Raw genomic sequence first — 253,582 nt, 5'->3', positions numbered from 1 at the left:
TGATGACATCTTTTATGATTAATAGAAACCATATAAAACTGTATTTTTGTCTTAGTCAAATATCAATGTGCAAATGCTGCGTTTATGATTTTATGCTAAATGTGTTTTCAGCACTTCATTCTGAGCTTTTAAACCTGCAACAACAGATGTATGTCTAATGTTCACTCTCTTAGCTCCGTTTTTAGTCTCCCCCAACTCCTGAGGGAAATGAAACTTTAGCTGCTAATTGCTTCACTCTGTTCACCAACTAGTCACTAACTGTGTCTGTCGGCGGTTTGGTGCAGAGCAGGTAGTGAACAAAGGGCTTTTAGAGCTTTTTCTCTCCTGCTGTGGCTAAAAACAACAACATGAGAATGAATGGAAACAGTAAAACCGTGGGGCGGATTGCTCAACAATGAGCTGAGAGATTATTTTAAACTTCAGATTCAGGTGACAATTCTTTGTAATATCATGATTACAAGTGACCTCTAAAATAAAATATTGATCATAGCACTTTAAGGTTGATACAATACATGGATGACAAGTCAATTTAATAATTACGTTATCTCACTGTGACAGATGTATGAGACAGTACAAAGACACAAATAAACATAAATGGACCACGACTGTGGAGGCTTTAATATGGTTGATCAAGACATTTGTAGATATTTCCCTCAGGTTTTGGTGGAGACCAAAACAGAGCTAAAAGGAGAGTGAGCACCGACTTACTTTGATCAGGTGGAAAAAAAGACTTCTTAGAAGTGAGTGATTGCGTTGCTCTGTGTCTGCTGGACGTTTGAGTAGGTAACTGTTTGCTTAGTTTGTGTTTACAGCTTGTTCTGCTGCCCCCCGACCAAAAAAAACAAGTCATGCAGCTTTAAAAGGTGATGGCTGTATTTGACAGTTGAGTTGAGTCTTAAAAAGAGATTGTGGTCAAAACTACAATAAAATCATTGGAGCTTTGCGTGTAGTCGCCCTCTCTGCAAAGTCACCCAAACACATTCTATCAAATAAGAGTAAGCCGCTTGACTTTTTACTCAACGGTTCATACATGCTCAACAGGGGATAAACAAAAAAAATGATCCAAGAGAAAAGCATTTGTTATCAGAGACCATATTCACAGAATGAAAAGTCATCTTTCACTTCTGCGGCAGGAGGGGATAAGAAATCAAGTCCTCCACTGACGCCCAATGTATCAGACTCAGTCGGCAGTGTCAGCAGAGGACGGTGTGTGTGTGTGTGTGTGTGTGCTGATGAGGTTGGTTGGTAGAAAGGAGTGTGTTTTCCTATGGTTTCAATCAAATAGGAAGCACTAGTTAAGTAGTAGGAAACCAAACTTTATTTAAAAAAGAAACATAAATATACCTACAGGAGTTAGAGATGAAAGAAACAAAACCCTACACTTGAAGAAATTGCATAATTCAGATCTGCTTCCAGTCCAAAAATTAACAATAAATCATGTTCTGAGTGAGAAAGAGCCAGGACAAGTTCCAAAGTTTGAACGTTTGTTTTCTTTCTCTAAATTGACTTCATGTGCCAGAGATACACCAGCAATAAACACTCAGATGTCCCTCTACACTAACCATCAACACATTCAGATTCATTTGTTCAACTAATGGAGAAATGACTTGTGCGACATACAGTATTGAATGTTAGTCATGGCTTTGTTCAAAAGCAGGTGTTTGCAACCACAATAAAAAGTCACTTCTAAAAATCACTTCATTCTCAACTCAATTACTGCTCAAGATGTCCTGCCTCTTTGCAAACATGGAAATACAAAATACTCGTAAATTTGTTTTGAACATCGTAAAGAGGACTTACTGTCTGATTCAAACTAAAATAAAAAAAAAGGCTCAAGGGTCACCAATTCTGTTAGGGAGGACATAATATTTCACTCAAAGTCTAAATCTTCTGAAATAATTACCAGAGAGATAAATCATAAAACATGTGATCAGTTTGACAGCAGAAGCTACGTACATCATTATCAGTGAAGGAAAAGGTGGAGCTGAACATCCGGGTTAAAAACAATACAATACACTATCTTAAATCCAAACTTTCACGACTCAGTTAACAGTCCAGCCAATACTGCAGATTGCACACAAGGAAGCGGTGCAACACGGACACTTCCTTGAAGTTATCACGCACACATGTCAACGGCAACAAAAGGGGACAAAGTCTGGAGAGTTTTCAGGTCTTTCTTTAAGGTGCATCCAGCCTGTCGGTGTGTCTGTGGGAGGTTTGTCGTCACATGGAAGGACAGATCATGAGGAATGAAGACAAATCATGGAAAGAACAAGGATTGTACTGGTTTGGTGTCTGCACTGTACAGTATGAGAAAGTATGTGTACATGTCCACGCGCACAAAATGTATTAAGGTATGTCCGTCAGAGGGGAGGAGGAGGCTGGGTGTGTGTGTAGGTGTGTGTTTCTCAGGAGATGGTGGAAAACTCTTTGAGCAGGACGTCCTGACTCAGCGTGTTCAGAGAGACATTCTTCCTCACATTTAGACTGATGGAGCGCACCTGTAGACAGATAGACAGATGGGGAGAGATTTATTACCTCATCATATGTTTCTATAAACTCATTTACACAGAAAGGATGAAGCTTCTGAAGCTCAAGAACCCCACCAGGCGCATCTCTGTCAAGTTGTGGCTGTGATGCTGTTTTGGTCAGGAGCATTTCAGAAGTGTGTTTTGCCCATCTGACTTTAACTTGCTCCATTTGGTCATTTCCCAGGTTTATGTGCTTCTTCTTACTATGAGTAAGTACGCTACGTAGGTAAATTGTTTCCCTTTTGGATGTTCTTATGATCAGAAGTTAGCACCGGGTGTTTTATTTTGAAAATCGCATCAATGAGGACGCTTCTGAAATGCAGTGTGACACTTCCTGTGGGGTTACAAACTTTGACTACAAGGGCCGCAAACGGCTCTGGCGACCGCAGCACACCAAGAATTTAGTGGATTGTACAGTTTGATAGATGTGGTTTTATCAGGTAGAGATGGTAGGCAAACTCTATTAAGTTGCATTATGGGAAGTGTAGGATATGGAAATATCCCATATTAGGAACTATAAGTCACAATATCACAGTCTGTGCTGCTTGGGCTGTGACCATTCAACAAGATTTAATCAGTGGAATACATCTTTAACAAAAAAATAAGCCTTTAATCTGTTGTTTTAGGGCAGAAGAGCAGGGAAACAGCAAATGACCATGCGGGCAGGCATATAAACTTTACATGTTTATTTATACTGTTTTGTAAAATTAAGTCTAGAATTTGTGTTTTCATTTCAAAGAAAAGGTAAAGAAAGAGGTGCACCAATTATCAAAAATACAAAAGTACTGAGGTGAAAATACAGTTTTAAAAATATCATTATCTACTCAAACTACAGACACTGTAGTCAAACAGTTTTTTCAAACTGAGAGGCACATTCAGCAGCTATTTTCCGTTCTCTTTATATTACAGGAAGCATTTCCTCAGCTCTGTTTCATGTTGCAGCAGGAAATCCAACCACTTGTAGGTGTGTAAGGACATTAAATCTGAGTGAAAAAGATTTACTCCTTTCAAAAAAAGTTGGGTCCTTATGCTCTAATTTGCAGCACGGTGAGCGTGACTATGTGAAGCCACACTGCAGCGAAGGGTGGGTTCAGTTTTTGCTAGTTAAATGCTCAACACCCACAATACATCGCTCCCTCTATCTCATCTCTCTCTCTCTCTCTCTTACCAGCTCCTTGAAGAAAGCAGCTTCTTTGGGCTGCTCAGAGTATCTCTCAAACTGGTCCAAACCATCCTGCAGTTTGAGCGTCAGTGTGTCATAGTTGGACCGTACCACCTCCAACACCTAACAGGGTAACAAACAGAGAAATATATTTATATTCATGAGGGATCTTGTGGCAGGTTGCAGTACTGTCTCATCACGTGCTTCCTCCAGTCATCTCCAGTCACCAACTATTAGCAGAGACGCGACTGGTCATTGTGCACCAATATCTAGAACTCTGTTGGGCTTATCTAGCATTAGCTGTTTAACTAAATCTTATTTTTAGGTTACAAGACTGGCCTTGAAATCTGTAACGAGTTACTGTATCAATGAGAATTAGTTTGCCTTACAGACTTTCACAATAAGATTATTCATATTCAGGACTCATTTCAAAAGGTTAGAGTTGAAATACCACCTAGCAAATACAGTTGAGTGGGTCCAGCTGAGAAAAGAAGGTGAGTTGAAATGAGAGATAATTATGCACAAATTCTTCACACTTCCACCCCTGCCATTCAGCCGTGAAATAGCCCCGAATCAGACCTTTCCATTATTTTATTGATGTTTGCAGCGACACTCAACACAGCATGCAACATTCACAATGAGATCCACGAGCTGCATTTCGTCACGCTTCCCAGAGAAGCTCTACAAACACACAAACGCACTTCAGCTTTTATCCAGACCAACACACAGATGTTGATCTACAAGTAGGACTTTTTCAGCTTATGCACACACAACACGTACTTATTCTGCATTAGCCCCGGCAGTATATCTACTGTACAGCTGAATCATCATGTTAAAATTTATTAACACAGGGTGAGGAGAAGGAAAGCATTCCTCTTTTTTTCTTCTAATAAATCTGCAGCCCTGCTCAGGGGGGGGAAAAGTGCTGTTGTTTTTATTTCAAACCTCTGATGGTACACTGATGAAAAATTCATATCCACATCTCTCTGCCTCCTTCTCCCTCACAGCTCTTCATCACCGTCCTCGCTCTGTGGAAATGTGTAGGGCAGGTTTGAATGGAAACCTCAGCTAATGGGCATTTAGGTGGCGAGCGGAAAGGACGGAAAACATGGACGGAGGAGGGTAAAATGGAGAGAAAGAAGAGTAATAAAATGAAAAATTGAGGGGAAAGTAAAGTAAAAGCCAAAAGACAGAACAGAGGGCATGTAACCTTTACCACTTTAAACACCACTCAGCTCTCTGCATCACTAAGTAGACATGACTGTGTTGTGATTGTGATTGTGGTTATCTTGAAGCACATACACGTGTGTGACTGTAATAGTGTATTGTGTGTGAGAGACAGAGACAGACAGACGGAAAGCAGCTCGTTTTAATGCTGTGTGTTCCTGGAGGCCATCCATCATATAGTGTCACTGTGGGGAGTGAAGCCGCTACACGTGGATGACTGCATGTGGTTACTGTGTCACTGTGTATATCAAACAACAGAGGGAAGGAAATGTAAGGTTTCGCACTTCATTAAAAAAAACAAGAGGAGACGGAGAGAACGGAGAAAAATGAATCTGACTGTCCTTTAGGTGGACCAAAGTTCAACACATTATCTCTTCTTGCTTTCTTTGCGCCATAATACAGAGTCCACAGATGAGCAGCATCTGGTTACATTCAAATTCATCAGTGGGATTTTTTTTTTTTTAAATGAATTTATACAAGTCTTTACCTTTTGTGCTGTGAGCATTATTTTGTTCAGCCTGAGGTAAGAAGAAACGTCTTTTGTTCACATCAAAGCTCTCACTGTCTCAATTCTCTAATGCCTTTTTTTCCTTCTCTGATCTGACCTACATTTTATGAATTCCCAGACTAAGTACATTGTCTAATTTGAATAATGCCCCAAAAAGAGCTAAAAAAGTTCTTAAGAAGCAGACAGGAGCAGAGATGACAGCAAATGAGGGGAGGGAGAGAGAAATGGGGAATGTGGTGAAACAAAAGATCCCCAGCTGGGGACACACTCAGGATATTGCGGCTCCTGATCTATGCCCTAAACCCTGGAACATCCCAAAAGGACTGTATCTCATCATTTCTAATCATAAAAGACTGTTGGATGGAGAGAAGAACAAAATTTAAATTTCAATGACGTACTGTCCCAAACAGTTTTGGCCCCGGTCTGAGAGAACACACTGACTGCTCTGTCATGATCCGATATCTGTATTTTCCTACATAATGTAACCACAGTAAACAAAGTATGCAAACTATTTAAAATAGGGTGTTTAAGGGCTGAATAATAGCAGCATCCAAAATAATAATTATACAGAGAGGAGTGTATGAAAAGGTTGTGTCAGATGGTTTGGACGGGAAGTAGACAGACTCTCGCTGAAGATCACTTCATTTAAAACACTGCCTACTGTCTACGCGTTTGTCCGTCTCCATGGACAGAAGCATGTCTGAGCCAGCTGGCAAAGCTGGGATGTGATGGGTTGTGGTGAGGGCTGTGAAACACAGTTCAAATCGATATCAATATGCCAATAAGAGTATTTTCCCGTTATGTATAGATCACAGAACACTTCAAACTTGAAGTTTAATGCACATTGCCTCAGATAGAAATCTTCACAAAGACTGCAGGCAAATCAGATTTATGATCAAATCAGATCTTTAAGTCAAGCTGTCCATATTTGTAAGCGATCAGATCAATTTATTTCAGCGTCTGTCCACAGACTGTTGTTCTCTGTGCCGTCCCTCATACCGATCTGCTTGTAGCTGAACAATTCTGCTTAGTCTCTCTGATGTACATCCATCACTTAGAATTCGACATCATAGAGATCATGTGTTGTGAGTGACTCAAAAGACACTTTGAATTCAGTTTTAAGTGTTCAGACTGAGATACATCTGTAGAAATAAGACTGGAATCCCACCTCCAAATGTGTATCTATATATCGGAATATCCTAAAGCATCTATATCTTTTATAATAAAAACAATGTGACAATGTCAAAGGGCTTGTAGTACTGAACCTACAGAGAATTTTCACCTGAACCTGCAGCTCTCAGTTTTAATTCGTTGTTTAGCTGTCCAGCTAACAACTTTTCTGCTCTCAAATCGTCCGCTTTGGCTGTTTTTGATGTTCTAAACACTACCTGCTCAGCACCAAACAGCAGACAAGCAGATACTAGGAACTAGCTGGTGAACCTAGTGGAGCATTTAGCAGCGAAAGAGCCAAATATTCCCCTCGGAGTTGGTGGGGACCAAAAACAGAGCTAAAAGAGAATACTGGACTTATATTCGCAAAGAAACACAACTCCAGTTTAATGTTACCATGTGTATGCTGGATGTGTAAATAGGCAAGTGTTTGCTAACCAGATTGTCATGTCAACTTGTGTGCACAACTTATTTTTTTTTATTACAACACAAGACCAAAAAATCAGTTATTGTAGGTGTAATGTATAAATAATAAAACCACTGGCTACTACTACTACCAAAGCCAACTTCTGCCTTTCCTTTTTGTTGTGAATCAATCTAGCAGATAAAAGCAGAGAAGTAATTGGGGAGTATAATGACCAAATCAATCACCCTTTTATCAGCGTTTTAAAAAAAAGAAGGACTCTTCCGGCTGTTTTCATATCCTCCCTGATTCAACATAAATGATAAAGTCTTTAATGGAGCTCACATTGCTTGCATCGGTAAAGTTCAGCCTCCTTCCAGACTCAAGTTTCTCCATTAATGGTGAAGGAATAACTCAGCGTTTCAGACAGTTGCTTCCTGACTCAGTTTTCACTCCGTGGTTATGTGTTTGTGGGACTTTTATTGTGTGGATACTGTGTATGTTTTGTGCGTAGGAGAACATTATGATAGTTGTAGCCATTTCAGTGTGTCCAGAAGTGACAGCAGCTAAAATGTGTATGTCACCATCTGTCATGTATGGCATAAAAAGCTTCATATTTGTTGTGAACATGGTCCTCGTACCTGCATGAACTGTGTGCAGTGACTCAGCCATGATGAGTTTCAAGTTCAGTGATGTGTAAGAGCTCCTCCTCCTTTATAAGTAATGTCAGAGTCTCTGACACACAGCTGTAACTACTACTTGGTGAATCAACATTTTTTCAAAATAAAATTCAGCAAACCCATTTTCAAGCTGCTTAAAGTACTGTGTGTTTTCCACTGTGTACTAAAAAAAAGAAAAAAAGATTTACTTTTGAAATGACAAGAGTGAATTTTCAGTGGTGTTCCACCCAAAAGATGTTGCTGAAGTTCGGTTTTATTTACATGTAACTTTTAGTGGGAGGGTAAAAAGAGAAAAAGTGCGTTTACCTGTTCTTCAGACAGCTGGGAGATGTGGTTCACAGCAGCGTACGACTCAATCTTGGGGTTAAAATGGTTGATGATGGCCCTTAAAATGCAAAAACACAAACACTTGATGAATGAAGCAGAATGAATAATTACAGATTATTCTAAAGCTATGAGCATTAACTGCTGCTTCTTTCGGGAAGACTGGAACCTGGTTGCAAGGATTTTTTTCCTATCCAGCCATACAAGCTCACAATTGGTGTTCATAAGGTAAGGTGTTGGATGGGGTTAAAGTGAAGCCACAACAAACTGGGAACAACATCCTTAACAAACCTCACTTTGTGCAGTAAAGGCTTATGTTGCTGTTGCCACAACTGTTCAAGAGTATGTCCAAATTAAGACATTGGACATCTTCAAAAGTACATCTTTTCCTCTAATCAACCACACTGAGTGCCGTATCCCTGTTTCTAAGAGCATTTTCATTTTGGAAAATGGCAATAAAACTTTCACACTTGGAGACCAAAAGCTGCAGCAAACAAAAACAGCAGATCTGTGTGTACCAATGAAGAGACTCCCCATATTTCATTCATATATTCTGCATAATTTTACTTTGTTTAAGGTTCGACTGAAGCTCTTTTAATTACATCATCTAATTATGTCCAGGGGGTAAACATCTGCACAGCCAGAGTGTGTGTTTGCAGTAAATAGACAATCTCCTGTGGCCTTCAACTTTTACAGCACAACTGTTATAATCCTGCATTTATGTTTATTTGTCAGACAATGCCGCTGTCATGAAATAATGATCAGCACTGCGGCCCAGCAGCCTACGAATGTCTGTCTGATTAGCCGGCGGTATTTGAGCTGCAATCACATCCTTATTTTATACTCGTTCTGCTGTCTGACAACAGAAACAACAATCTGTAAGTGAGAATTAGATGTTTTAGTGTGGATGTAATTATTCTGCGCTGTGTCATTAAGGTTTCCATGAATTGGAACTAAAGGTCCAAGAAAAACAGCTTCAAACCAAGAGTAAGAAAGGGTATGTGGTGCAGCCAGCTCTCAATAATTGTAATGTGTCTGTGTCTGTCTGGAAAAGACATCTGTGTGGCTACTTCTTGTTTAGGTGCAAACAAACAATATAATTATATTCAAGGTTTGCAATTTTGACAAGATATTTGACAAGCAAACTTCTTAAAAAACACGAGACCAGCTGTTTAACACCAAAACTCATTTCCATTCACTCCTATTCAATTCCATCTCACTGCCTCTTTCATATTGTTTGAGCCCAGCGGGAGATTTTAGATGTAAATTCAGAAGCGATCTTTTCCAGCATTAGCATATATCTCTATGAAATAAATTGCTTTAGAGCTCAAACTTAAGTTGATGCAATAAGCGCAGCTGTGAGATAAAATGGCTTATTTTGTACCGGCTTAGAGTACGTCATATATCAAATAAATTATAGTGACAAAAATGCAGAGAATTGTCCGTAGTGGTAATTCTGTTGTCATTTCCATGTGGGAAGCCAGCATACGGAGGAATGAACTGATGGGGCTAAAATGGAATTGATGCCTTCATTTGGGTTAATTTCAACACAGTCTCTGTGGGTTCTTTATACCCCTCTGCCTTCATTCATTTATTCATCTATTCTTTCAAATATTGCTCTATATTACTTTCAATCTTCTTCCTCCACTGCCTTCCCTTCAACCCTTGTAAATGCCTATTCAAAACAGAGCAGTGTGCTCCATCGGGAGCCCAGTTGAGCGAGTGTATCCTCAGGGAGTATTCGTCTTTTACGGGTGCCGTCCAAGCCAGGGTGACCTCAAGAGGATCATCTCCTCAGAGAAGATGGAGTAGGCCAGGGAGATTACGTGGCAGAAATGGTGGAGGAGAGAGCAACTACAGTGTGTGTATGTGTGGACGGGAGTGGGGTTGGGGTGAAGGAGATTAAGGCTTAAAAATGATCAAACAGGGGAGCCGAGGGAGGAGGTGAAGGAAGGCAAAGATATAACGTCACCCACTTATTTTGACCTTTCTGCATGTATGAGTGTGAAAGAGAGAGAGTGTGAGTGTGTGTGTGTGTGTTTACCTAACATTGACAAGGGCATGTGTAACTTTGCTGGCTGGCTCCTTCCACTGCCCCGTGTTGGTTGATACTCTCAAAACTGGAAGGCAAAGAATGACAGAACTGAATGCGGACATAGAGCCACGCGATCTGTTCAACAGTCAGATTTACAGAGCTAACTAACAATTTCTATGGTCGCTTAACGGGCTCAATGATTACTATTATTATTATTATCATATAAAAATTACATAAAACTGTGAAAAAAGCTGCACATCCTTGCAGTGGAAAAGCTGGAACCAGAGGAACCAGAAACGACTTCAAGGATTAAATCGATTATCAAAACAGAGTCATGTCACACTCGTCACTCTGCTGCAGATATACTGCTTTCATTTCCTAATTGCTAAATCACTAATTAGCAATAAAAGTAAAGGTTACGACACTTTGTGGGAAGTTTTGATGACAGAGTTCAACGGTGAATGAATCTTTTGTGCAGAGAAACAGAAAGCAGCAGAGTGATGAGTATGCCATGAAATCTACATTACACTGGATTTACTATGTGACATTTGTAGTAGGGCTAATTCAACCTCACTCAATGTTTTCTTTTATACCCAGCTTTTATTTGTTCTCGACAGCCCCTTATTTGAGTCCCTGCTACATACCCATACAGTAGAGGTTGTCGAAGACCTGGTGCATTCGTACGATTTCATAGTACAGCTCGTCGTAGCTGTTGGAGGTGGGCAGGAACGTGTCTCCGTATGTTATGAACATGTTGAACAGATTCACTACCTGGAGAAGGAGACGTACATTAGTTCCCTCGCAAACAAAAAGAACACAACGAGAGAAGTGAGAGAAGATAAACAAACTAAAAATAGGGTTTTCTGAAGGGAAATCAAATTTACACTGCATCAGTTTCTGCATACGCAGCCTGTTTGGCCTCTTTATCCTCTGACAAACTAATAAAGGAGTAGAGTTTAGACTCTCGTGTGTGATTAGAGTCATACACACAGCTGGACTACAAGCAAGACCACTGATACAGCATCTGGCAGCAGACAGACATCCCTGTGAGCTAATTTCCATTGTGGGTTGTACTCTGTCATGGTGCTGTCGGCATGTTTGGTGAGCGTGTGTGTTTCTCACCAGTAAAGCCAGATGAAATATGTTGTGCTTGGCCAGGAGCGTGGTCTCATTTGACAGCAGGAACTTCAGCAGGTTGATGAGAGCTGTGCAGAGCGAGACATGCACACATTAATGAAATAATCTGGAGTGTTGATAGTCGTCTACCAGCAGAGGCATGTGGCAGCAGTCTGCTTTCCTTTGTGTGCATCTTTATTAAGGTAGATAATGAAAACACAGGAGGTGGTGGGGGGGCTTTCAACACCAAATCAAGCCCTTCACAAGCTTTTATAGAGGAAAACAAAACCTATAAGAAGAACCAAAATAAGCTTTTAACAAGCTCCAACACAAGCTGGCAGAACAACACGCCGGAAAAAGATAAACACATTTATTGCTTTAATTTGCCTCATTTTTTTCTCTCTCCAGTCTTATTTCATGGTATGCTTTTATCACCACCAGGAGGAGAGGGTCGGTGTCATTCAGGGAATTAAGCTGATCATGGGTCCGATTAGAGGAATTTGTATTCTAATGAGACACAGTGCGATGGGGCCATTACAAGCTGAAATGTTATCCTATTTGTGTGTTTATAGTGAGTGACCAGGCTGAAAACAAGGCCACCATGGATGGATCGTGCTTTCTTTGGAGACTCATTATCCAATCTCAATGATACAATACATTTCCAAAACAACAGGCCCAATGACTTCAGAAGGAAATTGGCTTTGTTTTTCAGAAGCGGTACCTATTTACCCAAACTCTTAAGGTGATGCCCAAACAAATCAAAACATTTTCAGATTTAAATTATGCATGTGGTGTGCTGAAACCTAATTTCAAAAAGTTTCTCAGACGCATTTATAACACCATTTATTTAAGGCAGTTTGTTTACAAAGCGCACAAAAATCAGGAGAAACCACAAAAAAGGCAACATAATCTCTTACTTTAATTTTCAGGTTTGACATAAAAGGTACAGTTACAACTGTACAGGATGTGTGGAAGTATGGTATGAAAGGCTGTACTGAGAAGCAGTGCTCCTGGTTTAGGACATAGACAATGTAGTTTAACTCACAGTCGGAGCCCTTCAACAGCTTTAATTAGCATGAAACTGTCACAGTTACTTGCAAATGATGTTTTATTTCACTCATTTATTTTCCCTGTCTTTAATAACTGCTTAATTATTGTCCATCTCGCTTGACCAGACACAGCTCTTTCTCTCTGGTTTACCCATGTTGATCATCTTGTTGAGACGCCAACAGCAAATCATAACTTTGTTTTTAACATTTAACTCATCAACTCATTGTGATACTTGAGTACTGCCTTGTTTTGTGAATGAAGCGGTACACACACTGTAGTTGCTGTGATTTTTGTGTTTGACTAATCTGCCCCTGAAGTTCATGCACTGGTTCCTTTTGAATTTCTCATAAGGTCCCCATAAGAAAAGTTCCTGCCTATCCTATCACTGATTTAGAAAAAAAAATGAGAGAGAGGTTTGGTATCCCTACCTGACCAGAGCTCTCTCCACGTGTAATGTAACCTGATTCTGCACTTCTTCTGGTAGCACAGAAGTTTGTGGATGATCTGCACACAGCGCCTGCACAGGATACACACAAAAAATTGTGGTGATGCAGTTGGTTAGTGGATGAGTGTAAAAGAAAACATGTGCGTGTGTGATGTGCTCTCACAAGTATAAATCCATGGGGAAATCCTTCATCATATGAGTGACAATAAACTCCACCATCAGATCTAGACAAAGGGGACCAGACACAGAGAAGAAAAATAGGGTTAGGGTAAGAAGGGAACAAAGAGAGAGGGTTACATTACACAAATCCTTAACATAAAGTATCACCGGCCACAATAACGCACCAATAAAGGAAACAGAGTAAAGCAAAAACAAATAAAGGTGCCCAGAAAAAAAAAGTGCCATTAAACATGCTGGGAAAAACACCTCCAACCAAGTAATGCCAATAAATAAGATCACATTGCGCCCACAGGACAGCATGAATTCAGAAATCTTTGACAACATATACAAGATAAACATCTGTCTTGCCTTCCTTTGCAGGTATTTTAAATACAAAGTTTGTAAGGAATGAACTAGTCTTCAAAAATGTCAAACAGTGTCACTGCCAGTTTGAGTTAATAATAAAAAACAGTCGTGGTTTGTTCCTCATACCTAGAACAGCACACACCAGCGGCCGTGAAGGGATGTTCTTGTCCACCGCTTTTTTTCTGTGCCTCATGGGCTGAAAAATAATTCAGGATTCAAATAAACAGAAATACATTGTACTTTACATGCTAGAGATGGATAACATCAGCAGGAAACCTAGTTATCGTCATCATGGTTTGGGATTAAAGAAACCTCATTGATTTCTCTCTGATTTAAGATCTGATCTAATCTGCTTTTTACAAGTATGTGTATGAGATATGTACAGGAAGACCTGAAAAACTGCAGCACATGTACTTAAAGTTAAACACTTCATATAAGTTAATATCAACTTGTATTTCTTTGGAGAGAAAAATACCTCATAAAATGTAATGCTGTCCCGAATAAATACAATTTGAACTTTTTTTTACTTTGTTCATCATCATGATGTCTGAAACTCACCATTCTGTGGAGATTGACTCTGAAGTTCATGTTGTCATCATGAAGAAAGGCATCAGCGTACTGGTCCTATCACACACACACACACACACACACACACACACACACACACAGCACGCAAAGTCAGAACAAAGACAATCTGTGGTGAGCACAAGCGTTGCAGCAGTGTGGCTGGCACCTACCTCGGCTATGCAGGTGAGGATGATTAGGCACAGTCTGGCACTGTTGAGTCGATGCTCATCTGGAAACACAAATACTCGTAAGAGGTAGAAAGAAAGTGTTTCTCTATCTCTGGTGTTTTAAGAGGAGAGTAACTGAAACGATGAATGGATGTTATAAAGTGTGATAACGATCGTGAGACTCGAGAGAACAGCATTTATTTGCCGCTCGCGTCTAAGTCCTTTGTCCTGAAGTGTCCTCACGTAGTGAAGACACTTCAGGACAAAGATGGAGAAGAAAAAGTATAAGAATGAAGAATTATAGGAAGGTGGAGTGACAGAGACAAATAGGAAGAGGGCACGAAGGTCTCAGTTTACCTTTAGTATCCTGCATTACAATGGAGGCGTACTTGAGGAAGGTGATGAGAAGGTTGCTCGTCTGCAGGTTGGGATCCAGAGGCAGTTCTGGGTTGTTCATCACTACACAGCGGATGTATGAATAAAACGTGAATCAAACATAATCGCTCCATTCTTTCTGATTATTATGGAGAACAGGGAGATACTGTATATGTCTAAATAATTATGTAGTCAGTTCTGGTTCAGTTATTCCATGAACAACAATTAAAAATATGAGCTTAAACTAAAACTGTCTGAAAGCAGGAATAAAAAGAGCTGTCGGCCTTCAGGAGTGCTCATTCAGGCATTACAAAAAAGCGACGTCCCATTACTGTAGCTACTGTAGCTCGTCTAGACAAGCATCCTCGTCCATTTAAAAATCTCTGCTCACTGAAACATACATCTTGTTTCATGGATAAATGATGAGCCGGTCATTTCAATCTTCCTCCTCCAACCCCCCCTCCATTCTTCCTCAGATCACTGCAGGCCCAAAAGGAAGATTTCACAACTGCCAAGAAACAGATCATCACAGGGGGCTCTGCTGGGGAAGGATAATGTATATCCCTGACATGACTGCAGACACGTGTGCAAACTTATTTTTGGTCTGACTCGGGAGGTTCTCTAAGTGCTGAAGCTCCCATGACACGGGCGCGCTGCATGTGAAACATTCATCTGTATTTGAAGCTGGAGGTTAATATTTTATACAGAAAGGGGCACTTAAGGTTGAAGCAATGGATGGAGAGCTAGCCAGAGATAGAAACATGCACCTTTTAACAGTTACAGCATGTGTGCATGCTAAATGACCTGACTTTGAAGCTAAAACATTCAGCTTACATGAAACCTGAAGTGACACTCATGGACTCAAGTTTAAGGAGGTAATATGTGGGATGTAATGATCTAAATATTAAGATGGAATAAACACACAGGGTTGCCGTTTATTGCACATGAGCATCACTCTTCTATCAGGTGACTTTTAAAATCCACTGAATATTTGAAAAAGGCTGCTGGTGTGCGGTGCGTGCTGGTGCGTGTGTGCCTCTGTATGTCTGAATGTGTCTGCTCAAGGCAGAAGTGAGTGAGAGGGAGAGCTTTGAAAAATGTATGTAAAAACTGTTAAGATGTTAAGAACTGAGGCGAAGAAGCAAAGAACCTCGATCATTTGACTCAATTTTCTGACCTTCCGGTGTTTTGACGGGATCGATATTTTCAGTTTAGTTCACGTCTGTTTTAAAGGTGAGTAATACAAACACACCGACAAGCCAAGGTTAAAGCTCAGGTGTCCTTAGAGGTGGAAAACACTATAGCTGAATACAGAAGCCAGTATTTTGAGGCTAATTGAATTTGTATCTCCAAAAACTGACAGGAAGACAGCGAGAAGTCGACCCTGATACAGACCTGAAAACCTCTCTTCAGAAATCAAAGTGTTACAGACAGCAGCAGTCGACATGTATGACTGAAAAGTGTATGACTCACTGTCTAGGGAGGGCGGCGTTGTGCCAAGCGGTGTTGTCGGTGTGGTTGGAGTCGGGGTGGTAGGTGTGGTTGCAATGTCGATCTCAGGGTGACTCTGTTGAAAGACCAAAAACGCGTGTGAATGTCATTAATGGTGACTAGGCGGCCCTCCTACAGTGTACAGAAAAGTGCAACAGTACAAGCTGGGCACATTAAGACTGAGAGAAGGAAACAGGATGCCTTTGAGTGGAGACTGGAAGAGTGTTTACTTCTGTGTAAACACTTCTATAAGTTGGCACATTAACTATCGCTGCTAATTTCTGTTGAGATGTGTCACTAATTATAGCGCTGCATAATGGAGCACAGCGGCTTAGTGGCCCTGAGCGGAAGTTAGTGCAGAAACACTGTTAAGTGGCTTCCATCCTCAGTGTGTTTGACCCATCCTAACCATTTAGTGCATGAGTCAGGCTGGCTGAAACACTGAATTTAAAGTGCCCTTACGGAGTTTCTTTTTTTTTTTTTAAATGAAGGCTTCTGAATGAAGGTGGAGAAATGAAAATATCTCCACCAATAGCAGGATAGTGTCACTGTATCTCATCTCATCAGATCAAATGCTGCAAATAGAGGAGTCTCTCTCTCCTCCTCTATTCTAACCACTGTCTTCTAGTTTTATTCATCATTAGAAGTCAAATCACATCACAGATGACTGGCAGAAGATTATACGGTGACTTTTGTCAATGGTTCACAGCAACAGGAAGAGAGGTGGAGAACAAGGACTGATGATTTTTAAGAACAAAAGAAGTAAGAAGTTTGACAAATATTTGGATATTCCTGACTCATCATAAAATGCATTTCATGTCTTAAAACTGATCATTTGTCCTATTGTGGTTTTCTGACCATGCAGAGCCACAGAGCTTTTCTGGGCCAAAAACATATTTCCACCATATTTCCTCCAGCTGCTCCTGATCAACTTTCTTTTGGGTGACTGTGAAGGTGGGCAGGTTTGGAGGCTTCTACACAATAAAAATCTGTGAGGGGAAATTGAACTCCATTTGGGGCTCTCTTAAGTTTTTAATAACAGGTGAAAGTCTTACCTGTGCTAATACAGTGATGAAGTTGCGGTTAAGGTGCACAGCCTCATAGAGTGCCAGCAGAATTGCCTCATTTGTCCTTGAGAAGAAAAAGACGTTAGTTGTCAGAGTCAGACATTCATTTATCAAGTCAAATCTTCACATCACATTTTTAGACTGGCCAGGAAAAAGCTGCAGGCTTTGACCCAGTCACGCTCAAGAAACAAGCAGCGGGGCAGTCTGGTGTTTAAAGTTTATTAACAACCACTTCACGCATCAGCAGATCACTTTTTTCCATTTTCTGTCTCATTAACTACTGCGCAGTGTGTGCAACCACTAATACATCATTTTCCAAATTTCTTTTAGTTGAATTTTAATACTGATAAACGAGTTGACATTAAAGACGTAAAACAACACTAAGCCTTGTTCATAGATGCAAATAATTGGCTGCGTTTTTAATATCGTCTCCCAATTTTTTCAGTAAAAACTAAACAGGACCAAGACAGCGTTCAACTGAAACTATTAGGAACAAACAAGGAGCCTTGATTTCATGAGAGTCGAAACTGTTTCTACTCCTCAACACATGACAAGGGCTTCTCTTGAGCCTTTAGCACCTGCATTTTAAATTTGATGTTATATTGCCCACTGTGGTATTACGTATAATACTTAAATGCTGGAACAGTGTACGTAAATGTACAACATAGATGTCAAAAACTTTAGCCAAGAAATCACATTTTACTGATTAACTTGATAAACACGAAGTTGCTAAAAACCTGTACTTTATATATACATGCTGCTGGAAACTACATGCGCAGAGCTCTGTTCAATAACATCATACTGTTTGATTACTGTTTATACTGTTACAGCAAATATGCCCATTAAAACTTTTGAACCTTTTACACAATGAAACAGAGGAAAACAGAGGATGAACAGAAAACCCTGCAGCGGTAATGGATCCTGTCACTGAACAACACGATTAAGGTTGACTGACGATCACTTGGCACTTACTGTACAGAGAGTTTTTCATCAGCATCTGCGATAAACATGCTGCCCACCTGTGGACGGAAGAAGGATCAAGCTATGAAGCCGTAGATCAAACTTCCTGAAAACTGTCAATTTAAATGGATCTACTGTAAAAGTCTGAAGTAAGAATAAGATCCTACCATACTCGTGAGGGTAGAGAAGAACCCGCCCTGGTTCTCCTCTTCTTTGTCTTTGTACTGCCTAAAAGGGAAAAGAGAAGATGAACAGAAAGTAGGAAGTCATGAAAAGGTGGAGAAATAAAGTGAGGACAGGTAGAGCCACCCAGCAGCAGAGGTAGAGATATACGTTTCCACTTAAACACAGCGCTTGTAAACGAACACACACTTACCTAACATCTCCTTCTCCTCCCTGCAATTTATTATCTAAGGGGCATTCAGTTGATACACAAAAACAATGAACTGCACGGAGCCGTCATCCATCACTTTGATGTGTCTGTCGACGCTCGGAGACAGATCAGACCTCCTCCTTCACAAACAGAATTTTAATTTCCAAACCTTGCCCCGTCCAAAAAAAAAACATTACCAACTGCCAAAGAAAACTGTCAGGTATAAATAACTACAAGTATTAAAGGGTGTGCGTTTTTTTTTTTCCAGGAGAATAGAAATAGAACATTTGTGGGAGACATCAAACTAAACTGATGACGCCAGCAGCCTCGGCACATCATCGTTAAAAATGTGTTTTTGACATGTGGACACTTTTAAGATCTCACCTGTTATATTCTGTCAGAGCTTGGTGGACAACCATGCCCATTCCCTAGGAAAAGAAAGCATCCAGCGTGTCAGTCAAACCTCTGAAGATCTGTCTGATGTGAAGGTGAACAACACCTACATCACACCAGCTATTTATTATTCTGCAGTTAAGAAGAAACAGACGGCGTACTTACATCTAATGTTGGCTCATCGTCCACAATGGAGAGCTTCACAATGTATGGATTCACAGACTAACAGAGAAAATCAGTGAAATTAGAAGTTGTTAAATATTTGATGCAAATACATAACATATAAATAATTCATATTATAATATTATATTATATTAATGTATGTAGATCAACTTTCTTGGAAACAGACAGGGAGGCAAAGTCCTGAGTGATTCTGGATCGCAAGCTGCCGCCGCACCTAAAATCCAGAATGCTACAGCTTCATTTTAGTATTTTGGACTACACGTATGTGAATGTATGTGTATGTGATCCGCTCCCGAACTGCAGTTGCATGGCAGCCATCAGTGTATGAATGTGTGAATGACATATGTCGTGTAAAAGTGCTTTAAGTGGTCGGAAGACTAAAAAAGGTGTTATTATTAGATATAAGATATAAGTACAGTGTATTTACACAAAGCAAGTTCCTTATATTTTGGCCCGCTTTGCTTAGATATGATCCAAATCCTCACTTATTCTTTCACCTCCCCCTTTACTGTCTCTGGAGAGGGAAGTCATTTGAGAGAGCGTGTTTGCTTTTCGGTCATCAAAATCTAGAAGTGTCTCTTTGATATACCACACAGCCCAACTCAAAGATTTTATTTGCATCTGCTGTGTTCAGCTTTATCCTGCACAAATATCCTGCTAAAGTGTGAGCTCCTCACGCTACAATAATTTTAATTTGTGACATTTCTTTTGTGGAAAAAAAAAACTAATTAAAAAAGAGGCCAATTATAGTCTTACACTCTTTTTAATCCCTCACGTTTCCACAGCGTGGTGCGACTCAGAATTGAAAAATACTACAGGCGTCACACACGTACGAACACATACTGTACTAAAAGAGACTTCAGGAGTGTCTTCTATTGTATGGATGCATCATGTTGGACAAGACAAGCAGTGAAGGAAAGCGGGACTGATCTCAGGAGCTTTTGGCTACATTGTATCACATCAAAACAAGTACACACCTCATATTTCCTGTAGTTGACCAGAAGGGCCAGGAGGACCACAGCATCATAACCATGCTGCCCTCTACTGGACACATCTGACAGAATCTGAGGAAAGATGAGCAAATCAGGAAGACAGTTTCAAAATAAAATAAATGTCTTCTGTCAAACAGTCTACTGTTCATCTCTTACTTGTAAAATGGCTTCAAAGATGCTGTTGATCATCACATATTCCAGTATGGTGTTCTGACTAATGTTGTCTGTTACCTGTGGACACATTTTTCACATATTTGTGATGTTTCTAACCGCGCAGCAAGCATTCCCCAAAGCCCATCGCATTAGAATTAATACGCGCTTTCTCACCGTCACCAGACAAAGCAGTAGTTTGAGACAAAGACTCTTCAGACTCTCTGAGCCGTCCCCACAAAGAAGGCTGTCCAGTCTCTCCATCAGATCCTGCAGACATAACATGAATTAACACAAATCATTTATTTTCGCCCATTTCTTTGTTCTCCCTCTCAATGTATTGACCACACACCTTCATCCTTTGCTCGGCCTTGTCGAACCCCATGAGCATATTTATGATGTCAAAACCGGACGTGGACTTGTTCTTCTGGTGAACCCCTCGGAAAAGTGCACAGAGAGTCTGTGGAGAGAGGCAGATGGATTCCAGTGTAAGTCTTATTGGCACAATAGTGACGACACAAAACTTCCATGACAATTTGATTACAGTTACGGTGTCATCCGCATGTTTCAGATGCTTCTAACAGGGACTGTCTGTGAAAACCTATCCTCCTGAGCTTTAGTTACCTGCAGTGCATTGACCACTTTGATCTGGTGCTCCTCTCCCAGAGCCTGAACACAGTGGTGGAACAGAGAATTGATGTTGTCCTGGATCCGCTGAACCTCCTCCCCATCTACACTCTCCAACTTGGACTCCAGGTATTCTAGGTTCACCTGAAACATGAGTGAAGAAAAGAGTCTATGCAAGTTAGACCACCTGGACAATTTTGACAGTCCTAGGCTATGGGCTGATCTCAGGGTTCCCACACATTCCCGTTTCCATGACTTTTAAAAGTCCCATAATAAACTTGACCATTCACAGTCTGTAAATACACAAACAGAACTGTATTATACAGTTGTGTTTGTGTACTATACAGTTTAGTACACTGTACTCCACTTTACTCTCATTTCTAGATGAATGTCCGCAAAAAATGCAGCAGTGTAAGATGTCAAAAACATTCAAGGAGGCTGACATGCACTTGTAACACTTGAGACGAAACCACGAATGTCTGTATACATTTTTATGTCAATCCATTCAACAGTTGTTGGGATATTTCAGTCTGGACCAAGTTACATGTTACACATTTTCTCTTGATATTTATCCTCATCTTTATGTTGAATTTCTAGTCTAAATATTTCAGTGACCACTTCAACATAACTGCAAGTTTGGATAGGAAACGATGGCATCTACTATTAAAATATTAGGGTGGATTTTCTGAATCACCACTGTGTGAAACATGGTCTGAAATCACAAGCAGTTATTACAACGATCGCAAGCACTTTGTTTACAATGATGATGAATTCGAAGTATCTCAGCAGCCAATGACACAGTAGCAAATACATTTTAAGTGCTATGCAAAGCTTTAGCTACAGTTCTCTGGTTGGTTGCACACTCGTGGTTTTTGTCTAGTTAAAAAACACCTTGACTGGTAAACAACCTCTCACAGTCTTCTCATCTTGGATGTGCTTTATTCCCTTGATGACTTGTGAAGGTTGCCTCCTCCACTAATATTAAAAGCTTACATCTCGTACATTGGTCAAACTATTCCAACCAAAGTTTGTATCGGTTTTTAGAGTCGCGAATATTAAATGTATACTTGCATGGCTCATACACATTCAAACATCATCTCAGCTCGTTATAGAGGGAGAGAAGTGAAGAAACATACATGATTTTAAACCAAACATCACGTGTCGCTGCGTATTTCAGCTACATCACTACAAAATAAATTTGCGGTTATGAAAGTGAAATGAATTACACAGCGAAAACCAAAACTCTGATTTGTGCACACCACTACTTCCTCTTTTTCTCTGCACACAGCGTACTGACTCTGACCACAAACACAACACAGTTATGAAGCTGAACGTGAGATATCAGACATCAGAATTATTTTTCTGTGCAACATATTTTTTCATGCTCTAAAACATGAACAACATGCATTTTCTGCACAAACGTAGGACCCTTTAATTAATGTGCAAACAGATCTTTGCACAGTCTGTATACATATGATACCTTCAGTGGTTTGACACCAAAACAAACAATACAGCGAGAGTTTCTCTTGTACGCAGAGCGCCTTTTTTGGCACTGTGATGTTTTTTTTTTGACTCTTTGACTTTACCTTCATCAGAAACAGCTCATCCCAGAAGCGAGGGTTGTTTTTGGCTGGATCTTCTTTCTAAATAAAAAAAAAATAAAATTAAATAAAAAAACAAGTTGGCACTTTGTTTAAACTTGACCACATTTTTTAAAATTTCTCTTTACCTTCCAAGCTTCAGGTTTCAGGTTTATTTGTCATGTGTAAGTTAACACAGGGTCAACAACACAATGAACTGTGTTGGCTCAGCATTAAGAGCACTATACAGTGTAACAGCACTGCACAAAAGAATAAAAATAAGCTAAAGATAAGATACATATTATAACATTTTAGGACAATATATATCATCACTGACATTCTCCCGTTTCGATACTCACTGCAAAAATCTCATCATACATCAGCACCACCTTCTCCTTCAAGGGTTTCTTAGAGGACGACGTCCTCCTTAGCAGGCCTGCCTTCTTCTCCACCTGAGACATGACTAAGTCTGAGGAAAGAGACACAGTGAGCTACAACGTGATCAAGAGTTCAAGAAAAATCACCAAGACTTGTAAAGTATAAGTTGGATCAGATTCTATATTTAAGTTAAACACAAGAGAAGTTTCTGGATAAAGTTCTACGTCACGGAGGAGTACGGTACAGCTGCGACTAAGGATGATTTCCATTGTCATTTTCTCAACTAATCGATCTCTATTTCTTCACAATTTATGTTCGCCTATAATAATAAATAAATATAATGATGTACTCATTTAACCATATGCTCATCACTGAGGTCCCGGTTTGCAGTGGTATCGAGCGGTACTGTCCAACATTACTGAGAAGTGTTTCTAATATTTTGGCCACCACATTTAGATGCATGAGGAGGCCTTAATATTGGAAACACATTTCAATATAATCCAGTCCAGTGCAACACCACCATAATCTACAACCTCTTTTTCTTTCTTTTAACCTCCCTGACACGGTCAACTAATCTAAAATATTATTATACGCTTCATAAACGTTGAATTAATCAAGTGGCCAGTGAGTGTATATTCAGTTTACTGCCATTAGAGGAGATTTTTATTGCCATCTGAGAAGATGAAATCATAGTTTTGGACAATTGTTCTTAAGAACGTGATCATTTATCAAAATATTTGGCAATTGATTGAATCCTTGATTGAATCCTTGCAGGTCTATCTGTTGGTAGTATCAGTCCATTGATGGCTGACAGCACAGCAGCCTGTCACTGCAGTCACCTGTTGGAGGCCGTGGCTGTTGTAGCAGCAGCAGCTGTGTCTGTCTCTCCACATCTGGATGACCAAGTGACACATTTGAGTCATGACGCTGAATAACAATGAATAGGTCAGCAGAACAACCTGTTACAGGTGACGTTTGGATAAACACCGTGTCTTTCTCTGCTGACATTTGACGGCACAGGACATGCTAACACATGCTAACGTTGGCTAATCACAAGTTGGGATGGGCTGCTAACTCGTTAGCCACCCTTCGCTAACTAAACCTCAGGTTTAACTCGGGAGTCAACCACTAACAACAACGTGGTCACGATCGCAGCTGCTGTCCAGTCGACACTCGGCGTGCGTTAAGTTTATCATCAGATATTAAATCATCAAACGGAAATGTGTTAAAACCTCCGCGGCTAACGCTAGCTAGCGGACGCTTGTCTGACCTGTGATTTATCTCGCTGTTTAATCCCAGGGTGTAACTACTGACACCGCTGCCGTGTTGCGTTACATGTGTAAATGTAGCTCGGTTAGGAGCGTGGTTGGTTCTTACCTCAATTTGAGTATTAAACGTGGTAAATGTAGTTCATGAATCCTCCTCACAACACTAGCCTCTGCTAGCATACTGCTATCGACACCCTCCTGCTGGTCTTCAGGGTCCTAGCGCCCTTCACATACTCCCTCTGCTTTAAAGTTTAAATGCAGCTGCTGTTGTGGTGTTTACCCCTCACATACATCTATTCACTGATTTGATCAGTAAACAATAATAAATAAAATAAAAAATGTGGAGGAGAAATGTGAGACTGTGAGAGGAGAGAAGTGACTTATAAACAGGCTGAATGGACCTCGTCCTCTGTCTCTGATATAGTCACTTATTGCTGAGTTGAAGCACACTGAAGTAAGTATGCACTATGCACCCACAGTTACATAATGTTATTAAATATCTTCAGTGGAAAACATTTTGTAATCTCTGACATTCATTTTTGCACTTTACAGTGTTTTAATGTTTTATCTTTTCCGATCAACCACACGTGAAATTTAGACAAATCAGTCAGATGTAAAATATATGACCGTGTTTAACTACAACAGGCTGTCAAGGCTGTTTTGTGGACAGACTATAGGTCAGCCTGGGGCCTGGGGTGTACCCAGCTGGGTTAGGCTCCAGCCCCACCCTGACCCTGATGAGGATACGCAGTTACAGATAACGGATGGATGGGTGTGTAACTTTTTTTTTTTGCAAAGTATAAGTGCAGACTGGGGTGGCATGGTGGCACAGTAGTTAGCACTGTCGCCTCAGAGCACAAAGGTTCCTGATTAGGTTAATTGGTGACTGTGAGTGTGAATATGTGACTGACTGCAGTGGCATCTCAGTATTACAAGAGAAGGATTATAACACTGTCCTTCCACAACTATGAAATCAGAGACTGTCTCCCCCACATTCACCCTGTCAGTAAATATATGACACAGGCCTGATGTCCTGAAAGTCAAGTTTTGGGCATGTCTCAAAGACAAACCAGATAGTTTAGGATGAAAACATACATTGTTACAAAATACATGACAACAAGGAAACTAACTTACTTCATCATCCAGCAGCAACAGTTTCTATAACAGTTTTCATTGGTCTACTGAACACTGAAGGTCAAACTGGATTAAATAGATTAAATGAAATCTTGTTGACTCTAATTATTTTCTCGCCTGTAATGAATCACACAGCATTTTCAGGGTTTTGGTGTAGTTTATTTTGTGTTTTTTTTTGTTTTGTTCTCACATTGTAGTAGTGCATCTCTCGCTGATATTTAGTTTTGCTCAGACAAGGTGCATCAGCTAGTTTTAAAAGTCATCTTACACCAAAAAACAAAAAACGTCTTATCTTCTTAAGACTCAGACATGTCGATATCTTTATAGAAGTTTCTCCAAACTCAGTTTTAGCTAACATTTGTGAATGAATGGTAGACCTGTCTCTCTGCACCTCAATGGAAAAATAACTTTAATTTGTCTCCAACTTAAAGCAGCAGCCAACGCGTCTGTGTTTTGACCTCATGGGCTCCTGCAGTATATCTGGTAAAGATTACATGGTGCGCCGCAATTTATGATATAAATGAGACAAGCTCTGCTTTTACCATGTCATTAGAGGGTGAAGGAGATGAGGCTAAAAAGAAGAAGGAAAATCAGAATATAATGAGAGTAAGGTAGAGGAGAAGCGGCTGAGGAGTGAAAAAGAACTTTAAGTGACACACAGAGATGTGCAGGTCGACCAAGTTTTTGTTTTTAACTCTTCTGTAGCTTGAAAGTTTCCTCATGGTAGTGAATTCTTAGTTTTAAGTTTTCAATGTGTGAAGACACAGACAGCCACTGTGAAGATATCAGTGTCATTTAGCTCTGGACGCCAGAGCAGCATGATAGATCGGTAACTTTGCATAACACAGAGTCTAATATAATGACCTCTGTAAGACGATGTTTCACTCTAATCCACTTGCGTCCTGATGGATTTATGCAGCAGCATGCTTCATCATGGTTTGTGTGCTCTGAACCTGAAGAATTACTGCTGCTGCTTGCAAGCTGTCTTGAGTTTTAAATAAAATTCTCCATCAAACCTTGTCGTCAAAACCTTGAATATGATAATCTTAACTAAACACTATGTGAAACAGTAAGTTATGTCTCATATTACAACACAAGCAAGTGTTATTAAGTGAGAGTTATCGTAAAGAATTATGTAGCCCTCTCTTCAGTGTTCACTGCATAGTGATTTATGTGCTCTGATTTTCTTTAAGATCACAAACATGGAGACCGATGGGAGCTTCAGTGTGAGTTCATTAAAACTAAACACATCGTGTAACTCTTCTTCTCGAGAACAGACTTTTATTTCCCAAACGTTGTCTGCTTCTTTACTTTCACTGGAGTGGTATCTTTTAGAAAGTGTACTGTGACTCCTCTCAGCATATTGTTAAATGATGGCTCATCGCAGGACAACATCATCATAATCATCATAATGCAGCATTGATATTCCTTTTGTATCAGAATATATGCAGATAACAGTAGACATACAGACTGTACCTGCTGGGCTGTCAACAAGAAAGCCCTGCGAATGCAAATAAACAATTAAAGCGACTTGGATCCAGGTTCAGGTCCAGGTTCTCATGGATCGTGGCTGCTGCTGTGATCCTGCACGACATCCACTACATATATTATTACTGTCATTATTACCACCATATCTGTTGCTGTAATCATTTTTATCATTCATTGTGATTCATTGTCATTTTGTCAGTTATTGTAATTGTACAATATGTTTGTGTTGATTTGTCCTGTACACGTGACATCCATTGCACGTCTGTCCGTCCTGGGAGAGGGATCCCTCCTCTGTGGCTCTTCCTGAGGTTTCTTCCACATTTTTTCCCTGTTAAAGGGTTTTTGTGGGCAAGTTTTTCCTCACTCGAACCGAGGGTCTAAGGACAGAGGGTGTCACTCCCTGTACAGATTGTAAAGCCCTCTGAGGCAAATGTACTTTGTGACTTTGGGCTATACAAATAAAATTTATTTGATTTGATTAGATTTGATCCATAAAATATGAATATGAAGTTCATATTCTCATTCTTCTTTGGGACCCACACATGTTGCTGAATGCCTTAGCAGTATCAGGTATAAAGTGAGTAAACTGAAAATGGCATCCTAGGAGACCCTCACTGACAACCTTTACAGCTCTGCAGGTACGTTGTGACACAGGGAGTGGAGTAAATGCCTGAACACAAAGTGTGATAGTTGGCAGGTGGATGCGTGTGTGTGTGGCAGGCTGGTGCGGAAGGCAGCAGATGTACCACAGGGGTTTGACATGGAGACCTAGAGTTAAAGAGGCCGTGGCCCTTTGCTCCTCGTTCTCCTGACCTGACCTCTGTAAAAACAACAGAAAAGAGACACGGGTGCTCAAAGATGTTGACTGTAGTAACTTTGGAAAGGATAAAGAAGACGCACTGTCTAAGCTGAAAAAAATATTTATACAAGTATTAATTACATGCACACATGCATACATGTACCACTTCATCAGCTTACACACTAGGACACACCTCGCTGCACCACAATGACAGAATTGTTTTTTTTGCACTTTAGAGCTGCGCCTGGAGTGAAATCAAGATCTTTACGACAAGAGACAAGCTTGTTTTACCTCGTTCAAGACCTAGATCAGCAGGGGGAAAGCATTTAACAACCCTGTATGATAAAGAATCAGCAGGACTCTGTGCGTGGAGCACCAGGATGCCTAGCAGCACAGCTTGAAGCTTGTCTTATAGCTCAACTTCACAGCCAGATTGCAGAGGGATGTGCTGCACAGAGGAGGAAGTGGGGGTTGTTTCGAGGTGAGAAGAGCTGTAAAGAAACAGGGAAATGGGGATAAAAGAAGATAAAGCTTTACTTTTTCTTTACTGTACATCTTTCTCACTTGTTCTGATCGTCAGTGTGCAGTAAAAGATCAGAAAGGAGTACTACTCAGCTTGTGAGAACAGCTGTTTAACGTCATCTCTAAAGTCTTTAAAAATAACCTCTGATAATGTCTTCAGTCATCTCGGGCTTGCATGGAGATGACAGATTTTTATAGAAAAGCCTGTTTTGCAGTTGCATTATGGGATTTGTAGGAGGTTTTTTTTGGCATTTTCTACTTGATTAGATAGAGAGAGCTGGAGAGGAAATACAAAGAAGAGAGAGGGGATATCGTGACACAAAGAGCCCAGACTGAAACTGAACCTGAACAGCTGCAGTGAGGACTCAGCCTTGATACAAAGGGCGCATGCTCCATCAGCTGAGCTACCAGGGCGCCATGGATCCTGCATTTTTGAAGCTTGACTCACACCAGGAGCTAAAAGTCAGGTTATCTGAGCCTCTGCTGCACCATCAGCAGCATTTTTTAATCCGTCTCTCACCGACTAGTGCACCAACTTTACTAAAAGACACACATGCCCTTTACAGAATGCAGTATGTTTATAGTTCCCTTATAACAAAGGAAAAAAAGCATATTCACCCACACAAATGTATTCCACCTGGTATTAAATGATGTCATATTACCTTTAGATCTATTTCTATCATGTAAGTACACAGTGTATACATGCTTCCCTTCAGTGGCTTCATCCGTCAATGTGTCAGAGCTACAAGTGTTCAAATGTGACCAAAATCTAACTACGCTCAGCAGCGTCAACTACATTTATCAGCTGTGTGACAATAATTACAAAATACATGGTTGTTTAAAGTGAAAATGTATCTTTTTATTGGTACCATACATTAATTATCAAGGGCAGAAACTAACCAAATCAAAAAAATATATATCAAACGATGATTTTTCTACAGGGGATTGGAGAAGGTACAAGTCACCATTCGAACTCAATCATAACTGTTGCTGGAATCAACTGTAACGAAATGGAAATGTACAAAACAACAAACAGAGCTTCAGCTGTTTTTAAATCTTTACAGACTCAGCATTGCTACCAAATATGCCGACTGAACATAATGTTGAGCTGGCTTTAGAAAATGTTTGGATGACTGATGGTTTCATTCTGTTGGTCATGAAGGACACACTGCACAACAACAAATGTTAGGTTAACTTAAAAACTAATTTTTAAAAAAATATCTGCGTTTAGCCAGTGATGAAACATGAAATTCACCGGTTAACTAAAATTCAGTGAGCACATTCACTTGACATCGAGTTGAAAGTTGACATACACAAAATTGTGATTAATGTAAATGTAATAATGAAAGACATGACGAGTGAATTTCTAAAAATGTCCAAAATAAATATAAAAGACATGAACTGAAACTGTGAAATCATCACTCCATGGTGCCGTTGTACCCCCGGGAGGTTTTTTGTAATTTAATTTACACAAGTTTTTAAAAAAGAGGGAAGAGGAAAGAGCAGGTGGGAAGATAGAGGGGACAGATTCATGAGTGTTTTTTCTCCTTTTTCCTATTTTTGTTTCTTTACATTAGATCGGGATGGCTTTAGGTAAATCTAAGTAAGAATACATTTTATTACAGTCAGACAGAACTTTGCTACTACCTTAAATATACAAGCACAAATACACAAAAATTTAAATCTCCAAAAAAAAAAAAAAAAGGAACAAAAAAGACAAAATAAAAACATCCACACTAAATTATTTCTCTTTTATAAACATAAAAGATAAAAACAATATATTTTAGAGGGGGGAGGGATAAAAGTCCTGTGTTGCTCCTTGGTCTGTAGCTTTTCAGTATTGGTAGAAAATAAAAAAGTAACAATTGAAATGAAGGCGTTTAATACAAATTAAAAAACATTCTAGGGAAATATATACTGTATAAAAACTCTTAAAATGTGTAACTGCGTGTGTGTGTGTGTGTGTTGTGTGTTGAAAATGCTCTCTGTTTGAAAGACTGCATCCATTGTAGTCTAATCAGAGATGGCTCGGGCACTAGGGGACTCAAAATCCTTCAATTATTGTGTGTGTTTGTCTGTGTCTGTGTGTGTGTGTGTGTGTGTGTGTGTGTGTGACGTTTCCCTAGTGCCACATTTCAGCTCTTCTACTAGTGTTTGAATTTCAATGGTTTTATAGACTGACTCTAAATTCTGGTCCGTCTGCTTCAGCAAAGCCACAAATAAGCTCAGACTGCCTCTTTCCTCTCAACACACACACACACACTCACACACGCTCACACACACACATATACTCTATTAAGAAACATTATGAGTGACTTGTGCGTCGACAGAGAAGAGACCAGAATTGAGAGCCATGTTTAGAGGATGGGTGGACAAGTGGTCCCTAAGCAACTCGCCACCGTGTCGAAGCCCTGCTGCCAACATCCCCTCCACACCCTCCACATCCTCTACTTCCTACATGTGAACTTCAGTATGGATGGTTTAGTGTGCACAGGTCTCCCCTGGATTAAATCCCCGCGCCTCCTCGGTCACATCTACCCCGGTCGCTGTCCAAACTGAAAATTAGCAAGAGCCGATGGGACATTTTGAGTGTGAGATGAGGAAAGGGGAGACAGTCTAAATATGGGAAAGTCACAGCAATGATGGCAACTTGTAAAACTTCCTCTGGCTCAGTGACATTGTCTGAGACATATGGACCACCTGGTGTGTGTGTGTGTGTGTGTGTGTGTGTGTGTGTGGGAGATGAATCTCAGCTCTACAATGACGCCTGGGTTGGCGAGCAGGGGATAGACTGTTGCTGTTGCACTCGTGGCTGGTGGGGTGGAGGGTGGGGAGGGCATTTTGAGGAGTGACAGAGAGGGGCTTTTTGTGTTGAGGTCGCGGGGCGCTGGACTCTACTGCGATGCCTGTGAGGTGGGGTTGTCGCTCTTGCTCTCCTGGCTGGAGGGGGCCTTGTTGTTCCAGGGCGAGTTGGAGCCGAGCGCTGGAGAGTTGTTGAAGCTGTCTTCATCGTCGATGCCGTTGGCTGCATCGAACTGTGTGTTCTCCAGCCGTGTGATCAGACGCTCGTCTTCGTCGCCAAACTCTCCTCCCATCAGCGTGGGCTCTCCCACCACCATCACATCCTAAAGAGACGCAAGACAATTCATTTAACTTAAATTAACCCACACCCAACACAGAGCCCTAAGGTGCTGCCATGTTGCAGTGTTTCTTACACCCAACAAAGCAACTAAAACAACAACCAAAATGCTCAATCTGGTCTCATTAGACCACATCTGTCTTGTTTTTTTTTTTTTAAATAACCACTGTATTAAATGCTTCTTAAATGTTCCTGCATTATTTCCATCTGTACTTTTAGTTGAGTTTCTCACACATCGCAACACAACACCAACCCAGCATCAGGTGACAATTTTCGAATCGCTTATCTGTAAACGCTGGAATGTTCCTGTTGGAGGTGTAATAGCAGAGTACCGACACTAGATAGCAGTGATGTACTCACTGGAACTTGGCTGGACAGAGGGAAGCCGCTGCCGGGGCTCTTCTTTTTGTTGTTGTTGTTGTTATTCGTTCCTCCTCCTCCACTGATGGTGCTGCCGCCTGACATCTTACGCTTCCGCCGCTTGTTTGGGGCCTGTCTTGATGGCTCAGCTGCAGGGAGGGGGGTGAAAGGTGAGAGTTACAGATACATTTACTGTGGTTGATTATGCGGTTGTTGTGTGCATATATCTGTGCATGTTGTTCGCCCTACCTGGCGGTGCCACCATCCTCTGCCATTTCTGGAAGAGGCAGGTTTTGAGGCAGTCTCTGGGGCTGAGGCTGTATGTCTTGTGTCTGGACATCAGCTCCTGCATGGGCTCCAGAATCACACACAGCTGCAGGCGAGAACAAAGAGAGGCAGCGGGTAAAGATAATTAGAAATGCTACCATTGATCGAACGCCATGATTATTAGCAGTTTGTCCGGCGCAAATGACTTCATCTGTGGATTTGACAATTCTCAGATCATAGAACACAGGAAGGAAACAAATAAACACGACTCAAGTGTTCTCACCACACAGCCACATTACAGCTTCTAATCTCAGAGAGAGGCAAGCAGTTTACTTTTCTATCAATCCCCCCGTGGACTTGAGGCAGATCTGTTTATTGCATTTGAACCATGTAGAACACGCAGAAAGCCGAGCAGTAGTACAGGCTGCTAGTATCTAATGAGCACTCTTGTAGGACTCTAACAAAACATTTCAAAGTATCCTCGTTTCATGTGTAAACTCTAAGCCAAATGGTCAGTTGTAATCTAGTTTTTGACTTCAAAACGAGACTCATGATGCAACAAGTGCGCTGCTGCAATACTGCCGGGTGAATTTCTAGTCTAGTCTTGAGGAATAAGGTAATATTTTGTGGTTGAATCATTTTAAAAAACGACACACCATGTTTCAGGTTGTGGCTTTTAATACACCTACTGAAAACAAGAAAATCTGACTTGTAATGGCAGTCCAACTTGTGCAGACTTCTGTGTTTGTTAGATAGATGCAATACGGCGACCCAATCATCATCGTCACATCAACATTGCTCTACAGCAACAACATTAGTCCAAAACATTCTATATAATTACTATAAAATCTCAACAACAACAAAAAAAGTTGCACCTTTGGTCGTACTTTTGTTGGCAATGTTTATAAAGACCAACCTGGACCGACTTGAATCACAGTGAAGCATATCTTTCTCAGTAGTTACACACGTTGTGTAATGATCATCTGAAAGCACGGACTGCCCCTGCTCTCAACTAAAAACACCCATATCACTCTCAAAAGCTCTGTTTTGGATCAAGTCTACACTGGGAGATTGCAAATAATTAGTCATATCAAACTGCTTCATAAACAGCTTCTACTACTAAGCTATGACTGAACAATTATCAAGACACAAAGAGAAAAACACGGACGAGCAGCGTCATTCCTGATGTAAAATGTTGTATGTGTGCTTCACTCACTCGGAGGTAGTTAAGGGTGGAGTTCGACAGGCCACATCTTGTTATGTTTTTGGACAGCTGGTCCAGCATCTGTGGGTCCTGGGCCTGAGACATTAACATCAGGACAGATTACAAAACTGACACTCACACATCATTATATATACACACACACACACATCAGTCAGCTATATGTAGTGTATCCACTCACATGCATGGCCAGTATACTGCGGGGGATGAGTTCACGGTGTTGTCTGATGCTGAAGTGCCACGTCTTTATCCTCATCATGTCGTCGAACATGAACTCCAGGTACAGGCGCCCTTCTACACACACCTGCAGCAGTTCACAGGACTCTGGTCAGTGTGATGCGTACAGACTGCACCTCTGCTCACAGATGCAAAATATACACTACATGTTTACGACTCGGGTTGTAAGCTGGGGGTGATTACATTTCTGAAGAACGACTTCCAAACGATGAAGTGGGTTGCAACAACCAGATTTAGGCTTTATTCAACAATGACCCTTCAAGGAGTTACGCAACTGTCATGTTAACCTCCCCTGCTTTTTAAAAACACTTTTTGCACAAGACTCAATTCAATTATTTGCATTGTTTTTGCAAAAACCTGAACACTGTATTTGCAGGTACAAGGAGTTGTCAGTGTGCTTTGCTTCCGTTTTCTGTTTCTGTCTCACGCTGAAAAGCATTTCCGATCAATTGCAGGTGATTTTTCTACTCAGTAATATCTGTGTGACACTGTGGTAATACAAAATGACACAAAAACACACCTGTGTGAACATGGGCTTTCCATTCTGGGTGACCATGGTGCACTGATCACAGTCAAGGGAGACAAAGTTGTTGTGGAAGGACTCCTTGGGATGTTTGAGCACATAGTAGAGCTCGGTGGCACCGCCCTCGAATATACTCCGGAAGTACCTTGGAATCAACGTCCGACCAATTGCTTCAGAAGTGGAGAGAGAAGACAGGAGAGGCGTGAGATGGAGCAAAATGTATTCAGCATGTAGTCAGTTTGTGACTGTAGGGCCTTGGATTAAAGTGCTGACTTAGTTTCTTACTGTAGCGTTTGGGTCCATCCTCCAGACAGAAAGTAATGGTCAACATGGCATCATCTTCAAAGAACTCTGTAGTAAATGCATCCCACCAAAGGTTATCGCACTCCTGCAGGGAATAGAGGGGGAAAATATTCAGTTACTGACGCAACTTTTGGATTGTTTTCGAGTGTGTGTGAACGTATGAACCTACAAACCTCTGTCCAGTTCTGTAGCCGTTTGTTGAGTTCAAATATTCTGTAGTCTGTCTGGTTGCCATATGGCGTGTGCCTCCTGGACCATCGTAAAGACGGGAGAACAAAAGCAAGGGAACAGTTAGCTTGTGGTATTATGAAAGGTTAAAGCTGTTTCGCCATCTAGTTTCGCCTTGTTTCAGACTAAACACAAACTCTCTATTAAGAGCGAGATAAGAGCCCCACTTCCCACATGCTTATCTTAACTTGTTTTATTAGTGCCATTTTCACACCAGCTAGAGATAAAAAGGAAATAAAGCAGTCTTACCCTATTCCTGGCTCCAGGTATGTGGGAGGATACATTGGGGTTGGACTGGAGACACAAGAGACAGAGAGATTATTACATTCAGCTACAGTGCTAATATGGCCTCCTCCAGGAGCTAGTCTGTCTTTACAACGCTGGGACGCGAGCCAAACATGGCACAAATTGGATGATACAAGGAGACAGTAAATAACAACACATCGCAGATACAGATACGCACACATGCTCACCAACTGCAGCCGATTTGCTTACGGCACAAAAAAAAAGACGAGCTGTGTGAAGCACAGCACACAAACCCGCACTCTGGAGAGCCACACGAGTCAAATTAAATTAATTTTATCATTTAAGATTAGCGTCACACAGCCGGTTCACAATTTCCACTTACTCGACATGCATTTGCCTGGTGGTGTTAAAGGTGGTCAACACTTAAATACACTACTAAGTGGATGAAACTTTCACCAGTAAACTTTTACACGCCCAGGGGTGTTCCCAGAGTCCGTTTCAAAATTGTGTCTAATTTGATATTTAGGCTAATGAGCGTCCAATCAGTGTACTTGACTAAATGAACACAGCTCTGCCTGGGCTGTTGAAGTTGTCAGTCCAAACTATCCATTCACACTAGTTTCTTGGTGAATTCAAAAAGAGAGAAATAGGAGTGACGGTCGAAAACTACACGGGTCAGACTACCAGCTGCCAAGCTGAATCGATTTGCCAGCTGATGTCTTCCGGACTAACATTCTTATTGCGGAAACCGATTTCATGATACTCAGGGCAAATTTCAAACCTATATAAAAATGGTATGCACCAATAACACATGTGAAGAAGATGTTCAAGGGCAACAACTGTGAACTCTGCAACCAGAAAACACAGACAGAAAACTCACCCCACGTCTCTGTCCAGCATGGTGCCGGGGTGGAAAGGGGGAAAAGTGCTACCGTTGGGGGGCTCCTTGGGGGAGTACAGCTTGAACGACTTGGAGGAACAGCCTGGGAGAGAGGTGAGGGAAGAGAAGAAGACAAATGTAATGGTCAATTTTTATATTTAGGTTCAGACCACTTTAAATGTTAGACAATAGTGGTTCCAGATAGAAAAACAGTCAGTGTGACAGCAAAACCATGGCAAAACATGATTAAAGTGTCAGAATAGGCACATCTGTATGCTGGCCAACGTGTAAATAAATACCCAAATAAGAAGCCTAAAAGGAACAAGGCAACACAAACGATGATACCTGAGGTTGCTCCACCTTCGTGGATCACAGTGATTATTTTTAAATGTCAGTTATTCACAAAGACTAACAGCATTATGTGAGCGTGAAGGCACATGAAGCCCGAACCGGCCAGTATGGCCCAGTGTCAGTTGGCTGCGCTCATTCACGGGTCGTCCCGAACACACCAAGCTTGTTTCATAAAGACGCAAAAACAACAACTGGATGAGGAGGGAGCATCCCGTAAACAACGCGCTCCTCGCCGCATAGAAACCGTTGCCCTCCATCTACAAATAGCAAACACAAATACTGTCCAATACTGACTCTCTTCACACCCACATAATAAAAAAACAGATGAATCTCTCCCTCATGCACACAGCTCCAATCCTTGTTCTACTCTTAATTGCCCAGCTCCCCTATAAAGGCCATCCAGGCGTGGCGGCCTCGGGGTCATGACCCCTGCCGTCACCATGGTGAAGCCCCGCCTCATTAATGTCTCTCTATCTTGTCTCTGCATATTAAACGTATCTCTGATGCTGTGTGTGTATAAAACAGAGATATATATCTATAGACACAGACAGGGCGCAATATGCTTCAATTGTGTTAACGGGATGTTTTCAAGCAGGGGAACTGCTTAGAGAGCCGCTCTGATTTGAGAACACGGCGATGATGTGAAATAATATGTTTTATCTGAGACGAAGAAAAAGCGGACGGTTTCCAACGCTGTGGCGTTCTCCTGATGGTTTTTGGTTAAAGACTTTGCAGTCACGCTTAAACACAACACACACACACATACATACATACAGATATCAACAGGCAGACTGTGTGTGAGACACACTGAAACACATGTTGTGATGTTCCTAAAAATCTCTCATATGTTCACATCCCCTTCGGATCAATCTTCCTCTTAAATAATGGCAACTCATCTCTAAGGAAAGGCGTTACGTCCCTACTGGTTTCTATTCAACTGGGTTACTGCTATGCATGTATTACAGCAGACACATACCCTTATAATAACTCTTATACTTGTGAATGAGTAAGAAATGAACATGAGACAATCTGAAAAACCAGACCTGCATCGTCTACAAAAGCCTCTGCGTCCATCTGAAGCCCTGCCTTCACTTTGTATAAAAAACAAGTTGTTTACTGTGTTGGAGCCGCCACTGCTATGCTATGGGCTCGGATGCACCGCCGGAGGAAAACAAATGGGATTGATAAATAAATAAATAATCAATGGTTATGTGTCCATTAGTTGTTGAGAGCTCCATTAGCTCCTCTCCTCTCCTGTTAGCGGTTAATGACAGGCAGTCACAATCACATCAGCTGGACTCCACTTCCTCCACTGGGAATCATGGTCCACTCTCTTACAAGTAGACACGAGCTATATGCACACATACAAACACATACACATATACATATACAAACACATATACATATACAAACACATATACATCTACAAACACATACACATATAGACACTTATACAAACACACATACAGTGTATATAAGTCTGTATATTATATAGACACATACATAAACAAACACATATACAGACACACATACAGCGTATATGTGTCTGTATATTATACAGACACACATACACATATACAAAAACATATACAGACACACATACAGACACATACACAAACACATATACAAACACACATACAGTGTATATGTGTCTGTATATTATACAGACACAAACACATACGTGCACATATACACATACAAAAACATATACAGACACACATACAGACACATACATATAGACACTTATACAAACACACATACAGTGTATATATATATGTGTCTGTATATTATACAGACACATACACATATAGAAAAACACATATACAGACACACAGCTTCCTGGCTGAAGCTGTGATGGCAACAAATCGTATCTCATATGTTGAGTGCCATGAACGTCAAAAACACGTTCCTCACTCACATTTGATTTCACGTTAACTCTGGACACATTAAAGCAGTCAATCTCCTCTGTGTAACAACAACATGTCGTGGTTTTGGACTCCTGCCACCATGGTTGCTAAAGAGGGACAAGTAGCGGAATATTTGGCGATAACGTTAGCTCGGTTGTGCAGATCATTAACCTACTTTAGCAAAGTTTTTAATCACAAAGAGCGGCATGAACCTGGCTGGGTTTATTAAGCAGTACTTTGGTTTGTATTTTTCAACCTGAGCGTGGCTCGTAACTTTAACAGAAAGCACAAATGACCTGGAGTTGTCTGCTTACAAAGGCAATTAGAAAAGCGCTCAGTGCTAACAGTTAGCTGCCGGCTAGGCTAACAAACGTTACGGGACGCGAGTGAACTTCGTCATATAAATCCAGCAAGCACGCAGTTTAACCACAGAGACAGCCGTGTGAGCGTAGACTAAACACAACCAATAACTTTGACACCTTCAGCCACAAACCGCTTGTGTGTACAACACTGCCCCGCAGGCCTGGCTAACGTTAGCGAGCCAGAAAACAGTTAGTAACCAGTTAGCTGGTGTTAGCCGCGCTGCTAACGCCTCAGCGTTAAATCCCTTTTCAGCGACAAATCACCGACATAAGACGCCAAATAACACCCGCGGCGGCTCGTAAACCGCATTTAATCGTCGCATACGGACCGACTTCGGAGTTTACGTGTGTGTTTGGTGAAAGCGACCCCTTTACCTGCAAAGAAGTCCAATCAGAAAATTGATGTTTACAGATCCGTGATGATAGACCGTGTGTACGCTCCGTGCGTAAAAACGGATAGGCCCGCTGGACGGCGGTTGGCTGGACGCAACGTACCAACACAATACGTCCCTCTGAATAGGATCAATGAAAAAAAAAAAAATCTCCTCAAACCGCGAGACCGAAAGGGAATAAGGCCTAAATTGCGGGAGTCGGTCGGTTATGTTTTGTCCCGCATGAGGCCTTGTCAGTGGGCTGAAGCCTGCTGTGGGTTTACATACAGACCCAGATGAGCCCTTTGTTCACGGGATGACATGAACAATAGCTGTAGGCCCTCCTCCTCCTCCTCCTCCTCCTCTCCCTCCGCAATGCATTTGCTCCTCTCTCCTCTGCCCAGCACCGCCAGCCGCCTTCTCCCCCCTTTTCCTCCCCCCACTAATGCACAACTGCACATGAAGGTTGTCTGGTAAGCATTTTTTTTCCCTTCCTTCCTTCCTTCCTTCCTCCTCCCTGCATCCCATCCCTTTCCATGTAACTGACACATATGAGAATTGGCCTAATGCTGTGGAAGTGTGTGTGTGTGGAAATAAAGATCATGCTGACTGCAAAGTGGTTTTCATGTTTACCTAATTAGTGCACATCAGCTTACTGCAAACAACCGAGCTGAAACAGTAACAGGCAGGACCCTGCTCATATGCATTACACACTGTGGGTCCATCATCCAGTGCTATGCATATAAACAGCTGATGCAGCAGCCTGATCAGTCAAAAGTGGATTAAGATCTTCTAAATTAACCTCCATGTAAGCATAACAGACTTGGGTTGTGCACAATTTATTGTGTCTTTGAGTTTAAACACTGCACGGTCTCTGCCAAGGTAGGCCAGTAAAGCCATGACCACTGGGAATCACACACAAACACAAACACCCAGGAAGCACTAAGCCAAAAAGAGAATCCCTTCGGCCTCTAAATCTGCCTTAATCGTCTGAAATTATAATCAGATATTAAGATCACAGCCAGCGAGGACTCACCCATATGGCCAAAGTCAGGATATAAAAAGAACAAGCAGTATTAGGTCAGTAGTTTCTCATTTATTTATACATGTGTATGTCATAATATTCACTATTCTATATACATTATTAATCCCTAAAGACAGACTGGGACTTCTAATGTTTTTGACAGGTGATCCTGTATCAAAGTTGAAAATCTCTTCCCTTTCAAACACCGGGGTACTTTTCCTTGGCTCGATTATCTAAGGACGCTGCAGCCAGCAGCATGAATGTGGTTCTGATTTATTCACTACCCATGTACACACGGAGTGAAAACACAATGTTTCATAAATGATTTATTTGCAAATTAAGCTGCTCCTGGGAGTCGCTCTTTGGAAACAGTTAACAGGCCTTTCACAGAGGCCGCTGTACATCTGAACACAGGCATGGATAGGTAATGTTCTTACAACATAATGAAGCATTATTTTTGATTTAAATAGAATTATTTTGAATAAAATAAAGACACATGTACAAGTTAGTCTTAGGCTTATCCAAAAATATGAACGCTAGAGTAATCACATGTAGGATCATGACCTGGAACAACTTTTGAAAATATATTTAATAAATGAGGAGCAGTCAGATTTATTTAAGTTTTTGGAAAGAGTTAAGTTCCAGGGTGCTTTTGAAGGATAAGATCCACAAAAGTGTTGTAGCTGATAAATTTGGATATGGTGAGCATGATATATTGGATTATTTCAATATGCTTTATTGCAAAAGTGCACGTGGAATTTACAATTGACATTATTTACAATATTTTTTCTGCTTTAAAGAAAAGAAAAAAGATAAAATATTACATTTGTAGTTAATATTTTTTTAATAAAAAAGGAAAGAATAAGGCAAAGGTATTACCAAAACAAAGACAAACATAATAAGAAGTTCATACTTGAACTGAAGTAAATGTGATAAATGGAACTCACTGATCTGATTTATGAATTAATTTAATTATTTAATCCGTCAGTTAAACATTCGTTCCACCCCTTTTATGTCACTCTAATATCTGTCCAGTGACATACTCCTCTCTACTGTTTAATTATGAGCCTCATAATCAAACCATTGTCTCATCGTCTCAGATTTTCTGACATATTCGACAGCGAAGCCACGCATAATTATCTTTCATCGCGTGTTTATTTTTCTGCCTGGTCAACTTTACTCTCCTGCTTTCTCATAACAGAAGGTGTCGCTTCATTCGGACTAATTTGCAGATGTCTGTCTGGATGTGAAGTCTTTGAACTCCAAACTCCCTTACATTTGCAAAATGAAGACGACAAACTTCCTTTCAGACTCCCGTGTTGGGAGAAATCTTGAGTATGGTCAAGAGTAGTGTCTCACAGAGCCAGACATATCTGCTCTGAAGTCTGTCTCTCACCCGACCACTGACAAAGATACTTGTGCTGAGTTTATGTACATATTGGTTTGACCATGGTAAGTTTGTGAAATGAACACTTCACAGCTCACGAGGCTCCTGTCAGTCTTTTGGCAGCATCTTTGTGTGTCTACTACCAGGGGGAGGTGTAGTCAGTAGTAGCTTAGAGTGTCTGTTGTGGGTGACTTATGTGGATTTGCCTATCTTACATTCGCTGGCCCCTGTAGCCATGGCAACACGAGCAGTCAATGCTGTCACAATCGGAGCGAGGCAAAGAATCATCCATGGAAATGGACACACAAGGGTTAATCCTGTGTGTGTGTGTCTCTCCAAAGCTCACCCATTGAAATGGTACATGACGGGGTTAATCCCCACTGTGTGTGTGTGTGGTTGTGTGTGTGGTGATGGAGAGGAGGAGGAGGGGGTGGGAGGTGTGTCAGGATAAGGCTTGAAGGGCTTACACACACCGTCTCTTTCGCTCTCAGGCATAGGGCAGGCCTTATCTTCAACCAGCACCCCAACCAGCAAGTCTCACACACACACACACACACACACACACACACACACACACACTGCTGCCTAACCTTCACTTCACCAGCTAGCCTCATTTTCCAACTTGCAGTCACACATTCGCACCTAAAGCCATAAATCCATGTACAATAAGTGATTAAAGCTGCAGCATGCAGTGGCTGACTAAACTCCCTAAAGTGCACGGTGTGATGTTTTCACTAAGCTTACACTTAAAACTACAAGTGCAACTTGTTTAATTCACCTTTGGCAAAGTCACACACACACACACAAAAAAAAAAAATTGAAGCGGCCAGGCTTGTACAGCATCTCTCTGTACACCAACAAACCAAGAGATACATGGAGAAAAAAAAAACATGTTTTCCGGCTGTTCTGATTTGTTTGACCTCAGGTGGTTTTGTTGCTGAATCAGCTGTTCGAAAGAGAACAAGGAAAAGGTCAGAAAGAGAGACTTACCTCCTTCAGCTTCTAGCTGTTCTGACATCGCCATTTTGTCACCCACAGATGCACTTTCGCAGCTACATACTGATCTAACTCAAAGACTTGGTCTCTGTTTTCATGCCTCTCCCTCTCTCTGATATCTCCCATGTCCAGACTGTCAGGCTCAGGGGCACAAGGAGGAGGAGGAGGCGGTGGAGGAGGGGGGCCTACAGTATGTGTGTATGTGTGTGCACGTCTATATGTGTGTGTGTTCTCTTGCACGTGTCGCCTTGCGTATCTGCAAATGTGTGCAGCTTGCCACTTCCACTCGCTAGTCAACAGGAAACTGAGCGGCACACACATCTGCCAGCGTTGTGATAACAACCGTCCCAGTCGCCCTCCCTTCAACACAGTCTTAAACACTGATCTGGGAACAGTCTTGGTGTTGGTATGAGTGTAGAAACAGCCCCGAATAAACTGATCCTGTAGCTTTAAGACAACTTTTAATGGGAGTCACATCAGTTAAGTGATGTTTCCCCCAAAACAGGAATAAAAACAAAACCACTCCTGTTTTCATAGATTCCATTCACTCTTCACGAAAACGACTGTTTCAAGGCATTTTACAGTTTCATAGTGGTAAAGTCAGACATACTGTAAACACGTCAATAGCACAGATTCCTTTATATAGAAGCTGAAATGTATCTGGAGCTCCTTTCAGGGCTGTCTGCCAGATTTGATACATTTGGCAGCCCAGCTCTTTACTCTCTTATTGGATCAAATTGAGGGACAGAGACATCTATCTGTCTGATTCACCTCTGATAAAAGAACCAAAGGACAAACTGCCACTTTTTGGAGGAATGAGCACTAAACAGAGAACATTGGCCAGCTTTAAAGTCTGAGAGAGTCTGTGAGTCGGATTCACCCACACTTATCTGCAGTTGTACTTGTACTTTGCTTAAATACTTCCATTTTCTGCTGCTTTACACTTCTGCTCCACTGCATTTCAGAGGCAATATTGTACTTTTATACTACATTTATCTGACAGTTACATACAGATCATACTCTGACTTAAACAGTAAAAAATATGATGCACTGTTTCTGTTGAACTCATTAGTCATTAAGATTGCCCTCACCATGGCCAATTACGACATAAAGATGCTTCTTACACACTCATAGTAGGCTTGGGCATTGTGCTGATATAATGGCTATACTGTTCCACAAAGCTAACCGCAGTAATTACTTGTTAAAACCATCTTAAAACCAAACAATCAAAGCAAGACAATGAAATCTCAGTTAAGGTAGCTAGTGACATTGCCGTGGTTAGCTGATAAAGTATTATATTTGTGTGTTTTTATCCCAGAAGCTATTTAATATACAGTCCAAAGTTTGGACACACCTTCTCATTCAATGATTTTTTCATGCATTATAAATTTAACACGGAAGTCATCAAACTACAAATCAATGCATATGGAATTGTGGTAAACAAAGAAAGTGTAAACAAAACAAAATATCCTTTATGTTTTAGATTCTTCAAAGATCTTCAGTCAGTTTCATGAGGTATTCCAACAGACTTGAAGTTCTTCATGTATGCTGAACACTGGGCTGCTTTGCTTACACTCTGTGGTCCAACTCATCCCGAACCATCTCAGTTGAGTTGAGTTCGGGGGATTGTAGAGGACAGGTCATCTGATGCAGCCCTTCATCACTTTACTTTTTTGTCAAAAAGTCCTTACATAGCCTTGAGGTGGGTTTGAATCATTGTCCTGTTGAAAAACAAATGATGGTGTCACTACTTTATGGTGGGAACCACACATGCAGATGCTGTAGGTTCACTTTCTCTGCGTCTTACAAAGACACCGAGGTTGGAATCCCCCCACCCCACAATTTTACTCATCAGACCAAACTCCAGTTTTCCACTGGTCTAATGTCCATTCCTTTGTGTTTCCTGACCTAAGCAGTTCTCTTCCTCTTGTTGGTCTCCCTTAGTTGTGGTTTCTTTGCTGCATTTTGACAGTTGGTGTCGGTGTGTCTGCTACTTGAACTCTTAAGTATTTATGTGGCCCATTAATTGTTGATTTCTGAGGCTGGTATCTATAATGAACTTCTCCTCTGCAACAGAGGTAACTCCTGGTCTTCCTTTCCTAGATCGGTTCTCTTAAGAGCCAGTTTCATCATAGTGTTTGATAGTTGCTGAAATTTTCTGAAAGTCCCTGAAATTTTCTGGACTGCAATAGAATAGAAGTGAAGGGGAGGCAAAAAACTTCCCAGTGTTGATTTTGCGTATATGACCCTAGCCATATACTGGTATTCTCACAAAGGCTATTTATCTATTATTTATTTATCTATTATGTCAACTTTACTTTTTCTGTAGTCACTGCTGTGTGTGGCTGTACACTGTGAGACAAAGTAAATTCAGATTTTTACTTAATTGAAATTTTGCTCTGTAAACAGGGCAGAGCAAAAATGTAGTTTTTAACATCACAGTATGTAATTACGACACTGTGGGTTAACTTAGACTGAGGGGACAGGTTCACTATCATTGAACTGAGCTGTCATTACTGTTATTAAGTCCGGCTTTCATAAGTCAATATGTCATGTTCAGCCATTCAATTATGTGTGTGTTGTAATTGTCCCTGCACGTGGGGGGCAGATGTGACATTTGACTTCTCGTGTTTCAATCAATATTGTGACATTGCTTGTAAAAACATTCAACGACCATTAACATGTAGAGCCCAGATACAAGTTGTCGACATAAAAACTGAATCCAAATGGTTCAAGAAGTTTTTGAATATTTACATAAAAAATTTGCCTGCACCTATATCCATAGTTTGAGGTTAACCTGGACATGAATGTATTCTGAATGGATATCTCCGCAGTCCTGCCACATTTGACCATCATTTATAAATAATTATGTTTTTAACATTAGATATTAATATTTACAGTGGTCATACAGTTTCTTTAGGAACTTAAATACAGTAGCTACATGATGTCTTTTTTTGGGCAGCACTCTTTAAATGAAGCTAAAAAATAATCATGTGCACACTTCTATCCATCTTAAATCTCCCCAACTCTGTTTCTGTTTCTGTGCGATTATTAAAAGCATTTGTAATGAAATTGGTTATAATTGGGGGAAACCCATAGCTTGTTTTTGCATATAGAGAATCAGCTGGTAAAATGATGTGCCTCGATTTTTCTGGATTTGCTAAATACACTAATTAAAGACGTTTTGTTTGTCATGAAGTATTTTGACATTCTTGTAATACTACTTTTACTTGAGTAAAATAACACTTGTTTTACCACTGATGACTGTGTCAGGCACAACATTGTTATTGATGCAGCTCTTTTCAAAAGCACACTTATATATAACAAAAGAACAATAATCAAAGCTGTAATGCAAATGTGATTTATAAGACAAACTGTATGCAAATGATGCTATTGTTATTCTGCACCAAGCGAGCGTTCTCTGTTTGATTTGCAGTCAGGACTTCACCGTGCATCAATGAAATGATAACTGACTACAATCAGAGGCTGTGCTATGATAGCAGCTCCCTCTTGTGGCCACAGTGAGCCAGTGTTTTTGTTTTTATGCTGCCATACAGTATTTTCTCACTCACTGGGTGAATTCCCTACTCAGGATTTTCTCTGGCAGGCGAACACAGACATACTGCAACAAGGGAACTTCAACAGCAACCGCATCACATGTCAGCACAGGCCAACGGGTGAAGGGATTAAATCTGAAAAAAGGCTGCTGTCAGCCAGTTTGTCATTAAAATACAGCATCTGTATTATCTTTTATAAATAAGTGCCCCCCCCTTAAAAAAAAAACAAAAAAAACAATGACATGTACATGAGTTGTATAGCAACTCAGCATAACAAGCCATCCTCCTCAGTTTCTTCCCCCTCACACTGGCATTTCGCAGGTGGCACAGCCTTTAAATGTGTGTGTGTGTGTGTGTGTGTGTGTGTTAGATGTGTGTGTGGCGGAGGCGGCTGGTGTCAGCTGACAGCTGTGTGAGGGGAGATGACAGTGCCCTGATGCTGCGTTCTCTGTTCTCTGGGAGCCATTTTGTCTGTCTCTGATCTCAGAGTCAGGGCTGCCCCCCCCCCCCAACCCAACCCCCCAGCCAATCACGTCACCGCTCAGCCTTGCAGAAAACATAGAAACACAGTCCGATCTCTCTCTTTCTCTCACTCTGTCTCTCCCACCCTCCCTCTCTCCCTCCCTCCCACTCCTCCTGCACTCCTACAGTGCTCATCTCCCACTTGCCTCTCTGTTCTTGGCTCTTCTGTTCTCTGCCCCCCTCCCTCCGTCACCTCTCCTCTCTCCTGTTTTCTCTTTCTCGCCACCCTGCTTGCTCCTCCTGCTCTTCCTCTCTCTTAATCTGCTCTCTCTCTCTCTCTCTCTCTCTCTCTTTCTCCCCGTCACACCCTCCTCCACCTCCTCCTCCTGCTCTTCAGGCTCTCTTGTTGTGCAACCCGTTTCTAAACAGCTCAGCCTTTGTGCGTTTTTGTCTGTTGCCATTTCAGCCAGGCTGCAGTCTTTACTCATTTTCCTCCAATCAGGGACACCATGTGACTCTCTGCATGAGAGGGCACAGTCCCTTCCCCCTTCTCTCCTCCCCTCTCTCTCTCTCTCTCTCTCTTTCTCTCTCTCTCTCTTTCTCATCTAGCCAGCCAGCCAGCCAGCCAGCCAGGCAACATACGCTAGCAATCAGTGGAGTCAAAGAGAAAGAGGGAGTGAGGGGAGGGGGAGGAAGGATGAAGGTATACACACAGTGCATAGTGAAACAGTGTGAGATGAGGAGGGGGAGATAGAATAGAGGTGAGGAGGGGCTGTGATGTAAGGTCTGGGTAGGTCAACGCAGAGTCTGAAAGCACAAAACATCTGTAGCGGCAGAGAGCATATTGTATTCTTACTTCTTTTTCTTTGTGAATGTATAGCAACATACTGCACACACACACACACCCTGCTCCACTGTTTATGTCATCCACATGTTGGGGCACATGCAGTGTGCACACACAATCACGCACAAACTTTGAGGCCACACAAGAAGGGGGAGGATCCTTCAGTGTTGAACACGGCTGTGGAATGTAAACAAGCAAGATTGAGAGAAAGAGAAGGGGGACGACTGCAGGAAACGTCGTAGTTTCTTATCATATTATATTTTCTATTGTTGTTAGTGAGAACAGCATCTCGTTCACCCTCTGTAAGTGTCTAAAGAAAGTTTACGGGGATAGCTTGGCATAAGTTGGCAGAGTTAACAAGCATCACTGTGAGATCAAGCTTTAGGTCCATTTGAAGTTGAATAGAGGTGATTGTTCCATATTCGGAGGCAGGGTTTACATTGGTTTTTAGTTACGTCATGCTGTACAAACTAAGTGTGGATGAAGTTTCACTCATCACACACACTGTTTCGGCCTCCAGGTTCGCATGATGAAATATAAATGAAAGACTGTAACATTTGTCTTACTTCTTCTTTTGCAAAGTTTAAACTTCACCTGTGTGTGATTTTTCTAAAGTTATACTTTGGAGAAATCTCACAACAAAGCCGTAAAAGACTGGACTTGTCTCATTTTCCCTCTGTAATTTGAAGAAAAAGTGTAAAAAGGGAGACTCCATAAAGCAGACAAAGTGAGGCGAAAAGAAAGGGGAACACCAGAGAGAACAATATGAGAGCAAAAGTGGAGCGCACAAGAGTGTGGTCATAACGTCTTTTTGGAAATTTCCATGACCACGTTGATTAAGTATGCAATCTGACCGCAAGATAGCTAAGGCCCGGTTCTAAACAAACGCTCCTGCCTCTGCTGTGCAGGCTTGTTTAACGGCTGAGGTGGCAGCGTTTGCCTTCATAGCACGGGGCGCTGCGCAGAGATTGAAAACACAAGTGAACTCAGACACACACACACACACACACACACACACACAAACTCTTGTGTGCATGCCGTCAAATTTAACACTGCTACGCCACGTTTCCCTGTGCCATTGTGTGTTCAAGACAAATTGTCATCTGGTGAGTCTAGAGGGGTTTGTCCTTGCTGATACCAAATCCGTCTGGTTTGATCACAGTGCCAGTAGCTCTCTCTCCTTTTTTGTCTGTTTCAATCATGTGTCACTCCATCGTCCATTCATCCATCTACATGCTACAACTGTGGAGGATCAGGATGAGTTGGCATTGTCTCTTAATTTGCTCCTCCTAAACTTTCCGCCTTTTAAAAAAAAAGAAAAAAAAGTCTGTCAGCTAAAGAGTTTCCAAACCGCGAAAACATGGGACCAGTTAGTGTTTCCATCTCTTTCTAATGATTAAAGTCGAGACTGGCACCAGAGTAATCTGATCCTGGATGCGTGGTTGGCTAAATTTCTCTATCCAGATCCCGGCTGTTTGAGGGCTGACCACAGTGGCCACTGTGGCCTGGTAGGCAGGAGAGAGGAGGCCACGTCAGGGTGATACAGCACCTCACACACACATACACACATAAACTCTCTCACACTTACTTCCTCCTCTCCTGCTGCTGTATATTGTGTGTCAGTACATTCTGAGTACATCTATCATGATTATGAATACATTTTCAGCTGTAGGATTATATTTCATGTCCTGCACGTCCTATGAGGAGTGCAACATAAATCGCTGTAACACTTAATATATTGCCTGAGGCTCGGTGGCGCAGGTTTTATTTCTAGACCTTGATTCCTCTTTTTCTTTCCTCCTCTGTCTGATTAAAGTCAATAAAATGAGAAGAATTATCTGTTCGCTGTCAGACACTCAGCACCCAAACACAACAGTTTGGGCACTGCGGGGAGTTCCTCGGCCTTCGCAGGTGGTGAACAAGTCGCACGACTCTCAGCATGGTGGTCTAATATGACAGATATTACTCCCTCTAGGTCGGTGGCTCGACTCCCAGAAACCCTGTGGCTGTTACTCAGCTTTAACCAATTTTATTAAAAATGGTGACTGTAGAGTTGTTTTGTCATCGTGTTGTCGATTTTGCTTCGAAGTTGAAATGAAACCGTCTGATACCCTCTGACTGAGACACAAAGGGAAGTGGATGTGATCCACAAATGGTGATTTAACGTAAGACAAGATCAGTACATCTCTGCCCCTCAGGTATGCACTCACTGACCTCCTTCAGTGAACTCAGAAGAAAGGACTTCTGGGTAAAAGGAAACTCTCTAACAGGATTATTTCACAACAGTGACAGAAGGAGTCACGTCTTTAGGGAATGCTAAAACCGATGTGCATTTACTCACAGCCAAAGAAATGCGGTGATGCTGCATTTTTATGTTGGCATCAGTGACAAAAACTGAAACAAGAAGTATCTGACTGCATCATGCCGCTCTAAATGACTCCTGCGTGAGCTGTGAAACATCAAACATTCATTATTAACTCCTGTGTGGGATCAATCATGTGAGACTTTCATCCGAGCAAGTGACCTTTGCCCTTTAAATGTCACACTTTGATCCATCTTCTTCTTTTCTTTTCTACTACCTCTGCACCAGAGGACAGTCACTTTTGCACAGGACATCCACTGTGGATCAGTGAGCGTAACATCTGTGTCGACCTTAAAAGAACTCTGCTGTTAACCCGGGCCATCGGCCACAAATCAGCATCATCATCATCAGAAACAAGAACAAGAACAAACTGGCAGAGGAGGAGAAGAAGAAGTAGCATTCGTGGTGGCATGGCAACGACTTCATGTCTGCACTGCCAGCAAAGATCTTCTTTTTATCCAAACTAAAGCACAAACAGTGAAAAGCACTTTGTTGTCAGACTGATCAGACACAGACAGACATGTTGATCCATCTGTTCTAGCATGTTCTTTGCTCTCCATCCTCTCACCCATCACACAGGGCGACCTCCCATGAGCCTTTGCAAACAGAGCCCCAGGGCCCGGGGGCACCTCTCACCCTCTGCCTCTCTCTGCCCCAGTCACGCCACGGCAGCAGCTGCACTCACCAACCAAAATACAACAACAACAACAACGACCAGAAAAAAGTCAGCGTCTGACAACAGCAGCAGCAGCAACAGCAGCAGCAGGAGCTGGGCTGTCGTTAACGGCAACCATCACCACGGCAGCTACTTACCGGGACACGCACAGCCGCCCACGGACATCTTCTCACATGTCTGGTGTGAATCCGATCAGAATGATGGTTGGTGGTTCTGTTATCCCTGCTCTCTTCCTCTCTCCTCTTTCTCACCAGTCACTGCTGCCGCCACTGAGGCTGCTCACATGAGCGTCTGTTATCCCCACAGTTCACACACACACACACACAGACACACACACACACACACGTACACACACGCACACACACACGTACACACACACACGTACACACACACCACCAGGGAGCAAAGAGAGGGAGGGAGGGAGAGAGGGGAGGAGAGAGTGACGACGAGGGAGGAAAAGAGAGAAAGAGGGGAAGAAAAGGTTAAAAAAAGAGCACACACACACAAAGGATCGGATTCTCTCAGTTGTAGCTGTACACTGTGAATCACACCGTGTGAGTGTGTGAGTGTGTGTGTGTGTGTGTGTGTGTGTGTGTGTGTGTGTTATAGACTGAGAAGAATTCTGTTCCTGCCTCTGCTCTGCCCTCACCCTCATCAGCCCTGCAAATTACAGCTCAGGTGGGAGGAGAGAGGGAGAAAGAGAGAAAGAGAAAGGGAGGGAACGAGAGGCTGAGTGCCCAAGAGAGAGAGAGAGAGAAAGAGAGAGAGAGAGAGAGTGTGTGTGCTAGAGCAAGGAAGGAGAGAGAGAGTGGACTGTCAAAGTGACCTGAGAGGCAGATTTGAGAGAATAACAACCATGTGATGTGGGTCTTTTTTTTCCCCCTTTAAATATGTAGAGGCTGTTTTTTACTGCTGCTGCTACACACACGCATACACACTCACACATGAAGGTTTACATGATCTTCAGGAGACCTGTGTGTGTATATATATATTTATATATATATGTATAAAGAGATGTGTGTGTGTGTGTGTGTGTGTGTGTGTGTGTGTGGTGCAGCCGTCTGAGTGGCTTGTTACCATCCAGTGAAGGTCTGCTACATGGCAGGGAGGGCAGAGGGGGGAGGGAAAAGGGGGAGGAAAAGGGAGATGAAGAGAGGAGGGGGCGATTGACGTGCCTCCACTCTCTCTCTCTCTCTCTCTCTCTCTCTCTGTCTGTAGTCTGCCTTTCTCTCTCATTCACTCTCTCGCTCCGTTAGTCTTTCTGTCTGCAGTATGCCACACAGTGTTGCTCTCTCGCTTCACTCATCTTCCTGTCTACTCGGCCATTTATCTTTACACACACACACACGCACACCTCGCCTCCCTCCCTCGCTGTCTCGCTCTTTCCTTATTACTCTTTCTTCCGTTCTACCTTTCCCTCCCACTGTCTCCATCGCGCTCTAATCTTTCTTCCATCACCATGTCATTTGTCTTTCCCTGTTAGATGCACAACTTTGCATGTGTGTGTGTGTGTGAGAAAGATAACACCTGATTGCTTAAAGGAAGTCTGGTGATATATTTAAATTTTTGTTAACACATGGAGTCGTCTGTGTGTGTCAAATTATTCCTCTGTACCATAAAGCAATATTGTAAAAAAAAATAAAACACATCGATTGACATGTTTCTTCATTGTTGTGAACGTGAGCACGTGTTGATTTTGACATCGTCCAGCTGCTGCTCACTGTAACTTACTGTAACACCACATGTGTGTTAATCCACCGCTGAAAATAATCCCCAACAAATGTACTGTTTACACCTGTTAGAGTCATGTTTGCTAAAAGCTACAGTGGCCAGCTGTTTAAGGAAATGACAGGGCCTTTTTTAAAAGATCTTTAGTAGGAACCAATTCCCCAATGATTCAGGGACAAACTAGCACGCTGTTGGATGGGATTTTTTGGCAATAAGGAAAATATAGAATATACTGATAGCTCTGTCTTTTAAACTAGTGGTTCCCTATCTGGGAATCAGGAACCCCAAAAAGGGATCACACGATAAATCTGAGCAGTAGTTCAACATTTTGGGGAATATGCTTATTTGTTTTCTTCATGAGAATATTCATGAGAAAATTGACGCCTCTCTCTGAGGCGCCAGAAAGTTTCTGCCTCTAGCCAAAAAAATAGCAGAACCACGAAATGTTTTAACACTTTTGAACAGGATATAGTCGTTGATTTGTGAGATTTAGTCATGTAGGTATCTCTTTCACCATTTCTTAGGGAGTCAGCTGCTAGGTGTAGCTTTTATATTTAAGTATAGACATGAAGCTTCTCGCCTAACACAAATGCCTTCCCAAGATGTCAAACTGTTCTGGTACAAGCAGAAGAGTTTGGCATCTAGGACAAGAGCTTATGGGGATAGACATGAGTGAAAAAGTCTGCTTTAAACGACACATATAGGAGATACAAGCACTGCTCAGAGATTTTCAAATCTTCAAACCATTTCAAAGGTCATGACCCACTGAGCCACTGCCTCTATCAGAACACACATACTCACCACACAATATACATTACAGTGCACACACATGCACATAGCTAATATAGAAATGTATATATATAGACATCCCATCATATGCTGTTTCCCTCCAAAATGACATCAGAGAGGTTCTCTCTTTACATGCAATGAGGAACACAAGTCTGCATAGATCGCCTCCCCCACATATTTCTACTTGCTTTTTTTAAAGACACTTGCTCTTTGTCTCCCTCCCTCTCTTCCTCACCCTCTGTCTCATTAGGCAGTATCTCATTTTGAGGAGGAGAGTGTTAAGCCAATCAGAGAGGGGAAGAAAGAGCAGAGGAAGGAGGGAGATGGAGAAGCGGAGAGAGACGGAGAGGTTGCAGGAGGAAGAGGGCAGAGATGAAGAGAGAGGGAGAGAGAGAGACGTAGGAAAAGAGAGGGCGATGGATGGATGGAGAGGGAGGTAGAGGGAGGGAGAAAGAGAGAATAAATAGCTCTGGCGTACTCGTCCCCCATTACCCCGGGAGGGCACTGTCGCCATGGCAATGTGGCAGAAAAAGGATAGCACAAGCATGATGAGCTTCTACACACACACACATTTACAAATGAAAACTGTGATTCACACATATATCTGCCCACATTAACAGTTTCCTACAGGCAGTTTTTGTCAAGTTCATACTTTCAAGTGGATGTGCGCACAAAACACACTGTCTTACACCTTACCATAATTATTTATACACAAGCATGTACACACATTTATTAAAACTTTGCCAGTTAGCAAATAGTCAAATCCCACATAACACAGATTTATATCTGAGACTGAAAGCTGCGGAGGCTTACGTATAAAAGACAATCAGTAAACATAAAACAAGAAGGTGAGAAAAAAGCATTGTTGGAGCTTATCAAATATCATAGTTTTCCTGTTGTGCTGCTTCAAAAGTACATTTTGTTGGATTTGGACGAATGTTTCCTCAATTCTTTCTTTTAACTTTCATTGATTCTTGTTCTTGTTCTTCTCATTTATCTATAGGACATCTAGATTAAACCTGAATTAACTGCTTTTTCTTTTCTTTCTTTTTTTTGCTTGACTAGGAGGCAACGCAACAAGTTGTAAACACGATATTGGCATATTAGCACAGATAACGTGATCGCAAACAGTTGTTTGTTTTCACTTCCAGCTAACGTGGAGCAACACTGGCACTGATTTGGATTTAAAGTCAATATTCACTCTCTTTGTTTTTCATCTCCAACAACTAAGGGAAACCCAGCTAGTCAGCTAGTCTGTGTCTGCTGGAAATAACGCTGATAACAGCAGCATGAGTAATCAAAACAGTTCAATTACATGCAGTTAAACCAAAACAATGAGCTAAAAGATGCTAAAACATAGTCAAGAATCTACAGCCATACTAGCCGTACGTACTAATACACAGGCAGACACTGTGCTTTTAGCTAAATGCTAACATGCTGATGTTTAGCTGATTTTTAGTTTAGCATGTCAGCATGTTAACTTTGCTAATTAGCACTAAATACAAACACAGCTGAAGTTGACGTGTAATGTCATGCAGTGTAATGTCATTCATTTAGCAGGTGTGTAGTTATAAACCACACGTAGTTGACCTGATGATGGAACTACATGACAAGCAAGGGGACAAGTAAAGTTTTCCTGGGGTACATACATTTCTCAATAGTTGTCATGACATTTACTTAGCCACAAATGGTAACTACATAGTGGCACTAGACGAAAGGTCAGCGGACCTTCACCAAAGTTAGTAGGATTCCTCCTCCAGACACCATGACCGTGACCATGTAGGTAACCTGATCTGGTTGATGATATATTTCAGTGTGGACCAAAGCAAACCAACATTGCCATCACACCACATTGCTAGAATAGCTAAAATATTGATCTGCAATAATCAATATCTCAAGTCAAATGTTTGACTGACTTGTTTGTTAGATTTTATTTGATCTTATTCATCCTATCGAATCTATCCAAGCTCAATAACAGCCTCTAAAAGACATTATATCCTGGTAACCCCTGTGACCTGGACCAACAATGGCTCCTGGCAGGTTCACAGACAAAGTTCAGTTCCCGGGTCATTAATATTAAAGGATTTGTACTTTGTCAACAAACTAACCATGCCCACTACATACAAGCCTGTTACAGAAGTTCTGTAATGTAAGATCCTGCAAACTGGGTATGAGCAGAGAAACATTACTGAAGAATATTGTCCCACAGAGTAAAACAAATCACCTAAAGTCAGTAGACTGAAGTTAAAAATGGCTTTAGCTCTGCTCTCATGCCTTTGTTGCAGCACACCCATCTTGAAAAGTTGTTTGGATGGCAAATGTGGTGGTTAATTAGCTCAGGAAATCTTGTGTGCATCCAGCCTGAGGGCGAAGCAGAGAATGAAAGAGGCTGTTCTGAGGCAGCCAGCCCTCTGTAAACTCTTATGTAAGGCAGAATCTGCATCCTGTTTCTCTCGGCTACATTATTGATGCAGGCTTCTGTTACCACACTGACTGTGAACGTGCACACCTGTAAGTCACTACCGCTTGCTGAATAGCTCTCACCTCTACTGTTCTGTAGAGAGGGTGGTCTTCTCCTGCTGATGTCTTGTCACTTTCTCTCCTCCCCTTTCCACCTCTTTGCATGCTCTCTTTTTTCACCTCCTCTCTTTTTCCCACTTGTATTAATGTAAGTCCCCTTCCTCCTCCTCCTCCTCCTCTTCTGTCTCTCTCAGGCCTTCATTTCTCACTAACAGATGTTCTGTGCACCATGTGGGAGGGCATTCCTCTTCTCTCTGCTATGAAAGCTTAAGAGAAAGAAGACTTACTTTCAATAACGCAAAATCAAAAGAGGGCGACGGCAACAAACTCCCTAACTCAGTCGTCTCAAAGTAACGCCTGTGTGTCCTGCTTTCTCCTGTAGGGAAGGTATCAAGTTAAAGATCAGAGTGCTTTTGCCTTTTTATAACACACTGCTCCCAGCGTTACACAATATCTGAAAGGTCACAGAAGTGCATGCATACGCACACGCAAGAAATTGCATGACTGAGCAGCTGAGATGACTGCAAGTCATATAGAAGAACACGGGCACAATAGCAGCAAGTGTGAGGGAGGCAGCAAAGAATAAACCTGACTCCTTAGACCTCATGGGCTCTTTAAAAATTCAAACATGGCAAAAGAGCACCGTGGGAGTCCTCCTGCAGGTCAAGAGTGAGGGAGGGATGAGAGGGAGAGGGGAGGGGGGGCGGAGTGATAGAAAGAGAGAGAGAGGAGTGAGAGACATGAAAAAGGGAGATGTTTTTATTTATTTTTTTTACTCCCCCCCCCCAGAGTAAAGTCTGGCACGATATGGTGCTTCAGGGAATGAGGGAAAATGTCTGCTTATGAGTGAGTGAATATTTCAGGTTTCCAACCAAAAACAGTGGCCCAAGTGGGAAATGAAGAGGACAGTGGATGGGGATTGGGTTAAATATATGTGTGTGTGTGTGTGTGTGTGGGGCCATGTACCGACATGGTGGCTGGGTGCTGGATGCTGCAGTAAGGTGACCCAGTTACATATAACCCCCCCTTCCTCCTGAACACACACACACACACACACACACGCTTACACTTACACATGCCTCTGCACACTCTTGAACACACTCACACCTCGCCCGCTGGAGACTAGAGGATGCTTTGGCCCCATTTCAGACAGTAATGTGTTTCAAGAGTTGTGGGAGATGAGGCAGGAGGTGGTGTGTGTGTGTGTGTGGTTGTGTGTGTGTGTGTGTGTGTGGTGGGGGTGAAAAGAAATGTAACAACAGTACAGAAGAAGATATAGGATTAAAGTATAAAGCAAAGGAAGCAAAAAAAAACAAAACAGGTAGAGGTCAGCAGGTATATGTACGTAAGATGTGTACAGGATGTAGACGCCAGGTGGTCCTGTGGCTCAAAATAAATGAACAGGGAATATGTTAACTTGTTAAAGTGTGCTTCTGTGAGCATATTTTCCTCCCAACATATCTAGTACAGCCATTGACTTTGTGTACCACCATGACATTCAGCATAAAGGTCAACTCCTCGCTGGTATGCACAAGATAACAGGCCAGACACATCCATAGTCATCCACAGAATAACAGTGTGATAACACGAGATAACGGCACACAATTGAGGAGGTGATGAACCTGAATTCATTATGCATCCATTTCATTTGTGTGTGAATATCTGATTGGTATCTGTTGAGAATAGACGGCTTGCATGGAGCAAGCAGCTCAGTGGGAATTAACTCATTCACAACTTTAAAGAGCTAATAGAAAAGCATAAAGTGTGAGCAGAACTTAATGGGAGATGTATAATATCACCATCTAGTGGAGGAAATAAATCACAGCAGATTTATCTACATTATTCCACAGACCAACAAGAAGCGATACAGTGGGGGGGGAATGCAACTCAACAGTTGTCACACATAGTCAGATCTATCTTTGTGATCCGTTTTAGCATTGTCATCGTCTCTAAATTGTCCATATTGCTATAGAAGTGTAATATTTTTAAATACCTTCCTGCAAGAGGGGGCAATGCTCTTCAGAGTACATTGTGACAACAGCATGACAGCCAGAGCATATTAAAAAAACAAAACAAGCGTGAAGCATGGCAACTACACATAGTGATCTTCTGCTCTGATGAACTGATACACGCACTAAAATTGTCAACTAAAACTAGAACTTTGTCTTATGGTTGGTTTCTCTTGACAGGCTCGTACAGACAGTACTCTTATGTGACAGCTCTCCCTATATACCAGCTCTGCTGAGAGATTTGTACAAAACATCTATGTACAAAATTGGCTACATCATTTGAGAGCAGACCACTTAGATAATTTAAGGTAGCTCACATTATGTCTCTTCTCCTGCATGTTTTAAAGCATATACATATAAAGTTCAGTCTTATAATCAAAAGGAGTATTACTCAGTCTGTGAAAGCAGTTTATGTATAATGTTTTCTGTGGCTCTGGAGGAGCTTTTCACACTGATGGGGCTTGAAGGCTTAAAATACATGACAGAAAACCTGTGTGGAGTTTGAGGAAAAAACAGTATTTTACAGACAGAGATGCTATGTTGCATTATACTAAATGTAGGGTACAGTTTTTAAGATCGACCCATGTTAGGTACTAAGTGTCAGGATCACTCATTGGAGGTCCGCAAACTGAGAACAGAACTCACCCCATCAACCAAATCTTTGTTTTATTTCATTCATTACTGACTGTTAGCTCATAAGGCTAACAAAACACACTGATTACCCGTCAATTGGCATTGAACATCTATTTACAACAAAATGAAGCATGGTTTAAATTAATAATTTAATAGTGAATAACTTAATAAATTACATCTAAACCTAACCAAACCCAGCCAGAGCCAAAAAGCTTTAAACAGAGTACAACAAAATGGTCATATCAGGTGGATGAACTCTTGCATCAGTCTTCTTACTAGTGTACTTAACTACTGAGGTACCACTTTAAAGTAAAAAGAGGATTCATACCACTCTTGTGTCTATCTGATTAATATAAACCTGGGGCCAGCAACCGGTTATCTAACCTGGCTCTGTCTGAATAAGAAAAACCCACCTTCCAGGACCTATACAGCCCAAACAAGACAGAACATGTTCATTAGTGAGCATTAGCACTGCTGTGAGTGGATTTTATTATATCCTCAGAGGGATTAGAGGGAATGACTGTCAGAGGAGTTGTGGGAACCTGATCTTTGCTTCTTTATATGGGAGATTTTACACAACCAGAGGTTTTAGCTGCTCCTTATAAACCTCACCTGGTTAAGGTGTGGCTGGAGGTGTGGTGGGAAACATGGTGGCAGTTGGTAAAGCTGGACTGGTATAACCAGATTCAAACTCCCAACTCCCGTACAAATCATTCACTGTGTGCAGTGGGACAACTTCTGCATCGTTGCACAATTGGAAACAGGGGTGTGTAATGGGTACTACAGTAGGGGATGAGAGGAAAACACTTGGCTACACTAAATATGCTAATGTAATCAACCATCCAGAGACCATCATATTTGTCAGTGGTGCATGAGGTTTGGTGCTGTTGTGGGTCTTCATCAGCTGAAGGGAGAACTGCAAAGGACAGGTGAAAATATTGGTTTAGACAGCTGTGTTTATTATCCAGACATTTAGAATAATTATTCATAATATATCAGGTAGCACAGTGTGGAGCCGCACAGGCTGAAGTGGAAACCAAAAAAAAAAAAAACTAAAGATTTATTAGGAACCAGCACAGGTTCTGATTCATGTGACTGCAAAGTGCAAGTCAAGCAGGGCCACGGCAATACAGTATGTTATGTGAACACAAGCCATAAATGCATTCAAATATATTCAATCATAGTGATCTAGTGTGCAGCACAAATGCTTTCTGAAGCTTGAACACATTTTAATAAATGCAACGACTTCAATCTGGACTCTGGTGGGTGCCATTTCAAGTGAAACGGGGAAGCAACACTGTTGTTAGGCTCCAACGGCACACCATGTCAAGGTGGAGGGTGTGTACACACATTAATCAGATAAGTCAACACATCAATACTGCAATGTCTGAACATGCAGATAATCTCTGTTTGCTCTGGTGATGAGAGAGAGACCACATGAAGCAGATACACATTTTCTATATGACACCACGTATCAAATAACATTTTATTTATTAACATACTGATGATACTGAATGCACTTTCTTTTATGATATTTTCAGTAATATTAACATGGGAACTAATGGAGCACTTGGGTGAATTTAACAGCTTTACAGAGTGTTCTTCCTCATTTCAAGATAACTCCCAGTTACACTATTAGTGCTCCCTGTATTAAAGCCTTCTGCCATAAAGAGGGGAGACAGATCCACATAAACCATTATTAATTTCATAATATGTCAGGAAGCTAGAGCAGTATCTGACCATTTAAACTCAAACTTTATTTATATAGCACCTTTCATGCAGACGTGCAGTCCAAAGTGTGTCACAGAGCAAAATAAAACAGAAATAGGCAATGATGAAGAGTCCAGCAAAAACAGATCAAACAAAAATAAAATGAGGCCAGATAATTATAAAATGCTATAATAAATAAAAGCCAGTAAAAACCCTGAAAAGTTCAAATGAGTTTAGGAACTAACAACTGCATAAAAAGTAAAAAACAAATCAACCAACATAAAAGCTACAACAATAAAACAAATAAAATGTTGAAAGCTGATTAAAACCTATAAAGTGAAAAACCCAGGGGATAAAAAGTCATAATTCTATTCAACTGTACCTATTCATAACATGTCACAGTAAATTACAGGTACCCAGAAGTGATGCTGTGTTCTGGTTGTTGCTGCCGCCTGTCTGTATCTGTTGTATGTGCACTGTAAGTAGAAGTTAGTCATTTGGACGCTAGGTGTCGCTTTTGAGTAATAAATCAATAGAAATTAAAAAATAAAATCCATGTATCAAAATGAATAAATAATCCTGATTTATATCATTTAATTGGCACTATTAACAAGGTAACTAGTTTTTATGTGCATTAGTTGACACAGAGATATGAAAGTATTCCCTCATTTATCTGACTATTTATTTGCATATAACAAATGTAATCAATATTCAGTACAGAAATAGCATTGATGTATTTACTCCTGAGTTTTTGCAGCATCAAATTAAACGAGTAATACGTGTTACACAGAGCTGACCTCGGATCAGATTTCTACTCCTCTCGTCACTCTCGTCAATCGAACCGTCGGTGTCGATCTGATCCCAGGTCGGTGTTCTCTGCGCGCTCCCATGCGGTGACCACGTGTCTCTGTCCGGCCTGCCAGCGGACCATGTGGAGCAGCAAGATGGCGGCGCAGTGGAGGGGGAAAGACGGGGATTTAAATGCCGGCAACAGCGACTTTCTGACCCACAACGCACCCGATGAGGTACCGGTTCGCTCGTTTTATCTGGTCTGGCACCAGAATAACCGCACGCGGTGTGTTAATGCGAGGTGTTTGACTGGCGGGCGAGGCCACATGCGGCCATGGCGACACGTGGCTCTAACAGGGTAGTAATACTACCGAGGTAGTGAGCAGGGAGTTGGCTGATCTGGTCCGTCTGTCTCATATTTGGATCATATATCTACGGAAACACCGTAATGACACGTTAGTTGATGTGTTTATCACCGTTAAGGATGAGTTACACGTGAAGGCAGACCGCTTCACTTCCTCTAAAGTACAACATGTTCAGATTAGGCTTCACTTCCAGCTCTGTCCCCTTTACTTATTTTATTCTTTGCTGTATCAGGATCAGCTTTAATTTGTCTGCAGGCACACGCAGGGATAAACTGCCGCACTGTCACCAAACAGTCTGTGAATGCCTTGTCACAGGAGGACAGGCTGTGAGGGCTCTGCTGTTTAGTTTCACAGAGAAGGTGTTGAGGTTGTGACCCGCCTCTGAGGCCTCGTGTCCCCTCTATCTGTTTCCTAATGACTCAAACACCTTTGTGCTTTAAGTGTGTGAGTCACTGCTCTTTGACAGCCTGTACCATGGTCTTCAAATGTATAAATGTGTCCTGTGTGCATGTTTATGAATGAAGCTGCAGATCATTGATCAGATTCATTCTCACACATGGTTTGGTTTGTTTCACTTGTGGAGTTTAAATGATTACTCGATTAAGTGTGTTCCTCTCAAGCAGACACTGTAGAAATTCACTATTTTCAACTCATCAAATGTTGGTTTTGGTACTTGTTTGGATTTGGAGTATTCGTCTGATGAAACATGACATTTGCATATAAATTTTTACATTTTATAAACCAAATTATTTACAGATTAATCAAAAAAGTCTTGAGTTCACTCTTTCTCAAACAGTGGTACCTCTGGTGGTACATGACCTCCCTGGAGGGGTACTTGGAGGAATGTCTGAAATATTTTTTTAGAAATGAAATAAATTAATTAAAAAATATAATATCAAAATACTACAAAGTTTCTAATGAAAGTTCTTCCTGTTAGTGTGAACTGTCTGCAGCTGAAAAAGGTCGGTCCACACTGCTGTATTTTAACGTCAGTCATAATGGTGCTGCTTTGAAAGCCTAATATTTTCTGAGGTGGAACACAGTGTAAAAAAAAGTCTGAGAATCATTGCTTTAGTTAACATGAGTGTTAGTGGCATCCCAAAAATGTTGGTTAAATTATTTAATTTATTAATTATTTAATGTGCTTCTTAAACATGGATTAATCATCAGCTCTGACTCAATATTTGTTTGAAGGATTGTCAGGATTCATTTAGTTTTTGCTGATTAAGTTGATTTTGAGCTTGTTGGTCACACCCAGAGGAAGGAGTATGTTGTAGAATTGCACCACGCAGGAATACACCAGACCAGTGTGCAGATTTCTCAAACTTTTCCTGTCATGCCCCCCTTCAGAAACCAACAATTTTCACCATTTATCATTGATGAACGATACCAACGACTAATAATGGTGTAATATAATCTTTATGTGTCTGCAGTTGGTCCTGAATCAGCGTGATGGGGAAATGGACACACAGTCCTGCATGGATCACTCAATCCTGGCCATTTTTGAGGACTCCACTGTTGCATCAGAGGTGAGAGTTGAAGCAGATCGTCACAGTGAACACATGCACATAATGACCACATGTTGTTAACATATGAATTTGGCTTGTAAATCAATAAATCTGGATCCTGCTCCCTCTTTTTAGGATAAGAGTGGAGGGGAGGAAGAGAGTGCGACCCTGCTGTCGGCCTTGACAGAGATGTTGGACAGTGTGGAGGATGACGATGGGACTCTTTCTCCCTTTGACACCCTGCCGGACACCAAGCTCCTCACCCACCCAGAGTGCAGAGATAACTCAGTGGTGGGTGCACACGCAAAGCCAGATTTAGACAAAGATTTAGACAAATCAAGCGCTGCGGCAAAGCGCAGATTTTCTTGTTCATTTTAACGGGCTGTTCTGCTTCTCTCTGATCTGTTTTTTCCTTTGTCTCTTCTCTTTAGGAACTTTCAGTTGCTGACAGACTTAGACCGAGATCCAAATCACCAAACGTAACATTCACAATTAAGATTGATGGAGGAAAGGAAGACAAGAGTAAAATAGAGAGAAAGAGCCCTCCACAGTTGTTCAAACAACAAAGTCAAACATTGTTTCACTCCAGAAAGAAGAAAACAGAGGCTGAAGTCGAAGTCTTCACCTCAAGTTCTCTTGTCAACCTGGTGAGGCTCATGCACCCCTACTGTATGAAGCTGCATGTGGAAGAGGAGGGGGATAAACTAAGGAGAAATGCCACTTTATTCTCTCAGGAAGAGGTGTGGAAGTATGAGAGACCCACTGAAGAGAGCGATGAAGAGATTAATGTTGTGTCTGACGACGAGGTGACTTTGCAGGAGACAAAAGAGGAAGGAAAAGGAGATAAAGTCAGTGATAATGGGAAACTCTTGAAGAGTGCATTGCTTAATGGAAACTCATCCAAAGATTCACCATCCAGAGAGAAGAAAAGGGTGAGCTTTGGCCTTGTTCAAGTTGCGTCTTTTGATGAATCGGTGGAAGAGGGTTTTAACAAGAAAAACCTAACAAGTAGAACTGTGTCAGCTCTACTGAACAACACAAAAGCACTTGAAAGTCCAGCTGGCTCAGCACTTGAACCCCAAACACCGTCCTCAGAGATGAACAGTAACAAAGATGAGGTTCAGCCAGCGAAAGGTGAGACAAAGGCCAAATCACTCAGCCTCCAACAGTACAGACAGATGCGCCAAAAGAGACAGCCCCTGGTGGAGAAACAGGGGAACTACACCACCAAGTGGCCCTCTGTTTCTGAACCCCCCAAGGAGCTGACCCCCATCCTCTGTTTACAGGGACAGAACAGCCCAGGACCAAAGACAGCACATCGTTATCCAGATAGTAGGAGAGGTGGTGCTGATCAACTCCTTAGATCTCAAACTTCTGCCAACAAGACCCATCACACCTCTGCTCTGCCCAGGCTTCAACAACCCACTCCTTTACATCGCACTGGATTAAAGCGCCCAAGGACTGAATCCAAAATGATATCTCCTGCTAGTCCTCTGCCAGACGTCACAGTTAACCCAAGTGTAAGTCCAGTAAAGAAACTAGCACTGCTCAGTAGTGATCCCCCAAATCCCGTCCTCCTCCCACTGCCAGTTAGCCAAACATCATCACCATCTACCGAAGACTCCTCATCAGAGTCCAAAGAGGAGCTCAACAGAGACTCCAACCTCAACAGCACCAGACACTTTCAAGAAACCCAAAATGAATCCTCAGGCATGTCTCTTCAACCACAGCCATCCTCAGTAGGGCGAAAGCCCGAGGTGTTGTCAGTAAACCAGGACAGCACCACCCCGTTTCAGGAAGTTAAAATCAGGTTTACAAAGACAGCTTCAGGATCTTCAACACTGTGCCCAACCGCAACACGAACCCAACCTTCTTCAGAGGGCCAGGTTCTCCAGCCTCAAAACTGCAATCCCACCCTGATGAAAGAAACCAAGCCAGAAACAAAGATTCCTCTGTCACCAAGTCATGTTATTGCTCCCATACCAACAAAGGAGACACTACCAGAGGTTCCCACGAGTAAATCCCAACCTGAGGAACCACTGCCCACTATTCAGTTTGGCTGCAGAGTGCAGAGTGCTACAGCTGACTCAGGTAAACTGTTGAGACACTGCCTACACTTCTTTTATTAATATAACGAGTTTACTGTGCTGGTGTTAAGAATGAGGTTAGAAATCAAGAGCATCTTCCAATTAATCTTTTCATGTCTGTCTGTTCTTCTACTTCAGTAATTGAAGCGCCTGATCTGACCAGCCTGCTGGAACAATTTGAGGAAACACAAGGTGAGTAATCAGATCACTGACAACACTTTATTGTTGGGTGCTCATCCCTGGTCTTGTGTAACTCCTTTTTACTTTTCCTCCTCCAGCTAAAGAGCAGAGAGTGGACCCCCCTGTGGAACCACTTAAACCTTTAAGCACTTCAGACTCACCCGGGACTCCAAAAACCCTCAGGAATATACCGCATCTTCAAATGTCAGAGGGTGTGGACATTCCAGAGCCCCTTGGCACTGAAATCATCCTCACCACTCACCAAGATCTTCCAGCAAGACGCAAAAATACCACATCCAAGGCCATTCAGATAATCGACCCCCGTCCTCTACCGCCCAAGAAGACCCACAGTAACTGCTCAGAGTTCCCTCCTGCTCACATTTCGCTTCACATGTATTCATCTATATTATCCGATCACGATTACTGCGGACCTGTAGACCGTTTACTTACAAGTGCTACTCAACGCAGCAGACCCTCTAAAGTCAAGGATGTTTGTAAAACCACAGATGAATTTCAGGTAACTGCCCATGACTCAAATGCTGTCATTGAATGCAAACAACAGACCTCCATCGGTGAAGGTAACACCACCATCAGGGCTGTTAATAAGTCTGCGACGCAGCATGTCTCTGAGGAGCCCAAGACCAGATCAGAGACAAACCAGTCCACAAACAAAGTTTTGGCGGTCTCAGACAGCGCTACCACAGAACAAGACTGTGGTCGTGCAGCTGAAGATAAGCCTGCCCCGTGCACCATCCCTACACCTCCACCCAGCCCTCCTGCCAGAGGGAGGGACAAAAGGAGGTATCAGAGAAGATCTCCTCGCTCCGACTCCAGCTCTAGCTCTTGTTCCTCGTCGACGTCGTCCTCCTCCTCCTCCAGCTCTGTATCTCGTTCTCCAAAAAGACAAAAGTAATCATCTTGTTTAATTCATGTTTAGTGTTTATTTGTGCTGTTGGTGCATTGCTCCTAACTCTCAATTTATCCATCTCACAGGCGCCGTCACAAGCGTTCAGAGAGCAGTTCATGTTCGTCGTCCCCTTCCCGCTCTCCACCCTGCCGCTACAGGTGGTCCTACTCTAGATCAGGATTCAGCAGGTCAAGATCCAGATCTTGGTCCCAGTCTAGGTCCCCATCCAGATCCCGATCACCATCCCCACGGATTTGCCGTAGGCAGTGGAGAGATGTTTACAGGTCAGTGAATGTTTCAAGTTGTAGAAGTTTGATAAAAGGGGAAAAAATATGTAGGTGTTCTTCAATGTCAGTTTTTCTTAATTTCCAAACTCCTCATCCGTACAGGAGCAGAGATTCCAGGAAGCTCAGGAGAGAGCATGAGATCCGGATTCAGAAACTCAAAGCCATAGTGAGTAAAATATTGCTGACAAATCAGTTGTGTGGATTCATTTTGGTTGAGTGGGGAGTCATTTTAAAAATCCTGTCATACAGGATGAGCGCAGGGTGGTGTACGTTGGTCGCATCTGCAGGTCCATGACACACGACGAACTCAGGGAACGCTTCTCTCAATTTGGAGATGTCGAATGTGTGTCACTTCACTTCAGAGAAAGAGGGTAAGCATGCACAATTAAAACAACTTTTTTATTGACTTGATAGTGTTTTTATTTGTTGATCTGTAGTTGTAAGTATTATACTTAAACTGCTCCTTTGGTTTCCATAGTGACCACTACGGCTTTGTCACATTCTACAACATGGACGATGCTTTTGCAGCCATCGATAACGGCGGCAAACTACGGAGGCCTGACGAGCTGCCGTTTGACCTCTGCTTTGGTGGAAGAAGACAGTTCTGTAATTCAGACTACGCTGACCTAGGTGAGAATCAAAACTATGAACAAAGTCAAGAACGTTGCTATGGCGAAGGCAAACTGTTTCTTTTGTTTAAGTTCAACTATTTATAGTATTTCTCCTGTTTTGTTTGTTTTTTTACTGTCAAGCTGCACCATACAAGCCATTATATAATATTCATGGTAGAATGTGTGAATTAAGTGATTCGCCAAGTTTCCATCCAGATTTAGCACAATTTTGAAATGAATTTCCAGAAAATCTGCAAAAGTAAATCCAAATGAACGCTTATTTCCATCCACTATTGTTATGTCAGTATTAAAAGTTTAGCCTTACCGCACTGAGATAAACGGTCAAACCCTTTTTTTTTTTTTTTAAAAAAGCATCATCATTGGGGTGTCAATTAGCTCAGTCGGTAGAGCATCCACCCTGTGTACAAAGGCTCAGTCCTTGCGGTGGCAGCCCAGGGTTCGAATCCAACCTGTGGCTCTCTCTCGCATCTCATTCCCTATCTCTCTCTCCCACCACGTTTCCTGACACTCTTCAAGCTGTCTCTGTCAAATAAAGCTCAAAAAGGCCAAACAATATCTTAGAAAATCGTCAGGAGCAGGCAAGAGTTTTTAGAAAACATTATCAGCCATCATCAGTTTATGACATGTTTCTTGACACCTCTGCCTGGTCAGAATATAAAGCTTGAAACCATTCCTCTGTCCTCTCATTGTTACCTCCACAAAGTGTGAATTGCAGGAAGACTATATATCAGTGGTGCTTCAATGACTTTGTACACTCCTTGTTTTTTTAATGTGGAAATAACTGAACACAGGAGTGAGTCTGTAAATGTCCCCTCTCTTCTTCAGATGCAAACCGAGATGCAGAACCGTCTCCTGCCAAGAACAGGTTTGAGGACCTCGATTTTGATCAGCTGCTGAAACAAGCCCAGAAAGGATTAAAGAGGTAGCGGAGCTGTGTGGGAGGACAAGAACACAGAGCTGGATGTGGCAGAGATGAAAAGAACCTCAGAGCCTTACGCTCGCACTTATGTAGCAATCTTTTATATGTCAGTAATTTCTGCATGTTTTGACTCTTAATTTGCATGCAGTTTGATGTGTACAGTTAATATGTAAGAATATGTAGCACTGTTCATTGATAACATTATTAGTGGAACCCACTAAAGATTTTTGTTGCATTCCATAACACTGATAATGTTTTATATATTTGTATATATAAAAAATAAAGGCTGTTTATTGTGTTTACTGATAAACTGTCAACTTTAGTTTATGTGGTTTATTAAATCCAAAAGAAACATACCAGTAAGTTAGCATTCAGAGCCTACAGAAGGAGTCCTTTCTCATCGACACCCAGCCAATTAGCTCTGCAGGCCCTCTAACACTTTTTTCAAGATCTAAATGATCCCTCTCTTTACACTTCAGCTCAGTCTTTTATCTGCTGTCTTTAGATGCTCAGCAGCTTCATTTCTTTTCTTTATGGAAAAAAGTGTTTAATATTTTTCTGCCTCAGATAACTTTGTCAGGTTGTTCTCTGCTCCTATAAATAGACCTTTCTCATGGCAGACATAATGAATTATCTAACACAGGTGTAACTAATAACATTAATTATAAATGTACTCTAATTACGTGTTCACTACTGGGGCCCTATCGTGTCCCCACTAGCTCATTGTCATCGCTCTCTAGCACACCTAAAATGAAATAGAGCCATTGTTAATATTAATTTACAAATGAATACCCCAAACAGTATTTTTATGTCTTAAAACATCTGTAGCAGAACCTTTGGCTAAGAGTGTTGAGGCATGTATGGAGAATTTTCTAATTTTGAAATTTTATTTTGAAGGGCATAGCTAATAACACAATAATTGTACAGTCCCATATACCATTACTTGTAAAATGGTGATTGCCAGGCCTCTCACAAATATCACAATATCACAAATACTTACTATAATCTGAGAGATACTAACATCAAAATACATGAAAAGCACCAAATTAAAATTACTCATTTTGCTGTAGATCATAATTAGTGATGTGTTATTTTGCAGCTGGTAAAGGTGGAGCAAATTACTACCGTAATTACTTTATATACTGCTGGGTATCTTACCTGTAATAATATATAATAAGTTATTAGTTGATTTGTATGTGGTGTTAATTATCTAAATCTGCAAAGTAACTAGGAACTTAAGCTTTTAAACAAATGTAGTGGAGTAAAAAGTATAATATGTATCTCCAAACTGTAGTAGAGAGGAAACATAGAGTAAAGTGGAAGGAAAGTGCAAGTACCTCAAAACTGTACTCTTAACTGTACGTTTTGTGATATCTAGTGGTGATGCTGCAGATTGCAGCCTCACCTCACCTCATCCTCCCCATCCATGTGTGTAGGAGAAAGTACGGTGGTCACAAAAAACACAAAAGACCCTAGAAGTGTTTAGTCTGTGCATTCTGGGCTACTGTAGAAACATGGCAGTTTAACATGGCGTACTCTGTGGAAGAAGAAGATAGATATAAAAGTCTCATTCTAAGGTAACAAAAACACAATTTTATTTATTTATTTTCAATTGATTAAACACTCATGAAAACATAGTTATGCATATTATCTAGTTATGATTAGGGTGTATTTCTTTGCAGGAATTAAATATAATATTCATTAGTATTCTTTCATTGGTCTATAATAACCTGAATATATGAATCGTTGTGTTTTTGTTGTCAATGAGCTCTTTATATCTACAGTAAGAGCGGGTCCATGGAGTCCACCATCCTGAACCACCATTTTTGTACAGTAGCTCAGAATAAACTACAACTCATCTAGATATTCCCTTTATGAATTGGTATGAATTTGTCAGCCAGAGTTTTGACTATATGCTTGGAAGGAGAGGCTGAGATGTAGATGTATTCATTTGGTTGCAATCTGCAACTTCACTGCTAGGTGCCACTAAATCCTACACACTGGACCTTTAAGTTCAGTATTTGAGTAAATGTTAGATACATGCCATCGACAACATTAACTTTACATTAACTTTTAACAATACTACAAATGACCACTGAGTTTAGTCAGAATATCTGTCAGCTAAAAAATACAAAACTACACTTACTGAGAAGCCATGACGTTATGTTTTCGGGTGTACTGTCCCTTTAAGAGACAAAGGGACACTGTCCCTTTAAGACGTTCACCCGGTAGTCAGACGCACGTGCTGAGGTGGACTTCAGTCATCACAAAACAACACACCTTTCCCCCTCTGTCAGTATTTACAACTTCAGACCTGAGACGACCATGTTTGCATCATGTTGCGTAATGCTTAAAACCGACCGTACTGCGCAGGCGTGAGAGGACGGTGCAATAAAAGTCAATCAAATTAAAAGCTGGCATACAGAGATATGACTGACAATAGCGCCGCGTCAGTGCTTCTGTCTGTGTAAGCTGTCAGTGAGACAACAAGAGACGACCCAACAGTCCGCTCAACAGTGAACCATGTCTACACCGGGCAGTGCCAAGGGCCGACCGCAGACGAGGCGCTTCATCAGCGGAGTGGTAGAAGGTGAGCAGACTGGTACCAAACTGGACCACCACAGCTCCGATCCCAGTGTTAATCCGGTTAAAGTAAACCATGCAATCGAAATGTAAACACTCAAGGCGCTGCAAGATTACAGGATTAACTTTAGATACATTTCACTGCAGTCAGCATATCGATCACTTCTGGTAAGGTGACATCTTTGGGTGCATGACTTGACCTTTGCTTGATGCAGGATTTTATGGGCGGCCATGGACTATGGACCAAAGAACTGAGCTGTTTAAAAGGTATGTAAGCTTACATCTCCCACTATGAAGAAGAGCAGGGACATAAATGATAACATAAAGCTGAAAGCTGCATAACAAGATTAACCAGTCTGAGCTGTGTGTTTGACAGCTGGTACTAAGATACCAAGTGGTGACACTTTCAGCTCCTGAGACCAGTCACCAGCTCCTGTTGTTGAGATCACTGGTTAAGTTGCTGTTTCTTGTTTTGTTATTTAAGGCATGGCTGCAAACTGCTTCTGATGCAAATGTACATACACATTATTATATTTAGCCGAATAATCACAAATTGGGACATTGTATATTTGAAGTAAAAAAAATAAAAAATAAAAAAAATAAATATATACAAAGGGAGGGAGAAGATCAAACACACAATTTAAATATTTACAACCTCAAACAGACTATTTACATATTGGCTAAGTGATAGGAACACCCTCATTTAGAGATCCAGAGAGAACAAGTGAGAGAAGGTCAAACACACTCCACTCTGAGCAGCATGCACGAGAATGAATTACAATAAAATACATTTGAATATGTTTCTCAGCTTTTCTCTGATGGTCTGAATAATTTGCTAAATCTATAAATAAAGTCACTAATAATTTCAAGCCTGGGTGCTGGTCTCAACAGTAGGGGCTGGTAATGTCACAAGTAGTCACTGGGGGCTGACCTTCTAGCTGTCAAACACCTAGATTAATATGCTTATGCTGGATTTTACAGAGGATTTGCATTTGATTCATATTTGGTGTTTGTAATACTATCCCTCTGGACAAACAGAGTTTGTCAGAAGTTTCTCAATGCCTAGTTTCATTTAGAAAAAATGTTTGTCATCATCTAACAACATCATCTTATTTGTTTCTTGTTGGTGTTTCACAGAGAACAGAAGTGGGGTTTGAACACATACCTGTACGCCCCCAAAGATGACTACAAGCACAGGATGTACTGGAGGGATCTGTACTCTGCTGAGGAGGCAGGTGAGTTTCACCCCTTTACATGTTCTCCTTGTTGACTGAATGAAATCACATCTGTCTCATCTGAGGATGGCCAGCCAATGACAGAAAATACACAGGGTGGTCAAACATCCTCTAAAAAAGCTCTTTCTCTTTGATCATAACTGTTGAAATAATTGGTTAAGGTGACTGTATTGGCTATCTTCCTGGGTATCAATATGTTCACTCATAGTGTCACCTCAGATTGAAATGGAACATTTCTAAGAGGGTCTGAATAAAGTATAAAGACAGGTGCATTGGAGTGAGATATCAAAACACACTGTGCATGTAGCACATTGTCAACACTTACCCTGGATGTATTACATTTCTGTGTTTTGGGGGCAACAACTGACTGCCTAACAAATGTTACAGTTATTTAATACATTTAGATTACTTTTCATTCAGACCAACATCCTTTATACTTTGTGTCAAAGGGACGCACATGTTAAACATGCTGTGGTCACTAATCTTTCTGAAAGGTCAAAACAATTTAAAACTAAAAATATCTTTAACTGAACCTGTGTTCAAATCATGTAGTGCATATCGACACCAGGGTGTTGAACTGAACCAGAAGATAAAATAAAACACAAAAGTGATGTGGTCATTTATGACCTGTAGTTATCGACTTTTCTCAGTTTGTATCCGTGTCATACCAAAGTCCCTTTATGAGTCATCATTATCTTCTCAGAGACATTGTTTAATTGCTCAGTTTGGAGCATCTTCTGCGCATCTTATCAATAATGTTATATACTGAAGGGCAGTGATGATTTGATGTGTGATATCAAAAGTATCTTGTCTATGGTGACTCCAAGTTCAGGTCAAAACAGTCCACTCCCAGTGGACTTTGGGGCATCACACATCTATTTATCTATCATCATCTATTGAGGGTGTTTCTATAACCGGCAGAGAAGTGTCTGTTTCTTTTCTCACCTTTTTATTCTTTTCCCAGAACAACTCATCGCCCTGATATCAGCAGCTAAACAGCACGATGTCGAGTTCATCTATGCAATCTCTCCTGGCCTGGACATCACCTTTTCCAACCCCAAAGAGGCTGCTGCCCTGAAAAGGAAGCTGGATCAGGTAGGACTTTGTAAGCAGAGATGAAGGGTGGAGTACGAAAGATAAGTAAATCTGCATGTAGCTTTATGGCTCTCTGAGGGTTTGTTTTGACACCATGTTACTCTGCAGCAGTAAAATAGAAGTGGTTAATACGCAGCAAGTAGGTCAACAGGAACCCGATGGCACTGACACTGCTGCAGGCGATGGGTTTAATTCTTGGTGGAAAAACCTTTGTGAGAATGCTCACTGTAAGGCATTATGAAAAAGAAAAGTCCCTAACAAATGAAGCTAACATGTTTACTTTGAGGTTTACTATACAAAAAGGAAGTTCACAAAAGGACCTCTGAACCTCACACCTCCCGCTTGTTCCTCAGGTGAAGGAGTTTGGCTGCAGGTCCTTCTCTTTACTGTTTGACGACATCGAGACTGAGATGTGTCCAGCTGATAAACAGGCCTTCACCTCCTTCGCCCACGCTCAGGTGGCCATCACTAATGCAGTGTACCAGCACCTGGGAGAACCTGAGACCTTCCTCTTCTGTCCTACAGGTCGACCAGCCGTGGCCACCTCAAACTGACTTCAATATTGAAGTCGTTGTACACATTTGTCACCGTTTTCCATCTTTCACGCTTGTTCTGTTCTTACAACTTCAGATTATTGTGCTGTAATGTGCACTCCAACTGTGTCCCAGTCCTATTACCTGCACACTGTGGGAGAGCAGCTGCTGCCTGGGATAGACATACTGTGGACCGGTGAGGCTGCTCTAAAACAGAAGTGAACATGTGTTTAAACTCCACAGAAGTTGTTGAGAAGGTTTCTAACACAAACTCTCTCTCTCTAATATGTGTTATATAGGTCCCAAAGTGGTGTCCAACAAAATCTCTGTGGAGTCTATAGAAGAGGTGTCCTCTGTCCTGAAGAGGCCACCAGTCATCTGGGACAATATCCATGCAAACGACTACGACCCTCAAAGGATTTTTCTTGGACCCTATAAGGTAAGAAGAGAATAATTTTAGACATCTGTGTATGATCCAGTGTGGCCCAAAGATCTGAAATGATTAACATTATCTGTTTGTTTCAGGACCGTCCAACTGAACTGATTCCCAAACTGAGAGGAGTGCTCACCAACCCCAACTGTGAGTTCTACCCAAACTTTGTGGCTATCCACACCTTGGCTACATGGTGCAAATCAACCTCTGATGGAGGACAGAGGGATGTGGAGATGGGTGAGCATATAGTTTTTCTTTAAAAAACAACAACAACAGCTCTCTATGCTGCTTTTTATTGACTCCATTAGCTTTGACCTTTACAATATAGCAATTTAGCTGTTTATAGTGATTGTGGGGAAGGAGCAAAGGTCTGTCCTTCTCTTCCCAGAATCATTTAAATGCACCAATAAAACAGGATTATGTAGCTGTGGATAGAAACAGAAAGTAGTTCATGCAAGTTTAAAGTCTGAAAGCTGTTTAAAATGTAATATTGCAAATTACATTCAAACTTAAGACTTTTCTTGAGAAAACAGTTCAGAAAACAGCCAGCCAATTAGAAGAGAGGCTCATTAATATAAATGAGGTGTGACACAGCACAAAATGCCTTGTTCTTGCTAGAACTCCAGGGAGGAAGCACGAAAGAGGAGCTGTAAAGTTATATTGAGGTGGTTTTTGATACTTAAAACCACAAATGTATCTTACGGATATCAAATGTTCAAATAAAGCACCAGAAAAGTGTAAAATGGGACCTTTAACTGTGTCGACAGATCATTTGAATCATCTTGTTTGGGATGGCAGGTCTTAAATTGAACTGTCAGCTTCAGGATTGTCCGTTCAACACGCAGGACATGAAATGTGATATTTCAAGATCTTGTGTGCTGTTCACTTAGAAAATCAATGACAGTTCCTTCAGAGGTGAGAGTCTGAAATATCTAATATCTTTGGAAATTCCTAATTTTAAAAAAATATGTCTGTGTTCTAAGTGTAGCTGCACCACATTGAATTGTGGAATTGTGAAGTACAATGTCTCATGGTTTCCTCCATCACCAGGCGATGAGAAGCAGGACCCCTGGTACAGCCCAGAGAAAGCCCTGACCCTGGCCCTCACCGACTGGCTGCAGGAGTTTTTAAGCGCTGATCAAAATGGAGGTAGCAACAGTACAATGATATCAAAAGACAGAAATGGGGTGGGTATTGCATTAAGACAAAGTGTGTCATTGCCCTCCTTATCCTTCGTGGGCCTTGTCGTCCTCCAGCTCGTCCCAAGAAGGATTCGTCAGATGAGGAGCCCATGCAGACAGACATAGGAGAGAGCCCGTATGTTCCTGGACCCGGTGAGAACCCGCTGTACACAGCAGAGCCCCTGACCCTGGATGACCTGAAGCTGCTTTCAGACCTCTTCTACCTGCCGTACGAACACGGGCAGATGGCCAAGACCATGCTAAGGGAGCTGGACTGGCTCAAGAACCACAGTCGGGCCGCGGCTGCAGAGACAGACGAGGTGATGTTGGTGTTTTTTCAAAAAGCAGATAATGTTGTGACTGTTCACTAAGTGCATTTACGCTTAAACTTTGTTTTTTCAGACAGCAGAGTGGTGCTCAAGAGCGCAGCAATTTGACGGCATGTGCGAAGCGGTGGTGCAGATGTTCAACCGTCTGTCAAACGCCCCCAACCGCAGCATTCTGTACGACCTCTACAACTACATCTGTGACATCAAGAGCGGGGTCGGCCTGGCTCGAGCCTACGTGAAAACACTGGGTGAGAAAATCTGAATCTTCCAATGATGATCCAACTACACGGGATGGAAGGTACAACATACTGCATCCTGGGTTTACATCAGTAAATCCTCAGTGTAACATCTGTAGAGAAATGGCCACAAAAACCATCACATGTGGATTTATGCTTAATTATAGGCCTTCCGCTGAATCCGGTTTATTTTGTTGCTAAGTCTTTAACCACATTTATAACAATTTTGATTCTATAGAAATCAACCTACTCAAGATTCAAATGTTTTGTTGTGTTTTCCTTCTCATAGGAGGGCAGTGTCCACCCTCAGCCCAGCTAATGAACGATGACCCCGAACCCTGGGGCTTCAGAGGAGGCCTCTCTGGAGAGTTCCAGGTAACTTAAAGGCCTAAATACAGTGATATATGTGAAACATATAACTTCTAAGTGTCATTAATAGTGACTATCTTCTTTTGAGTTTTGCTATCCCATCAATAATTTAGGTTTGCGTGAATACACTGTACATTTCTACTTGCAGAGGATGCTGCCTTGCCACGGAAACAGGGACTTGTTCAGACATCCCCTCATGACAGAGGTTTACTGCATGCGGCCGTACTCCCCTGAGGACAAGGTTAGGATGGCAGATCCTCAGACGCTGTGATACATTGTTGTTCCTATTCAGTAGTGGTCTTATAAAGTATTGTTTTTTGCCTTAGGTGCAGGTGCAAAAGATTTTCATGGAGATGAAGAGTGCAGGTGGGGGTAAAATGCCTCTCATGATGCTGCCTCCACTTCTCTGTGACAGGTAAGAAAGAGTCAGATTTCTCTCTGGAGTATTTATGCTCTCATACTTTAAGGTTAATGTCTCCTACTGCAGCCTGTCCTCAGGTGAACTCGCCCCGTCTCCTCAGTGTGCTCTTATCCTGGAGGATGAGATTGGGGTGTGTGGTTACGCTCTTGCTCTCACAGACGCCCAACCAGCCGCAGCCAAGACTCAGGTGATTAAATGCAACATCTCATCATTATCCAGAATAAGATAGACTTAGTGTGCAATATTACTTAGTGTTTTGTTCTATGTCCTAACTCTAGAGGGCAGTAAGTGCTGAAGTGCTGAAGGACTTCCCATCACTGGTTACCATACAAGTGCTGCCAAGGGTCATCGATTCCACTCCAGCAAAGCGTATGATTGTCCGGCTGTTGTCCTCCATCAAGAACAGCGGTAGGTTGAAACCTTGCACAGTCCCTGGCAACTAATTAACAAACTGAGGTTTAACAGTTTGTGTTTTTGTTTTTTTCCACCAGGCAGCGCTGTTCAGTCACAACAGTTGACAGAAATTCACTGAAGGATCAGTTTATTCCTGCAGGTGTAGATTAATACTGGTGCCATTTGAGAGTTGAAACCCAATTTTTTTTAAACAATTACAAGCAGGAAAGACCCTGTTTACCTCTCCAGAGTAACTAGGACAACAGCACTGGAGGACAAGGACATACGATGGCACGCATTCTTCAGTGTTCAGCAGAAAATATGCTTTAGTTTCCGAAAAACAATAAAAAACTGCAGTTGTAGGGATCATAACTTGCAGATGGCAAAGTTCAAAATCTGCAGGCGATGCAGCTGTGCAATGATGATACTGTCTGCTTTTAGGAGCTGACGCTGCACGGTTTTGCCTCTGTATCGATCATTTCCTTTTTAAAACATAATCCTCATCCTGCTCGTGAACTTTAGAGAATGAAATCTCAAACATCTAAATTTAGTTTTCCATTTCTTTCCAGGATCCAGAGGAGTGTTTTGTGAGTTGAGGCAGAGTGATCGGAGGATGCTCGACTTTTACACCAAACTCGGCTGCTTCAAACCCATAACAATGGCCGGCCTACCTGAAGATGTTGTTGCCATGGGGGCAAGCCTGTGAACAAGATCAATGTTAAGGATTATCCTCAGGTTTGAAACGTGCTGAGATATTCTGATACAGCTGTTGGAAGTAATTCAGAACTTTTTAAATCAGTTAATATCATCTGTGTAATTTAGCAGCCATGCCATTTGTCCGTGTCCTCCTAGTCAAGGAAATGTTCAATAAAATTTGTGTAATAAATGATGAAAGGTGTAATGTAATACTACTGATTTTATAGACACTAAATTGTAAAATGTATAGTGATTATTTTTTAAATGTAATTGTTGTCTTAAAGGTCCAGTGTGTAAGATTTAGGGGGCTCTATTTACAAAATACTTCAGAAATGGAATACAGTATGCATAGCTATGTCCTCCTCCCCTGAGTCTGCTATGTCACACCACGTTTCTACGGTAGCTCACCATGGACAAACCAAACATGAGCCGTAGTTTCTCCTTTCCTTTTGTTCTTTGGACCAGGAGGGCGAGTGGAGGGGGTTGCAATTCCAAGCTACACTGCTAGAGGTCACTAAAAACTACACACACTGACCCTTTAACCCAGCCTTATTACAACTATTGACAGTATGTTCTGTATATAAGTTTCTGATGTGTTGCATATATCAGACACTTCACTGTTGGTGACAGACACATTAAAAAGAAGAAATTCAACAAAACATTCAAACAAGAGTAGGTATTTTAATTGTGTTTTTGAGAGGATACAAAAGGAGAATATGAATTATTAATCTTTAAAACAGCTGGTGTTTCACTTTCTCTGGCTTGAGAAGCTGATGATATGCCGTTTATTGATGTGGACCTGCTCTAAATAACGTAATCACATGTAGGTTATGAAGCAGAAGTTGGTACATATGGAGTAAACGGACCCATTACATCAATATAAATCTAATAATGGACACTTCAGTGTCGAGGTAAGATGAAATACAAAGTGTGTGCGTGAGTACGTTTTAATATTTCAAGTAATTTAAGGACATTCATTTCTATTTCATTTCTTTTTTTAATGTTTTATCCCATTTGCTCCCCTGAGTGTCTGACCAGCAGAGTTTGAGCTCCAGGAGAGGAGATCCACATTACCTGGTGTTTGATAAAAACTTTTGTACCCAGACTCCTCTTGGATATCAGTAGTGTCTAGTCAAACCATGACTTTTACTTTATGGTTTCGATCATATTTAGAAAGTATCAATCTACCAGCACTGATGAGAAGTAGTTAAGCCTATAAAACATTAAAATCATTCAAATGGTGGTGAATAACAATTTGTGTGTGACTGGTGTGGGTGGCTAGTCACAGCCTGAACCAGTCACACACAAAGTGACCTGGTCAATCGTTTGTATCTGTCCTCTCTTGGTGGTGCTGTGGCTTTCTCCTACTCTTTGATCTCCTCTCAATTATCATAGTAAATAATTCTCAAATATATAACTTTGGGTCATTATTGCACAGTAGGATCGAGAGCGGAATGTAATACTTAGGACTCAAAACATCAACAGTGTTGCATGTAAGCTCTCCAGTTCTTAATCTTTTCAAATCTGGAGGACACCTGCAGATTTTACTTTCAGGAATGTGTGCGCCTTCTGCCTCGTCTTTGTCAGATAAACTCCAGCCCTTCATACTTTACATCCCCTATCTTTGTCTCAGGCATCAGCACCCGACCGTCTAGTGTGAATGCAATCATGTAGGTGGCAATCCTGCCTGCGTCCTCCTCGGATTTAAGGGCCAGAATTATTTGATCGTCCGTGTCTGGAACAAATTTAAACGAGGAGAAGCCGTGCGTCGGGTTGAGTGGTCCGACGTGCTGCACTGATATGTAGCTGAAATCTGCGGGGCAGGACAGGAGGAGGTTGGTGGCACGCCGCTCGTCTGCAGTCTCTTCGTAGTGCTCATGACTGGCACGGCGAGGGAGGAAGAACCAGCGCTGGAGACGCTCGCTCCATGCTGCTGATTCATGGATAAGGTAGCCTGTAGAACAAGGAGAGTTAAGAAGATGGTTAGAAAATATGGAGACTGTGTGTAAATGTGAGTGCTAATCATGGGTGTAATTCCACTTTTTACAGTTTAGTTTACAGACTGTCTGAACAATGTCCTAACTGTTCTGTAGCCAAAATCCAGACGAGAGAAACACTTAAGTTTATTTGCTCATCTGGGTCAACAAAATATGCACACAGCAAAAGCTTTACAAGCTGCTGCTTTTTCTGCCCTGGGATTTTGCCTCCCGGGCTATATGCAAGCTGCCCAATCCTCTTATTGGCAGAGCTTGGTGGTGTGGCTGTTGATTGGTGTAGCCTTGGAGGAAGAGCTGTATATAATACTCAGAACTCCTCTTTTGATTTTTAGTTTATTTCCTCCCAAAAAAGATGCCATACTGTAACTGAACTCCAAAGTGCTAAATCACTGCCTTTTCTTTAGTAAAAAGTAAATACAACATGTCTACCAATGAAATATGGTTAGAGCAATTGTAATGCAAAAAAAATAAAAAATGACTTCATTTAATTTACTTTTTAATCAAAGAAGCTCTGATATCAAACAATATCAGATGTGACACCAGTTCAGACACTGTTATAACGTGGACAGGACCATAAAGAAACTGGTCAGAACCTGGTGGTTGGATCCCCGTTGCGCCCCGCAGGGCGTTGTAGTACGGCACCCAGTTCTCGTGGTCCACGTCACCATGATAGCCGACAACTTTCACCCACTCTGGGTTGTTGTTGACGACTTCCCCAGAGGTTGTGGTCCACTCCTTCCCCAGGCCGCCAACATACAGGTGCTCATCCTTCACGGCCAGCCACTCTGCCTTAAATCCTTCAAACAAAACGACGTCTAATATGAGAGACGGCATTTAAACCGCAAACCTTTCCAAAGTTACCTAAATTTAGTCGCTGTTGTTTTTCTTTGCTATACACTGACCAACATAAGATCTAAAAAAAAGGTTTAGGCTACATCTCTTTGTCTTGTAGATCATTCATTTTATTCAATAAAAAAGAACTGCAAGTAATTTTGCCACAGGAGAACCTACGTGAATGCAAAAGACAGATGTAAGACATCTATTGGAGACTGACCTTTGGAGACTGAGCCGTCACCGTCGGGTAATATAACCCAGGGGACAGCCTTGTTGCCCTCGATCCTGTACACCACACCTGTGCGGTCGTCCACACTGTACAGGTGACCGTTGAACACAACCAGCTCGGACAGCTCCATACCTGCAGCACAGTTACTCAATCAGTCATTGAGGTGACCCAGGACGGAAACATAGTGGATATATGGAAAGAATAACAGCAGTGTGTGTGTGTGTCTTATCCCTCTACCTCGTCCTTTCTCAGCCAGATGACTCTCCAGAGTGACCGCCTCAGCGTCCCACTCCACCTCCAGTCTGTCGGCGCTGTCTGAAACAGTCAGGTAACCTCTTTTCATGTAGCTGAACCACGTCTGGTCCTTAGAGCTACGCGACGCTGTGTCCAAGTCTGCGATCACACCGATACGGTAGCGGATGCCATGCTTTGTCTTCTCCGGCGGACTTAGCGGGTATGTGTCATTGTAAGGTTTTTCCCTTTTCTGGAAGCGTGCAGAGTTTGGTGCAGTATGTCTGTTAGTGTCCCTGAAGATATCGTCCTCACCATCACTGTGCATGTGCAAACTGTGAACCTTGTTGCGGTAGTAACCTCTGGTAGCAGTGTCTCTGTCCCCCACTGTCCGGTGCAGGTAAAGCATGAGCACTAAAGCGAGCAGGGTTGCCACAGTGATCGCCCGCCATTTAGGGTGGAAGCGTGAGTCTGAGGCGGTAGCTTGTGTCATGGACGCCAAGGCCAGGGGGAGGCCTCGGACTGCAACACCAAAGGAGGTCATGGGAGTATCGTCTTCATCCTCACTGTCAGGACTGGACTGGGGGTGATCATCACTATAGCCTGTGATTGAACACAGACAGGCACATCAGAAAAGGAAAGAGCGTGACACAAGAAGACTTTTAATTGTTTTCAGCTAACACAAATCAAATCACCACTTTTCCAGTTTCGTATTGTTAATTTCATCATGAATCTTTAGAAAGTTTGAATAAAAAAAAACAAAAAAAAACACTTAACACAAAAGCTGGATCAGAAGAAAGAATGAACACGGGGGAGGAGAGCGACATGTCGGAAAATAAGCTCTTGTTTCTATTGTTCTTTGTTCACAACAGAGCATTGTTGTGCTGATCAGGAAAAAAAACCTAAAATGCATGCTGAGTAGGTTGTGGGCATGTCCCATTTTCTCAGGACGACAAGGCTACAATTAATCTCGCCCTGTTCTGATGTTAACATCAGCTCCAAAGAGTTTGTTTGTGGACTGAAACTGCATGTCACTAAACCAACTAGAGTTTATTGACTTGATTCGGGGTTTACCGCAGTGTTTTATAGCAGAGGTGGGCCGCCTCAGAAAAAGAAAAAAAAAGACCACCTTCGCACAGAGGACCACAGATTGATCTCATGTGGATGTACTAACGTGTCATTCTCTTCAGATCCAGAGAGAGAGAGTTGATTATAAATGGGCTTTTCAGTCATTTAAGGTTTCACCAACCGGTGTGTTGGAGCACTGGTATAACATGCCAACAGACACCCTGCCCGCTGAAATACGAGAGGCGCGTCTGTTTTGTGAAAACAAGTGTGCCAACGGGACCCTCAACCTTTCTGTTGTCAAGGCCAACCAACAGGTATCGTCGATGAGCTTCAGCACAGTCATGGGACACCGACGTTTTAAGTTTGCTACATCTTTTTCATGCAGTACTACAGGCCTGTTAGTCCTTAGCAGCGTAGAGAGCAATTTTCCGAAAACATAAACAACTTCTCTTGTAATTACAAATGATTGCTCGAGATTGAAATTTATGACTGTGGCTTAATATTGCATAAAGTTAGAACAAGAACAATGAAGGCTTGAGCTGTGGACGATAATGCAGCTGTAAATTGTGGCAGAGCTGGAGCAATATCTGTGGGGATTGAGCAGCGGAGGAATTAAGCGGATAAATTATCAACCCCCAGTCTAACATCACAACAACGTTAACAGAATGTTTGTCCCTGTGAAGGAGCCTAAAACAACGCTCAGTCTGATTCAATCAACCATGCGTAAGCAAACAAACCAGAATGTAGAAATATCTGCCAAGAGGTTATTTAGTAATACTAAAGCGGACGCACATAAGCTTTCATCACAAAGCATTACTTTTCACTTCTGCATCTTCAGCTGCCTTCTAAACAAGTTCACACTTCTCGACTAACATGCTCTGTAATACACACACACACACACATTACATTGTTAGGCTGACAAATAATGCCCTTATTGTCACCACTACATGGCTCCTGTTTCCTAGCACAGACCCAAACACAGCCTCGCTGTACGGCTGTATGAAGAATTCAGTTATTCACCCTTCCTTCGCCTCTTCTCCCCTGAACAAGTTGTAACCATGATGTTGTTCCGCTTCGCACGCAGCCCATAATAAACTCGCCGTCCCTTCAGCCCTCTGTCCAACGCAATCAACGGATCTTTATCTCGCCAAGTCTCCTCCTTTTTTTCTCTCCACTACCACTATCTCGAGTTTCCACCTGCTGTCACAGAAACACACACAAACAAGGTTATAGGTTGTTTGAACGCACAGAAGTCGATCAGGAAGAACAGGTTGGGAACTTGTAAAGGTGTAGCGTGTAACATAAGACGGAGGCAGGGAGAACAAAAGCTGCTGAGCAATTACAGATAATTAGTGGTTAGCGCACTGAATAATGAACAAAGAGCTTTGAAATCCATTTTAATAGCTTTGGTTAAACTTACAATGAGGGCTGAGCTGTTTTTTTTTAAGTGTGCTTGGATGTTAACACACAATATATGAGCCCTAATTCACTGGATGGCTTTAATACATCCACATCTCCATAAAGTTTCATGCTCAATGTGTCATTACTTGTCATTCAGGTTCAGAACATTGGCAACTTGATTCTCGTCAATCCTGTTTTTATTATTCATGTATCCGGTAAATGTGAAATGTTGCTTGCAACCTCTTATACTAGATCTTATTTATTTATTCTGAGCAAAAGAAAACCATTGATCAGAGGTAGGATTTTGCTTCTGTTTAACTACTGTCCGAGGTCTAGAATAAACACCCGCTCATCACACTTATTCATTTCCCTGTATCGATCTGTTATTTATCAGATGTATCCAGCTTCCCACAGAGCTGTCAGCGTCTCGGACATGTACATGGATGTCAGTTTGAGTTATGAGCAAACAGGAAAAATAAACATGACTCATATCCGCCATAAGTATGTAAGTAAGCATGTCTCCTGTTGGTTTAGTCTGCCCTATGAAAAATCATAACAAAACCCATCAACACATGACAACTCACACTTGACCTGACAGTGGTTTAGTCTTCACTTACCTCAACAGGGACCAACTTCTTAAAGGGACCCTTTAACCACAATGCTGTAAGCTGACTGAAAATATAATATCTGTAGTCCTCGTCCTCCTTAGGTAACTGGATATGGCTGCGAAAACACTTCTGCTTTGATAGCTGCTGTACTCTCTCACACACACACACACACACACACACACACACACACACACCCCTGTCTGTATCCACGGGTAGCCACGACGGCACAAACAGACATTACGAGTTACTGGGGCAACACTTTGAAAACTTTGACCGGCTCCTTCAAAAAGTGACACAAACTTAAAAACTATTTCAGTCACACGAAATTTCAAATGTTTACCGCCGACGTGCTGAGGAATAACAGCGCTGTCACTGCCTTTTTTTATTTTTATTTTTTTATTTACAGTGATTTAAAACACACCGGGTCCTTTTAAAAACGTTAGCTCTGATGCTAACGTCAGCTAGCAGCCTGAGCTTGCTAGCGTTATAAACCCTTTGCCGGGCTAACGTCGGTGTTATCCACCGGCTCAGCCGCCGGACTTTACGCTGAATTAAAGAGTTTAAACGCGGATCATTTCGTGACTCATGAAGCCGTGAGGCTTACCTGGTACAGATGGTCTTCAGGTCCGCCTGCTCGGACATACCTGACGGACTGTGTGGGACAGAAGTTTCTCGGCGGTTAGCTCCTCCTGCCTGCGGACCGTGAACCAACCGGACTGAAGCCGTTGGTCGTTAACGTTCAACTCCCGACAGACAAAATGTAGAATAATATCTATAGAAATGTAATAAATAACCATAAAAACACATTAAAAATGAGATACATGTTTAGTGATGAGTAGTAATTTGAGAGAGGACACAAAAGCAGCCCTCAGGCCATGGCCGGATTAACCTCTTAGAGGGCTCCAGGGCAACTATCCACTATGGGCCCCTTCACCGCTGCATGCAGCCAGGGCCGCCGCCAGGAATTTTGGGCCCCATCTGTGCAGCTGTTGTCACCACATCTATTTTTAATCTAACTTTTCCCCCCTATACTGGGTGCAGCAAGCCCTGAGCCTGTGAAGTGAAACCTTCGGTGCTGGGAATTAAAGCCAATGCAGAAGTGTGAAGTGTCTGCACATAGATGCATAGTTACATACGAACATTAATACTATTATATACATATGATTTACATTGACTTATCTGTGTAGCTAGCTGGTATTTTAGTCCATCTGGATTTTAAGGTTACAGTGGTCCCTCGTTTATAAACGAAATCCGCGAAGTAAGTTTTACAATTATTATACATGTTTAAAACCACATACTTTTATACACTTTTCTCAGACAGGCATTAACATTTTCTCACATTTCTCTCTAATTTAAACATCTGACGGTGCCTAACACAATGCGCGTTCATACTGTACAGTACGCTGTAAAAAAAGGCATGCAAAATTACACAAAAAAAATCTGCGAAAGGTGAACCGCATTATAGCGAGGGACAACTGTATTTGGATAGGAGTACCGGAGAGCCGCCATCCTGGTATCGCTGTCGGGTGTGTTAATGCATGTAATACAATTTATGTTAAAAAAGTCATATGGACTGCATACTGGGAGTGTGTGCTCATGGCACACTGTCAAGTTTGTTAATATATGTATTACAATTTATGTTAAAAGAAACTATGTTAAAAGATCTGTTGGGGCATCCTGGGAGAGGGGCCTCTCCTTTCCCTCTGTCCCTTTCTTACACAAGAGGAATACTATTGTTCACTTTGACTGCATGTCTTGGAAGCATAACCTCCACTGTATATAAGGGCTTGCCCCGCATAGTTTGAGAGAGTTTTCATTATCTGGCTAGAGGCTCTTCAAGTAACGTTTTACTTGCTTAGGATAATGAACTTATTGTAATAAATTTGTTATACAACTAAGACAGTGTCGGCTGAGTTTTTTGGAGTTGAACATCTTCAACTGCATTGCCACTGAATATACGACAAGTGCTAAAAACTGTAATTCCTCAAGGGACCACCCGAGACAGGCTGCAGAGGTGAGTCAATCTTTATAAGCACCCATATTAAAAATGTCCAACTTTCACAGCAGAAATAAACATGTTTACAGCCTGGTACAAAAAACAGTTTTGGTCTCTATGGTTAATTTCCCTGTTCATGACAACTGTACAGGGGTCTTTTTTTTTTAACTCACCAGTTCAAATTATATTATGTCTTCAGGTTTCACATAATTAACAGTGTTTGGCCACTTTGATCCCGATCTTTGCCAATATTTAACCAGGAGGTGGAAGAAGCAGCTCAGCCAACATGGCAGCAGCCAGCGTCACATATTTTCAGCTTCAAAACAGTGCTTCAGAAACCTACGGGTGACGTCACTCATGTTCTATCCATTCTTTATACGATCATTGAGTAAAACCTAAGAAGTGCCAAAAACTGCAGTGCCAGGAATGGCCACTTGAGGCTAGCTACAGAACAAGTCAATTTCCATAGGCCCCCATATTAAAAAATTCCAACTTCACAGCAATATGACAACTGTACTGTGGCAGATTTTTTATTTTTTTAACTCACCCGTTCAAATTAAATTAAGGCTTAAAGTTACACAGAATTCACAGCGTGGCAGCTTTGACTGACAGGTAGGTGCCGTTACAGATGGCTTGTTTGAGCACCCAGGCGTCATTCAGCCTGCCTCAGGTCTGCGGATGATCCACGTCTTTGCCAATGTTTAGATTAGCCGGGAGGTGGAAGAAGCAAGACTGCCAACATGGCAGCAACCACAGCTACCACACTAGGCTTCAAAACAGCTCTCCAAAAACCTACAGGTTATGTCATGCTTACACTGTCCATTCTTTATACTGTCAGTCGATCATTCCATTTAAATGCCTAATTATGGTCTATATTAAGTATACTCTCACTGATGTAAAGAGGTGGACAATATAACCATCATTATATGCCAATACTTCACACACATATATAAAAGTATTCACAGAATCTCACGAATATAAATATTTATTGTGATGATTCTCTTTATAATCTACAGTCATTGCAGGTTAATAACAGAACACTTTGGATAAACAATAATGTAAATAATTATTTAATATGCTAGACTGAGGGCAGTAACAATGTGCATCAGCTAAATTTAATCCAATTTTTTTCTTTAAAAATATGTGCATTTGAATACCTGTATTCTTCTACTGCATTAGGATATACAAGTGCAAATATATAGTTTTCATTAGCAACATTTCATCAAGTGTGGACGACACATTAAAGTTCACTGCTGGTTACAATAAAAAGCTACATTCGCTTTGTATTATCAGTACTCTTGACATGATTCTTGTCCTACCCATGGACTTTAAGTTGTAGTGCAGATTGTCACAGGAAAGAAAAAAAATAACCTTGTGCACAATGGTTGTTAAATAATCTGTTTACAATTAAGCAGGTTTAACAGTAGTATAATTGGCCATCAAAATCATTAAAGTGACTCGGTTTCAGGCACATGTTTACATAATATGATAATGTCACTGAAGAGAGATATAACTAATGAAACAGTTCATCCTTTTTGTTCACAGTGGACAGTAATTGTACTTTTACCATCATACAAACCTGAAAAAATGCATATTGTATCAGTATCGGTGCACTATGACTCTGTTCAGAGGTGTATGTTGATATCAGATGATGGATCAAAGATTGCCGCCTCAGCTCTTCCCCATCATCTTCAAGAGAAGCTACAGAGGAAAAAATCTGTTAAAACACCACTAGGTGTCTTCTGTAATATCACCATAAAGACTAATAAGACAATAAATATTATAGTTATTGATTAAAAGGTGCCTGACAGTTTCCAGAATAATGTTCTAATTAGCAGGTTTAAGCTCATTATCATTACTTCAAGTTCCCTATCAGCAAAGATACAGGTTGTAAATTAATATTAGACATTAATATCATAACGTTATTGGTCTGTGAAAGAAAGAGGAAAATTGCATCAACTTTCATCATTCATGACCTTCTTGTTGCGTTTTGTGTGCCTGTACCTTTGTTAGGTGATACTCCCCATCTACCAGTTGCTCAATGATACTGAAGTGATCTGTGTTCGGCACATCCTCCATGGTCACATTAAGTCCTGATGCCTGCAAAGTCTTTAAAGCCAGAAGAAAGAGGTAAACATATAGTACATATACACAACCACTACATGTACTCAGTATTTACAGACTGACATTTAGATTTAGGACCTAATCAAAGTTTCGAAGACATCACCTTAGGCTCTAAGAACCTATGATGGACATTTGCTAAAAGTAATAATTAGCTCTAACTTTAAAAGCACTCCAAGGATTTTTAACTGCTAGCAGTGCTATAGCACAATGTTTTTAAAAGTGGGTTGCCATTTTATTTGTACTGTAAACAAGGACGTACATGTACATAATACACATTCCTGCCGCATGTTACACCTATTGTGCTGGTTTACAGTTTATGGGACACGAAACAATACAGCAATGTGCCAGCAAAGCCAGTGAAGAATGCAGACTGTTTACAAGTAAACACTACAGAAATAACATGAATAAATAATTCCTTTGATACTCTAATCAAATTAGTGTCCATGCTCATGCCCATGATCAGAAGTACTGACTTTGTAGTATTCTTCCGACTGCTTGCGAAACTCTGGCGAGTCGTTCTCTGCGACGGCCACGATGATGTGACAGCTGGAGGAGGAGAGTTTGAGCTGAGGGACCAGCTTGCTGGGACTGTTCCTCACTGCCACCTCCCTGTAAATGGGAAGATTAATCCAGAGGACAGAGGAGTCAAATACTGACTGGTACGACAGACCAGCAGAGGACAATTACACACACCAACAGTTTTCCACAAAGACAAAGACAATCACAACAGTCGTATACACAATGATCTCTACAGAATTACTGCAGGGTTTCTTAACTTTATATGGATCAGGATCCCATTTCTAGATCTGAACATTTAAAAAAAATACATAAAACAAAACATAAATGAAAAATTTCACCATCCCCCCTGGTTTAATTTTACAACTCGACTACTGGGCATAGGGATTTCTGTTTATTAATACCAAATATCAAAAAGTGTTCATACATTAAGATTGATATTCTTAGAAGTCTTCTTAGAAGACCAAGTAGCTCCCAAGGTTGAGAAACTAGAGTACCATGAGTAATCAGGTTAAGGGAGGAAACAGAATTATCCCTTTACGTGTTGTGAAAGACTGATTACTGTAAAGCCCTGTTTATCTGCTCAGTAATCAGATTATACCCCTCCAACAGTACTCCACCAATTAAGCATTAGACTCTTATAATATTGACACATTTGTGATGGACAGTTTAAAACATTAAGGCTCAAAATCGATACAGCAGAAGCAGAGATATTTATTATTTATTACCTATAAACAGCCTGACTATAACCTTGATGTGCCATCCTCAAGCAGAGATGAGGAACACTTTATTGGTTTTTCATGATACTCTAAAAAAATGGTTCTGCATTATTTCACTTGCAAAACTAACAATCTCCTGCTGCGTGTGTTCACACACATTTCTGACAATCAGTTCATATGGTGCCTGTAATGCACTTAAAGTGCAGTTGCAAGAACTGCATTAAGTTACGTACTCTGTCATCTTCAAAGGCTCGTTGACGAAGGTAGACAGGATGGGTAGGAGGTCATATATGCCACTGACAAGGAAAGCACCTAGAAGACAATTAAGAAAGTATATGAAAGTATATGATATGCAGAATCTGTCTCAATGTTGTATTTCTGAGTATCTTCTTCAGTATTCTTTTATAGTTTGTCACCCATGACACGCACCTTTGATCTGAGGAGTGATGCTGTACTGCGACCAGTCAGTGGAGAGGACCATTGCAGCCAGGTGAGCCCCAGCAGAGTGGCCACACAGATACAGACCACTGAGGGAGAGATTAAGTCAACTCAAGTCACATGGGTTTTATTGTCATTTCAACCACATACACAGTGAAACAAGACAGTGTTTCACCAAGGACCATGGTTCTACATGAAACATAAAACATAGTGCAGACAGGACTACATCACATATATATACCTGATGTGAGAATACTGCTGAACAACAGACACAACACTCCTGCGTACTTGAGACACCATCAGATCCATATTACCTGTCAAAGAAGTAAAAGAGGCACAGACAGAGTCATAAAACTATATATTTTTGCTTCAAGAACAGAAACAACTTTGTCAGAACAGAAAGGGCTCTACCTTTGGGGGCGATGTCATAGTCAACGGCAACCACCACTACACCTTTATCAACAAGTGGAACAGCCATGAATCCTGACTCCTCCTTGCTGTGTGAGTGCAAAGCATCAACATGAAAAACCTAAACGAGAAATCTGAATCTGCATCGCAAAGCAGAAGAGAGTAGTAGACTGTACCTGAGGAACTGCCAGTAGCCTCCATGTAGGTAAATGACAAGATTGACATCTGAAACAGAGCAAATCAGGCCTGTTAATCCTCACACACAGTTACCTATGCTTCTGCATTTAAGCATGACAACAGGGTGTCTAGAAGTCACACATGTACCTACCTAAAGAGCTGGTGCTAGGTATGTAGACATCCAGTTTCTCTCCATCTCCCTCCCCATATGGCACATTGAGCAAGGTTTGAGCCAGACCACGGGCACGCTCGGTACCTGGACACACAAGAATCACTTTCTAATGGACACTAGGTGATATATATACAATGAGATAATAGAACTCTGTCTACTGTCAAAGATTTTGCTGTACCATTTTCAACCTGTGGCTGGAATACAGATGTATGATTTGTTAGGCAATTCACTGTTTCAGACATTCCCATATAGTTTTTATCCACATACAGTTTCTCATGGGGGGCCATGGGAGCCCGGAGCGTTGAGGCACTGACCATGAACAGCAAAGACCCTGATTCAAGTGTGGCCGGGGACCCTATTATATATGTCATCCCCCCCATCTCTCGCTCTCCCCCCTCATGTCCTGTCATCTCCCTGCTATCAGCTCTCTAATGAAGGCACCAGAGGAAAATGTTATATACAATTCATAATGGCTTCTCCTATGTTTGAATGGAATATGTACAGGAGATGAAGCATGTCTTTATATAAATAATGTTTAGCCCTCAAAATTGTTGCAAACCTCACAAAACCCACCAAAAACACCAAATATGTAACTTGCACAGTTAACCTCATAGAAACATATTTAGTGAGGTTAATGTAGTTGCATATTTTGTCACTTTCTCAGTCAAATTTTAAAAAAACACTGTATCTGATCTCTTCGACAGGTGAACACATTTTCACAGGTTTGCAACATTTTGCATGACACTAGTTTTTCTATGACGCTGCCGGCCTGTCTATTCACCTCAACCGGATTTCTGTGTATTGTGTACGAATAAGCACGAAACACACCGACCTTCTTTCAAAGCTTTCACATGAGCTTTGATCACGTCGTCCGCAGACATCCTGTGCGACCACCGGCTGGGTGAGTACTGCCTCTCGAGCTCCTGTCACACGAAGAGGCGACAGTCAACCGGGGCGGCCATGAAAGCCGAGACAACAAGCACCGGGGAAATGTACACAGTGTAAACACAGTCAACAGCGCCCTCACTCTGCTAGAAGTAGCAGTAACTTTACATTATTCTTGGCATGTTGTTCAGAGATGCGAGAATATACACTAGTGAGTGAGTCAGTAGTGTGTATGAGAGCATTGTTCACGGTTCACACACCGCGCCGTCCATTCATTTCTGTTAATGGACATCATCCCTTACATAATGTCCCTGACGGCCCCTCATAGGCTCTTGTCTAAATATTGCTTAATTCTGCAACGCCCAACAGATTTATGGTGCTAGCAGAGAGAAAATGAAAAAAAAATAAACCCATACTACTCAAAGTGAAACTCTTACATCTTTCTCCATTTTAGTCCAGTGCAGCATTTTGTGATGTAACTTCGTTGAAGGTCCGCTCACAGATGTATCCACCCGATACCACAGGAAAATCCAGTCTACTCTGAACTTTAGACTCTTGACTTACGCAATTTGCAAAGTAAACCGACAGAGAAGACTGTTTATAGACAAGAATAAAGTGTTGCTGTTTTTCAGGAAGTCAAATGATCAACTAAAACTAGCTGTGCAGGCATAGTGCCTAAGGAAATGACTACTTTCTATGCAGTGTGAAAATACACACTATCTGTAAGCTGGTTTGTCACATAAGAGTATGCACTTCACTATAATACTACCTGACATAAAGGCTTTAAAGCGCAACTTCCTAATTATTTTTTAATTTAATAGGAAGAAATGTAACACTATAGTCTACTGGACACAACAAAGGACATTTTGGTGTTACAGTAGGAAAAGCTGGCTGATGGCTGAATTCCATTTAGCTGCTTCAGATTTAGGGTCCTGGTATTGTGCATGCTGCCTCACTGTCACTCTGTCAGGAGACATTGTTAATAACACCAGTGTTGTTCCTCTTATGGCCAGTCAAAATGTCTGACTCTAATATATTCCTGTATTACCTTTATTTGTATATTAAACACATATGAACATTGTTGTTTTGTACATATCAGCTGTTCTTCCAACACTGAGGAAAAAATGGCTTTATTTAATATACTTTTAAAATGCAAAATCCTGCATTTATGTGAGCGTCCATTTTTAACAAAGGGAATCTGGTGGGGTAACACATGTACATTACACAGCCAGCTATACTGCCCAATTTTTAAAAATGCAGTAAACTCATTTTAACAGAAGCACTTTCCCAACCCTGCAGTACACTGTGTCTTTATGTCACAGTAAATAAAGTATGTTGATGCATCACCATGCTGAACAGTGTGTCTTTCACTGTTAAGCACAGATGTCAATGAAGAAACTGAGTATATTATTAATAATCTGCCCACAAGATATCGATACAGACACTGCAGCCTTCATTTCAATATCAAACTTTACATTATTCTTGGCATGTTGTCCAGAGATGCGAGAGAGTTTCTTGTCTTATTTATGTGGACAGTTACACTTATTTACTAGTTACTCCTCTGTAACAATTTGTCTTTTTTTAAACTTTTGTACATAATTCTGGAATATCTTCTTCTTTTTTGTTTAACAGCAGTCGGCATCCTTATTGTTGCATATACTGCTGTCTTCTGGACTTTACTTCTTTACTACTTCCTCTTTTTTTTAATTCTTTTTATTAACCCAGTTAAAACAAGATATCTCATAATGATTTTCCTCCCTTTTCTAGATTTCCCACATTCTATTATACTCTTGAAACTATTCTCCACTACTCCTGCCTTCAGCAACCCTGCTATTATCTCTTCCCTCTCCCTTATATATCCATGACAAGCAACAGTCACATGCTCCACTATCTCTCTCTCTCTCCCCACATCTACACTGACCAGTTGGATGTTTTCACAATATATTCCTAATATATTGAGTGTGTTATTCAGTTTACTGTGCCCTATTCTTAATCTGCTCATGATCACCTGCTCTGCTCTGCTACTTCCACAACACCCTACCTCTCCTACTACACCTTTGTCCTTATGCTTTTGATAATTTTACTTTAATTTCCACCTCCTCTTTCTTTACTGCCTTCTTAGCAATTTCATCTGCTTTTTCATTCCCTTGTATCCCTAGGTGAGCTGGTATCCACATGAACGTTATTTCCCTCCCCTGCTGTGGTAATCTGGATGTTTTTAACAGTATTTCATATCATATTTCCTGTTCTGTTTTAATGCTCAAGAGCGGTGAAACTGAATCACTACATATGACTGTCTTCCTGTCCTCCACCCATTCTATTGCCAGTAATATTGCACATAGCTCCACCGCATATTTACTTAAATGATCTGATATTCTTTTTGATATTGTGATATGATGACTGGGAACCTGTTGCTCCTGTTTTCGGTTCTTTTGATCCATCTGTGTATATGTAAACATATTCCCCATACTTTATGCAGTTATAAAATTCCTATCCCATATTTCTAGATCTACGCTTGCTTCTTGTATCATCCATTCTGGTCTTATCGTCCACAGAACTGTTGTGATAAATTCTTTTAGTTGTTCTGCTATTCCCTAACTGACCCACCCAAAGCTTGATTTTTGTTATTTCCCCCTTTCCCAACACATCTTCAAGACTCTCTTTGTTGGATGGTCTTCATTGTGTAATTTTAGATTTGTTTTCTTCTTAGCCATAATGATATTTCTCCTTCTTCAACCTGAAGGGAGCATACTGGAGCTGATTTCATTGCTCTCAGTGATATTCTGTAATAACGTCAGATGTTGTCTCTACATGCCCTAAACACACTTGCCTGTTCACTGTTGTTCTTAGGTCCCACCACAGCGGGACGTATGACGCTCTGCGCTCTGATTGGTCAGTAGTGGCGCCGGCGCTCTCAGCTGCTCGCATTTGTGGACGCTGATAGGTTCAGATGATCACGTGACTCGACGCTGATTGGCGAAATGTTTGTTAAAACGACAGACAACCGCCGGCGCGCCATATTCAACATTTTTTTGATTCAGTGCGGCTTTAGCCGGAGGATTAAATATTAGTCTTTTGTTTTATTTAATTGTCTTTTACTTTCTTTTAATTGTCGCATTAATTAAAAAATGGACTGCGTGGACTTTCCCAGAGTTCTTCCCAATTCACCGAGGAAAGCCCGGGGACAGATTCAGGTTGGTATCTGGTTGATGTAACCTCGCTAACTTTATCGTTTTAACTGTCCTTATATATAAAAACTACAACTCGAGTGAACAGGACATACTCTTGACTGACGTTAGGTGTGTGTGTCATGTGTGTTTAGTGTGTTACTGACCGTGTCAGCTGCTTTAACTTTACTTCCTCAGCCTAACAGCCACTCCTTTGTTGTTCGCAGGTCATCTTTGGACCGATGTTTTCAGGCAAGAGGTGAGTTATTTACTCACAAACACCAAACCAGCAGCAGTGTGTGCAGCTGCAGCTAACTCGTGTCATTTATTTTCACTGTTTAAAATGATGTTAAAACGACTCCGGTGTCACAAATTCCGCCCAGACTTCAGCATCCCGCCAAATTTCTTGCACTGTTTATCCGCCTCTCATCTATATGCAGGGTTCCCACGGGTGCTTGAATTCCTTGAAAATGCTTGAATTTCAATTCAGTGTTTTCAAGGCTGTGAAAATGCTTGAATTTTTTGTGAAGTGCTTGAAAATGCTTGAAATTTGTGTGATGTCTTATTTGTCACTGTTATTGCGCTATGGTAGTTACACAATACACCGCTCACAAGCTGAGAATACAAGCCAATTCACAATTAGTTAAAAATCAAAACAGTCAATCTACCACCATATGAAATAATGCTAATTAGACCCATATTATTATGCCATACAGTGGCACCGCTGCGCTTCCCATGACCATCATGGCAAACACAACTAGTAAGCTGCTGGAAAAATGGAAAAACTGGTGCTTGAAGGTGCTTGAAAAGTGCTTGAATTTGTTCATGAAAAAGGTGTGGGAACCCTGTATACGGATCATACGTAGCAAAGCATACATTTACTATATGTCATGCTTTTTTTAAATTTTTTTAAATGAACACATTTAAGGACCACTTTGCACATCATACTAAACACTAATGCATAGTTTTATTACCCGAGGCTTATGGCGCAGCTGTAGGGAATGAGTGTGTGAGAGGCCCTGTCATAAAAGAGGATGTACGTTGCATCTTCACGTACAGATGAGTTTCACTGACATTAAATACATTATTGTGATTTTATTTTGCAGCACTGAACTGATGCGGAGAGTGCGCCGTTTCCAAATAGCCCAGTACAACTGCTTGGTGATCAAATACGCCAAGGACACACGTTATTCTGAGAAAGGCATGGCCACACATGACAAGTAAGTCACCTATTTCACTTTTTAGATTTACATAAATATACTTGTGTCTGTGTGTTTGAGGTGTGCAATGAAGTGGGTGGAAAAAGAAGAGCTTCGTTTGCTCTCTAGTTTCCATTTGTGCACGGCTATGTATGCAGGTTTCCTTCAGTGACAAACCAAACATGAGGTGGAGGAGCTGCCATTGTTTGCACATATCACAAGTACAAAGAATACAGATGACAATAGACAATGGCAAAGCTCAAGGTGGCTATACTGAAACTATATCTACATGTACAACAGTTAAGCCTTTGTCCAAAAGGTACACTTTATCTTCAATGAAATGAAATCGAAATTGCATTAGTAGCTTTTGCAAGTAGGCAGACTTGGAGACATCTGAAGTCTTTTACAGAGCTAATCTGTCATACGTAAGAGAAAGATGACATCTTGTGGTTAGATGCCTTGCCAAATGTAGATTTTTCCTGTCAGACATGATTTCGGTGTACTTGTTCTGACTTAAACAGGAAGAGATTTGTCATAAATTTTGTTCATCAAATGGCACATTGCATGTTTTTTCCCTTCTATCATTTAGAAACACGATGGAGGCTGTTCCAGCCAACTGCCTGACAGATGTGCGGTCTTTGGCGTTGCAAGCCTGTGTCATTGGAATTGACGAAGGACAGTTTGTAAGTGTGTTTATACATATTTTATAGTTTACTCTTTTTGCCCAGAACTAGTTACTTTTGACCTAAATACGCACAAGAATGTCTTACTCTGCACTTGTGAGGGATGGGAATCCAGTGGGACAAATTCCTCTCTAAGTAAATCTGTGCTTCTTTTGTGTTGTTGCAGTTTCCAGACACAGTAGAGTTTTGTGAGGAGATGGCCAATTTAGGCAAGACGGTCATTGTAGCTGCCTTGGATGGAACCTTCCAGAGAAAGGTGAGTGTCTGTCTGTGTTTGTCTACATGCCCATATGATACTGGCAAACAGACGCTGCAGACACAACAAAATGTGCAAGACAAGAAAAATATTCAAACGACTGAAAAATCTGCTTGAGCAGCACTATAACAGACAGTTCAGTGTGCTCGTTATTCCACGCTATAATATGCCTGTTCTGTCCTTGTAATGATACTAACCCCTCTTCTGCTGGCCTTTTGCATTCTTGTAGCCATTTGGAAACATCCTGAACCTCGTCCCTCTAGCGGAGAGCGTGGTGAAGCTCCACGCCGTCTGCATGCAGTGTTACAAAGAAGCTGCCTACACAAAGAGGATAGGAGCAGAGAAGGAGGTGAGGAGGCGAGGAGAAAAGTCTTGAATAACTATGGCATAATTACGTTATAACATGATCATTTTACCAATTTTCTGAGTCTTAAATACTCAAACATATATTCCAAAATCCAAATGTGATGAACATGTTTTGAGTTCTTAGTGTAAAAGCAAATTCTCAGCTTGTAGTTCCTGGCAGAGGCCACAAGTGATTCACGGATTACAGAGAAACGATCACTTGTATGGGGATATTGAAGTCATATCACAGATACTTATCATTGTAGATTTAGTGAAAGCTGCCCTTTCTTCTTCACTCATTCATAACCAGGTATTGTTTGTCTCACAGGTGGAAGTTATCGGTGGAGCGGACAAGTATCAGGCGGTGTGTAGAAAGTGTTATGGAGATCTGATGGTGAACAAAGAGAACAGTGCTCCTTTCAGGAATGAAACGCCACAACAGACCCTCGTAGGAAAACACATGGACTCTGGGATTCCCAGGAAGCTTTTCTCCTCTCTCCAACTCTGAACACATCAATAAGACTTATGGCAGATGTTGAGTAGAGATCCAGAAATCTTATGTTTTGAGAGTTTGTTTGTGTGTTGTTTTTTTTGTACATTTGGTATTTGGTGTGGAATTGGTATTTTTAGTTGATAGATATGGTGGTGCACTTTGATAACCCTGTTATTATAACCCCTGATAATCCAATTAATGGGGCACTGCCATATGTTTCACTAAATTATAAATCTTCATTATCATGTAATTTGTAAATGTAGTTTTAAATTATTTTTTAACAATTGTTTGACAATATTCATTATCAAAGTTTTACTCATATGTACAGCAGGTGAGTAGCAGTGTTGAGTAAAACTTAAAACACTGATCTGACTTTTTCTTTGTTCTTAGTGATTTTCAGAGACTGTTGGGAAATCCTTCTTTCCTCTCACTTAACTCTGTACCAACAGTGTGATGTGTAATCCAACGCCCCTCGTAGCTGCAGCCGACCAAAATAACCAGTTTAAATTCTGGCAGGCTCCAAGGTTGTGCAGTGGGCTGGCAGTCTGGAGTGGAAAAGTGTATGCTCTGTACTATATAAAACTTGTACTACTGCACATCCCATGAATGAATTTTTATTTTTTTTATTCCATAAACAAAGGTCAAGTAAATTGTTGTGCTTCTGACACCATGACATAAAATTATGACAAAAGAAAGCAAAAAAAAAAAAAACCTTCACAACTCAAAGAGCTTGGAAACAATAGAAAAACAATTCAACCAAAAATCTGACCAGTAGTTTGTGGCAGTTTTTATAAAACATTTGTAGGCACCACAAAACAAAGTCTTTTTATACAAATCACTGGAGCCTCCTCGCATCTAAAACATGAAGCTTGATGCAGATTAATTAAACAGAATACAAAATGATTAATTTTGCAAATATTTCAAAGTGCACTACTAAATATAAATTTAACCAGCATTACATGTCCAAATTTATGCTAGTCACCATTACAAAAACAGAACAGGACTCCTCAGATCTAAAGGCACAATTTAGAAATCAGTTTAATCATTTATGTTAATTAGAAACTGCAGTCCACACCATCAGAGGCACACACTGATTTTAAATGTATTTCCAGAGCATGAAAATCAACTTTTGCCAAAAAAAAAAAAAAAAAGAAAGTTAAATCATTAAGGCGCTGCAGAGAGGACAGCTGTGATACACAGCTGTTTAACCTAAAAATAACTTAAGTATTTATTCATGGCACACTTTACTTCCCCAAAAAAGCCTCGAGTTTCATTTCTTAAGGCACAAATGACAAATCAACAGCAGTGTGTTTTTATATATTTGGCTTCAGTAAGTTATGCATGTTTCCTTTTAAAAGGACAAACAATGTCTTTCAACTTGTACAAGTGTCTTCAAAGTGGTACCATAACAGTGTCATGTGTAATAAATATAACCGTTTAATTTCTGTTCGGTCATTAACAGATCTCAATCTGTTCACACCCCTGCAACAAGGCAGCTGAGGTGTTAAACTGACAAACGCATTACTGACGGAACAAAACAACACAGTAAACCAGCAGACTTTCTGCGGACACCAGAGCAGGCTGAGGTGTTAATCTGCATTTAATAGTTAGATTAAGGAACCTGTTAACATCAGATAAACATCAGTGTTTAGAAAATGTCACCCTTAGGAAGAAGTGTGAGGCCGCTCTCTTTACAGGCTAAAGAGGAAGTTTTGCTACTGGCGATTAATAAGTTATTGTTCAGTGTGAGGGCATGCTCTGTGGATAAACCTGTTCAATAAGTGCAGTTATCTACATGCTCCTCCCTCCCAGCTGTCTGAATGTTAACTTCAGGTTTAAAGGGCAACGCACCTGTACAGATTGGCACATGTAACTTATTTTAAAATTTGTTATCTTTGTCAGAGTTAGAGAAATTGGTGGTTTCTATGATTTCTCATGTCACCATCGACAGCATATTTTGATTAGTGGTCATAGATAGTTGAGATCGGGGTTAAAAGGAGCATTTTACTGCAGCACAAAGATTGCAAAACCTTCTTTAAGGGGCGATTTTATGGTTATATGGCTAACAAACTTAACTACACTATCTCTAGCTCATGTTTTACAACAAAAATGAATCAATAAAATAATCACTGAGGGACATTTGGCTTACTTTTCCCACTGTACTCAAACAATATTTATTTGAACTGTGTATAGGTCCTCAAGAGAAATGCGCCAAAGGGGAAAAATCCACTAAACCAAATAAGAAAAGAAGAAAATCAGGCACATACAACCATTAAAATGGCAGCTTTGCATAGTAGTAGAAATCTATGTACAAATGCACATTTTCAAGAGAGTAAAGAAGAGCACGTTAAGTGCCTGCTTCTTTCTCTCTGATTGGAGCTGTTCTTCATAACATCACATGATGTGACCTTTGACTACCTCTCCCCTTCACGATTAGCCCGTTTGAGGTAAAAGTTGCGTCTTTGCACACAGGTCTATGTTCAGATTACCCAATCATCAGTGCTAATCTTGACAGTCAGCCTGATGTCTTAAGATCTGACCGCAGACCGTTTGATGTAAACCGCAGTGACCCTCATCAATAAACTTTGTAGTTGCACTGCTCAGGTTGGAAAAAAAAAAACACACATCAATATGATATAGCTCTGGATCTGTGCAGTGCAACTACAATCAGTTTACCTACAGGTGACCTGGAAATCCCCCCCTCCCCTTTTTTTTGTCTGTGACCTCCCTTTGGCTCAGTAGCTGGGCGGCATGTAGCCGGTGTCTCCTTGTGGCTGGAGGTTTGAGGTGAAGGGAGGCTGCTGGTGCATGTCGGGCACATTGCTGGGATAGGCTGTGTAAGTGGTAGGGGTGTAGGTGGTGGGGTTGTAGGAGGTGGGGGCGTAGGTTGGAGGGTAGGGTGTGTGGAGATCTGGTGGTGGCTCTGTGTAGGTTGGGATGGCAACTTCATTAACACCACGGCGGAAACGACCCAGAGCAAAATATGCCAAGATTCCCTGCACAATGAAATAAAAATGTCTTGGTTATTACGGTGACTTTGAGGTATTTGAAATGACTTGTTTGACTGATTTCACTTACTGACATGTGTCATTGTTTCAGAGTAAAAATAAACCAGTAGAGACTTGAAGTTTGCTCAGATGAGGTAACCTCTAACATTTGTCCCGCCAACAATCACCTCAAATCAGTTACCCTTCTCACTCAAAGAGGCTCGAATCAGAGTTATTTTTAATGCAAAGAAGACAACAGTAGTCCTGCTCACCCAGGTGGCGATAGAGAAGAACGAGAAGGCCACAGTGGCACGTGCAGCGTCCATGAGAACACCCGTAATGTCACGAGTTTGACTCCACTGACTGGCCAACAGGCAGAAACACACAAACCAGAGGAAGGTCCACACCCCTAGAAAACATACAGAAACACAGTTGCACAAACACAACACAGAGATATAAAATGATTGTTTTCACTGCACTAAAAGATGTCCAAAGAAATCAGCTGATATGAAAAGTGGATTCCTGTGAAAAACAACATCGGCAGAATAAAAAAAAGAGGTCTCTTGTTGCTATGTGCTCAAATGACCACAAGCTGTTTTTCACACTACCACTTCTTTGTTTCCCCGAATAATGGCTGACGTGTAAAAGCTGATGAATGTTTAATTTCATAGAAAACTGTGACGTCATCCACCCCTCCTCTCCCCTGCTGCTCACTCATCATCTACTGTGTGCAGCGATGAATAATACATGTTATGTCACATCAGGAAAACAGGCAGCGGTCTGTCCCACATTAGGCCAATACTCAGAGGCTCACACTGAAATGAGAAAACTGAATCTGAAAGAGGAAGGACTGAGAAGGAGAGATAAACACGCAGGGTGCACTTCATAATGCTGCGGTCAGATCATTTAATATATTGGGGAATCTGACGTCTAAGTGTGACATATCTGCCATGTATTGTGGCATATATAGAAGTTCACAAAAACAATAATTTGTTGTAAGTTTTTCCAGGTTAAACAGACCCTGTCCTCAAATACATTTTGTCCATTACAGGATACATCGAACATTTTTATCTCTCACAGATCAAAAGCCGAGTGTCCAAATAAATTACGTTACCCTCCTTTATCTCTATAAATGACATTCGCTGGACACATTTTAAACAGTGATGTCATCCAGTTATTTTATGATACTTTTTTCAGATATCCAATTCAAGGTCACTTCTTCATATTGTTGGCTACTACAGGGCAGCTGAACAAAATGTTAATACACTGACGTATTATCAACTTATAAAACCGATATGGTGAACGTGTTTGCCTGCAGTTGCCTATTAAAACATGAAATATGGAGCAACATCAGCATTCACTGAGAGTCAGTTCCTCTACCTGACACATTTAAATCCAATATTCACTCTTTTTTAGCTCTGTTTTTGGTCTCTACCGACTCCTGAAGGAAAAATTTAGCTGAATGTTCCACTATGTTTATCAGCTAGTTGCTACTGTGTCTCTCTTTTGCTTGGCACTGAGCAGGAAGTGTACAATGGGTTTTTAGAGCTTTTTAGGCCAGTGGCTGGAAAGGATGTTGATGAGAGTGAAACAAAGAGTAAAGTTATCGGCTGTAAAACCACAACAAGCTAAAAGAAGATAACACACTCCACAGAGCTGCTCTATTGTATTAAAAAAAGAAGATTAATACAACTTTAAAGGTCTTAAAACAAAGAAAGAAAATCACTTAAATGCGCCCTGCTCACCTGAGAATCCCAGGTCTGCAATAACAGCATATTTTCTTTCTTGGGCGTTGCTCATAAAAGGCAGGTAAACATCCAACACCAGGAAACCCACACATGCCAGGAAGGCAATCACACCGATACCAACAGCATAATGACATGCTGTGTCATTGTCGTTGAAGATGCACTTCGCTTTGGCACTGTCGATAGGGTTGATGTATCCTTCTGTCGTGATGCAGGCAAACACGACCAAAGCAAAGACCTGAAACAGAGAAAGGAACAAGGTGGCCTTCAATGATTTGCAAAGACACAAGAGAAAACTATCTTGTTGAAGGAACATGCTGCTGGCTTTTCAAGCTTACCCATTAACTTCACACTGCTTCACTTTACACTTTACATGACTGCTAAATGTTGATTTGCTGCCTTTCAGGCATCTATTGGTTTCAGTTCATGAAGATACAGTATGATAAACTAGTCGCAGAGACTTGCTCAAAAATGAGTAATCCACTTCATCGTGTCATGAAACTTCAGTTAAGAGCAGGAGCCATTTAGAGGTGATGCATTCAATTAAACTCAGACATCAGATGCTTGGGTCTGCACTGCTGTCACAAAATCAGCCACAGAAGATAATAAATTACTGTTTGTATTTTTGCATTATAGCCCTTAAGCAGGCAACTATCAGGAGTTTCCGGAACGTCACAACAAGAGAGTACTCAAACTGCTTGAAAATGCATCACCGTGTGACAAAATCAGCAAATATCCTCAGGTTAAAGCAACGTTTGCAGAAAGGATTACTGAAAGCCTAATTGGACACGTCCTAATTTGGACCTAATTCTACTATTTTTAAAATTTGGCCAACATGTTATTCAAACATAAAACAAGCGTTTCGGCTTGTCTTGTGTTTTTTAAAGTGAGGACTGCTAACTGCTGTCTGGTCCATCTGACCGTCCCGTGGTGTGTTGCTGTCTGCTCTGGTTACCCACCTAACCATGTGACCTACTTCTGAGTGCAGCTGCCTGCCATGTGACTCCAGAGATGCCACCGACTCCCTAACAACGCTCATAATGAGATTTGGGAAGAGGATAGAGAGGAACTGTTAAACGAGTGGGAAGTTTGATTAGGTGAGAGGGCAGACAGAGAAAAACAAATAGGCCACAATCCTGATGATGGGATGAGACAGAAAGTACCTAAAATTACAGAAGCTAGACACTTGGGGAAGTGATTGTGGGGAGTTCCAAAACACAAGACAAGTGAGACTGAGGGACAGTTTGTGGGGCAGATGGGTATTTTCTGAGGAGAAATGAAAACAATGGTTTGTGTGTTGAGTGACAGATGTCAAAATGTCCTGTCAAGGCATTATTTAGTATGAATACACTGTTTGGATACAGCACGTGGTCAGGACACAGGGTCACGAAAGATCATGAACTGACTTTTATTATTATGGTATTTCTGAGAACAAACAAGGATATGATTCAAAATCTTAAATGACCCAGAGATCCACTGTGTGCATAACCTTTCCATATTCCAGGAGCAGGTGTGGTGCGCTATGGGACGTGTAGGCAGCGTTACAGGGGAAAAAATCCTCAGTTGTGCCACAGGTGCTGGTCGGTTGAAGTAAGGTTAAAATCCCTAGAGATACATGGTGATCTAACCAGTGTGACTTTGAGATGAGTTGAGCACAGCTGCACTGAGTGTGTGTGTGTGTGTGTGTTTTTGAGAGTGAGATCAGTGGTGCACATTCACCAAGAGTATCACCTTACCTGCCCGTCAGCCCCTGTTTACCAGTGACACACAGCTGAGGCAACCGAGGGCACCTTCTGTCCTCGGGCCTCAGCTACCACATCGAATACACAACACCATCCGGGTGAAGCAAGAAGTGTGTTTTCTCACAGACGACACCTAAACCTAACGCAGACATGAGCCAGAGGCCTAACAGCAGAGTAAATGAAAATCAACCACAGTCTGCAACGTATGAGTCTAAGGGCAGTTGTGTCCAATAAAACTCCAACTCTTCATCAAGGAGATAGTATAGAATAGATAAAACTGTGTTCATAATCACCTGCCATATAATTTGCTGTATAATGCGTCTGCTTGAGATTTATTTAGACTTTCCAGATCAGTGTCAGAACCACAAATAACAAATCTTTGTCCTAAGATTTGCCTAGCAACAGGTGATCATTGTACAACAACTTCCCAGAACTTTCCCTGAATGTAAATCATTTTTCTGTCATTATATATTTTTTTATGATGGCCACTATTAATATGGTTGTTCTTTATGAATTTAAAACACTGTGGGTGATTTCTTATGATCTGTTTTTAGAGGTTACATCGATGTTTTAATTAAAATTTAGTCAAATACAGATCTGGTTTTACAGAATGCACATTAAGATGGTCACACATCGTTAATTTAGCTGTTGTTTTGATTCCTGGCCCTTCTCACTGTGTCTGACACTTTTCTGTCTCTTGTCCTCTGACAACAGCAGTGTTGACCTGTGCTGTCGCCGAGCTGCTGTCATGCACCAGCTGCATGCAACATGACGCCCCGTAGAGACGCAGCACATAGTAGCCTGTTGTTCTGGCCAAAGCGCATGAAAAAACAGATCATTACGCGCTCCACGGAGTCTCCGGGCCAGACGCACCTGCTCACAGACCGTGTTGGATATTATCTCTGCCTCATTTGAGCTTTGAACGTGAAAAAACACCTACATACACACGTACTGTCTCCACTCACCCAGCTGAGTAGGCGCACGATGGTTTGCGGTTGCCGGATGAACTTGTAGAAGTCGAAGCCTCCTCCTGCGAGTGAAGCCCCATACGCACTTGCACCGCCCGTCTCCTCCATGTCTCTCCGGTTGGTTCAGCCGATTCCTCCGGGGCACTCTCTCTATCTCTCCGTGTGGTTCAGAACCAACCTAAGAGGACAGCCTACCAACTTATCTAAACCTAGACTGTTTCCAGCCCACACCGTGCTGCTGCTTTTACTCGACGGAGACGCGAGAGCCACCCAGAGGAGCTGCGCCAACCTGCTGCGCGTCACAGAGGCGGAGCCAGGAGACAGGAAAGATGATCATGTGCGACTCTTGTCATTAATTTACCCCCATTGATAAGTCAGAGATACGTACATACTGAAAATGGAAATGGAACACAGAGCATCATTTGCAGATGTTTATTTCACCACAACAGCTTATATTTACAGGACAAACAGTTTGAACCCTTCAGGGCTCCTTAACTGGTTCATCTTCCAACGTCTTCTTCTCTTCCTCAATTTGGGGCCATTCATCCACAGAGGCTTCAGATGTCTGATGTGAGACACACAGATGAGCAGGAGTGTTTTAAACTAACAGAGTGGTGATTGGTTGTTTGGTGTCATTCATTTATTTGATCTCACCTGATCAAATTCAGCATCTTTGGCTGCCGTCAGCACATCAGTGTCCTCATTGTACTCTGACAAATCCTGTGAGGAGTGACACATGAAGTGTGTCAGGGGGTAATACAGTGTGTGATCATGAGAACTGCTCTTTAATGATGAAGGTTAAAAAAATATTAACTGACCAGCTCGGCTTCATGGGCACCTACCATGCTCTCCATCTCCAACCTGAGAAGAGAAAAAAGCCAGTTGTCACGTACTGCATGCGTCACATGTTACAGTCAGACAACATTAAATGAGGCCTAACTGCACACAATGCAGAAGTTACCAGTCCACTGGAGAGTGTTGAGCTTTCAACAGAATGAGGAAGAGTTGTACAATTACACCCAAACTGAACATGGTTGATTTCTAAATACTGATTCAGGGAAATTTCATCTGACTCATCACTTTTAAATTGGACTTTCAAGCAAAAATATGATAAAATGTCAGTAAAATCCTGGGAATTCATGATCATCCATTAATATATTTAACTGCTCACTGAGAGGATGTTGCTACGAAAGAACAACTGACACTGCAACACATTTCAAATTCAGGACAGTTGGATGACACTATCCGTCATCTGTATTGTTGTGTGTGTGACTGTAAACTGTGTCAGAGATCAATTGTTGTTTCAGTTGTATGGTCAAAGGTCAAAGAAATGTGACCTGCTGATCCAGTAAGTCTAATACATCTACTCAACTCCAGCTGAACTTGTGCCCCCTCTCCACAAGCTTACTGTCAGTCTACATAAAAAGTACCACAATAAGTCTCTTCAGATTATACCCCAAAAGTTCCTCCCAGCTAACTTTTGATGTAGTCTTAACTGTGAGGCCCCATTTGGAGCTTGTTAAAAGGTGTAATGTATAGTACAGTAAATAACTTTAATTCATGTAAGACCATTAGGTTTTACATTAATGTATTGTACCCTTTCATTTGGCAGCTGCCATTGTGTCTTTAAAGCAAGATTGTGTAACATTTTAACCATAAAATAATTTTGACATTACACTGGCATGTGCCCAGTATTCTTGGTCATTGCACTATGTAACTTTATGCTCCATACTATCATCTGTGAATGTACATAACACTTTGCAGTACTAAGTCACACACCACCAACTACACAACACTGATTTTGGTGGATCATATTTTATGGAAAAAATGTTTTCTGCTTTCCCCTTTGATGTCCTCTGGCTGCTGCGCATCAATTCTGTGATTTACAGAGTTTCCTGATGGACAGTAAACGATTGTGAACTATAGCTGCTGTTACCTAATGTTAGCTCAGTTTGGTAGGAGGGCTGTCCAGACTGTGAGGTCAAGCACAGGACGATGGGGAATGCTATCGAGTAGCAGAGCCAGTGTCACGCTAGAACCAGAGCTGGGCAAGCTAACAATGTAACCAGGCTCAGCAGCCTTTATGGACAAAATGATGGAGACACTGAAGAGGACATTGATAGAGGAAGCTCAGAGGAGAAATGAGAGACTGACCAAGCAAGAAGATGCTGGACAAGAGTAAATCTGGGACTTTTAGTCACTGGCGGGAACTTGGTGAAATAAAAGGTTGAAAGACAGACGCTGAGCTGGCTGTTATGTCTTGTGTTGTTGCACTTGCATGATGTTTGGCTGTTAGTAAAGTTGTTAACTCGCTAGTTTTTGATCACAAGTCATTAATCATAACAAATACACGTGTACAACTGTCCATATTTACCACAGTGCTGTTGCACTTTGAAACTGGAGACACTAAATCACAGAAATACCAATTTCCATGTATTGTTGCTTTAAAAGAAAAACTGACTGAGGACCAAGTTGTATAATTCTCTTCAGAAGATTAAATAAGGCAATTCAATGGAAATGTGGTCACCATTTTAAAGATATAATTAATTAGATAAATGGACTCACATAGGCCTCTCTCCATAATGCCTTCTCTCTGAAAGAAGAGCAAAAACATGAATTCACAGTAGCAATGAGAAGTTACCCACACCAGATAAAAAAAGAGGACTCTGAAATTGTGGAAACACAACTCACTGAACACCACTCCAAGAAAGCAACAAACGGAGACGACGAGAATCATGGCTGTGAAACATCCAAAGACGACTGTTGCCACCAAGATGGGGATACGATTCAGCACTGAGGGAGCAGGAAGATGAAGAAGAGGTGAAACTAGCTGTCATCTGTCAGAAGGATGTTTTTTGTAAATCAACAAGAGTGGATCATCTGTACCATGTTTATCCAAATACACCCTTTTGCTTCTTCTGGCAGTGGTGTGGTCAAAGCTGTCTGACACACTACAGTGGTACGTCCCGGCGCTCCGCCACCCTACTGACAGCATCAGTATAGACTGTTGTGGAGGCTGGTGGTCCACAGAGTAGAAGCTTCCTCGGTCATCTAGGAGGGTTTTGTTGAGGAACCACTGGTACCGTGGAAAAGATCCCTTCGCTGCCTTGCAGTAGATGGTCAGACTGACCACATCATAGCTTTCTCCAATGTCATGGTCGTAATCCATCATGACAGGCCCTTCAACCGGGACTTTTGAAGATATAATGGATCAGAAAGTGACATCGTGGACAAATATTTTTTTTTACCACAGTGTTATTATTTTAAACAATGCACATACCAACTACTATGGGAATCCATTTACTGTCTTCAGTCGCGTCTCCATTATTTGCCTGGCATTGTAGATCTCCCATGTGCTTGCCCAAGACCAGTGGAACCTTAAATGTGGCATTTCTGTCTTTAGCTGTCATATTGGCAACCAACTCTGTTCTGTTGTAAAGTGAAAAGGTGACAGGTGGAGTCCCTTTTGCTGATTCACAGGTGACCATGGCAGAATAGTTGTGGGGATCCTCCTTTAGCACAGTGAAGGAGATGTCAGGTCTTGACACCAAGTCTGAGGGAATAAGATGTATTTTCTTCAAGGAGATCATGTCACATCTATACAATTTTAACCTGAGAGTGTATTCAAAACAGACGACAGCTAACCTTTGACTGTGATTACAACTTCAGTGCTGCTTGCATTGAAGAACTTTGTTTTGTTGAATTCGTTGAAGGCCATGCATATGTAAGAGCCACTGTCTTTAGAAGTAGTTCTAAAGATGACAGAAACATTTTGTTGGACAGATGTTTGTCAAGGGAACTGAGTCACAGACGTATCAAGGGATGCAACAGGGCTACTTATAAGTTATTTCCATGTTTTCAGTGTCAAACTAACTGACCAAGTTTTTGGATTTGTTTCTCTACAGATTAAACTAGCTTTACAGGTGCTGATAGCCAGTGGTGGAAAAAAAATAAGTAAAAAGAGCTACTAGAAGATCACCTGAGGGGGTATTTTATCATGTTTTTGATTGCCCACCAGTGCTAATAACTGTATTTTCTAACTTTGGGCAAAGCTAGACTAGTTGTTTATTTATGTGTCTGCTTGGTGACAAGAACAACAGACATGTTAATAAATGGCTGGCAGAATGGCCGCAAATACACGACCACTGACAGTTGCATAAAAATTCAATTGAATATTGACATTAATACAGTAGATTTAACTTCTTTGTGTCTGCCACTTACTCTGCTACTACTGCTATCACTGCTACTTTGTGACAACATACAGTGCACACTGTATGTCCTATCATTAACAATATTATTTACCAACCACCTAGAATAACCACTGCAACCTCAACCTAGAACGCACCTGGTATGACCCTAGTTTTACAAATGTAAAATGTAGTAATGTAATAACAGTTGTCCAGGGACAATCTCAATGGAGTTCTACTGACCTGTGGATTAAGAGACGGTTATGGTATTGAAGAGCCTGAGAGACAAGTTGACCATTCAGTAGCCATTTGTAGGAGACATAAGTTCCAGCAGTATGATTACAGCTTAGCTCCAGTGTCTTCCCTTCAAAGAATTCAACTGGACCTGAACGGACATCAATCACTGCACCTTTCACTGGTTCTACAGGACAAACAAAACAACAGATCAAGAACTTATGGTCTTATTTTTTATCAACAATCATTCTCATTGGAAAAATCCTCTTGTAAAGTACTTTTCCTCATATTTTTATGGCCTGTTGTGTGATGTCTTCGTATTTGCAGATCGATTTCTCTGCTTTTACAGGTGAACATATCTATTAACTTCACAACATATAACAAGTCTAGTTCACTTACCAAGAAACCTTGTGATGGCATTATAATGATATTTTACTGTTTGGTTTGAATTTTTGGGGGTCTCCAGTCTAGTCTGATGTATCTCGACAACTACTGACTGTCATGAAATTTTTGTTGAGGAACCAGTGGTACAGTGGAAAAGATTCCTCCGCTGCCTTGCAGTAGATAATCAGGCTGACCACATTATAGCTTTCTCCAATGTTATGGTCGTAATCAATCATGACAGGCCCTTCAACCAGGACTTTTGAATATATAATGGTCAGAAAGTGACATCATAGACAAACATTTGTTTAAGTATTGTTTACCACAGTGTTATTATTTTAAACAATGCACATACCAACTACTATGGGAATCCATTTACTGTGTTCAGTCGCGTCTCCATTATTTGCCCGGCATTGTAGATCTCCCATGTGCTTGCCTAAGACCAGTGGAACCTTAAATGTGGCATTTCTGTCTTTAGCTGTCATATTGGCAACCAACTCTGTTCTGTTGTAAAGTGAAAAGGTGACAGGCGGAGTCCCCTTTGCTGACTCACAGGTGACCATGGCAGAATAGTTGTGGGAATCCTCCTTTAGCACAGTGAAGGAGATGTCAGGTCTTGACACCAAGTCTGAGGGAATAAGATGTATTTTCTTCAAGGAGATCATGTCACATCTATACAATTTTAACCTGAGAGTGTATTCAAAACAGACGACAGCTAACCTTTGACTGTGATTACAACTTCAGTGCTGCTTGCGTTGAAGAACTTTGTTTTGTTGAATTCGTTGAAGGCCATGCATATGTAAGAGCCACTGTCTTTAGAAGTAGTTCTAAAGATGACAGAAACATTTTGTTGGACAGATGTTTGTCAAGGGAAATGAGTCACAGACGAATCAAGAGATGCAACAGGGCTACTTATAAGTTATTTCCATGTTTTTCAGTGTCAAACTAACTGACCAAGTTTTTGGATTTGTTTCTCTACAGATTAAACTAGCTTTACAGGTGCTGATAGCCAAAAAATAAGTAAAAAGGTCTACTGGAAGATCACCTGAGGGGGTATTTTATCATGTTTTTGATTGCCCACCAGTGCTAATAACTGTATTTTCTAACTTTGGGCAAAGCTAAACTACAACCCCAACCTAGGACACACCTGGTATGAATGTAAAACGTAGTAACGTAGTAACAGTTGTCCAGGGACAATCTCAATGGAGTTCTACTGACCCGTTGATTAAGAGACGGTTATGGTATTGAAGAGCCTGAGAGACAAGTTGACCATTCAGTAGCCATTTGTAGGAGACATAAGTTCCAGCAGTATGATTACAGCTTAGCTCCAGTGTCTTCCCTTCAAAGAATTCAACTGGACCTGAACGGACATCAATCACTGCACCTTTCACTGGTTCTACAGGACAAACAAAACGACAGATCAAAAACGTATGGTCTTATTTTTTATCAACAATAATTCTCATTGGAAAAATCCTCTTGTAAAGTACTTTTCATAATGTTTAGCCTGTTGTGTGGTGTCTCTGCTTTTACAAGTAAACATATCTATTAACTTCACAACATATAACAAGTCTAGTTAACTTACCAAGAAAGCTTGTGATGGCGTTATAATGATATTTTATTGTTTGGTTTGAATTATTGGGGGTCTCCAATCTAGTCTAATGTATCTCAACAACTACTGACTGTCATAAAGTTTTTTCACAGTCTTCATGGATCCTTTAATACCACTGTGAGGTAAAAATTTTAGGTTTTGTCAACATTTTGATAGATTCAAATTTGCTGAAGATATTCAAGGTTTTTATAGAGAATATAATTCTTACTATTATGATCTTTTATTATGACCAAATACTTGCAAAACTAAACACATTCCCATTAACCTCTTTTTTATGCTATTAAGACAATCCAATCATGCATTTCAGAAATTTGTTTCATATTGCTTTTCAGCTTTTACAAACCCCTAACAATCTGTGACTGTTACAGGGAGGCCATGTACTGTACACGCGATGCAATACAATATCCTTCCATCCATTTTTCATGATTAGCGGGGGCAGGGGGCTGGAGCCAATCCCAGTTGGCACTGGGTGAGAGGTGGGGTACACCCTGGACAAGTTGTCAGTTTATCACAGGCCATACATATAGAGACAAACAACCATTCATGGTCACATTGACACCTGCAGGAAATTTAGAGACACCACTTAACTAATTAAGTGCATGTCTTTTGATTGTGGGAGGAATGTAAATACAATATAATACAATACAATATTATATCCCTGGTAATAAAGAGACTTACCAATAACCTTCAGGTAGTGTACGTTGCTGACAGTGGCATTTATGTTAGGTGCTTTGGCCACACACACCAGGTTGCCATCATGGTCATGTCCGATCACCATCGGAAAAGATGCACCATCCTCGGCAAAGGTGTATTCACCCAACTTCTTATGCTTATCCTCACTAGAAAAAGGTTAATAATTACAGGATATTTCTATCATCCCTTTTTTTTCTTTACATTTTAATGCAGTGGTTAGATGTAATGAACAAATTCTCACTTGTAGAACTCCAGTGTGATAGATATATTCTTTGGGTAGATCTGCAGATCACATTTAAAATCTGCAACTTTTTTCACCAAAGCCTCTGAAGGGCCAGATAGTTGTGGATAACCAAGATGTGACTGACCTGTCAAAAGATATGTAATTAAATAAAAGAAAACTGGACAAAGACTCAACACAAAGAATCATGTGCTACAAAAATGTATTCATTCACTATATACACACTAAGACACACTCAACACAAATCAACTGACTTACTGCTCTCCTTGCTACAGTAGCACAACCCTGTAGAGAGGAACAAGAAATAATTTAGTTTGAACTTGTGAAAAATAAAGTGTACTGTACTGCGTTAATTTGCTTACCTAGTATGACCCAAAGGAGTGAAGCAAACATTCTCAAAGAAGGTGTGTTGCCTTTAACACAACTGTATACTTTAAATATTGTTACACCGTGCTCTGTAATATGTTTTGTAGGCGTTTTGACAGTTTTTAATGAAGGGCTGAAGCACTGTGGGTGAAACATGTGCAAATAGCTGATAGCGTTACCAAACACCTCCCTGCTGTACCCTCCCTCTCACTCATGTCATAACTGCCATGGCGTTATGTTATATTATGAGTGTGTAAGTGTTAATATCAAAACAAGAAGTCAGACATGTTGTGAAGTAGAAATTAAGGTGTAATCAATCATACTTTCACTGGTTTCATTGAAAGCAACAACGACAACAAAATATTATTTGAAAAGAGATTTTTTTATTTGCAAAATAACATCACAGTATACAGTAGTTTTGCTGAAAAATATAATCTCTCATCCATTTTAAAGAAATATTCCACCAGTTTCTTTTTTTCTTTTTTTAAGATTATTTTTGGGCTTTAGAGAGAAAGGATGACATGCAGCAAAGAGCCAAGTGTCAGAATTGAACCCTGGGCCGCTGCTGCAAGGCCTTAGAAATGGGGTAATAAGGTGCATGCTACACCAGGCGAGCTATCAGGGCACCCCTCGACCAGTTTCTTTAAAGCAACTTGGCTGAGATGGTCAGTTTGTTGATGAGGTGCAGGATCATTCATTTCATACTGTGATCTCTACGGTCTAAAACACAGAGAGAGAGAGAGAACAGTCATGATATTTTCTTGCTTACACCAGGTTCACATTGTTTCATTTTACATTTTACATGTACATTTTATGTCTCAGAATCCCTTTTGTCCATTCTTAATAAGTCGATTTTGTCTTTAAAATACATAATGTTATAGGTTTTAACAATTTTTCAAGTTTCCAATCAGTGAAGCCATAACTTGATGCTATAATCATTCCTCTTTCCCAAAACTGTGTAGCTCTACTCCTCTCTCTGCTTTACCTCTCAAACTCCCTTCACATGGGACATCAAAGAACAAACAAGTTCCAAATTATACACACACACACACACACACACACACACACACACACACACACACACACACAGACACACACACACACACACACACACACACACACACACACACATTTTATTAGCATGAAAGAAATCATGCAAATAATTTATTGTATCACTTTCAGGTACTTAAATATTCAATGAACTGTGTGTTTAGGCTCCTAACATTATTTAACATATTTCCTAATGATGTCTTTGAAGTGTTCTTGGTGGAAGATAGTGATTTAGGCAAACATCTTTCATAATTATTTGAGGGTTTTTTTTCCTGAGAACAGCTGCATTCAAAAAATTAAAAGGGAAAATTAAGAGGGAAAATAGAAACAATGTCCAATTAATTTCTATTATTTAACTCCATTGTTTTCAATGAAAATGACTAAAAGAGTCTTTTGGATAAAATGTCCAGGTACAGTAAAACTAATCAAAAGTTTTAATTAGGTAATGAATTAATTATAGATAGATATTTATTCTGGTTCAAGTGGAGCAGTTCTTTCACAGATATTCCTATTTCTCTCATTTATTTATTTTAATTAGCACCAGCACGGTTTGTTCCAGAAAATGTTGAAGGAAAACATAAGGAAATTATTAGGGACATACAGATCTGTAAAATAAATCATTACCAAATAAACACTGTGGCCATTTCTCTTATTACTGTAACCAAACGACCTAAAAAATGTAGTTCCTTTCTAACCATTTAAAGGGAACTAAGTAAAGTAGTAGAGAGTTTGGACAGTATGTCATATTTCAGTGATTAAAAATTGTAATGGCCTGTATACCTGATTCAGATCATCACAGTCTGTAGAGGAAGCATCAATTTGTTGGCCTCCCAACTGGGACATGGATGTAAACAGAGGAAATGCATCTGAACTGGAACTGGAAACCACAAACATTGTTGAACTGGTTTAAGTTACATAACAGTAAACTTTCAGAGGTACATTAAGATAAGGCTTACTTTGCTGCAGTAATGTTGGTGTGATCTGTAAAAAAAATGAAAGACATAAGAACATTTAATGTGAATTCAGGTACACATTTCCAGTCATTTCATGTCTCCCTCAGACATGTGGGCACACACACCTTGCTTGCGGTCAAACATCTTGTACACAATGGCAGCACCCACCGCCAGCATCAGAAGAACAAAGCAGCAGAACGCTATGCTAATGACCTCTGTGGTGGAAATGTGAAGGCCTGTGAAGGAGAAGGGACAAAACAACTAAAGTATTACATAATATAAAGGCAACATGTAATTAACAATGTAATTAAATATATGATATGTGCTTTTTACTTGTGGGTGTTTCAGTGGGAGATGTTGCTGGAGGCATGGAGTTAAGGATCCTGTCTGCTCAAGAGTAAAAAGTGTGATGTCGGCAAGAGATCCCACATAAAAAGGACATTTTGGAAAAGGCACATGTGAAATGTTAAAGCAACGTTGTGTAATTTTTCTACCATAAAATAGCAGATTTTAATTTTGTGCTTCTGGTATGATCAAAGGCGTACATAACGCTGCTCTAAGTCATTTTATGGAGAAAATGTTTTCAGCCTCTGATGTCCTCAAGCTGCTCCACATCAGCTCTCTGTGATTTACAGAGTTTCCCTGTTGGACAGTAAAGTAAACTGCTGTGAACTATAGCTGCTGTCAGCTAATCTTAGCACAGTTTGTTAGCCGTGTTGCTCGGACTGTGAGCTCAGGGCAATGTTAGGGAATGTTAGAGTGTGTGCCACAGACAAGAGTAAATCAGCCAGCACCTCAAAAGCTTATTTATAACATGTTATAACTTGAACTCATAAAAATAATTGAAGTGTAAAAAGACCGTTTGCTATTTTTACAGAAGATTAGACTATTTCCTGGCCAGCAGTGTAACTTCCTGAAGTCTCCGCTGGTTTCCCGACAACCTCACCATGACAACAAATATGCAGTACATCGCAGCACTGTAAATAACTTTTACCCTGGTAAATAGCATGTTAATTACTGAGCTTTAGAAGTGCTAGTAGGCATATTTTGTTACTTTTAGACAGAGACAGGCGAACCTCTTGTTTCCAGTTTTTGTGCTAAGCCAAGCTAACTGACTGACTGACTATTTACCCTGCAGAGATGAGACCAGTCTCAATCAATCTAACCTTCAATCTAACAATCTTACTTTTATTAGAAACCTAGTCTTGATCTTTTCACCTGTGATTTGGACCGGCACTGCTGCACTCTCCACCCACTCTCCAGAGACATCGTAGCTGTTGCTGACCCTGCACCGGTAATACCCAGACACCTCAGGGTCAAGCTTGATCAGAATGAGGGTTCGTCTACGATCAGCTAATATGTAGTAAGGCTGGATAGGATGAATAATGACATCCAAATGTGTCTCAGGGAGAAGGACAGTGTCGTTCAAGAACCAGGAGACATAAGGAAAAGTTCCTCTGCCGATATGACATCTCAATCTGGCTGCTGCCAGTAAGGAGTAAGGAGAGAAGAGATACTGAACCTCTACTTTCACATCACCTCCAACTGGGACTGGACCAATAGGGGGGAGAGGAAGAGAGAAAGATTATCAAAGAGCAGAATTAAAGATTCACAGAAAATTACAGTTCCTTCACGTGTCTGTGTAGTTCATACCCAGTTCCAGACTCATAGGCTCACTCATCAACTCCTGCACCTCAGTATTCACCCGACATCGAGCCATGCCCATGTCCAGCTCCGGCACCACACTGACAGAAAACCAGGCAGCGAGGGATTCAGGTACTGTGACAGATCCCACTTCTATGTCATCTACTAAAAGAGAGAAGTTGACCGGAGGACTCCCTCTTGTTGACCAGCAGGTAACGTTCCCACGGTAACTAGCTCCTTCTTTGAAGATGGACAGAGAGATGTATGGTTTTGAAGCGTAGACTGAGGGAGGAATGAAGAAGGGAGGCAATGGGGACATGGATAACACAGTACATGTTAGAATGCAAAAAAACATTGTACAAAACTAACCAACACTTATATTGTATACTGGAGTCAATGATTGTAGGCCTGAGGCTGTTTTTTGTGTTATGAGTTGGGCCCCTTGCTTCTAATTAACTTTTATTACTAAAGCCTGTAATAATATTTAAGACAATAATGTGCTTTTAACTTTGCAGTTTGATGAAAGCTCTGTCCTTTTACAACATGACAATACCCCAAAGCACAAAGCCAGGTCCATAAAGTTTGATGCAACATCTTGGGTCTGAAGGCTTTAAACTGCTGTGTCTGTCGTGGTCCGAGCTCTAATTTCAGGTGTGAATGCACCCAAGACGCATAGACGATGCATTGAGATATGGTAGCTCAGTCCACATTTTGAGGTGGCCTAGGGCATATGGACACATTTTAGTAGTGTGTAGGTGACGTGTCCTGGTCTACATTTAAGGCCTACTCAACTGAATATAAACAGAAATGTGTACTCATGTGGGCACCAATGGCGTCATTAAAGTGTGAAAAGACAAGTCGCGGATGAAGTACACATGAAAAGCTGTCTGTTTTCCATTTGGGCCAAACAACACAACAGAAACTGGATGATTCATATTAAACTTTTAATGCCTTAGAGACGTGAGAGAGCGTGTTTGACCATTTTCTGCATGCCATTCCCTTTCTCTCCCCACCTTTTCTATCTTTCTACTGTCACTATCCTAATATATACAGTATGTATATAAAAGTGGCCACGTGATGCACAATGAGACACACTCCAATGTCATATTTACTTGGAGCTGACCACTTGTGATTGAATCAACCAAGATGCACGTTCATGTTTAAGTCTTCAATGTCTTATTTGTTGACACATACCTTTGACAATCACCTGAACCTCCGTGCTGCTGGAAAACCTCCTGATGTCCTTCACCATGGACCAAGCCATGCAATAATAGGACCCAGCATGTTCTGGAGTCACCTTCCCAATCACTAACTTGTTGCCAGTGAAGTTAAAGAATGGAGTGGTTGAAGATGTGAGTTCCTTCCTGTTGAAAACCCAGGTGTAGAAAAGGTGGGTGCCCTTTTTGACGTTGCAGCTCAGGACAATGCGTGACCCTTCGTATACGACTGGGGGTGAGGGTTCAGAAGTCACTATGGTGATTGATGGTGGAACTAGAAGTTAGGGAGTGATGGATGATTGGGGAGGAGAGGAAAAGGTCAATTTTGGGAAGTAAAGTAAAGCTCAAGCAAGATCAATGGTTTCTATATCTGTTTGCGTCTTTTACTCACTGACTACACTTAGCTTGATGGTTTTGCTGACTCCTGTTCTTCCTCCTGCCGTTGCCTTACAGTGGTATGACCCCTCCAGTGTTGCACTTGCCTTCATGAAGAATGGTGCAAGTTGGTCCCCTTCGTAATCAGTGTATGTGGCGATCAGGACACCGCCGTCCCCTATCAGGTCATAGGTGACTGGAGGAGAGGAATTAAGTGCAATACACCGGAAAGCCACCCTCGAGCCGAGGTAGACCATTTCAGGACCAGTCAGCACGGGGTGAAGGGAGGTCGTTCCACCTTAAGAAAGAAACACTGGCAGCCTGAAATTTACCCTTTACAAGTTTCAAAGAAAGTATGAGCAGATACAGATACAAAATCATTTTTCTTCACTTTACTGAATGTTATGAGATCAAAGACAAGCTCACAAGCTCCTGAATTCATAACACTCATAGCAGCAAGATCAACGATCTGTCAGTAAACTGAGCTTCATATCTTAAGCACTTTTTTAACAAACTTACTTATCTTGACAAACAAACTTGTCAGAGCTGAAAAAAATAAAAAAAATAAAAACACATTTCAGTAAGAATATTTAGTCCATTAAATGATTTATTTATATTACCATATTAAATTAAATCAAACTAACTCACCCAAAATTGGCAACAAATTTAGAGTCTGTAGATTCTTCATAACATAACATGCTCTGTACTTATCTTTGACATCGTTTCCTGAACTCGGCTGTGTCCACGTGCTTAAAAGCTAGGGGTGTCACACATGTGTTGCAAGTAGATAACATGTTTGACTTCATGTTTGGTTTCATCTTTTTTTTTTTTTTTTTTTTTTTTTTTTTAATTCAACAATAACATAAATGCATATATACATATGGTACATATAAAAAGAAATAAAAAATACAAGAAAATTAAATTTAAATGGAAGAAAAACAATAATCAGTTTGATATTCAACTCAATTAAAGCTTAAAATAAGGCACACAGTTCAGGTAATATTTCAAGTAAATTGAATACATGTACAAATGGATCATAGCTACCTGTGACGATCCAAGAAATAATGAGTAACTGTTATAATAATTATATACATATGCATAAATTACTCATTCACTGAGACAAAGAAAAACACTGACTATGAACTAAGCTGAACAAACTCACAAGATAATTAAAAATAGATCAAAGTCAACCCCTGTAAAATCATACGGAAGTTAAATTAAGACTGTGCTCAGTTCACAGCTGCACTTTTTCTTTGCACATTATGTAAATAGAAATGTGAGAGTTCATGAGCATTTTATTTTCAGCCACCCCGAGGCCTCTGTCCTGCAGTTGCCAAAGCCAAAGCTTTATTTTTATTAATTATATTTAAGGTGGACCTGGAAGCCTGGGAACTTTGATCAGTGTGTGGAGGGTGGGTCCTGCCAGTTGTCCTCTACAACAGCTGCAGAATGGACTTTTGTTCTGTTTTTGTTCCGACATCTGAGCATTGTGGCATGTTGTTTCACAAGGAAACGCTTATCTGAGCTGCTCTGTGAAGTGAAAGCATACAAATACATAAACACAACATGCACACAGATATGATAGAAAAATATCTCACACTAATAGACCCCGGGAGGAGGCATGATTAATTTGCAACAACCAAAGCAGCTGGGTGTAACTGAGTATTTTATCTTATCTTCTTTCTGTGACTAATTTGTAAGTACGTACTGTAAGTTGTTTGATGACATGTGACTTACCATGACCAGCATGTCTTTCAGTCTTTCAATGGCCTTCTGATTGGCTCGTCCCCGTGACACATATGAGGTTAAGATTATACTGAGGAAACAGGACAGTCTTTCATGTTGTACTCAAGGACCAGGAGATCAAATCAAAGTACTGCATGTCCATTTTAAAACAGCTTGTACACACAACATGTATGCAGCTGGAAAAAACTCATCACACATGCAAATACAAAGTCAGCATTTTCATAAACCTCTAGTCTCTTTGCATACTTACATCTCAGCTAGTATGAGTGGCAAGGCGAAGGCCTCAGAGGACAGGTAGGAGAGAGTGGCAGGTGCTGGGCTCGGGAGACTTTCCACACACACTTTTGTCACAATAAACACTGTTTTGCCATTTTGAAATGGACCACAGGAGGACCTGGAGGGGAAACACATCAACCGCATGGGAGAAATGAGCAGCAGAGAAAATCAAAATATAACTACTTTGTTTTTTGTGGACAGTATGTTTTCTGCAAGTAAGTACAAAATTACATAAAAGTTACAGTAAGATACACACATAGTGATGTCTGGTTCGATGTTTTGCAGGTGGAAGCTGAAGCCCAGCGTGACTGCAGCCATGAGGAGACCAAGCAGCAACATGAAGTGGAATAAAACAGAGGAGCTGGAGGCTCGAAACATCCTCTGCTCTGCCACACAGCACCGCATGACTACAAACTGAAGACAGTGTTAGACAGAAAGAGAGAGAGACATGGACACTGGTTGGGAAAAGCTCACTAATTTACACATTTTTTTCTAGCTTGTTTAATCCGTACAAAACCAAATTTTAGACACAACTGTTATGCTTTCATACTTCTGTATTTTTCCAAATGAGTAATTTCTCTGTTTCTAAAGACCTCTGTTAGATTGGTTTTGTTTTATTTATTGAAGTAATATTACTACACTGTATGTAGTATACTGTTAAATTAATTTATCATAATTAAAACATTAAGAGACACAAAGAGGGAGAGACAGCTCATGCACAATAAATGATCGATAACTCTTGTGTTCAACAACCTTTTGGATGTAGAAGGTGGCTATCAGTGTGACGGTTCCTATCAGAGGCAGCAGAGGGCAGTAATAGACTCCGACCCACGACACTGTCTGACTGTACACCAAATCCAAGACGTTGAACGGTATGAGAAAGCGCTGTTTCCCCAACACCCGGGCTAGCAAGGAGGTGGGGAACTTTTCCTGCACTAACCTGTCAAACAGAGGAAAGATAGTTCATGACTCTTGAGTATGTTGTACAGCTGAGCTTGAGAATTTCACTACAGTTGTGGAATCTACTAAAGAAAGACCTCAACATATTGATTTTTCCATTCAGGCTACAATGATGACTAAAAGAGAAAGCAACTGTTGATTTTAATCAAACCCACTTCCTGGGGTAGTTCAAGAGAAAGGCATTGCAGAAGGTGGCAAGGAAGTTGAAGATACACAGCTTATACATCTCTCTGCCAAAGCGGTTCTCCATGCACTAAAAAAAAGAAAAGAAAAGGATAGTTAAAAACACTTCATGGTGTTACTTTGAACTCAGTCTGCAAGACCTTTAAACCTAAATCTCCTTCTCAACTCACTTGATGTTTCTGATGTTTTTCTGTTGTGAAGATGAAAAATAAGTACATCCCCAGTGAGGCCAGCTTCAAGAAGATGCTCCTGAAGAAAAGCCAGAGTGAATCCATGCAGGTGTGTGTGTGTGTGTGTGTGTGTGTGTGTGTGTGTGTGTGTATAATAGGCTAGCCTGTGTTTATCTCCCTGTGCACCTTACCTTACAAGCGTGGCATTGACCTGTGTGGTGAAAGAGTAGTCTTCAAAAGATGAGATTTTGCGGAAGATGTGAGGGAGGATCAGGTTGACAAATGTGATGCTCATAGGAGGGAGGTACTGGAGGACCAGGCTGACCAACCAGTTGTTCTCAATCTAAGAAACACAGTCCATGGTGTCGGATATGAAAATATATTCACGAAATCTGGGACACAAAATGGTCTGTTGTTCAGCATTAGTCTCACCGTAGACTGTGATTTTTTTGTGGCAAAGTAGATAAGGGAGAAAGCTCCACCCAGCAGAGACAGAACAATCAGGTTGAGGATGAACCTGAGCAGGTAGAGACGCACCCTCTGTCCCAGTGTCCTTTGAGCCTCACGCATGGAGAAGTTCTGCTCCTCCAGGAACAGCTGAGGACCAACAAAGAAATACAGGAGAACCTCTCTGCTGTGAGGACTCTGTGATAATCTATATCACCTTCTTGACTCAATCACGTTACAGCTGCAGTATATACATATATACTTGGGTTTTAGGTTTTTCCCAGTAGCTTTGACAGATTCAATGTCTACTTCAGAAGATTCATGACCATTTGGCCGGTAACTATGGTAAATGAGAGGAGTGTTATCATGCATGCAGGTACTCTGTGTGCGTCCATTCACCTTGAGATCGTTTCTGATGAAGCTGTGTTTGAGAGTAGCAGAAGCAGGATCCTGGATGGTGAAGTCCCAACCACAGAAGATCTTATAGCTCATATTCGCGCTGTAACGCTTTCCGAGCATCCAGGTGTGCTTGTAGCCAACTATCGTTCTACCAGAGAAGTTTACAGACGAGGAGGTTTAATACAAGTAAAATGCTTACTGAAACTTTCTTTCATCTGCAGATGTATCCAGTGGTGCCTGAAGAAGTTGGTTAACTCTCAATTTATGCCTCATTTGTTTGTTTTTTAAGTCCAGGAAAGGATAAATGCCTTGTGTTATAAACAGTGACATAATAACATACTCTTGTAAATTTAAGCTAGTTCAACCACTACACCACTGGTTGTGCTTTAACTGACCTACGGACCACCATGATGAGACTGAGGAGGATCATGATGAGGATTCCAGCCAGGTACAGCAGAGGTGTATTCAAGCATGGCAAATCCAGGGAACCACGAGTATAAAAACCAATGAAGACCGGAGAACGATCAAGATAGCCCTGCAGAGAGGAGGACATAGAGTACCTCCAAAACACATATAAAACATACAGTACACACACATATCTAAGCAAACCAACCCTTACCGTTCCGAGGAAGAAATCCAAAACTGAGTCATTGCCTCCAAACAAATGTTCTATAAAATCACAGAGAACAACACAGCACTGTTTCTGCAGCAGTCTACTTCGAGTTGTGGTTCATTTTGCTAGAATCTGTCATTATAGCTGACTCACCACTGCCGTTGCGCCTGCCATAGAACATTGTAGGCCCGAGAATGAAGCCCGAGGTAAGAGCGCAGTTGAGTAGGTTCAAGAAAACCAGATATCTGAGGAACACAAAGTAAGCCTTCACTCCAACTCCGAACTTGCCTGGAACAGATCAGTGAGGGTAAGGATTTTTATTCTGTTTGGGTCAGGTCAGCAACAATCAACTGGAATCAAGTCCTTATAATGCACTTTATGCCTTCCTTACCTTCGATGGCATGGAGAGTGTGCCGCCATGGCAACAAACTCGATAGAGCTCCTCCCATCTGCACCCAAACTCTCTTCCTGGTGATGCTTTGGCTCCGCCTCCAGGACTCCCAAAAACCAATATTGCTGATTTGCATCTTCCTCCTCTCCCTGTTAGCAGCGTAAATATGACATTAAATTAATAAACATGTTAAACCCTGCTGACCCTAAGTGTGAAAATAACTCATCAACAATATTTGATCAGTAAATCACAACACAGAGATGAGGCAACATTTTAAAAGCTGGACAACAATCATTTGTTTGACTCATTTTTAAAGTCATGGATTTTAAGGGGTACACTGCTGATTTTACAAATGTAGTACTCAGCCTCTGGAAACGTTGTATTTGGCTCTGGAGGAACTTTCTAAAGTCTGAGAAAATCAGCCTGATGACATTACAGTGGTGCAACTGAAGTGCCTTATGGGATTTGTAAGACCCAGTGTTGGACTGTGTCCCAAACTAGAAATTAAAACTCAGGATATTTTAACCTCTGCTGTGTAGCAGATTTTTTTTTTTCTGTTCTCAAGTGCACAACATGATGACAGTGCTGTGCTGAGAGTATAATGTGCCTATCAACAAATATATATATATACTATACTACTACTAATATACTATACATTTTTTGTATTCAATTCAATTTTATTTATATAGTGCTAAATGATAACAAAGGTTATCTCATGACACTTTCCATATAGAGCAAGTCTAGACCATACGCTTTATTACATTATCTACAGAGACCCAACAATATCCGTAACAGTAAACTGAAAAAAAATTCTCTTCTAAAGGTGTTTTCAGACAGTGGTTCCCAGTCTGTAAGAAGGGAAGCTCCACTCAATGGGATCAATAGATAAGGGGTCACACACAAGATAGGAAAACAGAAGAAACACATTTCTGCCACTTCAAAATATTTACATCTTCAGAACCCTAAAAAAATCTAGGCACCACTAATAGGCAACTAAACATGGTGCTGCAGTGTGGACAAAGCTTTATTTTATTACATACCCCAAAAAAGATTGGGATTAAACTGGGATGCAGGTATAAATAGGTTTGTAAAGTTCAGGTTTATAGTATGCTAAATTATGAGTCAGCCCTGTGCTTTTCCACTAGAATGTCACAGTAAGATGCAGAATGAAAAGAAGTAGATTTGTGTGCACTCAGCTCTATTACCTGGCAGTCCTCTTTCCCTGAATGCACATGACCATGTTCTTGAGCGGCTGTGTAGACTCCTTGTCTTTGGCTCCTCTGGACAGGTGGCCATGGCTGATGCTCTCCCCTGGCTCTGGGCCACCCTGGTGGACATCGCAAAGACCCTGTGTGCTCTGCTCAGGCCGACTGGCCTGGATACTGGGCAGCTGATCAAATATCTCTGTCTGGTAGTACTCACAGGAGTCTGACGACAGGGTGGATTGGGTGCTTTCATCTGTGGTGAGAATGACACGTACATGTAGATTACAGTGCATGTTTACATGCAATGTGGTCCTGAAGTTACACCCTTACTCACACAAACAGTAAAGTATTTTAAAGCATATTTGGCATTTGTAAAAACAACTATTTTCAATGTAGTTGATATGTTTAGTTTATATCTAATAAACTATGTTTGTTGACATCTAGATAGAGTTATGTTTCCTTTTGTGGTTTTGTCTAACCCTACATGAAATATTTGTATGACACGTTGACATTTAGCACTGTTGCTTTAAAGCACAACGATCAGATTCCTGCCCTTTTCTGTGGAGGCTACATGTTAACCAGTATCAGATAGATACTGTCTGTCTGTCTGTCTGTCTGTCTGTCTGTCTGTCTGTCTATCTATCTATCTATCTATCTATCTATCTATCTATCTATCTATCTATCTGGTTATCCATTCAACAGTACGAGTACGTTTGCATGTAGTTTTGAAAGTAAGGGCACAAAAAAGTGTTGCAGACCAGACACACAAGTTCACACGTACAATAAGTGCAGACACAAGCAAGATTTCGTCTCTCTCTTACCCATCACACATAAAGAGCAAATGCACAGCCACATTTCGGTTATTTTTCTGTTACCTGACAGGAGCCTCATGAAGACGACAGGATTATCCTCCATGTTTTCTCTTAGCACTTCCTCTTTAATAACAAAAGTACAATCACCAATGTTCTCACTTCATATAAAAAACAAATCAGCCAAAATCTTCACTAACACTGCAACTTAATGTTCTGAAAAAGTTACTTCCGCAAACTGTATCAAAATAGCCTCCTTTCACCTCACAATCACACTGAAGCGAGGACTCCTGAGCTGCTGATCTGGGTTAAGTGTTGTTCCTCAAAGTCCTGTTGGTGCGGCTCACATACTGGCAGGTGGAGCAGATGTAAAGTCTGTCCACCACAGACTTGAGTGTAACCAATTTTGACAGCTCACAGGAAATCACATGACAGGAAGCAGAAACATGTGTTACATTAGTTGCTACATATAACAGAAGTAGAGAGAAGAAAATGTTGACGGCCTTTATTAGATGAGTTAGGTTAAGAAATACAATTTCACTGTTTTTTTAGTGCTGTTTGAGATTCATTTTCAAATACTTGAACATTTGAATATTAAATAGAAGTTGCCACAATTATCAAGCATCAAAGTGTGTAAAGCAAGGTCACATCTAAAAGTCAATCAAACCTTTAACTAAGTTGAATAATTAGGTGAACACATATGTGATTATCATAATTCCTGGTAGTCAGATTTCAGATAAGCTGCACAGGGCAGTGTTATGTGGAAACTTGAGATGATGTAGCATAAAGGCTCTTTCCTCCCACTTGCTTACACCACAAAGACGTTTGAGGCTTCCAGTTAGTGCCATTTACAAGGAAACATGAGCAGAGGAGTTGTTTCTTATGTGTTTCTTAATGCTTGGTTTCATTTTTACTGAGACTTACAGATCATTTTCATTTAAATTGAAACATGAACACATAGACAGCATCCCTGTTATTTGAAACCAGGGATGCTGTCAAGATAAAAGAATATCTTTATACCTGCTTACTCCATGCCAATCAGTTTTTATTTAATCTTTAGCAACATCTCAAGGGAAATACTCCACTACAAGCAAAAGGCCTGCATTGGAAACTTCACGTAAGTACAGGTTCAGACAAATTGTGCACCGTTTCTAGCCAATGCTCCTGTTTGGACATGTTGAAAATCTACTGTGTTCATTTTTTATGTTTGAATTAGACAAACTGGTTACACTGCTGTTACCCACAACAAATAGACACATCAAGGTTTTTAAATGTAAAAAAAAACAAAACATTAATTAAGCAAGTGAACCATGATTGTGAATATGTAGATAACAGATGAGTTATGAAGGCTTTTTTTCAGGACAGCACAAGTGTTACTAATAGTGCACAGACTTCAATAAGACATGACAGAGTGACAGTGAGCTAACATGCATAAAACCCCTGAAACTTTCATTTTATTATTTACATTTGTGCTTTTTGTAGTGTCGTGTCACACTGTTGGCTGTAAAAAAAGGCATATGGAGACTTATTTATACAGTGTCAACATTGGCAGCAAAATATCCTCAATCATGACTTTTTTTTAAAAAGCCCATTTAGTTATGGTCTTTTACTTGGCAGTACAGTTAAATTAATTTGTAAGAGTATGAGGCAGGCAGCCTGACAGTAAGTCACACAGGTAATACTTTTTGTATATTTGTATTACCTTTATAGGCTTCAGCATTTTTCTTTGAACAGATGTGTTATGCAATTTCATACTCTAGTTTGAGCTAAGTTTTGCTTTGGCTTTCTGTGTAACCATTTATACGTCACTTAAAGGACCAGTGTGGAGGATTTAAATGTATTTCCTGGTGACACCCTACACATCACATTAACGCTCAGCCTTTATTGAACATATTTTGATTAATATCTGCACGTTTAAAATATTCTGCACACTTGTGTACAGCTCTTTTCGTTCTATTTTTTATACTTTACTTGACAATAAACCTGATTCTGAAAGCTCACTGTGATAAAAACATAGTTATTTTGGTGCATTACAGGAAGCAAACAGTCACAAACTTGGGTTTTAAGATGGACAGTGATTTTAAACTCGACCGGCAAATCGGTGCAATAGTTAAGTCCAGCTTTTTTAATCTTAGGCAGCTGGAAAAGGTGAAGCCCTTCCTTGCACAAAAACATTTTAAAACAGTAATCCACGCCTTCATTACATCGCGGCTGGATTACTGTAACGCACTTTATCTTGGAGTCCTCCCTCGCACGTCTCCAGTTAACACATTACTCCCATTTTAGCCTCTCTCCACTGGCTGCCTGTGCATTTTAAAGTCCATTTTAAGATTATTTTATTTGTTTGTGTTGTTCTTATGTTTTATGTCTTATATTTCATGTTCTATTTTATGTACAGCACTTTGTGACAGCTGCGGCTGTCTTTAAAGGGCTTTATAAATAAAGTTGAGTTGAGTTGAGTTGAGTTATTCTTATTTTTAGGTGTTTTTGTTTTACTAATAAAACATGGCTGTGCATATTATAATTGATTCTGCCATATTCTGTACACAAAGCCCATTAAATCGGACACACTGTATCTTTAAATAACACATTTAGTGTGTGTGCCTTTGTGTAGCGTTGTTTCAGGACAAACACCGGTAGAAGGGGTTCAAGCTTGAATAGGACTGGACCAAGAGTGGCAACTGCGCAGGGTTCAAATTTAGGTTACCTCGATATCAGTAGAGGGTCGTGCCTATGGATTCACGAGTGTATGGTAAAGCAAGACAAGTTTCAACACAATAACTGGGATTTTTTTTTTCATCACTGTAGATTTAGCTCTCGGTTTTAGCGTTTCATGTTGAAAAAGTAGAAACCCAACACCCCTCTGAGAAAATGGTTTCATCCTCGGCTGTCCGGTTGCGCGTGCAGACTATTTTGACTGACATAGTCGCGAGGACAGACTCAACGGGTTTTTCAAGTTTGTGATCTGGTAAGTGTGCATTTGTTTGTCAGCGTTTGTCACTTTTTCAGCTGTAATTTAGTTTAATTCAGCTGCCAGTCGACTTATAAAACCGCAGATTTGTTGTCACCTCTGAAGTGCATTGTATCAACTTCATAAAAATCACTGACAGGTTGATAAGCCCGCAGCAGACTCACCGTGTGAGCTAGTCGACAGCAGACAACAACACAGGAGAGGTCAGTGTGTTTAAAAGAAACAAACTTTATCACTTTATCACTCACTCTGTCGTAATATGGGTGAGCTTGTTCAGCAGGAAGCCTGTGTGAGTAGTTACAGACACACAATTTCGGGCTTTTGACGTGTGTTGTGCAACTTGAGGCTGGTTTGATGGACTCTGCTTTCTCACTTGGTATACGAGCATTTTGCCACATCTTTGTTTTAGCACAGAGGTTTCCAAAAGTCATGTAGCCAGCTTTGAACCTATAATTTGGTTGGGTTTTTTTTTTTCTGAATGAAGGCGGGCAGGCATGTAAGTATTATGGGCTTTAGAGTGCTATGACAGTGTAATTGTGTGTGTGCATGCATGCCTGACCGTGTTAGAGACAGCAGAGTGTGTGAATTGCTTGACATTTTTCTCTTTTGTCTGCCCTCATCTCCTAGTAGCCAGTCACTAGTGCCTGCTTCCCCTGTTGTCCTTGTGTTTTTAATATCTACCTTGCTCCATAAACAATTTACAACCTTTTTCTTCCTCTGCACTAAAGCCTGAATTGCACGTCTGTCTCCTCCTCTCCTCTCCTGAGGCAAACTGATGCCTAACTCATAACATAAGGCTATTTAAAATACAAGCTGCCATGTTGTTTTACTCTAGCTTTGTGCCTCTCTGCTCCCTCGATTGTGTTTTTTTTTCTCAGCACTCTGGGAAATGATTGCCATGCAGTTGTTGAAAGCTGTCACCGTGGACAGATGACTTTACACCCCTCCCTTCCCTTCCTGCCCCTATGCGTCACCCTCATGTCAGCTGATAAATGCTGTTTGCTTTTAAGCTGGAGAATGTCTACCTATGCAATTTTAGATCAGTGCCGTATCTCCTGTACGTCTTGCAGCTCTAGCGCACATCTTGTCCTGCTTTATTTCCTTTTTTTTGATGGGACAATGTTCTGTAATTAACTCATAACCCAACTTAAACTCACATTGAACCACTCTGTCTTCTTTGTTTTCCCAGCCTATTTTATTTGGCAGTAGCGCAGCTCCACTATGACCCCCTGTCAGGCTGTGCTGCATGTTTATCCCACCCCCTCAATATCCTGCTCGGGCTCTACTGTCTCAGAGGACAGCTTCAGTATTTGTAATCACATATACACACACATTAAAATAAGACACAAAGCGGTCACTATGGCACTAAACGCTCGTGTTGGGAGAATGATCGGCCACGCCAGCAATGCAGTGATGTGTAAAGGCTGTTGTGTTTGCTGCTGTGCCCTGTGGAAATAAGAAACGGACTGATTTGAAATCGAAAAGAGATCAGCTCAACAAATATATGGAAAAGGAAGGGGATTTTTTTTTTTTTAAGGAAAGTGTAACATGATCCTGGAAACTTTGGCTAATGAGAAGAGTATGTTTGAGAGAGAAGAAGCAGATGTGTGGTGGATTGCTGAAACAGGGCATTAAAAGAATAAGCTCCGAAGAAGGATGGTGGTAGAGTGACATTTTTGAGCCATTCAGTCAGCGTGTTGGCTGATATTCAGGGCTGCACCCTGCTTCATACGTGCTGCTTACATCATATTCACTCAAGATCTCAACCAGGATCACCGCCACCCTCAGTAAAAGGCCATTGCATCTAAAATACTTAACCAACAGCTTGCATATGTAATGTGGCTGACGATGGTTTCATTCTTTGTGGTGGAGTGCAGAGTGAGCCTTTTACTGGGAACTGAACTACCCAGCTTGGTAAAAGCAATTGTCTAAGTCAGTTTAAGAATGAGACAAACTTGTCCTTACCTCTTAGGTCTGTGTGCAGTTTGAGAGTTTGTTCAAAGGTGAGCTTAGCCTGGTTTGGCTTAATTACTGGATGTCTTTGAGATCAGTAGGTACGCTACAAGCTGGGGAAATACCCCTTTGTGCTACAGAGCATTGAACCCTTAGATGTTTTCACAGGAACATACATACAACGCCCCAGGAGGCACATCATTATTTGGAAACTAGTGCTTCTGCTGTGGGTACACGTAAACAGGAAGTGGATCTGACGTTTAATACAGCCTGAACTATTCTCGCAGTGAACTTTTAGGGCTATTTTTCAGAAAAGCTCCTAGTCAATGCTGGCCCCAAATTCTACTTTAACTCGCAGGTGTTTGACCGCGATCAGTTTCTATTACTCTTTTTGTCATCGGCTGAGTTACTAGTTCTTGTTTATTTCTTCTTCTTTTTTTTTTTAAAGATATTTTTTTGGCCTTTTTCAAGCTTTATTCTTTGACATAGAAAGCTGAAGAGTGACAGGAATGTGGGGAGAGAGAGATGGGGAACGACATGCAGCAAAGGGCCGCAGGTCGGATTCGAACCCTGGGCCGCTGCTCAGCCTTCGTACATGGGGCGGAAGCTCTACCAACTGAGATAATTGACGCCCCAAGTTCTTGTTTATTTCTTTATTTCAATTAGTTTGATCAATAAAATGCATCACTGCAAACTGCAAACCTGTTTCTGATGGAAATGGAAACACACACACTTTGAATATTATTATTTTTTAGCCAAATAATCTCAAACTCACCACAGGGACGTTGTATATTTGAAGTAAAATCTACAAACGGATCTAATGATCTGTTCACATATTTACAAGCTATAGGAACGCCCTAATCCAGAGATCCTGGAGAGAAGGTGAAACACACTCCACACCTACTGACTGCCTGAGGAGAGGGAGTGATCCTGGAGCTGTTGGCAGAACAGCTGTGGACTGTGATGAATTACAAGTTCATATGTTTTTCACCCTTTCTCTAGTGATCTGAATAAGTTGTTTCATTTGTTGCTTGTTAGAGATAAAGTTGCTAAGATTATATAGGCCTATAGTCCATGATGCATAAGGATTTCATTTGTAATGATACATTTCTCTACTGTCCCAGACGCAGGTGCTCTTTTTATTGTACTCAGGATGACAGGTCATCCGGTAACTGAACTAAACCAAACCACAAATAATGATTTAGAATCATTTTCTCATACAACATTAGATCTAGGTACTTGAGAACACATCTTTGGTTTGAATATTGTGGTATTGATCCTTATGCAAGCCTCGGCTGGGGTCTTTCTGTGTAGAGTTTGCATGTTCTCCCTGTTTCTGCATAGTTCTTTCCGAGTACTCTGGCTTTCTCCCACAGTTCAAAGACATGTATTTAATAGGTTGACCGGTGACTCTAAATTGGCCGTAGGAGTGAATGTGTGTTTGTCTCTTGTCCCTGTGATGAACTAGCGACTTGTCCAGGGTGTATCCTGCCTCTCACCCTAAGTCAGCCTCGAACCTTGAAATCTTAAAATCCTTCCCTGCTCATTGATATTCATCATTGCCCACACTGGCTTCCTGAACACAACAGAGCTGCAACAGTATAAACAGACATGACACAAATCCATCTGTTTAATGTCCCATTATATCCTCTTAACTGAGCAGCGGCCCCATAAGTGTGAGGTATGTTGAGCTGTTTTTTTTTTTTTATGGCCCACAATGATGTGAAGAGCAAATCATAAAGCAGCATTTATAGTTGCTGATTGTGTTTTATTCATCCATAGTCTCTGCTCTGCTCTGCTTTATCGAGGCAGGCTTAGATAAATCTCCTAAAGAGGTTTTATGAGTCTCTAATGAATATCTGGATTCAATTTCCTTAAAATCCCAAACACCTCTATAAATTTGTTTTATGACTTCTGTGATCGTGTTTTGAGGTAACCGGATGTGTTCTCTCTGGGTCTTTGATGAAAGTTTTATATGCAGTTGTTTCACATAACCGAGGACAGATTTTTTTTGGACTAAAACGAGGGCCTGTTAAAAAACACATAGGAACCAATGTACTTCCTCCAAACCTCTGTATGACACACTGACAATGCAGCATTCTGTCTCGGCCCATGAATATTAATGTGACTGGTGACTCTGAGCCATCTGACCACAGTCCTGATCACAAGCAGGGTCACAATGACACTCTCATGAGTCCGGACAAAATGACATAATCTTTCAAGACTTAGCACTAATTGTGAAAGATGAATGTTGACAGCGTGCAAAGATGGAGGCACTGAATTTCAGACAGCAGTCACTTGTATCACAGATCACATATTAATACAAGGTGTAAATGTGACCTTAGGCTGAAAGTGCCATAGTCAGATATCATGTATCCAGTGCTCGAGGTTTATTTCTTCACTGTGCAGTTCAGGCACACAGGACAAGCAGTAACATGTCGAGAGTTCAAATTCCAAGACAATCTGCTGGCATTTCTCCCTTTTGCTCACTTCCCACTTCTCCGCCTCCTCCTTCTGTTTCCCCTCCTCTCTCTGCAGGTACAGGAATAAACACCATGGTGGGAGTGGAGTGCAGGTCTGAACAGGTGAGGGTGTGATCCCTCTGCGATTAGTCGACAGAGAGACCGACGGCCGGACAGATCGAGATCGTCGCAGGAGATAAAGAAGGAGTAGAATGGCTCGAAATGTTAACTTTGACCTGAGCCACCCTCTCATGGAAGCTGGCCTGGAGTGAGTGTTACAGTAGTCCTCTCTATCTTTTCACAGTTCTTCTGTTGGTTTCTGTGTTTCTGTTTCAAGCCAAGTACCTAGAGCGTCATAACACGAAGGCTGTGAGGAGGGAAGAAAATAAGGAAGTGAGATGACAGAATTAGTGATACTCTATGATGCTAAACGGGAAGGCAGATCATGATGCACACTGTGTCCGGGGGCTTTCATTTATGTTTGTGTTTAAACCATGTGACCAACTGCTAACCTCTGCTTCATTGTCCTCATATAAAAAGGCTCATATTGTTTGAAAGGGTGAATGTGTGTGTTTACACTCTGTCAGAGTGACTGTTTCCCGTCCTCTGTGTGGCCCTCTTCTTTTACATTACATTACATTACATTGCATTTAGCAGACGCTTTTATCCAAAGCGACTTACAGAGGAGGACATAAGCTGAGAAAGGTGTAAAGGAGCACAGAGTAGTTGTTAGTTTTGTTAGGCTTGTTAGGCAGGGAAGCATTCTCGAAACAGAAAGGTTTTTACAAGTTTTTTAAAGGTAGAAAGGGATGTTGCTGTTCTTGTAGCCGTTGGTAGGTCATTCCACCATTTGGGGACAACCACAGCGAAGAGTTTAGAGTGACCTCGCTTTGCGAGGGGCGATGGTACAACTAGACGGTTCTTCTTGTCCTATCTGTGTCTGTACTGTGTCATTAGGAACTGGACCTGCTGTATCTTCCTTCTTTAAGACAGCACCGCGTCCAGTCGGCCTTGACTTACAGCACATCTAGATAACACAGGAAGTCACACTGAAAGCATTCTGGGCTGCACTGGTCACAAATGAATGAAAATGACTTCACAGACTATCCCTGGGCTGTTTGGTTGCAGTTTCCCCCCATGAGAGTACTGGCTACTGAGTCAGTAGGTCATTGTGTTTGATCTGTAGTCCTGAGAGCATTCTGGATCTTTATCTTTGGATCTAACCCGTGTTTGTAAGCCTGTACCGCCCTCTTTTCCTTTGTTTGTATTTGTTCTTAATGTCCATGCACCCCTCTGTCAGGAGCCCAGTGGACGAGGAAGTTGTTCATGACTCGTTCAACCAGCTGATAGCAGAGCAGAGCCGGAATGATGGACTGTCCGATGCCTTCGAGCTGCAGCGGCTGCAGAGAGACCTGGAAGAGGAGGAGCGTCAAGGTGTGGTTGAGAGCACATTAGATGCATGTCTGCATGTGGAGAGTTGAATTTGTACAAGCTAGGTATTATGTCAATATTATGTTGATATTGTGATGTAAGTCTAGATATATGGGACCTTGTTGTGTTGTTTCATGTTGTTAAATAGTTATTTTCTGGTCTCAAAGGCTGTTTTAGCTTAATAAAATTTAATGAAAATGAGTTTAATGACTGTCATATTTAATTTTATCTGCCCTTGTTTTGTTGTCTTTCAATTTCACAGACGATGTCCCCTACCTGTCCAGCCCTGGACATGAGTTTAGGGGAAACAGGCCGGGGCGAAGGGACGTGGAATGGTATGATGGTGAAAGACACGTAGACCCCATCATAGGTGAACGTTGGTCCTCGGCCACCTTGAAGGTCCTGTCCTCCATGCCGAGTCGCACCATTGGTGAGTCCTGCCGAATGCCGGTGAAAATACATACAGAGAGTTTTAATTTTAATATTAATTTATTAGATATGGTCATAGCAATATCATTGGAACTGCAATAAACAATTATGCACTGTATTGATCCATAAGTACCCCTATAGTACCATACTTAACCAACAAAGTAAGGCACTAGCATGGGCTGAACACACTGGGTGCAGGGGTGCCATGCTGCACATGTTGTTCTCTGATTTGAAAGCTGGAAACAGTTGTCTCAGTTGAGCGGAGTTTCATGGGGAAGCAGTCTGTCTGTCATCTTCCTATCAGCGTCTCTGGCAGGTCAGGTGGTTCAGCTTGTTGCTCAATAGCTGTTTGCAATTGCCATCTGAAAATAGGAAACCTAGAGCGGAAGATAACTGTTTATCTTTGAGTACTTATATTTAGGCATTTTTATCACAGGATGGTTGTTTCACTTAAAACTATGCAAAACATAGAGATAGTGAAGACAAATCCTGAAACCAGCAGACTGAGAGACAGCTTCATGCACCAGGCCATCAGGATGCTGAACTTCCTCCCATTACTGCCCCCCCTTCCTTCTCCGCCCGCTGACCCCACGAACTCTGGACACTTCTGGACACTAGCTTGTATATATTGTATATTTTGTTGTATTTATTTATTGTTGTTTTATTTCATATTTTTATTTTATAGTTATTTTTACATCTTCACTTATATTTTGTATTTTATATTTCATGTTTAGTGCAGAGAGAAACACAATTTCAATTCTCTGTATGCCTTGTACATATTGCAGTATTGACAATAAAGCCAACTTGAACTTGAAACTGTTGCCTTTGATTGCAACAAGAAGTTGTTGGCAGAGCGCTTTCGAGGGAGTAAATGTCGCTGATCCGATCTCTGAACAGTCTGATCCTCTTAATCTGTCAGGTCGCAGCAGGGGAGCCATCATCTCTCAGTACTACAACAGGACCATGCAGCTTCGGAGACGCAGGCAGAGCAGACCCTCCATCCGAGACTTCTCTCACTCCGCCAGGCCGAGCATACGAGGCTACGGCATGGAGGTGGACGGTACAGACGCAGAGGGCACAGAGGGTGAGGAGAACGACGAGCGCAGATGGGACTACAATAAAACCGCGTCAGTATTTGACAAGTTTATAATTTAAGCTGCGCTGTGTGTTGCAGTGAGCAAGAGGGAACGTTTGGTGAACAACCTGCAGAACCTGTCAGCGAGCGACAGAGTCAGGATGCTCCGAGCCATGCCTCTCAGCGTGGCTGAGAAGAGCGAACTCAGGTAGATGTGCTCCCTGTTCTCATTATTACTCTTTAGACTAGCTGTGTTTTATCTATATGAGTCTGAACGTCTCTCTTTGTCTCTCTGTCTACAGGAGGTTAGCACTACAAAAGGAGAAACGCACAATTACCGGGAGTAAGATCCCCTGTTGCAGTAGATTAAAATATTACATCATCATTGTAAGTCACTAACGCAATCGGAAACATCTTTCTGTCTTCTACTTCCTGAGTTTCTTTTCCATTTTACATCAGCATTTATTTAGAAATCAGTGAGACACTTTACAGTTACAGATTAAAAGGCCATTCTTGGCTTTGCTGCAGGTGCCAAAACATTCACACCACATGGTTCATTTAGTATCTGTCTCTTTTTGATTGATCTTCATCAGCAGGCAGAGTTTGCCCAGTTTTCATTCAATTTTTTGAGCACTTCTTGTTCATGTTGGCTTAAAAGTCGAGACTGAGTGGTTCACCACTAAGAAGAAAGAAAACTACAATAATTACCTTTACCTGGGTCATCCTCATCAGTGTCACTGAGGTTGTGATATCATGGAAAACACAATCAATCATTAGTCATGAATCATGCTTACAGCCTGTAAGCCAGGCACAGTAGCAAAGTACATAATGTACACAGCAGAAACACAGGGACAGTTTCGGTATGTGCTACAAATCTTATAACAATCATGACATCATCTGTCTAGACAGCGTCTTCATGGTTGTTCCTGTTTTAAGATATTGTTGATGAAATGTCGAGATGTTGAGGTGAGCAGTGAGCTCTTAAGCACATGTAAATTAATATCAGTTCTTTCAAATGATAAACACATAAAAAGGCACCACATTTTCTTCACTACGGTTCTATTCATGTATCAGTGGGTAGTAAAGGAAGTAGTTGCTCTTATCACGCCAGTGTGATCGCTCTGTTGCGCAAGCTTTTACAGCTGTGAGTGTGAGTCACATAGTTCAGACTCTCAAAATGTAAACGACAAACACACAACACACATTGCTCTATTTTTGTAGTAGTTTCTGTTTCACTATTTCTTTTTTCTTAAATAATAATATATCATTTAATATGAAAGTAATTGTTGGTTCTTCTATTGAAGTGATTTTCCCTCTCACATTTTGTCCCCCTCTAGGCTTTCAGACAGAGTTGGTACAGCTGGCTTTCCTTCATGCACTCCCTCCAGCTGTGGCAAGTAGCACTCAAGAGAGTGAGCGGGCGTTTTGGCACAGGAGTCCTCTCATACTTTCTGTTCCTGAAAACCCTGCTCTTCTTCAACGTCTTCTTGTTCCTGGTGACGGGTTCGTTCCTGGTGTTGCCTCAGGCAGTGCACCCTCCAGAGCTGGCTGCGAAGCGACCCTCCTTCTCTGGACTGGAGCTCCTCACCGGAGCGGTAAGCTGTGTGCTGTGGTATTATTGCAACACCTCTTAGACACTATGAGGTTCATACTATCGTTCATGTATTGAGAAGTTGTAGACTGGTGTAGTCAACAGCTAGAATTAAAATCCCACGATATAATACAATATTTTGCATTTTGTTACCACACTTGGATATTTAAGCTTTACTGAATAGAACGCCTTCATATTAGAAAGCTGTTTTCACAAGTCAAAAATTGTCTCTGTGTTCACCTTAAATCTGAATTTAAGACGTGTGTAAACAAGTTTGATTTTGTGACATCACAGCAAGTTTGGAAACCATTTATGATTCAATATGCTGCTTGTGTGATGTGGAAACTTTAAACATCTATTACATACATTGAGAATGGACTGTTTAGTGAAGTAAGAGACATTTTATGTTCACCAGTTGAACTTTTAAAAAATATTTGCATATTCACAGATTCTGGATTTGTCAGCGAGGGTGAAGGAGTAGATTTATTTTCAAGAATTGTTAGCCAGTTAATTCTATAGGGGAAAAAAAATAATTATACAGAATTTTTTATGTCTTTTTAAGACATTTGTTAAGTCTCTTTGTAAGTTTTGACCCAAACCTCTTTCTCTGTCTCTTTTTGTTTCAGGGCTATTTCTCAGACACAGTGATGTATTATGGATACTACTCTAACTACACACTGCAGAGCTGCAGGGATAACGTCTCCATGCCCAATGGAACCAGTATGGGCTGCGCATCGAAGCAAAACTCTTACAACATGCCGCTTGCATACTTCTTCACCATAGGAGTCTCTTTCTTCATCACGTGTATCATACTTGTGTACAGGTACAGTGTCTGACTAAACACAAAGTATACCAACATAACTGGTTTTAAATGTAATAATACCTCACAAAGCATGTTAATGTCAAATTTCTTCGACAGCATGTCAAAGTCGTTTGGTCAGAGCTTCCGAATCGACAAGTCTCACAGTATTTTGGCCGTGAAGGTCTTCTGTTCCTGGGACTTCAAGGTCATAAAGAGAACCTCTGTCAAACTCATGTCGGAGAATATCTGCACGCAGCTCAGGGTACGTGTAATCACACTCACACACACTTGACTCGACAAAAACACACACTGCCTCTTTGTGTCTCCTTCTTTATTACGTAATTGTCGGACAGGAACGTGATGATTCAATACGTTCTTTTCCCTCTCTCTCTGATTTCCTCTCTTCAGGAGCTCCTAGCTGAGGTGAATCATAAAGATGCCAACAACACTGCGTGCCAGAAGCTGTGGAGACTGATGATTCATGGACTGGCATGGGTCATCTGCATAGGAAGCACCATTGGCTGTGTGCTTGGTATTTACTACTTCTCGGATTACATGCACAAGGTAAGCAGGGTGGTTTTCATGCTCCAAAGTGCTCCAGTGATCTCAAACAAACTGCTGATCAACTTTGTACCTAATTTGTACCAAACAGTACTAAACATTATTCAACATCTCTTTCTGTTTCTGTTGTTTTGATTTTAAAGAGCATTTATGAAGGACTTCAAGAGGTGAGTTCTTAGTATCAGCGTGCTGTTAGTTGTAGTGGATGGAAAAACACAGTTTAAGAAGTCATTTCTTACCACTGAAAGATGACAGCCAAAGAACATCATCTACTTCTCATTCTCTGACAGAAGACAACAACTTTGCTGGATGAGGCCAGGCTGCTGGCTCTCCCTGTGCTGGTGTCCCTCATCAACCTGCTGCTTCCCGGCCTGTTCAACCTTGCAGCCTGGATGGAGGACTATGACTCGCCTTCTGTGTGCGCTTATGTTGCCATTGCCAGGTACGAGCTCTGCTCTCTGGACTGGACGTAGCGAGTTTACAGATGTCAGAGTTAAAGAACATGCAGAACTGATGGTTTTGGTTGTTTGCTGTCTTGTTTCTAGAAACTTGATGTTAAAAGTAAGCGTACTTGGAGTCCTGTGCAACCACTGGCTGCTTAATGTGACTGCTGACTCTAAACTGACGGTAACATAAGTGACGAGAACTCATTACCACTTTCACACAACCAGAGCTAATGAGTTAATGTTGGTCAGGTTGATGTTTGTTAAATAGCTGTTCTATTTTGCAAACATCGCCTCCAGTGCTGGGAGAGTTTTGTTGGACAGGAGCTGTATCGTTTCCTTCTTATGGAATTCATCTTCACTCTGCTGGACACCTTGTTCGGAGAGCTTCTTTGGAGGTTGGTCATTCATGAAAAGCCCTCCATCTTTTCTTTCTTTCTTGTAGTTTTTAAATTCATTGTCACTTAAAACATTGTGAGCGTATATTGTTATTTTCCTGCAGGTTGTTCTCTGAGAGGGTGCTGAAGAGAAGGAGAAAGCCGGTGTTTGATATCGCCAGGAACGTCCTTGAACTCATCTATGGGCAGACGTTGGCCTGGTACAGTACTTACTGTACAGACGCACACAGTTATGTTAAGTCGGTGCTTTTGGGTAATGACAGTGAACTTTGTGTGTTTTCAGGTTGGGTGTTCTCTTCACTCCTCTGCTGCCTGCAGTGCAGATTCTTAAACTCTTGCTGCTCTTCTACATCAAGAAGGTGATTTAAATGGAAAATTATCCTATTGAAATGTTAAAAATAAAGCTTAAACTGACACAACAGTTAATTTTATAACAAGTTGTCATTTGATTTCCCATGTTCTGTTTTAACATTATGCTTGAAATTATTCTCTGTAATGGCGTGCCTTCAGAAACCCTCAGCCTAATAGATGGCTTCAGCTTTTTGGCACCTTTTGACCCTGGATCTGTGTCAGTATCATACAGTATGTGAATACTGGTTCAAGACAATTGTTGAAGCTCTGATGTCTTGAGCATTAAAGTACATTTGTGACCTTAGAAACAGTAGTTTGATAGCAAAAGCTCAGCAGACCCCTGGTGTTCATCAGATTTCTGTCTCCTGACTGTTGTGATGGAAGCAGTGACCTTTGACCCTGGCCTGTGTTTGTTCTCCCCACAGAGCAGCGTGATGATGAACTGTCAGGCTCCCAGGAAGCCGTACAGAGTCAGCCAGATGACCACCATCTTCATCACCCTCCTCTGCTTCCCCTCCTTCCTCGGTGCTTCTGTGTGTGTCACATACACCATGTGGAGGTACGCACACATACACACACACACACTGACAAAAAACATTGCCAAGAAGCAAATTTCATGTCTTGTGTTAACCCATCCTAATCAGAATAATAATTTAGTTATTGATATGTTTAAAAGGGGCTACACGACACCTTTTTAAGAAACAGGCGTACTTTACGCACACACACGGTTTAGCAATGTCATTATAAACATGTAAAAAATACAAAACATTTGTATTTCAAAAAGACAAACGAAAAAGTTTTCTGATATTTAAAAATAATGGAGGATGTCCTCACACCACGACCATGTAACACAGAGAAAAGGTTGTGCTCAAATCATCATTTTTAGTGAGTTAACTGCTAACAGTGCCAGGCTATGTTGCTATGGATACCTGATTTTAGATGAAGGCTTTAAACTGTTTACAAGAACTGTGTCTGAGGTGTCCTGTTATTAGATTTTAATCGACACGCAGCAGCTAGCCCAAATTAAGTTTTCTTCATGGCCATGATAAATTTCACCTCAGAAGGGTCAAATAAATAAAGAGCCTCGTGAGACTGTGCTGTGAAACTCAACAAACGTCTTCTGTCATCAGTATCAAGCCCTCCACGACATGCGGCCCCTTCCGCGAGCTCAAAACAATGTTCCAGGCGGGGAAGCGCTGGGTGGAGGAACTGGAAAAAGATAATCCCAACTTGTCCCTGCTGGCCAGGGCTCACTCCTACTTAGTGGAAAACCCCTTTTTCCTGTTTGTGGGAGCAGGCATCTTCCTGTGAGTACACACACACACACACATACAGTTTGGCAGGGTGGTGCTGTATCTGTCATAAAGCAAATAACAGTACAGTATCATACTGCATTATTATTGAGATCAGTGTTGGTTACATTAATCTGATGCACTCTGTCTTTTCTTTCCATCAGGATAGTCATCTACTTCCACTATCAGGTGGTGGACGGTCAAAGGAAGATCATAAACTTACTACAGGAGCAGATAGAAAATGTAACACTTCACAGCTCTGTTTCTCAGTCTGTGTATTTATAAAGAGATGACTATAAAAGAATTGGACTAATCTGGCTCACCTCCCTCTTTGCTTCTCTCTGTTCAGGAGGGAGAGGATAAGAAGTTTCTGATCACACGCCTCCAGTCCATCCATGAGCAAAAACGAACCCCCGCTCGAAGGCTCACAAGTCAGGTCAGTCTTTGCTGCTCTCGTGCGTTTTTTTGTCTGAAGCTAACTTGACACACTGACCTCATCTCTGTTGTTTTATTTCTCCTCTAGGACTCTGGCTGTTGAGATGTCTCCAGTAGATAAGTCTCCTCAATTCTCTGAGCACTGAGGCCTGGAGAAATCTTAAACCAGTGTGATAAGGAAGGACAACTGTACATAAGACCAAATTACATGTAGATTTTTAATTTGCAGTGGATTTTAATGGTTTTTGTAGCAAGGGGAAACATCATGTGAAACAAAGCTGTCAGTTTTCTAACAGTGCTGTTTATAGTTTAAATGCCTGAACTCAGTGTTTAGGAAGTTGAATGTTACAGACTGTATAATATGAGAAATCTTAAAACTGATTAAGGATCAGTAAACAAGATTTCTGTCAGCTCTCATAGAAGCACTTTTTTATATCATATCAACTGTGAACAAATTAGTTTTTATTCTTGTTTCTGGTGCAAGAAATGTATGCATTTCTTTAAAAATAATTCTATCAGTCTGTATGTTGTTGATAAACGTGTGATTATGAATACTGGAAATGTTTTATCATTTTTGTTTAAGGGTTTTAACTACCACTGTATTGTCATACATTTATAATTAAATTATGTTTTATCATATCACTTTGTATTTGTTTTTTATTAGTGCTCATGTAAGGTGTGTATGCACTACTACAGCACAAGAAAATATATGGTACAAACTCAATATAGACTTAATTTGTACTGTTAGCATACAGTTTTATCCCCCCCACAAACATGCAAATAAAAAGTTAAATGTATGGAGACACTGTTGCAGTAACTATGAGACATAAAGGATATTTTCAGTAGAAAAATAAATATACAAGCACTTTAAAGTAGCCTGAAGAACAAGTGATAGTCTTAATCTTTGTACCTTTTTATTAGTAAATATTACCCATTAAATTATTATTTTTTCCAAAATGAGAAAAAGCAGCATATTTGGTGGAGGGTAGAAACAGCAGCACCATAGATGTGATATGATCTGATCAGAATAGTTAGTTGACAGGAGAGAGCACCAAATCCCCAAAAACAAACTGCTGTTTTCAATGCAGTGCTTTCCCATCAAAATTATTGTAGACTACCACCATGACATAATGTACGGTACATATTCACTGTATATATACACACACTGTACCAACCTGTCATTGTATTTGTGTACACCTCACAATAATAGCATATCTACAGTATGTATACGTATTAAAACAAGGAGCATGTGATCCTGTATGTTGTGTTTAAACAGCTCAAACGTTCTGGTTTGATTGTATTCGACTCAATAGTCTCTTCCAAACTCTGCAGAGTTTTGTTTGAGTCGTTCGGATTGTTGTTGGATGTTTGGAAGTGGACAGTTTTTTCACTCGAGTTCATGTTCTTCCAACATCGCTGCACTTTGAAAAAAAGAAAGGCATCTTAGTTCCCGTTATTGAGCATGCCCAGTAGCGTCCTGGGGTCCATCCCCTGTTGCTGTGCCATCTTCTGCACGTCAAAGCCCACGTGCTTCAGGAACTGGATGACGCTCATCTCCTGTCCGGTCAGCTGATCTCGAATAGTCGGGCATGAGGGGTTGCAGTGAGGCCACGGGCAGCTGTCGATCAAACGTAGAGGGCAACCTCTCGTTGGTGGGGTCTTGTGCTTTTGGTGGTCGTTGGTGCTGTTGCTCTTGTTGTTGTTGTTGTCCTGGAGGCTTCGGTCCCAGCAGTGGAGGGCTCTGGGCAGGGAGGTGCCTTTCACCTGAATGTCCATCCAGTAGCTGCAGGGACAGATGGAAAGTCAGAGGAGGAGGAGCACAGGATGAGCAGATATCATGATATTATGATTTTATAACAAGAACTTCACCTCCCAAAACATCTATAAGAACATAACATATATGTTGTGTACAATTTGTATACTTGCATTTACTCTTTGTGTACTGTTTGACATGATTATGGACACTCATAAGCAAACAGCAAAAATCTGTCATGATTTATAATTTAAAATAATGTTGTCAGTGCTCTCTGGTGGACAAACTATGTAACACCAACACTGTTTCTCAAATCTCCAGTCAAGTGATTGATTGAACTCAGTAATACTCAGCCAGTGGCCATCGGACAGTTTTCTAATTTACAGTGAAATAAATTAATTCACACTGGTGATTATGTTTTGCTACATGTTCCTGGGCATTATTGGGAAGTTGCACATTATCAGTGACCTGTGATGTCATGTACACTTGACTTGCACGGAGCTGCTGCAACTAGATTTGCCGCCTGGCAAATTTGAGTGAGGACAGCAAATGTTGAAAGGTTCGAGAATCTCTGGGCTAACTTTTTATGCAAATGTTGAATTTACAGGATGCTTTCATTGAAGTGCTTAAGTACCTTGATCTGTCTGTCTGTATGTGACATGTTGAGTCATGTGTTCGAAGAAGTTGTTATTGGAGAAAAGTTCTTGTGTTAAGAGGGTTCATTTACTTACGTTCTGGTAATGAGTTCATGTGACAGACAGGCCGGAGCAAACAACGCCCTGAAAACACAGAAGCCAATAAACACTTTTATACTTTAATTTTCATGTGTGTGTGTGTGTGTGTGTTTGCATGTGTGCGTGTGTGCATTTGTCTTACGGCATGTCACGTAGCGTGTTCCTCAGCTCCTGTCCCAGGTTCTGTATGTATCTCCACTGGCCTTCGTGGACGGGCTGTCCGGTCAGGTGGATGTTGTCGGCCGTCAGTTGGGCCTCATCAAACAGCCACTGCACCACAAACACCGGGCCTGGACAGGAGAGAGGATGTACAGCAGGTCAGATGGACAGATGACAGACACCAGTTTCATTTTTTTAAAGTCGGGGTGCTTCATCACTCACTTTTTAACGTCGGGTAGAGTTTATATCCAAAGAAACAGTTCCACTCCTCTCCCACATGAGCCTGTCTGCAGCTCTCTGGCACCAAACTGCCCCAGTACCTGCGAAACAGCAAACCATCATCATGTACTCTTCAATCCCGCGTCAGTCCGTCATCCATCTGTCTTGTCAGCCATCCTACCTTATGCCTCTCTTTATGGCTTCAGTGGGGGCACAGCTGAGGGTATCCAGACACTCTGAGAATTTATACTGTTTGTTGTCCAGGAACCATCCGGAGTCAGCCAGGCCTCTGACCTGCACCCCTCGGTGGCCCTGCGACTCCAGCTGCTCTGCGACCTGGTCCACGTTCAGGAGGACACCTGTACCGCCCGCACTGGTGACAGGAAGAGTGCAACTGAGTGACTACCTTTGGTAAAACACACACACATACAGTAGTCGACACACATATATATATGCTGAACTGACCTGCTTCCTGCCAGAAGCAGAACTTTGGCGTTGTCCAGACCTTTTGTCAGCAGCTCGTTGACCACCTCCTTTATGATCAGAGAGCCCATGAATGCATAGTCGCCTGAGGACAAAAATGTTTTTAGAGCCGTGCGTGACACACTTCTCACTTCAGCTACTACTAACTACACATCATACAACTGTTCAAAAACAGAATTAAATCTCACAACCTCTTCTTTGTAGCATTTAGAAAGAGATAATTGATCTTGATTTCATGGAGAGATTGAACGGGTTTTCTCATCTAAAGGATGAAATAACGTGTGTAGGTTTGTAGGGCTGTAGCTCAAAGTCATGAAACATATGAGACACAGCGAAAGGCACAAAAAAAAACTTATTGAGACAATGAGCTCACAGATCAAAAGATGTCTGTATCTGTGACCTCTAAACTATTTGCTCACTCGCTCCTCATCTCTACCTTTAAATAGCTAGTACATCAATGAATCTTTCTTTTCATATCTTCGGCCAGATCTACGAGCTCACAAAGTGATTTATCGTGTCTTACTGTGATCTGTCTTCGGCGTGGCTCCGCTCCAGCCATCACTGGAGCAGTACGGGATGAACCTGCAGGAGAAAAAGAGAGAAAGAAAGAGATAGCAGCTTTTATATGAGCCGGTTCGCTGATAGCTGACGAATAAGAAAAGAAAAGAAAATAGAAGCCAAGCTGGCTACGCGACGGTAGACTGCACACAAACAAACAGTACAAGGGTGCGTTCAAAGACGGAGAGCGGTTGGAGGACGTCAGTTTCATTATCTAACATCTGCTGGAACAGAACAGGATCAGAACTGATGATCGTTTTTTTTTGTGTATGAAATGTGTGAAAGGATGATGAGTGGCAAAAACATCAGCGAAAGTAGCAAAAGTACGCTATGTGTGTATACTCCTAATGAACAGGCCGGCACCCCTTAAAGTTATTATTTCAATTTGATCTGAGTGAGTGTGGAACATTCATAGATGATGTGGTGGTTATATCACACTTGATACGATGTATGGAAATGACAGGCAGGGCATTAAACCAGTGAACTGCTGATCTAAATTAAGAGTCAATAGTCTACGGACTAATAATAAAGTATTAAGAGTAAAAGCATTCATTCTATAAAGAAAAAACTGTCTCTTCCAGAGTGCTAAATTATTGTAAGTATATAGAAGTGTTTAACTCTTGTCGATGGTCCAGGTGAAGCTTAGTAAGTAGGTTTTAACACCCTGTAAATGTATCAGATGTTAGATATTATACATATCGCTTTAATCTAAGATCACATTTTCACAAAAGTCATATAAATAACCAGTATTTAGGTCAAGGAAACAAGAACACATGAGTGCGTTAACTTATAAAGAGAAGGAGAGACGAGTTCTTACACCATGTTGGCGTTCCACCAGTGAGGGTTTTCCTCCGGCTGAGGAGACAGAATTCCCGTTCCTGTGAAACAGAGAGAGAAAGGTCAAACTTTCAAACGTCTTCATCGTGGAATCAAAAAAGCTTCAGTAAAAGTTTGTTTTTGTTTAATCTTGGTGTGTAGCTGTGACGTATGCTGGAGGTGTGTGTTTACTGTGTGTGTGTGTGTGTGTGTTTTCCCTAGCGGTCAATAAGTCATTAACTTTCCCTGCTTTGGTCAGCAATTACATGCATCCATTGAAGACCGCACCGGCCTCCGGTGTAAAGTGTACACTGAGAGGGCGGTGAAGAGAAGGAGTCATAAACAAACAAGGAGTCCCCTGATGGCTGCAGGGAAGGAACCAGAGAGTTTGCCTTGTGAAGATGAATGCAAACTCAGCTAAAGAGGAAACACAAACACGACTATGAATCTCGTTCATTCAGGGGAAGTTTTTTTTCCTCCCTTCAGGGGGGAAAGCGAAAGCTCTGAAGGGCTGTGCAGAGGTTTAGAAAACGCTGCACAAACACTTTCACACACACACGTGTGTGTGTGTGTGTGTGTGTGTGTTTGTGATGGTGTGATTGTCGACGATGCTGCACACAATGCAGGAAACGTGAGTCTTGTTACCTGTTCTGGTTTGTGGCCACTTGGTGGAGCTCATCAGTCTCCTCATCGTCTCGTACCTGCTGTCACAGGTCTGCCTGTTGAAACAGTACCATCCACCTGAGCAACACACACACACACACACACACACACACACATGTTTGTTAACAGGTCACACAGAGCTGTGTTTATGTTGTATGTCCAGTGTCGGGGTTCATCCTCACCTTCTAAGAACAGCAGCCACCTCTTGCTGCCTTTAGACTCCTTGATGTAGTACCTGCGTGAGAACACCAAAACAAATCACTGTGAATTTGTCATGCACACACACACACACCCACACACTCTCTCTCTCTCTCTCGCACACAGCACAACACAACACAAGCTCCAGGGGAGAGATGCTACCTTTGATCCTGACATGAAACATTTGGCTCTGATCGCAGTGCTAAAAATCTCAGCAGGAGACTGTTTAGAGGCTTTCAGAGCTCTAAATGATTATTTTTAAAAAAACATGAGGAGAGGAAACTCAACATGCTGTTGGCAGCGCACACACACACACACACACACACACACATAGAGGGTTAACAGCATGGGTGGCATAGGTAAAGGTGCACCTCATATACAGAGTCACAGAGTTTTCTTTTATAGGTGAGTTTGTCCTGTTAGCTGCACTGCCTCAACTGATAGAGAAGGAATGAGAAAACGTCCCTGCGCAATCCAATTGTGATTATTTTAGTCTACAACATCATAATACTAGATTTTTAGATTTTAATTGATTCCAAATACACGCAAACTTCGTTAACGCCATGACTAAAATTTAAGATCAAGCCGGACCCCCTCCTCTTATTGCAGTACCATTGACATGATGTCCACGTCCATCCCGACTTTTCTCTGCATATTTTGATAAAAGTGGAATGTTGCGCTGATGTTCATGAGGCACAGCAGTTGAGTCACTCCCTCATTCCGCTGTTAAGGCAAAAAACTAACTATTGTGGGCTGTGATCTTTCTTTATCAGTCTAGTTTAAATGATAAATATTAGACCCAACAACTTCAGTCCATCTGATTTAAATGAACTCATCCATGCAGGAGTAAAAACAGACTTCAGGTATACTGCTTAGCTGCAGAGTCTACATCTGATCTGGACCATTTTGGTCACATCCGAAGTGACAACTGAAGCCCGACTTAGCCTGTGCACCTTTGACCAGCACTCATTATTAAAATTAGGGTAGGTTACATATTTCAGAAGCGTTTTTGTTCGTGTTTTACACCCCGATGGCAATCAATAAATCAAGTGCTCTGACCAAAATAAATAAATAAATATTGTATCTGTGGCTGTCACTGGCCTGTAATGAGCCCAGCCAGTGGTCTATTGAGCCTTACCTGTATGAACTGACACATAAAGCTGTGTTTTGGAGGAGTGGCTTGGAAGGGAAGCCTAAAGGGTGAAGGTGGATGCTTTTAAAATCTATCTGTCTCCTACTACCGTCCCCAACCTACCCTAACTGTAAGGCTGTAAGGATGCCCAGTTGTCCCAGTGATGATGAAAATCAGCACCTATGGCTCTCAGATGAAGTGTCTGGGACACTTATTGACCTCGTGTGTCATTGAATATAGGCTTAATTCATTTTAATTGTCAGGTGTTCACATTCCAGGAGCCTCAACACTTCATCATATATATGCACAAACAAAATGGAGAGTCCAGTGGAGCCAAGACTTCTCGCCTGTAGCGACTTTTCAGAGCCTCTTAGAGACTTTATTTCAAATATTCAGACTATCAGGGAAATAAACAGTGTGGTGACAATGTATGATATTATCTCATCCCCATGCATGCTGCTCAGAGTGATCAGCTCTCTCTCTCTCTCCTTGCGTGAGCAGGAGTTGCATGTGAGGCACGTTTGACCTTTCTCACTCTCTGTCTCTCTCCGGATCTCTGCTTCGGGATGTTCCTGTAAACTAAAGGTTATGTAAATAGTTTATTTGAGCTTGTAAAAATGTAAATAGTTCGTCTCTCTCTCTCTCTCTCTCTCTGTACATTTACATGTTTTCCTCATATAAACATGTCCATGTGGTGAGGTTGTGGATATTTGGCTAAATAATAAACAGTTATTGAAATAATTAACAAAACTAAGTGTGGCTGATCTGTTTATTTATTGTTATTTACTAGCAGAACTTCCATAGGGGACCAGAGTGAGTCAATGAAGTGATGCCAGGTCTTGAATGTTATTAAACTATATGTATTATGTATAATGAATAAATATGAAACTTCTAAGTGACATGATGTGACCTACTGACAAAGTTCTGTTAGTCACTTACCCTGCAGGTGACCCGTCATTGCAAGTCACAGATATATTCTTCAAAAACTGCAGCTTCATGTCTTGATCCAGCTTCTGCGCAGAGCACGGGTACAGAGACTGCGCCAAGTTCTTAATCTGCACCATGAAGTTGTCCATGTTACCCTCCACGGCTGTAAAGTCTAGCGGGAAGCTCTCTGCTCCATCCACCCGTTCCCTGTTCGCCGGAGTCTGCTGCTGTTGTTGCTGCTGCTGCTGCACCCGCCGAGTTTGCGCCCGGCCGCCGGGCACTCTCTTCGCCTCCACCGGTGCGCTCATGTGGATGAAGAGCAGCAGCAGACAGGAGCGCACCGCGGACAGACCGGCCGAGCTTCTCACCACACCACGACACTGCATGTTACTTAAATGTTATTGGGGAAAAAGCTCTCTCGAGAAAAGTGTGTGCGAGGGGGTTCGAATAAGAAAACACAGCATATCCTAAGAAAGTCGTTAGAGAAGTGAAGAAGTCCTTTGGAAACGCGCGGAGACCTGCTGCTGGAAGTGATCGCTCGGGAAAGGTGTGCGGAGTGAACACAGGTTGCGAGTCTCCATGGTGCCTACAGAGATGGGGGATCTGTTTTAATCAGTTCAAGTCAAATGCACGTGTTGCATTGCATTCCCCCCCCCCTGCATCATTTCACTCCTAAAAACCGCGAGGAGCCAGTGAAAGCGTCATTACGCAGCCCAGTCTCACTGAAGACCTGTTGGCTCTTGGTTCAGGTTCTCATGAGCAGCGGACGAGGAGGAATTTTATTTCAAGTCCCCCTCCTCCTCCTCCTCCTCCTTCTCCTCCACCACCTCCACCCCTTCCTGCCCCCCCCCTCCCTACCCTGCGTGCTTCTCACTCCCGCGGGCCAATCGTTATTATCGTTGGCTGATGCTCCTCGCGGGGCGTCGGTCTCACACCAAGAGCGCGCGCATGCCTGGCACGCCCCTTCAGTCGGTCTCACTCTTCCAGTCGGCCCCTTTGATGTTGTGTCATCATATGACCACGCTGCCTTTGAAGTGTCTTTGATTGAATATGGTGTGTGTGTGTGTGTGTGTGTGTGTGTGTGTGAGTAGAGGACGGGAGGGGAAAACAGCAGAGGGTCCCAACATGCCGCCAGGGGCCAAGAGAAACAAGTTTCGAGTGATTCACATGTTATGTGGCAACTTTTAAAAAAAAACAACAAACAAAAAAACAGCATTTCCTTTTGTTTGTGGCTGGTGGCGAGATGAGTCAGTTAGGAAGTCTGTGGAGGAGATAAGGTCACTGGGAGGCTTTAAATCAACACTGTAGACTGTGTAGACGCAGAGATAGAAAGTTCTCTGAGTGAAGAGAAAAGTCATTCACCAACTTTGACACGCACACACACATTACTAAAAAAACTAATATTTAACTTTGAATGAGTTAAATCTTTGTATCGCTGTCACAACTCTCCGTATGAGCTTTATCCATATGTGGAAAGGGTCCAACAATAGATCCTGCATCATTCTCATCATGGCCATGTAAGCTAGAAGCTCCATATCAAGACATTTGCACCAGATTTCGTCAAATATTATGAGGTGGACATTTCCTTCCTCAGCCTTTAAAGGTCCCATGTTTAACATTTAGGAGGATCTTTTGGCAGAGATGAAATTTGAAATGCATAACTATGTTTTGGTTTCGTGTATAATCACCTGAAAATAAGAGTAGTTGTAGTCACAGTCCCTCGTTTATATCTACAGAGGGAGCTGGTCCTCTTCCATGTAGTCCGCCATATTGAATCCACAAAAAGAATGGACAAAACAAAACAATGGTCCTAAATAGGGCATTTTGGGCATTTCGTAGCCACCATTTCTCCTTGAGGATTGTAAGGCGAGAGGTATTCAGTTGGTTGCAATCTGCAACTTTCTAGCCGTCTGTTTTCATCAAACTGCTGTCTGTGAATGGCATGAAATGTGAAATAGAAAAACTCTTTTCCTTCCATAACTATTATTAATTATTAATGCAAGCAAAGGGCTTTTCTGGTTTCAACCTTTGGCGCTCCACTGATACTCATTTTTATCCAGTTAGAGGAATACTTTTAAAGCCACCATTTCCTTTCTGTGGTCCTGATTTTATCACTGACTTATCTTTTCTCCTCAGAAATATGACAACATAGCAGTTTTTTAAGTTTCTTTGTAATGTCTGTCTGAATCTAATATCCCATGTACTAATTCAAGTCATAGAGCTCTACTTTTATTCACTTCTAATTAAATGTGTCAGTATTTAAAATCAGATCCAGCATCCATCTTTTAAGTCTGACATTCAGTAACATTCATGTTTTGTTGTCTCACTGTGATAAACTTTTGGAGTTTTACAAGAAAACATGTTCTGTTTTTAGACGTTTCTCGTTTTCTATTTGTTAATCAGTGATTAAAAAATGTGAAAATGTGGCATGAAAACAGACAAACTACCAGCACAGATGCCTTCATGTGCTTGCACTCAATTCAGGCAGTTTTGAAGTTTCTAGCCTGCCGAGTGAGGAAGGAAACCGATTGTTTGTTTGTTTATTCAGACGGTGGCAATTTCCCCCCAGAACTGAGAACTGTATTCACCTCTCTCTCTCTCTCTCTCTCTCTCTCTCTCCTTCCTTCAGGTGGAGTCTGCTGTTGCTGAAGTCAGTCAGTCAGTCAGTCAGTCAGTCAGTCAGTTGTACGTCCTCTGAAGCTCTGACCTCACACCTCTCCATCTGTTGGCATGTGTGGCGTTGTGTGGTCCAGTCAGATTCCAGCTTTGATCCAGTTTGATACTTGGAGAAAATGGCACTGATTCAGCCCCTTTCCGCACAGGTTGTCTATAATAGTTGGTTGTCAAAGGAAAGGAATAATTAAAAATCCAAATCAAGTTCAGTCATATTTACTTTCACTAAACAATAAAATAAATAAATAGCTAGACTGAACTTAATGAGGTTAATGCACCTTTTTAATGAAATTCTTAAATTTGGATATTTTATATTTACAAATTGGGGATTACTATTCCCTCATTTAGTGTTTTGATGACTGTGGTGGAGAATGGTGTCAAACAATTTGCTCCATAATCTCCCGTGTTCAGCTGGCATGAGATCAGTACAAAAGCCATAGCAGTCAAACTATTCAGTGAGCGAACATTTTGACTTGTTACAGCAGGAAAAGCACAGGCATAATTAATATAATTAATAATAGCTCAATTCCACTTAAATGTCCCCGTAAGCAAACCAGCATGCACGCACACCAAAATTAAAAAATCGACACCTGGCACTGGCAAAGCTGTATGGAGTTTAGTGTTCTTCTGGTGGACCCGCTCCCTCTGAAGATATAACTGACTTATTTTAACGGAAACACAGCTTAGTTTCAGGTAATTATATACTAATGAAAACTTTTATATAACATAAAATGTTCCATCCCTGCCAATAGATTGCCTCTCCTATGTGCAAAGAGAGGAGACTCATTCTGTGGCAGCTGATGTTTGGATATGGACATTAAGACATCAGACTCATTCTCTGTCCAAGATTGCCCAATGTACATTTCACACAAGTTACTGTACAGAGTTTTTGTGTATTTTTCTTTCAATACTTTGTATATTTCTTACACGGATAGACCAATATGTTCTTCCTTCCACCAACTTTACTTCTTTAATTCTATGTATAATGTGATTATACACGTTATCTACCTCATGTCTCTTTGTATATATTGTATGCTTGTGTTGTGTTTGCAATACTTGTAAGTGCGGCAGCAGCACAAAATTTTCCTTTCAGGGATCAATAAAGTAATTTATCTACCTAGATCTCTTACACACTGGACCTTTAAGTTTTTTTTCAGTCGTCTATATGTATTTCTGTTTGGAATTCAGATAATTGAGAGTTTACATTTGTGAATTCAATTAATATTTTTTGATAGATTGTGGAATATGTCACGGTGAATGTTTTTCAGTAGGAGTGAGATCTGTGGATTATTCAAAATGACTGTGATTGTCTCTCGAAACAAGAACAGAAACACTGCTTTTATTTTTTTAGATTTACTTTCTTAAAGCACCTCAAACTAAATTCAAATTCACATTACCTCCTTAAAGACATGTATTGCCTTGTATTTTGTGTGTACTGGCCCTTTAAATCTCGTCTGTAACGACTCAATAAAGTTTATTCAAATAAACACCGCGACGTCACGGCACACAATGGCAGCCAGTGGTACAGCTGTGACGGTCCTCACTCCAAATGGGAGAAGACAAACTATTAAAGTGTCTCCAAACACACCTTTATTACAGGTAACCTGCGTGTGGACAGCATGTCCCGTCTCCTGACTCTGACTGTTTGCTTCATTTTGTGTCTTTGTCCTCAAACCACAGTCCACTGCTCCCCTCTCAGTTAGCATGTCGGGCTAACAGCGGTTAGCCAGTGACAGATCAGTTTCTGTTTTCGTGCCGATCGCGTTAACTCGTTTTGATGTTTTAGGTGGCAGCTGTTCATCTGTGTGATCTGTCTTGCGTTTGTCATCTTCAGGTGCTGGAGGATGTGTGCAAAAAACACGGATTCAACCCGGACGACCACGGTTTGAAGTGAGTGTCAGTTGATGGAGCTGTCACAGAACTGACATCCAACTGACGGTGTCACCTCAGAGCACGTGCACATATGTAACCAGCTAAATAACCTGTTACTGTGAGCAGCAGGCATGTTGTAATGCTGATGTACTCTCAGGGATACTATGTCAAATTTAATGTCGATCTACAATCACATTTAATAAAAGGATTAGATCGTGCCATCGCCCTCACCTGTCTCTCCTCTGCCTCCAACCCACGACAGGTTTCAGAGGACTAATGTTGACCTCACGCTGCCATGGAGGTTTGCCAACCTGCCCAACAACGCTAAACTGGAGATGGTGACGGGTACGAGGAAACAGGCTGTAGCTGACAGCCAGGTTAGTTAAACCAAAGTGTGTGTGTGTGTGTGAGATCGCAGTGTAAATGTAGTGGCTGACCACGTTATAAAGATGCACGATAATAGATATCAGTGTATGTCTGAAGCACAATACATCAGGGTGATTTTCTGCTGATCATCTGCAGCACTAGTATGGTAGCTTGAGTTTGTCACACTAATAAAGATTTTACAATCCAAAAATGTGTACATTAGTTTAGATTCTTCCAGTCTAGTGTATATCTGTGACTTTAGATTACTTTAGCTCAGTCTTTTGTTCTTCATTTTTTTTGTTTTGGTGCTGATTGGTGGCTGGCTCTCTGGAGATTTTATTAATTATGAATGGGAATTTCACTCAGCGCAGTTAAATAAGTTCAGAATATTGTATCAGTATAACTGTGAAGTAGCATGGACGATGGACCGACAGACCGCCTCAGTATGGTGGACCAGTAAAGCTTCAGTGCTCCTTGTCTTAACTCTTCAAATCTCTGAACTTTACTGGAGGGACTGAACACCTTTCTTCAGTCATTCCCTGTCATGAAGGTGATGGTGGAGAGTGCTGTCTGACGTGTCAGTGCTCTGTTGGGTTGAAACTGGTGACGTGTGTAGGCCGTAGCGTATGACTCACATCGTTTTCATTAAACCTGGCAGAGATCCCTTGAACCCTTCCCTTGTTTTGTGCGGCGCTTTCATTTCCACAAGGTGAGCTGACTCCCTGTGTGACAAAGTGCAGAGAATCTGAGCCACATGGACACACGTGCCATGATTGTGTCAGACGACTCTTAAATTGGCAAAAGACGAATCAGTTCAAAGGGGAAAAATGTGCAGGGAAGAAACGAAATACCTCTGCTTCATTAACACAACACAAATACTGATACTGGTGCCAGAGCATCAGTATTGTATCACATCAAACGATCTGGACCTGTCCCACCCAGAATTATCCAGTCTGGAAAAGAAATCCCAGCTGATGTAGCCCTGTACAGCAGTATCAGGTCTATTTTTGGTATTTCTGTCAGCTGTGTGTGGGTTTTTATTGTCATTACCTGGAAATTCTCTGTCTGTGTTCCTGTGTTCACTCTGATCTGATCTGTGTCCAAAAAACGCTTTGTTGTGGCTAAGCTGTAGTTTCCTATGACATCATGGCATCATAATCTAAGCAGTAAAATCACGTCTGGGTTTGATCTGTTGTTCTTGTTCATTTGATGGATGGTTGACTGTTGATACCTCACAGATTTTATATACTCACACACACACTCTTGTACCACACACACATACACACACACGCACACAAGACACACTCAGGCTCTCCCAACATTTACCTCAGCCAGACTGCTGTGTGTGTGTGTGAGACAGAGAGAGTGTTTGGCTGTTGACAGCCAATGCGTTCTTTTCATCTCTCCCGGTGTGCCGATGTGCAGCGTGCTTTCTGTGCCGGACAACATGGTCGCTCAGTAAACATAAACAACTTGTAGAATGACTCAGAGAGAGAAAAAACAACAGAGACTTGCACTGATGCCTGGTGTTACTCATTTCCAGACGGAGGTAGGCCAACATGTGCAACTTAATCAAGTTCGATTATCAAAGAATTTTCTTCCTGCAAAAATGGTTTAAGACTGGAGGACCAAGAACGTACAAATGGCCACCTAGGGTGATTTTGATACTTAGTTGTTTCCTTCCTGCATGTAAGGTCACACATTCCTACAGCATAAGAGGTTTGAGCTTTAGCTGTCCACTTTTAACTTTTGCATTTTATATCCTGTAACATAACACATAAAAAAACTGTAAGGAAAGTCTGTCGGACACCTTAAAATGTTTGTGATTTACTTCTTAAATAGTTTAAATCAAATATGGTCCCACTGTAAATCCATGCGGGACTTCAAAAGAAAAACAAAAATTAAAAAAATATCTTTTATTCTGGTGGCAGAGGTTTCTAAGACCCGCAGTATGTATTACCTGAGGGCTGGATGCGCACACAAGCCATCTGTAATGACACCTACCTGTCAGTCAAAGCGGCCATGCTGTGAATTGTGCACAACTTTAAGTCCGGATATAATTTTTACACATTTTAACTACAGTACAGTTGTCATGTACAAGAAATTAGCTATAGAGACTAGAACTGTTTTTCGTACCAGGCTGTAAACATGTTTATTTCTGCTGTGAAGTTGGACGTTTTAACATGGGTGCTTATGGAGATTGTAACCAGCCTCAAGTGGCCATTTGTGGAACTGCAGTTTTCAGGCTCAGCCACAGAGGTTGCTGCTTGGACATACATGTTATGTACCGTGTACTTTTTGGATCAAAGCAGTAAGGTTCTTTGTCACATCTGTCACGTTTTTGTCACCAGCTGTTATCATGACAAACATTCATCTCACGGCGGCTGTGGAACAGGTGTGGATAGACTGTTGTCGATAGTTTAGACCTGTTATGATTCCTCACACTAGTTAGCGTGTATGACATATGTATAAACTACAGTTGTGTGTTACTGTGGTTTCATCTCTCTCAGGTGCGGATTGCACTACAGATGGAGGACGGCTCCCGGCTCCAGGGTTCCTTCTCGTGTGGACAGAGTCTGTGGGAACTGCTCGCGCATTTCCCCCAGATCAGGTGTGTAGCACGTACACATGTGCAAAGTGTGTGTGTGTGTGTGTGTAATCTTGTACATCTATCATTGTGATGAACAAACAGGACCAGTTTGAAGACATTGTTGGCCGTTTAACTTCCAGACATCTTGACAGGGCCATTTAAAGGTCGAGACTTTTTAAGCTTTTATGGATGAGGTTAGAACCGCTGGTGCTCGGAAGTGTTTTTTTTCTTCGCGTTCTGTATTTCCATTATCTTTAATGTCACTAAACATATAAACACAGAACTCTGAGAAACCATGTTTTATCTATCGGTTTGACGTGGGCGACTGCTCTAAATACTACCATGAGCTTCGGTTGCTGTTGCCATGGTGGAGAAGCCAGTCAGAGGCATGAATTAGTGTGCTCCAGTGTTGCAAACACAGTACCATCGTTTCTGAATTCCTCCAAAGTTTAATCACAATTCAAAGGTGAATTTATTTAACTGACAGATTGTGAAATCAGATTAGCAATTAGCAAATTTCCGTCCATATGAATTAATGTCATTTCATTTCATTTCAATTCATTTGTCCAAATGAATGATTCAGAGCAAGCTGCATTTAAAATATATATATATATATTCAAACACTATTTATTGATGTTTTCATGAACATATATGAAGAGGTTGGTCATTGACTTTTAAATTTTTTTGTTTATTTCTGTTTTTTTTTTTCATACATGCCATAATATATTCTATACGCTAACACACTAGAGATGATCTTCACAAGTACGGACAACAAATGTGTTTGTATGCAGTGTGTGAAGAACTTGACCTTTTGGAGTCAGTTAATGACAACATCAAACCTCCACACAGGTATCAAGACTTTACAGGATGATACAAAATACCAACTAGGACACAGTACTCTGCAAAGTGATACCATAATCTGTTAATAATAATAATAATAATAATAATTTTATTAAGAAGAAGAAGACATGGATAATTTATTATTATTTTCTAAATATTATATATTTTCTCGGTATAATTAAGAGCGCAAATCTGAGGTTCACATATCAGACCTAACCTGCTTAACCCTTTGAGTTAAAGTGAGTGAAGTTTATGATATTATGCCGCCACGCTTTGATGGTGATGTCAAAAATAGCATGCATAGCAGTATCTGTAATGAGGTCATGATGAATCGCATGCATGAATCATACATTAATAATAACTTGACTTTATGCATGAAACCTGATGAAGAAACAGAAAAAAGTATGGCAGAAATAACATTGTCAATGTTTTAACCTTAACCCATGTCTGAATATTAAGAGGAAGCTCCTCCTGGCAGTGCGTGCCAAGCTGTAGCTCACACTCTGTTTGTGGGTGTGTGTGTCTGTTTGCCTTTACTCTCCAGCAGGCCTGACAGTGAAGGTGACCATTGTGTAGGAATGAACTCAGGCCAACACTGTGTTCGATAACATCCTCTCTTCTCATCACCACTTTGCTGTGGTTTATGCTTTCCCACACATCACCACTCATTCAAACACACACAAGCAGCTGTTACTCAGTAGTTCCAGCTGTGCGGTCCCAGGTGCTCGTGCATCCGTCCAGCCCTCATCTCATCTCTATTAAATGACATCACTCCATATCCTGATGCTTTTCCAAGGAAGTTTCACTTCCATGAAATGAATATTAGCTCCACACCAGCCTGAAAGCTCTGGGAATGTTGTGAAGGAGAGGGGGGAAGCTTTGATTTTCAGAATGGAGGAGAACAACAGTAAAACATTTATGGTTCAATTAGTTTCTACACGGGATTGTGCACACATGGTTTACACATGCAGACAGTGTGCCACTGCATCACATGAGGTTTTATTGTAAAATCACAGAGCTGATCTCCTCCAACAAGAGGAAAGTCACTTCTGTGTTTAATTTTGTCACTCTTAAAGCAAATAAAAATAATTCACTCATAATTTTAATGTCTGTTTTCCTTCGTCACCTGATCGCAGTGTGTCGGAGCTGTCTGAGTCAGGATCCACCCCTGTGTGTGTTTACATGAGAGACGAGGTATTCAGTGCTCCTTTTTTAAACTCTCCCTTTTTCATGAGATGAAAGTGAGTTTTATGGTAACCAAGCTCTGTGTGCATGTGTAGGTGAGTGGGGAAGAAGCACTGAAGAAGGCCACTCTGAAGTCTCTGGGTCTTACAGGAGGAAGTGCCATTGTCAGGTAGGTGTTCAAAGTTCATGTTGTTTGTCAAGTTGAGAGCTTATGCTTTACAATAAAGCTGTTGATTCCATTTTGTTTTAAGGTTTTTACTCAAAAACAACAAAGCACAGGGAGAGCAACATGGCGGGGAAGCCACTGAAACAGCTGCTATGCCAATCACACCTGTTGTTGTCAAGGAAACCATACCTAGCCCATCATCTCAGCCTGATCCTGCTCCGTCACATCCGGAGGCGTCAACAACAGAGGTGCCAATTAAAGATTCAAGCCCTCATAGGCCAACAGAAACCCAGGTTGCGCCACCTCCCGCCCCGTCTACAAGCTCACTTCCTGTTCAACAAGAAAAGGTTCCAAACTCCCAGGATGCAGTTCGGCCAAAGTTTCCTCTCGTGGAGAGAGGAATGCCAGAGGAGGATGGTGAGAAAGCAGGGCCATCAGGACTCAGCTCTGACCCGTCCTCTTCCTCCTCCGCTGCTCCCTCTGTTCCTTTCATTCCCTTCTCTGGAGGTGGTCAGCGCCTTGGGGGTCCCGGGGGTGTAGCAGGACGCTCACTGTCTTCATCCTCATCGTCCTCGTCTCTGTCAGCTCTGACTGCTCCAGTCGAATCACCCAAAGCCAAGAAAGCCAAATCCAGCCACGGTTCTAACGCCAAGGTGAGCCATATCACTACAAAGTTCAAATATCTTATCTCAAGCACAATTTGCATTTTGTGATTATTACATTTTTATAAAACAAGATTCATCCAGCAATTAGTTTGCCATGAAATTGTAGATGTTTACATTTTTTCAGCACTCTTAGAACTTCTTGTCCCAGTTGTCCCAGTTCCAGCTACTAAACTGACCCTGTGTTTTCCAGCTGTTGTTTCCAAAGTCAAGAATAACTTTTAGCCTCAGACTGCTAAACTTGGTCTTGGTCTTTATTTGTCAAAGTATGATTTTTCAGTCTATTTTCAGCTAAAGCAGAGACGGAATCTGCCTGAAAAGTGGATTCCATTGTCTTTTAAGGTCTAAGGTCAACTTTCTGTTCTTCTTACAGCATCAAACCACTGCTAACCGGCTAGGCGAGGACATGGAGCAGGGAGAGCAGTTCTTGGAGGTAAACACATTTGTTGACAGTAACAAGTGTGTGAGCTTTAAAGCAACATTGCGTAAAAATCGGTATTTTTTTGCAATGCAATACCACTGTCGGAAATATGGACAGTTGTACATGTGCATGATTGTACTATTTCTGATGGAAAAACTAGCGAGTCGACAACTTTGCTAACAGCCAAACACCAAGCAAGTGCAACAACACAAGACATAGCAGCCAACTCGGCGTCTGTCTTTCAGCCTTTTATTTCACAAAGTTCTCACCAGTGACGAAAGGTCAGTCCCAGATTCTCTCTTCTCCAGCAGCTCGTTCACTCTCTCATTTACGCTTAGCTTCTTCCATCAACGTCCTCTTTGGTCTTTTCAACTCTGTCATTATGTCCTTAGCGGCCGCTGAGCCCGTGTACATTGCCAGCTTGACCAGCTCCATTTCTGGCATGACACTGGCTCTGCTCCCCAAGAACATTCCCCAGTACCCTGGGCCTTAGATCCGCCTCTTCCAGGTGGACAGAAACACCTGTGCTACAACACTACCCTGGCTAACAAACTAGGCTAACATTAGCAGCAGCTACAGTTCGCAGCGGTTTTACTGTCCATCAGGAAACTCTGAAAAACACAGAGAGCTGGAGGATATCAGAGGGAAAATCAGAAAACATTTTCTCATAAAATATGATCCAGTTTCATCAAAATCAGTGAAATAGTTTGTGGCGTGTGACTTAGTTAGTTACATAGTACAGAAACGGGCATGCGTGGCGCAGTGTGGGAATGACAGAGACACCATTCACCTGACTACAAGTGAACGTCACTTCATCAGTGTTCTTTGTTGTGGATTTCCACCTTGAGCAAAAAGTTTGGTTCCCTCTCAGGCTGCTAAATACAGGTATAATCATGATGTTTCACTACAGAACTACAGTTCCCATAATGCTTTGAGAGATGCAAAAAGGCATATTAATGGTCTACAACTCAAGCCAACCTTTTTTTTTAGCCTACATTTGTTTAAATTCTTGTAAGTTTGCACCAGAAAAAGTTAGCTGAATGGATATTTCTTTCTGGAGTTATGAGGAGCGTATTTTGTCTAAAATGGATTTATGGGCGTTGATTCACAGTGGTTAGTTGTGTGTTCAGAGTTATGACTTTTGACGCAGATTACGGGAATGTGGCGTTTTTGGTTTGACGTACCATAATTGCCCACCATGAGCTGTGTGTCACAGCCACTGCTGCAGCTCCAACTTTTCTAAAATATATTTGTAGCAGCCCTTATGAGCCAAACTACAATAATTAACCCCCCCTGTTGTTTTTAGTACACCAGCAATGCACCTGTCGCTTTCACCTCACGCAGTATCTTTGCCTAGTGTCTCCACACTCTCCTCCATCCTACTCTCTTTCTGCAGCCAGTAGAGAGGGAGCCTCTCATCTACCACCTGGACACGGTGTCCCGTCGATCTGAGGACCACGGGAATCTACCCGACGAGTTCTTTGAGGTGACGGTGGATGACGTGCGCAAGCGCTTCGCCCAGCTGAAGAGCGAGAGGTAAGGGAGAGAAGGAAGTGAATGAAAGCAGTCAAGTGACTCTCTGGTCAGAGGACCGTGTGTGATATTTCGTATAAATACCTTGTTACGTCTGGATCAGATGTGTTCCTGCACTGTTTGTAACAGATAATTAGTCAGTTTGGCATTCGGGTTTTGCAGCATTTTGTCGATGTATAACCCTTAATTGCAGAATACCATAGCAGTGATGAGAGGCCATAGGCAGAGAGAATGCCGGGCATCACTGCGTGCGTTTTGAAGTTTTTTTTTTCTTTTTATTTATTATGAGTTTGAAGTTTTTATTTATTTATGAGCGCTTCTTCAAAACAGATGCGGACAAGTTTACTCTGCGCTCTCTGGATGTGGCCGCAGCAGACCACAGCTGCTGAGACGTTGTGTGTGTTTGTAAACATGTTCTCATTTATAAGACACCACGCACACTACAAAAGCTTCTAAATACATCCAGGGAGCAATTAGTGAGCCTATTCTGTGTAGACATTTATCTTCCAGCCATCGACCAAACACCGCCAGGTCGAGACCACACCGCGTACGTCGTCCTTTAATCTCCATCTACATTGACTTAGCTGGCTGCCTCATGGCTACGCTACTACCGTGTCAATGACTGCAATTACCAAGGGTGGAATTAAGCCAACCACAGCAATTCGTCTCGGGCCTCTGACGCGCACGCACGCATGCACGGCCACACACGAGTCAGGGTAGAGGATGAAACATTTTCTGCTCATCTTTCCCTTTGTTGACTCCCACAGTCTGCTTCTTATTTCGCATTCTACCGTCTCCTCTCTTTCTTTCTCATTCCTCCAGGAAGTCTTTGGAGGAGGCCCCACTGATGACTAAATCTCTGAAAGAAGCTCAGATAAAGGAGAAGATGGAAAGATATCCCAAAGTGAGCACTAGTGACAGATAATCACGATCCTGTTTTTTAAATGTGCGGGTTCGTATGACATATGCAGACTTTGAATAACCCGCTGCCACTGTGTGTCTCCAGGTGGTCCTGAGGGTCCAGTTTCCTGACAGACGTGTTCTCCAGGGCTTCTTCAGGCCTCTGGAGACAGGTGTGTGTGTTTGCGTGCATGTTTGTGTGCGCACAGTGTGGTGAGCGTTCATTTCAGCTGGCTAGCCACAGGTATGGCTGCAATGTTAAAGCTACTTGCGGCTCCCTCACCACATTTATGACTGTAGCCACACCAGAGTGACAGAGAGACGGCAAGAATGAGACAGGTCTGTAATTCCAGGGATTAAATCCACCTCAGCCCCAACAGCAACACGACAACCAGCAGAATAACAAATCTGAGGGAAATTCCATCTGAAAAATGAATTATACTCCGCACAGTGAGTGATGGAGGTGTGCTGTGTTTGCTCTGTGTCCAGTTGGTGCCTTGAGGCATTTTGTGAGGAGTCACCTGGAGGATCCTCAGCTCAGTTTCTACCTGTGTAAGTGACATTTCATTTTCCCACTAATTAATCACAACATCATCAAGCATAGAAATCCAGCTCTGTGACTCCTTTGTGAACATTTCATGTTATGAAACCATCTTTATGTGCATTCACAATTGGCTGAAAATATTTCCTTTATCAACACGTTTTGACACAGAGTTTTGATTATGATCAATACTGTATTTTTTTTAAAGTTGACACCGATGATGCCTACAATTTCTGAAAAGGACTGTTACTGTGATAGGCTAATATTGGACAATTTATCAGTCTAGCTCTCCGCTCATCAAAAGTAACTGAGATCTGTGAACAAAGCAAAATCGCTAAGGAACACGAGTCAGGATTATCTGAACCGCTTTCTCTCTTTCAGCTACATTTTGCTAATCTGAAGGCAATCTCTGAACCCATCAGATATTGTCTAATAAAGATTTAGCCTCTGGGGGCAACGACCAATGTTTCAGGGCTCCGGTTATATCCAGTCGATATCCAGTTTACAGTCCGGTTAGCCACTTTAGATATGGCAATGGAGTTCGAGTTAAGAACTGACATCTACAGATTGTGTCACAAGTCAAATAAAGGCAGTAAAAAAGCTATCATCATAATCCTTGTCAAATGATAACCGTTGGTTTCCGACTGTTTACCTGTATGCAATTAAAGCCTGCTTGTGATTGGAAACCAGAACAATACTGATACCAAAATCTTGTCCCTCGCCTACAGCTTCTGCATTGATATACAGATATCTGTTTAAAGAGATTTACCTGAGAGTTTCTTCAGAGCCTGTCCGACTGTCCGACTGCTCGAGTGTCTTGCTCCATCTGACTTCTTATTTTAGTGATGACGCGTTCCCAAATCTCAGCAATTGAATCGCTGAACATAAAGTTATCATTATCACCCGCTGATGCCTAAAGCTGCTAAAACTACAAAAAGATCTGATTCGTATTGAACTGTAATGTTTTAAATTTCATTTGAAAAAATTGAAAAATGTTTAGTTTATTTCCATTCAGGTCCTTGTGCATATAGGCCAAATTTCCACCAGGCACTTATACGGATACGTGCACCGCAGTCGCCTGACCTACTTGCAGCCACTGTAGTCAATGTTTCAAACCCTACCAGAAGCGCCACGGCCCGTTTCACGCTCTGCCGCGAAGACACAGCTGTTCTGTTTTTGACAGAGCTGCTTGGGCTGGTAGGAAGTCTGACACCGAAACGACACCCTGTACAAACTTCTGATTGTAAAAACAGCCAAATGGAAAACAATTCAACTACGTAGCATATTTACATATTTAGAAACATATTTAGAAGCACACCTGTGGATAATAACTAAATCTGAGCAAGTTAAATCTGGTGTGCAAAATGCTTCTGGAAGGCTCCTGGTGGGGTTTGAAGTTGCGTGGAGAACGGACCAAAACAGTCATGGCTTGACGAGACATGCCTGGTGGTGTTGCGCCGTTAGTTTGGTTACCCCAGAGGTCTGTCTACACCCGATTTACCTTTTGTGTGTTCAGGTGCTGCACGTACAGTAGCCAGATTTGCTTTAGATGAATGATCATATTCAAAAAACTCTCTGCATTATTATCTCATTATTCTGTTCATTTCTTTCAAGTTCACTTTGTTCATTTGAACTTTTCTAGATTTTAGTAGGATGATGTTCCCCTTTTACTACTTTCTAACCTTTTTTTGTTTTCTTCTTTCAGTCATCACCCCTCCAAAAACCATCCTGGACGACCCTTCAGCCACACTGTTTCAGGTAAATTCTGTCACACTGCGTCTTAAAGTCTTAAGCAACACTTCTTCAAACCGCAAAAATAAACAGAATGATTTGACTCAAACAAACCACATCACAGTCCAACTCCACAACAACAACTACAAAACTCTGTCTTCCCATCTTTGAAACTATCTCCACACACACACACACACACAAACTGTAAAATGTATCGGCTGGTCCCTCTCTCCTCTTCAAAGCCCCACCACATTCCCGTTCTCCCCCTCTTCTCTCGCTCCTACACACTCTCACACTTGTTTCCCCCTCTCCACTGTCCTTGACCCCAGCTGGGCTTGATTTTTCCCAGACTGGCACATGGGGTTAATACAGGGCTCGCTTTGATCTCAACACACACGCACAAACACACACACACACACACACACACACAGAGCAATGGGCAGCCTTGATGACACACACACACACACACACACAGAGCAATGGGCAGCCTTGATGCTTTGTTGCCTTCAGAGTTCAGAGCTATTCGTATAATGAAACGGTCAAGAGTGAAACGATACACATGAAAAACAAAGTTGTCCTCTGATCACTCTGTAGACCCAGAGTGTTCCATCACGCTTTGCTTTTTTAAAATTTTTCGATACTTTTTTTTTTTTTTTAGAATAATGAGAACGTGTTTTCTCTTTTGATGCTTTAAGTAGACAAGAGAAGGAGCAGGGAGGAATGAAGGGGAGGAAGAGAAAGTAGTTTAAAGTGATATCCTGTTGTGATGATGAACAAGATCCTCAGAGGAACTCCTACGAAAGATAACGATCCTCAAAAGCAACTGTGTGTGTGTGTGTGTGTGTGTGCGTGCGCGCACGCGCCCTTTTGGTGCTGTAATCTCTCTGAATCACATCTGATATTCTGATGCGAGCTGGCCATCTTTTTGTTTTTCATCTTTTTGTCCCTTCCTGAACTCTGCCTGCCTGTTTATCACTACACGCCCCTCTCCTGTACCCCAACTCCAGCTCTCTTTTCCCTCTCATTCACACCCCTCCCTCCCTTCCCTCTTCATCCACCACCACCACCACTACTGTCCCTCTCTCTCAGAGCCCTCTCTTGTGCCTCACCCCCCTCCCCTCACCCCCATGTCTCTATCCATTAGGGACTTAAAAGCGTTAAAGTGCACAAAAACAAAATCTTTAATCCCTTTGGTGTCAAGTCTCTCTCACACACACACACATACACACACACACATACACAAAGTCTGGCTCTGTTTCCCTGTCTATATATCAATCTTGGACACACACACACACGGAAGGAATCTTTAATCTTTTTTTTGTCATGTCACGGACACGAGTGCACACGCATATGTACTCTGTCTCTCTCTCGCACAAACGCACACACACACACACACACACACACACTTTAATCACTTTGTGTCATGTCAGGAAAGGAATGTTTCCCAACCCAGAAGCCCTTTGATACCAGGCGTCCCCTCCCTCATCCGTCTCTCCCTCTGTCTTCCATCAGGATCAGTTCTGCCTCTCTCTCTCCCTCGCTCCATTCCTCTTATGTTTTTTTTTTTTTGCACTGTCTGTCTCACACACACACACACACACACACACACACACACACACACACACACACACACACACACACACACACAGGTTTTGTCCAGTTGCCCCGTCTCATCCCAAGTGGAAGTTGCCGCTGCCAGAGGGAGCAGGATAGCAGGAATGCCCGTTGTTTCACTGTAACACATTGTTTCCTGCTCACAGGGCTGCGATAATAGCAATTAGGCCAGTGTGTCCCAATTTAGAAACCAGCTAGTGAGGGCGAGGGGGTGGTGGTGGGCACAGAGAGAGAAAGGACAGTATGTGTAAGACAGGTTGTAGTGGAGGCTAAACCCGCCTAATCCCAACAGACAGACGTGCTACCATCTCTCTTTACACAGTTGATTTGAATCAGTGGAAAGGAAAATGTTTCATTGATGACATTAGCACTGCAGCCAATCATTATTTTCATTACTCTTCTGTCAAATTGCATCACATATGAATTAGGGATTTTTTTAAACACTGTTTTAGGACTTGTTTGAAGGTGGTGACCTTTTGATTTTATCAGCAATGTGGCAGCAAAGATGCTGGCAGTTTGTATTAGTTGTAGCTTTCTAGTTTTAGGTAATGTTACCTCCAAGAATTGGACTTTTGAATGTTTCAAGCTCACTTCAAACAAGAATCTTGTAAAAATTGGTCTTAAATTGTGTTACTGCATGGAAAGACTGATGAATAATTGTAATATATGCCAAAAAAGTCTCTAAAATCTCAGAATCTCAAAGGATGCCCCACACATTTGAGGTTACGCCTTTACATTTCTTGTTTTGTCCAACCAGCAGTCTGAAATACACAATTAACACTCATATAAAACTGAGAAAAGCAACATTTCTTTTACATCTGACAAGCTGGAACCAACATATGTTTGACATTTTTACTGGTTATTGCAGAGAAATGTATCATTGCATTAGTTGTTAGGTATGAGGGGCCACCGACACAAGCTGTACACTGATGACATTTCTCGCTAGCTTTACCAATTTATTCAGACCGTCGGGGAAAAAGTCGAGAAACATATTCAAATTTATTTTATTGTAATTCATTCCCATGCATGCTACTCAGAGTGATCACAGTCCACGGCTCTTCTGCCAACAGCGCTGGGTTCTCTCCCTCTCCTCAGGCAGTCAGTAGGTATGAAGTGTGAAGCACGTTTGACCTTCTCTCACTCTTTGTCTCCGGATCTCTGAGTTACAGTGTTCCTATCACTCAGCCAATATGTAAATAGTCTGAGGTTGTAAATATTCAGATGGTTTGTTTGATCTTCTTCTTCTTCCTGTCAAAGCATGTGTATGTAAATTCCTATCAGAAACAAGTCTGTATTTTCACTGCAGTTTTCAGTGATTCATTTATTGATCAATCGGTCAGAAATAAACAGGAAAGAGTAAAAGATTCATAAAAACTGAGTGGCTGAAGAACTAGGGTGAGCTCAGTTTGGGACATTGGTTGTTCAGGCAGAGACAAGATATTAAATCTTTTGTTAGTTGGTGTGCTATTAACTGCTTAACCAACAAAAAAAGATCATATCTCATGGTTGCCGTCTGTTTAAAGGCTGTTAACTTGGATCAGAAGAAAAGTATTACTGCGGACAAGCTTATAATAGATGTGCAAGATGGATCTGTGAAAAGATGCTGTCAGCGTTTTATTATAATGTTCTGGAAGAGCGGTGGATGACTGTAACTGGTGAGCACAGATCATTTTTAGTTGTTGGAAAATGTGGCTTTGCTTAATGTTGTCGACAGTGAGCCATGGCAAGAAAAAACTCAGGACTTTAACAACACACAGTGTCTGTAAATAATTTTAGCTCTCTGTCTTTATTGACACTGATTAAAAGGTCTAAAGTTGTAGTATGAAAGAATGGAGACAGATTAAAAACACACAAGTCCATGACAAGGTTATTAAAAATGCATCAGGGGGAGGATAAAGGATATGTTCAGGGGATAAACTTTTACTGGTTGTTGTTTCTGTGATGAAATACTTCCTCTTCTTAAGACTTACAATGCACTACTACTATTACTTCTGTGCTCAGTATGATCTTTAATATGTTGGCGCGGTTTTTGAGGATCTATTACTGGAGGACAGAGGATAAAAACAGAATAAAGGTGTCTTGATTGGTGGTTTTTGGCCACACAATGACCGCCAGCTGAAAGTGATTTTATATCTTCATCATTACTTCGGCCTACATGCTCTCACGTGTTGCTCATGTGTGTCTATGAGTTTCTTAAACTAGAAACAAAAGTTTGTCTACTTTCTATTAAGAGTCACAGACGTGTGCCCTGCCTGTCTGTCTGTGTTTCTACCTCCATAATTGTACGGTTGATAATATCTGGCTGCCACTGGTCCATTATAACCATTAAGACATTCACTGGAGAGGAGTGTTGTGCTTCAGGGGTGAAAGTGTTTTCACTAACCATTTCATTGGAGCTCATTTTGTGGTCTGCTTCAAAGAACTACGGTTACTGGTTCAGATCCCTGAGCAATGAATCATCTACAAAAATGAACTTGACTTTGGCTTGGATGTGGCAACAGTGCTTGGTTTGCGTGTAGCAGGAGGCAGTTTTGTTTAGATTTTTCCATGTTTTGCAAAAATTGACTTGTGTGCCAAACATTTTTGATGGCTTCTGTTTTCTCTCTCTCCCTCTCTCCGTGTGTGTGTGTGTGTGTGTAGGCCGACCTGTTCCCTGGTGCACTGGTGTACTTCGGCTCCAACGTTAAGACAGGTTTTTGTCTTTTCTTTTCTTTCATATGCTGATTTTTGCTGAATTAGATACTGGTGTATTACTGAGGAATGTAACACAACAAAACAATAGTTTACATTGTGTGACTGTGTGTGTGTGTGTGTGTCTGTGTGTGTGTGTCTGTGTGTGTGCGCGCGTTTCCTTCACAGATTTTTACATAAAGAGGGAGCTGGTTGAATCCTCTGTTTCAGCCATGGAAGCAAATGAGTCCATTGCGAGGTATGCGTACACACGTGTTTGTTTGTCTGTGTGTGTGTTTGTTTAAATGCCTGCCTGGCCGTGCGTGCATTTGGGTGTGTATATGCACTTGTATCCCGCGGCAACCAGCCTATTTTCCTGTCACAAAGCTGTCATCATTGGAATCCCTTTGAGGTTCTGCCTAAACAGCAGGTGCCCCCATGCACCCTCATTTCCTCCACACGCACACACACATAAACATACACACGCACACATGCACACACACACATACGAACCATTTTCCAGTCCTTCTAAAGATAGAGCCCGTTTCCCAAAAGTGACCCCCACCTGTTGTCCTTTTGCTTCTTTAACAAGGTCAGATCTCACTTAGTTATTTCACTCATTTAAATGCTGCTTTAAATGAATATACACATTCGTTCCTAATAATACAGAAATTCCTTGAGAAAACAACAAAACTACTTTCTTAAAAGTCTTTCCTGTGTTTCTTTTTTTCCTTTATCCCACCTCAGCTGCATGCTCCGATCCCCGTCACCCTCCTACAGCTCTGCAGGCTCTGAGGAGCCGCTGCCTCCTTCAGAGCCGAGTCTGGACACCAGTGGGTCCACGCAGGATGAGCAAGACCCGTCTGAACACACCCATTCTGCTAAACCTACCAAATCTGACCCGGGCAAAGTGCCCAAATGGTTCAAGCTCCCAGGTGAGGACAGGACAGGATGTAGACCACACACTAAAAATATTCTTAAGGCGCATTCAGAGAGAATCAGGCACTGTGATGAATCATCCAGCGGTTGCTGGGAGTGTGTCTATTTCTGCTGAACATAACCTCTGTGAAACAATCAGGAAATAACTTTAATTTCTTCTTTCGCTGATTAACTGGCTTTATTGATGTTGGCGCTCCCTCACCCTTACTCACTGTCTCAGTCTCTCAGCCGAAGTTCTTTGCAGCATAAATTGGGAGCCAGACACAGATTTAAACATGAAATAAACAAAGTCAGAACACAACAGGTAGCCATGAACCATGAATCCACCTGGATAGTCTCAGTTTAAGAGACATTTCAGGCTGACTGTGGAGGTTTGACCTGTCTGAGTGTCTGATTGGGCGGCCACAGTGTGACGTCGGGTTGCGTTTTTTCAAAAGTTGGATCAAGCTCAACTTCTTCTTGGCGAACAGCCCTACCGCACCACCACAGTCAAAAAGGACGACCCCCAGCGTTTTCACCATAGCGCCAGATTCTGAAGATTGCCTTACGCTCATCTCGGTCAGTTCTGTCCTTGTAGTTTGGTTCTTTTCGTCTAAACCACAGGAAAGAAATGATGCATTGGTGCCCTTTAGTTGGTCCTGTTTGTGTTCACACTGGGTTTTTAACAAACCAGGAGCTGTGAATGAAGTCATATAGACTGACAGGTAACTCAGTTATTGGACTGTCACCTTGCATCATCAGCACTACATGGACCCATAAAAGTTGACTGAACTCTATGTATTACAAAGTTGACTGACCTTTATGTATGTGTCTCTGGTCTCACATAGAGCTCAAGAAATATGTTATTATATAATTATTAGTTGAGACTGGAACTTAATAAATGATGAGGTGGCTGTGGCTTGAGCTAGAGAGAGTCATCCACTAATCACTAATCCTGCCCACATGCACCTACGTGTTACTATAGTTACAAAAAGATCTTGCACTATTATACAGGCCAACTGTATTGGCCAGAATGTAACCCTGATTACAAGATGACCCACATTCCCTTGCCCTCCCTTAATCCAACACCTATTTTAAAATATACAGCTATTAAAATATAACATAACATTCGTGTAGTTCTACTGTCAGGCTTTTGGAGAGGAATAAACTGAAATTTTCTTTGTCTTTATGAGCCTTTACAATGACACTCAATGACATCAGTCATGCTTGGGTGTTTGGCAGCTAAAGCAGGCCCCGGTCCATTTCTAAGCAGGAGATGTTTTTGCTTGTCAGGAACAAGCCATCAGAAAGCCCTCAAAGTCAAGCTGGGCTTCATATTTACTTAAAAGGCTGACTAACTATCACAGATACACTATAAAAAGACAACACATTGCAACACTCCCTGTAAGGAGCTGGTGTTACACAAAAACTGTTCATTCAGCAGGATCCAGGTCCAGTTGTTGAGTCCATTGACGGCTTTCACAGCAGCCTAGACGATCTGAACCAAACAGGCAGAGATCATGTAAACTGCACGCAACAGGTTAGATGTGAAAGTACCGCTACACACCCAACACAGAAACAAAGTATGTCACCCCTACAGCCATCCTCTTCAGAGATCACTTCCTTTTTTTCTGCAGAGATGGAACAGTCGTGGTAAACACACAGACACACACACACACACACACACACAGGCACACAAACCCCAAAACCACAGTCAATAGGAAATGGCTCCTTTTGAAAGCCGAATTCCTCATGACTCAGAAGATAAGGATGCATGTTAGGATGAACCAATTAGTTCAGGATGGTCACCCCCTCCGGCCCTGAAGACCACTACAGACACTTAGAGCCCAGGGAGAGAGCCTGCTGCTGGGCCACATCACACAACACGAGCCCCTGCGGTCTGTCCAGGCACAGCGTTTTTCTGTTGTTCTATTGTGGTCTTTCTGGTGGTCACTGTATTGATGTTTTTGTTTAGAATAATGCTCCCTTTTCTCTCTCTTTCTGTCTTGTTTGTGTTTTTGTGCGAGTTTTATTTCTGGCTGATCTCCGTGTGTGTCCATGTGCGTCTTTTTAAGAAAGTTGCGGCTGCTTTCTCTTTCATGAGGAAAGTTGAAAGAAAAAGTCTTGGGGGGGAGGGAGGGCTGAATCGGGAGTTATAGACTCCATGTGTGGAGCCCTACAGTACAGAGGACACTTCAACACACAGACGGTCCGTCCAAGACTGTTTGTTCATTACTGAAGATGTTGGAGTTTTACCTGTCTTATTAGAGATGATCGAGTGTTGTGATGCGTCTCAGAGGAATTGAGATTAGAGCAGACACGCTCCCAGCGCTCAGTCGTCTGGTGACCTTCTGGCAGACAATAAAGCTCTCTATCTTTGGAATAAAAGCGCTCTCCTCCTCCCTCCTCATGACAATCGGCACTATACTGACGCTGTGTTGACAGGAGTTATTACACAAGGCGCAACATGTGACGTGTAATAACTCCTATGCAACATGTGACAGCTGTCTCTGGGTGATATAGTGTTTGTTTTTAACTGATTTACAATTTATATCCAGTGACATTATTTCAGTATGACAGTATACAATAAATGTCTATGAAGACCTATTTATTAGTGCGACAATTTGAAAAATGGATACCATACTCCTTAGGATAGTGACTAGAAATGGGAAATCGACTAGCCTCGCTCTGTCCAAAGGTTAAAAAAACTTGCAACAGCACCTCTAAAGCTCTATAATTGATATGGTATGTTTGTTTCATCTGTTCAAAAAGCAGTATCAAAGTATCAAAATGATGCCTTGTGGTTTTACAGAGGGTTATGGGGTTAGACTATACACAGCCACACACAGTTACGGCATATATAACAGACAGACATGAGAGTGATGTTAATCTTCTCACCAAGCCCTCAGAACAAAAGCAAATATGCTTCAACTACTGCCCAAAATGTCAACCGATTAGAGTGTTAAAATTTTTTATGGTTCTATTTCATTTTTTTCCTGACTGCCAGACACGGTATGAAATACCTGGATAAGCATCACGCGCATGCGCAGATTGAGACATAATACCACCAAAGTCATCGCCTCTCTGACCACTGTATATGTATTTTTTTAATTTAAAATGAGGGTTGTTTGCTCCAGTCGAGCTAGTGGAGTGTTTTCCCTCCGTTGCTACATCGTTAACTTCTTTGTAGTCGAGTGGCTCTCGCTCTGTTGCTACATTGGTGGCTATTTGCAGCATAGTGTTTCTCGCTCTGTTACTACAACTCCGGCCTTACGGACACAGGTGCTGGGTTGACAAACTCAGCCGAGTGTTACTCACTCTGCTGCAACGTCGTTGGTGCTTTTTACTGTGACACGGTGCCGGGTTGGTTGTAGCTGGGTGTTCTCGCCCTGCAGCTACACCGCTCGCCTTTTGGCGTCACTTGCTAGTTTATTGTTGGATTGTATTTGAGTGTTCCCGCTCAACTGCCATACTACAGCCTCTGTAGCTAAGTTCGTGCCTTGGCGTTGAACACCGCAAGCAGGTGCTGACTGAAAGTGCTTGCATTAATTGCACCTGCATGCCGTTAGCAGAAAAGACTGCGAGGATGGCTGAATTTGATAAAAGCTTTGCTGAGGCTGGGCTACCCCCTTCCAGGAGACCTGCATACAGTTCTCCTCATAGCCCCAAGCACCGCGGGCACACGCAGGATGATGCCTCCGTCACTAAGAAGAAACAGAGGGGTGTTGTTGTTGTTAAAGTAGACACTTTGGCCTCTGAGTTTGCCCAGATTAAGTCTGCAGCCTAGTGGTCCCTCAGATGCTTGCACCACTGCCTCAGAGCCACCACTTGAAAAACCACCACGGAGCTACGCTGAGAGTCATAGCCTAGCTTCTTTGCCCCATGTGGGTAGCCAGCAAGACGAGGACACGCTATCTATTGTGGCCTCTGGGAATCTCTTTACTGACGATGAAGCAGGGAGACAGGAAGAACTGGAGGGGGGGGATCCTCCCTTCCCTCTGTGACAAACTCTCATGAGTGGGGTTCAGACTCGTTGAGGGATGCTGAGGCCAGTTTTTCTACAGTTAAACAGGTCATCCAACTGGCCATCTCTCGGCTTGGGTTGGATGCTGCCCCTGTGGAGGCAGCTCCCTCTAATGCTTTTTTCAAACATGCCCCTCAACCATCTTCCTTCAAGGTTCCACCCTCTGAGCCATACATCACTGAACTTCAGAAGTGTTGGCCGGACCCCGAGACTTTCCTTCACCTGCCGAGTGACTGCAGATGAGGGCTGCCATGAGGGATACCGACCATTATGGTCTGGATCAGATGCCTAGCATTGATGCCTCAATCGCTTCTCTGATAGAGTCTCCAGATGAAGCCCTCAGACCTGATGCCCGTTGTCCACACCCGCAGTGTAGGATAACTGATGACCTCCTTAGCAAGAGCTGTGATATAGCGGCTGGGATGGGGCGTATTGGTAACTCCCTTTCCCACCTGGTTCTGGCTGTATTGCAGACTGATGTCCACCTTGACCTTGGCGCGCGCCCGGTGTGACTTGCCCAGTCCCCCTTGTCAGAGGCATGTAGAAAGACACTCCGCACCCTACCTATCATCCAGGCCAGATGTTCGGACCTGCAGCCCAACAGGCTTTAGAGCTGAGTGTGCAGGTGAATAAAGTCAAGCAGCAGTTTGCTGACTTACGCCAGGCATCATTGCCTAGACAAAGGCACACTAGCGCTCCCCGCTCTACAGCCAATGCTCAGGGTGAATCAAGAGCCGGCTGCCCCTCATTCTAGCGGGCCGTTTCCATAGGGCCCCTCAGCAGCCTGCCTTTTGGATGCCTAAAGACAGGGTACCCAGATACGGACCACCACAAGCTGCCCAAAGGTCACAGGAGTCGGACCTGAGTGCCTAGATCCAGGCTCCAGTCGTTTCTCCCCACAACATCTAGGCCAGTGTGAGGCCCTGACCTCAGACCCTTGGGTGTTGTTGACTCTTTCCAAGGGATACAGACAAGCTTACCATTTCCGTGTTCTCCCCTTTGGGCCCCTTACATCTTCACCAGATGATGCATTGTGGCAGCACTTTCACGGCTGCAGAGCAAGGGCATTCGTATTCTACCTTACTTGGACGGCTGGCTCATATGCTCCGTGACCCACGAGCAGGCCATCCACGACACAACATGTCTTTTGACCCATGTGAACCAGTTGGGTCTTACTGTGAATTTCGCAAAGAGCTGTTTAGTTCCCAGTCAGCGAGTCGTGTTCATTGGGGTTGTCCTCAACTCAGTAATGATGAAGGCGTCCATTTGAGCCCCTGGAACACACTGACCTCAGGTGGCTGTCTTGCAAGACTGCCTTTCTTCTTGCTATTACATCTGCGGGTTGGTGACCTCATACCCTGTCTATCGCCAATGAGTGTTTGCGGTGGAATCCTGATGGATTGGGGGTTACTATGTGGCCTAACCCCTCTTCCTCCCAAAGAGGCTTTCTGCTTTTCATGTTAATCAACTTATCAGTTTGGTGGCTTTTTGCCCCAGAGTCAAGTGTGGAGGAACTACCTCCTAACGCCACCTTTCTTTGTCTTGTTCGCCTGACACATAGGTTTTTGCTGGTTTTCGTAAGTCTGATGCTCTGTTTGTCTGTCATGGAAGACACAGGAAAGGCTGTGCCTTGTCCAAACAGAGGCTCTCACATTAGGTTGTTGATACCATAGCTCATGCATACAGGCTCTGGGATCCCCCCAGTGAAATGTCATTCGACTAGGAGCGTCTCCACGTCATGGGCTGCTTTGAAGGGTGTTCCGCTAAATGACATCTGTGCAGCAGCTGCGTGGGCTTCTTCCTGTACCTTTGCCTGCTTCTACAGTCAATGTGGCCGTCTCCCATCCTGTGGCGGCAGCTGTCTTGTCTGTTCCTTCGGTCTGCAACTGAATCTCGGTGAGTGCGGATTCCTCATGACTTTGTTGGTATAGGTCATCCAGGTATTTCATACCGTCTCTGGCGGTCAGGAAGAATGAAATAGAACGAGAGTTACAGATGTAACTATGGTTCTATGAATTCTGGATGACAGCCAGAGTTCCTTGTCACTCGGAATCTTGACAAGAAGATTCTGTAGGAGACGATCTCTGGGTGCCAGCCCCTTTATCAGGTTGCTTACGTCACCCAGGTCACATGACGTTGTTGGTATTATGTCTCGATCTGCGCATGATGCTATCCAGGTATTTCATACCATCTCTGGTGGTCATCCAGAAGTCATAGAACCTTAGTTACATCTGTAACTCTCATTTACTTGTATTGTCTGTTGACTGGCACAGCTGTTAACTTCTGTCTCCCTTTTCCTGCACAGGTAAGAAATAAGCCTGCTGCTGCTGTGTGTTGATGGGAGGACTTACCGTGACAGACGTCTGACAAGCTGCTTGCAGACGCAGTAGAGCACTTAAACCTTTGCAGTGCTTTGATAAAGGTTCAACTTTGTGACTGCAGCGGACTTAAGCCACAGTGGAAGAAGCCTGCGCTTGACTAGGTTTTAAAACGGTCAAAATAATGATATAAATGACTGATTTGATTAGTGAATATTTAATCACTAGGAAGATGTTTCATTCCGGTTTGAGGAGAGAGTGCTGAAGAGGCTGTTTTTATTCAGCTGGTGAAAATATAATGCGAATAAAGATGATTGTACTAAAAATGTGTCATGTGTCCACTTGTCACTGAATTGTAAATGTATGTCTGAATACATCACAGTTTGAACAGAGTTTAAGACATTAACTCCAATAGTAGATTTATAATATAATGGCCCCTTCTTTCTTTTTACCAGCCTGAGCACCAGTTCCTAGGGTTGTTTGCTCTCCTACAGTGTATAACCTCCAGCAGGAGCCATGGTCTCTGCCACTTCAGCAGAGTCTTACCTCTTTACTCCTCGACTCAACCTCCCACGGCTGACCTTGTACATGCACTATTTGCTGGCAGTCCTTGAAAGGATGGTGTTACTCTATTATAATTATATTTTACACCTCCATCATAGACTCGATAAGGCCTCCACACAATAACTCACGGTCGTAATATATGTGGTCAGAATTCATTGAGGACTGGATCTTTTGGCGACTGTTTTACTGTATTAAAATGTAGCATTATGCTGTAGAAATGTATAATTTAAGTGAAAACAATGTATAATTCATAGTAACTTCAAAACAACTAACTAGCTATGGCAGCTGAAACAAGAAAGCTACATCAAGTGAAAACTAAACCATTAAAGGTCTAGTGTGTAACATTTAAGGGGTCTGTTGGGAGAAATGTAATACAATAAGCGTAGTTATCTTTTCATTAGTTTATATTAGCCTCAAAATAAGAATCGTTGTCTTTTATAATCATAGCATGAGGCTTTATATCAGAGTGAGCGTCTGTTATGTTGCCATGTTGAACGGTCATGTTTCTGCAAACCCAGAATGGACAGATCAAACACTGGCTCCAGTAAGGACCTTTGTGCTTTTAGTGTGTTTTACAGCCATTGTAGTTTCTCTGTAGATTCTTGGAACAGGAAGGTGAGGCAAGTAGTCTTCAGTTGTTTGCAATCTGCAACTTCACCACTAGATGCCACTAAATCCTACACACTGCACCTTTAAATTATAGATGTATTTGTTATGATTTCAGTAGAAATGCTAGCAGGTAAACAAATGGCCAAATGAGATACATTTAACTCCTAACAAGAAAACTGAAAACGTTTGTAGATCATATACTTTACATCTCACATTTCTAAAAGAGTGTATCTACATTTTTTACGCAATATGTAGGTTCTGTGATCATTTTAGGGAGTACAATAATCAGTCAAAATTGGCATAAAATGAAGGTATTCAAACACATTTCAGAGGCCAAGTATCTATTTGCGAGTTAAGTAAGTGAATTATAGCGTTAAAGGTGCCTTAATGGAAACATGGAGACCACAGCGTTGATCTAACAGAACAAACATGACAACACTGATTAACGCAGCCTCTGACTCTCTCATGCTGTGGCGTATCTGACCATCCACAGGTAAAAGTAAACAAGCAGCGTGCGGCCATATTTTCACATGTTGTCACCATCACACACACACATACTCACAGCACGTTCCTCAGCCTCCTCCCATGCCGCCTCCTCATTCACTCTTTTAGCTGCAGGAGGAACTTCAAAAAGAGGCCGAACAAAGAGGGGAGCAGGACCCTGTGTGTGTGTGTGTGTGTGTGGGTGTGTGTGTGAGTGAGTGCATTCCATCCTCTTGTCACACATGCACACACGCACTTTGTCTCTCTCTTGCAAATTAATTACTTCCAACTGCCCCTGGAGTCTTTGATGCCAAATAAAGCGATGGGCACTTACAGTAAAGAGGCTGTTTGTGCAGTTTGTGTCTGTTGTGTGTCACTGAGGAAAGTTTAACTTACACTTGAAACTTTATTCTCAAATTCTACCTCACCGCAGTTAATTGTGACATGTAGAAAAAGAAGAAATTTGCATTATGACTATCCCAAAACTACCGCTCTGTTATTCATTTGAAGTCAAAACATTCAGAAGTCACTGCTTGCTCGTAGATGCTCATTGAGTTGTTAAATAGACACAGTTGGACATTCAAAGGCTGTATGAAAAGCTGTGGTGTCAGCACATGGGGCCTCTGTCCTTTTTTAGCTGAAGTACTGCTGCCTTGCTACAACAGCAGTCTCTGGTGGCAGCTGTAGCAACAACAAGTGGTTCCTCAAGACCACAGCTGTCTCAGCGAGAAGAGAGTTAATTTTCAGCACTGTGGGAGGGACAGCCATTAAGCCTGGAGATGTATTCTTTGCGCCTGATTATGTAGGGCTCTATATTTGAAAAGAAGAACCTTAAAATGAATCCTAAACATGATGGGAAGCCAGTATAAAGCAGATAATGGGTGTGATGTGAGTTGTTTTTCTCGACCTGGTCAACAGTCTTAAAGCAGCACTGTAGACCAATTATAGACGCTCCAGAGAAGATAAAAAAGCTTGAATTTAATTAAATGTGTAGTTCAGGTTGTGATATAACAGCCATAAGTTTGGAATTGTTTCTCGGGTGGAAGAAAGAAGAACAGGAAGGTGATTTTATATGTTGTTCGAAGTGCATAGCCTGATTGAAAATAAACCTATATTTCTAAGAGAAGACTTTACCACTGCAAAAAGAAATCCAATGTACCGAGCAACCTTTGGAGCTATGGCACCAATGCAATAATGAGGACCTCAGTTTTTTCAGTGTTTAACTGTAAAAAGTTGTTGGCCACCCAGTCCTTAATGGTAGACAGACAACCTAGTAAAACAGTCACATACAATTGAATATAATCATAACAATGATAGGAGATACATTTAAATTAGCTAAATATATGATGATATAAAAAACATTTTTATAAAAAAGGACCCAATAGAGAACCCTGGAGCACGCCACTGGACAGAGCAGCTGTTTACAGTTCATTAACATTACTGAAAGTGAACTGCAGAAGCCGCAGTGTATAAGGCAAATCATGCCTAAGTTAAAATGATTTAATTGAATGTTAAATGTCTATTAGTGCACTGCCAGATCTCCAATCAATCATGATTTGGATATATGTATAAATATTACGGTGTGTTTATGGAATAATAATTTTTGTTTGTTTGTTTTTACTTAACCTCTCACTTTCTTCTTTAGATATTCATCCAGTCTCTTCTAGAAACTGCTTCAGGTCAGACACCGATTAAATGCCAGTTTGACATCAGACCAAACTTCTGCTATGATCTGACACTATGTAAATAAAAAGCTGAATTTAATCTGTTCAGAGCTCTCAGTCTTGCACAGTGAATTCGTTTCGCAGTTTAACAGTCTCTAATGTTTTGATCATTAATCACTTTTACATGTGTTTAGAGTTTCAGTGACAGACTGAAGGCTTTTTCAGAAAATCTCTATTTATGATCCCTGCAGATAATAAATAATACTTATTCATTCATATATTTTTTTTGTTATGAGTAGAGATGGACTCGTCAAAACAGGTTGTATACACAAGGTTAATCAGAAATGACTTATGTCATTTCCTCATTTATTTATACATGATTTATTTACATACATATACATATACATATACATACATTAAAACATTAGAGTATGATTTTTAATGTACATTTTTGGATAAATCGGTATACACTGCGGAGCAGAGACACACAGGCCTGCAGGTGGGGACAGAGACCTGAGGAGTGCAGACGCTCTCCACGGTAGCCGGTGATCATGAGATGAGAGGACAGTTTCAAATAGTTGGACTCAATGTTGTGCTGCTGTAACATTATACATAAGGTGAATGAGTTATAACAGAGGCTGTGATTGATGATATCAGTTAATATATAAAAAAAGATATTTCTGTGATGAATTATAAGAATGCAGCTGAAGATATGTGTGGAATTGATTAGCTTTGATGTGGGTTATTTCTTTACATCTGCCATGTTTTGATGTCTCATTTAATACACACAGTATCCTATCAAAGCTCTTCATAGTGTCCAACATTTCAGACAGCCTTTGGTTTCCATTAATTCCTCTACAAAATTAAAGGAAAGCTACACAATGTTTGTGTTATTGCATGTTAACAGAGTGCAGACTTTTCGAATCAGTCTGTACTTCATTACAGCTTCATTACCATGTGACAGTAAAAGCAGACATGGTGTTCAGCATGATGGATGATTCAGATTTTTTTAATCTACTAAATATAGCGTTTAACTGAAAGGATGGAAAATACATTAACCAACACAAAATGTAACCATACGTTTGGAGTATGTTATCCATCATACTATAAATGGGCTAAGATGAAGACAGAGCGTTCACCAGTACTCCAGTTATTAGTACACATACTGTGTGTTCATTGTCCCAGGACACTCTGATCCTCTCTCCTGCAGACTTCATGTTTTTGGATTTATTACACTTTTTTTTTGTTTGGACCTTTAAAGCTGCACTAATCAATATTTTTATATCAACAATGGATCAAATGACTGTGTGTAATGTGGAAGGTGCTGCTTGTAGCAACAAACCCACAGAGAAGAAACAGTCATGCAGTTCTCCTCAGCTCTACTGAGCCTTTTAGTCTATTTTAGATCATTACATCAACTCCGCTTTTATCAACCGCGGCTTCAGTTGCAGCAGGCGGCTGTTTTTAGTGAAAAAGCTCTGAATAAATCACTGTACTCTACCTGGCCAGCACCAATCAGCCACTGAAAGAATGGACAGCATATGCATGATGTCACCCATAGGTTTCTGAAGAGACGTTTCGAAGTGTGGTGGCTCTGGCTGCCACCATGTTGGTAAGCCTGCCTCTTCTGCCTCCTGGCTATTCCAAAAATCGGACGTAAATCATTGGTGAACGCCAAATTATGCCTGGGTGCTCTAATAAGCAATCTGTAACGGCACCTGTTGTCAATCAAAATGACATAACTTTAAGTCTTAATGTGATTTAAACAGATGAGTTATATAAAAATTTGGAGTCAGTACAGTTGTCATGAACAGGGAAAACAGTCTTTTGCACCACACTGCTGTGAAGTTTGACATTTCAACATGTGGGCTTATGGAGACTGACTCAATTTGTAGCCAGCCTCAAGTGGCTGTTTGAGGAACTGCAATTTTTGGCACTTCTGCATTGGCTTCACTTCACGGTCACAGAGGTTGCCGCTTGTAATTTAGCAGACAGACGCAGTTAGCAGCTATGTGGAAAATCATATTAATTTCATCATGTGTACATTATTTATTAATGTAATACTTTGGAACTCTGCTTGTGCATGAAGCATCAGCTCTTGTGTTGGTTACAGAGGGAGAATCTTCTTTATCCAGTATGAGGAGGTAACAGTATAGATGCCGATATCCTCCAGCAACACAAAAACCTAAAAACGTTGACAAAGTGATGATAAAAGGACACTCCTGGCTACATGATTTAATTAAGGTGACCTGACTGTCATGTATTGATCCTGATCTGTGCATGTCCTGACATCACGGGGTCAGTTATTTCACCTCATTCCACAGGGTCTGTAATGTGTCTGCATGCCCCGACTCCACGCCCATCCACACATACACATCCCTCCAACACTCATGTGGTGATGGCCCAACCCTAAATAACTTCCATTCTGGTCTGGCTGACCGGCAGCAACCCCTCCTCACAGCAGCTCAGCAAGGGACAGTGAGGAAGGAGAAAGTGTGAGAGGAACAGTGTGTGAAGATGAGAGTTGATATTTGAGCAGCACTGATGGTGTCTTTCACTCCTGTGGCCACATGGATTTACACCATGAGCGTGTGAAGCAGCAGATAACAAACCGTACCCAAACATATATGGATAATCTGATCCGAGGGTTCACCAGGAGATTCTGGGTCTGGGCCGGACCATTTCAGATGAAGGACTGGACTTTGTAGCAGCTATTTCCCAGAAGACTCGGCTTGGCTGCTGGACTTCCTGGACTTACAGGATCTACAGGTTCTGATGACAGATAAAATAACTTACTCACCAAACTATCAAAATACAACTGCAGTATTTCAACCCATCTTTCCGGCATGGCTGGGTGCACAGTGCTGAGTCTGGATATTTGTGATTTATGAGTCAATGTGATCTCTCAGCAGAAAGGTGAGTGTGTGTGCCAGCCTGGGCAGCTTGAACTCTTCTAGAAGATCTAAAAAAGTGATTTCCCTTATGTTTGTCAGACGTTAGGCCTGTGAAATGCTCTGATTCATCAACACAGAAATAGAGTTTCAGAAAGTCCCGACTAAGTCTGTAAGCGCTGCATAAAGACGGGACCCTGCAGGGGTGGTGACAGAATAATACACCGACACCCAGAGCCCAACAATAGCACCTTAAAATGCCTGAGCATCTAGATATCCTGACATATGTTCATCAAGGACGATGTAAGGTTCAACACTGTGTGAACAGAAAAACACAGACACAGTTTGTCAGTAAAGAAGCTCTGACTGGAGGCAGCGGTGCTTTTCAGAAACATAACAGTGTTGTGACTTCATCTGAAGGAGGGGAAAGTGAAAGTGGGTACAGACAGAGAGAGGCTGCTTCATGAGAGAAGTGAAGGAACGGCACACAGGGATAAGATTTAAGATGTATTATTTCTTTTAATGTATGACACTGTTTTATTCTTTTTGCTTTTCTTCGACAGACATCATCACAACGCTGGCATGAGAAAGACTCCAGGCTGGACCTGACCTCAGGCTTACAACTTTGAACTGGATAGACTTTAAACTCCACATCATCCTCTATTGTGCATCCAGAATCTCTTTGAGGCCCTGAAGGAAGATCTCACTGTAGAATATTTATTTCCTGGCCTCTCCTGCAGTCACAACAGTTATGGATTCACAGGCTGGTCCATACCTCAACATGAGGGCCCTCTGCTCGCCTCTGGGTGCTGCCCGCCTCTGCCAGTTAGCTATGGGCTGTGCTGTGATAGCGATGGTAACCCACAGCGCCGGCTTCAGCGGTTCTCAAGGTGTGTTCTGTATGGCGGCGTGGTGCTTCTGCTTCGCCATGACAGTTGTGGTATTTTTCCTGGATGCTACTCGTCTCTACAGCTGCCTGCCCATATCCTGGGAGAACCTCACGGTCACATGTGCTGCCTTTGCGACGCTCATGTAAGTCACATGATCAGATCTTTAGTTGGGTTAGTGATGCAAGTACAATACAAGTGTACAGCCACAGGATGTACCTAGAAATGATCAATCAACACCTCCATTACTGCATATTTTAACAATCTATCCAGCAATTCAAATAGACTGCTTCTTTGAGACATTAATCATTAGACACTGACCTAACTGAACCTCTAAGTAAATAACTTTTTTTTTTTTTACTGTGTAGCACCAAGGTTAGGTTATAAAGGTTTCCAAAAACATTGTTTTGTGTTGTTTTGTCAAACTGTCTGCTGTGGTAAAAAGCTATCATAACCATATTTTCATCAGTTGTCCACATACACACCTTTAAAAGGTGAAAACACTCTGGTTTTGCCCATTAAAAAAAGCTGCTATATAATAAACGTTTTATATTGACAATGACATGTTAGTCTGAGGTGAAAAGAGTTGTTTGTAGTTATGAACCAACAGAGAATTTTATCACCTAATTTTGTAGCACACTTTAAAGGAGTGTTTTACCATCTTTCAGCTCGTTGTTTTGGTTTTCTTCTTTAGCTGCATACCTCAAATTTGTTGGACATGGCTATATTGAACATAGTGGAGCATTTAGCAACAGGAGAGCCAGATATTTTCCCTCAGAGATGAGAGATTAGTGGAGACCAAAAACAGAGCTGAAGGTGAATGAATATTAGACTTAAATTAATCAGGTGAATGATAACGTTGCTCCTTCTCTGCTGTAAACATGTTAGTTAACGACTTCACCATATAAACACAAGATGATAATACATTGGTATTGTGTTGACAGCCTATTGTGCTGCTCCCAAATGATTAATTAAAGATTATAAAAGGAATTTCAGTCAGTGTCTGTATTCATATAACTTTATCATCTACATCTTTTCTGAAGTGGTTTAATAACATCATATGTACACTCATGATTTTCTGTCTTGCCCTGCAGGTATGTGACAGCCTCTGTAGTCTACCCACTGTTCTTTGTCCAATCTGAGTGCCCCTACGCCGGCTGTGATGTCCGAAATTTCCGCATCGCTGTGACCGTCTGCTCCATCCTGGGTACTCTTGCCTACGCGGCTGAAGTGGCCTTGTGCCGAGCCAGGCCAGGCCAGGCTGTGGTGGGCTACATGGCCACCGTCTCTGGCCTCCTCAAAGTCGTTCAAGGCTTTGTGGCCTGCATCATCTTTGGAGCTCTGGCCAACAGGAGCGAGTATTCCCATTATGTTGCCACAATCTACTGTGTTGTCGTCTATGCTTTCTGCTTTGTTCTGACTGTAGTGGTAGTCATAATGACTGTGTGTGGAAGGACCAAGGCTGTGCGCTGCATGTCCTTTGACCGCTTTGTGGTGGTGTGCACCCTCCTGGAAGTTCTGCTCTACCTGAGTGCATCGGTGGTGTGGCCAGTGTTCTGCTTTGACACAAAATATGGTTCTCCATTGAGACCGTCGTCATGCCCACAGGGGAAGTGTCCGTGGGACAGTAAGGTCGTGGTGGCAGTGTTCTCCTCCGTCAACTTTGGACTGTACGTGGCCGACTTGATCTACTCCCAGAGGATACGATTTGTCTCCTCACATATGCACAGTAATTCACGAGTGTAGCAGCAAAAGGAAGCATATTTCTCATCACTGGCTTAACAGGTTTAAGTTACTAAACTGCCTCACTGTTTACGCCTTTGTTTGTGCATTTATTTGATATGCAAAGAGACAGAAAATAATGAGGGGGACAGATGGATTCAAAGATCCCAGGCCCAGGACACCACTGGTGCTGCTCGTGGTCAGCTGCTGAGACACCAAGACATGGCAAATTCAATGTGAAGGACTGTGGAATGTGAACAAGGAATTTTACCACTACGGCCCCTCTGCCACACCCCAGTGAAGTTGACACCCCATCTCTTTAACTCACCCCCGCTGCCCTCTGAGAGATTTCGGACAACAGCCAGCCTCACCCAAGCAGCCAGGGCCTATCCTGCCAAATCCTCATAAACCGAGACTACATTCTTGACCGGCAGCATAAAACACACACATACACACACACACACACACTTACTTGCTGCTTGTATTTCGGCTCAAATAATACATTAAAGTCTTGAATATAAATAGTAAATCTGGCATTGGCATCCGTGGCATCCCTGTCATCTGCAAACCCCACACCAGAGATCGACGCACATTACCCAGGCTGCCAAAAATAAACGCGAGCTGTCTGCACTCATATTGAAGCTGTGAGACAGCATTTATAAGAGGATGGTGTCTTCAAAACCTCTCTATAAAATGCTTCCTTAGGTCTATGATGAAAAAGTAGAGCTAATTTCATCTGACTGCACTGTTAGCATGACCTGCTGTTTGAGCTGCCACGTTTGAAAACACACAATATTCATGATTGCATAATTTGAACAAGGTCAGTGTGTACCAATTTGTCCTCATACAACAGGTCAAATGTAAAAAAACCCATCATCCTTTACTTTCCATTAATAGATTTACACTGTCAATCAGATGATCTGTCTGGTTAGCTGGTTTTTGAGACAGTTATTGTTGTTATTGTTGTTGTTGCTATGGGATTGATACATGGTCATACATGGACTTTAAACTGATATAATCAATATTTTTATGTTCACAATGGATGAAATGAAATGTATGTGAAAGGTTTTGCTCATAGTGATGCAACCACAGCTCTGCTGTTCCTCTCAGCTTTACAGAGCATTTTAGCATCTTACAGCTCATTGCAGTTTTGGTTTTATAAGCCACAACTTTGCTGCTTTAATTCACTCTCACAGCTGTTTTCAGTGAAAAGGCTGTAAGCAACCAACTGTACACTACCTGCTCAGCACCAAAGAGCAGACAGACAAAGTAGGGTACATGGATGAGCATTTAGCAGTTAAAGAGGCAGACATTTCCCTCTGGAGCTGGTGGAGACCAAAAACCAAGCTAAAAGAGGGCGAATATTGGACTTAACTCCAAATGTTGCTCTATTTCTGCTGGATGTGTAAATAGGCAACAATTTGTTAGGAAGTAATATGTCTATGTTGTATTTATAGCTTTTTGTGTTGCCCCTAAGTAGCCAAATCAAATAATGCTACTTTAAATATACATTTTACATGATAAAATAAAAAACAAAGTTCAAAAATATTCTTTAATACAATGAAATTTGTCTTTTTGTCTTTGGTTTTCTTTTATCTGTATGTCACATGAATAAAATGATTGAATAACATTGCTCCTGCCTTTCTGAGATTGTGCCTTTAAATAATGCACTATATTGTTTGGGTTACACCCAAAAAAGTTCCCTTAAACCTGAGGATGCAATTCTGTATGGTTGTTATTCAGGTTGTGAATGACTCCATTGAAGGTTAATACACAACTGAGTAATCATATTTTAAGTAATTCTCAAATGTGGTCTACAGTTTGTGCATCTTGTATTTGCTCCCATCCTTTTTATCATCTCTTCTCTGTCATCTCCATCACCAGAACCAGTTCACGACACAATGTCCCGTCAATCTGAGTGTATAATCCAACAGATATTCATCACAGATCTTTTTGACCACTCCTCAATTATCTTACTAGACAGAGCAGAAGAAAGGCCTAAGTCCTCCCTGACTTTACTTTTATCTTCTTGTTCCACAAGAATAAAACAGAGGAAGACACATGGCCACAATTTAGCCTTACCGGTCTCTCAATGTCCTCCTCCCTTTTCTCTTGGTGAAGATTTGTCTCTTTTCACCCTCCCTCTCTCCACTTCTCTCATGCACATCACACCAGTCAGCCACTTTTTCTCCTCTCCATCGTTCACCCCTCTCTGCTTTGGTCACCTCAGTGTATCTCATCTCTCTAATCCAGGATCAATGTATTCCCCTGTCACATCTGTGAGTGCTATAGATGTATTATATTAAGTCCTCGAGAAGCCACTATGCCACATACGTAAAGCAGAACTGAATCCAACACCAGTTGGCTGCTCTTGTATCCAAATCTGTCTAAGACCACAGAAAACGTCACTGTGTGTCTGAGAGATTTACTTTCAGACAATGTGCCAACTGTTGTTAATTATCAAGTAAATACAAGTGAATAACATGACAGAAAGAGCAGATGAACAGTGGATCGGGGGTTTAAAGAGGCTTATGTTGATTTTTTGCTGTAATAAATGACATGTTGTGTGTGTGTTTATTGCTTTCTAAAGTATTTTCATCCTGCAGAATTATTTCTAACAACAGGCCCTCTGGAAGCAGAGTTTTGTATACTTGCACTCTTAACCTGACTAATATTTACAATGTAGGATATAACATCAATGGAATATGTCAGAGCCCAGAGAAAGCTGCCACTGAAAATGATGGACAGTGTTGCCACGGAGCAATCTGTAGCTCCATTAAGCCCTGTGTACTCCTTGCTCCTCTGCAGAGCCCCATTTAGCAGCTGTTCCATGTTGGGCACTCATTTTTACTTCTCACTCCCTGTGGGCCTCTGTCTTAAACATAACTATGTTTCCACACGCACACACACACACACACACACACACACACACACACACACACACACACACACACACAGCGTATGGTGTATGAACTCTTCTGACAGATGAGCTGCGACAGGTGTCCATCATAACCGTCCCTTCCTGATTCTTCAGCTGGGGGGACATGGAGCAACATGGAGGGACAGGGGACCGCTGGCTGGCTGTCGTGACTAATCTCTGATGGTGCATGTTGCTGATGTCAGCTTCCCCCCGTAGCTCTTGGCTCGTGTTCTGCCAAATGTTGTGTGGAACATTGTTGAGGGCTAAATCTTTGGTCCCAGAGGATTTGAATCTATGCCAGCTCCCCTAGTTTTGCATCCTGTAGAAAGCTACTGTTCACAAAAGACAATGGGCATTCACAGTAATCACAACGTAGCATCAGGTTTAACTTTCAACAATTAAAAATAACAGAAACTACTACCACACATAACATTTTTGCACGGCTGCTGTATTATGTTGGCTCACCCCTGTGAATTTACCACTGTGGATTTGAAATAGCTGACTATATCTTACGATTCTCGTCTGTGGTCCCATTTATAACATTTATATTGTTTACCTGCAACGATTTACAAGGTACAAACTGATTTGTTGCTGTTCAGATTAGATTACATAAAACAAGCAAGCGGGAACCTCTGTGACGGTGAAGTGAAACCAATTCAAAACTGCAGTTCCTCAAGCGACCACTTGAGGCTGGCTCCAGAAGTGAGTCAGTCTCCATAAGCCCCCATATTAAACTAATTAAATTTCACAGCAGAAATAAACATGTTTACAGCCTGGTACAAAAAACTGTTTTGGTCTCTATAACTAATTTCCCCATTCATGACAACTGTACAGAGACTTTTTTTTAAACTCACCTGTTATATTAAGGCTTAAAGTTATGCATAGTTAACAGTGTGGCCGCTTTGATTGACAAGTGGGTGCTGTTACAGGTGCCTTGCTTGCTTACTACACTGATGTAAGTTATAAGAAAATGTAAGTCAGATTTGACTGTTTTACTCAAACTCCCCCTTCACATTAATTCGTACTAAGAGGTCAAAGTACAGAGACAACCAGTCTGGAAACCTTTAAGTACTCAGTCACCATGTAAGTGGACACCAGTGAACCAACAAAAAAAGAGCACAGTCAACGTATATCCTCCTGTGACCTTCTGGCCACACAGTTTGCCCTCTTCAAACTCCTGACTACCTGACACCTTCAGGAACAGAGAAGAAAATCTCTGTTATCTAACTGGGTGAATTCATCCTCACTCTAATACCTGCTGAACTGAGGTTGGAAATCTATAAGACAGCCCTTTTGGGATTTTCATTCTGATTTGTCCATGAGATTTTGCGATGTGCTGTGCGAAATCCTTTATCAGTTTTGGGGTTTACGTAAAATTGATAGCTGACATTACACCAGATGTGTTCGCTTCTCTGCTCTCGTTTCTTTTGTATTCACTCGTATTCATTCTAGTCTCGGACTCATTCTTGTCACTCATTCTTGTCTCAGACTGCGGGAGGGAGATGTATGCACACTGGGGAAAGATTTTCTGTCTGTCTGTGATATTAAATATGCACATCTTCTCTCCCTCAACAAAAGTACTTCTTTCTTTCTCTCTTGCATTTTCTCAATCCTGCTCTTTTGTTCTTATGTTGTCTCAAACACACACACACACACACACACACACACACACACACACACACACACACACACACACACACACACACTCAAATATGCATACACGCCTCTGGGCCCTAATCACTGCATGCAACAAATTGTTGTCAACGCTTCACCTAGATCCGCTTCTTGTTGTGTAAAAGACAACAAAAAACAAAAAAAAAAACAGATTCGTGCACTATGGTATTTTTAATAAATCTCTTGGGGTTTTGTCAAAAAAAGAGAGACCGAATGAGTGTTGTCACGCCTCAGCACACATGCCGAGTCTGAGTGATAGATAGTACAGAGGCAGGCAGTGGTAAATTGACTTTGTGTGTGTATGTGTGTGTCACTGAGAAGCAGAGTTGCAGGGATACGTCAATGAAATTTTCAGCTTGTCTGAGATTAGATTCAGATAACAGTTTGGTGAGTAATTATTTCACAAACCGATGCAACAAGGGGAAGGGTACACAGTGCTGTGCCCCCTCATACACCACTCCATCTGTTATTATTATGTACTTACTACAGAAGGGAATGAATCATCATATTGTTGCCTAATTCCCCAAAATGCTAGATTTTATTCTTAGAAACAGCACACACACACTAGATGAGACAAGCTGACATCCTTTACCTCTAAACCTCCTCCTCTGTCCTGACCTGACAAATCAGGAGAGGAGGTGAAATCAGGGACACTTAAGTTGTGTCATTGCTGTTGTTTTTGAGGTTTTACTGATTGCAATTTTACACACAAAAAGTAGATGATGGCTTTGATGGGTACGATGGGTTACTTTTGGGTGGGTTATATTACTAAATATTAGATCATAAAAAATTAAATTGAAGGGGTATGAAGAATGGACAGAGCATGAGTGATGTCACCCACAAGTTTCCGAAGCGTTGTTTTGAAATATTTGATGCTGGCCACCGCCATGTTGGATGTATTGCTTTATCCGCCTCCAGGTTAATCTAAATATCTGCAAAAACGTGGGTCACCTTATGGGAATTGACTCATTTCTGCAGCCTGTCTCAAGTAGCCTCTCAAGGAATTACAGTTTTTAGCACTTCCACATTGGCTTCATTTTCTAGCCACGGAGGAGGTTGCCGCTTGGTTTAGCTCTAGAAACACTTGATCCTACATTTCCCATAATACAACTGGATAGCATCTTTTATCAGCCCATCATCCCTTCCCAGACATTCAAATTGTTTGAAACCATACACCTCCAGTTTAGTAACACAGACTGTCCCTGATGATATCATTATGACATTATCAGGGTTATTTTATTTCTAAAATCAGTGGAGTGCTCCTTTAAAGGATTACTATTTAGCCATATTAATTACAAACTGGTAGTGTGAAAAAGGCTTTGACACAGCATTAACATCATTATTAAAAGAGATAAAACATTTTTTAAATTAATTATAAACATTTATTGAACATATTTGGACTGATCCTCACAGTATTTCAAATATCCTAGCAATGCAAAATATGACAAACATGACTATTTTAAGGTGTCGTGGTGTACACCTGTAGGGAATTGAGAACTGATATCACTCTACTACTGAAGAGGAAGTACACTAACAGCTGGTGCTGTTTGCGCACCATGCATTCTGCTTTATATATAGACAGCAGCATACGCAATCCCTCAGTCTGCATTCCTGTCCAACAGCACTGTGAGAAAATAAATGGAATGAGGTCTCTCAAAGGAGACATACAGTACCTCTTGTGAAGTGTAAATTTAGTCCGGCATGGCATGGTATGGCATGGGAAGAGGAGGGGGAGGAAGAGACAGGCAGATAGACAGACAGGAGGGTCAGTCCTATTAAAATGTGCAGAAAGGAGATTTTAGCATCAAACTGACAGTTACAGGCCAAGTTCATGGCTAATTTTGAGAATATGCATTGGTAAAGTATCGAGGGATAGGCAGCCAAACTGTTCGAATGCTGTGGCTCATTAGTGCACACGCCATCCGATTCTGCTTTATTTTAGATTCTATCAAATCCGAGGGGAGAGGAAGAAGCACTGGTCGACGGGCTCCTGTTAGAATAACAATCCTTCATTCAAATTCAGGTCCCTCAAATATCACAAGCCACTTCTGGAACCCTTGAGTGTTTGGTGAGTCATCTTCCAATTGCAATTCATTTGCATTCAAAATAATGAACACTGAACATGTGCCCAAATCATTCTGGTGGAACATTTTTCTGTTGGCATGTGAAAAGGTGACGCGTTGTCTGCGGTAATGAATCACAAAAAAAAAAAAAAAGCCAATGATGTCTGGAGTGTCACCTCCAGTATATAAATCCCATCTAATGGTTTTCAAAGTTTATTTCTAGAGAAATCATTTTAAATCAAGGATCAGATAAGTGCCATTACAACTACATAAAGCTGAAATAATTAGTCAACTGACTGAAATTTAATTGGGAACTATTTTGATAAGTGATTAATCACTTGAGTCATTTTTCAAGCAAAAATAGTCATGCCGAATGTTCTCTAGTTCCTGCTTCTCAAATGTGAGGATTTGCTGCTTTTTCTTTGTCATATATGACAGTAGACTGAATATATTTGGTGTTTTGGACAGTTTGTTGGACATAACATTTTAAAGACAAAACAATGTATTGATTAATTGATAACACAGAAATCAGAATTATAATGAAAACAATGTTTGGCTGCTGCTTTTTTTTAGGATGTGAAGTTGAATCTCAAGTCGAGCCTTGCCATCAATCGTGATTCATTCATTAATGCTTGAAGTGTTGAGGTTTCTCTGTTTATATGATCGACTTGGTTGAAGAAGTAAAAGATTTAAAAAATTCACTCAAGTTTACATATATAGGTCACAATAAATACAACCATATACACACCAAAAGGGCTGTTGCAAATGTGGAAGGATGGTGGAGTGATGGGCAGCCAAGTAGCAACACTAAGGAAGCAGGAGCTGAAGAGCACTAGACGAGAGTCCACGCTCCATACTGTGGCCCATGATGAACTTGACCCAGCCAAGTCCCTATAGACTGAGCTACTGCCACTGCCATGTTACATAATTATATCATATATCAATATTTTATATATTTATATTATGTGTACAAATCTTCAAATCATTTATTCAGAGAGAGGTTGATGTATTGATTTTGTCCTATGAATTGATATGTGACTGACATATCATATTTTTGTTGCGTAAACTTTGTAAATAGTTTAATGTAACTGACAGAAGGGCTCAGCCTGGGATTAACAACTGGGTTGTGTGAGTTTTATAAGTATATACATCGTTGTAGCCATGATAGCCATGATTTTTATGGTTGGATGTTTTTTTTGTGTTGTGAGGTGAGGTAGGACCTCTGTAGTGACCTAAACTGTCACAGTTTTCAGAGAAGACATGAGTTGTAATGGATCTACCTCAGAGTCAGAGTAAAAGGTGTTTCAGAGAAAGGTTTTAGCCAGTATTGGTCTGATGTGGGGCTAATGTGTAAACCTTTATCCCAAAATAGACTATATATGAATGATTAAACTTTGTGTCAACAATCAAACAAATTGTTCAAATTTACAACCACAATCTTGCAACTCCATATAAAACTCTTCCTGCAGTGATTTATTTGGTTTGATGTAGGACTTACCTGATGTGCTGTGTTTCCATTACTTATCTATATCTTCCACTTATGTTTCACTTATTATTAAGCACTTATTTTTGGTTAATTATTTTGTTTTCAAAATGTAAAAATAATGACCATGACAATTTTTTAAAAGCAAAAATGTAGGATCAAAACAGAAAAATCTTATTTATCATATTTTTGGCTGATTAATTACTTAAATTGATTTTTTTAGAGATCTGTGGAGGTTCTTCAAGAAGGGCAAATCTTCATAGATCTACAAGCAAGTCAAGTCAATTTAATTTCATTTTTGAGTGTGTGTAGACACTGAACATGTAAAATGTAGACAGGAAAAAGAGGGTTAGTTGGAGCCTCTGTAATGACTTTTGTTAAAGTTTTCATAGAAACACACAGAACAGTACACAAGTTGAGTTAGGGTTATATTATATATATTAGGGCTATATTGTCAAAGTACAGTAAACTCAGATTACCCACGCACAGGCCCAGTCTCTGCTGAATCAGTCCGAATAGAAAGTGTCAGTGCACTATACTGTGTCCAGTATAAACATAACCTACTTTTCTTACCTCACACTTCTTATATCTGACCTACATTTCCTCCTGGCCGCTCTAAATCAGAGGACTGATGCAACTGGGCGTGACGCGGTGTTAAACCCCGCCCAGATTCTCTAATCTAATTTCTCATTGGTCAGAAGCTCCGAGCGGCTCTGTCGTGATTGGCTAGCGTCGCTGTCCCTTACAGCACCGGAGCACATCGTGGTTGGGGGAAAAAAAAAAAAAAGGGAGCCACGTTGACACAAAAAGTGGTGTTTTCAGTTGTTTTCTGCCGCCGGGGAAATAACGGTCACGTCGACAACTTACATCTGTGAACACAGGAGGCTCAGGTGAAACACAGAGGAAGGTAACTGCCTCCGTTTTACATGAATTTGTCGTATTTCTCATTCATTTGTGCTTAAAGCGAGCTAACGGCTAGCAGAGGACAGCAGGGCATCAGCTAGCTTTGGAAATGTGTTATTGTGAATGACTGTGACTGTGTAGCAAACATTAAGGGGTGTTATAATGTGATGTTGCTAACCCCAAAGCACTAACTGTTGACATCAGATGACACTTTAAATACTTGATCCACTTACACTGAACCAGACTCTTAAAGTTTCATGCAGATTGGACTTGATTTGGATGCAGAGCTAAATCTGCCTCATGTCAGTAAAAATCGCCCAGGGGTGCTGACAGACTGTCAGTGTTTCATCATCATTCACTGTCTGTGGACCAGCTCCAGGATTTTTCTCTGGATTACATCATCACCAAAGTCTGTCTCTGTACTTCTTCTACAATCTGAGGCGTGTGTTTGTGCATTGGGGTGTTGTGGGGGAGTTTATTCATAAGCTTGTGGTGCGTTGAGATGTGTGACAGTGTACAACCGGATGGCTGTTACAGGTCAGAGGAGCCACATCATCTAACAGGATGAGTGTTGGATTCATCGGAGCGGGCCAGCTGGCCCACGCACTGGTGAAAGGTTTCACGGCTGCAGGTAAGGCCACTTTCTCAAATCTTTGCCTTTAGGTCAGTGATGTTAAAATCACACACAAGTGATGTTTGGTTGGATGTGGAGAGCAATGCAGTCGCAGCTACACATGCACTGTCAGCACATTTCAGTCTTCAATAAGGCCTATACAGTTGCACAGCTAGACTCATTTAGCTGTTTTCACATATTTATGGCCTCAGTATTATCATTTACTAAATGTTTTTAATGCTCTTTTGTTGTATGTATTCAAGTTATGTAGTTCTTTATCTGTTTCCAAGCTGCTGTAGCGTAAATCTTCCTTCAGGGGATCAGTAAAGTCTTATCTTGCAGTTGTCATTCCCATCTTTTATGTCCTCATACCTTACTGTCCACTTCCTCCTGTTTCCCTCTACAGGTGTGATTGCTACACAGAGGATTACTGCCAGCTCCCCAGATACAGACCTGCCCACTGTGACGGGACTGAGGGTGAGAAGATGAGTTTGTGCTTTGCTGCGTGAGGGGAAGTGAAATGGAAACATCCGTGTGAGCCCGGATGTGTGCAAGCATGGGCTTGCCCAAGAGAGCCATGTTGCGTTGTTGTAATAACACCTGTTTGGCTTTTTTTTTAGACCTCTTAACATCTTCTTTTCATCACCACCAATTTCCCTGTTCTTCTTCTTCTTCTGCAGAAAATGGGAGTGAACATGACGACTAGCAACAAAGAGACAGTCAGTAGGAGCGACGTGCTCTTCCTGGCCGTGAAACCTCACATCATTCCCTTCGTTCTGGATGAGATTGGGCCAGACATCGAGGACCGCCATCTCATAGTGTCCTGTGCGGCAGGTGTCACCATCAACTCCATAGAGAAGGTCAGCCTCACTCTGGCTCTGTTATGGTAAATGGTAAATGGACTGTACTTATATAGCGCCTTTTATAGTCTTTATAGTCTCAAAGCGCTTTTACGCTACATATCTCATTCACCCATTCTCACACATTCATACACTGATGGCATTGGCTGCCATGCAAGGTGCCAACTGTATCAGTTTTAGGAGCTAACCTTTCATACACATTCACACACCGATGGCGCAGCCTTCGGGAGCGATTTGGGGTTCACTGGAACTGGGCTGGAGGAGCCGGATTAATGTGTTTTCTCTCATCCCACCTGTGTTGATCTGTTTTATTTTTAAAAAGAAAGTTTTAAATGCTGCCTCCTCTGCACATCTTTATCCTGTGTTCCCAATCTTGTGATTTCACAGAAGCTGCTTCAGTACCGATCAGCTCCTAAAGTCATGAGGTGCATGACAAATACTCCGGTAGTGGTGAGAGAGGGAGCGACTGTATACGCCACTGGGACACATGCAGAGGTAAAGTAGAGGGGTTATAGAAGCGAATAATTAAGAGAGTCAAATGGCTTATGAGTGAGTTAATGAAGTACACAATGTTTTTCTGACTAATCATCATCACCTTCTTTCAGGTGGAGGACGGCAAGTTGTTGGAGCAGCTGATGGCCAGTGTGGGTTTCTGCACTGAGGTGGAGGAGGACCTCATTGATGCTGTCACCGGGCTGAGTGGCAGTGGACCAGCCTACGTGAGTAACCTCAAGGCTTTTTGTCTTTCACAAGGGGGGTGTATGTGAGGTGCAGATTTATGAATCAGAGTAAAAGGTGTTGCAGAGAAGAAGGTTTTGGCCAGTACTGTGTGACAGTCGCAAGTAAACAAACCCTTTAAGTGAGACTATTATTATTTGACAGTCAAAAAGTAGCGACTAGTGTCGTGAAAAATAAGCAAATCTTTTATAGCTGTAAGAAGCAAATCTTATAAATCATATTTTTACAGTGTTTTTTTTTTGTGTGTGTGTTCATTGACTTAGTTGTCTTGCTTGGTGACTGGTACTTGGTGATGTTTTTTGAGATGTTTTCAGGCTTGAGGTGTAGACAGTAAAAAGAGTGGCAAATGCGTGCCAGGGTTTTTCTGGATCAGGCTACATTTTCCTTTAATGAATGTCTCCTTCAGAAAATATGAAGGAGCCCAGCTGTGGTAATGACTTGTATTGACATGCGTGTATTTCCAAATCTCAATCATTCCTGCTTTATAAAACGGTCACGTCGAACGTACTGCTCGCTCGGCAGACAGAGGTCTGCAGTGGTTGAGGAAATTAAGAATAATTGTGTCTGTGGGTTTTATCTGCTGTTTGCATAAAGCTGGAGCTCCAGACAGGTATTTTTAAATATAGGCTTGAAAGTGTCTGAATAAATCCTAACTGGGGAGACACTAAGGTAACTTTTAATTAAGTGGATGTCAGTGTTAAAGAGTCAAATTACTGTTCCAACTCCAGACTCTACAGACTGAACGCTAAATAATAAGGATGAGGCAAAAGAGCTGGACTAATCACTCATCTGTGACTCAGTTTCCTTACGAATGTAGTTTATATGATGTTTGCATGTTTGTTAAATATGTAATGGCATTGCTACCTAAAGGGAAATCTTGAAATAATATATATATGTGTGTGTGTGTTTCAACAGGCGTTCACAGCGCTGGATGCTCTGGCAGACGGAGGAGTCAAGATGGGTCTTCCCAGGAGACTGGCTGTCAGACTTGGAGCTCAGGCCCTATTGGTCAGTTTGTGTGTGTGTGTGTGTGTGTGTCCGTGTCCGTGTCTGTGTGTGTGTGTGTGTGTGTGTGTGTTTGTGTGGTATTTATGTATCTTTCACTGAGGCTGTTCTCAATATTAAGTCTCTTTGATCCACTGCTCTTCTGCATATTTAGAGACAGATAGAATAGCACTCAACATTTCTACCGTCGGATAACGGCTGAAATGACAGAACCCTTGTGGTTATTCTGACCTGTCTAAAAAGTAAATTTTTTTTAAAAAAGTTCACATATATCTGTTTTCCTTCAGAGTCTATGATGGTAGATGGTAGAAAGATGTAAAAGTAGAAATTTCTAGTTTGGCTGTTTTTCAAAGTGACTAACAAATCATAGATATTTCTTAATTTTGTTAATGCAGACACTGTTTCAATCACAGATTGTCAAATTGATTCACTTCAAACTGTTTTTATTATCATGGCAGCTGCTTCAGGCTCTGTCTTCTGCTCAGCGCTCACTGTGTTCACCTGCTTTTTTCTGCAGAAGTCTTCAGATGTTGTTATTTGTTGTACACAGTAAATACTCTTGGTCTGAGTGTCTTCTCTTGTTTGTAGGAAACACTCACCAAAGGCACTATAGTTGCATAGTCATGTTCGCTTGTTATAAGTTGACAAGCTGCCGGGAAGATCTTTTACAAATTTTACTGTCTGTGCGTCAGATTAGATTTAATTTCCTGAGGGAACTTTATCTTCATCTGCGACTCATTCTCCAGTCCAATGCATGTGTGCACCACTTGCATTATTATGATGACAAAAGCAGCTCTGCTGCTCAGGATGGTACGCTGTATCAGCACTCCATGACTATGCAGGAGCAAACAATAAGTCGTCCTTATATAAATCCCTTATCCCTGTGCATTTCTTAAGTTTGTTCTCGCGTTCCTGTACCTCTTCAGGGAGCAGCTAGGATGCTGCTTGACTCGGAGCAGCACCCCGGCCAACTGAAGGACAACGTGTGCTCACCAGGAGGCGCCACCATCCACGCCCTGCACGTCATGGAGAGCGGCGGCTTCCGCAGCCTCCTGATCAATGCAGTGGAGGCTTCATGCATTAGGACACGGTGAGACAGTCGCACCTGTAAATGACACACAACTACACCATCACCAAGACCTGGTTCCTCAAGTTAATGATCACAGATTCATAGACAAACACACACCTAACTACACTTGTACTGTATATCTAACACTGGGCTTTCCCTTCCTCTCCCAGGGAGCTACAGTTTCTGGCAGACCAGGAGCGGATCTCTCCAGCAGCTATTAAGAAAACCACACTGGACAAGGTGCTCCAGCAGCCCGGAGTCACAGGCAGCGGAGTGGGTAATGGGAACGGCAGATCGGGGCTCAGCCTGTTCAACACCCGCAGCCCCGGGATCAAGAAGAACTGAGTACATAGAGGCAGGCACACACACACAAACGTGTTACAGCTTTAATTATACCAACATGTACACATACTTGCATCTTCTACAGCGGTTCAGCCAGACAGTTTCAAATAAACGGACTCGGGACTGAAATTATATCCAAATCGGCATGAATGCCAAATAATTTATTCATACTGGAGTTATCATGCGGACCATGGACCCAGTGGTGTCACCACCACATTACACACAAGCACAGGTGTATTGTACATTGCTCACAGTTATAGCCTTATGTTGTGATGCAAGATTACTGTCTACACATACACGACGAAGAGCAAAAGTGCATTTACAATCTGTCGTCTGTCTGTGTACGGGCTCTAGACTATCCGGGGCTGTTAAACGGTAATGACCCAGTGGGCCATCATGGGATCCTGGTAGCAGATGGCTGCTGGGATACCATCAAGCTCTTAATGTACGCCTTTAATGTCTTTTAACAGAAATGAAGCCACAATGTAAATCACGTATTACTTTTTTTGTTTTTTTTTGTTTGTGCAACTCATTTTTATTTTGGCCAACAGTGTTGTACTGTTAAAGACTAAATATGGATCGAACAAAACAATTAACTTTATATTTGGTTGTATATTGTTGTATATGAACACTATGGCACATTAATAGCATTGTGCCTTTTTGTGCCCAAATATTATTTCTCAGATATAAAGGCCATTTAAAACTCCTCTGTCAGCATTTTCCTCTCATCCTTCTGTTCATTTGTGCATCTTAAACTGTTTTCTTGAACCTCTTGTCACCACAAAGGCACGATTTACATCTTCTCTCATTGGGGAATGTGCTGTTGTTGCCTGAAAGTGCGATAAGAAATTCATCTACCCAATGAAACGTTCGCTGAAGAATATATTCCTATAGATTATGATGTAAAAGACATACATCGAACATCAATCCGTCCCAATTTTGCAATGTGCTTTATGTTTTTATCCCCATGTTACATGTTATGTATTGATTTGTTTGGCATATTAACCAGTTGAGTTGGTATGCCAGCCAAAAATTCAATATTAAAGAAGCAGAAACAAATACGTGCTTGCTCCAAAACTATTTTTTTTCTTGAAGTGAATATGAGTGGTTTGACTCTTTGCACTGTTTTTTATTCAGTTGCTTTATTTCAGCACCATTCAATTTCCCAAATCTGTGTTTGAGGTTTCCTTTGAGTCAGTAATTAAAAGGCACCCTGCCTGCAGATGGCGCCCTATGATCACATGACTTCTTGCACGTCTGCTAAGATCAGATTACCCTCTTCACATAGTTGCCTGTTGAGAGTGACTTAACATTGACCCTAGACTAGCATCAAATATAACTACACCTATTGGTAAATGGCATTAGCTGCAGTGCTACGGTTACATGCTTCACTCACTCGTCTCATTTAGTCTCCTCTGGTATGTCGCTGCCAGCTCTCTTCCCAATCAGATTCCTCTTCTGCCAAAATCTGTATCCATACATGCATGTATAAACTGTTACTAACAAGAAGTAAACGAATATTTCTTCCCTGGACTGGAGGTGCATTGTGATTGGCTCTCCTAAGAGGAAACACAGTCCAATTATAGCAGCTTTCTGTCAGCAGGACATATGACCATGAGTGGGATTGTGGATTTCTCTCTAGATCCAGCCTTCTCCTCTTCAGTAGTAACTACACCATAGTGTAAAAATACTCCACAAGTGTTGTCAGCTAAAGTATCAAGAGTACTTATTCTACATAATATGTCCCCTATGCCCGATATTATATTTAACATTATTGGATTGTTAATCCTGTTTTGTCAATCTGTAAGAAAATGTATGGAAAATTTTGTTGTTATCTGCAATTGAGGTGGAAATTTAACTAGTACTTGGCAGTTTGGTAGTCCAATGGTTCACAAACTGGGGTCAGACACCCCCTCAATGGGTCACAAGATAAATCTGAGGGGTCATAAGCTGTTTATTAGGAGTGGGAAAGGCAAAAGGCAAAGTTTTACTGCACAAATGTATATCAGTTCCTGAGACTTTTCTAAAAACCTTTTGGGCCTCAAATTAAATGAAACTGTGTGAGAATTTTAGAGGAGAAAATCATTTGCTGGCTTTGTGTGCCAAGGGGCCCAAGACTAGACCTTTCTAAGAGGTCACAAGCGAGAAAGATTCAGACTCAAAGGTTAAACTAAAGAATAGAAGAAGAAGTAGCATGAAATAGAAATTCTCGCACAATATTGAGGTACATGTATTTTGAGTAAATGTCAGTTCTGAATTGGTGTGATAGTAGAGGACAGAAGTGCAGTTACATTTGGGAATGTTAGGAGATTGCCGTAGCTACATCAGACATGAAGTCTGTGAAGTGCTTTCTAGATATTTGGGCCCATTCCTCCTCTCCAGGCTGCTGCGTTTTGGATTAACAGATGCCACTTTGTGTTGGAATGAGATAGGCCTGTGGGTCTATTCAGGCAATACACAGGTGCATAATGGCGAAGTAAAAATGATGGAAGAAAAAGTGATGGTTTGTGAAGAGCCATGTCCTCATTATAATTGAACAATTTATAGCTGTTGTAGGATTAGTTTATTTTCCTTAAACTAATACACACACCAGTGTCCCTTGATTAAATTGCAGGCCCACATGCTCTTAGTGCACTCGGGCTGTTTATTTGTGCGTGCAATGGTTTTTCCTCTGCCGCTGAAGTGTCTTGGTAATCCCTCTTTTATTCCGAAAGGTTATTCTCTGCTTCCTCCTGCCTCTGTCCGTTAAGATTAGCCATTCCTGGAGAGACTTCCATTTGCCTCTCATTATTAGACTTCTGTTACCTTTCGTTGGTCGGGCAGCTTTGAGCACCTCTCTTCCACCTTAGGTGAGGAGGATGTGCTCTGTGTCAATCATCCTGACACTAGCAGAAGGTCTAAAATGGCAGTTCAATGGCAGATAATCCTGAATGGAAAGTTTGGACTGTGAGTATGTGTGTGTGAGAGTGAGAATGAGAGAGAGAGAGAGAGAGAGAGGGAGGCTGTGTGAGCGCACTGCAGCCCAGCATGGGATTTCTATCCACAGGTAGGCCAGATGCTACCTGTCATCTCCATTCAATCAATGTAATCACTGACCTTTGCAAGAACATGGTTGTTTGCATATCGTATCAAGGCCAGGAGGAGTGCCAGAAACCAAGATGAGTGAATAGATGGAAAGGCTTTTTCTGTCCTCCATCACCACCACCGCCAAACATCCAACTAATCCTCTCTAAAATGAAAAACTTGCTTGCAAAGAGACGTGTATGAGCAGTCCGTCTTCCATATTCACAGTTTGTGCACCAGTGTGTTGTCACTGTCTATGTGTGTTTGTGTGAGTGCCATGCACAAGTGTGATCTCTGGGCTGATACGGTATCAGCTTGGTGCAGCTTTCTGGTGAAAGTCACAGAAAGAGAAAGCTCTGACAGGTGCCACATAGTCAGTGAATCTGCAGTATGGGCTTCCCTCTCATGCCAACTTGCAATGTACAAATGAACAGAGGATTCCTGCAGACACATCTCTGGCCTATTAATGCCTATCTGGGAATCAGACGGGCACAGAGGTGTGGAGGAGTGGGTGAATATTATCTGTCTTCTGAGCAATGGTGGAACAAATATTCAGATCTTTTTATTCAAGTAAAAGCAGCAGTACAAGTATGTAAAGATACTCCATTTAAAGTAAATGTGTAAGTATCATCATCGGCATACTATACTGAAATATCCAAAGTAAATTAAGTTGTTTTACAGACTCGCCCCTGTCAAAGTGTTACTGTATTATTGATTATACGTTATTTTATTGGATGATGCTTAAACATAAAATAATGAGAACATAGGATTTTAACGTATGTAGTCAGCAGTTTCCTGTATAAGAAGATTTATATTTACTCATAACAGTGTAGTTTAATAAAAGGTACACTGTCTTTATCTAAAATGTAGAGTAAAAGTATAATGTAGCATAAAATTAAAGTACTCAAAGTGCTCAAAAATAGTAAATTAAGGTAAACTAGCATAAAATAAAAGTAAAAGTACCTCAAAATTGTACTTTAGTATGAGTAAATGTAGTTACTTTCCAACACTGCCTACAAGCTACCAGTATATTGAGTGTTTATACTTGATGTATTTCCTCTGTATACAGGGTGTTACCACTCCTCAGGAGCTTGCATTCACGTGTACATGTGTGGCTCCCTGTACAATAACACATCTTCTCTAATTAAGTCTTTGCTGACAATTAAAAAAAATGCTAGTAGATCCCAAAAACACAATTTTGAATCTCTCCCTACAATGACTTAACGGGCTGCATGATTACATTTAGGCTAAATACGAGAAATCTTTAAAAAAACCTCCATATCTAAGTAATATTTCAAAATATATCATGACTTTCAGCAGCCTGGCAGAGATTTCTTAAAGACCTGTGAAAACCCAAGCTGAGGCATTAGTCTCTGAATATGTAATACGGTCTATTTTTTTTATTTTTTATTTTTTTTAATAAACGGAGAAGCATTATCTGGAAATAGGCTGCTAATATTGCTTGAGTGCATTCTTGTCTTGTATCGAAAGTCATTAGTTCCTCGTAAATGGAAATGGAGTATTGATAAACTACTGTATGTCAGTCTTAATAGTTTTGTTTTTAAATTGTACTGTAATCGAGGATGGATATGATGTTATGGATGTGTATGACCAGTTTATAGAGGTTTATGGCACCGTTTGTTTTATTCAATATTTCAGCTTCTGAATTTAAAACAGATTGGGAAAAGTGGGCAACGAAGCCAAGAAAAAAAAATTACAAACTTGTGATGGCTGCAAAATGAGTCACTCAGATTTAAAATTAAAAAATTTTTTTTTATATTAATCATATAAAAAGACATTAATCAGCCCAGCGTCCTACTGTTAAATATTATATCTGGCAATATATACAAAAGTTCTCAATATTAATGGTCAATATTTAGATGTATTTTTTTAATCAAAATTCTAAAAATGTATGAGTCTGGAACTCATTTGATATACTGCATTATGATATGAATCTACTGTGAGATGTTTTCTGTAATATAATTGTATTAATTTCTGTAATTAATATTTATATATTATACATATTTATTTCTGTGTTGATACATGTGTTCACTAGGTGTGTTACAGTATCTCTATTCAATGCACACATTTAGTTTTTATACTTTTAAATAGCATGTAGGACGGTTTATTTGTATGCAATCACACACAAAAAAGTCCAATGTGGGAATAATGCAGACATCATAATCTTCAAATCTGGCGTCATATGTAACATAAAATGTATAAATGCTGATGGAAATCAATAAGAATGGCAGCATCAAATGATTTCTCTTTTATTCCCTCACTCTGCACTATTGTTGGAGCCGAACAGGACTTCAAATGTTAGCTCTAAGTTTAGACATTTGCATGGAGGAGGGGCTGTCTTGTCACACACTGACTCTCGTTACAACAGTCCATCACACAGTAGTAGTGTCTCATGTCTCTTTAAATGCGGGTTGCGTTGATCCTTCATGAATGAAACCATGTGATCCAAACATCATTTGACGTCTGGCGCCTCCGACCATAGACTAAAACAAGCGAGGAAGGAGTGGATATATCTAGAGAGAGCCGCGAGAAGGCGTGAGCGGAAAAAAAACACACACATTTCTCTCCAGCTGTCTCTCTCCGACCAACCATCGGCGAACCCCAAACCTTCGGTGGTGCGGTGGGCGAAAGGCGCCGGTTTGACTTCTGGTGAGTCAGCTTTTATCGAAATTAAAACTGAAATGTGCTTTTTTGTTTGTTTGTTTGTTTTTTTCTAAAAAAGAAAAAAAAAAGTGCTGAATATAGAGGTGTTGTTTTTGCTGAGTGTGCACGGCGACCGCTGCCGCCGCCGCCGCCGCCGCTGCCATGCCGTCACAGCGCGGGCTGTTGCCGCTCTGTCCCGGCGTGCGCTGCCGCTGCGCTGTCCCGGTCAGCCGGACTCGCCGCCGTTTAAAGGGCACCGGGCTGGTAGTGCTGAATCATCACGATCCAGTCGTCGTCCAGACCCAGAACATGCTCTTCGGAGACCGGCTCGGCCACTCGCCCGACCGGCGCTTTCACAATAACACAGACAAAGGGGGGTGTACGCTGTGTACGGCTGTCAAAAAAAAAAAAAAGGAGCCATGTGTCGGAATTAGAAAGCCGAGCGGGGAGTCCGAGAGCGGCTCTCTCTCTCTCTCTCTCTGTGCGGTTGGTACGGTCGGGGATTCCCTTGTGTTGTGGCAGCTACATATCTAGATATTTAGATACTGTGAAAGTAAGAAGAGCCAGGAGGGAAACATTAACGTGGAGTAACAACTTAGGACGGCAGAAACCTTTCGACAACAACGCTAGCTGTCCTCTCTCTCTCTCTCCGGGGTGCTGAAGCGGCAGCAGCGGTGGACACAGACAGGAAGCCACCCCGCTGTCGCTTCACTAATTCACTCGTCTGTTTGCCTCTTCACAGGTAAGATGGCCAGTCAGCTGTTCGTTAGTGAAGCTGGGTGTTTTTATTTCGCTTTAACTTGACTCTTGGTTGCAGGAGGCGGGGAGCGGGGTGACATTTTGTTCACTCGCCGCTCGGCTCGGTGACATAAGTGACACATGTAGTGAATAAAAGCAGAACAATGCACGGCGGCGGCGGCGGGCTGTCACCGGGGTGTGTTTGTAACTGTCTCCTCGGCGGCTTTAGCTGCAAAGTGCGGGTGAGCAGCGGTGACTGAGCCACTGTTTTGACATTTGCTTTGTGTTCCTCCCGACAGGCCTTCACTTCATGTATCTGTTCACACACACACCGATAACGTTAAAGAAGTGACTGGTGCTGCCGGTTTAAACGGAGAAAACAAGTCTACTTCTTCTTCTTCTCCTCTCCCCGCCTTCCTCGCGTGCCTGCTTGTTCACCGGCTGGTGCTCGCGGGCAGAGATGCTGATTCATCACAACGTTGTTATTTCTCAACCGTTTGCGCGAGCAGAGCGGAGGCATGAGGGAGCCATGGCAACATGGCACCGGCGGCGGGCGGACAAAGGTCTGGAGCGCGAGGGAAGGAAGGAAGAGCGAGGTTTATGTTGGAGTGGATGAGGGGGGGGGGGGGAGAGGGGAGGGGGACGCTTGGCTGTGAAACACATAGGCCCGGTCATGTAGTGGATGTTGACGTGTTTATGGGATAATTAGAGCTCGTGTGGGCTGTTTTTTTTTGAAATGTCATCGGTGCTAAATTTGCTCATCTTTTTCCAAAGTGAGATTTGCGGTCATAGATGTACATAACATGTTCAGACAAATGTCATGCTGTACGTTATTTTGTTGTTGTCATGTCATGACACATGCTTGCACTTGATACCTCGCAGTGACCTCACTCAGCAAAAGCGTGACATATATTTGGACAAAAACAAAAGCCGGAGAAGGAGAACACATCCCCCATGTTGAGCATTGATTTGCTCATGAAGACACACACACACACACACACACACTTTGTGCTAAAAAAAGAAAAGCACCCTCCATGAACGCTTAATGCTTTTGCAACAGAATACCCTCTGATTGATCATAGATGGGGGGCCATTATCTGCTGCCTGGTGCCAACCTATGAGCATTGCAACTCTTAAACACTGAAGAGTAATAGGGAAGCTCTGTGGGCTCAAGAAAAACAGAAACTTCACCCCCTAATGACTCCATATCAGCAGCTTTAGTTAGAGTCAGCACTCTGCCGAGTGTATCAAAAGTATGTAGTAAGCAAGTTGGCAAGTACTGTAATAGAGGGTCATAATGATGAAACAGTTGTATCAGTATTGGAGAGAAGAGCACCCACCAACCCCCCTTACTGTCTTTCTCTCTCTCACACACACACACACACTTGCTTTTCCCATTTCCTTTTCTCATTGCATGTACGCACACACACATACAACACACACACACACACACACAAAACCAAGGGGCTAAACTTTTTATACTTGGTATCAGTATTTAATCAGTGCTTGAAGTGCATTTCTCTGTCAAGTACTTTCCCCATCCTTCCCTGGTGTTCACGGTAATTGAACGCTGACCAATGCTTATGTGTGCAACTTTGCTGATGGCGGCGGAGCGGCAAGGCGCGCGGAGCAAGGGGGGATGAAGGAAGAGGGAGGAAGAATGAGAGATGGGATTTGCGCAGAGATTGAGAACAAGGACCTTTTTGTCTTCAAGGCATTCCCCTGAAAATGCTGAGGCGAAGCAAATGCGCTCTCGCTTGACAGATGGCGTTTTCACTTGTTACTTACCACAGCTAGTTTCTTTGCCTTGTCGTGTGCATGTGTGTGAATGTGTGTGTGTGTGTGTGTGTGTGTGTGTGTGTGTGTGTGTGTGCGTGCACATGTGGGAGAGCAAAAGATATAAAACACCTATAAGATGCTCAGATCTGGTTGCTCTAGGGGCTTTGTGTGTGTGTGTGTAAGCACCAAGGTTAAAAACTGTGTGTGTGTGTGTGTGTGTTAGCTGCACTTGCAAGATGAGAGAAAGAAGATGTAGCAATGGGAAATGATTTTACTATCAGTTAGCCATTACAACATTTTGCACTTGTCAGTTGACTCCTGAACAATATTTGACCTGAAGCTTCTTCTTCTTCTCTTTTAACTAATGAGGAGTGTGTGTGTGTGTGTGTGTGTGCGTGTTTGTGTGCGAGCAATCATATAAACTTCTTTGATTCTCTGCGTGCACAGGGGTCAAGTTGATGTAACACTGTGTAAAAACCTTTTGGTGTGTGAAGAAGGACGGGTGGGACAGCGGCTTCTGACAAGTGTTTATTTTTCTGGAAGGAAGAGATGGACCCGTGCTGAGAGCTGACACTATTAGTTAGTTGATTAACTGATTAGTCAAATAGAAAATTAATTATTATTATTTATTTATCTGCAAAAACGCTTAAAAAAAAATCAGTGGTTCCAGCTTCTCAAATGTGAACATTTTCTGTTTTGTTTTTTTCTCTCTCATATACTAAAATATAACTAAATATTTCAGTGTGATCTTTAGGAAATTGTGATGGACATTTTTCTCTTTGTTTTTTGCATTTGGGCCAATCGATCATTGAGGAGTTGCAACCATGTATTGTCTTAAAAACGTTTGTGTCTTACTTTGGTCTGCAACAAATTACTGTGTTCATCATCGAAATTCTTTTTTTATCGTTTAGTCTATGAAACTTCAAAAAATGTCTACATATGTTGTTTTTTTTGTTTAAGTTAAAAAAGTCCAGAAATATTCAGTTAGAAGCAGCAAATCCTCTCATTTAGGAGGCAGGATTGTTTTCCTGTTTGTTTCAGCTCTAGTTTTATTAGATGTGTGCAAAGTGTGGACACTTCTAATAACATACCATAGACCTGTCATAAATGTTGTCCATGAGAAGTTAACAATGTTCAACGTATGTCTAACTGGCAGCCAGCGGGGGTGAGTATTGTCACTTTTTTGATACCGGTGCCAATAATATAACTTGATTTTAGCACTGATACAAAAACGGGTACTAAACAATATTTTACTCAACAGCTTACGTGAGTAATAAAAAAAGGTTTTTCTGCAAAAATATTTTAAAAATATCTAAAGAAATCACATGGTACCAACAAGTCATTAAGGTCCAATACTCGACCTTATCTGTCAGAGAGGTGTTCATTCCAGTGTATAGTTCTGAGGTGGTGGTTGATGATGTTTTGGTCTTAATGCAAAGCAATATATTGTAACACGTTCCTTTTGTATTGTTTCTTTATCCATCCTCACCCTGGGATTGCATTAAAGAAGGAGCTCCACAAAGGCAGCATTTATTGCAGGGTTATAGCACTGGATTGCATTAGATTGCGCAGGTGTTCACAATATTGTGTCCACCGCCTGTGTGTTGGTGTGTGTTGTGGTGTGTGTGTGTGTGTGAGAGAGAGAGAGAATTTGGTGTTTGTGGAGATAATTTCAAAGTCGAGCCTGTGTGTTTTATGATCTTGTTTACTACTGCGATCCATTTTCACAAAAGTCTTGTTATGCTTGCAAATTTTCTGAGAGTGAGACAGAAGTAAAAAGAGCAAAGTAAAAGCAGGAATAAAAGACGGAATCGGAGAGTGGGGGAGAGAGAGAGAGAGAGAGAGAGAGAGAGGCAGAGAGAAAAGGAAGCAGTGGGGCAGATCAATAGTTGAGTGTTTTTTCTCCACAGTAATGATGAAATATGGTGTAAGCAGATCTGGTGCATAATCATTGCTGTGCTCCACTGTTTTTCCTGCTTCCGCGTGAGTGTGCTGCTTGTCCTTGTGTTCTTTTGACTTTGTGTGTGTGTGTGTGTGTGTGTGTGTGTGTGTGTGTGTGTTAAATATACCCTCCCTCCACAAGTGTTTTCACTCTTTATTTACATAACCTCCCTGAGAACCCACAAATGTATGAAATCCCATTACAGCACGCACAAGAAGTCGAAAGGATACAAAACGGGAAAGGAGTTGAAGTTCAGTTTAAGTGGCTCAAATTACTGATCGAACCTCCTGTCCTGAAACGGCTGCGGTGTGTCCAAACAGCAATATTACAAAGACGACTCTCTGTATCAATAATCACTCTGTGATCAGCACTCTTTGAGTCAAGTTCTCAAGTCCCCCCTCCCCCTCCCAGAGGACCTTTGGGTTTATTTTGGAGCTTTTTAAGACGGCTATTCATTCCCACACACACAAATAGACACACACTCTCTCCATAGCATAGCAGCGATTTTGTTTTGCATTCAGTGTTGAGATATTGAGACTGTAGCTGTGGAGATGCAAGGCCCTGGTAACAGCAGTATCCGTACCGGTGGTTGTCTACCAGTTGCATCATCTCTATGCGCCAAATTGCCGCATTTTCTAACTGCAGTGTGACGATCCCAGAAATGTATGATGGTATGAATTTCTGAACCTCTTAAATAAAAACACACACACAGACACACACAGACACAGTGTGGAGCAATGCCAAAGAGCAAAGAGAAGGAACAAAGATATATGTGTGTCTTAAATGTGGCACCAGCTCTTTGCCTTCACCTGTGGCGTTAAATTCTTTTCACGCAGCAACAGTTTCTCCACCCAGTTTTAATTTCCTCATTCTCAGAGTTTGAAAACTGCACAGCGCTGCTCTGAAAAACATGGTCTTAACTATTACACTTGTTAATTGTTGATCTTCTCTGGATGCTGATTCTTTTTTTAGTGTTCTAGTGTTGATAACAAACATATCTCGTCTTTTTACTCATCCTCTGTGTCAGTTTGACCTTTGTAGACAAAGTTGACTCTGGCTGCAAATAATGATTACCCTTATCCTCTGCTGACTACTTTTTTATTTTATCGACAGTCGTTTGTCCAAAACCCAAAGACGTTCAATTTAATATCATAGGAGGCTATGAAAGTCTGAAAAAAGTCACATTAAAGAAGCTGAAAGCAGTGATTTTATTTTATTTTTTTGGCTTTTTGCTTAAAAAAATAACTTAAACTATTATTCAGAATCACTGACAGTTCATTTTCTGTTTGACTAATCGATTAATCAATCAATGACTTCAGCTCTAAAGCTGGCAAAACTGGACGATGGAAAATGGATTTGTTTAATATACAATCTCAATGTCGAGTTAATGAGTTTCATTTTGACTTCTGGAAACTACATCTACATAGAACATCTACAACATTGAAGTCAGCCGGTTTCTTTAGAGGAAGCCTCGGAGATGAGGAAAACAAAACTTTTATTTGGATAAACTTTGTAACTTTCCTTTCTTCTGCTTTTTTTTGAAGAAGAACAACTTATTTGAAAGTGAAAACCCTTATGTGTAACTAGAACATGTCTTGTTAGATTCTTGATGTTTGATGCATAGCAGCAGACTGCACTAAACACTCGACTCAATAGGAAGGAAAGACAAACACATCATGACAACAGTAGACTATGCACATATTGCATACTATGGCCCTGTGTGTGTGTATTTGGGTGAGCCACAATGCCTGTCATACCATCTTAAATGAGTGATGGCAACTGGGAAACCTTGAAATGGTCACTAGGAATGTCCCTGTATGAGCTGCAAACACACACCCCTTTGTTCATCTCTGATCTTAACCCTTTGAAATCTTGGGCTGTTTGGGCCGTTTTGAAAAGTTTCGATTTTTTCTTTATTAACATATGAAAACATGTTTACCATGCTGATGTTTGGTATCTTTCTTTTTTTGGCACAACATCCCCTATAAAATCTGACAATATTTTTTTCACTTTGACATACTGATGCAACATCATGAACCCAAAATCTGATTTGAAAATTAGTTTTTTGCTCAATGAAGCAATTCAAATGATGAAAATGTAGACACAAGTTGCAAACATAAACAGAAAAAGGTAACGTTGAGATACCATCGACCTATATACATCTATTTCGAACAAAAAGCATCTTTCATTTTAGCTTTGCCACTCTTCAAAAAACAGTTTATATACACAAGAGACAGAGAGCTACATCACAGACCTTATTTGACACATGAGAGGTTCCTCAATAGCGCAAATATAACATATAAAAGAGATAAAAATGATCTGATCACATCGGCGTGATCTGTGACTTTGATTTGCTCAGACCTGATGATATTTCTTCATTATGTGACTGATTAATACAGCCGCGCAGAAACTTTCTCTCACATTAGTATTGCTGAGCAGCGATGTAAAGCATCATGAGGGAAGTAAACCTAACATGTCGTTTAACTTATCGCTGTCTCCCTCACACCCCTCTGTTTGTTATTCACACACAAAGAGAGAACCAGCTTAACCTACGGTACATGCTTTCTCTCCTCTTTAAAAAAAAAAAAAAAAAGAAGCACTTATGAAAAAAAAAAAGGAGCCAGAGCTCAATTGCCTGACAGTGCAGTTTTTTTGCTTGTGTTGGGAAATTTGTCATCACACTCCGACTTACTACCTGGAATGGGAAAAACGTGTCGACGCCAGGACTTTTTCTCGCCTTTAATAACACACTTGCACAAACACTGTCTCGCGCACACTTAACCAGCGCGTGCACACACACACACACACACAAAATACCCTTTTTGAACTCTGAGAAAAGTGCGAAAGTGATCGCTCTTCTATCTCCACATATATTATCATATGTATATGAGGGGCCACACTCTTGCTCTCCTTTACTTTCCCTGTGTTTTCTCCATCTCCTCTGCTCCACTCTCTGTCTGTCTGTCTGTCTGTGTTATCATGCTTATTTCACGCTCTGCATACCTCCCAGTTAATAGCTTCCTTCTTTCTCCACACACACACACACACACGGTTCAAACTGGTGTCTTTTCTCCCCCTCTGTCTTCAGCTCCTCACCCCCTCTCTCTCCCTCCGCTGTGAGCCTGCCCCCTCTCGATACACAGGTTGCCATTATCGCCGATCTGATTCCTAATTCTCAATTAGCCTCCACACAGTGCTCGTCGTTAATTATTTACCAACTCCCTCAACACCCTCGGCCCGCACCAGATCAATGAGCACGAGCAGTGCCCCCTCTTTCTTTAAAAAAGGTGGACTGCAGCCAGGAGCTGAGTTTTGTGGCACTCTGAGGTTTTAATTCATGCTCCTTACATTTTTTTTCCCTTTGCTCTCTTTCTGTCTTTCTATCACGTCCTCTCTGCATCTTACAGTGTGTCTTCACTGCCTCGCTCGGCTGCCATCCTTTGTGTTCTCCATTATTGCTCAGAGAGTTGCCTGAGGGAGGAGGCGCAGTTAAGGCAGTTGTTATGTTGGGATTATTCAATAAAGACAAGACTTGCCACTGCATCACAAATGACTTGTGGCTCTTACAATCTATTCTTGATCATCCCCTATATGCCGGTTTGTTTATGCTCATGTACACCCACACACAGCAGCCCCCAGGTCATTTTTGAAGCTCTTAATCTGGCGGTTTATTTTCCTGTGTGTGTGTGTGTGTATGCCATCAGCTTTAGGAAAGTAGGAAGTCTCTTTCTAAGAAATTCGTCTCTGTGCGGCAGTAGTGGCTGGAGCAAAAGGTTCTCTCAAACAAGATTAATTAGAGCTCTGTCTGAAGCCAGCTACACACACACACACACACACATCATCCTGCTCGTCTGCACTACATGAAGAGAAAAGAGTCATGCTGTACATCTTGTGCAGTTTCTTGTGCTCTTTAATCTTTATAAGCTCCATGATCGCTGTGTTCACCTCCTGCCCCGCCATTACTCTAGTTTTCATCCTTTTTCCAGGACTTGATTTGTCAACAAGACAGGATGTAAGGATTTTTTCTGTGTGTGTGTGTGTGTGAGTGTGTGTGTGTGTGTGTGTGTGTGTGTGTGTGTGACAGAGAGCAGAAGGTCTGGGGGGAGAGAGGTGGTCAGCAGTAGTTTCATTGCACTGGATCAGCTTCAGAACTTTTCTAATTGGAGGTTTTAGTCGTGGTCGTTGCTGAGTTCAGGGTTTTTTTTTTCTACCCCAATCCCCCTCCATCCATTCCTCCCTCCCTGGTCCTCTCTCTCTCTCTCTCTCCCCCGCTCTCTCTTTTTTCTCTCTCTCTCCCTCCTTCATACCCAACAGCTAAGCTCTTACAAATGTGTTGAGGATGCATTTTCACCCAAACGCTTTCCCACCCCCCTCTCTGCACACCTCCCCTCCGTCCCTGTTCCTCCTCATCGCCGTTTCTTCCTCCCTCCTCCTCCTCCCTACGCACACTTGCCTCTCTCTTTTTCCTCTCTTCTTTCTCCCTTGTCATTTGCACCCCCCCACCCCCCCATCGTCCTCTCTCCATACTCAGCATTTTTCTCGGTTGTGGGTGTGATGTCTCCGCTGTAACGCTAATCAGCTCTGGAGACGTCAGCATTCTTTCAGCCCCCCCCCCCCTTCATCCCCCTCCTTCTTTTCTTACCTAGTCTGTCTTCACCTTGCTATCCTACAAACTCCTCACCCTCTTTTATCCTCACTGTCTTATCTTTTCTTCTCTTCTAGCCATATTTTATTCATCTCCGTCACGTCTCACCTCTTCTTCCATCCCTGTCCCCATGTCCTGTCCTGTGTGTGTGTGTGTGTGTGTGTGTGTGTGTGTGTGTTGTCTCTCCACTGTAACCGTAAGCAGCTCTGCTCTTGAGTTGTCAGCGTTCTTTTGGTTGCTCCATAAAAATACAGCCTGCCACAGCAAAAAAGCTGTCTGTTGTAGCAACAGTGACTGTGGCATTGACCACACCGCAGCGACCACCCCGCAAGCATTATAGGAAGGACACCTCTGGCACTTTGTGTTTCTGTGCGTGTGTGTGTGTTCAAGTGCACGTGTCTGGGTGTGTATGCCCAAGATGAATGGCGATGCCTTTGCTCAGCATGATCTTTAACCTGGGTGACTTACACATGGCCTGAACACACGCACACACACAAACTAGTTTATTACAGTTAAATGCTGTGTAGGTCAGGTTTGTTGTCTGACCTTGGCCAAATAGACCCCAAACTTAATATGCTGCCCATCTCCTAAACACCAATACTACCACTACTCTAGCTATAATGACTATGATAATAAAGTAGATGTGCACTGATTAGAGCTTAAACAATTAGTCAGGCAAAAGCAAAAAATATGAACATTAATTGGTTGTAACTCCCCAAATGTCTTCTGTGATAGTGAACTCAATATCATAAATATAATATCTTTCACAAGCAATTTGAGGAGGTAACTGTGATGTTGAGATGGGCATTTTTCACAAAATTTTAGATGATTCATCTTTTAATTTAAACAATAATCGGCAGATCTTTTAAGCCTTTATTAGACAGGAGATGGGGCCGCGGACATTGCGTTCATGCGTCTTAACAATTTGGCTAGAAGGATGCTCTAATAATTGGCAGATTTATCGATAATGAAAGTAATCATTATCATTATATATCATATATGATGATCATAGATTTCATCCCTTTCTTAACTCATCAGTGTAACTACTTAGCTCATGATCAGATATGTTTCTCAACCTTGAACAAAATTTACAAACCACAGACATTGATCAATGAGCATCGCTGCAAAGGGCATGGCATTGAAAATAAGTCATAATGTCTAAAAACTAAAACATTTGCAGAAACCAAAAATGATTACAGAGCGTGCTGTATCTGAAAGTACATTTTGTGCACCTGCTGCACTTCCATTTTCTAGTTGCTTTTAAACAACACATCCTTTTAATTGTGTGTTGTCAAGTATGGAATAAAACCTTTGATCCATGCACGCACAGTATGTTCAATTTCCACACGCATCGTGCATTGTTTAGCACTTTAAACATAACTACATCTGTGTGTTTGTGTACTTGCAGCCGACCGTTTTACGTGTGTGTTTTTATTGTGCCCCACTGGCATGGCGAACAGGCAGTGTGTGTGTGTGTGTATTGCCAGCATGCTTTTTGTTTGTATGTAGATGGGGTTGAGGGGGAGGGGGTTGAGGTTTTGGGCACAGGGGAAATAAACCAGTGCCTGGCAGGAAAACAGCCTCCTTGTTGCCCCCTCTGTTTTTCCTCTCTCTCCCTCTCTCTTCACCGCCCCCACCCCCAACAGCCACCCTCAGTCTTCATGTCTTTGATCCATCTATTGTGCGATGATGCACCTCCAGCTGCGGGAGGCTGCATCCCAACAAAACACATGACTGCAGTGGTACACCAGGGTGGAAGACATTTGTTTATTGAGAAGATGCTTTGAGTAAAGCGTTGCTCCATCATCGCTCCGTTTCCTATTCTCTTCGTCATTTCGTTGAATTTGTGAGAGTTTTGAGTTGCTGCGTGCTTGATGTGCATGCACGATTCCTTGAACGTGCTTGTAGCATACCTTTTTCTTTGATCTACACCTATTTATAACCGTAGGATTTGTGGCAAGCGCATGCACAAACGCTCGCGCAAACCCTCACAGACAGTCAGGCAGAGGTGCATTGTCGGGGAGGCTCGCTGGCGTGCTCAGAGCCGGGCCTTTTGACAGAAAAGAGTAAGAATGAAACGAGAACAGACGCGTTGCCTCATATGTAAATGGTTATCAGTTCCTAAAACTGGGGAGCCTTTTAAATAACCCAACTTGTGAATGACTGAAGAAATATAACTTACATCCAGATCTGCCTCTTACTGTTCTAAACTGACCCTGTGATAGAGCATATATACACACAGGAAGACAACAGGCTGCCTTTAATCAGCAAATTGGTTTAACTGAACTTCTGATTCAGCAGTATCAGGTGTGGGACAACTGTATTTCACTGTCCGTTAGAAAGCCAATCACATGCAAGCACGTCCTGTCGCTGACCTCGTACCCTGGGTGCTTTCCTCAGCCTGCAGCTGTATTCTGGGCAAACCCTCACCTTTTGGGAGTTAGAGGGTGTAAAAACAAAGAGGGAGGGATGAAAAGTGACAGAAGAAAGCTGAAATTTGCGCGGCAGTAGAGGAGATAGAGAGAGAGAGAGAGAGAGAGGGGTGAGATCAGGAATCTGCTGAGTCATCATGACTGGTCTCATGATGATCGCTCAGCAGCAGCAACAATAGCCACGCTTTATCGAACACACACACACACACACACACACACACACACACACACACATGCACACACAGGTCTGAGAGATGAGAGTCAGAGCAACGCACCATACAAAGCATCTCATTGAGAGATGCTCATCTGTGGAGCTGTGCGCTCTAAGGACTGATCTCATCTTTTGCACTTCCAGGCTCGCTCTTTGTTGACTTCTGATTCACACGGTTATGTCTCCATCTTTTGTCTCTTGTTTCCACTTCGGTACAAATGCATCTACATCACTTGATTTAGTTTGCTTTCATTTTTTATCCCCAGTAGGTCTATATCTGTTTATTTACTTCTCTCCATTTTCTATGCTACAGTCTTGGTTAAGTTGCGTGCGTGCGTGCGTGCGTGTGTGTTTGCGTGCATGCGTGTGTGTTTGCGTGCGCGTGTGTGTGTTTGCGTGCGTGCGTGTGTGTTTGCGTGCGTGCGCGTGTGTGTGTTTGCGTGCATGTGTGTGTGCGTGCGTGTGTGTGTGCGTGTGTGTGTTGGGGCTCTTACAGTTGGTTTTCCCCTGGAGTCCTTCCAACAAATTTTACCACTTCCTCTTCTTTCACATTCATTTCATTCCTATTGGCCTAAAGCCAACCAATAAGAGCTCAACAACACAAAGGTAGTGGGCACTGTCGGTGTAACCACCAGGAAACAGGAAGTCAGGGAAATTCTATGAAAAGTTTGTTTGTCACTTTCACTCATGCACTTTGATACAGATGCATAATACTTCAACATGCTCACACAACAGTGCTCCAGAATTGATTTTGGTAGGTCTCCACTGGTCCAGGTGGGTATAGACACACTGTATATTTATATTGATTTTATTATTAAAACACAGCGATGGTCTTTTTTTTTTTTTTAATGCTCTTACTCTTAACTGGCTTCACGCTCCACTTCAGCTGCTTTTAATATTTCTTTACTCATGTTTTTCACTCTCTTGCGCCTCCGCAGGTCTGTTCAGAAGAGCAAGGCTCTTGTGGCATGACGACGACTAACAAAGGAAATAAAGCCTTGAAGGTAAGAGAGAGAGCATGTTTTACACTGAATTCTCTGTGTTTGATGTGTTCGATCTCTGCCTCACTCCCCCTTCTCCATCCTGCTTCCTCCAGGTGAAGCGTGAGCCGGGGGAGAATGGCACCAGCCTCACAGACGAGGAGCTGGTGACCATGTCAGTGAGGGAGCTGAACCAGCACCTCCGAGGGCTCTCCAAAGAGGAGATCCTGCAATTGAAACAACGGCGGCGCACCCTGAAGAACCGGGGCTACGCCGCCAGCTGTCGGGTGAAGCGGGTCACCCAGAAGGAGGAGCTGGAGAAGCAGAAGGCCCAGCTGCAGCAGGAGGTGGACAAACTGGCCAATGAGAATGCTTCGATGCGCGTTGAGCTGGACGCTCTGAGGTCTAAGTACGAGGCGTTACAGACGTTCGCCAGGACTGTGGCACGGAGCCCCACTGTCGGGGTCGGGGTTAGGGCTGGAGGAGGAGGAGGCGGGGGAGGGGTGCCATCATCAGTCATTGGTCCACTCATACCGGGGAAGGTGGCAACAGCGACGAGCGTGATTACAATAGTGAAGTCAAAAACAGACGCACGGTCTTGAGGGAGGGAAAGATAGATGAGGGTGGAGTAGAGCTGCAGCAGAGTAATTCTTCTTCTCTGCCAACCACCTCTCCTCCACCTGCACTGACTTCAAACAGCTGGGCAGTCTCGATCACATCGCCTCAGCCTGTTCCCGTCACCTGTCTCAGATCAGTGCAGGTGAAGGAAAGGATGGAAGCAGAGGAAGTTCATTGAGACTATAAAGACAGCCTTTGGTCAGCGCATGATCATTTAGCACAGCACAGGACAGGGTCACTGAAAGTCAAAGAATTTGAGATTAGTTTTGTTCCAGGACAGGGGGGTAAAAAAAAAATCAAAAAACATAAACACTTTGGAAAAATCATCCAATTTTGTTCAGTTGCCGTTTAAGTCAGTCAAGTGAGTTTTACTGCTGGTAGATCTCTAGATATCTGTAAGTGCATAAAAATCCCATCACACATTTGCACACTAGATTTGAAGTGGTCATTAACATTTAAGTTCGCTACATCAACAAAAATATAAGACGGTATTAACGTGTTAGTTACAGGAAAGTCATTGGATTGGATTGACACAAACAATACTGGGTCCCTGAGCTCCAAAAGAATACACAATAAGATTTCATGTGACCTGCAGAGAAGTCCCCATCTTGCTCCACCCAGCCAAGAACTTTTTCAGAAAAGTATTATAGAAAACTATATATTACACAATGGTGGTAACTGTATTTCTACTGTTTTGTACTGTGTTGTCATTCACATGAGGTCCAAAGTGTATTCTCTGTGTGTCAATTGTTATATATCAGGAATTCTGTGAAATTCTGTGGCGCGTGTTCGTTTTGGTATTGCTATATTTAGTTAGCTGTATTTTTTGTACGGTCTCTTCACTTTCTATGTCCTACTCTCTCTCTCTCTCTCTCTCTCTCTCTCTCTCTCTCTCTATCTCTTCTTTCTCTATCCTTCCATTTTCAATTCCAACTGGTTTCCAGTTATTACACACAGTACTTCCTGGATCTAACAGAAAGAGAGGGGAAAAGGCAATTGATATTTACCAAAAAACAAACAAACAAAAAAAACACACAACATACTAGAGAAAAGGAGATTACTGACTTTATCTCGGTTTGTAGGGATTTTCAGGGAAACGGTCGTTTGAACACCAGAACTGAATTAAGATAAAGTCTGTTTGAGTATATTCAAGAAAATTGGAAGGGCAAGTGCCTTGGTCTCCTAATGATATGCTTCAAGAAGAAGTCAAGGGGACATGAGGAACTGTGGAGATTCAATGCAGGTCTTTGCTTATACCTGTGCTTAATGGGATACACTGACCAATCAGGAATCAGGTTGTGGCAGCATTTAACTCTCGCTGTGCATTGTTGTATGAGCTGTGTAGTTCCCATCAGGATTAATAATAATATTAATAACACCCATTTATGTGACTTGGCAGTTTATTTACTTAAAGAAAAAAACAAAACAAAAACATCCCTGTTTGCTTTGCAGACTATGTTTTTTGACGTGGTAATGAAATGGTTTATCTTGTCATGTTTTATGTTGGTTCACGTGTGAATTCGACTCTGAAATCTAGGTTGTTACACCCACAGTGAAATCTTTTTCTTCAAATCAAAGTGATTTTCATTGCATTCCTCTTGCCTTTCAACCACAAAGCTCACTTTGCAAATGTGCAAACGTGATCACTGACAGTGCAGTCAGCTAGCTAGAAGATATTTCTCTGAATTTCCAGTCACACAAATGGGATGTCACTTCACTCGAGTTTTACCATAAAAGTAGTTATATGTGGTGTTGTATACTCAAAGAATCTTTGTCTATGTATGGTAGAGTCTGGAATTTTATAAAGACAATTATCTTTGCATTGTTTGTAACGAAAGGTATTGATATACAGTATCTCTCTATTTTGCAATTGTACCAAAAGTGGCTTAACTACTGAATAGCTTTGTTTTTTCTCTAGTGACTAGGCACGTGTGTGTAACTGTGAACTAGCGTGTGGTGTGCTGTATAGGTATGTGACGAGGTAACTATAACGTTCAGTCTTTCATGGATATGACTTTGATCCTTGTTTGATTTCAGGCCGAAGCGGGTGATGACACCGTGGGTAACTGCACTCTTTCTCTAATCATAAAATCTTTGTCCTCCCGGCCCCATCACTCGGCTCCAGCACTTGCAGACGTGTCAGATTGTGTGTTTATCCGCTCCCAAACTGCACTTGTGATTTGTACATTTTAAGTTCACTTCGGCAGACCCATTTTTGCCTCCTCGCAGCGTTCAAAGCTAGTTATTGTAGATAAAATGGCCGATGAGACGTGGACATGTTATGGTTAACCTCACAAGCTTCATGATATTGTGTATTCAGGTCATCTGGCGAGGTAACAGGTGTGAAACTCAACAATGGGGCCTACATGGCTGCATCACCCCTAGTTATTTTTGTAGTGTGTGATAAAGGTACTTGTTTTTGCTGTGTACATTTTATATAGTTATGTAGATATAATGTTGTTTCTGTTTTGTTGTTTGTTTTTGGAACTGTCCTGTAAGTGTCAGGAAAGTGAAGCAATTTATGTATTTGGTGTTTTATGAACTGAAAAAACGTATCCTGCTATTTAATGGTCTGTCTGTCAAAGAGTTAGGTTTACCTTATAAAGTACAATTGCCTCAAACTTTTTATTTTTTTTCAAGGAATGAAACGCTGATTTAAATTGAGTCATTTACTGAAATAGAAACAATTTACAATAATAATAATAATAAAAAAAACAGTACATACATGCAGCCTTTTACCCGCACCACTACTTTTCCACTGTGAAGAAAAAGGGGTTAGCTAGCCTACTGCTGTGCAGTTATTAAGATAAGCAAGGCATGTCTTCATCTGTCCTTTTAATATAAAATAAAATTCAAATAGGCAAACAATAAGCAAAAGGCATTGGAAGGGTTTGAGGTTTTAAAATCTTATTTATTCATTATTTTTACACTGATAACCATTTGCACGTTCAGTCAACTGTGAAATCAGCGCTACAAATGTCAAATGAAAATGTCTGATACATTATCACAGGACTCCATGGTATCTAGCTACAAGCAAATATTAGGTATCGCACCCAGTATATTTATGTATGTGCTCTTATTTGAAAAAAAATATGTCCTGTTTCAAAATGCAATTGTTTTTTTTTTTTACTGGATTTTTTTTATATATACATTTCTTCTGTCAGTCTGTTACTTCTCGTCTGTCTTCGCTTGTTGAGTGATGTTTTTTTTGCTGGCACGATGGTATAAAATAGGAAGAAACACGATTTCTGCTAAGATGTGTCAAGTTGAAGCAAAATATGAAACTTCTCAGTGCTTGTCAAACTGTATGTACTGTGTGTGCCACTGTAAAACAACATGTTTCCACCTAGTCTGTATTTTTATGCTCCTCTTGTTTAAAAATGATACATACTGTGTAAACATAAATGTGTTAACATAGTTCATGCTGTCTAATAGACATCTCTAATTATGCAAACCGTGTAGGGCAAAATTAGACCTCCTGCCACACAGGAGCGGTGATGCTGTCGTAGTCGTTGTGTCAAATTGTCTGTTTGTATAATTGCAGTTACGGTGTGATGTGACGACGTTTTAAGAGCTTATATACAGAGTGTTTAGCAGTTTATACTCGGTTCTAAATGCCAGCGCCAGTTTGTCTATGTTTAAGTCTGTGTTGCTTTTTCAACGTGGCTTAACAATTAACTGTGAAAACATCAAATCAAAAATATGTTTTATCCATTTACAATTGAGAAAAGACTGAATGCAAAATATACTATAGCTGTCACATAAAGCCTGCAGTCGAACTGAAGAATATGTTTGTCTTCCAGACTTGATTTGGTTATAGTCGGGTTGGTGTTAGGTATCTGATGATCGAAATGAGGTGAAACATTGTAATTTCTTTCTGATTTTCAGGCAGCAGGCATGATCAGCTGACAATAGTGACCTTTTGTGATCATCTGACAGGGCAGCTTGACTTGGTTATAAGCTCTTACATTTGCATAACCGAATTTGAGAGCTTATTAGAAACACTGACCTTATTTTCTGTCTGTACAGGGGTTATGACCTCCTTATGGAAAGACATTTCATCATAAACTCGAGCGACTGCTCCTAAACCACATATATAAATAATTTACAGAGGCAGAAAGGAGTGGTGGAGACATGTCTGATAAAACTTCGTCTTACTTAAAACCACGTCCCACTCCACTTATCCTATCCCTTTTTAGTGTCAGAGTTAACTCAGCGGGCTTCATGCCGTTCTTCAAAACATCCAATTCTTTCTCGAAGATGGAAATCATTAACTCTTATCTTGATGCTTGGCCAATCGGTATGTAGTCATTCAGTTGTTTTTCTTGTCTAGTGAATCACGCCACCGGACTCTAAAAGCCCTTTCACCCACCTCCAATGCCGATCGATGAGAGCAAATGAACCAAGGATTCCTTTGATCGTTTGTTTGGTGTTTTAATCAATAATAATGTTTGCTTTGCTTTCCAAGTTACCCCACCTTCCATCTGCTGCTCTCTCTTATTCTCTCTGCTGCCCCTGCTCTTATCAGTTAGTCATTCAGTCTGAAACATAACAGTTTTACCCAGAATTTAAGTATCAGATCACACTTACTTTTATTTTTTGGCTTTTTGTTTGTATCTTACACCTGAACCCCCCTGTTTACCCCCTCCTCCATCAAACCACACGTGTCTGCTGGTGAGCATTCGGCCAAGTTACTAATGGGAGCTGGGATATATTTTGTGTTTCTAAAAGTATATAATAATGGTCAGTTTAAAGCTATAGAGATGTAGTGAGTTTGTGTGAATATGGCGTAGCCTATTCAGAAAAGCCCTTGTAATAGAAAAATCTGTGTTTTGTAATATTTCTGTATGGGGTGTAATAAATTATTCTATGACAGTACTTTCTATGGGAAAATACTTAAAATGTGACAGTCTTTGTAAGTATTTATCTTCAACTAAATTATTGTACTTTTTTTGCAATTTGTAGATACGTAAGTGATGATGACAAGGTATTGGTAATCATGGAATTAACTGTTTCATCATCGGTCTGATGCATCTTTTAATTTATTTATGTATATACTGTATGTTTGTTGATAAACAGCTTACTTTATTTTGTATATGACCAATAAACATGTTTTGAAATGGAACTGCTTCAGTGCGTCTTGTTTGTGCAGAGCTGAGAAATAGTTTTTAACATATATAGTTTATTATTATTATTGACAGGATGCTGAGTGTAAAATGAAATATTAATGCTAGAATATTTTAAGCAGATATAGGAATATATATGAAGGAGAAAGGCAACCTAAATCAGCAAAATCAGTGTATAGATACACTGAATAAAACAAACTACTGTACCTCCCCAGATAAGTATTACAGATTTTAATCGCATCCAATTAATCAGCAGTCTCGAGAAAAAGTGTCCACATTCCTATGCATGAAAATATAAAGGACGACTCAGTCACTGTCTGCTGTTTTAAAATATGTGTATTAAAAATAGTGAATGGACAGCATTTTAAATGTGATATTATTTATGAAATGTGTATGTAAATATGTCTTTCACCAGTGCTTTTTTTTCTGCTGTGAAAACAGTCTTTTGGGATGTACTAACAGCTGTAGTCTGCAGGCTTTTGTTTCAGATGAACAAAGCTAACCCCAGTAATATACAGTACATCAATAATAAAATGAAACAATTATTAGTGAGAGGAAACCATAGTTTAAAGTACAACCTGGAATAAAAGCTACATATTTCCAATATGAATAATTTTGGGGCACAGCAGCCACTTTGACATGAAATAGACAAACACAGGTGTTTCCAATGATACTAATTAAGGTTCAGTACCATTTATTGCAGCAGAGACTTTCCAGTCAGCCGACATGCACGACAGCAGCACCCTGACCCTATTTGACCTGAATGGAACGGGACCCTTAATTAGTATCATTGCAAACACCTGTGTTTAACTATTATTTCATGTCAAAGTGGCTGCTGTGGAGAAGGTCTCAAACCTCACGGCTGAAATGTATTGCACAGTTTGTACTACATTATTATTATTATTATTTTTAAATACATTTGTTTATTTGTCCTGTAGGCAGTCAGGTCTGTAGGTGGCAGTATGAAGTTATCACCAGCTCCCTTCCTCTCAAACAGCTCCGGATCCTGTGAAAACACGGAGCGACATGACTTTCTAATAGTTATTACCACAAGCGTAGCAGTGATGTCGTCGACAAAGAGGAGGAGGTTTTATTCCCTTGTGTAATGTTTTGTGAATTAAAGTTGCCTGCCGTGTCTTAAAGTCGCATATTTGTTGTTTTAATGTGGTGAGTCCGCGTCCGTGCCGAGGATCCAGTCCGGGTTTTGAGCGCGTTCCGACGGTTGCCAAACTGTCAGCGTCTGTTACTCCGCGAGGAGAGGCGGGTAAAAATGTAAACACTGATCCATCCGGATGGACGGCTTTGTTTGGCAGCTTATTAGACTGTTTTTTTGTTTTTAAATCAGACGTAACACTGTAAAACTGCTCTACTTTTTTTTATTTTCTTATGCTTTTCAATAACAGCTGTTAACTTTACCGGCAGTTTGGTATTCAACGACAGCTAACTTCGTTAGCTCGCTGCCTAGCTGCTTGGCTAGTGACACAGCTCGGCAGCTTTATCTTTATCGATGTTAGTTCGCCTTCAGACTATCAGACGTGACTACCTACCGTATCCTGATGCAACTTGATGGAGGACTACGACAAGTTTGTGCAGCATCGCCTCTGCCATCTGAGGGAAAGTGAGCACAACAACAAACCCTCGCTGGCATCCTCTCTCATCCGCTTCCATGGACGACCCATCCTCCCTCCCCTGGTATGAGCTCAGTTTGATGATCTTCATCGTCGTTTGGGTTTTTAACAATAAGCAGACACACTAAACAGACTATTTAAGGCTGTAGCACTTGACTGTGTCTTTGTTTGTCGTCTAGGTAGTTGTGCTGTACTCTCATTGTGTAGTTGGTGTTTTATGTGGGAAAAGTGCAGAAACAAACAAATAATCAAACAGTTTGATAATGAATTATTCATACAAGTTATCAAACACAGATTCTTCCAGCTCTTCAGATGCTAGGTTTGCTGCTCTATATCATTATGAATCACATTATTTAGCTGTTTGACATTTTAAGGCCAAAAAATGAAAAATAGAATAATTAATGGTGAAAATGATCGTTAGTATGTGCAGCCCTGTTTTCAAACATGTCTGACGCCCCATGTCTGCTCCCGATGATACCAGCTCTCCGGTGAGCAGAGAGAGGAGATGCAGCGACACAGAGAAGCAGCGCAGAAAGCTGCCGATCACAGAAAGTTGAAGGATGATGCAAGGATGGCCTACGTGCAAACTATCCTACACAGTGTTCAGGTAACAGACGTCCTGATCTGTCTGCTAAACCTCTTGGAAACACTAATATGGTCCAGTATTTGTATTCCAGTTATCTTTAAAGTTTAACGTAGTCCGATGCAACCGTACACTAGTTTATTTATTTTTATCATCAGATTTTCTTGCATGTAGTATTTTATCTTGCCCCACTTTGTTTCGTCTTATGATCTGCAGCTGAGGAAGACGCCAACACTGGAGGAGTTGCTCCAAGAGTCAGAGATTAACACAAAATCTTCATATTCCCATGGATCAGTGTCGCAGGGCAATCATTTCATAGGAACAAAGGATACTCTTTTGCTTTCGCCCCCGCCTGGAAGCAAAGAGAAGGATGGTGTTTCTCTTCCACCTTTGACATCAACTACATATAGTGCCTTTTTTGCTTCTAACGTTACACCTCAGCAAAGCTACCAGGAGGGATGCCTTATTGACCAACATTACAGCCAACAGGGGTCACAGTCAAGTTCCCTTAATGGTGCAAGCCACCAGTCAGTGTCCTCAGGTTACGTGACCTACGAGAATGTTGAAAACACCGCCAGTGTGTCTGGAGGGATTGATGAAGGAAAAGCAAGCCATGGCTTTGACTCCACAGGGGGAGCTTATGATATGGGTGGCTTTTTCCTTCACAACACCTCAAACACAATTGCCAAGATGCCAGATATTATTAGCCATCCTCCCATAGATGGAGAGGAATTGGAGAGAAGTGGACTGGAGTCATCCTTTTGTAATGACTTTATAGTAGTAAAAGACATTTGTTGCTCCTCACTCCAGGATGATTCAGACATATGTGACCATCTACCAGGAGATAAATCTCAAAGCAGTCATGTGGACAGCACAGGGGGTGAAGATAACATTCCCATTACTGTAGTAGTAGATCACAATTTAGACAGAACTGAGGGCCTGGTCTCTTCCCCAAAAAATTGTGTTTTTTCAGACAATCCAGAGTTATCACAGACATTGAGCACTAATCACCCTCCAACAGCAGAACCGCACATTCAGCACAACCCAACAGAAACCGAACCAACAGACAACCATGTAGATGAATCAGAGCCATACGACGAGCCTTATCGTCTGAGCCTCCAGGCCCTGCTGAAGAAATCTCAGGAGTATCGGCGGCGCCAGCGGATGCTCAGGAACCAAGCCAAAAATACTAAAGTCCAGGAGAGGACCCAAGAACAGCCAAGAGTAAGGGCGGAGGAGCAGAGCCTCTCTGATAAGGAGAATGACGAGTTCCCTCAGAAGGGCCCTGCAGAGGGAAAGAACACTAAAGAGAGGAAAGGTACTTTTATCCCCTCAGCTGAAACGTCACCAAAGGAGGCTTGGGAAAATGAGAGGATCATTGAGAGTGAGTTTTTGGGGAAAAAGGCAAACTTGAAATCTGAAAGCACACATTTAACAGGAGGGAATACTCAGGAAATGAATAGTGTTGAGGAAGAAACAACCTTCAAAAATAATAAACTGAACGTTTCACAAGAAGTCGTAACAGAGCCCAAACATATCAGCACCTTCCCCCAGCAACAGCCCATGTCGACAGAAACCTCACCTGTTCACGAGGCCTTTTACTTGAACACCTCTCCTACAGCTTCTCATAAAGGAGTAGGCAGATATCACACTATCCCAGCTCCTAATTACTGTAGGAGTCCTGTTCACTGCAAAAGCAAAGGCAGTGTCCAAGATGGAGAAGCTGCTGATGGGGCCGAGACCTCAAAGAGGAAAGTTTTAGTCAATACTGATTTGAACAAAAACAACAAGCTTGAAGAAGTTCACTTGGAACATCAAAATGGTCACAGAGCAGTTCCTCCCACTGTGAATTTCATGGTCGAAGGCGATGTAACAAGCTTTACAGCCAAGAGCTCACAGCACATAGACCAGCTTGTGTCCAGCCTGTCTGGTTTGAAAGTACTGATCTCAGATCTGGAGTCAACACTGACAGAAAACTTGGGGAATCACAGCCAAACTGGGAGCAACACACGAAGCGAGTTCAGTTTTGAAAGCGTCAAACACTCTGAAATAAAAAAGAAACATGAACAACACATGCAGCCTCATCAAAGTGATTGTGACGGTTGGGAGGACAGACTGCGGGACGGCGATGCTGAACAAGACCAAAGGTACAGAGAACGACCGGGAAGACAATCATCAGACAGTTTCAGGAACATGCATGAAGATACAGGAGCTGAACTAAGTATCAGTGACACGAGTGATGTTCCTGTAAATGAGGTAGTTAACTTAAGCGAGCTCAGGCTGGTCAAAACGTTAGCTATGGAGAGAGCAAAAGACAAAGGGACATGTAAAGAAGGAGTAACAAAGAGTTATGGACAGCATGGCGGCGGTAGAAAGCAGCAGCCTCCGGCTAAATGTATCCTCTCTGCAGCACAGCGGCAGCGAATTCCCGACATATTCAGAAATGTTCCATCTGAAACGATGGCTCTGCGAAACGTCTCTGTGCTTTCGGATACCAGTAACCGCACAGTGGAAAGAAGGAATGAGACAGCTGTAGAAGGTCACGACTCGACCCACCTGCCATCTCTCAACCAGTCGTATGATGTGGACGCACCGTCTGGCCTGTGGTTCCTTGACGGGTCAGGGTCCGACTTGGGCTCAAAAGGTCATCTTGTTCACGAGATGCATCTGACCCCGGAGAGTGGGAGTGAAGGTCAGGGCAGTGTGTCCAAGGTAAAACGGAGACTGGTCATGCACGTAACAGAGGAGACACGGGAAAGGAGTACAGACGCCAGCAGAGGAGGAACAGGCCCTGCTGTCAGACCCAGCTCCAGCACTCCTAAAGGTGAGACTAACAGTCACATGTAATGAGCCAAGCACTGCAGAGAGTGTGCATGTACAAAACAGCATTGTTATTGTTGGGGTGCACAGATGGTTTGAAATGTGAAAATTAAATAGTATAACCGCCCTCACCTAGTCCTCATAATCTGGACTGATTATGGGATTTTTTTTTTAATTATCAAATTTCTATTTGTTTTAGGCTTACTAGTACAGCCCTGTTTTAAAGAGAAAAATACATAAAAATGTAAAAATACAGTGGTCCCTCGTTTATCGCGGGGGATACGTTCTAAAAATAGCCCGCAATAAACGAAATCCTCGAAGTAAGTTTTACAATTATTATACATGTTTTAAGGACGTAAAACCCCTAACCACACACTTTTATACACCTTTTTACACGCATTTTGTGCAGTACTCCCTTAAACAGGACGCAGAACATATGTGCGGTTCTCCCTTAGCCAATTTAGGACGCAGAACACAATGCGCGTTCATACTGTACAGTACGCTGTAAAAAAAAAAGCATGCAAAATTACACAGAAAAAAATCCGCGAAACAGCGAGTCCGCGAAAAGTGAACCGCGATATAGCGAGGGATGACTGTATATAAATAAATGAATAGAAAACAAATTGAACAGGATTTGGAGCTGGACTGGGGGCCAAAAAGCTGATCAGGTGTCTTGATACTCGTCCATGGTTATAAAACGTAGTAGTAGTACCTTCTGCTGTATTGGACCAGTTTTTGTGTTGCCAACAGTTTTTATTCATGCATTATGTGACCACACATTGTCATATTTACTGCCTTCAGCTGCAGTGCGGCAGTACGAAGGCCACGGCAGTCAAAAAGACAAGCAGGAACAACTGAAACAGGCCCATGCTGCTCAGGTCAGAGCCCTGCAAGAGGAGCACAGGAGACAGCAGGAAGAACTACTGCAGGTGAGACAATGAGGATAAGTTACTGGTATTGTTGTGTGAATAATTAGTTATTAGAAGACAGATCTGAAACTAAACAGAAAAGAAATGATCGAGATGTGTGAAGACAGACAATAAGTGGCTTGGTGGCGGTGTTTGTTGCTGCTCTTTAGCTCATGATACATGAATAATTTTATGACAGAAAAGATAAAACGTAGTTTAACTTGCAATTTTGTTTTTAATAATTATGATATATGATATAATAAGTTTTGCGATTTATTTTTTGTAGTCATCAAATACCATTAAAAGTCCAAGCTAACAATGATTGCCTGCTTATATTGCCAATAAACAGTGTGCTTACGTTATAGAACGCCATTTTTATCCAAAAACTAGTCACTTCTACATACACTTTCCTTCCTTCCTGTAAAAAAAATTTAAAAAATAATAATAATTTAATTCCCTCAAGAAAAAAATAAGTATATTAAGTCCTAAAATCATCAGGTCTTGAATATGTTTTCTTGTTTGCTGTATACAGTAAGAAGAAAGAGATACTTTATTAATCCCTCAACGGGGAAATTCTGTTTTGACTCAGTTTTATTTACATTTATTTTAACCCCGAACACACATAACAAGAGTTATACATTTTGGACCAGTGCGACTGTGGATTGTGTTAGCCACAGTAACTATGAAGCAGCTCATAATGGTCAAGTGTTGATTTTAGCAAAAACATAATTAACTTAACTGAAATAGTTTTTAATTGGTTAATCTTTACTTTAATTCGTTACTGATATTACTAGTAATAATTCATAATAAATAATAGTAATTATTGTTATATGCAGCTTGGAAGTACTAACAGTAATGTGACATGTCAATAAATTCTTAACCCTAATAAATAATTGTAGGCTTTATTGATTTTCTGTCATCCTTTTGATTGTGAAATAGGTATTATATTAAATTTAATTAGGTGTTGAAATGTCTTAAATTGAATTTGATAAACCCTGAAAATAATCTCCAACAAACACACTTTTTACTCCTGTTTGAGTAACATATGGTGCCTAGCTATTTTGGGAGGTTACTACTTACTTCTCTGTCTGAAAGAGGTGACAGGAAACGAGGGAGGGAGAGATGCAACAACAGTCCCCAGTCGAAGTTCAGCTGGGGACGTTACAGTTCATAATCTTAATCCCTAAGGTGCAGGAGAAAGAAAAGTAGAGTATCACCAGGTAAAGAAACAAAAGAAACCCTAAAATGACCTGTTTCTAAAACAATAAAAATACCAGACATGTTCCAGACATTTATGATATGTGTCTCTAAAAATGGTTCAAACACAGTCACACCGGTATTTCGTCCATCCCATTGGTCCGCTTCTTGCATTTAGTTGCATCACATGTCTCTGTGCAGATCTGGCACCACGTAATTCCTGCACAGCAATCATAATTCACTCCACTGTGGTTTTTGACTCCACCCAAAGTCACCTATGAGAAATTAAGAATTAATGGTACCAGTTTTTTTAGATGAGAATAAGCTCTCAGAGTTTCTAACCAATTCACGAAGCTGTGATATAATATTGACCCTAAATATTCTTTTAAAACAAGAAGCAGATCTCTGAGAGGATCTGGCTCTGTTCCATGCACAACCACACACACACACACACACACACAGAGACACACATGTTGTCACCCTACCTGTTAGATTGTGCTTCTTCAGACCGGGGGTCGTGGGCAGACTACAGACATCTGCTCATTACAAGAGACCTTCAGACTCTCCCCAGTAAAAAAAAAAACACACACAGGGATTCTACCATAAATGTTTCATTACATCCCTAAGAGGCTGGCTGGCATGGTCGCCTGTTTCTGTGTGCGTGCGTGTGTGTGTGTGTGCGTGTGTGTGTACATGCACACATGCAAGACTTCAAGGACGCCTGCTGTTCTCTGGCATCCAGTTCTTGTTTCTTCAGCTTGTGTCTGTATTTGTTCTTGGCCAGTGTCCTTGCCCTATTAATCACAGCCTCTGTTTAATTTATGTATCCTTAACAACAATATAATTAACATAAGCTGTTTAATAAAAGGACTTCTTTTCGACTCCCCTCTGTCATTCCATCATTTGTGATGTGATGAGAGAGCGGGCTGGCCGGACTCTCCTGTAGTGGAAGGAGGAGGACCGAGGGAATTGACACAGAAAAGGATAATTTGTTTAATTCATGAGCGTCTGTGGTTAAGTGCCAGATCGTCCCGCCGAGTGGCACCGCTAATGGTCCCTTCTCCTGCTCCTCTTTTTTTCCCCCTCTCCTATCCCTCTCTTTGTTTTGTCTCATACCTCCTCCGACGTTGTTTTTACTCTCTGGCCGTATTAATTTCCACCGTCTCGCCTGTCTCATCATCCCCGTCATCTTCCTCCTCCTCCACTCCCACTCTTCATCTCATCCCTCTTGCCTCTGTGCCCCATTTCTCCCCTCCTGTCTCTTCCTCTCTACCCTCAATTAATTTCTTCCTCCTGCCTCATTTGCTGTCCTTTCCAATTCAATATTTTCCAACCTTGCCTGCTCCCAAATGCACGCTCGCATGCCTATACACACACACATACACACACACACACACACACACTTATCCTTTCCCTCCACCCTTATGTCTCTTTCTCCTGTCTCTCTGTCTGTCTCCCTCTCAGGCGTTGGCAGTGCGTTACCATCTCCTCCAGAGCGTGTCCTTCCCTTGCTCCATGTCAAGCTCACGTCTCGGGGACACGCTGACCTTTTCTACCCTCTCTCAGGTATTGCCATCACATTTGTTCACTAATGTCACTGATGCGAAAAGCTCGTCCTCCTCCTCCTTGTAGCCACACCATTTTTTCATGCTTCACCAGTTAGCTGACACACTCAGAAACAGATACTTCCCCCCCCTTTGATGTCTTAATCCATATCGCTATCATCTGTTATTGCTCTCTAATACATACTCAAGTACAGAGGCTGATCTTCAGTTAGACTATGGTTGTTCAATGAACACGTCCCTTTTGTGCAACAGCTCTGGAATCAACAAGTGAGTGACAGCACGTCAGCTGCTTATTATTCTGCTTATTATTTCCGATTATAATGATGAGTCCACTCGCGTTGATTCGCTAAACAGATGCCAACCAAAAGACCTTGAGAATCTGCGTGGGAAATTAATTGGTTGTCATTGATAGAATTAGCATTCTCCTCTCTCTTTCCCTCTGGTCCTCATTATTCACCCCTCTCATCACTCGTTCTCTCCTCTTCCAACTCTTCCTCAGCCCTCCAAGCCACTCTTGGAGCACTACCGCCCCCTGCTGTCAGCAGCCGTGAAAGGTTTCCTGACTCGCAGGCTGTTGAAGACAGAGAGAGTGGCGCAGCTGGTGCGCACCATCAGGGTGAGTAGAGACAGCAGTGTAAATGTGTGTCCCTAATAGAGTTGTACTAGTATGGGATCATGATATACCATGGTATCTGTGTACCGCTGCAGCCCTCGTCTATACCAGCACTTTGTCGTGAGATTACACCTGTGTGTGTGTGTGTTTTGACTTGTAGGACACACAGCAGTTCCTGCAGGCCCTCCAGCAGCAGCAGAGCCCCGGCAGAGGAGAGTTTAGTAGCAGCAGACAGGACATTTTGCTGCAGGAGAGAGTCTCTCTGCAGGTATCAAAGCAAACACATGTCATAAACATCTGTTAACCTCTCTCCTCTTCATTTCTAAACAGCCAACTGAGCAATTATTCCCACCATTAGCAGTTACCCCAGAACAGCTACTGTGATTACACGCGTTCATTGAAGCCACCGTCTGCTCTGTAATCGTTTCCCCCCCTCCAGCTGCGCGCCGCACGTTACGAGGTCAACGACATATTCTTCATCTTGTCAACCGGAGAGAGGATGCAGCTGATCAGCTGGGACAGAGAGTTGGCCCGGGAGAGAGAGCTCAGACGACAGGTAACCTTTTCAGAAGCTCCGCGTGAGCTCGAAAAATCTCATGGCATTGGAGGAGTGTTGTTGGCAAAGACTCTTCTGCTCTGTACATATCTCTTTTTGCTTGTGTTTTTTTTTAGAGCGGGCACACAGGCCGACCCAGAGAAAAGAGCTCTCTGTCAGCTGCAACACAAAAATCACTAGAGAGAAAGAGAGGAATGATGTGAGTTTGAACTGGGACTGCGTTCTGTTTTCTTTAGAGCAAAGTGTTTTTTGTGTTGTGCATGCATTTGGACACAATTATTACAGATACAGTCACAACACAGGATGAAAGAGCTCAATGCGCAAAGCGGTGACTCAGATCTGATGACAATGCTTTATGTAGAAAGTTAGTTGCCAGACATTATTAGAAGCTCTAACTATAACTGTGTACTCCAGATGCTGCAGTCACATGGTGGTATGAAGCGAGCCTGTGCAAACACAAGGTGTATTTGTGGTTTTCTCTCTCTTATATTTTTTTGAATGCAACTAAAATTCCAGATTACACATTTTTCAGAGGTGTTCCTGCTGAAAAAGCACAGTTCAGCTTCATTAATGAACTGAAAATCTTGCACCACCAGGCTAAGAAAACCTTTTTTTTTTTCTCTCACAGGCAGTACTTTTCTCTATGGCTAAAACCTGTCTTCTCTTCCCTGCAGGATCCAGAAAAAAGCAGCAGGAAAGCACAGGGGAGCTGTGACGAGGACCGGACACAACACTGGATTGTCTGCTGAGCAGCCGTCGGAAAGGAAACGAGGACAGTTCAGAGCAAATCCTCAGAGGGTCCCCAGGAGCACTTATTCCTCTAGACCCCGATGACACTTTTCCTAATTGGCCCCAGTGAGGACTTGTAATAAGGCCTCTAGCGATTACATGAATATTTTATAAGTGATCATTCGAGTTTCCGAAACCAGATTTGACACACAGTGATGCCTGTTGCTGACGGATACACCGTTGTATTTTTTTACGCTCTACAACCAGAGTGTGAATCTAGTGACAGCTCCACTCAGTCAGATGGAGAAGTGTCACATTTAGTGGATGCACAGATGGGGATAAAACATCAGTACACTAACAGACATTCTTCTGCTTGCAGTATTTTCCACCATATTTAGTGTATTAATGTTGCAGTTGTTCACTTGAAAAATGCTGAGTTGGCAAAACAACACTTTGACATCCTTTAGCTGAACCTCTAAAGCTCTGAACGACGCTCCATGTATGACTCACAGCAGACATTGTGACACGCTCAGGTGTGGTGAATAACAATGATGGCTCTACTGCATTTGGATATTTAAGTAAAGCAGCAAATATGTATGCAACATTTCCTTTCAGACTTTTACCACCTCCTCCACTATTCAAATAGTGTTAAGGAAGAATGACTCTGGCTTTGACATGCAAACTGTGACTAAGGGATGCAAATGGACATTTCTTTGTTCTTAAGGGTTTATAAGTTGAAAAGAGACCAAGACTGTATCCAGCATGCGCAGTACCAGGACCTGCAGATGAAAACCCCTAACAGGAACGCAGCCATGTTTCAATTTGTTGATTACACCCTTATGCGCTTATGCTGCTATAGCATGTCGAAATGTCTTCTGTTTGATAACCAGATGATTAGTTCAGGTGTTTCTGGGTTTTTCCAGTTGTCTAGTGTTGACTCTTTATTTACTTCCTTCAAAGTTATGTGCCTAATTGATTGCCACTGTAAACAGACCATCTCCAGATGTGTTGTCACATATTGAACTCTTAGTATTATAGGACAGTGCGCTTGCTGATACAGATGTTATATCCAGCTCCAGATGTTAGTGTTACCATTTATACTTGAATAGTGTGTTACTCCCTTGTTGCCTTAAATATTTTTCCTAGACTAATATGAGCCAAAACACATGAACCTTTTAGATATGTTTTATTATTCTTAGTAACCTGTTTTATATATAATGTATTTATTTGTATGTTGTTTTTAATAAATGCTTAAAACACTTGAAAGCTGCTGTGAAGTTTGTGTGTGACCTGCTGATTGAAGACAGTAACAGACTCCCAGCAGCAGCGGGCGCTGCAGCCCGTTTGCTCGCATGTTTACACGGATAACTTCCGTCCCGGCTGTCGCTCTCTGGTGCTGTGAGCAGTGTTTTGAATAGATAGTTAGCTCAGCTGATTTACAGCAGGATGGAAGAAGAGGCAAACAGCGGTGTTTCTTCACGGGCAGAGAGGAAGGCGCTGGAAAAGGCCAAAATACTACAACGAGAGAGCGAGAGGAAGATTTTTAGACAGGTTAGACGAAGAGGGTGAACGTTTTGTAGCCTGTTTTTCAGAGAGCTGGCTAAAGTGTTTTTAGTGTCTCAGCCTGACAAGCTTTTTGTCTTCTCTCTGTCGACTGAAGGTTGGACGAGCCCTGAAGAAACCCGAGGCCGAGCGGTCGGAGGAGGAGGCCGCTGTGTTACTGCTGCACAGAGAGACTGTAGAGGAGCTGTGCAGGAGACAAGTCCGCAGGAATGTGCTCAAGAGGAAGCAGGAGGAGGTGAGGAGGTGCCAGGCCGAGTGACTGGTGGCTAACAACTGCTTATGTGGGATTTCAGCTGGAGTTGGTTGTAATCAGATGGTAAAAAAAAAAGTCAAGGTTTTAGGTTGAATGACAGGGCAGTGGTTTCTCCAAGACTGCCATATAAAGATACAATGAAACACCTGAGTGCTGCTCTTTACATTATAATGTCCTGCTGACTACATGCAGAGTTGGAAAGAAAACATCCTAAAGTAAGAGTAAGTATAAAAATACCACAAAATACTTTATAATAAGTGGCACCTCTATTCAATATCTTATTTAAAGGTCCAGTGTGTCAGATTTAAGAAGCAAAATATGACAGAAATGTAATATAATGCACATAATTGAGTGCATAGTCATCTGAAAAATAACCTCAGAAGTAATCTATTTATATCTACAATACCTCTTCCATGGGTTAGCAGGTTTGTACAGTATCCCAGCATGGACAAACTAAACGCTGGCTTTAGATTTCGTATTTCTGGTGCGTTACGAGGCCACTGCTGTTCCTCCTTCACGCTAGGAAGGAAATGTTGAGGTGAGGGGGTTGTTATCAGCAACTACACTCCCAGATGCCACTAAATCCTACACCTACACATTAAGTAGACGGACAGTAGTATAGTCAGAGAACTGAAAGTAAAAGTTCTAATTCTGTTGTGCATTTTAATCAGTGACCATGAATCATATTGCATGAGCTGTTCAAATGTCACTGATTTACTGTTGCCAGATAAATGTTGTGGAGTAAATCTTACTATATTTGCTTCTGAAAGGGGGAGTAGAAGTATAAATTACCTCTAACAAGACTAAAGACTTTCCTGAAGTCCCTCAGAACAGCAGGCTTCTGGTTAAGATATCATTTTATTTTTTTAAAACTGAAAGCATATATTAATCGCTCCCAGAGAATGAATCCTGTTTTTGGGTGATCTTACTTTCTATCGCCACAATCAGACAAAAATCTCCACTGATCCACAAGAACCTCTTGCATTTGTTGCTTGATGCAACAGAGACTTAAAACATCTTATCTTTGCTGTATTTCTGCAGGTGTTTGATGATGCTGATGAACTGAAAAGTAAAGTCAGGCAACTCGCTGTGGCCATCAAACAAGCAAAACACCTGGTGGTTTACACCGGAGCCGGTATCAGTACGGTACGCCAAACTTCTTCATCTTTCCTTTTTCCTTTTTAAACTTTTACAGCACTGACAGTGTCTTTCCTTTCAGGCAGCTTCTATCCCAGACTACAGGGGCCCTAATGGTGTGTGGACACAGCTACAAAAGGGACGGACAGTCAGGTGAGATACGCTGTCTTTGCCCTGATGTTATACTATCTGCATTTTCTTTTGAAGTTTGAACTCCAACTTCTATTCCCTTTCTTGTTCTTTGTTACAAACAGCTCGTCTGACCTGAGTAAAGCTGAGCCGACTCTCACACACATGTGCATTAGGACACTACATAAGGAAAATCTGGTATGTGACACCTAGTGAGGTAGACTTTTTTTTTATGCATACTGGTGTTTACACGTACTGTTTGTGTTTGTCTCTACAGGTAAAGCATGTTGTTTCACAAAACTGTGATGGACTTCACTTGCGTAGTGATCTACCCAGACAAGCCCTGTCTGAACTTCATGGAAACATGTTTATTGAGGTCAGACACACGCACATGCCACTATTGTGTTGGTTCTTTTCATTCTAATTACCTTAAAAATGAAAGAATCCCACCCCCTGATAAGTCCAGATATCTTTCAACATAATTTGCAGCATGGTTACCAAAAGCAGGATCCTCAACAGGATTCTAAACTTGTTTTTGGTGGATCAAAATAGCACAGCAATGAGAACAACTGAACTGCACAGTGTACATATGACTAATAAACTCTGAGTCAATAATATGACAAACATGCTGCTTTGGGTCAACATCTTTCAGGTGCATCATGTCTCTCAATCTTTTGAACTTCAGTGTGATGTTTATACTGTCTAAAACCTTCTGCCACAGCAGATCCAGCTGGTACACATGGTCATGTAAGTGTGCCTGTGTTCAAACTGCTTACAGTAGCTGAAATCAACAGACAGGTCAGAGAAAGTGGGAAGCAACACTTGGCATCTGTATTATTCATGAGCAAAACTCCATCAGGACATACAGATACACGGTGCTATCACATGGAAACTGCCAAGAAACCACCCAGAAAACTGTTCTCTAAAGAAAGTAAGTTACCTTGACATGCAGTTTTTTTTTTAATCCTATCCCCAGGTGTGTACAACCTGTTCCCCGGTCAGAGAGTACGTGCGTTTATTTGACGTGACGGAGCGGACCTCGCTGCACCGACATGGGACAGGCCGCAGGTGCAGTCACTGTGGCGCCGAACTCAGGGACACCATCGTGCACTTTGGGGAACGTGGGACTCTGGAGCAACCTCTCAACTGGAAGGGAGCTGCAGAGGCTGCTGGGATGGCAGATGTTATCCTCTGCTTAGGCTCCAGTCTGAAGGTAGGATTTATAAACTACAGTGTGTCCATAACTGTAAAGCAGTACTGTAAAATTCGTTACATACTTGTAGCATCTTCACTCTCATGTGCTCTGTTTCTCTCGCTCTTCTAGGTGCTAAAGAAATACGCTTGTCTGTGGTCCATGAACAGACCAGCAAGCAAAAGGCCCAAACTCTACATTGTCAACCTCCAGGTACATTTCATTTTGTTATTTTAGGTGCAAATCAATTTGAATAAAATGCAAATGAAGTTTTGTTTGCTCAGCAGCTGATTCATGTGACTGTGCTTTTCTTCTAGTGGACACCAAAAGATGATCTGGCTGTGCTGAAGATTCATGGCAAGTGTGATGATGTCATGAGCCTTTTAATGGAGGAGCTGAACATTCAGATTCCTGTGTATGACAGGTAAGGACCATGATAAAGTAACACACACACACACACACACAGTACAACTTTTTGACTCCATGCTCAGCTTCCCATCATTCTGCCTCTTCAGGGCAAAAGATCCCATCTTCAGTCTCGCCACACCTCTGCAGCCAGAAGAGCTGGACAGCTGTACTCGTGAAGTCATAGCTACCATTAACGGACAGGATGACTGCTCACCAGACCCTGGGAAACAGGCAGAAGAACCCACAACAGTGCAGGGCGGCTGGTTTGGACGAGGCTATGGCAAAGGAAGGAAGAAGAAAAAATCTACATAATTAAGGGAACGCTTTTGACACAAGCGATCAATCTCAATTACGGATTCAAATTTCAGTCCCTTGATGAGGATGAGTTGGACTTTTAACTTTAGGGTGCTGTTCTGCATTTGAATCATTTAGCCAGATGCAGTTTATGTGTGTGTGTGTGTGTGTGTGTGTGTGTGATGCGAAAAATTAAGTATTAGTTGAGTATTTGCCAACAGAAAATGGCAGTTTGCATCATAGACATATTTTCTAAAACATACATACAGTTTTTTATGTAAAAGTGGCTTTGATTATGCTACCCTTTATGGCAGCTAAGTGTTAATAGAGCAGATACTTAAGGCTAGTATGGCTAGCAGGGCCTGTGCAGCTTGTAAGACAAAATTTGAATGACAAAGCCATGAAATTATTTTTACTACCACACACCCTTAAAACTGAAAAAAGTGGGAGGAAAAAAGTAACCCTTGTTGACACGCAACACGTCAGATTTTCACACAGTCACAGTGGATACCAACAAGTGACAAGTTTTGATGAAAAAGCCTAAATAATCTGAATTTGATCCTCAAGCATTATTACTTTTTCTGCTATCCCTTTGTATGGTCAGTAAACCACAAACATTTTATTTTAATCAGCATGAAGCCACAGGTGTTGTATGATCCCCTGAAGATCAGATTTTTGATGTATTATAACTTTAAGTTCTGTTTAATGAGTATTTCTACCAAGTTGGTAATTGATGCATTACATTAACTAATGTGCAACATGCCCCTGGTGTGAGCATTATCTAGATGTGACTGAAAATACTGGTGTCTAATGTCTAAGTTACTGTTTATTTGCTCACTGGCAGTGGTATTTTTCAGTGACGTGGCAAATGTCAAAAGAACAGCAGCAGCAGCACTGAGCTTTTTTTTTTTTATTATTATTTCTGTGCTGCCAGAAGAGATTTAAAAGATTCAGGAGCTCAAACATTTTTACATGGAATTTTGAGACTCAAAGTTATTTTTGTAGTCTTTTTCAGACGTTTAAAACTCGCATTGTTGAATGTACCTTTTTTTTTAAACGTAGCTTTTTTTGTGATTTTTATTTTATTTTTTTAAAGGTTTTTGGTTTACTTAAGTTATTTCCTGACACAGTCAGCCTTCACTCTGCTGTTGCTTATCCTCAGGTTTGCAGGGTAGTACTGTACCTTAGTTTACTGAAGTTGTTGAATTTGCCTGTGTTTACATTTTATTCCAACTTTCCTGCAGACTGTGCAGAGACTCTGCTGTTGTCACAACTTTGCCTGCAGCAGAGTATGAAGGAAAAAGTCAGTTTCTGTCGTGTTACTGTAAGTTGCTGTTTTGAGTGATTGGAAACAACCAAATATGTCTCTATTCATTTGTCTCAGGAAGCTGCAGAATTATTAATAATCTTATCCTGTACAAAACGTATAATATGTCAGAGTAGCCATGATAAGCTAATGTTCAGCATTCCTAAAACTCCAGCCAGCGATAAAACTGGACGTGAAAACTCACTGGCTTTTTCTTGTATTTTGCAAAAAAGATGCAGTGTTTATGAGACAATAAAGTATCCTTATGTTAAGTTGTCTGTCCTGAGAATCTGCATTTTCTTTGTAATGGCCCATTTGAGCTAGAAAATCATATTGGTTTAATACTATCATTTACTTGATTTATAGACATGAGACTTTGAGTTGTGCCTGAAATGTATATTTTTATTTGTGTCAATTCAATTAACAATAGATTTCAATGTGTAAAATCAACTAGTTTCTGAAACGTATGACACTTAAAGGTCCAGTGTGTTAGATTTATTTGGCTAAAATTAAATATAATATCTATAACTATATATTTATTAGTGTATAATCATCTGAAAATAATGGTTTTGATACCTCTTCTACAGCATCAGTCATGTTAAATCACCATGGTGACTGGTTGATTAAACTGGCTGTGGATAGGACCTTTTGCATTTTTTGGTCATTTTTGCCTTCGCACTAGGAACAGGAAGGCAAGTGGAGGGGTTTCCATCTGCAACTACACTGCTAGATGCCACTAAATTCTATACACAAGACGTTTAACTTGATAGAGTATTACTATTTGACATAGTCCACTTGAATACTGTGCCTCTCTGTGTTTAGAAATACATTACTGTCTGATTAGATTTTTTTTTTATTTTTTCCCCCATTATTTATGTTTATTATCTTGAAATAACAAATGTTATCCTGAGATAGCCAGGATCATTTTCTTGATATCTTGAGAAAAAGAGTCAGATATGATAGGCCCGAGTCAGATGTGACTTCATGCCATGCTGACCTGGTGTGACTGATCGATATATTCCTGCTCCTCTGACATTGCATTAGTTATTTCAAGATAATTACATAAATAACTCGAGATCTCAGGAAAACAAATTAAATTAAGTAATTATCAAAAACCAAGAAAGCTAAGAAAATAAAATGTATGACTGCCTAGGGCTTGTGTAATTTATCAAATGGGGAGAAGTATTCAAAGTAAAGCAAAGTAAGAAGCAAAACGGGGCAGTATCACAATGTAAAATACTCTATTACTAGATTTTGTCACCCAGAGCAAAAATCATAAAAACTTTTATCATTATACAAGTTTAATCTTTAACAATTCTTCCACAGCAGATATTATAATACTGTAGCTGTAAACACTCAGCATTAGAAAAATACAGCTACTGTAGCTGTAAACACTCAGCATTAGAAAAATACATACATTGGTTTGGTGCTTACATAAGGAGTAAACATTTATAATCATCACTTTAAAAGTTACATACATTGTTTTTGGTGCCTGTTTGTTTCCCAGATATATTAGTGTGTGTGTGAATGGGTGTATAAGAGACATTAACTTAAAGAACTTTGTAGAAAGGCGCTTTATGAAGTTCAGTCCATTTCCTTGTATTAGTTTACGGGCAGATCTGCCACATCCAATATGGCGGCGACGTCGACGTACGATTCAGCGCTCAATGCGGCGTCTATGTATATATGTCTATGTATATATGTCTATGTATATATGTTTATGTCTATATGTCTATGGGCCTCCCTCTCACTCCTCTGTCAGTGTTTGTGGGTTGAGCATGATCACGTGACGGGCGTGATTATGCAATCATCACGTCAGCGTGACAGGATTCGTTCGATGTGACGTAGAGTTGGAGGCGTTGGCCGGTGTCACTGTCCGTCCTGGAGAACCTGATACGGAGCAGACGTCCTTTAAAGTAATCCACGGAGAAACCGGACCGTTACAAAGTCTAACACTTTGACTTTTCGTTTTGTTTTTTATTTCTACTTCCGCGTAGTAATTTACCCGAAACTGTCGAGATGATCAAAAACGGCCACCACGCCACCGACGAGCAGCGGGATGAAGCCGGCTGCCGTAAGCCGGGTGGCTCAGTGTGCAGCCCGGAGAAAAGAAAGCGCATCGTCCGGTTATGGTGTGACGGCTGGTGAGTCTCTGTGCCCGCCACTGACCTTTTACTGTCGGTGCCGGTTTATTAAAACTCTTCCCCACAGTTTGTCGTCCTGTACGCGGTCACAAGTTACCAACGGTGGGGTAGCATGCTAATGCTAACTAGCTACTTAGGTTAGCAGACAGTAACTTGGCAACAGGCGTGAAACCAGCCCACCATACACAACCAGTTCAAGTGTTAAGATCACTTTACTCTCTCTCTAAGGCCCAGCCCTGATAATTCAGTGCACAGTTATTAAGGTTAATGTGTTTGACTGATAAGTCGTTGTCACTATTTTTTATTTCATTCACAAAACTCAGTGTGTAGTGTCCTTCAGGCACGCTGTAATCATGTCCTTATCAGTTTTATGGCATGAATTAGGGACAATGTCCTCTCTGTTCACACTATCATAACTCCTTAGTAGGGAAGAGGTTATGAATGATGTGTGTGAAGCTATAACAGGACAGATCTGAAACTATTAATTCAAGTTTAGAGAGGATCTAAAGGTGAAAATCCACAAAGCGCTATGTTGCCTACGCCCTTATTCAGACTCCTCACAGCCGACTCAGAGGGAAAGTTATGCTGCCTTAATACATGTCTTATGAAAATACTTGATATGTCCAAACCACATCTGCTGTCTGTCTCTGTCATGTGAAATCCTGCTGTTAATACCTCCACAGTTGTCTTGGCAGTTTTTTGGGTTTGGTTGTGTTGGTACTTGAAAATGATCTGAAGATTTCTCAAGGGCATTTCTGTAGTCTTATAGTCTGTCTGAAACATCTGGGGCGCTGGTTCTGACATTCATGCCAACTCATGAGTCAGACAGTCATATCTCTGTACGGGCAATGTTGTGTTAAGCTCTTGGAAGGAAACGCCATGATCCTCACGTGATTCAGCTGCTGCTGAGGAGATAACTGACTTCTGATGCGCAGCTGCACAAGGAAGTATAGCCGAGTTGCTGAAAGCTCCTTTGACATGGTGCATCTCATATGGTGGTTATAAATAACTAACATAGTGAACATGTCGTTCGCTCTGATGCAAAAAGGGCATGTTTGTGTGGCGGGCTGAGGGGTTCCCTCCTTTTTTGTCATTAGGAAGAGACGTATCATTGAGGCATGTACTGACAGATAAAATATTAAGACAAGAAAGAGACAGGAGCAGATGGAGGAAAGGGTAAAGAGAAATATTATTACTACTATTAATTTTTTCATAAGTTAATTATATGAAAAAGAGAAAAAGTACTTGGAGATGTTGGCTGATCCAGGAGGAACTAGATAATGTGTTGCATTTCATTAATCAAATGTGTAAAAGATTGCTAAGGTTGCATCCAAATGTCATTGTCTATTCATATTTTACTAATTGTTTGATTCCTCTATTATTAACCAACTCCATCTAATTAAATGTTGTGGAACATCTTTAGCCAAAAAAATCACACTGTACAGCTTAATGTATTTACTTTGTCTCTCTTGGAGTACCTGTCTTGAAGTATACATCCCGTAGTTTCAACTGGCAGCATAGTGTTCAGCTGACCCTGGCGAGGTGAGGTGAGGGATGATGAGGGATTGTTGTTAAGGAAATTCAGGTTAGCAGCTTGTGGTAATACCATTATAGACGAGAGGTCTGCCTGCAGAATGTACAGCAGTAAATTGGATCTTTTTAATGAAGCGGCTTCTGCATGATCTGTTGGAAATCACCTACAGTTACAGAGGTGCTAAGAGGAAGGTGAAAGAGAGGCCAGAAGATCTGAGAAATGGAAATTGAAACAAAAAGTTTCAATAACATTAAAAACAGAGATATGACTGTCTGGCCCTTCCTCAAAAACTCTGCTTGTTAAATGCTCTTTGAGATTTCTTGAATCGACACAAATGTGTAATGTAAACCCATTCCTGCTAATAAATTATTTACAACAGTATTTCTTTCCACTAAGGTATCCTCACCTCCAGCTGCTCGTGTCTGTGGTTGAACTTGATGATCTTGTTATATTCTGAAACTGTAGAAAATGTGAAGCAGCAGGGTGCAGAAGAAAAGCGAATTCTCATCAAAACCTGAATAAACTCAACTGAAACTGAGCAAAATTCCTATCTGAGTTCAAGAATACAACCTGGATCCAGAGATAGGAATTTTCATAATTTACTTTCTAGTTTTGTTTATTTTTATTTCATTTTTCTTGTGGTTAAATTCAGCAAAGAAATCATGAATTGTTGAAGTTGCCTAACGGCAGAAAGCAAATAAACACTGGCACATTGGACACACAGTCTCTCTGATCATAACCTTTCTCCCAGTAACCTTTGTCGTCTTTACTCACCTTGTTAAAAGGTCAATCAGTCTGTGTTTTGGGACATAAACTGTTTGATTTAGAGAGGATGTTTTCACAGCAAAGGACACACACTGTGCTCTACTGTGCAAGGTTGCCATAAAAAGAGAATAAAGATCATGATGAACAATAAACTAAGGAGAATAGTTCAGTCAAAGCTATCCTGCTTTGAAAGACAATAAATGTGCTAAATTGTTAAGGCTACATCTCTTATTCTTGTGTGTGTTTTGTTTGTTCGCATCAGTTTTACTCTGCGTTTGTTTGAGCACAAGTATCTGTTGTTCTCCATAGTTATGACATGGTGCATTACGGTCACTCCAACCAGCTGCGGCAGGCCAAAGCCATGGGAGATTATCTCATCGTGGGAGTGCATACAGATGGTGAGTCTGCCACACACGTACACACACTCTGATATAAATGTCTCTGAAGACATTTTTTTTTTTTAGATCAACTTTATGACAAAGACGTTTTTGGTTACTGCAGACAAACGTGGCAGAAAAATGCATATAAACGTTCATGTTAATGATACAGTGTTAGGACACTGATGTAAGCTATGAATTGTTATGCTGCAGTCCTGAGGATCTGTTTGCTTTAAGTATCATGATTTTACACTTTTTCATTCATTGGCTAATTGAAACATCATTGTGAAAGACATGAAATAATAAAGCTCAGTGAATATTTTTCACAGAAATCATGAATTGTTGAAGTTACCTAACAGCAGAAAGCAAATAAACACTGGCACATTGGACACACAGTCTCTCAGACCATTACCTTTCTCCCAGTAACCTTTGTCGTCTTCACTCACCTTGTTAAAAGGTCAATCAGTCAATCCAGTATAACCACAAACATTAGACAACAAGACAATGCAAACAAGAATAAGAAGTAAAAGAAATATAAAAAAGGAAGCCACAATAAAAAAAAACTGAAGAAATGATAAGGAAATATTCCCTGTCAGTGAGATGTTACTATTCCAAAGAAAGCATGATTTAATAGTATATGATGAGGAATACAGAGTAAAAGTATGATTCTCATATTTGTAAGGTAGCTATCAAAGTAAAGGGAGACCTGTTATGAGTGATGAGCACAACATGCATTATTCATTTCTTCTCTTTTAGTTTGTTCCATTTCTCATGTGTTGCTGTTGCTGCCGGCTATACTAAATGTAAAAAGCTGCGGTACGGATCGGTTCACACAGACTACTATAGATTTCTCAAAACTGGGAACACATTAATCCACATTCATTAGGGTGTCATGTGACCTGACACTGCCACATCCACCACAGACATCAAGATCATGGAAAACATCTTTGCATAAAGTTACATTCCTCTGTAACTAGCTCAACAAGCTTACTTTGTGTCACTGTTGCTGTTTCTATGGTGACAAATATCAAGAGCTTTGACAAGGTGACAAGGCACTAAACTGATTTTTATTTTGCTGACCAGGAAGCTGATTTGTTCAAACACATGCCTGCTTTGTAATATAGTATACATATTTAATTATTTTATAATAAGTCATAAATTGCTTGTTACATGATAATAAGACCATGTGGCATCTGAGGCAGCTGGACTTGTTTGCAGATCTGTGAAGACATTTCACCTCTCATCCGAGAGGCTTCTTTGCAGAACTGCAGGAGCTTCTCATATGAGAGCAGCTCATGTGTAATTACGGGGACAATGTTGCGGATAGGAACTGACGGGATAGTTGCAATCCTTTTAACAACTTAAAATGACAGAAGCAAGCTAACAAAAATGATCTTCACGGATCTACAAACAAGTCAGCTTGCCCCAGATTTAAATCTTCATAAAGATGTGTATAATAGCGTAACTAATCAGCACCCTGCCTTTTTTGGTGAAGATGCTTTAATACAGATGTGAATGATGTGCCCGCAATTAACAGTTGATTACCTCTTCCTTCCCTCAAAGCTGAGATTTCCAAGCACAAGGGTCCTCCAGTCTTCACTCAGGAAGAACGCTACAAGATGGTGCGGGCCATCAAGTGGGTGGATGAGATAGTTGAAGGAGCCCCTTACGTCACCACCCTGGAGACTCTGGACAAGTACAACTGTGACTTCTGTGTGCACGGAGGTGAGCCAGTTCACGGCCACTCTTTGAATCCAGTCCTTAACATACACAGAGACACGACCAGATGTGATGATGGACTAATTTCGTTTTGTTTATGTTTATCAGATGACATCACGCTGACGGTAGATGGTAAGGACACATATGCAGAGGTGAAGCGCGAGGGCCGTTACCGGGAATGTAAGCGCACACAGGGCGTCTCCACCACTGACCTAGTGGGACGAATGCTTCTCATGACTAAAGCTCATCACAGCAACATGGTGAGTTAAGCTGTGTTTATATGTGACGCAAATGTTTACAGCAGTAGTTATTCTTTAGTGACTGATTCATCGTACGTGGTCCGTATTATGCTTTAATTACATTCCCCACAGTATTTGTATTTACATTCCTTCATTTGCTTTCAAATAGAGAGCGGTAGGCATGTACCTGTGTACTGTAATCCCTTAACTCAGAACTATAAATTTCCCTTGAGTGTGTGTGTGTACTCCGAGCAATGATTTATTTATTTATTTGATTTAATTTCTTTAATCACTTCTGCAGGATAATCCAGATTACCAGCAGCATACAGACAACTTTGGAAAAGTAAGTAGCACGGATTTTTTTTCAGTCAAACCTTGTCCTGTAAATTAGTCCGGATTTTAAAGGATATCAGTTAGCAGTGTGACGCCACATAGCCTTCATTACATTTTTCCAGTGAAATAAAGGTTTTGTTGTGTTCAAGGGTCCCAAAGGCCACAGTCCATGGACAGGAGTGTCTCAGTTCCTCCAGACGTCGCAGAAGATCATCCAGTTTGCCTCAGGAACTGAGCCTCAGCCCGGAGACACAATCATCTATGTGGCCGGAGCATTCGACCTCTTCCGTATCCTTTTTCATGCAGAAACAACAAGAATTGAGTTATTAACAAACACGGGAAGAAATCATGTCTGCAGTGGGTATTGTTTTTGCCTTGACCATAAGTTCCTTGCAGACATTGGCCATGTTGACTTCTTAGAGATGGTCTATAAGCAGGCGGAGAGGCCCTACGTCATCGTAGGTCTGCACTTTGACCAGGTACACCTAATTACAGACATGCACACACACACATCTCAGCGAACCATTCACAAGACGGTGAGAAATTAACCCCTCCCTGCTGTGTCAGGAGTAACATTTGCAAAAAGTTAAGAGCAGTTCAGACTTTTATGGTTAGACAAGGAAGAAGCTGCTAAGTGCAATTATGGGGGTCTAGGAATGTAAGATCACACAAATGATTCAAGTATGTTTGAACATGTAAAAGTACTAAATGATCTCTTCATTCACTACAGGAAGTGAACCGGTACAAGGGGAAGAACTATCCAATCATGAACATCCATGAGAGAACACTGAGTGTCCTGGCCTGTCGAGTGAGTGCGCGCATACACACACACACACACGCACACACACACTCTCTCTGACCTCTAAATGTTCAGCACAGCGGGATGTATTTATTTTCCGAATGCTTGCAGTGCTGCAGGCTGAACTTGGCTCAGTTTGCTCCATTCCTGCTGGTCAGCTATCAGTCTAGAACAATGAGTCTCTGTGCCCCCATCTGCACTGTGTGTTTGTGTTCAAGTTAAACCAACTTACGAGAACGTTACACAAACCAAACATGTTACACAATCTGAAAACCACTAAATTGCTATGCTCTGCCAACAGTTCCACTCACGATGTGGTACAGAATTTAGGCAGCGAGTAATAAAAACACACCGTTGAACTGTCTTTGGTCCAAATAATGCTCGACAGTTAATCTTTGACATTTAAACATAACCTCACTAACTGATGTGAAGAAAGTCAAATCATTAGAGAATTAGAAAATGTATAACTATGAACCTGTCTTTCTCTCTTTAGTATGTGTCAGAGGTGGTGATTGGTGCACCATATGCAGTAGGCAAAGACCTGCTGGATCATTTTAAGGTGAGTTTCTTTTGTACTTGTCATTTATGGCAACAAGGGTTGTAGTTTCATACTTTACTTACATACTTTTGTAGTTCATTCCAGGCGTACATGAGAGCCCTTTTACCAAACATGGTGTGTGCAAATATGAACATGAAATAAGAAGGAGGGCAGTCAGCATGTTTATTAATATATAAAACAGTAATGTGTAAATTATGGCCAATTAATTTTGAGTTTTAAGGTTCATTCTTAAGCAAAGGGTAACGTGCTGCAATGTGGTGGAGCCATTAGTTCACCTTCAAAATATTATAGCAGCAAAAAATGTCAGCTTCATATTAAACTTCCTAAAATGAAAACCCAGTTTTTAAGCTGTCATAAATAAATTACTACACTGGGTTTGTAATTTATCGAATTAGATTTAAACTAATTTCACAGAGGTTCACACAGTTTTGATTAATTAAATTAGGACAGGGCAATAGATTACTGTATGGTTGCTGCATTTGAAAGATTCTCCTTGATTTATTGAATGCACTTTGTAACTTATAGCCCAATACTGAACCCTTTAGCGCCCCCTTGTGGACAATTGACATATAAGAAGGGGAAAGAAGTTCTCCATGTTTAACTAATTTGCTAATTTTGTTGTTGACACACTACTTGCACACTGTTGCTACTTAAAGTTTCCCTTCAGAGATTAGTGTAGATGTGTGCCTGTAAAAAAACAAACAAAAAAAACAACATAAAGTTAATAACGGGTTCACCTTGGCAAAACAGAGAGGACACCAGTTTCTATTCAAAGTAATAAAGAACGTCCTTAACATCAGAAAGCCAGAATAGAGTAAACCATTTGTCAGCATAGGGCTGTTCAGGGACAAGTAGTGTTACGGAAATACACTTACATACTGCAGGAATGTTGTTCCATCTCTGCACATGATGGGTGATTTAACCAGGTGTGTTTGTGAAACTGTGCAGGTGGACCTGGTGTGTCATGGCAAGACGGAGGTGATTCCAGACAAGGATAGTTCAGACCCCTACGCTGTGAGTACAGAGTCCTCTTGTTTTTGATCAGTACATCAACATCAGCAACACCTGAGCGATTGTTCTGCATTAATATGTTTATTTTTGAGACTATTTTATGGATATAAATATTGCTCAACAGAAATTTTGTAGTAACCACAATATTGGTCAATTTTGTGATGTGATAAGTAGTTAATTTTTGTGTGTGTGTGTGTGTGTGTGTGTGTGTGTGTGTGTGTGCGTGTGTGTGTTAGGGTTTCTTGATTTGGTTCAGGCAGACGTTTTCTCAGACACCTTCTCATACATACATCACTCACTTATCTGGCTCTGAGTGTGCATGGCTACAGGCTACACTAACACACAAATCAAAAAGCAGAGGAGAAACAATACAGACAAATACCACAAAGTCATTTGACCATAAATTACATTAGTGTGGTAGACCATCCAAAGTGCATTCAAGAGCTAGATGTCATCACATACTGGACAAATGATAGATAGATAGATAAAGCTAAGTGTCTGAATGGGTGAATTAGTGTTTCAGCCTGTCTGGGTTTCTCATTCCACCACTGTGGAACAGAACAGAGATTGTCTGTGCAGCTAAATCTGAAAATAAGCATTTTGAAACTATCTGGCTTTGTTCTAATCACCTCAGTGTTCCCTGCAGAGGGACTGTACAGGGTGTTCAGCCAAGATTTGAAAGTAGGGAGCAAACAATGCTCAGTTGAAAAGGGACTGTGAACTGTGTGCTGAACAACGTAACAAACAACAAACAAAAGTTGTTTACCTTTGTTTTTGTTTTTTAAATAATGTTAGTATTCTTAATTATTAAGAACGTAACATAATATAAATTACAGGACAGAATAATTAACTGTAAAAACAGTGTGCAAACAGCCAAAGGTATGCATACTCATTCACAGGGGATGATGGGAACTTTAGTCTTACCTTAGTTTGATGTAGCCATTTGTGTTCTGCCCTCAGGAGCCGAGGAAGAGGGGAATCTTCAGGACCATCGACAGTGGGAACAATCTCACCACTGATGACATTGTCCAGAGGATCATTGAAAACAGGTCAGGGACTTCTTTATCTGCACTACTTTATTTCTCCTTTTGTCTCTTTACTGTTTTAAAGTGTTCCTGTCAAGTTTATTCATCATCAGTTATCTTGTGTGTTCCCAGGCTGCAGTTTGAAGCCAGGAACCAAAAGAAGGAAGCCAAAGAGATGGCGGTGATCGAGGCGATGAAGAAGAAAGAGCAGCAGGACCAGCGTGAAGCTGCAGCCCAGGCTGCTCACTAGAGAGACCTCAGACCTAGTCCTGTGTGTGAATATAATCATCCCGGTAGACACAGCTTTAAGAAGGTGGACTCGGGTGGACAATGGGCCTGGCTGGATGAAACAACCAAAAAGAGGGGCAGTCAGTCTCTTCTAGTCCACTGGGTGCAGAATCTTGCTTTTAATATTGGGTGAAGCGGTGTGTCATACATGCTGCTGAGTTAGCTTTTCACTGTCCTCATCTATACAGACTACTCCAGTCTAATGGGATTAAAATAGATCTGCCTGGACAAGACCACAAAGAATCTGAACGTGTAACATATTATGATTTAACCTGCAAAGTCCCTTTAAACCCCTTGTCGTCCACAGAGAACTTTTTAATGTTATCATCTGTCACGTATTGTTTTTATTATTCAATCACGCACTATGTGTTCCTGTATAGACATAGAAGTGGTATGCCTAATTCGTAATAAGCCATAACTTATTGACAAATCATCATTGTCAGTTATGTTTTTAGATTTTTAAACAATAGTTTTTAATGATCAGTCTTAGCAGTGTCAGCACTAAAGCTCAATGTGATCTATTTTTCTATTCTATTATTATATAGACATAGATCTGTTATTTAACACACAAAATGTAGATTTGTTTTCATTTCTCTCACTATGTTTTTGTCCATCCAGAAAAAAAACATTACTACGTTAAATGATCTGTGAAAGTGTTTTAATTTTACCTGTGGATTTTAACTAAATTTGCACCGTGTGCGCGTGTGTGTGTGTGTGTGCGTGTGTGTATGTGTATGTGTATGTGTGTGAGAGAGAGCAAGGTTAGTGAGTGTTTGTGCTGTAAATGACAGTAGTGCCTCATTCCCAAAGCTATACTGTAACTAATTTAAGGGCTGTGACTTGTATAAAAAAAAAATTCTTTACCAGAGCGTCTCTACAGCTGTCTGTAAAGTCGTCCTTCTTTCTTCAGTCTGCTTTCAAGAAATGTGTTTTAATCAAACTAGAAGGTTCTTCTTCAGACTGCTTCTGCAAACTTTTATAGATTGTAGAAGGTGACTGTTGTTAAACAGGACACATTACTTGGAAGTGTGACAGTGTGTGTTTTATTAAATGTGTCTGTGAGTTGGAATGAAAAATAAATACGTTTCTAAATATTAGATGCAGGGACTTTCCACAACCTTTCAATCACTATGTTGCGATGTGTCAAATTCCCTTTTAATAAACAAATTGGTAACATGGTGAAGTGTCATCTGATGTGTGTTTTACTGCAGCAGCAGCAGCTTGTGATGTGCACGCCCTGATGACAGAGATCTTTGTCGGATCAGCACATATTCACGGTTCACTGAGTCAGTGAAATGAGGCCACAGCCCCTCAGAAAACTGCTAAATCCGAGCGGTCCTGTCTCTTTCACACCGCTCTCAGATTGGAACAAAAAACTGCAAACCGTCATTACAAACACAAAAGAGGCTTTAATCCGCCAGCCCGAGCACCTATCACTCAGCTGAGAGACATCACAGAGACGCCTGTACAGATACTGAAACATCAAGATCTCATTCTCCATGTACATTTGGTCTGTGCAGTTCTCATGTAGTTTAACACCGCTCTGGTTTTTAGTGAATGAAACGGTGGAGATAGACATTTAGGGGCCTCAAAGGGCCTGGAGGAGACCAGTTTGGCAACCACTGCTGTAAGTGTTTTTGTCTTTTTGTGTTTGTTTTTTGTGGACATTGGCCTTTCAGCTGTCAGACTAATGAGAGAGATGACTAATGATGACATTTAAATATTATTTTAGGGAATTTAAGTGCCATGGTTCCCACATGGGGGTCAGAAATGAGTCCCAAGATATAAAGGGTCACCAGAGGATTAAAATAGTAAAAAAGATATACTTTCACCTCTTCAAAAAAAAAAAAAAATCCTTAAAAAAAGGCCAAATCACAGAAGAAATAAATAAATAACTTACAACTCATGTCCACCGCTTACTTTGTGTGATGAAACCTGTCAGGACTCCGTGAGTGTGCACAGTCTATCAGTCTCACTGAAGTTTAAAGTGCATGCAGGAGCTTTAATATGTAGTAATGCAGTACTTTTATTATATAAATGTTTTGTATGTGTAATAGGCGCGTAACCGTGCGTAATTGGGTACATGTAGTGAGTTTCTTCCCACCACTGTCACTCCATCATGGGAATCCAGGTGATTCAGTTTTCTGAGCACGCACAGGTGAAACACACGGGATTGCGCACTCAGCAGTTTTGGCCCGTGGCACGTCACTTCCCAGGGAAGTCCAAAAAGTTTTCCATCTGGGCAGCAGGCTGCAGAGCAGAGGGAGGAGGAGGAGGAGGTGCTTTTAGGATTATCTGGGGTCTTTGCCAAGGCGGTAGAGCAGAGTTTGAACCGCTGTGGCGCACAGGGACAAAACAGTTTTTGGTGTTTTCACTGCGGAGGACAGGTCGCTAAAAAGTTCCCACTCATTAACACTTGGAGCGATGGAGTAAAATCACGATCCGAGCCTAACAACAACATCTGCGAGCTTGAAGGATGTTTCTGGAGATGGCCTGAACTGTTCTTTTTTTTCTTCTTCAAGAGACCTTTCTACACACAGACTAACCCTGCAATTTGCGGATTGGCAGGAGAGCTCGGAGCATGCAGTTTATAGAGACAAACTCGGGTTGATCCCAATCTGGACTTTTAGTGTTGTTTTTATTTTTTTTTTTCCCTCTCTCAGGCCGAGGTCGGGGAGGAGATGAGTGCTCAGGATGGGACTGTGCCTCGGTACCGAAATCACAGAGGAGAAGAAGGCGAGGATACACAGTGCGAAGCTAGACAGAGACCTGTACGAGTACGCCAAACGGGAGATGAATGTGGTTAAAATCCTCCTGTTAGGTGAGGCTGACATGATATGAATTCACCTTGAACTCACCTGAGTGTGCGCACAGGTAGTAAACAGTAACTGGACATTTCACAGTGGATGGCACTGATGCAGGGAGGAAAGTTTCCCATCATCACTGCAGATTCTGACTACAGATGGTAATCTATAATCCATTTTTTATAATGAGTTTAATCATTATGTAACCACTTCCTCCAGGTGCAGCAGAGAGCGGTAAAAGCACTTTGGTCAAGCAGATGAAGATCATCCACAGTAATGGATTCACCAAGCAGGAGCTCACCAGCTTCAAGGTTGGGAAAACACACACACACACACACACACACACACACACACACACACACACACACACACACACTTTCTCAATCAGACCTGCCTTATGTTTTCATCAGATAACAGTCTATTAGCATATAGTGAGCTTCCTGTTGAAGAGAGTTGGATAACAATCACACGTCTCCGATCTTATGAAGGAAAGCTGTACAAAACTCAGATTATGTAAACGGATCAATATGGCATTAGTTTATGTTTAGGGTGTCACTACAGTTTAGTCTCAAGTATAAATAGAGTAGTCAAGAGGTCAGTTTACGCTGCAGGCAACACTAAAATGTAAGTTACATGACATTAAAGATGGGGAATGATGAGGAATGATGCTCAGTTCCTGTGGGGGGTTGAGATTTCTCATGATACCCAGGGTCAGATCCAAGTTGGTATGCAGTGGTTTGGCTCGCATCTGCTCTTCCTTCTATGTGTGCTTGTGTTATGAGCAACTGAAAGCCAAATTCCTCCGTTGTATTAAGGGCTGGGACAGGGTGGGGAGACTGGAAATGCTTCAATACACACCACTTTCACCCCATCAGCTTGTTTTTACTGAGAGCTTATCTTCTTTCAGCCCCCCCCCCCACACACACACACACACTTTAACCTTTTCCCATATTTCAACTCCCCTCTTCTTCTTTCCACTATTCTGTATCCTTTCCTCCTCTTCTCTCTGTGATGCATATATGTAATGAATATGTGATGACAGAAAAGGCCTTTCTCTGTCTTCATCATGCTTCACGCTCACCTGCTTGGTAATAACAGTCTTGTCGGGTTTAAACTTCATAGACAAAGATGGTGCAGTTTGAACCCATCAAACAGACTATAAAACTGAAAACAGGCCTCACAGTGAAGCTGCTGGAGTTCACACTGAAGCCAGACTGACTTTATATCTATATTTATAACATTTACACTGAAGGTTGGTCTGTGTGTGATCTTATGTGTAACAGATAATATCTATGTCCTGAAAAAATGCAAAACACAGTCAGAATCTGTCAAAACTCTGGTAGTTGCTCATTGGCTGGATTACGCGCTCTCACACTGATATGACATATGAAGGTCCCAGTTGTTTGTACAGGCAGCTGGGATGTTTGAGTGCATTCCTAGATATTAAAGATTCTTTGCGCTCGCTCCTCTCTCCTTCTGCTGCCTCTCGTGTCTCATAACAGTCACCTTGTCTGCAGTTCACTCCTGTCAACACGAGCGTCATGATTTATGTTATTGGACTGAGCTGGAAAAAGAAAGATAACCTAAATTTATGTTTTGCTACCAAATGAAATGTGTATCAAGAACTGTGCGAAAAGCGCTTTGACCAGATAGTAACTAATTTAAAAACACAAATTTTGCCTTTTTTAAAAAATAATTAATTATTATATTGCCACCAGTATCAAGACTATCAGCGTAAGCCATGGTAGCAGCTCTGTGAGGCTGTACCATGGATGTATAAAGAGAACTGGATACAGCGTTGTGTGCAAGGCTCTGTTCATTCTTATGGAAGCTGTTTAGTGGCACAGGGTGCCAAAAAAGTAATTTTTTGATTGATTTTGATTTATTTCTGGGCACTTCTGTAACTTCTGGTTTAACTTCTGTATCTGCTAACCTGAATCAGTATGAAATTATTTAATTGTGCAGCTCTGCTAGACTTTCAACATGTTATCGGACCTAACTGGTTAGATTCTGATATGCCATTTCATAGGGGTTGTGGCACTCAAAATGATATTCACT

At 41.4% G+C, this 253,582-nt stretch overlaps 21 protein-coding genes and 1 long non-coding RNA gene across 47 annotated transcripts in view; 13 read left to right on the top strand and 9 right to left on the bottom strand.

Annotated features, from left to right (window-relative positions):
- Positions 1 to 1,295: 1,295 nt before the first annotated feature.
- On the bottom strand, positions 1,296 to 24,004 carry armh3 (armadillo like helical domain containing 3). Its single transcript, XM_019260202.2, has 26 exons — positions 23,857 to 24,004; positions 22,461 to 22,570; positions 22,108 to 22,164; positions 20,519 to 20,665; positions 20,247 to 20,354; positions 20,072 to 20,164; positions 19,901 to 19,975; positions 19,730 to 19,816; positions 18,735 to 18,791; positions 18,561 to 18,604; positions 17,971 to 18,031; positions 17,816 to 17,862; positions 16,832 to 16,907; positions 15,759 to 15,852; positions 14,268 to 14,369; positions 13,914 to 13,972; positions 13,735 to 13,800; positions 13,303 to 13,372; positions 12,815 to 12,875; positions 12,635 to 12,723; positions 11,163 to 11,245; positions 10,685 to 10,811; positions 10,050 to 10,125; positions 7,988 to 8,066; positions 3,700 to 3,816; positions 1,296 to 2,501 (listed from the first exon to the last, which is right to left on the bottom strand). Exons 2-26 carry the CDS (start codon positions 22,560 to 22,562, stop codon positions 2,409 to 2,411), a joined length of 2,070 nt encoding a protein of 689 aa, XP_019115747.1. The 5' UTR covers positions 22,563 to 22,570; positions 23,857 to 24,004; the 3' UTR covers positions 1,296 to 2,408.
- A 4,523-nt stretch (positions 24,005 to 28,527) lies between these two features.
- On the bottom strand, positions 28,528 to 54,544 carry ldb1b (LIM-domain binding 1b). Of its 4 annotated transcripts, XM_027282316.1 has the most exons (12): positions 54,456 to 54,544; positions 49,532 to 49,685; positions 35,096 to 35,198; positions 34,219 to 34,263; positions 33,915 to 33,990; positions 33,724 to 33,826; positions 33,436 to 33,608; positions 32,860 to 32,982; positions 32,673 to 32,756; positions 31,439 to 31,562; positions 31,190 to 31,338; positions 28,528 to 30,815 (listed from the first exon to the last, which is right to left on the bottom strand). In XM_027282316.1, the coding sequence occupies exons 2-12, from the start codon at positions 49,557 to 49,559 to the stop codon at positions 30,585 to 30,587; spliced, it is 1,239 nt and encodes a 412-aa protein (XP_027138117.1). In that variant the 5' UTR covers positions 49,560 to 49,685; positions 54,456 to 54,544; the 3' UTR covers positions 28,528 to 30,584. The 4 variants fall into 4 exon arrangements, with proteins under 4 accessions (XP_027138117.1, XP_027138116.1, XP_010733371.1 ...); XM_027282315.1 differs by lacking the exon at positions 54,456 to 54,544 and having other exon boundaries at positions 49,532 to 49,726; XM_010735069.3 differs by lacking the exons at positions 49,532 to 49,685; positions 54,456 to 54,544 and adding an exon at positions 41,488 to 41,632.
- Positions 54,545 to 59,605: 5,061 nt separating this feature from the next.
- On the top strand, positions 59,606 to 66,755 carry LOC104922275 (peroxisome proliferator-activated receptor gamma coactivator-related protein 1). The gene is made up of 11 exons (XM_010735068.3): positions 59,606 to 59,808; positions 61,371 to 61,466; positions 61,581 to 61,736; positions 61,877 to 63,536; positions 63,671 to 63,724; positions 63,811 to 64,621; positions 64,706 to 64,903; positions 65,009 to 65,072; positions 65,156 to 65,277; positions 65,385 to 65,536; positions 66,364 to 66,755. The coding sequence occupies exons 1-11, from the start codon at positions 59,713 to 59,715 to the stop codon at positions 66,462 to 66,464; spliced, it is 3,510 nt and encodes a 1,169-aa protein (XP_010733370.3). The 5' UTR covers positions 59,606 to 59,712; the 3' UTR covers positions 66,465 to 66,755.
- A 1,920-nt stretch (positions 66,756 to 68,675) lies between these two features.
- ogal (O-GlcNAcase like) lies at positions 68,676 to 76,483 on the top strand. Its single transcript, XM_010735067.3, has 17 exons — positions 68,676 to 69,047; positions 69,256 to 69,307; positions 70,178 to 70,275; positions 71,240 to 71,370; positions 71,724 to 71,895; positions 72,001 to 72,099; positions 72,203 to 72,342; positions 72,429 to 72,573; positions 73,387 to 73,485; positions 73,593 to 73,837; positions 73,920 to 74,094; positions 74,372 to 74,457; positions 74,600 to 74,692; positions 74,778 to 74,866; positions 74,939 to 75,059; positions 75,151 to 75,280; positions 75,835 to 76,483. The coding sequence occupies exons 1-17, from the start codon at positions 68,981 to 68,983 to the stop codon at positions 75,969 to 75,971; spliced, it is 2,079 nt and encodes a 692-aa protein (XP_010733369.3). The 5' UTR covers positions 68,676 to 68,980; the 3' UTR covers positions 75,972 to 76,483.
- Positions 76,484 to 76,622: 139 nt separating this feature from the next.
- On the bottom strand, positions 76,623 to 83,237 carry cant1b (calcium activated nucleotidase 1b). Of its 4 annotated transcripts, none has more exons than XM_027282974.1 (7): positions 83,219 to 83,237; positions 82,934 to 83,101; positions 81,341 to 81,520; positions 79,259 to 79,855; positions 79,013 to 79,153; positions 78,552 to 78,755; positions 76,623 to 77,915 (listed from the first exon to the last, which is right to left on the bottom strand). In XM_027282974.1, exons 3-7 carry the CDS (start codon positions 81,378 to 81,380, stop codon positions 77,545 to 77,547), a joined length of 1,353 nt encoding a protein of 450 aa, XP_027138775.1. In that variant the 5' UTR covers positions 81,381 to 81,520; positions 82,934 to 83,101; positions 83,219 to 83,237; the 3' UTR covers positions 76,623 to 77,544. The 4 variants fall into 4 exon arrangements, with proteins under 4 accessions (XP_027138775.1, XP_027138774.1, XP_010733367.2 ...); XM_027282973.1 differs by adding an exon at positions 82,339 to 82,444 and having other exon boundaries at positions 82,934 to 83,225; XM_010735065.3 differs by lacking the exon at positions 81,341 to 81,520 and having other exon boundaries at positions 82,934 to 83,224.
- Positions 83,238 to 85,294: 2,057 nt separating this feature from the next.
- On the bottom strand, positions 85,295 to 95,398 carry afmid (arylformamidase). Of its 3 annotated transcripts, none has more exons than XM_027282728.1 (11): positions 95,267 to 95,398; positions 89,712 to 89,802; positions 88,859 to 88,963; positions 88,707 to 88,755; positions 88,534 to 88,619; positions 88,364 to 88,436; positions 88,114 to 88,211; positions 87,918 to 87,996; positions 86,923 to 87,058; positions 86,330 to 86,434; positions 85,295 to 86,026 (listed from the first exon to the last, which is right to left on the bottom strand). In XM_027282728.1, the coding sequence occupies exons 1-11, from the start codon at positions 95,300 to 95,302 to the stop codon at positions 85,997 to 85,999; spliced, it is 888 nt and encodes a 295-aa protein (XP_027138529.1). In that variant the 5' UTR covers positions 95,303 to 95,398; the 3' UTR covers positions 85,295 to 85,996. The 3 variants fall into 3 exon arrangements, with proteins under 3 accessions (XP_027138529.1, XP_027138530.1, XP_010733365.2); XM_027282729.1 differs by lacking the exon at positions 95,267 to 95,398 and adding an exon at positions 93,099 to 93,261; XM_010735063.3 differs by lacking the exon at positions 95,267 to 95,398 and adding an exon at positions 90,202 to 90,403.
- tk1 (thymidine kinase 1, soluble) lies at positions 92,765 to 96,274 on the top strand. The gene is made up of 7 exons (XM_027282730.1): positions 92,765 to 92,958; positions 93,159 to 93,190; positions 94,038 to 94,151; positions 94,720 to 94,813; positions 94,980 to 95,069; positions 95,299 to 95,418; positions 95,743 to 96,274. Exons 1-7 carry the CDS (start codon positions 92,893 to 92,895, stop codon positions 95,920 to 95,922), a joined length of 696 nt encoding a protein of 231 aa, XP_027138531.1. The 5' UTR covers positions 92,765 to 92,892; the 3' UTR covers positions 95,923 to 96,274.
- Positions 96,275 to 96,932: 658 nt separating this feature from the next.
- Positions 96,933 to 103,633, bottom strand: syngr2b (synaptogyrin 2b). The gene is made up of 4 exons (XM_010745011.3): positions 103,347 to 103,633; positions 100,640 to 100,877; positions 99,167 to 99,303; positions 96,933 to 98,903 (listed from the first exon to the last, which is right to left on the bottom strand). Exons 1-4 carry the CDS (start codon positions 103,455 to 103,457, stop codon positions 98,643 to 98,645), a joined length of 747 nt encoding a protein of 248 aa, XP_010743313.2. The 5' UTR covers positions 103,458 to 103,633; the 3' UTR covers positions 96,933 to 98,642.
- A 134-nt stretch (positions 103,634 to 103,767) lies between these two features.
- Positions 103,768 to 111,185, bottom strand: LOC104930269 (Fc receptor-like protein 3). Of its 3 annotated transcripts, none has more exons than XM_027282726.1 (16): positions 111,057 to 111,185; positions 110,953 to 110,979; positions 110,695 to 110,821; positions 110,439 to 110,599; positions 109,370 to 109,547; positions 108,872 to 108,978; positions 108,507 to 108,779; positions 107,780 to 107,957; positions 106,995 to 107,101; positions 106,630 to 106,902; positions 106,236 to 106,541; positions 106,041 to 106,142; positions 105,915 to 105,942; positions 104,168 to 104,210; positions 104,004 to 104,069; positions 103,768 to 103,914 (listed from the first exon to the last, which is right to left on the bottom strand). In XM_027282726.1, the coding sequence occupies exons 1-16, from the start codon at positions 111,085 to 111,087 to the stop codon at positions 103,831 to 103,833; spliced, it is 2,091 nt and encodes a 696-aa protein (XP_027138527.1). In that variant the 5' UTR covers positions 111,088 to 111,185; the 3' UTR covers positions 103,768 to 103,830. The 3 variants fall into 3 exon arrangements, with proteins under 3 accessions (XP_027138527.1, XP_027138528.1, XP_019115709.1); XM_027282727.1 differs by having other exon boundaries at positions 104,192 to 104,210; XM_019260164.2 differs by lacking the exons at positions 106,630 to 106,902; positions 106,995 to 107,101; positions 107,780 to 107,957.
- Positions 111,186 to 111,423: 238 nt separating this feature from the next.
- Positions 111,424 to 117,497, bottom strand: LOC104930264 (Fc receptor-like protein 5). 6 transcript variants are annotated; one of them, XM_010745007.3, is made up of 11 exons: positions 116,948 to 117,497; positions 116,819 to 116,845; positions 116,316 to 116,597; positions 115,902 to 116,198; positions 114,717 to 114,989; positions 114,282 to 114,614; positions 113,397 to 113,450; positions 113,189 to 113,299; positions 113,067 to 113,091; positions 112,891 to 112,987; positions 111,424 to 111,780 (listed from the first exon to the last, which is right to left on the bottom strand). In XM_010745007.3, exons 1-11 carry the CDS (start codon positions 116,985 to 116,987, stop codon positions 111,760 to 111,762), a joined length of 1,560 nt encoding a protein of 519 aa, XP_010743309.3. In that variant the 5' UTR covers positions 116,988 to 117,497; the 3' UTR covers positions 111,424 to 111,759. The 6 variants fall into 6 exon arrangements, 4 of the variants coding, with proteins under 4 accessions (XP_010743309.3, XP_019115668.2, XP_027138545.1 ...); XM_019260123.2 differs by having other exon boundaries at positions 112,891 to 112,944; XM_027282744.1 differs by having other exon boundaries at positions 116,316 to 116,495.
- Positions 117,498 to 117,605: 108 nt separating this feature from the next.
- On the bottom strand, positions 117,606 to 124,112 carry tmc8 (transmembrane channel-like 8). Of its 3 annotated transcripts, none has more exons than XM_027282743.1 (16): positions 123,565 to 124,112; positions 122,690 to 122,942; positions 121,485 to 121,633; positions 121,247 to 121,381; positions 121,100 to 121,149; positions 120,876 to 121,015; positions 120,481 to 120,628; positions 120,067 to 120,231; positions 119,826 to 119,977; positions 119,635 to 119,713; positions 119,437 to 119,534; positions 119,075 to 119,261; positions 118,578 to 118,735; positions 118,296 to 118,439; positions 118,037 to 118,115; positions 117,606 to 117,829 (listed from the first exon to the last, which is right to left on the bottom strand). In XM_027282743.1, the coding sequence occupies exons 1-16, from the start codon at positions 123,602 to 123,604 to the stop codon at positions 117,698 to 117,700; spliced, it is 2,109 nt and encodes a 702-aa protein (XP_027138544.1). In that variant the 5' UTR covers positions 123,605 to 124,112; the 3' UTR covers positions 117,606 to 117,697. The 3 variants fall into 3 exon arrangements, with proteins under 3 accessions (XP_027138544.1, XP_027138542.1, XP_027138543.1); XM_027282741.1 differs by having other exon boundaries at positions 120,876 to 121,149; positions 123,565 to 123,624; positions 123,762 to 124,112; XM_027282742.1 differs by having other exon boundaries at positions 120,876 to 121,149; positions 123,565 to 123,624; positions 123,767 to 124,112.
- On the top strand, positions 118,400 to 119,059 carry LOC113746570 (uncharacterized). The gene is made up of 2 exons (XR_003462961.1): positions 118,400 to 118,536; positions 118,607 to 119,059. It is a non-coding gene; the product is annotated as an uncharacterized LOC113746570 (long non-coding RNA).
- A 366-nt stretch (positions 124,113 to 124,478) lies between the features above and the next one.
- tmc6b (transmembrane channel-like 6b) lies at positions 124,479 to 140,331 on the top strand. Of its 4 annotated transcripts, none has more exons than XM_027282740.1 (23): positions 126,351 to 126,466; positions 126,609 to 126,672; positions 130,961 to 131,152; positions 132,185 to 132,318; positions 132,578 to 132,745; positions 133,664 to 133,828; positions 133,919 to 134,027; positions 134,122 to 134,206; positions 135,157 to 135,414; positions 136,037 to 136,233; positions 136,330 to 136,474; positions 136,621 to 136,776; positions 136,917 to 136,940; positions 137,067 to 137,215; positions 137,319 to 137,400; positions 137,517 to 137,614; positions 137,719 to 137,814; positions 137,898 to 137,973; positions 138,391 to 138,524; positions 139,096 to 139,272; positions 139,422 to 139,500; positions 139,607 to 139,693; positions 139,781 to 140,331. In XM_027282740.1, the coding sequence occupies exons 3-23, from the start codon at positions 131,097 to 131,099 to the stop codon at positions 139,793 to 139,795; spliced, it is 2,490 nt and encodes an 829-aa protein (XP_027138541.1). In that variant the 5' UTR covers positions 126,351 to 126,466; positions 126,609 to 126,672; positions 130,961 to 131,096; the 3' UTR covers positions 139,796 to 140,331. The 4 variants fall into 4 exon arrangements, with proteins under 4 accessions (XP_010743303.2, XP_019115714.1, XP_027138541.1 ...); XM_010745000.3 differs by having other exon boundaries at positions 126,353 to 126,466; positions 137,064 to 137,215; XM_010745001.3 differs by lacking the exons at positions 126,351 to 126,466; positions 126,609 to 126,672 and adding an exon at positions 124,479 to 124,615 and having other exon boundaries at positions 137,064 to 137,215.
- Positions 140,332 to 140,421: 90 nt separating this feature from the next.
- On the bottom strand, positions 140,422 to 148,122 carry notum1b (notum, palmitoleoyl-protein carboxylesterase b). Its single transcript, XM_010744999.3, has 11 exons — positions 147,347 to 148,122; positions 145,260 to 145,312; positions 145,060 to 145,155; positions 144,416 to 144,476; positions 143,564 to 143,622; positions 143,023 to 143,125; positions 142,739 to 142,930; positions 142,561 to 142,658; positions 142,322 to 142,469; positions 142,177 to 142,224; positions 140,422 to 141,475 (listed from the first exon to the last, which is right to left on the bottom strand). The coding sequence occupies exons 1-11, from the start codon at positions 147,718 to 147,720 to the stop codon at positions 141,136 to 141,138; spliced, it is 1,572 nt and encodes a 523-aa protein (XP_010743301.3). The 5' UTR covers positions 147,721 to 148,122; the 3' UTR covers positions 140,422 to 141,135.
- A 3,343-nt stretch (positions 148,123 to 151,465) lies between these two features.
- On the top strand, positions 151,466 to 174,687 carry aspscr1 (ASPSCR1 tether for SLC2A4, UBX domain containing). Its single transcript, XM_027283204.1, has 17 exons — positions 151,466 to 151,606; positions 151,842 to 151,897; positions 152,142 to 152,256; positions 154,756 to 154,856; positions 156,812 to 156,869; positions 156,956 to 157,029; positions 157,112 to 157,679; positions 158,062 to 158,121; positions 159,506 to 159,645; positions 160,465 to 160,546; positions 160,649 to 160,715; positions 161,032 to 161,094; positions 162,789 to 162,841; positions 167,069 to 167,120; positions 167,288 to 167,357; positions 167,846 to 168,033; positions 174,346 to 174,687. The coding sequence occupies exons 1-17, from the start codon at positions 151,517 to 151,519 to the stop codon at positions 174,354 to 174,356; spliced, it is 1,848 nt and encodes a 615-aa protein (XP_027139005.1). The 5' UTR covers positions 151,466 to 151,516; the 3' UTR covers positions 174,357 to 174,687.
- Positions 174,688 to 179,812: 5,125 nt separating this feature from the next.
- LOC104930268 (myeloid-associated differentiation marker-like protein 2) lies at positions 179,813 to 184,712 on the top strand. Its single transcript, XM_010745015.3, has 3 exons — positions 179,813 to 180,594; positions 181,133 to 181,601; positions 182,551 to 184,712. The coding sequence occupies exons 2-3, from the start codon at positions 181,321 to 181,323 to the stop codon at positions 183,200 to 183,202; spliced, it is 933 nt and encodes a 310-aa protein (XP_010743317.2). The 5' UTR covers positions 179,813 to 180,594; positions 181,133 to 181,320; the 3' UTR covers positions 183,203 to 184,712.
- Positions 184,713 to 192,068: 7,356 nt separating this feature from the next.
- pycr1b (pyrroline-5-carboxylate reductase 1b) lies at positions 192,069 to 197,909 on the top strand. Its single transcript, XM_019260109.2, has 9 exons — positions 192,069 to 192,225; positions 192,759 to 192,852; positions 193,241 to 193,311; positions 193,515 to 193,694; positions 194,082 to 194,189; positions 194,300 to 194,413; positions 195,348 to 195,440; positions 196,364 to 196,527; positions 196,677 to 197,909. Exons 2-9 carry the CDS (start codon positions 192,786 to 192,788, stop codon positions 196,849 to 196,851), a joined length of 972 nt encoding a protein of 323 aa, XP_019115654.1. The 5' UTR covers positions 192,069 to 192,225; positions 192,759 to 192,785; the 3' UTR covers positions 196,852 to 197,909.
- A 4,148-nt stretch (positions 197,910 to 202,057) lies between these two features.
- mafgb (v-maf avian musculoaponeurotic fibrosarcoma oncogene homolog Gb) lies at positions 202,058 to 220,795 on the top strand. Of its 5 annotated transcripts, none has more exons than XM_010744993.3 (3): positions 202,058 to 202,581; positions 215,261 to 215,326; positions 215,419 to 220,795. In XM_010744993.3, exons 2-3 carry the CDS (start codon positions 215,291 to 215,293, stop codon positions 215,902 to 215,904), a joined length of 522 nt encoding a protein of 173 aa, XP_010743295.1. In that variant the 5' UTR covers positions 202,058 to 202,581; positions 215,261 to 215,290; the 3' UTR covers positions 215,905 to 220,795. The 5 variants fall into 5 exon arrangements, with proteins under 5 accessions (XP_010743295.1, XP_019115746.1, XP_027139543.1 ...); XM_019260201.2 differs by lacking the exon at positions 202,058 to 202,581 and adding an exon at positions 202,626 to 203,317; XM_027283742.1 differs by lacking the exon at positions 202,058 to 202,581 and adding an exon at positions 203,347 to 203,876.
- A 1,539-nt stretch (positions 220,796 to 222,334) lies between these two features.
- On the top strand, positions 222,335 to 232,911 carry cp110 (centriolar coiled-coil protein 110). Its single transcript, XM_010744991.3, has 10 exons — positions 222,335 to 222,738; positions 223,156 to 223,281; positions 223,474 to 226,081; positions 226,879 to 227,006; positions 229,647 to 229,748; positions 230,247 to 230,363; positions 230,521 to 230,628; positions 230,800 to 230,916; positions 231,033 to 231,115; positions 231,591 to 232,911. Exons 1-10 carry the CDS (start codon positions 222,613 to 222,615, stop codon positions 231,748 to 231,750), a joined length of 3,675 nt encoding a protein of 1,224 aa, XP_010743293.3. The 5' UTR covers positions 222,335 to 222,612; the 3' UTR covers positions 231,751 to 232,911.
- Positions 232,912 to 232,965: 54 nt separating this feature from the next.
- Positions 232,966 to 238,216, top strand: sirt7 (sirtuin 7). The gene is made up of 10 exons (XM_019260198.2): positions 232,966 to 233,196; positions 233,306 to 233,443; positions 234,503 to 234,607; positions 234,681 to 234,751; positions 234,853 to 234,925; positions 235,005 to 235,103; positions 235,704 to 235,940; positions 236,052 to 236,132; positions 236,237 to 236,343; positions 236,435 to 238,216. The coding sequence occupies exons 1-10, from the start codon at positions 233,092 to 233,094 to the stop codon at positions 236,637 to 236,639; spliced, it is 1,221 nt and encodes a 406-aa protein (XP_019115743.1). The 5' UTR covers positions 232,966 to 233,091; the 3' UTR covers positions 236,640 to 238,216.
- A 1,541-nt stretch (positions 238,217 to 239,757) lies between these two features.
- Positions 239,758 to 249,903, top strand: pcyt2 (phosphate cytidylyltransferase 2, ethanolamine). 2 transcript variants are annotated; one of them, XM_010744989.3, is made up of 12 exons: positions 239,758 to 240,071; positions 242,680 to 242,768; positions 244,311 to 244,472; positions 244,575 to 244,726; positions 245,007 to 245,048; positions 245,188 to 245,326; positions 245,435 to 245,517; positions 245,769 to 245,846; positions 246,331 to 246,396; positions 247,345 to 247,410; positions 248,368 to 248,456; positions 248,565 to 249,903. In XM_010744989.3, the coding sequence occupies exons 1-12, from the start codon at positions 239,947 to 239,949 to the stop codon at positions 248,680 to 248,682; spliced, it is 1,209 nt and encodes a 402-aa protein (XP_010743291.1). In that variant the 5' UTR covers positions 239,758 to 239,946; the 3' UTR covers positions 248,683 to 249,903. The 2 variants fall into 2 exon arrangements, with proteins under 2 accessions (XP_010743291.1, XP_019115744.1); XM_019260199.2 differs by lacking the exon at positions 239,758 to 240,071 and adding an exon at positions 241,068 to 241,247.
- Positions 249,904 to 250,974: 1,071 nt separating this feature from the next.
- gnav1 (guanine nucleotide binding protein (G protein) alpha v1) overlaps positions 250,975 to 253,582 on the top strand; it is a 36,355-nt gene continuing 33,747 nt past the window's right edge. The window contains exons 1-2 of the mRNA XM_027282900.1: positions 250,975 to 251,541; positions 251,744 to 251,835. Of these exons, the coding sequence (XP_027138701.1) occupies positions 251,415 to 251,541; positions 251,744 to 251,835 (219 nt within the window). The 5' untranslated portion in view covers positions 250,975 to 251,414. The remainder of the gene's footprint in view (positions 251,542 to 251,743; positions 251,836 to 253,582) is intronic.

The sequence above is a fragment of the Larimichthys crocea genome, chromosome X (genome assembly GCF_000972845.2).
Source record: "Larimichthys crocea isolate SSNF chromosome X, L_crocea_2.0, whole genome shotgun sequence".
NCBI lineage: Eukaryota > Metazoa > Chordata > Actinopteri > Sciaenidae > Larimichthys > Larimichthys crocea.
This window is presented reverse-complemented; position numbering and strand designations above follow the sequence as displayed.

What these genes read in the sequence shown, in the direction of transcription:
- armh3 (XM_019260202.2), bottom strand. Translation starts at nt 22,562, where the DNA reads ATGTCTCAGGTGGAGAAGAAGGCAGGCCTGCTAAGGAGGACGTCGTCC. An exon ending in TCATCACTGTATTAGCACAG is followed by an intron (nt 15,853 to 16,831) that starts GTAAGACTTTCA and finishes GTCTTTCAACAG; the next exon opens with AGTCACCCTGAGATCGACAT. An exon ending in TGTAATGCAGGATACTAAAG is followed by an intron (nt 13,973 to 14,267) that starts GTAAACTGAGAC and finishes TTGTGTTTCCAG; the next exon opens with ATGAGCATCGACTCAACAGT.
- ldb1b (XM_010735069.3), bottom strand. Translation starts at nt 41,521, where the DNA reads ATGGCGATGTCAGAACAGCTAGAAGCTGAAGGAG. An exon ending in ACAGCTAGAAGCTGAAGGAG is followed by an intron (nt 35,199 to 41,487) that starts GTAAGTCTCTCT and finishes CCTCTCTCCCAG; the next exon opens with GCTGTTCCTCCAAGTCGTTC. An exon ending in ATGCTGGACAGAGACGTGGG is followed by an intron (nt 34,264 to 35,095) that starts GTGAGTTTTCTG and finishes TTGTGTCTCCAG; the next exon opens with TCCAACCCCAATGTATCCTC.
- LOC104922275 (XM_010735068.3), top strand. Translation starts at nt 59,713, where the DNA reads ATGTGGAGCAGCAAGATGGCGGCGCAGTGGAGGGGGAAAGACGGGGAT. An exon ending in ACAATTTGAGGAAACACAAG is followed by an intron (nt 63,725 to 63,810) that starts GTGAGTAATCAG and finishes TTCCTCCTCCAG; the next exon opens with CTAAAGAGCAGAGAGTGGAC. An exon ending in CGTTCTCCAAAAAGACAAAA is followed by an intron (nt 64,622 to 64,705) that starts GTAATCATCTTG and finishes TCCATCTCACAG; the next exon opens with GCGCCGTCACAAGCGTTCAG.
- ogal (XM_010735067.3), top strand. Translation starts at nt 68,981, where the DNA reads ATGTCTACACCGGGCAGTGCCAAGGGCCGACCGCAGACGAGGCGCTTC. An exon ending in GTACTCTGCTGAGGAGGCAG is followed by an intron (nt 70,276 to 71,239) that starts GTGAGTTTCACC and finishes TTCTTTTCCCAG; the next exon opens with AACAACTCATCGCCCTGATA. An exon ending in CTTCCTCTTCTGTCCTACAG is followed by an intron (nt 71,896 to 72,000) that starts GTCGACCAGCCG and finishes TTACAACTTCAG; the next exon opens with ATTATTGTGCTGTAATGTGC.
- cant1b (XM_027282974.1), bottom strand. Translation starts at nt 81,380, where the DNA reads ATGGTTACAACTTGTTCAGGGGAGAAGAGGCGAAGGAAGG. An exon ending in TCTGGCTGAGAAAGGACGAG is followed by an intron (nt 79,154 to 79,258) that starts GTAGAGGGATAA and finishes ACTGTGCTGCAG; the next exon opens with GTATGGAGCTGTCCGAGCTG. An exon ending in AACGGGGATCCAACCACCAG is followed by an intron (nt 77,916 to 78,551) that starts GTTCTGACCAGT and finishes CTTGTTCTACAG; the next exon opens with GCTACCTTATCCATGAATCA.
- tk1 (XM_027282730.1), top strand. Translation starts at nt 92,893, where the DNA reads ATGGACTGCGTGGACTTTCCCAGAGTTCTTCCCAATTCACCGAGGAAA. An exon ending in AAGCCCGGGGACAGATTCAG is followed by an intron (nt 92,959 to 93,158) that starts GTTGGTATCTGG and finishes TGTTGTTCGCAG; the next exon opens with GTCATCTTTGGACCGATGTT. An exon ending in GGATAGGAGCAGAGAAGGAG is followed by an intron (nt 95,419 to 95,742) that starts GTGAGGAGGCGA and finishes TTTGTCTCACAG; the next exon opens with GTGGAAGTTATCGGTGGAGC.
- afmid (XM_027282728.1), bottom strand. Translation starts at nt 95,302, where the DNA reads ATGGCTACAAGAATGCAAAAGGCCAGCAGAAGAGGG. An exon ending in AGTCGGAAGAATACTACAAA is followed by an intron (nt 86,435 to 86,922) that starts GTCAGTACTTCT and finishes CTGGCTTTAAAG; the next exon opens with ACTTTGCAGGCATCAGGACT. An exon ending in GGGAGTATCACCTAACAAAG is followed by an intron (nt 86,027 to 86,329) that starts GTACAGGCACAC and finishes TTTCCTCTGTAG; the next exon opens with CTTCTCTTGAAGATGATGGG.
- syngr2b (XM_010745011.3), bottom strand. Translation starts at nt 103,457, where the DNA reads ATGGAGGAGACGGGCGGTGCAAGTGCGTATGGGGCTTCACTCGCAGGA. An exon ending in TCGTGCGCCTACTCAGCTGG is followed by an intron (nt 100,878 to 103,346) that starts GTGAGTGGAGAC and finishes TCTCTGTTTCAG; the next exon opens with GTCTTTGCTTTGGTCGTGTT. An exon ending in TGCAGACCTGGGATTCTCAG is followed by an intron (nt 99,304 to 100,639) that starts GTGAGCAGGGCG and finishes TATGTTTTCTAG; the next exon opens with GGGTGTGGACCTTCCTCTGG.
- LOC104930269 (XM_027282726.1), bottom strand. Translation starts at nt 111,087, where the DNA reads ATGTTTGCTTCACTCCTTTGGGTCATACTAG. An exon ending in GGTGTATTTGGATAAACATG is followed by an intron (nt 106,143 to 106,235) that starts GTACAGATGATC and finishes CTGCTCCCTCAG; the next exon opens with TGCTGAATCGTATCCCCATC. An exon ending in GTGCCCATGAAGCCGAGCTG is followed by an intron (nt 104,070 to 104,167) that starts GTCAGTTAATAT and finishes CACTCCTCACAG; the next exon opens with GATTTGTCAGAGTACAATGA.
- LOC104930264 (XM_010745007.3), bottom strand. Translation starts at nt 116,987, where the DNA reads ATGAAGAATCTACAGACTCTAAATTTGTTGCCAATTTTGG. An exon ending in CATCAAGCTAAGTGTAGTCA is followed by an intron (nt 116,199 to 116,315) that starts GTGAGTAAAAGA and finishes CCTAACTTCTAG; the next exon opens with TTCCACCATCAATCACCATA. An exon ending in GCCTATGAGTCTGGAACTGG is followed by an intron (nt 114,615 to 114,716) that starts GTATGAACTACA and finishes CTATTGGTCCAG; the next exon opens with TCCCAGTTGGAGGTGATGTG.
- tmc8 (XM_027282741.1), bottom strand. Translation starts at nt 123,604, where the DNA reads ATGGAGGATAATCCTGTCGTCTTCATGAGGCTCCTGTCAG. An exon ending in CTTCATGAGGCTCCTGTCAG is followed by an intron (nt 122,943 to 123,564) that starts GTAACAGAAAAA and finishes TTCTCACCACAG; the next exon opens with ATGAAAGCACCCAATCCACC. An exon ending in CTCTTGAACTACCCCAGGAA is followed by an intron (nt 119,262 to 119,436) that starts GTGGGTTTGATT and finishes TCTGTTTGACAG; the next exon opens with GTTAGTGCAGGAAAAGTTCC.
- tmc6b (XM_010745001.3), top strand. Translation starts at nt 131,097, where the DNA reads ATGGCTCGAAATGTTAACTTTGACCTGAGCCACCCTCTCATGGAAGCT. An exon ending in TGTATCATACTTGTGTACAG is followed by an intron (nt 136,234 to 136,329) that starts GTACAGTGTCTG and finishes TTTCTTCGACAG; the next exon opens with CATGTCAAAGTCGTTTGGTC. An exon ending in TTCGGAGAGCTTCTTTGGAG is followed by an intron (nt 137,615 to 137,718) that starts GTTGGTCATTCA and finishes ATTTTCCTGCAG; the next exon opens with GTTGTTCTCTGAGAGGGTGC.
- notum1b (XM_010744999.3), bottom strand. Translation starts at nt 147,720, where the DNA reads ATGCAGTGTCGTGGTGTGGTGAGAAGCTCGGCCGGTCTGTCCGCGGTG. An exon ending in AATGACGGGTCACCTGCAGG is followed by an intron (nt 145,313 to 147,346) that starts GTAAGTGACTAA and finishes GTTCTCACGCAG; the next exon opens with GTACTACATCAAGGAGTCTA. An exon ending in CTGCTTCTGGCAGGAAGCAG is followed by an intron (nt 142,931 to 143,022) that starts GTCAGTTCAGCA and finishes TCCTGTCACCAG; the next exon opens with TGCGGGCGGTACAGGTGTCC.
- aspscr1 (XM_027283204.1), top strand. Translation starts at nt 151,517, where the DNA reads ATGGCAGCCAGTGGTACAGCTGTGACGGTCCTCACTCCAAATGGGAGA. An exon ending in GCCCAGCTGAAGAGCGAGAG is followed by an intron (nt 159,646 to 160,464) that starts GTAAGGGAGAGA and finishes TCATTCCTCCAG; the next exon opens with GAAGTCTTTGGAGGAGGCCC. An exon ending in AGATGGAAAGATATCCCAAA is followed by an intron (nt 160,547 to 160,648) that starts GTGAGCACTAGT and finishes GTGTGTCTCCAG; the next exon opens with GTGGTCCTGAGGGTCCAGTT.
- LOC104930268 (XM_010745015.3), top strand. Translation starts at nt 181,321, where the DNA reads ATGGATTCACAGGCTGGTCCATACCTCAACATGAGGGCCCTCTGCTCG. An exon ending in GCTGCCTTTGCGACGCTCAT is followed by an intron (nt 181,602 to 182,550) that starts GTAAGTCACATG and finishes CTTGCCCTGCAG; the next exon opens with GTATGTGACAGCCTCTGTAG.
- pycr1b (XM_019260109.2), top strand. Translation starts at nt 192,786, where the DNA reads ATGAGTGTTGGATTCATCGGAGCGGGCCAGCTGGCCCACGCACTGGTG. An exon ending in GAAAGGTTTCACGGCTGCAG is followed by an intron (nt 192,853 to 193,240) that starts GTAAGGCCACTT and finishes TTCCCTCTACAG; the next exon opens with GTGTGATTGCTACACAGAGG. An exon ending in CCATCAACTCCATAGAGAAG is followed by an intron (nt 193,695 to 194,081) that starts GTCAGCCTCACT and finishes GTGATTTCACAG; the next exon opens with AAGCTGCTTCAGTACCGATC.
- mafgb (XM_010744992.3), top strand. Translation starts at nt 215,043, where the DNA reads ATGCTCACACAACAGTGCTCCAGAATTGATTTTGGTAGGTCTCCACTG. An exon ending in GTAGGTCTCCACTGGTCCAG is followed by an intron (nt 215,097 to 215,260) that starts GTGGGTATAGAC and finishes GCGCCTCCGCAG; the next exon opens with GTCTGTTCAGAAGAGCAAGG. An exon ending in AAGGAAATAAAGCCTTGAAG is followed by an intron (nt 215,327 to 215,418) that starts GTAAGAGAGAGA and finishes TGCTTCCTCCAG; the next exon opens with GTGAAGCGTGAGCCGGGGGA.
- cp110 (XM_010744991.3), top strand. Translation starts at nt 222,613, where the DNA reads ATGGAGGACTACGACAAGTTTGTGCAGCATCGCCTCTGCCATCTGAGG. An exon ending in AGGAGAGAGTCTCTCTGCAG is followed by an intron (nt 230,629 to 230,799) that starts GTATCAAAGCAA and finishes CCCCCCCTCCAG; the next exon opens with CTGCGCGCCGCACGTTACGA. An exon ending in GAGAGAAAGAGAGGAATGAT is followed by an intron (nt 231,116 to 231,590) that starts GTGAGTTTGAAC and finishes TCTTCCCTGCAG; the next exon opens with GATCCAGAAAAAAGCAGCAG.
- sirt7 (XM_019260198.2), top strand. Translation starts at nt 233,092, where the DNA reads ATGGAAGAAGAGGCAAACAGCGGTGTTTCTTCACGGGCAGAGAGGAAG. An exon ending in CCGGAGCCGGTATCAGTACG is followed by an intron (nt 234,608 to 234,680) that starts GTACGCCAAACT and finishes CTTTCCTTTCAG; the next exon opens with GCAGCTTCTATCCCAGACTA. An exon ending in TCTACATTGTCAACCTCCAG is followed by an intron (nt 236,133 to 236,236) that starts GTACATTTCATT and finishes CTTTTCTTCTAG; the next exon opens with TGGACACCAAAAGATGATCT.
- pcyt2 (XM_010744989.3), top strand. Translation starts at nt 239,947, where the DNA reads ATGATCAAAAACGGCCACCACGCCACCGACGAGCAGCGGGATGAAGCC. An exon ending in ATACAGACAACTTTGGAAAA is followed by an intron (nt 245,049 to 245,187) that starts GTAAGTAGCACG and finishes GTTGTGTTCAAG; the next exon opens with GGTCCCAAAGGCCACAGTCC. An exon ending in TAGGTCTGCACTTTGACCAG is followed by an intron (nt 245,518 to 245,768) that starts GTACACCTAATT and finishes CATTCACTACAG; the next exon opens with GAAGTGAACCGGTACAAGGG.